The 271,776-nt window shown below is 39.3% G+C and overlaps 2 protein-coding genes and 1 pseudogene across 5 annotated transcripts; 1 reads left to right on the top strand and 2 right to left on the bottom strand.

Moving 5' to 3' along the window:
* Positions 1–51,144: 51,144 nt before the first annotated feature.
* LOC124723082 (actin-like protein 6A) lies at positions 51,145–153,238 on the top strand. Its single transcript, XM_047248259.1, has 4 exons — positions 51,145–51,852; positions 107,680–107,931; positions 131,316–131,495; positions 151,657–153,238. Exons 1-4 carry the CDS (start codon positions 51,241–51,243, stop codon positions 151,864–151,866), a joined length of 1,254 nt encoding a protein of 417 aa, XP_047104215.1. The 5' UTR covers positions 51,145–51,240; the 3' UTR covers positions 151,867–153,238.
* Positions 83,903–84,020, bottom strand: LOC124723838 (annotated as a pseudogene).
* Positions 153,239–160,960: 7,722 nt separating the features above from the next.
* On the bottom strand, positions 160,961–259,450 carry LOC124721165 (presequence protease, mitochondrial). 4 transcript variants are annotated; one of them, XM_047246002.1, is made up of 6 exons: positions 259,317–259,450; positions 226,456–226,655; positions 178,084–178,288; positions 177,735–177,959; positions 170,610–171,612; positions 160,961–163,060 (listed from the first exon to the last, which is right to left on the bottom strand). In XM_047246002.1, the coding sequence occupies exons 3-6, from the start codon at positions 178,285–178,287 to the stop codon at positions 162,681–162,683; spliced, it is 1,812 nt and encodes a 603-aa protein (XP_047101958.1). In that variant the 5' UTR covers position 178,288; positions 226,456–226,655; positions 259,317–259,450; the 3' UTR covers positions 160,961–162,680. The 4 variants fall into 4 exon arrangements, with proteins under 4 accessions (XP_047101958.1, XP_047101955.1, XP_047101954.1 ...); XM_047245999.1 differs by lacking the exons at positions 160,961–163,060; positions 170,610–171,612; positions 177,735–177,959; positions 178,084–178,288 and adding exons at positions 205,504–208,778; positions 217,247–217,406; XM_047245998.1 differs by lacking the exons at positions 160,961–163,060; positions 170,610–171,612; positions 177,735–177,959; positions 178,084–178,288 and adding an exon at positions 205,504–208,778.
* Positions 259,451–271,776: the final 12,326 nt, after the last annotated feature.

Below are 271,776 nucleotides of genomic sequence, written 5' to 3'. Positions count from 1 at the left end.
GAGTAATTTTCCTTTAGGCTTCTCGCAGTTGAGTAGCTTATCAATATAATTTTTAAGAATTTTGCAGATTTCTGTAGTATTTGTTTCCAGAGATCCGTCTTTTGTTGTGAAGCAAATATTTGGAGGCTGATAACTCTTTACATTTTTCCTGAGAATGCTGTAGAATCCTTTTGACTCTCCTAATATATTTTGAGGGTTGTTTCTGGACAATGTGGAAATTGTAATTTATTATTTGATTGTTTTATGCCTCTTTTCACTGTAGGAAATGCTCAAGCTTGTAATTATTAGCGTATTTTGTGTCTATACAATATTAAAATTTATATCTATTAGCACCTATAAGTACTGTTCCCATGTATAATTATGACTCGTTCCATATCTATGCAGTTCTCTTGCGTACTGATCAACGGAACACGAACAAATAAATAAAAATTAAAGCGATTATTCCTGAAAGTGAGAAATACTTGTGGGAGTCGTTGAGTGAAAGTTAATTTACTTTCAATGCGTCACTCATATCATGAAACATGGTACGAAGATTAAAACCCGGGACTCGACAAATTCGGGAATTTCATAGACGCCAGAATCCATTAGAACCGAAGTTGTGTTATTCATTTTCTTATTTTTTGCAGCATCACTGTGCTTCATGTCTATTTTTAGTAGTTTGTTCAGGAACAACATATATCCCATCACTTCTTTTCTTCAGATGTCAGGCTCCTTATTTGTGCTTTTAAGTTGCCATAGCACGAATATTCGTCTACAGTTTTCATATATACTATTCACAAATTTTTGGCTTATTCTTCTCAGTTCTCCTATGTCGAAACTTTACGGTATCTTATTCATCACAGAAATATGATCTGAGACTTTTTATCTAATACGTGACACTCAGGGTAACACATCCATTTATTTATTTAGTGCCCATATTATAACATTCATGGTATTGGACTTAACAAGGTACAAAACAGCATAAAATATATATTTACAACATGTACAAAATCTTATCATTCTTATCAACACATCTTTATAACAAAAACATTATTCCGCTTAATTATATTATAAAATTATATACAGGGTGATTATAATTAAAGATAAACTTTCAAACCGCTGTAGAAATAACACCACTGGTCAGAATGACGTCACATTACAACAGAATATTTTCGGAGAAGGGGGAAAACGCATGGAAAAAGAAAATAAATAGTTACAAAATGCAGCAATAGATGACGCTGTAAGTTTCATAATTTAATAGTGGTCGACTACAAATGACAAATGAATCATACAATAATGCCTATGGTGTATGTTTGACATTAAACAAACTGTACTACTCAGTGTGCATGGGTGTACTGGAGTGATACTGTTAGTTACGTAAGCCCATCCACCACGGCAAGGTCATATCACATCAGATGGGAAAAGTCGGTTTATACGAGGGTTGCAACTTAAATAATGGCAACTATTTATTCACAACTGGTACAAAAGAGTTACATGTTTGCACCTGTTACTGTCCTTCAAAGTAGTTCAAATGGCTCTGAGCACTATGGGACTTAACTTCTGAGGTCGTCAGTCCCCTAGAACTTAGAACTACTTAAACCTAACTAACCTAAGGACATCACACACATCCATGCCCGAGGCAGGATTCGAACCTGCGACCGTAGCGGTCGCGCGGTTCCAGACTGTAGCGCCTAGAACCGCTCGGCCACTCCGGCTGGCTTCAAAGTAGTCATCAGCGTTGTGTAGAACCCGTTGCCAGCTATATGGAAGGTGTAGTATATCATTAGCAGAGGAATGTTGATGGTGCGAATGGAGCAGTCTACTGCCTGTCGAATCCCTGGAACAGTTCTGAAGCGAATGCCACGAAGTGGTTCCTTCAGCTTTGGAATCAAATCAGAGTCACAAGGGAGTACGGTGGATAGTACAGTACTTCGCAGTCCCATCGACCGAACAGATCAACTACAGCTTGCGCTGTATGGGCCCGCACATTGTCGTGCGTAATGTAAGATAGGTTGCGCAGGAAGTGTCGCTGCTTTTTTCGCAAAGCTGATCGCAGGTGATGCTCCATAAACGAACAGTAATACTGTGCACTGACGGTCTGCTGTGGAGGAACGTAATGCGTTAGGTTAACACTATCACAGTCGTATACGAGAAACATCATAACTTTCGACTTTCGCGGCGACCCATAATGACGCCATTCGTTGGATTGGCGTTTCAATTTTGGCTTCGTGACATTCGCTACAGAATTGTTCCAGAGATTCGACAGGTAGTAGACCACTCCATTCGCACCATCAACAGAACAGGCTCTGCTAACGGTATACTACGACTTCCACATCGTTAGCAACGGGTTCTACACAACACTGGTGACTACTACTTTAAAGGAAAGTAACAGATGCAAACTTGTAACTGTTTTGTATCGGTTGTGAATAAATAGTTGCCACTATTTCAGTTCCAACCCTCGTAATTGTCCAGAGGCATAAAAAGCATCAATCACATTGGTTTTTAAGTCCTGAGGCCAAAAACTGTATACAAAGCATCAACCAAAATCAAGTCGGATTATTAATTTCCGTGTGACTGACACAAAACATGTTCAATATACTGTCCACCGTTTTCAGTAAGTTGAAATCGAGAAACAGTATGTTCCACATCTGATCAAAGTGTTTCCATCTTTAAGGTAGCTCAACGGCCAGAAGTCAAACCCATTAAGATCAGGTAATTGGGACGGCCAGCCTGTAGGGAAATGGCGGCTGATAATTCTAGTATTTACGAAATGGTGCTTTAGCAGCTGCTTAAATGGATTTACAATGTGCAGAGGTGGGCCATCTTGCGTAAAAATGATCCTATTCACACATCCACGTTGTTGGAGAGCTAGAATGACGCGGTTGTGCAAAAGACACTCATAGCACTTACCAATGACGGTACAGGTAACAGGACCGGATGCACCTGTCTCTTCGAAAAAATATGGCCCTATGATAAACCTGCACCACACAGTGACCTTTTCACGATGAAGTGATACTAATTGATTTGCAAGTGAATTTTCAGTTGCCCATATTCGACAATTCTGTGTATTGACATATCTTGTCAGATGGTAGTGGGCTTTGTCTGTCCGCATCATTGTCCACTTTCATGCGAGCAAGAAATTTTAAAGCAAAGGTCTCTCTTGGATTCAGATCAACAGTAAGCAGCCCGTGCACATGGGTAATTTTGAATGGATAGCAAAGAGGGATGTTTTGTAGGATTTTATGCACCGTGCTGAAGGGTATGTTCAATGTTTTGGCAATTGTCTGTGCATGATACCTTTGCACACCACCACTCATCTCCTCCTGCATTGCTGTGGCCAGTGCTTCCACTGACGTCGATTCAATTCATTTTCTCCCTCTACCAGATTGCGCTCCAAAAGAACCCGTCTTTTCGAATTTCCAAATCATTTTCTCCAGACCCACAGCAGTCATTGGACCAACGTCTTTTGTCAAACCCTTCAGTGTCCGGAACTTCTGCAGCGCGATGTGTGCACAGTCATCATTCTTTTCATACAACTTTACAAGCAGAGCATGATCCTGCATTGAGACAGTCAAGGCGAACGTGACAGACGCAAAAGGAGGAAAAGCCGTGAATGCAGCATATTTATACCAAATTCAGTGGGTTGTGCGCATGATTAGTGTTTTCATTTAAGTGTTCTGACACATACAGTACCATCTATTGATCAATTTTCACACTATTTTTTTTCTTCTGCCATACATTTTCCCCTTCTCTGATAATATTCCGTTGCAATTTGACGTCATTCTGACCGGTGGTGTTATTTCTACAGTGTTTTGAATGTTTAACTTTAATTATAATCGCACGGTACATAGATACAGATAAAATAAACGCTAGCAAAACACCCTGGTCGATTTTACTAAACTATTAAATACCAGAACTTTAGTTAAATAGGCATAGTAACATATGGCACAGAAGTTAGGTGCATAACTAGGTACATACATTGATGAAAGAAGTCTAGTTTTATCTAGGAATACTTTGATAATTATGAATTTTTATTTAGAGAGATCATGAGGCAGACCTACATATTTCAACAAAATTGCAGGTATTCATTAATGCTGTAGACTTTTTTAGCTCCTTTTTAGGTGCCTTAATGTTTGGTATTTTTCTGATGTTATCAGGCAATGTGCTGTAGAGAATTTTTGGTTTGTAAACAACAGTGTTCTGATATATTGATTTTTTGTGCATATCCCTATGATAGTCATCCCTGTGCCTTGTTTGATAATTGTGGATCTCACTATTCAGAGCTGAAACTTGATGGTTTTTAATGAAACAGATACTTTCAAATACAAAAATAGATGGTATGGTCATGATTTTTAACTCCTTAAAAATACCTCTACATGATTCTCTGTAAACAACATCACTTAATAATATTACAGCTTTACTGCTTTGCAAAAGAGGTATTTCCCCAGAATACTATACCATGTCTCAGTAGACCATGCATTTATGCATAATATGCACTTAACACTGTTTTGGTATTGCAGCAATCTTTAAGCATTATTAATATGTAACAGTACTTGCTTAATTCTTTGATAAGCATTTCTACATGTTTCTTCCATCTTAGATATTCATCCACCAATAGTACTAAAATGTTTATGTGATTCTTTTGCTGAATTTGGCTATTCGATAATATGAATTTTACATTGGTTCTATTTTTGTCCCTTATATGGTTGAAGTTCATCCATAGTTTCCTTGTCACTGACAACTAGACAGTTATCTTTAAATCATTTTTCAGCCACATCTACCGTTTTCTCGATTTTTTGCTGCATCTCATAATCATTCTTCCCTTTTATAAAGAAGCTGGTATCATCAGCAAATAATATAGTATCAGCTGTTGAAAATTGTTGTGGTATCTCATTAATAGAAACCAAGGATAACAATGGTCACAATACCAAGCCCTGGGATACCCCATAATTAAGTCTTTCATATTCAGAATGGTGCAAATTCCCATCCTGAGAAATTTGCACTCTTTGTTTCCTGTCAGTTAAATATGACTTCAACCACTTGTAGAAAACACCATAATTATATAGTTTTAACAGTTGCAGAGTATGTTTCCTGTCAGTTAAATATGACTTCAACCACTTGTAGAAAACACCGTAATTATATAGTTTTAACAGTAGCAGATTATGTTTTATAAGATCAAAAACTTTGGAGAGGTCCAAAAACAACCCTCAGATCAGTTCCTTGTCCTCAATAGCCCTGTAAACAAGTTTTAGGAAATTGAAGAGAGCCATTTGCATAGATTTGCCTTTTCTGAAACCATTTTGTGCATTAACAAGAATTTTTATTTTTGTGTAGGAAGTCCTTTCAATTATTTTCGAAAGTGCAGATAATAATAATAGTAGTCTGAAATGTTTAATGTCAAACTTGCCACCACTTTTATAAATTGGTATTACTGTTGACTACTTAAGTTTACTTGGAAACACACCAGTTTCAAAGGAGTCATTGATTATGTCCACAATTTGAGAGACAGCATTATCAGTACTATATTTAGTAATTTTGTCAGAGATACCATCAAATCCGTAGGTCATTTTACACTTTATTTTACAGATAGCCGTTTTTTTTATGTGTTACAGGATAGAGGTACATTGTCCTTTCATTTATTGTAGTTATTATCTTTGTCTTTCGAATATATTTACCTGTGATCAGGTTTTGGGACACATTAATATAATGACCATTAAATATATTATCTATCAAAAGTGGATCATCAACAATTTAAATTTCTCTTTTTTATGATGATTTTATTACTTGCATTTTCATGCTAGCCTATATGAATAATAATAACTTTCCCCATTGGTTTCACTTTGTTGTTCCCCATTCTGATATATGAATCATTGTGCATCTTTTTTTGCAGCAACTATAGCTTCACTGTACGTTTTCCTATAACACTTTACATATGGTTGCAAGGTAGTATTTTGCTTTGCGCATTTGTATTGCATTGTAAGACTTTCTGATGACACTTTGATTTCACTTGTTATCCATGTATGTGATTTTTTGTTTATTTTCATTCTCTTCAGAGGGAATGAAATATCATAGCAGTATTTATAATTAGAGAAGAACTTGTTGAATTTTATATTTACCGAACTATTGATTTCGATGTTCCAGTTTACATTTTTAATATGAGATTAAAGACCCTGTTGCTGTCAACATTAATTAATCTTCTCGCAATATATATGTTGGAGTCATTTTTCTCATGAGATTTCTTTAAAATCAAGTTAATTGCTTGATGATTAGAGAAACCTGTATCCAATACCTCATATTTAAAGCCACATTTTTATTTCTCAATGAGTATTTGGTCAATAGTACTTTCACTGCTGTATCTGGTGGTATCTTCTACAGATATGTCATTATTGTATGTTTTTAGTAGATTAACCAGTTTCTGCCATTTTTTACAGTTGTCTTTGAAAGTAACAATGAAATCCCCAAGCACAGTTATGTATTTCCACTGACTATTTAGACAGTTAAAAAGATTTTCAAAATTTCAGAGAATAATTCAAAGTTGCACGTGGGGACCAATATATACATGATACTTTAATTTTACTTTCTATTAGTTCACATAAACAATATTCAAAATCATTTTCAATATAGGAGGCATTTTTAAACCTAATTTTCTTTGAATTGATAGATGCATCTATGCATGTTCCACGCCCTCTCGAATATTTACTCAAATTATCTTTAGAAGCTGCATTACACATGACTGTTTTCTCCTTTGGAGTCAACAGGCATTATTACACATAAATTGCTTTACAGCATTACCTCAATTCACTATACAAACAAATATGGGCCCCAGCTGCCTGTCGTTTGCTAAAAACCGCAAGGATCTCCAACGAAGGCAGGTAGCAATACACATTACTCACAGCTTCCATTTCCAGTAAATTTTGCATGCCCAAATGCCCTTGCGTAGTTATGCTGCTGGACATTTATGGGCATGCAGAGAGCTGAACACAAGTGTGGGCGCACCTTTAGAGTAAAATCATATGCGTTACATAAATTCAATTCGAAAACATAGGTACAAAAGCCTGACATAAAATTTAAGCTCGGTTTTGGTGCTATTTTTTACCAAAAGTCGTGTGGGTATCGAGATATATTGTGTAGTGTTATATCGTCAACTGTAGTGTTAACTGTGATTTTCAGAAATGTTGGTCACAGAATCTTCATTCATTGCTATATGTTCCCAAATATTGAAGTGAGAAAGAAATACCTTAAGAAGTTTTGAACACTTTCAAAGATTTTCGCAATTTACGAGTTTTTGTATAAGCTATTTCGTAATAAACCGGTGTTCGTGATTTACAGTTACTGTGAATAAGTAGTATATCATGTCATATCAGTTCTCTCTTTCGAACTTCCAGCATGCAGGAGTAGCTGTGGGCCAGCAACTTCTGTTAATCAGTACAATGAAAAACCTGTCCAAAGTCGCAAATTTTACTTTTTTTATTCATTTGATAACTAGTTTCGGTCTGAGACCCATTTTCAAATCATCATAACAGTCAAAAATTGTATTTCCAAAGAATAAAACCATGCCAAAAATATGCAACAAACAGATAACTCTGTGCTGTCTTTCACTGAAACTGAAACTGAGCCAGTCGGACTCACTTCACCTTCTTTCTCCCATGCAGCCCCGGATCTACGACATTTCCTAGCTGGGGCAAAAACTTGATAGTGGCGTCCCCCCCTCCCCCTCGAGTGCTTGAGAGAGGACGTCAAAAATTTTAAACAATCGATTTTTCAAAATATGTTCGTTTTGTAGCGAACATCTTTCTGAAGAATTTGATATACAAAACATTTATGTTCGAGGAAATGTAAGTCATGTTATTTGGTCTTAAGTGTACCTAAGTGCAGTGTAACGCCTCTTCACACAGCATTATTCTATCTCATGTCACTGTATTTCATTCAGGACAATGGAAATTAAAATGTCCTTTGGTGCTTCTCCTGCTCGCAGTCGGCCGGTTTGACATTAAAAAAAACTTAATGCTGGGTGGGATTATTTGTGACAGAGAGAATAACAATTCTTCATAAAATTTACACTCTTTATTGTCTATTAGCTAACAACTTTCTCTTTTGTATGATGTAAAAGTAAATATAGGAAACATAAAACCAGTAGAGTCAAGAGACAAGCAAGACACAATTCTTCAATTGTTTTGTCCCAGCATTTTTTCTCTCTAATCTTGCTTTCCTTTCTGCGAAAGAATCTATTATTTCATCAAAGGTCGTCAAACGTTTTGCTACATGTAAAATTAAAATGTCGTCTAGTACTGAAAAAGCTGTTAATATGAACAGTAGCCAAGAATGGTGTGGTTTCTCAATTTAATTATGGCTATTTGTCACTGTCTGCTAGGTAAAAAGAAATATGCCTGACTAACATTGCAGCAATTTAACACACCAAATAAGCGAGGCTGTTTTGGGACAAATGGTCACTTTTATCTATCTCATTCTATTGGGCCTATTACAAGCAAAAAATTTTATGTTAGAAAATATTTTCACACTTCATTCATGTGCTCCAGTTTCTCAAGCATGAGCCCAAAAAATAGCAGTAGTACGAAATTTTTATATAAATTTGGAATCGTCATATTCTTTCATATAATTTGTGTGATGTCCTCGTTTCTTCTCCTTCCACGTTCTAACAAACAATCTTGTTATCACTAATTCTGTAACTATTCCTGCCATTGTCAAAACTTATTCTCCAGTTACCTTCATTAACCCTGCCAGAAGCACCAGTTTAGTTATCCCGTGTTTATTCTCTAGTTAGGCGTTATTATGTGTTTGTACAAAGCGTTTTTCGCGCTAATCCGAGAATGGAACTTATGCAGCTGGTAACTCGGCACTGTACAACTTGTCATTAGTAGTCTAGTGATCTGGCAAAAATTTTCTGTCAAGATAATATGCATCCGCTCTTGTTATTCCTGCTAGTCGTTTATATCCACTTGGCAGTCTAAATCTGTTTATTTCGCTAGTAATTATAACAATGCTTATCATTCGCATACCCAATGAACCACATGATCAAACAGCGATTGATATTTACCCATTCGGGTTTATTTGGCTCAGCTCATAAAGGCTTATGTGTGTGAGAAAGCTTCTTATTTCTAGATGTGATGGGGATTCCCCTGGCAGAGATGTCATGTACACTATGCATGCATTCAAAAATCAACATGTGATTCGTTCAGAAATCAACTTATAATGTGTTCAAAAAGCTACAGGGATGCGTTTAAAAATCATATGAATAATCGATAGACCAACATGCACTGGATGCCAGGTGCATTGTGAAACAAGGTGTTTTTCTTCAAGAATATGAATTTGGGGCCCCCTGAAATTTCCACCTGGGGCAGATACCCTGCTTTGCCCCCTCTACAGCAGGGCCTGGTCCAATGTCAAGAAAACGCCAACACAAAAGGTTAGGGGTCTATTAATTGTCTGCAGTTCAAACATATGGTGAATAATGGTACCCTGTAGGGAACTAGCAACAAGGTATAGGAAGCAACACCTGTGCGTATGCTGGGAGGCCTCATTCAGCATGTTGAAGAGGCTATTCCAGCAGCCATTGAGGAAACAGAGTGCAACAAACTACAGAGTGTGGCGCACAGTGTAACAAACAATACGTGTCATCTGGGCTCTTAGGTCATACTTGGATCATTCTAGTGACTAGCAGATATGACTGAGAAAATCAGCTTTGCTCACAGAGTTTCAATGAAGCTCACAATCTGCAGCACTGTCTCCAGAACAGATTGTGGCTCTCATGGTTCTTAATCGAGTGGAAGGCTTGAACCAAAGAGTCTGAGGGTTCTGTGAGAAGCTAGACTGTAACTTCCTAGACTTGCGCCATAGTGTTGAGAGTTTTAGGGTCCCCATATATATTTCAGATGTGCACTACACGTCACAGGCAGATACCCAAACAGCTGACTGTGTGTGGGGTGCACATAAGGATTTTTTTAGATTAGGTGACATCCATCCAATCCATATAATGATAGCTGTGGGAAACCCAGAAGTGTCAATGTAAAATTCAAACAAATGCCTCACACATATGAGAGTATCAAAATCTTAGTGGTTAACTGCCAAAGCATTCACAACAAAGTTCCAGAGGTCAAATCACTCCTATTGGGCACAGAAAGTTGGTTGCAGTAGACAAGAAACTTAAATCCACCAAAATGGAAGCTGAAACTGCATGTGAGACCGTCAGGGCAAGACTCAGTATCAAGGATAGGTAAAAAAATTATAATAGGGTCCGTCTACTCACCAGCAGATTCTCCTAATTATGTAACTGAAGACTTTAGAGAAAACCTCACTTTGCTTGTACATAAGTTTCCTAATGATACTGTAATCATTGGAAGAGACTTTAATCGTCCAACAATCGATTGGGATATATATCGTTTTGTTAGTATCTTGTGAAATGTTGCTAATTGGTTCAAATGGTTCTAAGCGCTATGAGACTTAACATCTGAGGTCATCAGTCCCCTAGACTTAGAGCTACTTAAACCTAACTAACCTAAGGACGTCAAACACATTCATGCCTGAGGCAGGATTCGAACCTGCAACTGTAGCAGCAGAGCAGTTCCGGACTGAAGCGCCTAGAACCACTCGGCCACAGTGGCCGGCTGTTGCTAAATGCCTTCTCCGACAACTACCTACAACAGAATTCAGAATGCCAAACATTATGGAAATGTACTAGATCTAATGGCAACAAACAGCCCTGACTTTGAGGAAGTCCACATCGAAAGTGGAAAGTCACAATGGGGCAGTTACAGCAACAGTGAGCACCAAAACACAAAGAGGAACTAAAACAAGTAAAAAGATTTATAAGTTCAGCAAACTAGACAGAGAAACAATAATGTCATATCTCAATGAGGGACATGAAACTTTTAGCTTAGGGCAATAACATGTAGAGGATCTATGGATCAAGTTGAAAAGAATTAGGACAGTTTGTAGTGGGAATGATCCTCAATGGCACACAGTCACTGTAAAGAAACATCTAAAGAAATAGAGACTACTGCATAATAGGTATAAAGCAAAGCATAGGGTTATAGATAGACATATGCTGAGTGATACACATTTGGCAGTCAAGAGAGCAATGTATGAAGTCTTCAGAGTCTACTGTAGCAGAATATTCTTAAATTACCTTTCACAAAACCCAAAGAAATTCTGCTCATATGTAAAGGGTGTTAATGGCACCAAAGTTAGTGTTTAGTCACTCATGGACGAGACTGGAACTGAAGTTGAGAGTAGCAAAGCAAAAGCAGAAATTCTTAACTCTGTTTTGAAATGTTCCTTTACAAACGAAAACTCAAGACTGTTGCCACAAATTAATTCTTATACCACTGAAAGGATGAGTGAAATATGTATTAGTGTCAGTGGGGCTGACTACCAGCTGAAATCTTTAATACTGAATACAGCCCCAGGGCGCAACTGAATTCCTATCATATTCTATACCCAATTCGCAGCGTGGTTAGTCCCTCTGTTAACTATAATGTATTGTAGGTAAATCAAACAAAATACTGTGAACAGTAGCTAGACGAAGGTCTAGGTCACATTTACCTGGAAAAGTGTACCAGAAGTCTTTGACATCCATTTGTTATAGAATCTTAGAACTTATTCTGGGCTCAAACGTAACGAGGTATGTCGAACAGAATGACCTCTGTGTGAACCAGCATGGATTTCAAAAACGTAGATAAAGTGAAACTCAACTCACATTTTTCTCACACAACATCCTGGAAGTGATGGATTAAGGCAGGCAGGTGGATGCAGTGTTTATCGATTTCCGAAAAATGTCACTGGATTGAGGATTTCTTCGCAGGAGGACACAGCATTTTGTATTAGATGGTGAACCATCTATAAATGTAGAAGTGACTTCTTGTATACTGGAAAGTGTGTTGGGTGCCTTGTTCGTATTCTACACTGCTGGAAAAAATAGGTCACTTGGAAAGGCAGTGTCAACTTTGATCCAATGACAGTATGTGCCTCCTGGGGGTAGTAGATATATTTATAATGGTTTCAACAACGTCTGTCAACAGATAGCGTAGTGGCATACCTACCAGAGCAACATTGTGTCTATCCTTTAGATGGGAATACTAACAGCCAGAAAGATCAGTCTGGTGCAAACGTATGAAGCAAGCAGTCAACCATGCCACATAGATGCACTTGTGCTTCCTACAGCCAACTGAGCGAGTTTGAAAGGAGTCTAACTGTGACCGTCGAAGTGATGGGATGGTTTTTTTTTAGAACTGTCACACGAGTTGGACATGCTGCATCAGTTGTGTAACAATGCTGGTATCAGCAGTCGTGTTAACATTCTCACACCCATAGATGATGTTCTCGACAGATGTACACCAGGATCATAATATTGTAAGGGCAGCAGTGGCAGATCGTACAGCTACCACAGCACAGATAAGAAGGCTTGTGAGCCCAGACGTGTCATCACGAACTGTTGCAAATCGGTTATTAGCAGTGGGGCTACGGACATGCACAACTCTAGCCTGTCTTCAAATGGTTCAAATGGTTCTGAGCACTATGGGACTTAACATCTGAGGTCGTTAGTCCCCTAGAACTTAGAACTACTTAAACCTAACTAACCTGAGGACATCACACACTTCCATGCCCGAGGCAGGATTCGAACCTGCGACTGTAGCGGTCGCGTGGTTCCAGACTGAAGCGTCTAGAACCGCTCTAGCCGGTCTTCTACACACGCTACAGCATCAATATGCACAGCTCGACTGGTGCTGTTAGAGGACCATTTGGAAGACGGAATAGTGTGCTGTGGTCTTCAGGTGTTCCAAGATGGCCGCCGAGTAAGTGACGCCAAAACTATTTCCAGAAAGTTAAGTGATTTACACAGGAATATAATTTAGTTTAACACCGACAACAAATTAAATACGTGCATTAGTGTATCATTTAGTCTTGCCGTTAAAGGGTTCACTTTTCTTTGCGTATTTTTTCAAAAAACACGAAAAGATCGTAACGTGGCGAAGTCGCGTATAGGCTTAAATTTTGTAAATGTGTTTGTTTCTTGTTTCACGGTAATTTGACTAGTTTCTCGGTAACATATAAGTAAACTACCGTAAATAGCGTATAACTTCATTGTTTTAATACAGATTTCAGAAAAACAGCGTAACTTTATATCAGAAACTTGCTCATATACATTTGTTTATATGCCTAATTCTCGTAACGTTTTTGGAGAATCAAACTTAAAGTGTCTCGTTTAATTGTCCTTTTTTTCATTCCATCGAGTGAAATATATAATAAATAGCGTATACCTTCATTGTTTTAATACAGATCTCAGAAAAACAGCGGAATTATAAATCAGAAACTTGCTTATATACATTTGGGAATAGGCTTAATTCTTGTAACGTCTTTTTTGATTTTAGGTAATTTAACTGATTTATTCTAGCTAAAGTATTATTTTTGCCATGAGTGAGAAGTGCCTGACTTGCCGTAGAATTGTTAGTTCCGGGGTTTGGTGTGATGGATGCAGTAGTTTTTTTCACTGAGGGGACTGCAGTGGCGCGGGTGTCAGGAAGGTTGATCTGGCCCATCAGTGGTTATTTAGGATTTGCAGCAGAGATAGGAAGATAGTGTAACAGGAGGGAAAATTGCTGCCCTTCAGGCAGAGCTATATCAGGCTAGGGAAGATCTGGACAGGTTAAGGAGGGAGAAGGGCAAAGAGAGGTGGGAAGTGGCAACAGGTAACAGAAGGAACAGGCCTAGAACTAAGTCTGACAGTTTTGTGGTGAATGTCAAAAATAAGTTTGACTTGTTGCTTCAGTTAGAAACTGATGAGCCTCAAGCAGAGGTAGGTGTAGACAGGATACAACAAACTTTCAATAGGAAATTGAAAAAGAATGTAGGAAAGTCATCAAAAAGGAAGAAAGTTTTGTTGTTAGGCAGTTCTCATGCCAGAGGTGTAGGCCATATTCTGCAGGAGGAATTAGGACCAGAATACCAGGTCACAAATTTTTTCAAACCAAGTGCTAGTCTGGATCAGGTGAAAGAGGATTTAGGTTCACTCTGTAAAGGATTTACCAGGGAAGACACCATGGTTATTGTGGGAGGCCAGGGAACAGTATTGACAGAGATCCTGGGTACAGTATAGAGTGTGACCTGCTAAAGATTGCGTCGGCATCGAGACACACCAATGTTGAAATTGTATCTGTCCTGAGATGAGAAATTTGAACTCTTCTGTTGGGAGAGTTAATTTGGAGTTGGAGGGGCTGCTTGGGTCGGGTGCGGGGGCTGATATTGGTGTGGTTCCTGTTGATTCTCTCAGTAAGTGGGACTATACCAGGCACGGCCTACATCTCAACAGGAAAGAGAAGGGTAAACTGGCTGGGGTAATAGCAGGAAATTTAAGGGGGGGAAGCACTACCATGAATGGTAAAATACCAGTGGTTACAGGTGTTGGAGCAGCACCTTTTATAGGATAGGTAAGACAGAAAGATGTCAAGTTCTACGAGAGGTCAGTTTTGAAACAAATCTTCAGTTTAGGAAAGAAATTAAACAGCACAATTCTAGCACATTGGATCACTAATCACAGCTGTCAATTACAAATTTTCAACAATCAGCAGAAATTTCATCTCCTCCAAGTTGTATCACAGTCCTAGGTAATTGCATTGATGAATTAAAGTCACCCAAACCAGTTGACATAATCTGCCTCCCTGAACACCATGTGACCACTGGTATAGGAACTAGGCCTAAGAACAATGAGAAACTCAGACACGAGAGTACTGTAAATGTTAGAATAAGGAAAGGTTCTCATAAAAGTATAATTAAAAATAATGTAAGTATATTTCATCAAAATATTAGGAGTTTAAAGAATAAAATAGATGAGCTTCTGGTTTGTTTAGAAGATTTAGAAGCTGAGGATGAAATAGATATAGTATGCCTGTCTGAGCATCACATTGTTACTGATATGGATAAGGTAAATGTAAGTGGATATAAGCTCTCTGCACAGGTAATTAGAGAAAATATGGAGAAAGGAGGAGTTGCCATATATGTCAAAAGTTATCAATGTGCAAAAAGTATAGAAACAAAAAAGTTTTGTGTAGAGAAACATATAGAAGCATGTGCCTGTGAGCTTAAATTAAATAAAGGCACATTTATAATTGTAACTGTATATAGGTCCCCATCGGGAAATTTTCATCTATTTCTGAAAAATTTGGACTCCTTGTTGTGCTTTCTGTCAGACAGGGTGAAGCAAATTATTATTTGTGGGGACTTCAATGTAGATTCTCTGAAAGAGGGTAATAGGAAAAATGACCTTGAAGTATTAGTCGGTTCTTTCAATTTGACACCCGTTATTGATTTTCCTACTCGGGTGGTAAGGGATAGCAACTCACTGATGGATAGCTTCTTTATAGACCAAGATAGGTTATCAGATAAATGCTCAGCCTGTTGAGAATGGTCTTTCTGATCATGGTGCACAGCTAGTTACAATATATGACATAGCTCCATTCAGCAATACTAAACAATCCTCCAAAGTGGTACATTCAGTCAACGATTTAACAATTACAAATTTCAGGGAAAGCCTACAGCAGTTAGACTGGGATGAGGTGTACCGTGAACCTGATGCCAATTTAAAATATAATTTATTTCATGACACTTTTGTAAATGCATTTGAAAACTGATTCCCCAAGAAAATAGTTAAATATACTCATAAGAAACCATGTAACAAACCATGGTTTACTATGGGTATAAAAATATCTTGTAACCAGAGAAGGGAAATGTATCTGACAGCAAGAAAGAGTAGTGACCCAGAAACTGTCAAACATTATAAAAACTACTGTGCTATATTAAGAAAAGTTATTAAAAAATCCAGAAGTATGTGTATCATGTCTGAAATCAGCAACTCTGATAATAAAATTAAAACAATTTGGAATATTATTAAAAGAGAAACAGGTCAATCAAGAGCACAGGAAGACAGTATTACCATCAAATTGAATGAAAACTTTACGAACAAAAAGTCAGAAGTTGAAAATATTTTTAATAATCATTTTCTAAATATTGTGGATATAGTAGGATCCAGGTGTACATTAGAAGATGCTAGGCGGTTAATGGAAGAGGCCATACCTATGCAATTTGATACAATTGAAATCTCACCCACTTCTCCCTCTGAAATTAGGAAAATAATAAACTTGCTTAAAACCAAAAATTCACATGCAATTGATGGCATTTCCAGCAAAATACTAAAAGCTTGTTCTCAACAGATAAGTAAGATTCTCAGCCACCTGTGTAATAGCTCTCTGGAACAGGGCATTTTCCCTGATAGACTGAAATATGCTATTGTTATACCTTTGCATAAAAAAAGGGGATAGATCTGATGTCAACAATTACCGTCCAATCTCCCTTCTAACAGCTTTATCCAAAATTTTTGAGAAAGTAATGTATTCAAGAGTAGCTTCACATATCTGTAAAAATGAAGTACTAACAAAATGTCAGTTTGCTTTCCAGAAAGGTTTTTCAACAGAAAATGCCATATATGCTTTCATCAATCAAATTTTGAATGATCTGAGTAACCGAACACAACCCATTGGGATTTTTTGTTATCTCTCAAAGACTTTTGATTTTGTAAATCATGAAATTCTGCTAGACAGGCTCAAGTATTGTGGCATGAGTGGGACAGTGCACAAATGGTTTAATTAGTACCTAACTGGAAGAGTGCAGAAAGTCGAAATAAGCAGTTCTCATAATATGCAAAGATCAGCACATTCCTCAAGCTGGGGAACTATCAAGTATATTGTTCCACAAGGGTTGGTCTGGGGTCCTTGGTTGTTCGTAATATATATTAATGACTTGCCATTCTATATTCATGAAGAAGCTGATGATACAAGTATAGTAATCACACCTGACAAACAAGAATTAACTGATGAAATTGTCAATAATGTCTTTCAGAAAATTGCTAAGTGGTTCCTTGTAAACGGACTCTCACTGAATTTTGATATGACACAGTACATACAGTTCCGTACAGTAAATGGTATGAAGCCATTAATAAATATAGACCTTAATCAGTAGCATATAGCTAAGGTAGAATATTCAAAATTTTAGGTGTGTCCATTGATGAGAGATTAAATTGGAAGAAACACATTGATGATCTGCTGAAATGTTTGAGTTCAGCTACTTATGCAATAAGGGTCATTGCAAATTTTGGTGATAAACATCTTAGTAAATTGGCTTACTACGCCTATTTTCACTCATTGCTTGCATATTTTGGGGTAATTCATCGCTGAGGAATAAAGTATTTATTGCACAAATGCGTACAATCAGAATAATAGCTGGAGTCCACCCAAGATCATCCTGCAGACATTTATTTAAGGATCTAGGGATATTCACAGTAGCTTCTCAGTATATATACTCTCTTATGAAATTTGTTATTAACAACCAAACCCAATTCAAAAGTAATAGCAGTGTGCATAACTACAATACTAGGAGAAAGGATGATCTTCACTATTCAAGATTAAATCTAACTTTGGCACAGAAAGGGGTGAATTGTACTGCCACTAAAGTCTTTGGTCACTTACCAAATAGTATCAAATGTCTGACAGATAACCAACAAGTATTTAAGAAGAGATTAAAAGAATTTCTGAATGACAACTCCTTCTCGTCCACAGAGGAATTTTTAGATATAAATTAAGAAAAAAAACAAAAAATAAAAAAGTTGTTATATTAACTTAATTATGTTGTTAAATTAACTTAATTATGTCATGTATTGGAAAATTTGACTCGTTCCACATCATTACGAAATGAAGATTCTGCCTGCACGTAAGTGACGGTTGTTTGCACGTATGATGGAGACATGGTGAGTGATGTCTGGTAGAGTGCATTCCTCCACCTGAGGTCTTATGGTTTACAACTGTCGTTCACCTTTGATGTTCCTGGAGGGAACACTAACTACCCCTCAGCTAATGCAGAATGTTGTTAGAACAATTCTCTTACTGTTTTTGCAATAGGAAGGTGATGTGTTGTTCCAACAGGACAATGCTTACCCATATGCTGCCCGTGAAACTCAATGTCTCTGCAAGATGTGCAGTAACTTTCCTGGCCATCACAGAGAAAAAGAGCAACCATAGGTGGCACAAAACGACCTCCTGCGCATTATGAATCTATTTCGCAATTTGTGGCATCAGAAGGCATTGCAACATGTATTTCATTTGCAGACATGGTAACATTCGGTACAGAGAAGCATGCCTTCAAGATGACAATTTCATAAATGACAAATGCTGTTGATAAAAGACAAATTAATAAAAACAATAAAAACATAATACTGACAACCAAGTAAGCATTAACATTACTGGAGGAGTCGAAGGACTTAATTCTATTTGCTTCTTCAATGAAATGTAACTCATTATTTGAAGAGATTACATTTTCATGGATGTCCTTAATCAAGTTATTGTCTTCAGAAAAACTTGATAAGGAAAGCTTTCCATATATAAATATGTATGAATCATTGTAATAAATAGATAACATTCTAGTAAATGGCAAATGTCCAGCTGCATGAAATGTAGTTGGCAACACACTAGGCATATCAAATAGTTCACATGATAAATCACACTGTGTGACATTCAAGATTAATCCACTAATTAACTAGATTAATCCACTAATGTTCAATTTTAGTGTAAAGGGTAGCTCAGGTGTATCATAGTTTTTACATGTAAATGTGACATCAAGGGTGGAGTTAATTGAGAAAATTATACCTTGAGAACATCATTTAAGAAATGGATGATAAAGATGCGTCAAAATTCTAGGGCAATCATCTGTTGGGGGATGATTCGTAAACAATTCTTTCTTACAGCTGTACACTCTACTGTCTAAGAATACTGCCGATTCAGGGCAAATTAACTTATGAATACGTTCACACATATGCAAATCATTTTCATTTAAGGAGACCAAATATCTTCGATCCTTGCTTATCAGTAGATAATCATTCAGTAAATACTTTACATGAATACCTGCCTGTCTCCATTTCACAGGGCAAGTATAAATCTTATACATTTCAAAATTATGCTTTGATCTAGCAATGGGAATAGAAACAATAACAGTTAAGTTATCTTCAATCATTAAGGAGTGTGTGGTGGTTAACTTATAGTAAGCATATAAATTGTAAGATGTAATGGGGTAAATCATGGTAAATGTTGCATCTAGCTTTCGTTCAATTGATAGTAGGATCTGTAAAAATTGTTCTGGAAGTAGTAGCACGCTGCTCAGACAATCATTTGAACTACTTTCTAAGGCTGTTCTTAAGTTAAGGGCATCAATTCTAGCATTTGATACTCTTTCAGTAATCCTTAACAAAAGAGTTTAAATCTAAGTGTGTACTCACTGCATTTAACCCTTGAAATAATTCTTGGATATTTGTGTTTGTTTCATTGCAAAGTACGAGGAAATGTGGGATAAATTACTTTACAATCTGTTCAATGAAACCTGTGTGGTTAGTAATGGTTCATTGCATATTCCTTAATACGATAATTTCGTTAGAGAGGTTAGTTTAATCTGTACTGGACTGTTGTTCAAGAGCTAATATTTTACCTTTAACTTCCAGTAGATCTCGACTAGTTAAAATACCAAATACTGTATGAAGGATACTACCTCAAAAATCAAACCAAGCTTGTTTATGCCTAATTAAAGTATTATGCAGCAAAAACTTTAAAAAACAGTAAATCTCTTATTCATAATTAGCAAATGTAGACTCTACCTGCATTTGGCTGTGATCCAGTTATTATACCAAGATGTACCCATTTCCAAAATTGTATCATTACCCTTAACAGAACGAATTAGGTCAATTTGCCTCTTCACAGAAATGAACTGTTGCTGGATTTCACTCAGATTGTACTTGAGGACAAATTTTGTATTACTTGTTAAAACCACCATGTCTGATCGTGGTTCAAACAAAACACCTGTACTCTTTGGTACTGTTACTACAGCATTAGAAGAATACGCCATCATAGCAAGCATTAGAATGAAAATGAACATGGTTAATTAGTTCTAAGTACTTGAGTTAACAATGAACATAAAATAAACGAGTTTCTTGGGGTAACCTGTGGAATAAAAGGTTTAGTTTCACTTGTGCACTCATGCAATAGCTTCAATACTAAATTTTCACAACACGTTCACATAAGCACATGGTGGAAATAAACACACACATTGCACTCTCACACACTACACACGTTTACGCAGATTATAGGGATGTCTGGAACAGGATCGCTCGGAACGTGACAATGCCTCGGCCACGAAGTATGGACTGCGTCCTCGCGATTCTCGCTTCCTGGGTTTGAGAACAGCAGGTCTGCCTCTCGGTCCGTCCACGTCGTCTTGCGATGCTACAGGAAATCTACACAGAAATGGCTTTACACGATTGACATGAACGACAATCGAACAAAAGGGCAGTTGGAGCTTAAGAGTGACTGGCGGCAACACCTCCAAAATTTTATATGGTCCTTTCCAAAACTTCGTAAACTTTTTGACTTGACTTTTCTTTAACACCACGTTGCTCAGATACACAAGATCTCCGACTCCATATGTGGCACTGCTGCTTGGTCATGTTGTTTTGCTTGCTGAAGAAAGGATAGATGATTCTGCTGTTTCACTCCCCTCCATGTTTCCTTTAGCTTGCATGCTAGATCCCTTACGTGTTCATTGCTGATGCCAGCAGTCGATCGTGCAAAGTCCAAGGGTGAATGCATTCTTGTTCCATAGACGACCTCATATGGACTTAGGCCATTTGAGCTGTGCATTTTGGCATTGTAACAACTTACCAAAGATGGTAAACAGACATACCAACTGTCGTGTTTGCTGTTCACATAATGCCTAACCATTTTAATAATTGTTGTGTGGACTCGCTCGACTCTTCCATTTCCTTGAGGGTGTGCTGGTGTAGTCCTTAACTGAGTTATTTGTACGAGCTTACAAGTCTGTTTAAGTAATTCACTCATAAAATTCGTTTCTTGATCACTGATTATACTTAATGGTGATCCAAACTTAAGAATCCATTGTTTTATAAAAACTTTAGCTATAGTCTCAGCGCTTTCATCAGGTATTGGTATAATGAGAATGTATCTAGAGAAATGATCTAACATTATCAATATGTATTTGTTTCCTTCTTTAGTCTTAGGCAATGGTCCTACGACATCTAGCCCTACTCGTTCAAATGGTTCACTTCTTTCTGGCAGTTCTTACAATGGGGCTCTACTTTTTCCTATAGTGTTCCATCTGTTACAAGAATCACATTGTCAAACAAACTCGAAAACGTCAGCAATGCGACTCGGCCACCAAAACATTTGAGTTATTTTAATGTTTGTTGCATTTTTACCACAATGTCCTGATAATAAAGAATCATGTTGCTCTTTCATGATTTACTCTTTCATGCTTTCTGGAATAACTAGGCGGTTTTCTTTACTAATGATTTTCTACAAGAATCCATCTATTTCGACAAAACGTTGATCATTTTTCCATAATTTGCATTGTGGATCTTCTTCTTGAGCTGCCTTTAACTCTTCTTCTTGACTTATTGTAACACAAACATTGACTTTTCGACTCATTGCATCAGCATTCACATGTTGTTTACCAGGTCGGTGAATAACATTAAATTGGTACTCATTCAGTCTTAATGCCCATCTTGTTAATCTGAAACTTGGATCCTTTAAGCTCAATAACCATTTAAGTGCTGCATGATCTGTAATAACTGTAAATTCTCTTCCTGTTATGAAGCATATGTTATGTGTTATACCAAAAACCAAAGCACAAAGCTCCTTCTCAGTAGTAGTATAATTACATTCTGCTTTGTTTAATTGTCTGGAAGCAAATGAGATTGGATGTTCATGGACATCAACTTCTTGACACAAGATTGCACCTGTGGCAAAATTGGATGCATCGGTTGTAAGAATAAAAGGTTTACTGAAATCCGGATAGGCTAACACTGGGGCTGTGGTTAGAGCAGTTTTAAGCTCTACCATTGCCTTTTTGCATTCTGTTGACCCATTAAATGTGGTTCCTTTCTTCAGTAGCTGTGTCATTGTATTTGCTATATTCACATAACCGGCTATGAATCGTCTGTAGAAATTTGACAATCTCAATAATGATTGTAGTCCTTTCAAATTCTGTGGCCCAGGAAAATTCTTTACATTGAAACGTCCCCTTAGAAAAATTAATTAATTACTGTGCTGATAAACCTCTTACATTATTTGATTTTCAAACAGCTGACCTATTCTGATCAACACTAAACTGAAACAAAATATTTTTAGCGCAACGCAATATGACTTTCAAAACTCCCCACAAAAGGATGGCCCTGACTAACATTAACCTATACCTTTCACAAATCACTTACCTCACCAAAAATCTTCGTTACTCAAACTACTGCAATACAGTGAGCGCCACTACTGCCAGCTAAATAAAAGATTCAAAGTACTGAAGGCACTAAATACTGATAGGCATAGTTAGCAAATGAAAGATTTTAATAGAGAACAAACAATGTATTTACCTTAATAGTCATCAAAAGTCATAATATATATAGCAGTTCATGACATCCAGTCTTAAAAATTTCAAAACTCCGCCATTTCTCTTCCCACATCCACCACTGCTGGCAGTTCACCTCCAACTGCGCAACGCTACGTGCTGTTAACAGCCAACTGCCCAACACTACAATGGCAGAAAACAATGCAAACTAGCCACAGACTGCACACAGCACAGCCAGTGATTTTCATACAGAGCACTACGTGGCGTTACCAATAAGAAAACCTAGACAGCCTACTTACATCTTCAATTAATTTTGGATCGGGTCGAACACCTTAACTGGTTATTACATGATGAAGGTAGTTAACTTTACTTTGTGTAAAATGACATTTATCTATTGATAAAGACAGGTTTGCACTTCTCATACGCTCAAAAACAGCTTGTAGTCTCTCAGTATGCTGCTTCGTGTTTTCACCAAAAATTATTGCGTCATCAAGGTAAACATGTGCTTGTGTTGGGGTGAGCCCTCGTAAAAATGAATCCATCAGGCGTTGAAATGTAGCTTGAGCATTACGAAGTCCAAATGGCAGACGAAGATACTTGTATACTCCTGCTGCTGTTACAAATGAAGTTTTTGTTTGATCATCTGGATGCACTGTAAACTGGTGACAACCACTTGTTAAATCACATACTAAAATCATTCGACATCTGCCCAAGTAATCCAAGGTTTCCACTAATTCGATAAGGGGTAAATGCCAGGTGTGATCACAGCATTCAATGATTGGTTATCAACACAAAATCGGAAATGTGGTTCTCCTGAAATTGATTTCTTCTTTACAATTAGAACAGGCGTACACCACGGTGGGTCTGAAGGATCTCTTGTTTTTATAATTCCGGCTTCTAATTGTTCTTTAACCATGTCTTCTACCAACTCTCTTTGACTAATGGTACTCGGTAAGGTTTCTGTGTGATTGGGGCAGCATTCCCTGTATGAATACGATGCTGAACTATATGAGTGACAGGTAAATTTGCACGTTCTCGGAATAAATCTGCATACTCCAGCAAAACAGGCGCTAAAATCTTCTGTTCATCAACTGTCAAATGTTCTATCTTGTCCCAAATCTTTCGCTTCGGTTCTTTATCAACTTTGTCTCCTCGTTGTTTTTTTTTTTTGCAGTACTGTTACACAAATCTGTGTTTATAACTGCAGCATTTGTTACCTCATCTGGAATATGTATTACGTCATTTTTACTTACGCTCGACACTCCAGCAACTTTCGTTCCTCCTGGCAAAACAACATCCTCATTGCTCATATTCGTTATTGTAACCGGGACTTTTGCGACATTCTGTCTCACCATTGTAGCGACACCTTCTCTTCTAGCAACGTAACAATGCATTGTATCCAATAACTCACTTTTCTTGGAACGCTCACTTAATAACAAAGTTCCTTCCTTGCGTTGGGGTGACTTAACTTCAGGGTAGATTGTCTTTCCTGCTCCCCTGGGAATTTACTGAGGCTGATCAATTTGAACATCGACTCGGACGGTTTGAACTGATGGATCGTTTGGGCAGTCCATTCTCACGACGCCTTTGAGTACGATCTGAAGAACGATTTCCTAGGTTCTAGTTACTATGGCCTAGTCTGATCTTTCTTTCTGCGACAAGTTTTTCTGCTTCGTTAGCGGACAAGAAATCTAATCCAAGTACACCGTCGTAACGCGTTTCGTTATTTGAAACTACTTGCACCCTCGCTGTGTATTTATCTTTATTTTCATCTTCATCTTGGCGTTGGTCAAGAATTAATTCTACGTCAACGTCTCCATAGTTAGGTAGCTTTCCACTGTTTAACCCCCGCCCTTTTAATAGCGGCGGTTTCAATTTATCCCGTTTATCTATGCAACACCACATTAATGAGGTCTGTGCTCCTGTGTCAATAAGTAGCTTGATGTTTGTCCCCCGATATACAGTACCTATCATGGAGTCATTTTCGGTCTGATTATCGCTAGAACTAACAGGAATCAGCGTCTCTGGCAAGGGCCGGACGGAGTGGTAGTCCGTACATCCCTGTACTCGTTTAAAGATCTGGCAGATTGTCTGTTGTTCGCAATACCTTTCTTCTTGTTGCGACAAGCTCTCGAAACATGGCCCTGCATCCCGCAATGATAGCAGATTCGATTTTCTTTACAATCCTTACACTTGTGACCCAACTTATTGCATCTGTAGCGTTGTACTGTTGTGTTGAAAACTCTATGCTCTTGTTTCTGCATCTCATTCGGTCGTCTTAGTGCTTCAACGAAACCAACAGCTGATTCTACTGCTTCCTGAAACGCTTTACATCACACAAATCTTACAGCTTTGCTTACTTCCTTTCCGTGCAACCCATGAATGAATGTGTCGATGGCTTTCTGGTCGGCTTCAAACAAATGAATTCGATTTTCATTTTCATCTTCTACTAACTCGTACGTCTGAGCGTTGATGTTCCGAATTCTGTCAGCAAACTGCTTGATAGATTCTTCTCGTCGCCTTCGCAAACTGTGAAGCTGCTCTCCGTAAAGTCTGATCGCGTTTTTACGTTTAAATCTCTGAACAACAATCGTTCTAAGCTCATTGTAATCTTCTGTTTTCACGCAAGTAGGCTCTGCGCTACTGAAATCCTGTGCTGCTCCCTGAATTCTTAATTTGGCAACCACTAGCTTATTGCAATCTGTCCATGATTCTAAAAGGGCGGCACTTTCAAGTTTACGAAAAGACACTTTCACATTATCTTCGGCTTTCCCGGTAAACACTGGTACTGATGGCAATAATGAAAAATTCTTTATTGTAGTTGTACTTGCACTGCATGAACTATCATTTGACAAGTCTCTCTGAATGTTACGTTCGGTTCTTTCAGCTTTTAACTGGTGAATCTCTTCTTGCAGTTCATTAATAACAGTTTGTAGATCGACAATGTTACTCTGACTGGATTGCGACATTTCGTCTAATTTAACACAGTGGGTCACTCAAATGTAAAATAAAAATCCATCTCTGCCTTTCGCATTCTAGCCAAACTGGAGTAGAGCAACCTGAATTCCAGCGTTGGATGTCCCCGCGTAGTCGGAAGATGTTCACGCTGCTGCTGCTCGAAGTTCACGTTGTACTGTGCCTCTTCAGGACTGTAGATTTTCCATAATTATCCCTATGCTGACACCACTTCTATAAGGGGGTTAGTCTGTGTTGTTGCCCGGATGATGATTAGATGAATATTTTGTCAGGATTTGTAAGCGGTGGGTCCTTGAGGTACAGCAATACGCAAATACGAGAAGTACGTTTAAACAGTTTTATTAACAAAGGCGGATTATAAAACACGCACGCTACGCTCACCCATCGTCACTGTGTCTGACATCCTAACACCGGCTAATTACAGTCGTATCGGAAGGCTCCATGGTGAGCTAAGAAAAGAGACATATTCGCACCCCAGGCCATGCTGGTTAATACTGCCCACTGCGGACGGCAGCCAGTCGCATACTCCCCGTAGCAGTGCGACCAGACGCGCGTCTACTGACCAAGCAAATTGTCAGCATTCCGGACAGGTTGGCTGGCGAGCGGGTGTTAATGTACTGTGCGGCTGCGCGCGATCCGTAGATCCTTACAATATGGAAGTAAAACAATGCGTGAAATTCGAAAAAGTTTGCAGTGAAAAATAGGGATAGCTGTGATTTTGCGTTTGGTGCATATTACATAATATGACATTTAGCTAACATCACCATCAGTCAATAATCTCGAAAAAACTGATTTGATGTAGCGCACTCATTTGCGATCGCCCCACACCAGCGATAAAGCCAGAGTGAAATATTCACAACATTCCTCATAATTCAAAAACTGTTTGAGATATCGAAATGAGATTTTGGCAAAAGAGAGCACGCAAACAGGAGAGTATATTGCCGTATGGTTCTTATGCAAAACTTCATTAACTACTGTGTTATTCCACTAACTACAGACTTTTTCCATGAAAGAATGTAATTTTTAGGTTCCATCAGTAACTGGTGAAATGAGAAATGCTATGGGTTTTAGAACAACATAAATCAAGAGATTACACATTTACTTTGACCGAGGATGCGCTCTTTCATAAGCTACAGACCTTACATTTCCTCAGTTCCTCTCTTAATAAACTTCATGATCAATTGTTTCACAATGCTCTCACATTTGAGTTTGAGAGAGCCTGCTTGTAACCCCCACCACTACCGCTCTGCCACACATACCCTACTGAGTGAGCATCTACCAGCCATGGTATTCTGTGTGGACTCCACACGTACCATCAGTAATCACTTTTCACTACAAAATTCATCATTTCTAGCATCACCTACCTCCATAGCTCCTTCAAGGAAGCCAGCCACTGATACTCTGGAATACTGACCAAGGAAGTTATAGTCCCAACTCTTCTTCTTTACACACCAACCACCGCTCTTTGGCCACCAAAACAATAGAAATGCAGTGTGATTATCAATGCCAAGGATAAGATACAGTATGTAGCCTATAGTCTCAACTCTCATCTAGCATCTGACATCTCCACATTTAAGGCCCATCCACATGCAACAATCTGTCTGCACAAACATATGCACACATGTCTGTGCATGCAATAAATCGATGCAAATGTGGTGTGTTCACTTGATGCAAGTTCCAATCTACTGCTCACCTGCCATCTGTCAGTCTAGAAACTAAATTTCAGTGGCAAGTGGTTACATTCTCACAACCTAAAATTTTGTTTCATTTATTCATAAATTCATAATGGAGGGTATTTCACTATTTCCTATGTTCAAAACTTGTGTTGGAAGAAAAAAATACAAACAAAATGCAAGAAAAATGAAATGAAAGTTCTAGAAAATGGCTCCTCAAATGAAGGCAATTTTCACAAACAAATTTATTTCATAAGGCACAGGGAAAAACTGACGACTGGCATAATTATTTTTTCAATGGGTTTGGAAACATGTAATTATATTTTGATACACATAACTTCTCATATAATACAGAAAAATGCTTGTATCAGGAGAGCAAGTTCTCAATATGAGCAACTGTTGATGATGTTAAGATTCCTGGCAACAGGAAGAGGCTACAAGCCTTGAGTGAAATTAACCTATCACATTTAAAACTATTATGTTGTCCTGAAGGAGGAGATCTCGACAGCAAGTATAACACCTTAGCTCTGTAATATACCAATTATGACAAGGTAAAAATAATATTTTTAGTTTTAGATGTGTTTGAAACTCATTAAATTCTAAGAAATTATAGACATGGACAATGAATTATAGTTTTGTTTATTTCTGAGTTGCAATTTTAACTCCCTATCTGAAGTCTACCAGCAACCCATTATAAACTTTTGCATCAGTTTAATCTATCTGGAAAGTTTTAACTGTAGTATTGTGGTAGTGAATTGTACAGTTCATCACTAATTCACTCCTGTTATGAACCACATATTATATTAGGATTTCTTTACTTTGCTTAGCTGTTTGCAATAAATAAGCTGCCTTTTTATTATTGTTTCCTTGTTTGCCATACTGCGAACCACTCGTATTTTTCCTATTAAATAATTATAAGCAGCTGGCTTCTTATCTCAATCGCTGTATTCTTTGCTCTTAACTTTCTACAAACGTGTGTGACTCCTATAAATGTCAATAATCTCAGCAATAAACTCTCTAGAACACTGGCGCATATATGTGATTTTAAAATTCAATGTGTACACACAGATGGGCAACATTAGACCTAACAAACATCTGACTGAAATAGTATGCATTAACAGCAGAGTTATACCACTTCTGTTAAAAAGTATAGACTACTACATCATATCGGTACTGGTACTATCTTGACTTGATGTGGCAGACACCATAACGGTTTCAGATTAATTAGCTATTTCGTATTATAACTTGCAGTATGTCATTTCAAGGTAATGGCACATTGAAGATTTATCAAAATTGTCATTGAATGTCAGTTAATGATGCATCAGCAATATGAGTCTTCAAGAGGTACTATATTACATCAATAATTGTTCCATAGATCATGAATACGACATTTCTAAATTATGTGGAACTTATCAGTTTAATGTAATTTTTTATTATACAATTTCTTTACAGTTACTACTTCATATATAAAAATTCATCCGTTGAGTAGAAGGAGTTGTCTTTCAGAAAGTCTTCTAGTTTTGTTTTTAAGTGTTGATTGGCTGTCTGATAGACTATTAGTCCTATTTGGCAAATGACCAAAGAATTTGGTGGCAGCATAATTCATCCCTTTCTCTCCCAAAGTCAGATTTAACCAAGAATAGTGAAGATCATTCTTCTTCTAGTGTTGTAGCTATGCACTTCACTATTATTTTTGAATTGGGATGGGTTATTAATAACAAATTTCATAAGTGAATATATACTTTGTGAAGGTGCTATGAATATCCCAAGTTCCTTAAATAAATGCCAGCAAGGCGATCTCCAGTGGATGCCAGCTATTATTCTGATTACACACTTAAGTGCAAGGAATTCTTCTTCTCTTAATGATGAATTACCCCAAAATTATGATGTCACATGAAATCAGTGAATTAAAAAAATAAATAGTAGGCTACTTTAGTGATATGTTTATCACCAAAATTTGCAATAAACCTAATAGCATATGTAGCTGAACCTAACCATTTCAGCAGATCATCAGTGTGTTTCTTCCAATTCAATTTCTCATTAATGCGACATTCAGAAATTTTGAATATTTTGCCTTAGCAACAGACTTCTGTTCAAAGTCTATATTTATCAATGGTGTTATGCCATTTACTGTACAGAATGGTATATACTGTGTTTTCTCAAAATTCAGCAAGAGTACAATTGCAGAGAACTACTCAATAATTTTCTGAAAGACTTTAGTTACAATTTCCTCAGCTAGTTCCTGTTTCTTGTATGTGATTATTAAACTGTATCATCAGCAAAAAGAAGTAGCTTTGCATCTTCATGCATGTATAGCAGCAAGTCTTTAATATATATGAAGAATAATATGGAATCCAAGGCTGAACCCAGTGGGACACCATTCTTGATATCTCCCCACTTGGAGGACTCTGCCGATTTTTGCAGATATCTGTGATGTTAATTTCAACCTTCTGCGTTCTTCCAGCAAAATATGAATTAAACAGTTTGTTCACTGTCCAACACATACCACGATACTTAAATTTATCTGGAAGGATTTCATTATTCACACAGTGAAAAGGCTTTGAAAGATCACAAAATATACCAGTGTGTATGTTCGGTTATTCAGAGAATTTAATATTTGATCAGTGAAAGCATATATAACATTTTCTGTTGCAAAACCTTCCTGAAAACCTAACTGACATTTTGTTAGTACTTCATTTTTACAAATATGTGAAGCTGCTCTTGAAAACATTAGTTTTGCAAGAATTTTGGATAAAGCTGTCAGAAGTGAGACTGGACGGCAGTTGTTAGCATCGGACCTATCCCTTTTTTATGTAATAGCTTAACACCAGCGTATTTGGGTCTACCTGGAAAAATGCCCTGTTTCAGTGGGCTACTATATATGTGGCTGAGAATCCCACTTACCTATTGGGAACAAGCTTTTAGTACTCAGTTGGAAGTGCCATCAGTGCCATGCAAGCCTTTATTTTGAGTGAATTTATTATTTTCCTAAGTTCATCAGAAGAGGTGAATTTCAATTTTATAAAATTACATTGGAGTTGACTCTTCCATATACAGTCTCGCATTTTCTAACAAACAGCTGGATTCTATTTTCTCTACAACACCTGAAAATGATTATTAAAAATATTTTCTTCTTCTGACTTTTTGTTAACCAACTTTTCATTGAGTTTGATCGAAATGCAGATTTCCTGTGATCTCGGTTGTCCTGTTTCCCTTTTAACAATATTCCAAATTGTTTTAATTTTATTACCAGAGCTGCTAATCTCAGACATGATGCACCTACTTCTGGACTTTTTAATAACTTTTCTTAATACAGTGCAGCTCTTTTTATAATGTTTGACTGTTTCTGCATAATCACTCCATCTAGATATAAGATACACCTCAGTTTTCTCTTTACAAGATATTTGTATCCCTTTAGTATGCCATGGCTATTTAAACGGTTCCTTACAGTTTCACTGTTTTCTTAGGGAAACCGTTTTCAAATATACTCACTAAGTTATAGTGAAATAGGTTAAATTTTAAATGAGCATCAGGTTCCCTGTACACCTCATTCCAGTCTAACTGTTGCAAGCTTTCCCGAAACTTTAGAACTGTTATATTGCTAATGAATTCACTGTTTCGGAGGACTGTTTTGCGTTACTGGAATGAGCTATGTCATATACTGTAACTAGCTGTGCATCATTATCAGACTGACCATTCTTATTTTATTAAATTTATCTTGATCTATAAAAACATTATTTGTCAGCGTGCTACTTTCCTGTACCACCCAAGGTGGAGAATCACTAACTGATGTCAAATTCAAAGAACCATGTAATACTTAAAGGTCAGCCTTTCTATTGTACTCTTTCAGACAATCTACAATGAAATCCCCACAAACAATAATTTGCTTCCTTCTGTCTGACAACACTACAATAAAGACTCTAAGCTTGTAAAAAATAGCTGAATATTTCCCAATGAGGAACTATACACAACTACAATTATAAAAATACCATTTTTAGTTTAAGCTCACAGGCATATGCTTCTATACATTGGTCTACACAAATTTTTTTAGTTTCTAAAGTTTTCACACTGTGATAAATTTTAACATATATGGCAACTCCTCCTCTCTCCATAGTGTGTCTACTTACATGTGCTGAAGGCGTATATCTGCCTGCATTTACCTTTTCCACATCAGTGATGCTCAGACAGGCCTAGTACATCTGTTCCACTCTCAGTTATTAAATCTTCTAAACAAACAAGAAGCTCATCTACATTGTTTTTTAATCCCCTGATATTCTGATGCAGTAGACCAACATTATTTTTCACTGTGATTTATGAGAATCTTGTGCCATACTAACATTATTTTTAACTGTACTTTTATGAAAATCTTGTGATATTTTAACATCTCTAGTACCTGCCTGTCTGAGCTTCTCACTAAGCTTAATTTCATTCGATGTTGAATCATTAGACACTGATCTTAGCCTAAGAAAGGGATACTCTCATGAGTTTCAGTGCACCCCCTGAAAGTTTTTACTATTATCCCAGCCAATTTACCCTTTCCTTTCCTATTGAGGCCCAATCCATACCTTGTGTAGTTCCACCTACCAATAGCATCAACAGGAACCAAACCTATGTCTGACAAAGTAGCCACCCAAAGCAGCTGATGTAGCTCCATATTGACCCACCTGACAGAGCTATTCAGTTGGGGCTGATCATACTACATGAAACCAGGAACCAAGCCAACATTTGCATGGTTTGTGCAGACGCTATTTTTACCGGCTCACACTCAATATGTAAGTAGGCTGTTTAGGTTTTTATGTTGGTAACGTCACGTAGCACTCTGTATGAAAATCACTGACTGTGCTGTGTGCAGTCTGTGGCTGGTTGGCATTGTTGGAATATTTGCTAATGTAGTGTTGGGCAGTTGGATGTGAACAGCGCGTAGCATTGTGCAGTTGGAGGTGAGCCGCCAGCAGTGGTGGATGTGGGGAGAGAGATTGCAGAATTTTGAGAGTGGACGATCTGGACGTGTGTCCATCAGAAAGAGTAAATTTGTAATATTGGATATCATGAACTGATAATATATATGATGACTTTTGAACATTATTAAGGTAAATACATTGTTTCTTCTCTATCAAAATCTTTCATTTGCTAAATATGACTATCAGTAGTTAGTGCCTTCACTAGTTAGATTCTTTTATTTAGCTGGCAGTATTGGCGCTCGCTGTATTGCAGTAGTTAGAGTAACGAAGATTTTTGTGAGGTAAGTGAATTATGACAGGTATAGGTTATTGTTAGTCAGGGCCATTATTTCGTAGGGATTATTGAAAGCCAGATTCTGTTGCGCTAAAAATATTGTGTGTCAGTTTAGTGTTGATCAGAATAAGTAAAGAGCGAAATGTTTGAGTACGTTCAGTTCCTGCTCAGCTGTTTGAAAGTCAAATAACGTAAGGGGTTTCTCAGCACAGTCATTCATAAATTTTTCAAAGGGGATGTTTCAAATATTGTAGGCCTGTTTCCTATCAATACTGTTTCCTGTTCCTGCTTTCTAACCCTTGCACAATGCTCCTACAGCTATATGATAATCAAGACAAAAGACGAAACTCGTATGACATAGGAGTAGTGTAACGGATAACGTCGTGCATAACAGATTCGAAAGGAGTATGCTCACGTCCTATTAGGTGAATAGGTGCTAATTTTTTTTTAATTTTCTCCTTAGATTTCTTAACACATTAGCATGTTCAGAGACCTTATGAATGCAAGACAAGTGTGTCCTGCAATATTTGATATTTACATTTCCGTCTGGTTAGAAAACGAAAAATGAAATGAATATTTGGCTGCTTATTTCCGAATATGAGGCGATTTGCTAGTGTGTGGTTAGGCAAGAACCTAAGAGGACAGCTTAAATTGCAGGGCGTCAAACGAGGACACTCTTCCTTTTCTCGAATATTTCACCGTTTATTTCTTAGTATATGCAAAGATCATGAAGAGACAGTTACATCACATACTACAATCATGTCACAACGGACTTCTTGCTAGTATATTTCTGCCACTAACTATATATGTCTGAAACACATTTTCTGCGCCAGATTTGTGGCGAACTCCTATCCACACACTATGATTTATCTGTGCACATGTAACTGGTAGCCCAAATTTGAGGAATTTTCCTCAAACCTCCAAGTTCCAGGTTTGTAAATATTCATATCTGTACAAATCTCCTGTGCATTCGCAATGATCGTCTGTGCAGGTGTGACATGCACAGATATTTGCACAGACAGATCGTTGCGTATGGAAGGCTTTTAAGTGAGAAATACGAATTTCAGAGATTTTTGTGTGGTGCACAACACAAAGTCATCTTGATCTTTACAGGTGACATTTAAACCGTATTATCATTGAAAGCATTTATAATGTGTAAAAAAGTAATAATAATTAAGAAAACTTATGTTAAAGTGACACATTCCACATCATTACGAAATGTTATATTCATGATCTATGGAACAAGGATTAATGTATGAATGTATGTACGTAAACGCACTGACATTAAACGCATTTCAAAAGGGAAGGTTTTTTATTATACATATTCTGTTACGTTCCCATTCTCTGCTGGTCACAGTATCTGATTCTAACATTGTGCTACGCAGATTCGCTTTTTCCTGCGTATTACTGCCCCTCGGGTCTCTTAAGACGAATTTATTCTTTTAACAGAGAGAGTAGCAGAAAATACAACTTTTCAGAAACAGAGAAAAGCATGCTACTGTGCTGTAGAAATCAAAAGAGAAATTCACGTTTTTCAAAAACAATAGCTTGTCCCTCTTGCATCAGACTTCTCACTGTATTATACACTTCAGTTTATCTTTCCACCGATTTAATTTTCATACTCAACATTTTCTCTATGCATGTACTTTGTGATTGTGGCATGAACATTACAGTTTTCTCACTTAGCCTTCTATCTGTGAAAGCCAAACATTGTAAAATGCTTCGTTTCAATCTAATATACACATCTCAGAACATATTTTACGCATTTCAGTTCTTATTTCATCAAAAAACAATGATGGTATCTCATGAGCCGATCTGTTCGAAGCAAGGAAAACCTTGTCTCATGTCGTCAAGCACAAGTGTGTAATTTAATTCTAAACACAACTATTGGGTCTGTTGATGCAAATACAGCCTCTGTGATACTTTTCAGCATTTCATGTAGTGCACTATTCCTAATAATAAGAACAAAGCCTTCTTTTCTCACGAGTGAGTGCCTTAGGTTGCTTACATCTTCTGGCTTGTAAGACAACACATTAGAGTTGTCGCTAACGTTGATCTCATTGACCTACTTTTATGTTTGATGCTTATGTCTTTATGTGCTGTGACATTTGAATGTAAACTATTGTATTGCTTAGTGTTATACAAATCTTTTTAATACCAGATTAATTCCCGGTAACTTTAATGCAGAGAGAGGTTCTTTTATTTTGTCATGTATTGCATAGACTTGAATTCTGTGGGCCGTTTTCTCAAGTTTAAATGACTTATGACAGTCTGTTGTGCCCTGACAAAGTGTGGGGGTTACAGGTCAATCTGTAATTTCCAAGTGGTTAGGGGCAAATGCAGAGAGACAAACTTCTTCTTATGGTAAGTTGGTTGCTTAGATCAGCTCCACACACACTGTCACAGGGCACCTACAAGAGGTGCAGATTTGGGACTTGATAACATATTCACAGCAGGAGATTCAGGGAATTTGGAGATCTGAATAACCCTATTTATTTACATTTAGATTAACTACTACACTAAAGTATAATTCTAAACATTGGAAAAAACAAAGAATGCGACTGGTTACACAACATAAGTCAGTGTTTTGAGTCCATGGGGTGAGAGCTACCAGAAGTAGCAATCACTAGCAGCACTGTAAATGAGCGACTTGGAGATGGCATCACAGCAGTTTGACTGAGAACTCTCTTAAATACAAAAAACCCTGGGATTTTTAAAGGATTGTGGTGGTGCACTATTTCTCCCTATCTACAGTCAGCCTGTCAATCCAACAGCACTTACAGGCATTGGCCAATCTGACATGGGGCTCTGTACCTCCCCAGTCCCCTGGTCAAACACATTAACAGACTTTCTCTCCACCTACTCGGTAAGTGGGGATAGTTTGGGACTTTATATTAACAAACTACTCCAAGTTTGGAAGCAACAACGTTCAGCTCACAGCTAAACATCATTGCTAGCAACACAAGGTCCTGCCGTGAGGTCGCTCGTGAGTGGGGAGCTCTGTTCCAACAATTTGACCCATTTCCCATCTTATTTTAGCCTGTGTAAACCCACTGATGTTGCTGTTTTCAGGATTAAGTATGAAGCTTGCTGTGTATGCTAAGACACGCTTGTTTGCCAACATCTTCTACTGTGACACCATACAACAACGTCTATGTCGTGGATGGAATTTCTGGTTAATTCCCTGATGTGGAAGTTCTATTCTGGGTGCCTGCAAATTGCAGGCGCAGCCCGTTAGTGTTTACTTCTTGTAACGTAATTGCTAACACATTTTCCTACTCTCTGCTGTGATTTCCTATCTCTGTGTTCCCTCGCTGGCTTCCAACAGCCTTAAGCGTAACAAGTCAATTAGTCATCAATAGATAACAATTCTGATGTCCCACATGAGTAGTCACATATTTGATTTTGCAGCTGTCATTTCCAGTCTTGGCTACTTCAATACTGAAAGGACAGACACTGTTCTCTTTTACTTGTCATGTGACATTATCTGAAGTATAATACTATCTGCACTTTTTTATGTTAAGTCAAAACATATTTCGTTCACTCTGCTGCTTCCAATCACTAAACTTCTTGAAAGATTTAAATTCATTCTCTTTTGAGGTGATCGATACATCATGTTCAGATGTCAAGTGATCAAAATAGTATTTCTTAGAAATGACTGAAAGATGACATAGCAGAATGTTATTATCGTACTAATACCATTTTCTGATGCATGTTTATTTCTTTTGCAGCACATTAAAATACGATACTCGTTAACCCAGGTAAGGCTAAGTTATGTTTTGTTTGCATTTTAATAAAAACTTTATTTAATCACTTAATTGTAATGAAACTTACATGTATATAGTAGTTTTACAATTTTTATTTGCATGGATTTTGAAAAACGACCCATCCTTCTTGAAGGATTTTAGCTGAATATACATTCACTTAACACAATGTCACTATTTATCTATTCAAACAATACTGCTTTACTATTTTGTGTGGAACAGTATGAAACATGATACATGAAGTGGTACACTACATTTAATGCACCGCATTGCAGATTTTTTTTTTACATTGGCAACAGTAAAGTTGTTTCTTCTTTCTTGTGGTTCTAGTGGCAAATTTGCAACATAATGTTCCAGCTTGTCATATCTAGAAGCAATATTTACCATTTTAGGTGGTCTTCGTTTCTGCGTAACAACACAGCAGTTTGATTCCAGAATTGCAGTGACAGTTCTTCGATGAAATGCTGCCCAAAATGAGGCACCATGCTTTCGTCAACTGAATGATTTTGCATATGAGGCGTATGTTCTCTGCATTTTTTGTTTATCATGCTTATAAGGGGGCCAACCTGTCAGCACCATAAAGTTCATCGTTGGTGCAAATGTGAATATTTGACATAATGAACTTGAAGCGATCCCTAGATAGTGCATTAGAAACAAAAATGTTGTGTACATCTGTTGGCATCTGCCAATACATCTCTTTCCTTGTCAGGACGACGTAACAACTAAGAAGCAAATAGCTGAAAAACATATCATTTCCTCTTCAGATCAATCTCCAAGTCGGTTCCTCTTCGTTGTGTATTGGTTGGCATATTTCACCACTGTGCTTATCACATCATTATCACAAAATAGTTCAAAATATTATAATGGTGACCTCAATGAATGCTAAGCAGTACTCATCTGCGGCCAGACTGTGGTTGTAGGTGAACGTGTGTTTTATGAAGCTGTATGTATGAGACAGTTAAGCTGATTTTTTTTGTTTTAGTGCAGTGGATTTTTTTGGTGTTGCATTGGATACTGCAGCAATGGATGTGGAAGGCCAAGAATCTCTGGTTTTTGAGAGGGTAGTATCTCCATAATTGGTAAAGATAGATGGAACTGGAATTTCTAGTTTTTAGACATAGCCTTACTACAAATTGCAGCTGGAAGTTTCAACTGACTTGCTGGAACATTATCAACATTTGGTGCTTCTTCATCACCAGAATCTTCATCTGTCAGATCATCTGTAGCGTTCTTGGGTGGTAACAAAGTAACATCCAAACCATTTTCAGGAATGCCATCATCAGTACTCTCTATAATTTGAAGAAGTTCAATTAATGTCAAACAACCCCTGTAAATAGCTGTGCAGGAAATGTAGTTTTTTTGCTTATATTAGCGATACTTGTAATAGTATTTACTCTTACTGCTCCACTTTATTTGCATATAAGTAAATAAGAGTAATCCTATTCAAAAGTGTGGCTTGTAAAAAGTACTTTTGTAAATTGGATTTTTACATCAGAAATTATGAAAAAGTAATATAAACATGGGTCTCAATTCTGATATAAAAACAATGAAAATTTAAAAAAACTATGTGATTTTAAACGTGTTTAAGGGCATATTTTATACATTTTAGTGATTAAAACCACAACCTTTGTCGCTAAAAGTTTGTATAAGTACACGTAATTACGTTGTAGCGAAATGGAAATGTCATCAAACACTATGTCTGATTTTTATATGCAATAAGCTAATGTCCTTTTAGAAGGATGTGCTTAAATAGATGGTCATGGAGGTAATATTTGGCAAAGAAATATCTATATTATCATATCTATATTATCATATCTATATTATCCTTTAGTAATCTAATACGATATTCTGAGATTTTATGAGAGTAATTATATCTCTAATAAACATATGCACACAGAGATTATACTTACCCGTCGATGAGAAGTCGGACAGATAATCCATTTTCAGCACACCAAGTTTTCACATGCACACAGAATAAGCGTGACTCAACAATGGAAGCTAAATTATGTTTTAAACAATGGAAAGGGTCTATTGGATGAAGTGTATACTAATGCCATCTATTGACAAGCAGAATAACTAAGTGTTATAAGCAGTTTCAAGCGCCACTGTAAAAATCCTTCCAGGAGGACAACAGCCGTATCTGGGTTAAACTTTTTGCCACATTAACTGTAGAAATATCTGTATAATATTTTGACCCTTCATTGTATAGTTATACACTTAACTTTTCTGGATGTGCCTGTAATACGTTTTCCTTAAATTCTTGTTGTAATCAGAGCCTCTTCTGCACTCTAAACATCAGACATAGTGCCACTGAACAGTGCACATTCTTCATCTGCTGTCAAATAGAACTGCAGCTATTCCCATGACAGATCTGATCCCTGAAGCCACAGCTACATGTCAGGGGCTAGGAACAGGTGCAGCCTCACAGTGGCAGTTTCTTAAATAGGAAAATTTCAAAACACTTTTTTCCTCATAGGTTGTTAGATTTGTCATCACTTTATGCACTTAAGGAAAGACTTACATAACAAGAAAATTTGTAGTCTGGCAGATTTTTACATCGATATGACACAGTTTCTATTATTTTTCTCTTATGTTCTTGACAGCTGATATAAAATGGAAATACAACTTCAAGAAATTAATCCTATCCAATCACAATGTAATGGTCTCCTCATTCTTTAGTGTAACTTAGTACAAATACATCTAAAACAAAGTAAAGCAAAGGATATGTTTTAGAAGACACCAGAGCAGCGAGGTTTTGAAATATATTTCAGGAAAACAATGAGTGTTACTGATGTGTATAGTTCCATAAAAATATTGGAAAGTGTCACCTTGTAACTATTGGAGTATCACTTGCAGTAGGTTTATGCTGTCTTACTAAGTTTAAGACTCTCGACATTCTGCTTTCATGTGCCAGACTTTCTAAAGATGAACTTGGGAATCAGCATTGTAATTCTTAAAATCTAAGAGATTAATAACAGTGAGTTGAATGGGAAAAGACATAAATTGGTGTACAGATGTGACCATATTAGTTTCTGCTTTACTGCCAGGATATTTACATATGCAATAAGTGGGTGAAAAATGTGGCATTGGAAGAAATATTTCGTAAGAAGAGGTACATATGGGCTATATAAAATATATCTTGCTCATATTTCGGCTTTTGTTCACCATTTTGTGCCTAACCAGCACTAGTGGAACTCCATTTATGAGAGATAGTCATTGAGTGTGTATTGAAATCAACAAGAGTCGTAATGTATGAAAATGTTTGAAATCACTGAAATTCAGCGAATCTTTGGCTGAAGGGATATGTATATCTGTGAAACTGTAATTAACTCTACTGAAATAAATTAAATACCACAGCAAAAATGTCTGCAAATTCTTCACATAGACGAGAAACACTGGCTGAAGGCACAGTCTGATTCACTGATAGTACCTGATTTACTATAGACAAGTGAAACAACTGAAATAAATCCAAACCAAACAAGTTCACTGCAGCAGAAGAATGAAGTACGTAAAATGACATAAGTTTTGTTTGTCCCTGGTATGTTGCAAGAAGGCTGTACTGTCCTAACACAGGGATATTCTGACCGGAATAGCTATTTAACTTAACATTTGCGGCACGCAACGGAGGTGTGCCCAGTTGTTTGTATGTGTCTTTATTGATCAATGAAACTGCAGCTCTGGTATCGAGCTGGAAAGGTATCACGTTGCCATTAATGTCCAAGTCTACAAAAAGTTTATTGTCCTACTGACAACAAGAGTGACTGTCTCATGCAACGTGAACAGAGACTGGTACAGAAGCACTTGCTACTTGACGTGATTTCCTGCAACGTCGACGCACTCTATTTGTGGGACGAACACAGTCACTGTTAGAGAGAGTGGCACTGGGCGGAGTGGAATTAACTACATGAATTTCCATGGGCGAAGGTTCACGAGCCTGAGTATTCTTGGTTCGATTCCGATTCCGGCGCGAAGCAAAGGGCCTGGAATGGGTGTGAGTGTCCGATCGGAGCTTTTTCTGGCAAACACTCTGAACATGTCCTTTTTTATTACAGAAAAAGCAAATAGCCTGGCGTGACGGGCAATTCTCACTCGAATGTCTAGTAGCACACCGCGGGCATGATTTTAGCACTGCATTTGCCTGCTTGGGCGGCACACGTAGCGGAGAGCTTGGCGGCAGCCGCGCGGACGGGCGCGAGGGCTGTTTACTGTTCCGCGCAGCGCGCCCGGCGTGCCGGTTAATGTGACACACAGCTGGCGAAGTTTCAAATGATTCCTGAGCAAAGTCAAGTGTGTCTTGCCTATCCAATATGTCTATCACTTGTTGAAGGGAGGGATTGACTAGTTTCAAAATCTGTTCCCTTATACGAACATCAGAAACGTTCTGTGCAATTGCATCACGTACCATTGTATCTGAATAAGAGAGTCCACATTCACACTCAAAAGCACAATCCCTAGTAAGGCCTTGCAAAGTTGTAACCCACTCCCGATTAGTTTGACCGGCCGTACGTTTTGTACGAAAGAAAGTATACCTTTTTGCAACTACATTGACTGATTCCTTGAAATATGCATCTAATGCAGACAAAATTTCGTCGTAGGACAGAGTTGCTACGTCGCGTCGGGGAAACAATTTCACTATCACACGGTACGTGTGCACCCTGACGGATGCTAACAAAAAAGGCTGCCGCTCGTTACCTTGAAATCTGTAGGCGGCGAGATAGAATCCAAATTGGCGTGACCACTCCGTCCAGCTTTCCAGTGCCGCATCAAAATGACAAAAAGGTGGTGCAACTGCATGTTGTGGCTGCGGTAGCGGTGGAGCGGCGGAGGCCGCATCGTTTTGCATTGCACGTTGACCCTGGACGAGCTGTCCAAGGGCATCCAATAACGCCTGCGTCTGCTGATTCTGCAAGCGATAAAATTCGGACAGTACATCTGGAGAATGTGGCGAAGCCATGACACAAGTAAATCAGTGCAATAGAAAGAAGAAGACCGTTTTGATACTCGTCGCCAATATGTAGTGTTGGCAGAAGAGCCAACACTGTTTTGCTAGAGGAGGCTGAAATGCACGCGTTTAATTACACTCTGACTGGCGTGAGGTCTGGAACAGTTAAGGGAATTAATAGTAGCAAATAAAGTACGTAGTTGATATAATACTTAACTTTAATCCACAATTGTAGAACATCGCTCTTGATGATACATTAATAGACTCTCAATATCAAATGCTATGGCGCCTTACTAGGTCGTAGCAAATGACGTAGCTGAAGGCTATGCTAACTATTGTCTCGGCAAATGAGAGCGTATTTGTCAGTGTAGCATCGCTAGCAAAGTCGGCTGTACAACTGGGGCGAGTGCCAGTACGTCTCTCTAGACCTGCCGTGTGGTGGCGCTCGGTCTGCTATCACTGACAGTGGCGACACGCGGGTCCGACGTATACTAACGGACCGCGGCCGATTTAAAGGCTACCACGTAGCAAGTGTGGTGTCTGGCGGTGACACCACACAAACAAACTGTTACAATTTCAGAAAATCTGGATGATTTATTCAAGCGGAAGAGCTTCACAAATTGCGAAAGTCAGTAACACATAGGTCTACCTCTGGCCTTTATGGAAGCACTTATTCGGCTAGACACTGAGGGATATCGTGCCAAATTCTGCTCAATTAACACATTCGATTTTCGACATCTCAAGCTGATTGGAAGGTCTTGCTCACAATGCTCCAGACTTCCTCAAGTGGGGAGAGATCCACCAGCGACCTACCTGACCAAGGTAAAGTTTGGAAAGCACAAAGACAAACGATAGAAATTCTCACCATGTGCAGATGAGCATTATCTTACTGAAATGTAAACCCAGGATGACTTGCCATGAAGGGCAACAAAATGGGGCGTAGAATATCGGCGATGTGCAGTTGTGCTGTGAGGGTGCTGCGGATGACAACCAAAGGGGTACTGCTATGAAAGGAAATGGTACCCCAGACCATCACTCCTGGCTGTTGGGCCATATGGCGGGCGACAGTTAGGTTCGTATTGCACCACTGACTGTGGTGTCTCCAGAAACATCTTCACTGTTTATCAGGGTTCAGTTTGAAGAGGGACTATTAACTGAAGACAATTCTCTTGCAATAATTGAGATTCCAGGCCGGTCTGTAGACACCATGGTCAGTGGTGGGAAACCGATCTGACTGCCGCCTGTCATGCAGCCCGACAACCAGTAGTGATGGTCTATGGTGACACTCCTTTTCATAGCAGGACTGCTTTGGCTGTTGATGATGTTATATGCACCATTCCGTTTCCCTTCATGACAAGACATCCTGAGATTACATTTCATCAAGATAATGCCTGTTATTGACTGCTAAATTTGAGAGTAAATCATACAAGTTTTTCTGAAATTGTAATTGTTTGTTTGTTTGTACATTTACATCACATCTGTGGATTTTCGTCCCACTCAGATAATTCCTTCATGGTGTGTCGTTTCTTTTTTTTGTTTTGTAGTGTATTTGACTAATGCCCGCAGCGATCTGTCTTCTTTTCTCGACAACTGGCCAAGGAAAATTAGTTAGTTCAACTTTGTTAAGCCAAATGGTCTGTTCATTAAAGGAGGTGATAGTACTAGGCTAAGTGAGGTGACATTGCATTGACTTTCTGGATAGTGTGAATTCACCACCGTCTGAGGCAATGGATACATAAGCGTTTTCTTAACACGCATTTGTGCTGGAATTTATGCCAACAATATAGACGACTGTTTGTTTAATGGGGCTCCCTGCACAATGCATTTTCGGACACTGCATGCTCATAGATAGCTGCATTCCGCATGTTTTTTATGCTGTGGGCCATTTAGCACTGGCTACATGTACAGCAAATGAAATATGGTTTTATGATCTGTCTGTAAACTGAAGAATGTGCAGTGCTGGGGATGTGGCGCTTCAGTAAGATCTGTTGTGTCTTGTGATATTTAGATCTAGGTAACTGATGCTCTTGTGTAGTTCTTATACCAATGTTGAAGTAATTTATATTTTAATTTTTATTGAAACAGTGTAGAATATCCACTATGTATTTGGCATCCCCTTTCACTAGCAATAGTATGTCATCTACACATCCCTTACGAGGTGTGGCTAGAAAAAAACCGGACTAGTACTGGTGAAACAATAAAACGAATGCAATAAGGCTGAAAGTCGCGTGGCCTGTCACGTGACTCTCGCTCCGCCTACTGCTCGAGTTTCATCTGCCTCCTGCACTCAGTCTGCCCGTGGCGTCTGTTTTAAGTAGTTGACGTTTTGTCTGTGCGTCGGAAAATGTTGAGTGTACAGAAAGAACAGCGTGTTAACATCAAATTTTGTTTCAAACTAGGAAAATCTGCAAGTGAAACGTTTGTAATGTTACAACAAGTGTACGGCGATGATTGTTTATCGCGAACACAAGTGTTTGAGTGATTTAAACGATTTAAAGATGGCCGCGAAGACATCAGTGATGACACTCGCACTGGCAGACCATTGTCAGCAAAAACTGATGCAAACATTGAAAAAACCGGTAAACTTGTTCGACAAGATCGCCGTTTAACAATCAGAGCAGTGTCTGAGTTAACAGGAGTTGACAAGGAAAGTGTTAGGCAGATTCTTCATGAAAGTTTCAACATGAACAAAGTGTGTTCAGAAATGGTTCCAAAGTGTCTCACAATTGAACAGAAGGAACGCCGAAGAATGATTTGTTCTGACATCCTGGAAAACATTGAAAGTGATCCCACCTTCTTACAAAATGTTATTACTTGCGATGAATCGTGGTTTTTTACTTACGATCCCGAAACTAAACGCTAATCGATGCATTGGAAAACTCCCGGTTCTCCATGACAAAAAAAAGCACGAATGTCAAAATCGAAATTCAAGGCAATGATAATTGTTTTTTTTACATCAAAGGGATTGTGCACATTGATTGGGTACCAGAGGGACAAACAGTGAATCAGCATTACTACATTAGCGTCCTGGCTACCCTACGTGAGCGAGTACGGAGAAAACGGAACGATTTGTGGAGAAAAAAGTCATGGATCCTTCACCAAGACAATGCCCCAGCTCACAGTGCGTTGTCAGTGAAGACGTTTTTGGCAAAACACAACATTCCCATCTTAGATCATCCACCCTATTCACCTGATTTGGCCCCCTGTGACTTTTTTCTTTTCCCTAAAGTCAAGTCAGCTTTGAAAGGAACTAGATTTGAGACTGTTGAAGCAGTAAAAGAAAAAGCGACGGAAGTAATGTATGGACTTACCGAAAATGATCTGCAGCATTGCTATGAACTGTGGAAAATTCGTATGGAGCGGTGTAGAGACCGAGGAGGAGAGTACATTGAAGGAGATAACATGAAATTGTAAATAATTGTAAATAAATGTTTTTTCCACCATCAGTCCGGTTTTTTACTAGCCGCACCTCGTATAATGTCAAATTTCTTTTAGACAGGGTCTTTGCCTGTTAAACAATTTTTGTTCCAAATGATTTATGTATATGTCAGCTGTAGTACTAGGTTAACTTTACCCCATTGCGAAGTCATCTAGCTACTTATAGATGTTGCCATGAAATGTAAAATAGCTGTAACTTTGGCTTAGCTGGAGGAGTTCAATAATTTCAAAATTACCTGTGTATGCAAGCTTCTTATGATTTGTAAGGTTCTTTTGCATTACTTGCACAGATTCTTGTATAGGTATGTTTGAGCTAATAGTGTAATGTATGCAATACAGACCCACCTGCGAAAAAAAAATCTGAACCCTCTAAAATATTACATATAACTTACCAGCAACTGACATAACTTCAAATAAAGAGGGTAGAGTAAAAATTTAATGCAGTTTGTTGTTTTTATCCCATGTAATATAAACAAAGGGAGTATTTGTTCACGATTATCAAAGTATTAAACAAAACGCCACACTGCTCTCACCTTGATTTCTGGTGAAACTGGATTATGCAGGTTGTTTTCTGTGATGCAAAGTTATTGATGATTTCCCTGACATCATTAGATCTAGCTCTCTCACTTTTGATACTGAGGAGTCAGTCTTGGGCCATAGGATTCCACAGATAGTTCTTTATAAGTCGGATATTCGAAAATGAGTATTCAGCTGAAGAAACAGCAACAGAAATAGTTAAAAACAGGTAAAATATTGTACATAAATCTGGAACACTAGTAGAATTCTCTGTTACTTATAGTTTTATTATGTCAACTACAGAGATTAATGAGGCTACCTGAATTTTTTATAGTGTTTTTGAAATGTATTACTTGGTTTATGAATAGCTTGGATAAATTCTCTCATATTTATTTTGAAAAATTGCCATTGTATAGTAAATCACATTGTTGAATGCAATATTTTGAAATTTTGGAAAATAATTTTGTAGAAATGGTTCACATTATGCATACACTCAAATCTGATTTTCAACTGGTCTAAAATAATGTCCAAACAGACATAAAAAACAGTGACACCTAAGTGCATATGTTGACCCACTAGCCATTCATCTTGACACAGTTCATCAAAATGATTTTTCCCTTTATGAATTATTTTATTTTCAAATGGTGATGAAATGCCTAATGACATTGCTTCTTAAAAATTGTTTTAATAGCAATGTAAATTACCAGCTGCATTATGAACAAGAGAACTTGCTTTATGAGACTCTACATTTTTCGACACCATAATTTGAGTTGCTAAATTAGTAATCTTTGATTACAGCACTATCTGGAAAACGAATTCAAATTTCTGTAATTGGTTTTTCAAAATAACAGCTTCTTCTTCTTCCCTTAGAATCAATATTATTTTTGAGAGAGAATTAAGTATATAGACATAAACATAATGAAGAGCTTTAACAGAAAAGTATCTCAAAGACTAACTTGTTGGACAAAGCCTTTTTAATGGGTTGGTTCTTGAACTCAGGGGGAAATCTTAAAAAAATTGTCACTTTTCTAAATAGTGTAGCTCAAAGAAAAAGAGTTGTGGGCCCATGTGATGCTTACCATTTTTCACAGAGATTTTGGGAACGATTTTTGATGTATGAACTACAGATTTTGGTCTCATATTTTTTTTCTGAATTATATTTTGAATTGCAAATGAAATTAAGTCTGTTAATTAAGTCTGCCTAGCTGTACATAAATAATAAATAATAAAAAAGTATAAAGTAGAAGCTTGAATTTTTCTGGAAGATCTTTACACTAGTATGTTTAAAGCAAACTTTTAAAAAGCTGCTGCAGTGATAAATTATGGTTCAAAATTTTTTTAGTAATAATTGTTAAAAATGTCAGTAATTAACTCACACTTTTTCTTTTCAAAAGTCTCCAATTTTCAATTTTAAATCATAAGTATAGTTTACTTTTTAATTAAGTATGTAATAAAACAGTATACAAAATTTCAACCATTTATCTTTAATGACTTTTAACTATTGTGTACCAGATCATAAAAAATCGGAACGTCTGAGAAATTCAAATTAAAGCTTGTTTCTCTACCAACTCTGTATTCAGGTCTGTATTCATCATGTTTCTGGTGTTGTTCTCTCTCCCTTTTCTTTTTCAGACTTCTTCTTATTCTTGATTCTTTGATGGCTTTCAACACTGTATTCTCTTCTTTGAAGACTCTCTTGCACTCAGTGGCGATTAATGCGCTTTGCATATTTAGTCCATATCCTCAAACCTCGACACTGCACCATCATTGAAACATAGCATAGCATCCAACACACCTATTTTCAAAGTATTTAGTCTTTCCTGAACAGTTTTTGGTATTCGTTCCTATATACAGTTGTAAAAACTCTTGTCTAATAATCTTGTGTCACTAAAACATTAACGGCCAAATAGTCGTAATAAACAAACAAGTGAGAACGAAATTATGTTTTAACACAGCTGCCTGCATGACATAGGGGTGTCATTAGGTGTGCAGACACTTTCAAATTCCTCTAATTTTGGGACTTTCTTCAGTACAATTTCCTTGAAGTAAACTTTTTCTTATTTAGAAAACCATGGATAATTCTTAAGACAAAAATTTAAAAAAATCCATTTTTGACAATAACTCACATACTAGCCTTCTTAAGATACAAATTATACCTAAAGCTCACATCTTTTAGTACTATAACTCAAGAAAATGTACAATGGTTCAAATGTGTCATAAAAGGACCTGACTTCTTGAATTCCACATGCATTATCGCTAAGCACTAGATTTGAATTATGCACGGTACAATATACATATTTTGCAGTTCTTTGTCTTTGTTGAATTCTCGTTTCACAACTATCATCAGCCTGACATGACATTTAATTAACAAGAATCCCTTTCTGCCGGTTGTATTTAGTATTTTCTTTTGTATTCCTAATGCACTTTGATCTTTTATTTCAGAGTAACCTACAAATCTTTTATTTATCTTCATGTCACTAGGCTTTCCAGTGACATCATGTGAAACTGTAACATATCTAAGTATCTGAATTAATTGATCCCTTTTTGTAATGTCCTATGTTGTATCTGTAATTACAGAAAAGAATGGGGTACCTGTAATGTCGTCAATAATTTCTTTTTTAACTCTATGGTATAGGACATTAATTAATACGTTTTTAATTTAAGGGGTAAGGTTCTTTGTGCATACCTTTTAGTTTGCTTATTAGGTCATGTAATACCTGATCATACTTTGTGAGAATTTTGATAATTGTTTTAAAGTCTCCACTGTTCAATTTTACAGTGTCCTTCCTATATCTGAAAGGGCTATATTACTGGATGTCAATGTTAACGTCTCATTCGCAATGTGTTTGAGAACCTGTTTCCATATATTCTCACTTTTATTTAGTAATATTTAGTGGAGAAGGACCTGCTTCCCTGCTTTACATTTTTGGGGAATGTACTCACTGATTAACAAGGATTGTGCCTAACAAAGAACTTTTTAGTTTCATCATCCACATCAGACTGATAAACTGCAAAGTAATTTGAATGGTTTGCGATATTGATATGAATTATATTTATGGCGATTTTGTGACAATATTCTTTTCCACTTTCACAATTGCTGTTATCACTCTTCACTTCAGAAGTGCACTCACTTATGGCGCTGTAGACTTCAATACTCATTGACCTAGCAATACCACTAGGAAAAGACAATACATTTTCACTGATTTATATGTTTCTTCTAGTAATTCTTGATTCTTTCTTTTTTGTGTAGAATTTGGACATTCATAGTTAATTATAAAAGTTACATATTTCTACAGAAGTACACAGATAAATACGAAAAAATGTTTAATTTTAAACTGTTCAATTCAAGTTTGAAAATATCACAGCACTTCACGAAACATCTGTTATTAACTTCCTGCAAACAGAGCTCATCTGAGTTATCTGTCATCTGCTCGTTACTACATCACAATTCGTTACTGGATACTTGACATTTTAGTAGAATAAAGGTGTGACAAAAGTCAAATATTTAGAAAAAATACGCATTATACAGTCTCTGGTACACTACACAACAGCAAGGAGTAATTTTCTACCTAAATGTGATACTTTGCTATAAATTTTCATTGTTGTCATTGTTTTGTAAAAACTAGTATGTGCTACTCTTTTGTGATGGCCAAGGAGTATGCTGCAAGCCAAGTGTTACGAGAGACGGCGAGGTGAAACATTTTTCAACACTCTTAAAGGTATGCTACTGACCGACTCTACGAAATCCTTGTGATCTGATCATTTCTGTGGGGCCTGGCATTTGAGTCGCCTATTTATCTTATGCATATACCTGTATTTATATTTCTATATATGTTTTAATTTTATATTCATTTAATATTAATACGAATAATGATATTAACAATAATATTTTATTTGGTTTTCGTGAGTCCCTAAAGTACCAGGTCTGCATGTATTCGTTACACCTCTGGTTTTCGTAAAGACTGACAATGTCTGGCGATAAAAACTGGGCATCTTCAGGGAGACTTTTGGCTTACAGTTCTTCAGCTAAGACCATGCTGTTTTTTTATGGAATATATTGTTTCATCTGTACAATTCTTCGTCGGTATTTTATTCAGTTTCTGTGAGAGCTTGTATACTTGTTATTTACACAGGCTGTAGATGACATATAGTGTTCCTTCTGCTGACTACATATAAAAACGACTTTGCAACCGTTTGTTTATGTAATTTTGCTAATTTCGTTGTATACCTTGTACAGAAAATAGTGTGAGATATTTAATTTGTATGAGTTTCTGCACAACTGTAAAACAGGGAAACTATAAGTAGAAGCTCTTTCCAGATCTCGCCATTAACTCTATACAAAGATCAATCATTAATTAATGTGTTTTTATGCATTACAGTAAAGAGAACAAAACAATGCAACATCTCACACATCGAAAACATCACTTAGCATACCGAAAACTGAAATCATTACCCGAAACATGTCATGCAAAATACAAATAAAAAGAAAATCTTGACTTATAAGCAGAAAAACTCTTTCGTAAGTAAATCTGTAAAATCGTTTCATTTTAAACAGCAGCTATTACATAAGCAGGAAGTAATTACATAAATCTGTAACACTTTTATTGGTGACCTTCTGTGGCAGAAGTACAGAAAAGATGGAAAATCAAGAAGGATTCGTATATGAAATATGTGAAAAACCAACAAGGAAGAAGTGGTGATTCTGCTATATCTACCGCTGTATCACAGTGTGCTGAAGAAACCGAGACAACCAGCGAAGAACCTTTTGTTTCACTATTTGATTTGCAGTGATACGTTTTGTAAGTTGTTTGAGAGCAAAGAATTTTAACATTGGCAAAAACTATTTAAAGAAATATTTCTGCTTAAATTATAGAGAGAATAAAGGAAAACAAGCGTACCTTTTTTTAAAAAATGCGGTTTAACGTCCCAGTGGCATCGAAGTCATTAGAACTGAAGCACAAGTTCGGATCGTTTCAAGGATGGGGAAGGAAATAGACCGTGCCCTTTCAAAGGAACCGACCATGCATTTGCCTGGAGTGGTATAAGAGAAATCGCGGAAAACCTACATCAGGATGGTCAGGCTCGGATTTGAGCCGTCATGCTTCCAAAAGAGCCTATGTTAGGTTACTGGGACTTTTACCTCTGCACTGATACATTCTATCATGATTGTGTTGCTTTTAGAAATACCGACTCTAACAATGCTCAAAGCATTTCAAACGGGTTAACAGACGTACTGCAGTATTCGAAAAACTTGTCTAGATTTGCTTTTCAGTTTGCTGCATAGAAGCGCAGACTTTCCGTATATTGATCTCTCGTTTAATAGCGGATTAACCCAATATTTTTACTCATGCTGTCATTTCCGACGTGTTTGTACAATTATCACAGAATATAATGCAAGGACCGCAGCCTTATTTAACGAAATTTAGCCCATAGTTGATATAAACTACGCATAGTAAATGTTGCCGCAGCTCGCCCCGACGCACTACGGGTAGGATTTCCCAGGGTCGGACGTGTTGCGTGAAACAAGGGCTAGCCGCTGCATATAAACGCGGTCATTTGGCCGTTTTGTTGACGTCGAGTCTTTAAATAGACCTTAATCAACCACTATCTCTATTTTATTCGGGGATGAATTTTACAACATTTGTTTCTAAAACGTATAATTGATATCGTCTTATTGTTTGAGAGCTAGTTACTTAGTGAGTTAGTTGGTTGTGTGTGCAGTCTCGCTTAGAGATTAAATACAATTACTTTACATATCTTGTTGATAACTTGAGAGGGGTGTCTTATTGTTGGTATATGAGAGCAGTCTCACTGAGAGATTTAATACAGTTACATTACATATCTTGATGAAATGAAATGTCGTGTGGCTAGGGCCTCCCGTCGGGTAGACAGTTCGCCTGGTGCAGGTCTTTCGATTTGACGCCACTTCGGCGACCTGCGCGTCGATGGGGATGAAATGATGATGATCAGGACAACACAACACCCACTCCCTGAGCGGAGAAAATCTCCGATCCAGCCGGGAATCGAGCCCGGGCCCTTGACAGTCTGTCACGCTGACCACTCAGCCACCGGGGGCGGACTCACATATCTTGATGATTTGGTGGAGTTTTGCCGTAGGAGCACCCCCTGATGTGTTATCGATTACTCGAATTTGTGTATTGTGTATCGTTTTGTGAGTGCGAGAGAAGCATTGTTTGTTTACAAACTTAGTTGTACCGGTAAAAAGTAGTGAAGCTGTAGTTTTATTTGGCGCGGTAGTATGGAAGTTTCAGAAGATTCTTATTCAGTGGTGATAGATGTTGGACATTATACAGTGCGAATAGGGTGTTCGCAAGATGATAGTCCAAGAATGGAATTGCCGTCTCAAGTTGGAATTTTAGATCATTTGAGTTCAACGGAAGCTGGAAAAGCGTCGTGCTCCTACGTAACACAACCGAAAAAATATTTGTTTGGCAATGATATTAATATACCCCGGGGCGGTATGGAGAGCGCATCTTTCTTTAAGGATGGTATGATTGACGATTGGGACTCATTTGAAAAAATGTTGGAGTTTGCTTATGACACATGTTTTCACTCACGGTCCGAACACCATCCCATTCTCATTTCGGAACCGGCGTGGAATGTAAGAAGGAAACGCGAACAATTGACAGAACTTATGTTTGAAAAGTTCAAGGTTCCAGCATTTTTTTTAGTAAAAAATGCTGCCTTAACCACGTTCGCAAACAGACGCACGACTGCGTTAGTGATTGACAGTGGAGCAACTCATACCTCAGCAGTTCCAGTCCAAGACGGATTCGTTCTGTCACGTGGCATTGTGCGAACTCCACTTGCTGGTGATTTTTTGACTACACAGTGTGGAGAATTGCTGAAGGTTTGTATAAATGTAATGTAATAAACATTCCCTGCGCAGTGAAAAAAAAAAGTCAGTAACTACTCCACCTCGCCGTTTCAGCCAGCTGCTGTTCGTGGTTGTGATCCTCTTTGTGTAAGATTGAGCCTAATTGGCTTTCATTGGGATGGAACCTGTTTCAGATATAAATGTAGCCGTGTACATAGAATTATCTTTATTTCTTCAATTCACCTTGGATGTATGCTAGATAGTTCCCTTGATAGCCCCTTTGTTATGATTTGCACTCTACGAATCCTGGGGGGAGGGGGGGGGGCGCTTTTTATTGAATCATACATTAAGATTTGTTCCTATCCCATTAATTAATGAACTAGGATGGGACTGCATGTTTGCACACGTCCAACCAAGCTGCTATTACTCTAAGTTGAACTTATGTGGTGGCCGTATAATACTCGTAGCTCTTGCCATGAAATGTTTGGACCGATGACCATAGCAGTCTGATCCCTTCAATCCTCCAAACCAACCAACCATGAAATGTTCTTGTATTTTCTGAGTAGATTTTCAGTCAGTGTTAAATATGTTTGTTTGATTTCTGCCAGTTATGATTCCTCAACGTTTCTGTGATACTCTTCTACGAGTCAAACAAGCCCGCCATTTGTAGTGCAGTTCATTTTAGAATCTCATGTGGTGTATAATTTGATTGTGTCACTACTGCAGTAAACTTGAGGAGGATTCCTGCTTACTATATACTTAATAATTCTAAGAATTATTTATCGCCTGTAGTAAATTATAAGGTTGTCCCCCACTGATTTAAATCATTGTTTATCCTGTCCATCACTCTGAGATACTGTAAATATTGGGACAAAACTTAATTCATTTATGGTGAGTTTTGAGTTTATAACACCGTCAGTGTAAAGTATGATCTAACCATTAATTCAAATTTATGAATTTCACTTGTCATGACTGTACGTAATGTAAACACATCATGAACAAACAGGATTACTCTGCTGCTGTTGTGTCTTCTGTAGCCTATTGTACACCTTTGATTTACTGTCACAATTATTAGTAGTATTTATTGCCATTTGCCATGCATAACCTGAAGTACATATTCCAGCAATTGTAACATAAGCAAATCTGTTTTCACTTCTCTGCTTCAAAACCAGCTCAGACATTGCCCATCAATGACAATTCTAACACAGATCATCTACAGTGTTCCATACATGCTTGGTCAGACCTAAGAAAACACCGAAGTTTATACACATGCATGATAAACTACAACTGAGCAGGCCTATCTGTAGTTGTGTTACTTGTGATACAGTCATCTTAGAATAAAGTTGCCCTGGAACAGTATTTAGACCACTGGAAAGACTTGGTGATGTATCTTCATAAGTCTTGATCATAGTTCTTCCTTGGAGAGCATCAAGAAAACCAATATACTACTGGTAATGGCATCACAGGCCTATCCCCATGTGTAGGGCATTCAGTTTGTGCAGCTCGTGGTTGAACTTGAGTGTAGAAACAATTTTACAAGGTGGCAATTATACTAAAAAAATGTGAATGTCATACGGCTTCATTGGCAGGGGATATCCCAAGGGTAAGTTTCAGCCACCTGTTGAAAAAGATGTTCTTCCTCCGTACACATTCGTCCCTTTACTTGCGGATGCATGAGAGATGTGTCCGATGTATGTTTGTGGAGTGTAGGTGAGTGTAATGGATGTGTGTATAGTGTAGTGTTATGTTTGTGTTCTGGTGTTTCTTAACACTTTGTGTCATGCCCTTGATACTGTGTTGTCTTCATTGTTGGAATGCCCGTAATATTGCAGGCTCATCATCTTAGTTAGGACTGCCATATATGTAATATTATAGGCATGGCAGTCCTTGTGCCCATAGAACTATGGGGATGGCATTCTTTCCCGCACTGAACACAGATTTAATATTACAGGTATGGCAGTCAAAGTGTTAAGTCACATTACATTTACTTTCATGTATGGCAATCCTCTGCAGTGTCTGGTGTTTCTGATCTCTCATGATTGGCTTTTGCCTTCTATTAGTCACTGTTAAAGATGTGTTCCTGTGATTCATATGTAGCTTCTTATTCTTCTAGGTATATAGAATGAACCACCTAAATTTTCACCTGTAAAAACATTTGGCTCTTTAAAGAAATTGGCAACCTCTCTTTACAAACATAATGATGAGTTACTCATAAGACAAAGACCTATGTACTTTTACAACTTCGTTTATCAACCAGATACAGTCGTTAGCTTTTTTAATGTGAAACTGTGGAATATTTTTTGTTCCAGAATAGCAGATCTGTATGGGACAAATTCGGTGATACAACTCTTTTATAGGTCTGGCAAGAAATTATGGAGTAAAAATGCATGGAATGTAAGGATTTTGTTGTTTTAGCAGTTTGAATGGCATCTCACTTCGAAGTTCGTCCCATTCTCAATTGAGAGTGGCTCAAACATTATGCATGGATCACACTACTTTTCATGCAGAGAGCCATAAGGAAACTTAAGAAATTCAGTCTTCTGAGATAGAAACTGAGGTTGTATGTAAGATTATGTGGGCAAGAATCAGTATCAGGAGAGGGCATAAAAATATAATTGGATACTTCTAGCAACAACCAGACTCCTCTACTTATGTAATCAAAAACTTTCGAAAAACCTCAGTTCGCTAATATGTAAGTACACCAATTATATGGTAATCAATGGAGGAGACTTTTGACAATCCAACAGTCAAGTGGAGTAATTTCAGTTTTATTAATATGGGTGTGATAAGATATTCTACAAATAAATGCCTTCTCAGAAAACTACCTAGAACAGATGGTTCGGAACAGTGTGTATGACGGAAATATATTGAACCTGGTGGCAGCAAATAGACCTAATCTATTTGAGAATGTGCACTTTGAAACTGGTATCAGTCACCAGGAGGCATTTGTTGCAGTAATGATTACAAAAGCATATAAAGGATATGTAAAACAAGTAGAAATATTGGTATGTTCAATAAACTAGATAAAGAAGCAGTGTGTCACATCTCAGTGAAAAACCTGAAACTTTTAGCCCATGACAGGAGGAGGCTGAGGAACTGTGGCTTAAGTTCAAACTCATAGTTGATCATGCACTTGATAGATATGTACCCAGTAGAAGAGTTCATGATAGGATGAATCCTTCATGGTAAACAGTCACTGTAAAGAAACAGAGACTATTGCATGATAGGTGTAAAACAGTGTGTAGGGCTACAGATACTGAATGAAACCTGTTTGGGTGTCAAGAGAGCAAAGTGTGATGACTTCAATGACTAGCACAGGAGAATATTATCAAATCCAGGATGGACTAATGACAACGTTCAAGGATGGAAAACATGGATGATGTGAAACCCAATTTTTACTTTACACACGACATGCTGAAAGCCATGAATCAAGGCAGTCATGTAGATGAAGGATTTTTAAATTTCTGAAAACATTTTGACTCGATGCCATACCTATGCTTATTATCAAAAGTGAAGTCATATGGGGTATCAAGCGAAATTTGTGATTGGATTGAGGATTTTCGCTAGGGAGGATGCAGCAAGTTATCTTGGATAGAGAGTCATCAATGGGCGTAGAAGCAGCTTTGGGCGTGTCCCAGGGAAGTGTGTTGGGGATCCTTGCTGTTTTTTATATATATTGATGGTGCTGAAGACAATACTAAGAGTAACATCAGACTTGTCTGAGAGAGGGTTCACAAATGTTCAACCAGTTCTTAATAACATTTCAAAGCAGTGCAAAGATTGATAACTTGTGTTAAATGTTCAGAGGCGTATAATTGTGCATTTTGCAAAATGAAAAAAAATGTGGTACCTTATAACTCAGGCTCAGTCATAAATAAAGTGAGTGGCAGACTGCAGTTCAATGGTGGAATACCAGGAAAGTGTAATCAGTCTACATAGGAGATTGCATCCAAATCACTTTTGTAAGCCATCCTAGACTGTTGCTCAGTGTGTGGGACCTGTACAAAATGGAACTGAAAGCAGATTTAAATAGATGCAAAGAAAGGCAGCACAACTGATCACAGGTTCAGTCAACTCATTTCAGAGTGTCAGGAAGATGTTGAAAGGACTGAGCTGACAGACTTTTGAAGCTCAACAGCAATATTCCTGAGAAAGTGTACTAGCAAAGTTTCAATAACCAGCTTTAAATGATGACTCCAGGATTGTACTACAACCCCCGACATATCACTCCCATAGGGATTGTGAGGACAAGATTAGATTAATTACAGTATGCACAGAGACATATAAACAATCATCCTTCCCATGCTCATTTGCGAATGGAATGAGAAAAGCTCCAATAACTGATACAGTTGGCCATACCCTCTGCCATGCACTTAATAGTGGTTTGCAGAATGGAGATGTAGATAAACTTCCTGGTGGTACGACATTCAAATAGCTGCAACAGCAGCACAAAGTTAGCATGTTCAATGTATTTTTACTCTTTAATTTTTTGTCAGGCCTAAAAAAAGATTTAAATCGCCTAATTTCACTCACATAGCTCTGCTCTTGTAGTGCAAAAATACTATGGTTCCATTTAAAATTGAAAAGCAATGGTAATACCTGTAATTTGGAGGTTAATGAATCTACGAAAACACGTTGGCCTTTGTTTCATGAGGTCCTGGTCACTTTTATTCTGGTGAAAATGATTGCAAGTATCTTTAATGGGTCAAAAGTTAGTTGAGGTGAAATAGATAGGCATCACTGGTAAGCAGTAGTTATCCACCATACATGTTCACACAGTGGTACTGTTCACTCACTTGCTTTGAGAGAGTGGCTAGCTTTAGTATTTGGAAGGAAACCACAGCAATACTGAAAATTTGAGTCAATCTGTTCTTAACTTCTGCAAGCCATGTTCCCCACATTTCCTTCCATTACTAAACTGATAATACCTTGATGCCTCAGGATGTGTCATATCAACTGATAGCTTCTTCCAGTCAGGCTGTGCCATTAATTTCTTTTTTTCCCAATTCAATTCAGTACCACCTCATTTGTTATTCATTCTACCCATCTAACTTTTAACATTCTTCTATAGCACCACATTTTGAAAGTGTCTATTCTCTTCATGTCTGAATTGCCTGTTGTCCACATTTCACTTCCATGAAAGGCTACACTCGAGACAAATACTTTCAGATAATACTTCCTGACACTTAACTAATATTAGATATTAACAACGTCCTCTATTTCAGAAATATTCATTTTGCCATTATCAGTCTCGAATTTATAGCTTCCGTACTTTTCCCATCATCAAATATTTTTCTGTCCAAATAGCAGATCTCTTCTACAACTTTACTGTCTCATTTTCTAACCCAGTTCCCTCAGGATCGTCTTATTTAATTAGACTACATCCATTAAATTGCGTTACTTTTATTGATGTTCATCTTATAATCTCATACAGCACACTATTCATTCCGTTCAGTTGCTCTTCCAAGTCTTTAGCTGTCTCTGGTGGAACTAAAATGTCATTGGCAAACTGCAGATCTTTTATTTCTTCTCTCTGAACTTTAATTCCCTTTTCTAAAGAGGATATTGTTGTTCATATCTCACTCTGCACAGATTTTCATACATAATTATATACTGACTCAGACGTGGGCTCACAAGGGGTTTGTAACAGTCCTGTATCATACATGAATTACCATTAGGATTCTGCTGATAAATCTGACATCTGCTTTTCCCACAGCTAGAGATATAGTACACCTAGCTACTGATTTCAGTACCTGACTGTTAATTATGTGACTACATTTTTTTCTCCTTCTGTCATGTATGGAGCACGAGAAAAATGATTCTTTAAATGTGCCTGTAGTTATTCTAATCTTATCCTCACTATCCCAATGAGAACAATATGTAGGGGTTTGTAGTATATTCTTAGTCATCATTTACAGCCGGTTCTTGAAACTTGGTTAGTATACTTTCTCAGGATAGTTTCCATCTATATGCAAGAGTCTGTCAGTTTAGGTCTTTCAACATATCCATGAAACTCTCCTGCGGATCAAACGGACCTGTGACCATTTGTGCTACTGTTTTGTGTATACGTTTCATGTCCCCATCTAGCCCCATTTGGTATTGGTCCCACACAATTGAACAATATTCTAGGGTGGGTTTCACAAATGATTTGTAAGCAATCTCCTTTGTAGACTGATTGCATTCCCCTAATATTCTACCAATAAACCAAAGTCTGCTACCTGCTTTACCCACGACTGGGCCTATGTGATTGTTCCACTTCATGACCATACTAAGTGTTACACTCAAGTATTTGTATGAGTTTACAGATTCCAACTGTGACTTAAATTCATAGGATACTATGTGTTTTTTGTTTTGTGAACTCCAAATTTTTATTTTTTTGAACATTTAAAGCAAGCTGCCAATCAATGCGCCACTTTGAAATTGTACCAAGGTCTGACTGAATATTTGTACAGCCTCATCCAGACTGTATTTCATTGTAGATAACTGCATCATCTGCAAAAACATCTGAGATTACTGTTAATATTGTCTGCAAGTTCATTAATAAAACAACGTGAACAGCAAGGGAGCCAACACACTTTCCTGGGTACCTGTAAGTTACTTCTACATCTGCCAATTACTATCCATCCAAGATAACAAGCTGCATCCTCCCTAACAAGATAACCTCAATTGAGCAACAAATTTTGTCTAATACCCCATATAATCATATTTTTGATAATAAGCGTAGGTGTGGTAGTGAGTCAAATGCTTTTCAGAAATTGAGAAATGCTGCAGCTACCTGACTACCTTGACCCATGGCTTTCAGGATGTCATGTGAGAAAGGTGCGAGTTGGGTAGATCTGAATTTTCGAACCCCATGCTGATTGTCAAGGAGGAGGTTGTTCTGTTCGAGATGCCTCATTATGTTTGAGCCCAGAATATACAGGGTGATTCAAAAAGAATACCACAACTTTAGGAATTTAAAACTCTGCAACGACAAAAGGCAGAGCTAAGCACTATCTGTCGGCGAATTAAGGGAGCTATAAAGTTTCATTTAGTTGTACATTTGTTCGCTTGAGGCGCTGTTGACTAGGCGTCAGCGTCAGTTGATGCTAAGATGGCGACCGCTCAACAGAAAGCTTCATCACTGGCCTCCAAGAAGCCCTGATCTTACCCCCTGCGATTTTTTCTTATGGGGGTATGTTAAGGATATGGTGTTTCGGCCACCTCTCCCAGCCACCATTGATGATTTGAAACGAGAAATAGCAGCAGCTATCCAAACTGTTACGCCTGATATGCTACAGAGAGTGTGGAACGAGTTGGAGTATCAGGTTGATATTGCTCGAGTGTCTGGAGGGGGCCATATTGAACATCTCTGAACTTGTTTTTGAGTGAAAAAAAACCTTTTTAAATACTCGTTGTAATGATGTATAACAGAAGGTTATATTATGTTTCTTTCATTAAATACACATTTTTAAAGTTGTGGTATTCTTTTTGAATCACCCTGTATTCTAAGATTGTACAACAAATGGATGTCAAAAGTATTGGACAGGAGTTTTGTGGATCACTTTTGCTACCCTTCTTGTAGACAGATATGATTGGCACCTTCATCCACCTGCTGGCTGCTGTTTTTTGTTTGAGGGCTCTACAATAGATTATACAAACAGAGATGATAATGCAGCTGTGAATTGGGTATAGAATCTGATAGGAACTCCATCAGGCCATGGGGCTTCGTTCAGTTTTAACAATTTCAGATGTTTCTCAACACCACTGAAACTAATATCTGTTTCACACATCTTTTCAGTGGCACGAAAATTAAGTTGGAGCAAAGGAACTTTTGAAAACAGGGTTAAGTATTTCTGCATTTGCTTTGCTACCCTCAGCTTCAGTTCCAGTCTCATCTATTAGTGATTAGACACAAAATTTGGTGCCACTGATAGCTTTCACATATTCCCAGAATTTCTTTTGGTTTTGTGAAAGATGATTTGACAGTATTCTGCTACGGTACTCACTGGAGGCTTCACACATTGCTCTATTGTTTGCCAAATGCATTTCATTCAGCATCTCTCTATGTATGCATGACTTGTTCATGCATATTAAGCAATAGTGTCTATTTCTTTAAAAGTTTCCATACAGTGCCTTTGTACCATATGGGATCTTTCCCATTTTGAACTGTCCTGCTGGGTACATATCTATCCAGTGAATGTTCAACTGTTCTTAACTTGAGCCATAGTTCCTCTACATGCTCCTGTCCTGAGGTAAAGGTTTCAAGTTCCTCATTGAGGAAAATGATATAAGTTCATTTTATTGATCTATGTACTCTAAATTACACTTGTTTCTGTAGGGGGAGGTCAACTGCAAGTCTTTTCTATCTTCACATTTTTCTGCAGTTTTTAGACCATATAACTTCCCTGTATACAACTGCTGTCATCTGTGAATTGCTTCAGAGAGGCAACTTTTCCATTTACAGTACTCCCATTAACCCAGACACTTAAGTGTCAAAAGTAGTGCAAAACTAATGCCTGATGTTAAGCTATTTGCATTTTTAGTGTTTTTGTTTCAAATTCCTCTGTAACTGTATGTAAAATTGAGGTCAGCCTTATGGATCTCTTATTTAGTATAGTTTAACAAGTAATGTTTATTTTAATTTTGTTATGAACCTTTCTTTTAGTGTCCTAATCAAGAGTAGCTCTTTTAGAAAGTGTGATTGTTTCAAAAAATTTAGTCTGATTACATTCTCTGGTTGATATCTCCTCTCTGGAATGTATTTCTTATTTTTAGTGTCTTCTGTTGTGGCAGTTTGGGAAGGAGGAATGCATTAAAAATATCTGTTAGTATTTCATTTTCCCCTCAAATGTGGCTGATGTAGGAGATACAGCTGACAGTAGTCAGACGTTAACTCTCCATTGACACTGATGTTCCACCTGTCTAAGCCATTGTGGGTTGTTACTGCACCAATAATGCATGTTCCTTGTATTTACCTGGTCTTTGTTTGAGAAGGGACATTCATCTGTAAATAGAACATTGAAGAAGTAGTTCGGATTGGCGAGGATTTGCAGCCGTGCCCACTGACAGAACTGTACACGATTCTGGGAATCATTCCCATGCAATTCTTGATGTAGGTGTACATGGTAAGGATGGAACCGATGACATGTAAGAATACGATGTACACTGGTTTGAGGAATACCAATCTCGTGTTCAAGCTGTCATGTACTCACATGTGGTTTCATAGCAACAGAAGCGAGAACAGTAACTTCGGCAGCTTCGTCTGTGCTAGTGCTACGACAATTGCATTGTCGTGGGTTGAAACATCCCTTTTCCTGAAGCGTTGTAACAACAAGATGATAAGATCAGGAAGGTGGGTTCTTTTCAGGACATTGCTCTCTGTACAGTTCCACTGCCTGCATAGCATTTCACCTACCTTCAAGAACAAAAATAAAAGAAATGTTATGTCGCTGCAGTTTGTAGGAAGGGCAGCCTTTACTGTATGCCTACTCTACACAACAGTATTTAAAGGAACTAAACTACTGTACTAAATGTACCTATACATAAGAAAACAGTATTGCAGTTACTGTTCTGGTAACTTACATTCCCCATAGATGAGTAGCATTTCTACCTTCGCTTTGTTGGTTTACATTCTACTCACACAACTCTTCAACTGACAATGGTTGATGGAATGATGGTTGTGCATTCTACTGATGTATACATTTGTCCTCTGTCAACGTCAGCACGTGGATGTGTTCCATTACCCCGAGTACCTTCCCTAAGCACTGGGAGCATCAATGTTGTGTTATGTAATTAATAATGTGTTTCAGTGAATGGTTCATTGTGATACATTTTTGAATAGGTCTTTAGGAGAGGAAATGAATTACCGAATAAAAAATACAGGATACCATTTAAAAAAGTCATACCACTGTTCATATCTTTGTAAAAAACAAAGCTACAACAAAGGCAATTATGCTGATTGATGTCCCCGTGAAGGCTAAAGAACATTTGCTTGAAACATTTTGTAACTTGCATCTGGACAAATAGTTATTTAGAGTGGTCAAGATAAATGGGACATCCTGTATACCACATAAATTAATAAGTAATGATGCTGATCCTCCGTGACACACAAAACAGGCCAGAACACTGTTGCAGAAGGGGTGGGGGAGAACATGCCAAATTTAAAAGTATGCAAAATCTCTGAGATTGGCAAGGCTTTACAGAAGCTTGAAATTTAGCACACACTTCAATGTGAGATGCTTTTAGTAGTTTCCACAACGAAACTGTGTCTCAAAATGTGGCAGAAAACCCAAAGATATTGTGATGATACGTAAGGTACGCCAGCAGCAAGATGTGACCAATACTTTCACTGTGCGATAAAAATGATGATGTCATTGATGATGTTTCCACTGAAGCATTATTACTAAACACGGTTTCCCAAAACTCCTTCACCAAAGAAGAAATGTAGAACAACTACCAAGATGAATAACTTTGACCTAGATATCCTTGGTGTTAGCAAAGCCACTTATATCAGTTAATAAAGGCAAGGCAACTGATCCAGATTGTATACAAGTCAGGTTCCTTTCAGAGTATGCTGTTACAATAGCTCCATACTTAGCAACCGTGTACAACCAGTCATTCGTAAAAAGATCCGTACGTAAAGACTGGAAAGTTGCTCAAGTCACACCAGTACCCAAGAAAGGAAATACGGATAATCCACTAAATTACAGACACATATCACTAACATTGATTTGCAGTAGGGTTTTGGAAAATATACTATGTTCGAACATTATGAGTTACCTCGAAGGAAAAGATTTATTAACAGATAGCATGAATTCAGAAAATATTTTTCTTGTGAGAGATAACTGGCTCTTTATCCTCACGAAGTCATAAATGCTATCAATATGGGGTGTCAAATTGATTCCATGTTTTTAGATTTTCAGAAGGCTTGTCTCACTGTTCCTCACAAGCATCTTCTAATCAAATGACATGATATGTGAGCTGGGGTGCCCTGATTGTGAAAATATTCTGTTGCGCCCACCTGCATAAGGAGAAATGATCATCGTGATAACATACGATAAATCAGAGCACACAGACAAAGATTTTTTCCTGGATGCTGTTTGAGAGTGGAACAGTAGAGAAATTCTTAATAACGCAAAAAGTGTTATGGAAAATGAAATCATGGTGTAAGAAAGATTTCCCTCTCTATGCTTTTCCTTCACTATTTTAAATGTATTTCTGTGTTCTTGTAGGTAAGAAGTAAGTTTAAAGTTATATCCCTGTAGACTCAAAGCCAAATCAGTTAACTATGCACCTTTCATTAGATTCCTTCCTCGTAAAATTACAGACAGTTGTGGAACATTCGGTTTTAGCAAGAATACCATAAAAATTTACCCACGCTTAAGAGAGTTTGGTACAAATATCAAGCTAGCTGTTTCTGAAAAGTAGCACATGTGATTAGTGCTGATCAAAATTAATCATTCATAATTAAAAGTCACATCTATTTTATAAATGTGCAGACCTACCCCTGGGAAAGTATTTTATCTTTATTGAATGTAAGGAAATTGAAGTCCCTGAAATGGTAAACCATATCATTTAAGCAATGAAAGTGAATGTACATATATCTCTGCTACATTCTACACTTCAGTCCTCTGAGAACCAGCCCCAATTTGTACAAGAAGTACAGTCACTGACAGTAACCTGTAATATGTGAAAATACGACTGTGTACTCGGTACTACACATAAATAAAAAGTTGGCGCATAGAACTTTATGCTGCCACCCCTCCTCATCTTGCTGGCCATACTGACAGTGAATATATTCCTCCACCAGGTTTAGAACCAGATTACCTCAGAATCGAGTGCCAACACATAGGTGTGTGTTAGTGACTGTGGCTATTGAGGGGTTAACTAACTCCGTAAGTTTTAGTAAATAGTGATGTAACTCAAAAAAACTTGGCACTGCATGGTGGCAAATAACTGAACGTTGAATCATGACCCAGTGACCCAAACAAAATGTAACTTTTTCTTGACTTGTTCGTAGCCAGCAGTGTCTGTCAGCATTTTAGCATCAACTTGATCCTTGGACTGTGTAACAATTGGGACTTGGTACGGGCGCTGATGACCCCGCAGTTGGGTGCCCCACAAAACAAACATCAGCTTGATCCAAATGTTCTTTGACCTTTTCGAGTTGAGTTCTAGTTTGGAATATCATAGCGTCTGTTCAAGATCTAGTGTTTTGAATTTGTATCAAGTTTGCCATAGCCTATGAGACAGCTTTCTCAAAAAAGAATTCAATCAAAATACATTTGCCATTAAAGATGCCTATATTTAATGTTGTTCTGTCAAAAACTTATGCTATACATAGGACTCAAAACTGTATTCAGCCAGAGTTTCATAAACAGCCTGTTCTTTTCCACAATATTATGGGCACAGATATACACAATTTACTAGATTGTTGGGTTTAATATTTGCTCCAATCTTGGGGCCTTTTGTGGCACCCTCTGCTTGCTCGGCGTCTCTGTTTTGTCAAATAACTGGTGTAAGTGTTGATAGATTCCATGTATGAACCTTGTCTTCTTTCAGTCATTGCTAGACCAAAAACTGTGGATCTTCTACAATAGTAATTATATACAATGCATTTGTATGTAAAGAAACTTGTTTTTAATTCCATCGATCTTTTAGAATGCTTTTTAGGGTTCTGCACCTCAATCGGTAAAAGCAAACCCTTATAGGATCACTTTGTTGTCCATCTGTCTGTCTGCTGTCTGCCTGTCTGTCATCTGAGACCCATTTTTCTCAATAACATGTAGAGGTATCAACTTGAAACTTATGTCAAATACTAAGGTAAGCAGTCCCTTGCTGAAGTGAACTATTATTTAAGCTTCTAAATCAATGCAGTTAAAAGATACAGCCATTTATGCCACATATTATGATACTCGCAAACTCACCCATTGAAACCTGTAGGTGGATTATCTATACATATAATTAAGTTTGTACAGAACCTTCAGTTAAAGTCCTACTCATTCTTTGATTCTTGTAGCTACCTCTGTTGTTGATTCAAAGATTCTAATTTTGGTCTGCAGTATCTCAACCTTTGTGTCAAAATTCATGCTTTTCCTAATATATCTTTACTTCTTACACAGATAATGTGTCACTTTGATGCACAATTAATCTGCACAATCACAAATTAAATGATTGATTAAATTAAATTAAAACCAGTAATGTTTGTTTGACATATGGCCATTTGCTTTCAGTTTGTCCATCAAAACACTGCCTGTGCAAATAAATTATCTCTTATAAATTAACTAAATTCAAACACATTGTATTTGGTATGATTGATAACATCTCTCAAAATCGAAAGACAACTAGGATGGTTGGGGCAGGTTTGTAAAAAGGAATATGTCTGCTGGATGTGCCCTCGCTCTACCTGTTTTGGGGTCACTGACCCATCACCTCACCTGACCAATGTGATAATGTGAAACACAAACCCATTTTGTCCTGGAGTTAAGAAAACTGTAGTAAATACTCTGTATACATTAGGTATTGATTGAATTTTTCTTGCAGAAGTACTATTTTACAAAGTTGATTTTTGTTTCTCCTGAACTTTGATCTGAAGGCCCAGGGGCAACTTTTCTCCTTATCATACTGACCCCAAATTTCTCACAGCTCATGTTTACATTGAATTAAAGCATTAGAGAGTAGCCAAAAATAATCTGAAGCTTGTAAAAAAGTGCCATATGTACTAGCCACACTATTGTACATGTTCCTCATGTGTCTCCTGTATTTATTGCAACATATCTTTTAATATCTGATATCATTCCATGTAATATATGGTCACTCAGTGAGGCACTTCTCATTATTGTAGACATAAGATATTTTGGGACATTAGAAGCTCTCATTCTTGATGGCAAATGTGAAATTTATGAAACAATTGAATCTCGTGGAAGTGAACAAAGTGCTCAAAATTGTTTCCTTAGTATACATTTCATGCTACAAGCATTGCCATTTGCAGCCTCAGTTAAGTTGTCTTGTCTCTTTTAATGACTCATTGCTGCATATACCCTCTATGGTGTGGAATACTTAATCAATGTAATATTACTCGAGAGCCAAGACTGTTTAGATTACTGGATGCAGATGTTCATATTAAGCAGTTATACTGATAACTTTGTTAATGAGTGCCCTAAAATCACCACCACCATCAATATCGCAATGACCCATCTTGGAAATAAGTTACCTGTCTAGTAATGTGTCTGTGGCTGTATGGCCTACAAAAAATAAGAGTGTTACTTGTCTATTCAGGTTACCCACAGTATCCAATGCCAATGACTTTGATTGCATCCAGAGGATTGCTGTAGTACAATGCACAACACATTTAACTTCTTAGGAAAATGCTGGAGTTTGGTACTTATTTATGTGCATTCATAGATATCATTGTTTCAAATTCAGTGTGATGCTTTTACAAATACAGTGTGGGAATTGGCAGAATGTAAATTATTTAGGGGTAAAGGTAACAAAACTTTCAGAAAATCCATTTTCAACCTAGAATGCACGCGTGCACATACTTGTGTGCTCTCTCTCTCTCTCTCTCTCTCTCTCTCTCTCTCTCTCACACACACACACACACACACACACACACACACACTTGTATGTCACTTATACCACTTTCCGTAGTTCTGATATCCATATTTGTCATGCACTAATGTTGTGTATGTTCATAATACCTGCACTTCTTTCTATTATGATATGAGGGAAGGGGAGGGTATGTACGATGATTGGAAGGAAAGAAGTGTACAAGGTAACTCATTAAAATAATCGATTAGATATGCTTCTGAGAGGCATAGAGATAAAAGATACTGTTATACTTCGGTGACATCAAGAAGGCCCAGTTCTTAAAATGCTGAACTATAATTTAGGAGAGAGCACAATGAAAATCTCATCCTGATTTTTTAGGTTCTCTGAATCACTTTAAAACAAATTCCAGCATGGTTCCTTCAAAAAGACCATAGCCAATTTCCCTCCCCAATCCTTGTCTAAATGACTTTGTCCAATGTCCCTAATGATTACACTATTCATGGAAAACTGTAATGTTCAAGCTTGATTTAATGTACCTTTTTTATGCAGTCAATAGCAAACAGTGCACAAGAGCATAATGATCATTAAATTTATAAAATTTTGGCTTTATTTTTAAGACAGCATCCTGAAGTAAGCTGAATATACACATTTATGGTTCCAAACCCTCTGACCTTATTAGAATAGGCATGGTAGAAGACTGATAACAAGAATGACTAACATGCAAGAATTTGTGTGTGTGTGTTCCAAAGTCTATAAAATATCATCCACAGAACATTTTCTCAAACATCATGTGGACACATTTCCATTCTTTAGAGAAGAGGAAGGGAGAAATCTCTTTTGGAGTACCACAAGATGTGAAATTATAGCAGTCCTTTTACAGAAACCTATGAACTTCGGCTCTCAGGTGTAGAATAGAAATGGGAAATGCTGAAAGTGCAAAATGTAAGAAATTAGGAAAAAACCATTACAGAATCACATTACTAATCATTTTATGTGAAAGGATGAAAATTATGATAGTTTCACATAATTTGTATTTTCTGACACTTTTACGTGTAACAAGTTTAGAATTTTAAAAAATATATATTAGTGAAAATTTAGGTAAAGATGTAATTGCCATGCTTCACTTCCAAGGAAACACTGAATGTGCACAGTATCACTTATTTCTGATCAGTAGGAAACAGTATTTATGTCGCTGACACAATGAGAAGTAAAATTACCTGTATTCTGATTCAAGAAGATTGACCTTGGCCAATAGTTCCTTCTTTTTTTCAGCACTTAATTTGTTGGCCAATAGAAGATGAAGAACATTTCCTAGGATGGGAAGATCATACAGTTTGAATTGCAAAATTATGTGGTATTCTGTTTTATTTAATTTTGCTGCTCAAGACACATTTCATTTCTAATGATTTCAATTTATATCACATTGTGGCGGTTCTTTGTGACCGACAGCTGTCCTTTATTTTGTTACATATGGTTTTCTTTGAATTCTTAGCTCAGTATTCATTATGTTCCATCATAAAACACTGGACACAAAGGATTCTTGTCAAAAATAATTGAAATGAAGTAAAATGTACTATAGCTTGTTGCGTGTAGGAAAGTGAGTGAGATACAGGTTGAAATATGCATACCACTGTGGTCAGACACGCTCAGCACATTCAGCGTTCCTCATGTCATGAACAAAAAAACTTACACACTGCTAAATATAATGGAGGTATTTTGAATTACAAGGAGGCCTCTGTAACACTTCCAACAAGTCACAGTTTATTAGCCATGGCGCATTAAACAGTGTGCAGGAGAAAAACAAAAATATCCAATTTCAGCCTGCTCAGCATTTCCCATTACCAGTCTTCAGTTGCTAGTTTGTGTGATGACTCTGTCAGCATCCATTCACCAAATTTGCAGCATGTTCTTTAGATAAACTGTCAATGCAGACATCAACATCTGGTTCTTAAAACGTAATGCAGCCAATGGAGTAACCAAAATTGTTTTATTTCGTTTATATTTATATTGGTGAATCAAGACATGGCCAGATGTCAGTGTAATTTTGTATGTATTCACACCATTGGCAGGTATATAAATGATTAGAGTTGTAATTCTCTGTGCCATGTAGCAACAGCTTTCAGAGTCAGTTAGTGTTGTCCAAGTTTAATGGTGTCACCAGGTCTGGTAGGGTATATAAGGAGCATGACCAACGTCAAATGTTGAATGATCACTGTGAAGGACGCAGGTATTATGCATACTCATGTGAGACGTATTATTGACACCTGACAGAATTTAAAATGTACCTCATTTTGTGTATCCATTTGGCCAGCTGGGCAAATTGTTGAGTATTCACATTTGTGGGGCATTTGGATTTAGCAGTGGCCCAGTGTTGGACTGCATGGGAATGAGAGCAGGCATAGTAGTCATAAGGATCCTGGTCGACCCTGTCTGACTACCACAAGCGAGGATCGCTATATTCTGCAGAAAGCACATTGTAACCCCCTTCACATTTGCATCTGGTATCCAAGAACAAGTAATCCACTTTCTTCTCATTTTTTGTCACCCTGCAGCATTTGTTGAAGAGCACCAGCAGGTGGCTAATGAATTACCATCTCATGTAAGCTGCTGCTAACAATGCAACACAAACAACAGCATTTAAATTGGTGCCATGGCCGGGAAGCAGTGACTGGTGATGACCAGCGTCACACTGCACTACGTCAGATGACTATTTTTGACGAGTATGGTGGCAACGTAGGAAGAGGTACCATTCTTCCAATGTTTGGAGAGGCACAATGACTTCAGGCATCATGCTGTGGGGAGCCATCATGTATCACTTAAAGTTGTGGCTGGTAGTCATTGAGGGAACTCAGATGGCACAATGGTACATCACGGACATCTTATGTCCTCGTGCGTTACCTCTCATTCAAAAGCACCATCTTGCCATTTTTTAACAGGACAGTGCTTGTCGACACATGGCTCCTGTGTCTATAAATTGCGTGCATGACACAGAGGTCTTGGCCAGTAAGATCCCTAGATCTGTCTTCGATAGAACATTTGAGAGACCAGCTTGGATGTCGCGTCATTATCCAGAATATCAGGGAACAGTTACGACAGTTGTGGGCCAGCTATCCACAGAAGAGGATGCAATGGCTTTTATACCCTTTACAACCAAATCAGTGGCGTCTTCAGGGTAGAGAGGTACAACATCATACTAGTAAATGGATTCGTACCACAAAGTTCTTCATAAATTTGACTCGATAATGTAAATTCATGTCATTTCCTGCGCTCCTTCTGGATGTTTGAAATTTTTTTGTCAGGCAGTGATGTTGTTGTATAGCTGTCCACACTCAGCAGTGGAAAACAGCTAGTTATACAAACTTTTGTGTAAAATGTTGACATGTCAGTAGTGGTTGTTTCATTTACTTACATTTTGTAATTTTAGTGTGACATGTACGAATATGACTGTAACATCACCCAAATGAATATAAATCCTAATGTAGAAAACCATATTGAAGTTGAGGTATTAAGCCTTGAAATTAATGCAAAGACAAGACTAGTTTTAATCTTTTATACTACTATCTTGCATGGTCACATTAGGTCAAACATCAAAATACATGCTTTAAAAAGAATATTAATGAATTTTGCTTTACTTATACTTCAAATGGTTAAACCAAGGTCCCTAATCCCTGTCGTATATAACATTCTATTACCGAATTTTAATATTTATTAATTGAAATTGTCCTTATACACAGTACATTAAATCGGTTCTTCACTTCTTGCTGTGTGCATTCTTATTCCTCCTTGCTCACATTCGTTTCATATGTTCCAATCTCTGCTTCTGGAGCTGTGCAGTGTTATAAGGCTGTTTTATTTTTCTTTCTTATTTGTCACTGAAAATCACTTTTTGAATTTTGTTCTTAAATAAATCCTTGTAATGTATGTCAATTATGTTGCTGTTTGCTTCTTCGAGGTTATTTAGTGTCAATGTAAATCATGCTGTTGTCCTTTCAGCTTCATAATTTTACTAAAGAGATATACTTTGTCAGTCTGTCAGTCCATTCTAGCCAATGTCCAAAGAACAACATTCTTCTTTTGCACATTGTGTATATTATGTCCTCTACATGTTCATAGATCTCTTTGCTAGGTCGTGGCGTGTCTTAATCTGTCCCTGTTGTCCTTGGGCTAAGTATGCTTCAAACCAGCCTTCTCTCTATTTCCATAACTTTGTTTACGCCACCTTTCTCCAGTAGTTTTAGTGTTTCAGCATTATACAATGCCTCAGGTCTCACTATTGTATTATTATATTTAATTTTTGTGTCCCACAATAAAGCTTTCTTTTCTAATATGTTGCTGGTGTACTGGTATGGAATGTTCATCTTATTTGCTCTTATCTTTAGACTGTTCTCATTGTTGTGTGTGCTTAGCCATTCACCTAGATATTTGAATGAGCTGACTTTGATTTTGTTTTGATTTGTGAGTAATTTCTGTGGAAAGTCTTTAATATTTGTTATAAATTCTGTCTGTGGGGGAAAAAATAGTAAATTGATTTCTGCTTGCACAGTTAGGTTTTCGATCTGGATTTTGTCATTTTCTTGTGTGTTTGCTATCAAGACAATGTCGTCTGCAACTTCCAGGCAGTCCACATAGATATTATCTCTTTGGTTTTGCAAATTGATGCTTTTCTTGTTGGATTTTCTCCTCTCGAAGTTCTCCAGAGTGCAGTTGAAAAGCGAAGGTGACAGTCCATCCCCCTGACTGACTCTTGTTTCTATGTCAAAGTTTTTGGAGAGTTCTCCACAGAACCTGACTTTTGATGAAGCATTTGTTAATATATCTTGGATATTGTTTGTAGAGTTTGGATCTAAACCAGATTGTTTCATAATTTTGATGAAGGATTTGCTGTTAATGGGATTATGTGCTTGCTTGAAATCTACAAATGTAACTGTTGTATCTTTGTTTTACAGTTGTGTTATTTGCAGGATAGCTTTTAAATACCAGATCTGTTCTCTGCATGCTCTATTTTTGCAAAATCCACCTTGATATTCACCTAGTTGTGGGTCCAGTTGTGCACAGTCAAGCAGTGCTTCAGATAAAATTTTGTGTCACTGCCAAAAGTTGATTATGTAGATTTTCCTGGCATAATTTGCATTTGACATGGTGCCCCATTTCAGGCTTTTAACGAAGGTATGAGCTTACAAAATAGGTTCCCAGATATGTAGGTGATTTGAAGACTTCTTAAGTAATAGAACCCAGTATGTTGTCTTCAGCGGCGAGTGTTCATCAGAGACAGGTGTATTATTAGGAGTGCCTCAGGGAAGTGTGATAGGACCACTATTATTTTCCATATACACAAATTATCTGGTGGACAGAGTAGGCAGCAATCTGCAGTTGTTTGTTGATGAAACTGTGCTGTATGGGAAGGTGTCAAGGTCGAGTGACTTAGGATGATATAAGAAGACAGACAAAATTTCAAGTTGATGTGATGAATGGCAACTAACTATAAATGTGGAAAAATGTAAGTTAATGGGGATGAGTAGGAAAAACAAACCCATAATATTTGGATACAGTGTTAGTAGTGTTTTGCTTGACATAGTCATGTGAGGATTGTAGTAGGGAGGGCAAATGGTTGACTTTGATTAATTGGGGGAATTTTGGGAAAGTGGTCCATAAAGGAGATGGCACATAGGATGCTAGTATGGCCTATTCTTGAGTACTACTCGAATGTTCGAGGTCTGCACCGCACTGGATTAAAGGAAGACGTTGAAGCAGTTCAGTGATGGGTTGCTGTAATTGTTTCCGGCAGGTTGGAGCAACACACTAGTATTATGGAGATGCTTTGGGAACTGAAATGGAAACCCCTGGAGGGAAGGTGACATTCTTTTCAAGGAACACTATTGAAAAATGTAGAGAAGCAGCATTTGAAGCTGTGCTGAATGATTCTACTACTGTCAACATACATTTCACATAAGGACCACTATGATAAGATATGAGAAATTAGGACTCATATGGAGACACACAGACAGCCGTTTTTCCCCTGCTCTATTTGCGAGTGGAATGGGAAGGGAAATGACTCATAGTGGTACAGGATACTCTCCGCCACACACTGTATGATGGCTTGCAGAGTATGGATGTAGATGTAAATGTAATGGCTGCTCTAGTACATGAATGCATTCATTTTACTCATAGGCAACTGAATTTTATATCCAAAGGTTTATATACTGAAGAGCCAAAGAAACTAATACAACTGCCTAATGTCGTGTAGAGGCCCCGCGAGCACTCGGAAGTGTCACAATGCAACATGACATGGACTTGACTGATTTCTGAAGTGGTACTGGAGGGAACTGACATCATGACTACTGCAGGGCTGTCCGTAAATCTGTAAGAGTACGAGGGGGTGAAGATCTCTTCAGAACACCATGTTGCAAGACATCCTAGATGTGCTCACTAATGTTCATGTCTGGGGAGTGGTGGTGGCCAGCAGAAGGTGTAAACTCGGAAGAGTGTTCCTGGAGCCACTCTAGAAATTCAGGATGGGTGGGGAGGTGACATTGTCCTGCTGGAATTGCCCAAGTCCATTGGAATGCACAATGGACTTAAATGGTTGCAGGTGATCAGACAGGATGTTTACGTATGTGACACCTGTCAGTCGTATCTATACATATCAGGGGTCCCATATCACTCGAACTGCACATGCCCCGCACCATTACAGAGCTTCCACTAGCTTGAACAGTCCCCTGTTGACATGCAGGGTCCATGGATTCGTGAGGTTGTCTCCATACCCATACACGTCCATTTGCTCGATACAATTTGAAACGACACTCGTCTGACCAGGCAACATGTTTCCAGTCATCAACAACCCAATGCTGGTGTTGAAAGACCCAGGCGAGGTGTAAAGCTTCGTGTCATGCAGTCATCAAGGGTACACAAGTGGGCCTTCTGCTCCAAATGCCGATATCGATGATGTTTCATTGAGTGGTTCACACGCTGACACTTGTTAATGGCCCAGAATTGATATCTAGAGCAATTTGCAGCAGAAGGGTTGCATTTCTGTCACATTGAACGATTGGTTCTGTTCTTGCAGGATCTTTTTCCTGCCGCAGTGATGTCAGAGATTTGATGTTTTAGTGGATTCCTGATATTCATGGTACACTCGTCAAATGGTCATATGGGAAAATCCCCACTTCATCGCTACCTCGGAGATGCTGTGTCCCATTGCTCATGCGTTGACTACAACACCACATTCAGACTCACTTAAATCTTGATAACCTACCATTGTAGCAGCAGTAACTGATTTAACAACTACGCCATACACTTGTCTTATATAAGCATTGCTGACTGCAGTGCCATATTCTGCCTGTTTACATATCTTTGTATTTGAATACACATTCCTATACCAGTTTCTTTGGTGCTTCAGCGTGTTATTTGCAATTGGAGATTTCATCTTGGCTTTCGGCCGCTTCGTGGGAATGGATGGATAGTTCCTTGTGGGCATTTTCAGACTCATTGCAGAGGAGTGCTGTCAGTAAACAGTCATTTTACATTTTACCAGCTTTGTGCTTAATCCACTATATGTGATGACAACACCCATCGATGGATTGTGATGAATCTCACTAAAAAGGAACTGGATGATAATCATGTTATCTGTCATAGAAAAAGGTATAAATGTTACTCCAACACATAGGAGTGTTTTTATTATTGATTTACTGCAGATGAAGTGGAGGTCTCCCATAAGCTTCGACGAGCACCACCCCTACAGAGCAATATTGTATCTCGTATAAAAAGGTGACCATCCAATCCATAAGAGAAGATCAGAATTTACTTATTCTTCCAGGCAAAAAAGGCAGTGCCATTGCTTTTCCCACTCGTGGAGGTTATTTGGCTAAAGTGGATCTTTTATGGGAGGACTTGGCATATCAAAGACTACACCAAATGAATAAAATGAAGACTCTTTCACTTCTTAAGAAGAACTCCTTTCCTGATGATGAGGTGCTTAGAAAACATCATCCTAGAGCTGTTGTTACTCCAAGATTGTATGGTTTCACAAGCATGTGATTCCTCTTTAGCCAATGTGAATAATCTGGGTACTCCTAGCAACAATTTGGCCAAATATTTAGCTTTTGTTCTCAGGCCCCACATCGAAAAATGTGAACATTACATTTCTAGTTCAGTGGTATTTATCAGCCCGGTTTCCCCTGGATGAGTCCTTGTTGTTAATTAGTGAGAAACTCAACAATGAAACAACTAAGTTATGTCAGCATGTACCAACATTGATACATTTCTTATTTAATGATTCATACACCGACACAAAAGAGGCAACATCCAGAAGTAGTAGTGCGACATAAATGTAAGTTTGTAGGCGTGTTTGTACATCTGGAAGATGATGTCTAAATGCCACTATGAGGATGCAAATCAAGTTTATCATAAGCGTTAGTTGCCTTTGAGATTGCACATGGTGAGTTGTCGTTTGTCAAGAATGCCTTTAAGGCAACAGACGACATTATCAACAGGTCACTGAGTTTGGATGAGGTCATGTAACAGGGCTGCAAGAAACTGGATGTTCCTTTTGCAATACTGCAGAAAGTCTTGGCAGGAATGTAGCCACTGTACATGACTGCTGGCAGTGGTGGTCACAAGAATGAATGTGGTCGCAAGAAGACTGGGCTCTGGATGGCCACGTGGCACTACCGAGAGGAAAGACCGTTGTATTTGGCTTGTGGCTCTGGCGCATCGTACTGCATTTGCAGCAGCAATCTGGGCAGTTGTTGGCACCACAGTATCACAATGAACTGTTACAAATAGGCTACTTCAAGGAAAGCCCCAAGACAGGTGCGCTGAAGCGTGCGTTCCACTGACCCCAGACCACCGCCATCTTTGGCTTCAGTTGTGTCGAGCGAGAGCTCGTTGGAGCGCTGGCTGGAGGTTCTACCTTGGTGCCAGTGATGACTGTGTGTTGGTTAATGAGACCAGTTGAGGGCCTGCAACCAACCTGTCTGCATACTAGACGCACTGAGTCTGCACATGGAGTTATGGCAATAAGACAGCAGGAGCACTCTCATGGTTATCTCAGACACCCTGGTGGCAAATTTGTATGTCAGTCTGGTGATTCAATCTTTTGTGCTGCCATTCATGCATGAACAGCATTCCAGGGACTGTTGTCCATCAGGATTATGCTCACCCACATACTGCTGTTGTATCCCAACATGCTGTATAGTGTGTCAACTTGTTGCCTTGGCCTGATCGATCACCAGATCTGTCTTCAGGCAAGCACATATGGGACATCATTGGATGACAACTCCAGCATCATCCACAAACAGCATTAAACATCCCTGTATTGACCAACCAAGTGCAACAGGCATGGAATTCAATCCCACAAACTGACATCCGGCACTGTACAACACAATGCATGCATGCTTGCATTCAACATTTTGGCTCTTATACAAGTTATTAATGTAGCAGCATTTCACATTTACAATGGCTTATCTTGCACCTACATTAACCTGTGACCTTGCAATGTTAATTAACCTGTGACCTTGCAGTGTTAATCACTTAAATATGTTGCCTAGACAAATGTATTCCCAAAATTTCGTTACTGTACAGTAATTATTTTTTGGTGGTGCAATTTTTTGACATCAGTGTATTTTGAGCAAACTGACATGGCTATTTGGAGCCTCCTTTTCCTCCCATAGTCACCAATCTTTTGATGAAAGACTTTGAGTAAGTGGCGCTCAGGGTTTCATTTTGTAAACACACTTGGTTTTGGAGATACATTGATGAAACTTTTATGGCATGGCCTCATGGATTCATGCTGTGAAATGCTTTTTGGATCATGTTAATTGTCCTCTTCCTAGTATCAGATTTAGGATGGCAATTGAAAAGGATGGTAGACTTCCTTTTCTTAATGTTTTGGTTCACAGAAATGACAATGGGGCTTTGGGGCATATTGTATATCATAAACCTACACATACTGATTATTGTCTTCATGCAACCAGCTGTCATCCAACACACAAGTGCATGGGGGTCTTGACACTTTGGTGCATGCCATTTCTGATGCAGGAATTGGATCATCTTAAAGTTGTTTTTAAGCAGAATGGTTATACTGACCAAGAAATATGTCATACTCTTCAGTTCAGACTGCCGGGTAAACCATAAAATAATACTTGTAAAGCTGTTGCTTTTTTTTTACTTTCACTGGGAGTATATCCTTGAAAATTTCAAGAATTTTAGGAGGATATGACATCAAAAGTGTATTTATACCAGCAACTAAGGTTAGAGCCCTTCTTGGATCAGTAAAGCATCACTTGGGACCAAGGGTTGCCCATACAGTAGTTTGTGGGGGGCTTAGGGGCTAGACCTGGTTGTGTGGACTGTTTTTAATAGTTTGAAAGATGAATGGAGACTTGTAAGTAGCGATAAAAGAGTTCCAGTTCTGACCCTGTTAAAATCTTGCATAATACTGACTTTTAAACCATTTTCTTGAAAGAAAAACACCTGATTACCCTTTTTTTTTCTTTCTCTGAGAGCTGTACGGAGAAGGGTGGTCCTGGCTCCCCCTTGCCCCCTAGTATGGGCTTCCTTGCTTGGAACTGAGGAAACTCAGAGTATACAAAATTCCTTGTCATTGTGGGATGTTTTATATTGGCCAGTCTATCCGTACTATTCAGGACAGATGTATAGAACACCACTGTCACAGTCCAGCCAGAGAAATCCATAGTGGCAGAACACTGTCTTAATGAGGGACATAAGATGATGTATGAGTTGAAAATAATCGCTCCTGCTTGCCGCCGCTGGAAATTCGTTCTAGAGGAATCTATTGAAATTTGATTATCTGATAATATTATTAACAGGATAACAGTTACACTTGAAGTAGAGACATGAAACCCAGTTTTATCTGGTATTAAGCAATGGTCTTAATTCCAACCAGAAGATTATTTTAATTAGTGTTCTGCTAATGGTATATCATTTTGCTTATTTCTTTCATGGGTCTGATACTAGTTGACATGCACTTGAGGGCAGCAGTGGTGCTGCTCGCACACATGTGGTGGGCCAGTTGCAGAGTAAAGAGGAGCTGCTGATTCTTTTGGGAACTCAGTTCTGCAGAGATTGTGCATCAGCATACTCACCTGATGGTGGTGGCCAGTTGGTCTGTTGAAATACTGTGTCAAGATGACTACATTATCTGGCTGCATACCCAAGAAGAATACCAGTATATGAGGTTTGTTTTCCATTCCTCTGGTATTTCTTCTTTCTCCCAGATTTTACCTATTAGATTTTTAAGTTTAAGAAGGACATCATCATTGAGGGAGTTCCATAATTCTGCCTTAATTCCATCCTCACCAACTGCCTGATTGTTTTTCAGTGAGCATATAATTTCTTCTAAATCTGGGGCCATTGAGTAATTGTTTTGAATACATTGTTTGCTGATGATAAATTTTATTCAGTTTCATGGCATTTTAGTAAATCTTCAAAAAAGGTTGCCGGTATCTCACAGTTTTTCATTTACAGTGAGCCATCTGGTTTGTTTTTGAGTTTACAAGTTGAAAAGTTGGTGATACAAATTTGGTCTGTTGTTTCTTAAACAGTTGATAATAGTTTCTTATCTTATGATCTATAAGATCTTCACAAAGTGGTGCTGATGAGTAACTTTCTGTCTCCTTTAAAAGACTAGTGGCTTCTCTTCTTTTTCCTAGAAGGTGGTTTCTGTTTTCCTGACTTTTATTTTCATCCCAGTTTTCCCATACCTTCTTTCTTTTTGGTAGAGACTTGTCATATCGATCAATCCAGCATGTTTGTTTGTTTTCATTTAGTGGGTTGTACCATTTTAGAAATGATGAAACCTGTGCTGTAAATAGGCGCACTTTTTAATATGCTGCTTTTGGATTTCCTCTGTAGCTTTTGTATCTGTTTGATTCAAAAGGTTCATTGTCCTTGTAACAAGTTTCCTATACAGATGCACTCATAACGCTCTTTTATGTAAAAAATCTGTTATTGTTTTTAACTTTCCAAGTTTAATGAGAGGCTGGACTTTTAAAGTTGCAATGTAGTTCAGTTGCTTGGATTTAATTTTGCATGTGTGATTGTCAGCGTGCTCCAATCCATCCAACACTTTATGCAGTTGTCCCCCCAGAATCCACATGACTATTTGACACTTTACCTGTGGGTATGGTGGAGAATTGGTCCCATAGAGTATTCTGATTGCATAAAGGTTTCTTATCCATACTGATTATTGGTTTGGTGATTAGACTATGCTAACTGGAACCAACTTTTACTTTTGAAGGTAAGATGTACAGGAAAGATTGCATCTCACATAGTGAACAGATCCCTACCAGGTAGCAGCTCAGTATAAGACAGGTACTGCTGGATTTAATCCTCTTCCTAGAGTAGATAGTATTGCTTCTTCCACGAGTTTCTCCATACCAAAGTCCTTCTCTTATAGCCGGCCGAAGTGGCCGTGCGGTTCTGGCACTGCAGTCTGGAACCGCGAGACCGCTACGGTCGCAGGTTCGAATCCTGCCTCGGGCATGGATGTGTGTGATGTCCTTAGGTTAGTTAGGTTTAACTAGTTCTAAGTTCTAGGGGACTAATGACCTCAGCAGTTGAGTCCCATAGTGCTCAGAGCCATTTTTGAACCTTCTCTTATACCATCATCGCCATTGAGATCTTCATTGTAACCCCCATGAGGGGCCTTCACGAGGTACTGCCACCCAGAGCCAGCTGAACCAAGGGTTTTTATAGAAGTTATAGAAGTGTTCCTCCTCCTCCTCCTCCTCCTCCTCCTCCTCCTCCTCCTCTCACAGACGGGTTTGGGACGAGTTAAATTTTATCGTACTCATTATCATTTATTTAGGCTTATTAATGACTTTCAGCAAGTATGTGGTGAAAAAATCATTGTTGCTATTGTTTTGTAGAACCTCATAATTTACTGCAAAGCTGTGGACTTACAGAGGCTGTTGAACATAAGCAAGCACACCTCCTCTATGAATAATACCAAGTCACAGCAAATGTTAAGATATCATATGGAATTACTTATTAATCATGATTTAAACATTATTTTAGTCCAACTTCCATTTGATTTGTACTGTTTTACTGTAACAGTAGCTGTAGCAGAAGGTCATAATTGTTCGCACTGGAAAATCGTACCATCAGTTTTGTAGCCAGTGTTTTTACCTGGCTGGCTGCAGCTGAAGAATAACAGTGGGAAGGAGATATAATTTATGGCTTCACTGTATTCAATCCTTCCTTCAGATAACATAGTAAGATGCAGTTACAAATGGTTTAGTGAAGCACCTGTGCCGTACTCTGAGTGTAGTTATATGCAACATGTTGTTGTTGTTGTGGTCTTCAGTCCTGAGACTGGTTTGATGCAGCTCTCCATGCTACTCTACCCTGTGCAAGCTTTTTCATCTCCCAGTACCTACTGCAACCTACATCCTTCTGAATCTGCTTAGTGTATTCATCTCTTGGTCTCCCTCTACGATTTTTACCCTCCATGCTGCCCTCCAATACTAAATTGGTGATCCCTTGATGCCTCAGAACATGTCCTACCAACCGATCCCTTCTTCTGGTCAAGTTGTGCCACAAACTTCTCTTCTCCCCAATCCTATTCAATACTTCCTCATTAGTTATGTGATCTACCCATCTAATCTTCAGCATTCTTCTGTAGCACCACATTTCGAAAGCTTCTATTCTCTTCTTGTCCAAACTATTTATCGTCCATGTTTCACTTCCATACATGGCTACACTCCATACGAATACTTTCAGAAATGACTTCCTGACACTTAAATCAATACTGGATGTTAACAAATTTCTCTTCTTCAGAAACACTTTCCTTGCCATTGTCAGCCTACATTTTATATCCTCTCTACTTCGACCATCATCAGTTATTTTGCTCCCCAAATAGCAAAACTCCTTTACTACTTTAAGTGCCTCATTTCCTAATCTAATTCCCTCAGCATCACCCGACTTAATTAGACTACATTCCATTATCCTTCTTTTGCTTTTGTTGATGTTCATCTTATATCCTCCTTTCAAGACACTGTCCATTCCATTCAACTGCTCTTCCAAGTCCTTTGCTGTCTCTGACAGAATTACAATGTCATCGGCGAACCTCAAAGTTTTTATTTCTTCTCCATGAATTTTAATACCTACTCCGAATTTTTCTTTTGTTTCCTTTACTGCTTGCTCAATATACAGATTGAACAACATCGGGGAGAGGCTACAACCCTGTCTTACTCCCTTCCCAACCACTGCTTCCCTTTCATGTCCCTCGACTCTTATAACTGCCATTTGGTTTCTGTACAAATTGTAAATAGCCTTTCGCTCCCTGTATTTTACCCCTGCCACCTTCAGAATTTGAAAGAGAGTATTCCAGTCAACATTGTCAAAAGCTTTCTCTAAGTCTACAAATGCTAGAAACGTAGGTTTGCCTTTCCTTAAACTTTCTTCTAAGATAAGTCGTAAGGTCAGTATTGCCTCACGTGTTCCAGTGTTTCTACGGAATCCAAACTGATCTTCCCCGAGGTTGGCTTCTACCAGTTTTTCCATTCGTCTGTAAAGAATTCGTGTTAGTATTTTGCAGCTGTGACTTATTAAGCTGATAGTTCGGTAATTTTCACATCTGTCAACACCTGCTTTCTTTGGGATTGGAATTATTATATTCTTCTTGAAGTCTGAGGGTATTTCGCCTGTTTCATACATCTTGCTCACCAGATGGTAGAGTTTTGTCAGGACTGGCTCTCCCACGGCCGTCAGTAGTTCCAATGGAATATTGTCTACTCCGGGGGCCTTGTTTCGACTCAGGTCTTTCAGTGCTCTGTCAAACTCTTCACGCAGTATCATATCTCCCATTTCATCTTCATCTACATCCTCTTCCATTTCCATAATATTGTCCTCAAGTACATCGCCCTTGTATAGACCCTCTATATACTCCTTCCACCTTTCTGCTTTCCCTTCTTTGCTTAGAACTGGGTTTCCATCTGAGCTCTTGATATTCATACAAGTCGTTCTCTTATCTCCAAAGGTCTCTTTAATTTTCCTGTAGGCGGTATCTATCTTACACCTAGTGAGATAGGCCTCTACATCCTTACATTTGTCCTCTAGCCATCCCTGCTTAGCCATTTTGCACTTCCTGTCGATCTCATTTTTGAGATGTTTGTATTCCTTTTTGCCTGTTTCACTTACTGCATTTTTATATTTTCTCCTTTCATCAATTAAATTCAATATTTCTTCTGTTACCCAAGGATTTCTACTAGCCCTCGTCTTTTTACCTACTTGATCCTCTGCTGCCTTCACTACTTCATCCCTCAAAGCTACCCATTCTTCTTCTACTGTATTTATTTCCCCCATTCCTGTCAATTGCTCCCTTATGCTCTCCCTGAATCTCTGTACAACCTCTGGTTCTTTTAGTTTATCCAGGTCCCATCTCCTTAAATTCCCACCTTTTTGCAGTTTCTTCAGTTTTAATCTACAGGTCATAACCAATAGATTGTGGTCAGAGTCCACATCTGCCCCTGGAAATGTCTTACAATTTAAAACCTGGTTCCTAAATCTCTGTCTTACCATTATATAATCTATCTGATACCTTTTAGTATCTCCAGGGTTCTTCCATGTATACAACCTTCTTTCATGATTCTTAAACCAAGTGTTAGTTATGATTATGTTGTGCTCTGTGCAAAATTCGACCAGGCGGCTTCCTCTTTCATTTCTGTCCCCCAATCCATATTCACCTACTATGTTTCCTTCTCTACCTTTTCCTACACTCGAATTCCAGTCACCCATGACTATTAAATTTTCGTCTCCCTTCACAATCTGAATAATTTCTTTTATTTCATCATACATTTCTTCAATTTCTTCGTCATCTGCAGAGCTAGTTGGCATATAAACTTGTACTACTGTAGTAGGCGTGGGCTTCGTATCTATCTTGGCCACAATAATGCGTTCACTATGCTGTTTGTAGTAGCTTACCCGCATTCCTATTTTCCTATTCATTATTAAACCTACTCCTGCATTACCCCTATTTGATTTTGTGTTTATAACCCTGTAGTCGCCTGACCAGAAGTCTTGTTCCTCCTGCCACCGAACTTCACTAATTCCCACTATATCTAACTTCAACCTATCCATTTCCCTTTTTAAATTTTCTAACCTACCTGCCCGATTAAGGGATCTGACATTCCACTCTCCGATCCGTAGAACGCCAGTTTTCTTTCTCCTGGTAACGACATCCTCTTGAGTAGTCCCCGCCCGGAGATCCGAATGGGGGACTATTTTACCTCCGGAATATTTTACCCAAGAGGATGCCATCATCATGTAATCATACAGTAAAGCTGCATGCCCTCGGGAAAAATTACGGCTGTAGTTTCCCCTTGCTTTCAGCCGTTCGCAGTACCAGCACAGCAAGGCCGTTTTGGTTATTGTTACAAGGCCAGATCAGTCAATCATCCAGACTGTTGCCCTTGCAACTACTGAAAAGGCTGCTGCCCCTCTTCAGGAACCACACGTTTGTCTGGCCTCTCAACAGATACCCCTCCATTGTGGTTGCACCTACGGTACGGCTATCTGTATCGCTGAGGCACGCAAGCCTCCCCACCAACGGCAAGGTCCATGGTTCATGGGGGGATATGCAACATATTGCTTATAACATATTGCTTATAAAATGCCCATTTTATGGTGTTCTGGGTATGTGTGGCATCTTAGAGGATGAACTTCAGGCCTCTTCAGTTTGATTAATGCATGGTAAGTCCCTGCAGGGTCTGAAGGGGTTATTCATCTCATGTGACGTATTCCATAAGACTGCAATCATTTTCATCATTAGAACTAAAAACCAGATTGGCCAGATACAGTCAGCTATTTATGCCATTTTAAGCACATAATGTAAATATTCAAAGTCTTGACCTCGTCCAATGAAGAAAACTTTATAGATCAATGTGACAGATCAAGTATCAGAATGAGAGACCTCTTTTTGGCTCCTTTTTTAGTTTACCTTAATATCACTGGTGCTGGGGATATCTCTCTCTCTCTCTCTCTCTCTCTCTCTCTCTCTCTCTCTGTGTGTGTGTGTGTGTGTGTGTGTGTGTGTGTGTGTGTGCGTGTGTGCGCGCACGCGCCTGCATGCGTGCGTGTGTGTTTCTCCAAATGGAAAACCTGTCAAAGTCTACTGTGATTTTGGAGTCCACGTTAAACAGCAACTTGCAGAACCAGTTCTCAGATGGGAGGAAGGAAAGGGCATTTGACATCTAATAGGACCATACTGAAATAAGTGCTATGACATTCAAACCAGCTTTGTTGATGATTGCTTTAATTTCTACTTTTAATTTGGTAATATATGAAGTATTCAGTTGCATAAAGTACTAAACATAGAACTAAAACTAAAGTCCATCCGAACAGGCCTCAGAAAGCCCAACAGTACTAGCCGACCACCGTGTCATCCTCTCTCGACAGGTGTCACTGGATGCGGATATGGAGGGGCATGTGGTCAGCACACCTCTCTCCCAGCCGTTGCCTGTTTTTGTGACTGGAGCTGCTACTTCTCGATCATGTAGCTCCTCAATTTGTCTCACAAGGGCTGCACCCCACTTGCCAACAGCACTCAGAAGACCGGATGGTCACCCATCCAAGTGCTAGCCAAGCCCGATAGCACTTAACTTCGGTGATCTGATGGGAACCAGTGTTATCACTGCGACAAGGCTGTTGGCTTCTAAACATCGGGCTATCTGATTTTTATTGTAAATATGAATATTGTAAGAAAGCAGTTGTGTAATGTTTGAAAATTTTCAAGTTAAGTGCACCCTCATCCACTCAAAACACTATTTTCATGTTGTCATATGTTGTTTGTGGGCCACCAGAGGTGAAGCAATAGCACACATAGGAAAATATGGGGAAACTGTCAACTGTGATTGCCTTCACAATACAACTGCAACTTTAGTCTGACGTACTGTAGATTAAGAAAATGTGTCAACTTAAATTGGAATGAACCAGATCCATAAAATAGAGTTTAAATTTTTTGTTATTATACCACTACAATTAGTTAATGTGATACATTTTTGTAACAATCAAATGACTGGCTGTACAAAATGTCATTAACTCTAGTAATTTGAGAGTAAGAGTATTTGCATGAGTCAGGCCACAAACATTATGATTAAAAATTGTTTCATTTATTTTATCACCAGATTTGAGCAGTGTTGCCAAAGAGACATTTATTCCATAGAAGAATGGGATGATTTTGGAACATGTAGGGAGCATACTTGAATCGACAGTCTGTGAGGGGCCATACGGCATTCTCTTGTGCTTACTGCCAGAGATCTGCATGCAAATAACAGAGGTTTTCTCGCAGTTGACTGCTTGTGATCTATGATTCATGCATCATGTTTATTGACATGTGGGACATCTCAGAATCATTATTGTACTGATTGTTCATTGTGTTACATCTTTATTATGTATTAATGACCCCTCAGCTGAGGAACAGCTTATCTGCCCGATTTCCTAAACCATGAATAATTTATTCATTGCAGTGCCACTAACAGAATCTAGGAGCATGAGACACTTCCTTTGAGGCCTGATTAACTGCTTGAGTTACGAAGTTATAGTTTCCTAGAAATTGTCTGTGTTCTTTAGTGGTGCAAGGAGATCATTAATACTTTGTTCGCAGTTCAGGGGTTTGATCAGTTTTGTTTCATTTACATGAGTATGCATTTCAATTATGTGGCTTTGTAATCATATTGAATGTTAATTGTTACTAAAATGATGAATGGTAGTATACTGAGTTGTTTTGTGCAGGATTGTGCTGTAGATAACTTTCTTAAAGTTCTGTGTAGCCAGGAGTGTACTACATGTGGATAAATAGTGTTTTATATGTATCGCTACAAAGATATATTCATGAATGACCTTTCTTTCATTTTTCATGTGTTTTTTATCTTGACAAAGTGTAGTTCAGCAGTAGGGTTGTCTCTTGTATGAACAGTATTTATGGTGTGTTTCACATACAATGCATACACTGCATCTGGTGTTGTGTTGGAACCAATAAGGGTAGGAAAGCTCTGATTGCCACATATGCTTCAGATCTTGCCTTGGACTTCAGCAGGTGGCATATTAAGTTTAGCTATACAGCACTTCAAACTAGTGTTTGTTGCATCTGCTCTGACCTGTACACAAAATCAAACTGAAATCTTACAAAATAACTGTAGTGCATCAACTGAAAAATTCAGATTCTGATACTGGCTACTGCAGTCTGTGCATGGTGGGGAGGATTGATACTTAAATGCTCCTTTTTTCTGATGAAGTGTGGCTGCGTTTATCAGACTACATGAACTTAAAAAACAGTTGATGTTGGAGTTCTGAAAATCCTTATCATTTCTGTGTGATGTGAAAACAGGAGTGTAATGTTCAGTTGGAGCAACACATATTACTGGATTGAGCTTTTCCAGCTAAACTGTAACTTTCGATAGGTTTGTAAACAATATGCTGTAAACTTTTTTTATAACTAACAGCAAATGAAAAGAGGGATTGTTATTTCATACAGGACAATGCAAGAGCACACAGCAGTGATGTGTGTATGAGAGTATTATGAGGATAGTTCTTAATATCAGAAATACTTTCTGCTACTGGTATAAATACAGTCATCTGAGGAGGAGGAGGAGGAGGAGGAGGAGGAGAGGAACTGATGAGGATTTTCAGACCTTCAACACTGATTGTTGTAAAAGTTCATGTATCCCAATAGATGAAGCCCTACTTTACTAGAATAAAGAGCATTTCAGGATCAACCTCTCCATCATGCACCGACTGCAATAGCCAGTTGCAGTACTGATGTCAGGCAACTGTATCTGCAGCCATATTTATCAGAAAAAGGACATTTTGGGATAAATCTCTTGATTAGTTTGTAAGGTTTCCGTTTGATTTCGTGCACACCTCTGTGAGCAGGTGCTGCCAACACACTAGTCTGAAGAGCATTTTCCTCTTTCCAAGGCCATGGCTAATTTGACTAAATCCGATGTGCCATCTGCCAAAGTCTGAAGAATGGACCAAAGAATTTGCAGCAGTTGGAGGCTCCATGCTCAATATTAGTTCCTGTCTTATATCCCTTTGAACAGGCCCGTACAGCTCATACACTCCCAGCTGCACTGCGGAGCACTCACTACTCCATGGAGTATTGTCACTCACAGTGAACAATCGAATGGCCATCATGACAGAGTCTTGTAATCTGCCGGCTGTACCTTACACAATCACCAGTCTCATAGTCGTAGTCACTATGACGTAGCATCATGCTATGTCTGAGAAATAAGCAAGTTAAGGAAATAAGAAACAATTGTTTTAAAATTATTGAATGTTTTTATTGAGCTTTTGAAATCTGACATTTTCTTTTCAGATTAATGGTGGAAATATTGAGTGTCAAAGTGTTCGCAGTGTTAATGCGGAAGATGCTCTTCATTGTCAGGTCCTGAAGAAAAGATTGTACTCTCGTTTTTATTCTTTTCATTGCTCAGAAAAGCTGCTCACAACAGTATGTAGACACAAACATGTATATGATCTATGTGGTATTTTTGTGCAGCTTGGGAGATATTTTTTGCTGTAATGGATGATACCATCGTGACAAATTCAGCTTGTTGTACTATCTGTCTTTCATCAGATTTGTATTTGTCTAATCTGTAACTTCTAACTGGAGTGATGTTGATAAATCATTGGGTGATACCAAGAAAGGAGTGCTGAACAATTTTATTACAGAATGGTGAGCTCTTGGCATTTTATTTCAAAAGACAAGATGAATTGCATTATCTCAGTTTGGTGCTCACAAAAACTGGTACCTTCAGGTAGTTTCAAAGAAGATTGAAGATTGTTAAACTTTCTTTACTCATTTGGGTCTCAAACAAGTGTAACTTTCCCATGAATGCTCATTTTGTCGTGAATGTCACCTATTAACTGCACTTAGCCCTACAATTATATATTTAAATTTTTGAGGTGCATAGTTATGCCTGTTAGGAATGCTAAGCCTGCAATCCATTTTAAATCTTTAAGTTAACTTCTTCCTCTTTCATTTAAAGTAAAACATATATTTCATCCAGAACGGCAATGAAAATTCAAGAATTCTCCTCTGACTAACACAACAAACTGTTCTGTGGCAAGGCTTCCATATCTTCCAGCAATCGGAATCAGCAGTGATTTATGCTGTGATATGTAAAATTAAGACATTTGACCAGAACTATAATTACATGACTGAGCTGCTCTGTTTTAGTACACAACCTCGTGGTGAATGAAGCAGTGAATAGTCACAAGGTCTTTCTCAATTTCACTTTTGAATTTATTTTTTAAACAAGAAGCGTAACCCTGGTGATGCTAGATAATTTTAGATGCACCATCTGTGGCTACAGAATGGAGCTTGCCTCATGGCAAATACATACTATCCATTAATCACAAACAGTTTGTAGGATGGGTAACTGAGCAGTACCACATCTGACAGCTCATCAATTACTAACAGTGCCATATCGACACCACAAACAAATATTGAAAGTTGAATGCAGTCAGTTATAAGTATCTGTACTTTCATCAAGAGTGAGCAAAAATGCAAGAATATTTTCCTACTTTTGCTGAGCTGTTTGCCTAAGCCCACTGTCATGTCCAGGATTCGACACTCCACTGGTTGCTTCGAAAGGCAAACACCTTCAACTGCCTGCAACTCCCTTGGAAATAAACGTTTTGTAACTGCTGTCATACACGATTTTATGAGGATGAAAAGGCTCTGCTGTAATGTACTTGCTTGAACTGTTGAGTTTTCTTCACTGACATTCACCTGGAAAGGAAAGTATTAATACTACATAGTTCTACAACCTCTGTACTATGAATTCTGTTTTAAACTTATGCCTTGTTGTGTATTATTTTTAAGCCTAGCTCAGTGTATGCTCCGCTTTCTACCTGCTCGTAATGCTCTGCTTGCAGGTGTGTATAATGATGCTGTAAGTTACACTTATTAGCATAATGAGTACTTTGCTACAAGTAAGTCACTGCGGGCATGCAACCGTATCAGTAACTAGAAATCTCTCCAGTTGATGCAGAGGGCCATTGCAGTCACTGTTTTAACTAGGATTTTTCGTAAATGCGGTCAAGAGCAGTGAGGTTGTTTTCCCCCAACAAACAGCATCTGACAATGGGAAGGCCTCAGACACTGCCAACTGATTCGGCTCAAATTTGGCAGGTCGCTTGTGTACAACCTAAGACGAAGGACTCTAAGATAATTTGTGTCAGCACCCTCCCGTTCTTGTGAAACTCATCCCTAAAGGTTATGACAAACAATCGATTAAAAATTGGCGGGATCGATAGATAATTGTAAATAGAGCACTTTTCATCAGTAGGTACGGGGTCCACAAATGCATACTTTTCCAGAAATCGAGGAAAGAAACTTTCACAACTGCCACTTGTTTACCCACATGGTAAACGCTTTTCGGGGAGAGCGCCGACTGCGCAACGGCCAAGGTAACTAGCTGGGAAGCAGAGAACCCGTCGTATTCGAATCTCGAAGAAACTGTAGGATTTTCATTTTTTTTAAATTGTAGTTTTTTTGTATCAGAATTCGTAGGGATAGGGGGCTTAGTAAGGTACGCAACTCAACCCGGAATAATAATTGTAATAAGGTAGGCAAACTAATTTCCTAAACGACGTGAATTATTACAGAATTAAACTTTAAAGCCGCGCGGTCTGGGCGCTGCAGTCATGGACTGTGCGGCTGATCCCGGCGGAGGTTCAAGTCCTCCCAAGGGCATGGGTGTGTGTGTTTGTCCTTAGTATAATTTAGGTTAAGTAGTGTGTAACCTTAGGGACTGATGACCTTAGCAGTTAAGTCCCATAAGATTTCACACATATTTTTCTGAAACTTTTTAGCCTTGCCACATGAAAACAACTCTGAGTAATGGTGCTGCGAATTCCTCACGAGGGACCACAGATAGCCAACCGCGCGAAGCTGGTTTACAGCGATGCACGGGACAGAATGTACGCGGGGAGAGTTATGTTGTCCCGGTCGTCTGTTCATCATATCATAGTTGTGAACCTCGAAGAGTGAGGGTGTTCAGCACGAATCTTATAGAAGTTAATCGGAAAGAGTTGTTTTCCATCTTCAGGCTGCCGCGAACCTCGAGGATACACGTAATGATTTTTCATCGTTAATCCGGCGAATAAATAAAATATGTTTTGTGAAAGAATACAGTGAACTTCCGTAAATAACATATGACTTGTACTGTATGTATAATGCAGTAATTAGCTTTCCTGTTTTTGCCGTAGTAACTAGTTATTGTTTGTTGTGTCATATCTTTCAACTGCATAATCTGAATAATGGAGAATGTACACTCTTCGACCAGTGCTGAAATATATAGCTGGGGGCCTGTCATAGACGACAGCAAGCGGGAAGTTACCGACGCTGTGTTTTGGTTTGTAAAAGTATTGCAAGACAGATGTATTATCAATGCACTACCGGAAGCAGGCAGTCTGTTTCTCGGCGTTCCAGATTGGCTTCCCAGCCAGTTACCTTGACGGCGTTCTCTCCGAAAAGCGTTTTTCATGTGGGTAAATAAGTGGCAGTTGTAAAACTTTCTTTCTTCGGTTTACGGAAAAGTATGCGTTTGCGGACACCATACCTGATGAAAAATGCTCTGTTTACAATTATCTATAGATTCCGCCAATTTTGAATCGTTTGCTCGTCATACCCTTTAGGGGTGAGTTTCACAAGCGACCTGCCAAATTTCAGCCGAATCGGTTGGCCGTGTCTGAGGCCTTTCCCATGTGAGACATTTTGGTGAGTGCTCCTGCTCTGTGGGGCACTGTTGGAACAGCCTGCCCTAGAGAGACATATTTTTAAGAGCTTTTTTAATGGTATAAATTGTAATTTTAAAGATATCAATGGTAATGCCTTAAAACTTCGTGGTGATTATATTTTGTGTGTGTGTGTGTGTGTGTGTGTGTGTGTGTGTGTGTGTGTGTGTGTGTTTTACTGTAAAACATGTCACATGACTCACATATACATTCAAAACTTCAATCTTTTTGTATTTTATTGGGCGTTATTCATAGAATGTCTGACAAATCCACTAACATAAGATCTGTGTGTAAATTTCTAAGGCTTATAGTTGGTATGGACAATGTAACGTTTGAATAAGCATTCTTCTCCAGAAAGACAGAATTGCCCTATTAAAATTACAGCAGGTGAAATAGCGTTTCTAGTGCACAATTTTGCTGAGTCAAAGAACCATACGCCATTCTTGTTTATAGGATGCAATCAATTTTTAAGGGATAAAGTGATTTCATAGTGTGATGAGCATCAGATAATGTAGCATGTCTTAACTTCTGCTCTGAACTGGAATTCAGATAATGTTGAATTTTTGGTGAAAATGTTTAAATTTATGGGAAATATTCCCTGTCTCTAGCAAAACGCCAGGGTCACATGCTGTTTCCCCGCCACCTCCGCACGCACACACCTGCCCAGGGGGCACTGTTGGAACGGCCTGCCCTAGAAAGACGTATACTGCCTCCTATAGCCTGATTGTCAAAATTGCTCTTTTTTCAGCAACATCTTTCACAATTACAACCAAGTTGAAGTCCCACAAAACAAACTACACTGAAACCCCGTTTTTACACTTTTCCAGGGACTAGAAAAAAAGGTGTAAAATGTGGGAAAATAATATAATATGTTGGAAATAATGTTTTACGCAATAAAAGTTACGTACAGTACCCCCTTATATTTTCGCACATAATAAGCATGACAATTCTTGTCAGGGACTTGTTTATTATCTAATAATGCTTTATCATCTAATAAAAACCGCTGATGTAACTGGAACTGGTAACTGTCTGGGAAGTACAAAAGTTTGACTTGATTACATACATGATTTCCGATGTTTCTGGAAAGCCTGCAGCTGTCATTCATCACATAAATACGTTGGAATGAAACACTGCACCAGTTACGTATTTTTTCATGCTTAACATGTTTCGAGAATTTATTCTTGTTGTCAGGTGCAAATGTTTACATAAGTATTTTGTGTGGCGCTTGCATATGTGTTGTTCTGCGTCTTCTGCACTAATCGTCTTTTTGAGATTACCAGGTACTGTGCTGTCTTGGTTATTTGGAAAACCACATACACGCAAACTATCACTCACATTGTTTTTGTAAACCATCGCAAAAAATACTTACATTAATATTTGCATTTGATAACGAGAATAAATTCTTAAAACACGACTTACTAAGCATTTAAAAATGTGTAACTGGTGCTGTGTTTGAACCGAAAACATTTGCCGCAAGTGAGCATGGGTGTAAACTAGCCCTATTTTTATACATATGGTTCGAATAACGCAAAGGAGTTACGACGAGAATAATCTCGAAGCTGTACGTGCGCAGTATAGTTGGCCACCATGTTGAGTAGCGCTTGACAGCGGCAGGAGATATAGGACGAATTCTTCCGACTTCTATCCATTTATCGCCTCAGATCTGCTGAGTAGAGTTACCTGGTGTCAAGAAACGTAACCATGTAAAGTTTGTAAACAATAGTTGACGGCAAGCGTTATTTAACGTAAATTTCGTGAATTAATTTCTCCATAACTCGCGGGAAAATTATAAATGCTAAACGCTAAATCGGGCGCGCATCAACATTGTGAACACGAGAAATTTGGCCCGATCGATAAAAAATGTCTTAAACGTTAATTCTGGGAACAGGGTTGCCAATGTTAGGCTGCGGTGACAGTGACACCGATATCGGTTGATTCCGCCGACGGTCGACATCGTCCCAAGACGGCGGATCTTTTCAAATCAGTACGCCATTACATGCGCGGTCACAATGTAGCAGACATCATCGTCCGAGCGTGCAGATTTCGGACGACAATCTCTGAAATTCAAAACAGTTTGTTTTTCCAATCTTAATGGCCGACACGACACGAAACATGGTTTGTGAGAAACTGATACGTTTGGTCAAAGGAGCAGCTTGTGCCATCCTGAGGCAGAAAAATATAATCATTACATAATTCGGAATCTATGAACTGAAATCGCAGGTTTAATGGAAACCACTAGTAGGGAAAATCTTAATCGGAAATTTTAGGTGCAGATTATAATCTCGAAAAATAATTTGCTCAAGTAACAGGGATAGAGTATCTTATGACTGAAGTTACTGTAGTTGATCTTTTTGTGTTCTGGAAGGGGGACAAAAGCTGTCTGCAAATTATTGTTATGTTTACTGGCGTTTTTATGCCAGTAGGCTGAAAATTCTGTTACATAAAGTAGTTTCCAAATGTGGAGCACATGTGTGTTTCTACTTTACAATGCTTTAAGTGTTCAGGGTATCTTATCCCACAATTTGTGTTTGTCTTTCCCACGTATGCTGAATGATAGTCACGGAAGGTTAACTGCCATACATCTGCACAACTTCAAATAAATTCAACGAAATAGATTTCGAGTGCTTGTAGAGGTGTGATTTGAGCTCTATTAAAAAATTCATTCTCACATTACAGATGCAGTTCTGGCTCAGGTAAAACTAGAAGTGACACTTCGATATTCAAGATCTGGAAGTTACATCTTTCCAGTGATTAGGCCTATACTGCTTGCTGAAAAGTAAATTTCAAAGTTTTTATACGATATGTTGGATGCTATTTACGATGCGCTAAATGCTAATTTTAAAGTAAATATTTCCACTCGTACGCCCCAAATACTACGAAATTTTTAAAATTTTGGAGCTATGCTTCGTGCACGTGCCACAAAAGACACTGTAATAGTCGATATTCTTTATTAAAAGATTCACTGAATCAGAAATAATAGTCTACTGCCCTCAGAAATCTTGTTCGTCCTTTCTCATATCCACTGGGCAATTGTTCAAAGAGCAGTGAGGTTTTCAGTATTAAAATCTGATTATACCAACTGCCTGTATTGCATTAATATTCACCGTTTTTAGAATAAAATGAGCTACTGTGAAACCAAAAGTCTATCTTTTTAATCAATTAAATAATACTTGCTTACTCACACACAAATTTTGTACATTCATCATATAATAGAAACATCCACTTTCACCATGTAAATTCACAATTATCTGCTCATAACCTCATTGACAAAATCTTTATACACAGAAGTCGCCACTGTATCCTAATAATAAACCATATTGTGAACAACGCGTTTTGTCTATATCTTAGTGCGATGTATCATTGAAACTACGTATTTTCGTACTAGATAGATATTTCGTAAAACTTGTCTGGTAATTCAAATAACTGAAGAGTGTGTGTACAGTACTCGACACGTTCTGTTCGAGACAGATCTCTCATTCGTCATATTTTTAATAGCAAACATCGCATTGCAACACTCTTCTCCAATCACAGAAGCGCCGTGGTATCCAAAATAAATTTGAGGTTAAAATCTAACGTACTTCATACACAGAATATATTCTGTAGTAACCTAACCTGCTCGATCCCGTCAGAAACTGGCGAATGAGATCGGACGCACCGTGACAAAGCTGTCGTCCGATGTTATCGGCCGACCTTTCGCGTCGCCGTCTGACGACCGTTATCGGTGCCACTGTGAACGCAGCCTTAACTGGAGCCAAAACTGAACAATTGAAAAATGCATTGTTATTATTGTTATTCACAACACATTACACAATACATACATTATAGCTGCTGCAACGGGAAGCACGCATTTATTTAACACGACATTCACAGTTAATACTGCGGATCCAGTCATTTGTGCGAGTCTTTAGTTTTTTTGCTGTACTTCTTTCCTTACTTCACAGCTTTAAAAAGTTCTTTCCTGTTGTCGGATTTCACAAATTTAGCAAATTCAGAACATTTCAGACGATAGTTAAAATTCACAAATAGTTCGGCTTTCACAATTTCCACTTTGTCCGTTGCTTTCATTGCTCCGGATATTTAGCATCACACTAAAAATCGACTTTACAAACGCATTGGACGTTGGCACTGCTAACGCAAGTTGAACAACTTTCAGCAAATTATGTGCCATTTCATAAAAAATCTTACCCATTTGTTGGAATTGTTTGCGTCTGGTAAGCCCGTAATGAATGGCAAGAAGTCGTTCAATGCACATATTTCAGAAAATAGTTCGTCGCCGTTTACATTTATGTTGAAATAATCTGCAAGTTGCATTATGTTCTCCATTTCAAGGAGCTCTTCAAGATTGAACCGAGAGCTAAGTTCGAAAATCCTGACTGAAGTCAAGCCATTTTTGTAGATAGACCAGAATCGTAGTATGGACTTGCTGAGCTTCTATGAGAAATTTTGCTTGTTCATATTATGAACATTTTTTCAGCTTTTGTATCCCTTGAATCCAAAGAAATTATTTCTTTGTCTATTAATAATTTCTGTACGCAACTTCAGGAATGCAGAATATATTACAGTTATCTGTATATAATCACTTTCCACGCGTTGTATGTTTGTATTAAATAAATGTATAACGTTGTGGACAAAATAAATGTAAATCTCTGGGAGCGTTACTTCATCGTTCACTTCACTGCCATTTTCATGGGCTTAGAAAATAGGATTTCAACAATTGCCAGTTCTGGAGCAATCTGTCTACAGCATAAAAAAAGCCAAAAAGCGTGTTGGAACATGCCGGATTAGTGTGTAGTACTAGGGCTGCAGGGACTCAAGAAAGTTCTTCAGCTCACTTACCTTCTATGCGCTTGAAGAAAACTCATTAAATATCTTAACCACTAACGATTCAACAGTTTAAGACCATATTTCGCAGTATTGTGCAGTACATGCTTGTGACAATGCCCTGTAATAAGATGTAGTGCTTCAAACATATTTTCAATTCCACGAAAGCAGATTGGTTTCTCCCGTAATTGACAGAACAGTTGTCCGCACCATCTACCGTCGTTGCGATCCTGAAAGGCCAGCCTGAATGATGCTCTCTTCAAGCCTCGTTGCTATAGAAGTTGAGGTTTCGTCAGCAACTTCGTAAAAGTCTGTAACAGCTCGTTTCTTGGTCAAAGTACTGAATAGCAATTGGAAATACTCTCATATTTCCTTTATTTGAGGCATCACATGCAATCGAGAATGGAGTTGTACCAACTTTCTTCAGAATTTGTTGCAGAGAATGTGTAGCCAATACATCCTCTACTACTGTAGTTTCAGCTTTAGTCCGACAATAGTGAATTTTTAATGATAGTTTCGAATCTTGAAGAAGGAAAAAAGTGAGATAGGAGTGCATTATTACAGCCTTGTGAAGGTAACTGTGATATTTCACTCCATGAATGTTAATATTAGTTCCGTTGCTGACACCTCCTCTTCCTGACTAGTTCCCGCAGTCAAGAAATACCTTGGAACAGTGGAGTTCAACACATCCTGCGTCTTATCAATATAAGTCTTAGTAATCGCATGATGCTTTACTGCTTTCACTGAGTCGTATTTCACTGTAAAGCTTACATGGCATGTTTTACAATATCCGGTATATTCATCATGTTTCGAAAGCCACCCCAAGAAGTCTGTTTCTTATAGGCATTTGTCATTTAACTGACACTCACGGCACTGTTTTTTTAGCCTGCTGTATTTGAGCTCACCATAATACTGTGTTATATACGTACACGTATCACTCAGGGACTACAGTGCCGTTCTTAAACACTTCAGTTATAAATCAACGCTTACCGTGTGCGGTTCATGTAATACATTCACGACAAAATATTTCGTGACAGCATCAGCCGCGTAATAGGTATACTCGGCGCGTTCATTTGTTCGACAGCGGTATTCCTGTTAAAATTAGTAGGTCTTTATTGCAAGCACCGATAATAAAATGAAAATGCAATACTGTCGCTTAGTTTTTTTACCCGCTATATAATTTAACTGTGCAGAAGAATAAATAGTCGTAAATTGATATTGTAACTCTGCCCTATTGTCCACGTGGAAGTGACATGCAGCTGTCATAAGAAAATAAAGCTATTATTGGTCTGTCTTTCCTAGTTCATGCTTATTCGGGCGGACTTCAAATGACTTGACGACAATGGGCACCACAGTGTAATATAAGGGGCGTTCAAAAAGAAACTAGCCGTGCCTAGTCATTTCAATTTGATTGCTTGGCGAAGGATGGTCAAAGTTTGTGAGTAACGCTGGGCATACACTGTTGTCCCATGTTGCAGGAAGTGAATCAGGAGGAGGCCATCTCGTTCAAAGCAGAACGTCAGCATAACCTTTTCTGCACACATGTGAATGGCCTCGGCCTTTTTTTTTTTGTGGTGGTGGCCCTGGATGCTTCGACTGGAGACTTTGTCGTTTTGATTCTGGTGCGAAGTGATGACACCATGACTCTTCTGCAGCCACCACTCGTGCCAGGAACGCATTCCTTTCCCAAGCATAGCACTGCAGATGAGCAAGACAGTGGGCCATTTGACATGCTTCCAGGTGTGGTTGAAGACTGTGCTGCACTCATTGGGCACACACTTTGCGCATGTGCAGTCTTTCCTTCATGATGGTGTAACATTTCTGATGCTCAATCCGACCATGACTGCCATGGCTTTCACTGTCACTCAGCGGTCCTGGGTAATGAATGTGTCCAACAGCTGGATGATGTCATTGGTAATATAGTGTGGTGCTCCAGACCGTGCATCATCAGCTATCCTTGCCTGAAGCGCTTGTACCATGCTGTGACCCTTGCAAGGGACATGCAATGTTTGCTGTACACTTGTGACATTCATTGATGAATGTCCGTTCCTCCTACTCCTTCCACTGTTAGAAAATGAACACCACCTCTATGCCGATCTGTGTCACTGTTTGCAATCCGACTGGCAGCACTGGACGATTGATGCATGTTGCTGCTAGCTCTGTATAGTCATGTGATGTGCACTCGTGCTCTCTAGCGACGGGCTTTAAACTTCCACGCTCTGGTTGGAACCACACCTCATTACACATGCCATGATATTACCCTCCTGCCACTGGTTTGTGCATTCCAGACTCCGGCTCGTTTCTTTTTGAACGCCCCTTATAAAAATGCAAAGCCTCTTTGACACGGCTTGTCAAACAAATGAATGCACTAACTTACATTGGGAATTCATTGCAACAAGTCCACAATTCCACAAACTTGTGACACACTCTGATATAAAATATTGAAACCAAAGAATAATCAAATTGAAAAGTTTAACTGACTCAATTTTCATTTTTTGGCTTCTGTAAAAAGTTTTTAAAAAATGAAGTTAGTAAATATGAATTTAGCCTAATTTAAGGGGGCCCAAAAACTGGACTTTTGATGTTCAGTCAGAACATTCGACGAGACACCACAGGTTTTATTAAAAAACCAGACTGTCTGGTCTAAAACCGGACAGTTGGCAACCCTGTCCAGGGACATAAAAGTGTGGTTATACTAGTTTTGTGAAATTACATTACATGACATACATCTGCTTCCTGTTCTGTTATCCTAAATTTCCATGTCCCAGATCAGAACCCTTGCCTGTCAACATGTACAGTGCCACCTTAAAAAGACCTCTAAATCCGTACCTTGGAATACCACCACCCACCAAACTCTCAAACCATTAAAACTGGTGTGCTAAACCTGCCAAAACCCCAGAGATTGTTCCCTCCACCCAATAGAACCCGTAACACAAACGGATCTGTAATATATAGTCAACCCTTCTTCAAAAAACCCCAGTTTCAACACTGAAACCGAGTGAGGTGGCGCAGTGGTTAGACACTGGACTCGCATTCAGGAGGACGATGGTTCAATCCCATGTCCGGCCATCCTGATTTAGGTTTTCCATGATTTCCCTAAATTGCTCCCGGCAAATGCCGGGATGGTTCCTTTGAAAGGGCACGGCCGACGTCCGTCCCCATCCCTCCCTAATCTGACCTTGCTGTTTGGTCTCACAGCCCAACCCAGCCTCATCACTGAATACTGTCTCTTAGCTTTTACCTCTATTTAAATGTGAAACTCTCCTACCCCTACTTAACCATTCCTTGGTAACCTTCCAGGAATTCTCATTCGCACCACTTCTTGGACACCCAGTTTCTACATTCTTCCTAAAATCTGTAAGTCCAACCTCTTTGGGAATCTATTCTGCCTAGTTAATATCCACAATTGAAAGTATCACTACAATTGTTAACAACCACCTTCATTTTGTTACTGAAAACCTACCTTCCTATATAAAATGCACTAACACTCTCTCTACTTGTTATCCACAGGTTCTGTTTCTTTACCACCACATGGTTTGCTTTACATTGTCAGTGCCTCCTACCTCTATAGCAATATCTACAAGGCCCATGGTCTTTCTGAACATGAACTCTCTCAACACTTGGCTGACTTCAAACCCAGAATGTCTTTTTTGGTAACCATGACCACTCGCAATTACTACTACTTTGAAAAACACCTAAAAAATATAAATAAAATAAAACAAAAATAAATTTTAAAAAAATTGACGCCTTGCTGTTTGCTCTTGAATGGCGTTTCTGTGTACAAACCTGCTCATGACATATCTTGAGGCATGCTTTCAAGTCATCCAGTCCTTGGTTTGTTGAATAAATTCTGTGGGGGATGACTCCACGTCACTGACTTTTTCATAAGTACCTCTGTTCACATCAGACCTACCAATCACCAGCAATGCCCCCACTTTGATTGCTGCTACCCATTGCAAACCACAAAGTCTTTTCCATACAGCCTGTCCCTCTGAGGGCACTGCATTGTAGTGACAAACAGGGTAAGGGTAGCTTCTATGCTAAATGTCTTGCCAAAGCCTTTACAGACCAAAACAACCATCAAATATCATGTACCATATTCCACACACACTCAACATTTGTTCCACTCTTTCTATGAAGGAGTTCCCCCTGGGATGGGGAGCCTTCCCTTCCCATTCCTTCTCTTCCTTAAGGAAAACTGTATTTAGTAACTCTGCTTTAGTGGCGCCGTCATTGGTAACATTTCCATCGCTATCGCGCAGTGACGGTATTGACTGTTTTTTGCCACTGATGTACTTTACGTATGACCAGAATCTCCTTGGATTTTCTACCATATTTTGAGACAATGTTTCATTGTGGAAGCTATTAAAAGCATCTGACATTGACATCCGCACTTAATTTCGAGCTTCCGTGATACTTAGCCAGTCTTGGGGATTTTGCGGTCCTCTGCATTTGGCATGCTTTTTTCGTTGCTTCTGCAACAGTGTTCTGACGTGTTTTGTGTCCCATGGTGGATCAGTCCCGTCTCTTATTAACTTATGCGGTATGAATCTATCTATTGCTGTCGATACTGTATCTTTGAATTTGAGCCATATCTGGTCTACACTTAAATAATTAGCTTGGAAGGAATGGAGACACTCTCTTAGGAAGGCATCAAGCAGAATTTTTATCTGCTGTTTTAAATAGACATATTTTGTGTTTATTTTTAGTGGTTTTGGTTGATATGGTTTTGAGCCTCACTACAATGACCTTGTGTTCCCTAAGTTTGTATGTATAGCCTAAGTTGGTATGTATAGCCACTTGCAAACTGCAGCTAAGGTTCACAGTAGAAAATAATGTGGTCACCTTTAACTGCTGCTTCACAACTTATAACCTATTTTCCTCCACCCCACCATGCCCCATTCCATCCTCATGTTCCCATAGCAATCTCACAGTCCCTCAGTCACTTCCCTATTTAGCCCTGACTTTCACACTGTAACTTTCCTTCATCTCTTTCTGTTGCACTGAACCCTTCCTCTTACTTCTGTACTCTTTTTCTTAATGTTTCTTCCAGTGGCCCCCTACAGCGTATCCTGCTTCACTGTATGTGGGTATGTGCCAGACACTTCCCCTGCAAGCAACTAAATGTTTCGCAGTGAAGCAATCTTTGCTAACCACCTCCCATTCTATTCCTCTCTCTTGCCACCTTACAACCCCTTCCTATTCTCCACCACTTATCTCAGTCAAAATCATGATGTTCCCCAGTTTGGATTCAGTGCTTGTGTTAGCTCTGTAAAGTGACCATATCCAAAATCTAAGCAGTGTTACATCCTTCGACATGCCTGACCTGCCTCTTTTATTTTGGTCATATTAACAGTAGATGGTTTCATCCCAGTGGCACACAAGCATACTTATTCTTCTCCCTCCTCCTAACCCCCCTTCCCCCACAGTCACCAGACTAATCTTATTTGATTTTTTCCCTTTAGGGCAACATGAAGAACATAATCGGCAAAATTTTGATAGTCAGTGGCGGGAAATCTCGCACAGTTTCTTGGTGTGGTAGACATGATAAAATGGAAACCAGTGCAACAAAGAAAGTGTAACAGCTTCATGGTTCACATCAAATGACATTGGATAGATGTCCTTTCCAATAGGAAAAATGTGAAAACATTTGTAGCTGGATGTTTAATTTGCTCTGGTTTACCGTTTAACTCAGCAGGAGCTGGAGACATAAACATTTCATTTTGTGTTGTGTTGCTTCTAACAAGGAAATGATATATTGCTGGACATTAAATCATTGGCACATCAACACCAATGGTTTATGATAGTAATTTAAAATTTTCAACTAGTGTAAACTCCAGGTACAACTAATTAATCATTCAAATGCAGTTTTATTACAGCTGGATTTCTTTCCTCCATTTAGTTCATTATCATTGCTACAGTCATCTATGCCAACAACACAAGTATCATTTTGCTGATTTCAGCAGTTTATAGAATTAATTTTGAGTTGATAGTGTATGATTAATTAAAAGTTACTACCCTAGTCTCTTAAAAAAAATTCTTGTTTTTACCAGGAGAAAGTAGTCATAAACACTAGTCACAGGATGAGGTACAACATGACCTCCGCTTCTCCATGGAAACTGACTGTCATTCTAGAGGACAAGAGCCAGTCGTCAGTCAGAATAACGGAAGTGAAAAAGTGCTCAGTGCTGGGCATCTTATGATTAAATGCAGCTGAGACAAGTGAAATCACATCTTTCACTTGTAGAGTTCCTGCTTTTGGTGAACTGAAAACTGCTATGCGTGTGCAGTCTATCAATGCACTTCAAATTCAAGGTCATTCACTTTGCATTACCATTACTAAATGGGATGGTTTTATCCTCATGCATGCTTTATTATCGCACCTAGAAATTCCGTGCATTCTTTAACAGGGATGAGCCTGCTTTTATTAGAAGATTTTGGTTGCTCATATGGTGAAGGAATTGGCTTGCATACCTATTTTTAAGCATCTACATACTAACTGAAGTAAATGGGATTGGGTAAACAACTTATGTAAAGGGAAGAGAGATCATTAGATCATTGAGGTGTACCACAGTTAGTGTGTGTGTGTGTGTGTGTGTGTGTGTGTGTGTGTGTGTGTGTGTGTGTGTGTGTCAGACAAATGATAATGAAAGCACTCGTATTACAACTGTCCTCATGTGTAACTACGGCTAGCTTTCTAAATAGGCATAACAAAGACTAAACCACATGTGTGAGTGCACACAGACAGTGTTTGCCTATTCTGATAACTCACAGTGCCTCATGAAAGAGTACAGACTGTGACACAGCTGCCATAACCTCATTACTTGCTTCATGCTACAAACGACGTGTATATTTGAAACTCCCTGGCGGATTAAAACTGTGTTGTGGACTGGGACTTCTGTCTTTTGTCTAACTGTCTGCATTATATGAGCCCAAATCGTGATCCACCCTCACAGCTTTATTTCTGCCAGAACCTCATGTGCTGTCTTCAAAAGAAACACAGCATTAAGAAAAGGATAGATAGCTACTCACCATATAGTGGAAATGTTGAGTCATAGACAGATACAACAAAAAGACTGCTAAATAGGTAAGCTTTTGGCCAAAAGCATTCTTCTAAATTAGACAACACACACACACACACACACACACACACACACACACACACACACACTTGTGTGAATGCAACTCTCACACACATGACCACTGTCTCTGGCTGCCAAGGCCAAACCGGGGTTTGTTTTCCAGCACAACAGTTACTCATTAGTAACATACTATATATGCTTGTAGTTTTCACCCCATATAAATCTCTTATAATTATATTTGATAACTCTTGCAGAAGAAAATAATACTCTGAATTATTTATTCATTTTGCTTTAACACTCCAACTGCATATTACTGAGTTCTAGAACATCCACCAGATTTTATTTGTGCTTTCCCAAAAATATTGTAGACCTTCACTCAGTTTGGAGGCTGCTTCCTGGCTATCCCACAACTTATTTCAAAATAATAATAATAATATAACAGGCATTTTGTTTCAAATGTAGTACTGAACTTTTTAACTGTAATGATTGCAAGGAGTTGGTAGGTGGTCAAGTTGATGATGATTATTGTGGGTACTGTGAACTTGTGCCTCACTCTGCCAGCTCCTGGGGCTACAACTAATGTGTCTCTTTGGCCTGCTCCCTTTCGTGCTTGATCTTTTAAACTCCTCTAAAATATAAATCTTTACATTATATGTGTAACAGAAAAATGTATATACCATAGTGTTGGACATAGAAAGGAGGACAAAACACCTGTAAGAAAACCATATCGTATTATATTTGCCTTAGGTATTTTACAGTGAGAATTTTGTGAATTTATATAAAACATACAGGTAGCAAAAATAAATATCTTCTGTGTGTTAAGAAGCAATTTTTGTAGCAACTCCTAGACACACACAAACTGCTTCTGCTTTACATTCCTGTATGACATTGGCTGACGTAATTTAATTCCGTAAACACTGCTAGCTGTGATGTCTGCTAACTGCACTGTTATTGAGTCAGTTCCACCTGCACTTTGGCTCACTACAGCCAACTTCCATGTGAAAAGCTGTTCACTTTTTCCAGTGGCACCTACTGTACCTGAACTGGTTTCATTGCGTGGTGTTTGTAATTATCTATTGTTGATGCACAATACGAAGGAATTAGCAAACATATAAACATAAGTTGACATGGATACACTTACTTAAAAATTAAATTTGCTTTATACATGTATTTAACAACACAATGATAGTCTTTATAGTTTACTAAAGTGCACAATCTCTCTTAACACCACTCACAGCAGTACCCTCCCAACAAGAACCAAGGGTCTTTTTTTTTTCCCCCCCCATGCAAGATCCTGAACTATGGAAATAGACTGTAATGTGATTCTCCCTTGACCAAACAGTATTTTGTGACCTTCTCCATTACTTTTGAAGGAGAACTTGATAGGTGGGTTCATAACTGATAAGGTATTTGTTTTGGAAATAGCCACACTTTGTTTCGTTTTCAACTAGTTTCAGGGTTGCAGGCTCATTCTGAAACAATTAGTCATTCCATTGGCCAAACTAAAATTGCACTTCCTGTGAAATGGCTGTGACCAGTGGTGATGCCATATCCCAGCCTGGTGGCATGAATAATTGCTTAAGAATGAGGTTATTGCCCTGAAACTAGTAGCAAGGAATGAAAGGTAAATAGATAAAACAAACGGAAACAAAGTATAGCTGTGCAATGGTTTTTTTTTTTAAACCAGCTTGATCAGCTATTGGCCTGCCAATAAATGATCACATAATACATCACTGTTCATGTTTCATGTAACATTCTAATCTAAAGTTAATGGTTTTACCATGGGGTATTTCCTTTCTCCACTAGAGATATCATGGGCTTGCTCCTTCGTCCAAGATATTCTGTGAAACAGCCATATATACGTGTAGACTATGGTTACGCAACTGCAACTCTTAGTTTGCAGGCTTATATCGTGGGGTAGGTACTCTGTATGGGAGGCATGCACATGTGTGTGCCACTTTTGAGTTGCAATGCGAGTACTGTGAAGTGGAATGCTTAATTTCCCAACCTGAATATTCTGAAGCATGTTTGGGATGCTCACACTAAGTGTGTTGTTGCTCACAATCTTTCCTAGATCCATGCCATGTTGAGGGCAGTTTTGTGAGAGGAATGCCGTCCACTTGCTATGAATCTCTGACACCAACAATAACAGCATCCTCCCCTGTTGTGACCTCATTTATGAACTAACAAACTGACATATCCATTCTGAATATTTCAAATGTATTCTACATCTGACCATAAATTCATTGCCTTGGATTGGTTTGTAATATTTTATTTATGTTATGACACATATTCCGCACTATGATTTGTCACAGTCAACACATTACTTTTTGAATTGCTGCTATTTTTGTGAATTGTTGTTGGTTTATGGATACTGACATACATAAACTTTTTTCCTCTTGCACAAGTGCTGCAGATCTACATTAAAGTAGCCATTAATAACTACTGGTTACATAACTAATGAGCAGTTTCTAGTGAAATGTCTGTCTGTGTGTAGAACTGTAGAAGCAGTTTACTGGATTCAGTAGGAAGCAGTTGGTGATCTGTGGTTTTTTTGTGTGTGTGTGTGTGTGTGTGTGTGTGTGTGTGTTTGTGTGTGTGTGTGTGTGTTATTCTAATGGCAGTAACTAAATTCCCAGTCTGGATTATGAACAGTATTTCTTTACTGCATTCATGGTAATATGTCGTACCACCTCTGTTTGTTCCTGGAATCTAGTAATTTGCTCCACCAGCTGTAGTTTCTGTTTATTGTGAGATACAGCTGTTAATTGTCATGAAATGTCTCGTTTGCCTTTCAGGAGTGTGGGAAGTATGCATACTACCAAAGTAATTTTTCCACAAAATTAATATTTCTTTTTGTGGACTGCGGGAAGCATACTTACTTCTAACTTAATTGTTTTACTATGCTCATGAGAGCATGTCTTACCACCTCTGTATGTGCCTAATATCTTATGGTAATACACTGTACAAGATGGATAAAAACTCCAACAACAGTCAGTTTCTTTTTGTCATGAAATCACTTGGGAAGTTCGAAAACATTGCTTTGTTTCTACAATATACGGGTTGAGTCACTAGCTATTGCCACCTAGAATAACTCCGAAAATATGATAGTAGCTGAAAAGTTTGTGGGACAAATGTTGCATGGGACACCTGGGGCCATAATATGACGTTGATTTTTTGTAGCTATATGGGGTCGCATCAGAAATATGAAGGTCAACTTTGTTTTTTTAAATGGGATGCTATAGTTTGGTACTTATTTTCTGATAGCGGCTATCGAGGTAAATCCAGGGATGTGTAACAGTAAGGTCTTTGAAGGTCAACAAAGGTCAAAAAGGTGGCATGAACATCTATTTGCAGAAGGTGTTCAAAGTGATGACCATTGGTACCAATGCAGTGCTGCAATCTTCTTATCATGGATTGAGTGGTATTCCTTATCACTTTGGCAGTTATTGAAGCACATGCTCTGACAATTCTCTCGTATATCGTGCAAATAGTAAATATTCGCCAAATACGACGTATCCATCTACCGTGCCATTGACATGTAAACACCATTTGACAGTTTGACAATAGAACACTAATAGGAATGGTAAGACTAGTATCGTCAAATCAAGCAAATATGAATGATGTATTCCTTTGAAGAACAAGTCGATATGCTTCTCATTTATGGAGAATGCCAACGAAATTCAGAGGTAGAGACTTATATACTGAAAGATATCCTCAACATACTCATCCTACACGTCGTACATTTAACTATGTGTGTAATAAATTGAGAACAACTGGATCTTTAACACACCGGAAACATATCAAGCAAAGGAAAGTTACTAATGAGGAAACGGAAAGTGGTACTCATGCCACTGTGGTTAGAGATCCTTGTGTTAGTTCACGTCAAATCGCAAGGGAATCTGGCATGAGCCAGAGTAGTTTTGTTCGTGTTCTGCATCGCCACAAGTATCATCCTTATCGTATCAGTCTCCACCAAGAATTAACTGGTACGAATTGTATGTGTCGCATTGAATTCTGCCAATGGGCTCAACTTCAGATTCAGAGGAATGACACATTATTAATTTGATTTTATTTACTGGTGAGGCTACATTCACGAACCATGAAAATGTTAATTTGCGTAACATGCATTATTGGGTAACTGAAAATCCATGTTGGCTGCGGCAAGTTGTACATCAAAAAGTGTGGTCACTAAATATATGGTGTGGGATTCTGGAGGACAGGATTATAGGTCCCTATTTCATTGAAGGAAATCTTAATGGTAGGAAGTACACCACATTCCTGCAAGAAACATTGGAAGAAATACCTGTAGGAACAAGGAACAGAATGTGGTATCAACATGATGTTTGTCCAGCACATTTTTCGCTGATGGGTAGAAATGAATTGCAGAGACCATTCCCAAATCATTGGATTGGATGCGGAGGAGATGTGTCAGGGCCACCTCATTTGCCAGACTTGATGCCTCTGGATTTTTTCTTGTGGGGGGATTCCTAAAAGACATTGTTTATAAAGACATTCCAACTACACCTGAAGATATGAGAGAGAGAATTATCAGAGCATGTTCTTTGACAAGTGCCGATGTGGTAAGGAATACCACTCAATCCATGATAAGAAGATTGCAGAACTGCATTGATACCATTGGTCATCACTTCGAACACCTTCTGTAAATGGACGTTCATGCTACCTTTGTGACCTACGTTGATCTTCAAAGACCTTACTGTTACACATCATTGGATTCATCTCGATAGCTGCTATCAGAAAATAAGTACCAAATTATAGCATCCCATTTAAAAAAACAAAGTTGACCTTCATGTCTCTGACATGACCCCACGTAGCAACAAAAAACCAACGTCATATTATGACCCCCATTGTCCCATGCAGCTTTTGTCCAACAAAGTTTTCAATTCATTTCATGCTTTTGGAATTATTCTTGGTGGCAATAGTTAGTGACTGACCCTGAATACTACTGTGACTTGCTGCATATTGATACACTTATTGTAATGAACAGAAACTGCATAATTTTTGTATATGGTGCATAGTGAGTTGGCTTCTTATATAATGGCAACCCATAAAAACTCACAAAAGGGCAGTGGGAAGAATGCTTACCATTCTAAATCTCAGTAGTAAAATTATCAAAAATTAAATAGTCAGTTGATGACAATTCTAGTATGGTTAACAAAAAAACACTGGGGGCTACTGCTTTAATTTTATTTATATTGCAGTTTCACTTTTTTGTGATAATGTTATGTGAGAAATCTGTTGCCTTGATTGTGTAGCTGGGAAGGGAATAATGTTTAGTTGATAATGAAGGACTTCGAAGAAACTGCAGTTTACCTTATTACACATTGCTCGTTTTGTGTGTATGTGGCAAATCACACTACTTGAAACTTAGAGCAGTTTGCAAGTGCAAGCTGTCAGTATTCTTGTACATGTCAGGACAAATTTTAATGATATTATTAAGTAAAGACAGAAATTGTTTAATAAGTGACAAGGTGTTTCCACAGGGCAGTAAAATTAGCAATATTTGTGAAAAACAGCAATATTATTATAGTATGACATCTCAGAACATATTAGTATATATCCACCTCATTTAAATATGTGATTCTCAATTTTATTTAGTTCTTAACTTGAATGTTTCTTTATTCTTCAATTGTAATTCCAGGGATTTGCTGTTGAAGTTGTCCCACCCTACATGGTTGCATCAAAGGAAGCTGTTGCCAAAAACGAGAAGTCAAAGTGGATGAAACACTCAAATCTGCCTGCAGTCACTACATCATGGCATAAATTTATGATTAAAAGGGTATTGCAGGATTTTCAGTCAAAAGTTTTAGAAGTGAGCAGATCACAGCTGCACGAAGAAATTTATGCCTGTATACCACCAGCAACATATGAATTTCCAGATGGGTACTGTCAGGTATGTGCAACACTGACTTTGAAAATGTCAGAGTAAGTTATCTTCTTTTAATACGCATTTTTCGAGAAAGATATTATTGCACATGTCCTCTGAATTTCATTCCCCGTATAATGATAAACAAGAGTATTAAGTCAACAACTAGTTTGACTAACAGATGTCTTAACTGAGTGTTATTTACTTTCAACTAACAGAAACCACTTTTATTGTAACATGCTAAAAGTAATTTGATTACAATGCCCGAATGAATATTTGTTTTTCTAATTAACAGACACAAATATAGATTCTTGCCAATAAGTCAACTGTACTTATTGTTGTGAAATACTGCTATAACCCTTGTTTTTTTATCATTATCTCTTAAACTGCTGGTATGAAAGCCTGGTATGTTCTCCATCATTTAGATTTGCGGCTAAGCAATTCAGAAGGGAAAAAAAAGGAACACAGATACATTTTTGTGAAAAGATGCACACATTTCACATTACTTCTTTTTGCATGTTTCCTGAACAACATAAATTTTTACCATTTTTGACAAATTCATTGCAAGAGACTCCACAATTGTGTAGATATTTATAATTTTTCATTTGTTTGTGTGGTTTTAAATGAAATGACCAGTTTTGATAAAAATCATAATCAACAAGTGCCTAAGGTACAACCGGCTTTAGGATGTGTTTATGCTGTCACCTTTCTCTTTGCTGGTATGGCTCAGCATTGATGAAAAAAAAAAAAAAAAAAAACACTGAGTCTTACCAGCCAGTTTAACCTGCATTGTCATTGCTCTCCATGCTGCTCACTACAATTCTTGCCATTTGTAACAAGGCTTCCAACAAGCAGCGAGGTGAGTGTGCCAGAAGCAAGCAGCGAGATGCTAGCAGTTCGGTTGCAGCATAAACATACCCTTAGTTGTCTGCTGAATGATGACTGGAACAGGAATACGAATGAATGAATCATCTATAAAAGGTTGAGATGCAACCCTCGTTACTTATCTCACCATCAACCACATTCACTGGTACTAATTATAATCCATGATCAATCAACATCCAAATTCTTACAGACTGGATGCAGTGCAGTCCAAGATCTGTACATCCCCCTCAAAAGCCTCTCAGAGGTCATAAGTAGGACTGAGTTCAGATGATATCTTGGGGTCAGACAAGTACTCCCATTTCTGTGGAATGTTCATCAATATCTGCACTGTTAAGATGTAATTGGTTGGTGCACTGTTTGAATGTACTGGTCTCCATCATGGTACTGAAGGTAGACAAGCAGGTGCACATAATATGCCAACATGTATTATTCACTTTTGGGAGATGATGCAGTTGTACCAGATATTCCATTTCATTCTATGTAAACATTCAGATGCACTATCCTAGAATGTAGCATCGGGTCAAGGGGGATCCACTGGCCCATGTATTTTTGGTTACATTCATCTGCATTTGATGTATACCAACATGTATCATGGCTTATTAGGAGAGACATGAAAAAAATGTTTTATGTTATGACCAGTTTCATATTACTTTTTGGCAATTTTGATGTTAGTTTGTGACTGCTTGTTTTTCAAGTAACCTGTGTTCTTTATATTTGTCTGTTTCTCAGTATTACGTTGAAAATGAAAATATACATACCAATTACATTATATTTATTGACATAACATATATTTACATTATTAAAAAAGAAATGTCTATGTTACACCTATTATATCTTATTAAAGAAAAAAAGTAACTGCACACTGTTGAAAGTTTTTTTAAAAGAAACCATTGTCATAACTTTGAAGTTGTCTTCTTTGACATTATTCCATCAATCCATCAACACTTCACTATACTGGAAACCAGCTGCTCGAAATTTGTATTTGAACATTTCAGCACAATGACAGACATTTGACTAGGTACAGATTTGCGTCTGGCATGGGAAGTTGCTTTTCCAATAAATTCTGAAGGGGTTGGTGTCCTTTCAAAATACCTGCATTGCTGAAACCTGCCATTCCAGGCATATGTAGCACTCTTTGCCATGTCAGCATTAATATAGTTCACCATCATCATCCTAATGTTGAACAAGAACCTGGGACTGTGAACATAGACTTGAATGGATCTGTGGCCATAACACTTGTCAACTTAGTTTGAAGGTGCAACCCAGTGCACTTCAGAGTTTCCTTAACCTCCATGTGCGGTGGAACACTACGACACTACGAATGTGGTGTGTGGACATACAAGGTGAGAATGTAGGTCTCGCAGGAGGCATGTGCGAGATAGTCCCTGCAGTAGCGCTATCCTCTGTGCCCTCGGTGGCTCAGATGAATAGAGCGTCTACCATGTAAGCAGGAGATCCCGGGTTTGAGTCCCGGTCGGGGCACACATTTTCACCTGTCCCCATTGATATATATCAATGCCTTATTAATATAATTGTAATTCCATGTGAAGTATTTATCTGTTCATGTCTTGGATGGTTTCATCACAAAAAACTTTTTCCATGATTATGAAGCCACCTTCAAACTCTCTAACTTGGAACAGAGGTAACAGTTTTATCCACTGATACCCCTTTTTCTGATACTTCTGCACAACAAATCATATAAAAAATGACGTTTTCCAAAGATCTTTAATCCAGTGCATCAGTTACACTGCATATTTTTGTTGTACACAAGTATAAATACAAAACCATGAAGTACAACATTTTTATCTTCACAAGCACATAGAGAAACATGGCATCAACTTGGTATTCTGTGCTGTGATTGGTTGCTAGATGCGCAACACATAAGGAAACAGTTCACAAATGTCATAAAAACTACTGATTTCACATAATTTTTCCCTTTATAGTTTCCATGAAATTTGCACATCTTTCCTCATCAGTGCCGAAACACTGTCCCCAGGTGCTGGGTGCTCATGAGAAATATTCCTGCTTCACTGTGACATGCAGTTTGTAAGGGTCCTATATCATTATGTGTGAAGATATTTGTCATTATGTGTAACATTCAATTATAAATTTATCAATCTTCTTTATTGCAAAGTGTATATTGCAGCTATGTTGGGTTTTACTGGGGTTGAATTCCAAAGTAATCACTGCCCACTGACAGTGCTTTGAATGATGTACGATTGTTGTTCCTGGGTGAGAGCACTTAGCGTGGCAGTCTAGTGGAGGGAGTAGAGTCTGAAATCCACAGTTGAGTCAAGTGGAACTCAGACAATGCGCTTTCTGGCATTGTTCAGATGAAATTGGTAATTTGTTTTTGATATAATAATCTACACCATAATTGGTTGGTTTAGCCCTTTGCGGCACATTGATTTCAGTCTGAAACCATTTTTTTACTTCATTTGCATATCTGGCCCACTGGTTTTACCTTGACGCCAGCACTGCACAGTGATATGCAAATTAGATGTTGTTATATACATAATTTGTGATGTTTCTGCAACAGACTTTTGGAATATTGGGTAATGATTCGTTCTTATACTTCATTTACAGAATTTTGTAAGATGTTTTTATTAATAATTATAATAAGCAGTTTCATTTCTTCCAAAAGTACAGGTGGTTTCATTCTCAAATGACCTTCATAAGTAAATCAAAGGGTAGATTTTTTTATTCCTTATAGATTGTCAGTATGGATAGTAGACTGCCGTCAAGAAGCAACCAGTGATTTAGTGCTTGTGACCTCGGCACTGATATGCTAATGGACATACTACCAGAAATTCCAAGTGATCCAGAGTCGACTGCTTCATACATTGAAAGTGAATCAGATGAAATTGATCAACAACCACAACTTACTGTACCCGATGCGAACATAGTTCAACGTGCAGGCAATGTGGGTGAAAGTGTTTCTGTTGAGAGTGACTCTGTTCGCATTAGTGACTTCAACAATGACAATAGCGTGTGTGATGATACTGTAGAACTAATAAAGCATGTAGAGTGGGTGTAAGACACACTTGGAAAAGAAACTGTCAAGTTTTCACATAAATATGGTTCAAATATTCTTTCTGGCAAAACAAGCTGCATTGAAAAATTTGGCTGCTTATTTCATAATGATTTACTAGAGCATCTTGTGTTTCAAACAAATTTATATGCGACTCAGAAACTTGGAGGTTCCACTACTTTCAAACCAACTGATGCTGAGGAAATGAAGAAATTTATTGCCATCAATTTATTAATGGGGATCAAAAAATGTCCTCCATCGAGGGATTATTGGTCTTCTGACCCAGCTCTCCGTGATTTGTACATTACAGCTCTCATGCCTCTGAATAGATTTTTATGGTTGCTAGGTCAATACATGTGAATGATGATAATCAGCAGCCAAAAAAGGGAGAAACTGTTCTAGATACACCCACTGCTGAACTATATAAGCAAGACCTACTCTGAAAATTATTTGCCAACAGAACACCTTGCTGTAGATGAATCTATGATTTGATTCAAAGGTAGGTCAAGCCTAAAGCAGTATATGCCACAGAAACCTATAAAATGTGGATACAAAGTTTGGGTACTGGCAAATGGAACTGGCTGCATTTCCAAATGTCAGATCTATACTGGGAAACTTGGGCAGGAGACAGAAAAGTGCTTAGGTTCCCGAGTTGTAAAACATCTTAGCTCAGAACTTGCAGGAAAATATCACAAGTTGTATTTTGCTAATTATTTTACTTCTGTGCCCCTCATGCTTGATCTGAGGAAACAAGGAATATATGCCTGTGGAACAGTGAGAAAAGGGAGAGTTGGGTTCTCAAAAGACTTTGAAAATGAAAAGCACATGTTCCGGTGAGAATTCAAGTTTCAATGCAGCAGCCAAGGCATCACAGCAATGGTTAAGAAAGATCACAAACCAATTACAGTTTCTTTTAAATTTTCACGATATTGAAAATGTAAGCACGGCATCTCAAATGTAAAGGTGGTACTCATGTAGAAATTTCATGCTCAGATGTTGTAAAGGATTACAATGCCTATAAGGAGCTTGTGGACAAATCTGACGTGTTAAAATCAGTCTATAAAATTGATAGAAAGAGCAAAAAATGGTGGCACAGAATTTTGTAGCACTTTCTTGGTGTCACTATTGTAAATTCCTACGTCATTTATAACAAACATTGGAATAAAGAGAAAATCTCCTTGAAGCAGTTCAGACACTCTGTAATAGGTGGTCTAGTTGGAGCATCTTCATCATCTCCTAACTGCAAGAGGTCCCAGATCAAGCAGAATGGTTTCGAGCCATTCGTTACACCAGAAAAGTGCTATGGGAATGTGTCCCATATGCCAGAAAGAGGACTGTCCCAGCGATGTGCACACTGTAGTACTGCTAAAGTACCACATCGCACAAGATCAGTGTGTAAAACATGCAATTTGGTTTGTATATAATGAAAATAAAAAAAACTGTTTCACTGAATTTCACAAAAAAATGTAGCCATTAAAATCATCTGAATGTCCCAGTGGTTTCACTTTGAAACCACCCAAAATATTTTGTTATGGAATTCAAGTGTTATTGTTTTTTTAACATATTATTGCTTTCTGTGACAATAAAGATAGATTTTGAAAGAAATTATTATATTTTTCTTCCTATGTTTATTCTTGGTCCACAAAGGGTTAGAGTTTCAGTGTTAACTGATCAACATTATTGGTGGCATGGGGATATTGCTAAGCTGTGCATATTTAAGTATTTGAAACAAGTAATGGTTTAAGTAATAAATCATACTGATGGTGATCCACTAACAGTAAATGTTATGAATCGAATTCTTCATTATCCACTTTGTCAAACTACCGGGAATTGAAATAGATGCCATTAAATTCATGGAGTGGAGAGAGGCAGAATCGTCGTAATGTGAGACACCCAACTATCATGTTATAAACTGAGTTGTTGCCATCTGTACTCCGCAGTGTGGAGATAAATCTAGCTAATGCTGCTACTCTCGTGTTATTTTTTAAGTTTTAAATTAGAAAGCAATGTGATGGGGGGTAGTGTCTGCATCTGCTGTTAAAGTCTGAGTTAGCCAACAGTGGAATTTATCTTTGCATTTTGTTGGCTACATTATTTGACAATTTATGTTGATTTTTTTAAACCTGTAGTAGACCATTGATATGAAAATACTTGAGCCTGCATGATTGGAGACATGGATCGCAACCTGCATCGAACTTCAATGATGTGGCCATTAACAGATGCCTTGATATCTGATCTTCGGTCAATTCTCTGTGTGACTATGGCAGATGTGACATTGGTATGACTATTTTCGCTTAGAGTAATCAGTATTATCATTTCTCTGAAGATAACGAAGTCGTCCTTTATAGTCTTGGACTCTTTTCTTTTTATTTATTAAAATAGAACTACAGTAAAGAAGAGAATTGAAGTGCTGGACAAAAGAGCACTCAAGACATTCGCACCGGCTTTGTAGTGGGTCCTAGCAAGCTTAGATTTACTTCTGGAGAAGGCCAAGTGGATACTACAATGCAACAAAATATTAGATCACATTATTAAAGCTTGAAGAAGATAGAATACTTAACTTGAAAACAATCAATATCCACAGGAATGTCTATGTATGTATTTGTTGCTGTTGCTGCATTCTATCGTTTACAATTTGATACAACAGAGAATTATAGTCATCTCAATATACAGTTGACTGTAAACTTCAATATAATTCTGACTCATAATACAACTCGCAATGCAGGATCTGAAGCAAGACAATGCTGTCATCATAGGCAATGATTAGAGAGTGGGTGAGCAGTGCTGCGTTCTGACATAAGTAATCTTCCGGCAGTGGTAACGTATGGAAAATCTTGAGGGTATGTCTATGTTGATGTCTCTCATTCGTTGCTCCATCAAGCTGCGACCGTCCTTACTTGTGGTTCTGTCGTGAGGTGCCAACTTTGACATGGGACCGTGTACTTCGGATGACACCACAAGAATGACATTTACTTTACTTGTTTACAAAAATTTGGCAGTGTGTGTGATCCATAATAATGTAAGGAAATGTAAAATGGATTTCATGTTGTGCTCCACTTTCGGTCTTGATTTTATTGATTTCTTGTTTCCAAGAGCCAAAAAGAATAACTGACTGTGACAGTGTTGTACTTTATACCACCATTGACACCTTGGTGGCTGTTTCTAGGAATTCTGGACAGGAACCTGAAGAAAGTGCAAAGAATGTGTTCTCATAGATGCAGTAGTGATACAGACTCAAAAATTAACAATAGCTGCAAATAAAACTATGTATGTATGTTGCTTAAGGGCAATCTGTCCATAAAAAGGTGATCAATTCTTAAGGGGTGTAAAGAAAAAGATTTTTTTTTTGTGGAAGGAAAGGGGATAAGAGAGATAATACCTGGAGTAATTACTAAGTTGTCGGGAAATCTTACACAATGGCGACACTGCAGTAATGCCCCCAAGGCATGTCGGATTTGAGACAATGTGCAGCACACACTATAACCTGTGTCAATTTGAATCTGAAAAAAAGAAAAAAATCTATGTAAACTAGATAAGTGTAACTAGTGAACCACATCAGGGATTTTAGGAATACTGATTTTTGTGTAATTGGTGAGTATTTGAATAGTTGTTCACTTTTCACCAAAAAAAGGACAGTCATTTGTTAGTAAATATTGTTTAAATTAACTAATTGAAAATGCCATATGTGGTACACTTTGAAATTTTATTTCAAAGGTGTGATTAAATATTTAAAAAAAAAGGATTGAAAATTGTTGGAGTTATTCTGCATGCTGTTTCGAAAAATCGTATTTTGACAAAAAGGCATTTGAAGTTTTTAAATGTGTTATAAACATGCATAAATGAAAAAATTCTACTTTTAGAAAACTCTTGCCATCAATCTGCTGATCCGGGACTGGCTTGTCATACTGTTGCTGTTGCGATTGAAATTATATCCACTAGTTTATCATAGAATGATTGAAATATTGGTCGTGGCAGTTCCATGAATGCACAAAACTTTACAACTCTGTTTAGCCCTATGCCAAGCAGGCACATTGCTAGGACGATATGGGGTTGATTTCATATGCATTCCATATAAACTTACTATTTGGTATAACAACTTTTGGGTGGTTTGGACAAGCCATAATTACTGTGAAGCCTAAGCCTCGAGGACTTGCAAGATAATGTCTGCATTGCACGTTTTACATTTCACACTTTAAGAAATAACAAAGAAAACAGCAAGAAAATTTATAATCCTATACCTCAATCTGTAGTTCACTTAAAAATCCTAGTCACTGTGTTTCAATTTCTTAGCAAAGGCACTGTCTCATTCTGAACTGTTCTCAGCCTCATATCTATCCTTTGGATGCTTTGATGACGTACTGCTTCGACACTGCGTTGGGTGTGATGTTTTCATACTTTTTCTGCCAGAATACACTTTCTTACCACACAAGGCAAAACTGTATACTATAAAATCACAAATAAACTATCAAAAGTCAATACTGCACACAAAAATTGAGAGTCAGAGTGAAAGAACTGTCTTTTTCATACATGTACTGATGCTTGCTGATGTCAAGCTAATGTATTATTGTTTTGAAATGCTTCTAGCTATACCCAGACACTACAGGGGGTGTCAATTTGGTGTAGGTAGGCTGTTTCGGGTCATCCAAAGCACTAGAAGAGGTGCTCGGAATTCAGGGATTAGACTTTTTGCCTCAAATTTTAGAAGGTTCAAACCATATTTTAAGCCAATAAAAAAGAAATGATTTTTTGAAAATTCTATTGTGTGCTAGATAACAGTGCAGTAATGGGTAGCCCTTGTTTACAGGGTGCTGAAGAGTATTCCTGAACAACACAAGAAACTTTTCAGCACATGTGGATACAATCTGTCAAAAGGCAGATGAAATAATGCATAGAATTGCCAGTGTGGCTTTCTTATGGGGTCCTTGTAACTATAATGCAATACAATACTGACTGCAACTGTGGACTGTGTAAGAAGTGTAAGAAGTGTAATGGGCAGCTGGTTTGGGAAAGTGTAGGTGATCAGTTCTCTGCTGGAGGTGGGTGAATATGGAGACAATGTAGGCAGCCAGTCTGTTGCCAGAACATGAATGTAGAACAATGTATTATTATTGGAGGTGTCTCAGTATACATATTTTCTAATACAAGTGAAACAATACAGTTCCTAAGTCGCTGCTATAGAGCTTGTAGAACAGTTAGTCTTCAACTGGGCTGTGGCCAGGCGGTGGCGCTTATGTCTTCTGTGTGTAGATGCTGCTGCCGTCTCATTGTCGTCCTAGAGGGGGGTCGGTTAGCGTACTATTGGCTGATGTCTTCTTCACAGCCCTCTCTGCTTTAACATTCCTGGCTGGCATGCTGGCACTTGACTTTACACCAGAACAGTATTGGGCCAATATAAAAACAAAGTTCCTACAACCAACAATGCAAAGGTGTGGACAGAAGTTGCTGTTGACTTTAATTTGCAGAACATCAGACCAGATTGTGACTGGAAGAGTTTGAAAATGTGTAACAAAAATGTTAAGAAAATGACCAAGAAAGCATTTGCACATAGTGAGATACAATTTTAAGATCCACTTTACAGTTATTACTTTTCATCTCTGTGTAATTGCATTGTGGTTTGTAAACTGGGCCAAAAAGAGTGTCAAAACTTTTCATGTTTGAAATACATAAAACTTGAAGCATTAATTTTGTCAGGTCTGCTTTTATGGAAAGTGGACAGAAGCTAATTTCAGCCCTGAAGCCACAATTTTTTCTTATCGCTAAGCCCTATGACGACAATTCAGATGTTCATCCCAAAGTTGTATGTGGTGGTTTGTAAGCATTTTAATACGCTTGCATAAATTTTTTGAAGCAAATTTGCCACTTAAAATGTATTTTGTAACATTATTCATTAAGTTCTTGTTCCGATACAGATAAGGTAACACTGAAGGTTGCAGTTCTTTCACATCATCAGTAAATAAGAAGAAGATTGTATCTTCAACTGAAAATATTGTTATTGCTGACTACTAAGAACAATAATGTCCTAAAATAATGCACTAACTTAACTATGACAGCACAACATCACGTATATTGAACTAAAACTAATGGTCTCCCAAAACAAAAGAACAGAAAATGCTCTCAATGAAATGAATATGAAATCGATGTACAGTGCCTACTTATGGAACATGATGTAAGAATGGAAACATTGAGAGTAGATAAAGAAATTAAAGAACTGGAACTAAAAGAAATGAAAAGACAATCAGCCATTGAAACTGGAGGTTTGTAAATTCATTCCAACTTTTGTAAATATATTTGTGTAAATACATTTTGAATAAATTTTGCACTCACTGTATTGTGGCTCTTGTTAGTCTCATTTTCTGGTGATACTGGAACTGCTTTGTAGACAGATTTTCATCCTGAAGTTATACATTGTGCTTTGTAAACATTTTAATATGCTCTGCTTAATGTTTTGAAATGAATTTGCTGTGTAAAAGATATCTTATAATATTATTCATGACATCTTACTCTGATACAGTTTTAAATAACCAGTTAACAGAGAAATAACCATTTTTAACTTTTTACATAAATACAGTGTTAATTAATGTTGCCCTCACTGCATTGTGACCCCAGTTTGCCTCATTTTCTGGAGGTACTGGAATTTCTTCGAACACTCTTCTCCCAGGAAATACATTGTCATCCGTTTCGGCCCCCTAATCTTATGCATTGACAGCAATATTATGCAACACAAATGCTGCAACTAAAATAACTGCCACGCGATTTACCCATATTCTGAGCCCTAAACTTAAACAGGGAAATCTTTTTGCCGCACTAAACATTCTTCCAACTGCTGACCTGTTTTTCTTGTGGACTTGATTGTAGGTTCACTCAGCCGCTGTTTCTTTGTGGACTACTGGCGTCAGCAGATACGTGCAACACTGATAACCACTGTCTCCTGGAAGTATGCCTTCTGGAATTTCTCTCGTTTCCAACTCAGCACGTATGCGTGAGTTTCCAAAAATGTTACTCTTGTGGACAGATCCTGGCCATCTAGCCACTATATTTAAACATCTCAGCTTAGCATCTGAGATTGCTTGTACCTTTAACGAAAAGACCCGTGACTATTCCTAAATATCTCTGCACTTTTTCCACCAGGAGATTTGATGGGGATATGGGTACACTCAGTAGCTCCTAAAACAACAGGAAAATGCACCATTTGATAAAAATCACACTGGGTTTTTCTTGCATCATTTTCTTCCATAAGCCCTTTCATAAATCCATTCTTCAGCAAGGCAGTGTAGGCCAATACCTTGTGGACAGCTCTGCAAACAGTTGCTGCATCTGTACTAAACACATTGTTGACCACCACATGAAAACTTCTGGTAGCATAAAATCTTAATGTTAAGACCAGCATGCACATGGCTGGCTTCTTTTTATTTGTTTCAGCAGATACTTTCTCACCCTTAGTTCTAACTGCCACACAGTGATTTTGTTCAAGCGAAACCTCAGCTTAAGTGGTTTATCATTTAATTCCAAAATGGGCCCATTCTGTCACAGAACATGCAGGGAGCTTGTTGGATCTCATCATCTTCCTCAGTAGACACATCAGAATACTCGGATATCTGTAAAGTAACCGAAAGGAAACAATGTTATTTTCATTGCATAACTTTCCTGCCCATATAATGCTGCACATCCCTCTGGCTCAGAGCACTTGGAAAACACAAAGTATGGTATGGTTTTAAAAGATAGTGCTGTTGTAATTACCTTTACGACCAGTACTGTAGTGAAAGTAGTATTAAATGGGAAAAAATCAGGAATTGAGTTGGGTTTGAGCTTCACATCATCTGCCTATGCTAAAACACTACCATTATGTTACCACACAAGTTACTTATGCTTGCTTATGTTATATTCATCAGTGTGCGTGCAGTTGTCACAGCAGTTTAAGCATGTGTTCAGTAATTAAAAATTTAATACAAATTGTGTGGTTGCTGCTACTCGAGATGAGAGAGCACATTTATAGGAGGTGTTTAATCATTACTGGTGCTGTCAAAATACACATACTTAACTGTTCACTGCAAATATTTTGAATTTCCCTTACTTACTATGCCACTAAGTGTGTATAAAATTCCTTTAAGCTAATTACATAAATTATGAGTTGTCTCCCAAGAATTGTATGAGTTATCTACATTCATTACATACATAGCTGGTAATTTTCTTAACCTAACCTTTCAGATCGAAAAAGAAATTTCAAGCATCAGCAGTGTGATAAGGGGTATAGTCACATATTTACTTACCATTACTTATTATTGATTTTAATTTGTATTTTCTAAAAACAAAGTATTGTTTTGTAATGTAATTATATTGTAAACTGTCGATTACAGTTGAACCTGACTTTAAACTGCGAATTTCTGCCTGTCAAATATAGTCCTTCATTATGGCAATATAACCTCGGATTAATGTTTATACAATGCAGATTTCCAGTTTAAGCTTGATCTGAGGTCATTTTCTGTCTTAATCTAATGTTAAATGCTTTATGCAATCAGCCCTAATTATTATGAGCAGCCACAACTCATCTCCAAGGGTATGTATGTAGGGACAGCTGAACCAGTCCAGCAAGGAGAAGAAACATACTCCACCCCCAGTGCAGACAACAAAGGAAAGGAAGTTGCTATTGAAATGCAAAAATAATCTGGCCTGACTGAGCAACAATGCCAGGAAGTGTTAACCATTCTGTGCCCATTTTTGGGTGCTTTTATATCGATAGTGGAGAAAAAAATGGACAAAGTGGGGTTCAATGGTGAAACATCATATCAATACTGGGGATCATCCACCAATTAGCAAGAGCTCTTATAGGATGTCACCAGCTAAATGACAGATAATCCAGTAGGAAGTGGAGAAGATGCTGCAGTATTACATCTTTAAACTGTCAGTGTGTCCTTGGCCTCTCTGGTGGGAGAAGGAGTATGGTACATTGTGTTGCTGTGTTGACTACCAGTGACTGAACAAAATCACAGAAACAGATGTCTACCCTTTGCCATACATTGATGACACCCTGGGCTTCTTAAAATTAGCAAAGTATTCTTAAATTACTGACATGCAGACAGGCTGCTGGCAAATCGAAGTTGATGAGTCTGACTGGGAAAAGACTGTCTTTATAACTCCTGGCATCCTCAATGAGTTCAAAATTAAGCCATTTTGAATATTTAACAGTCTACCTATCATCAGATGTGTAATGGACAACCTGCTTTCACACCTTAAAGGAATGACGTGTCTTGATTATCTGGATGACATGGTTGTTTTTGACTAGCCACTTGACAAACATGTTGAAGTGTTTGACTGCAGTTCAAAAAAGTGGCTCTTCACCACCCAAAAAATTAAAATGTTGGGGCACCTAATGAATGGCAGTGCAGTCTGGCCCAATACAGAGAAAATATGAGCAATCACAGATTTTTTGATGCCTCAGCATGTTCATTATGTGAAAAGTTTACTGAATGTGCTCATACAATTGGAAGTTTGTAAAGGACTTCTTTACCAAGACACGTCCCTTGCAAGAACTACTGCAAGGAGACATCAAATTTTCTTGTAAGTAGGTACAAGAACGATCTTTCCCTGTCCTTAAAGAGGAGCTGACATCATCCTGAGTCCTAGCATTGTATGACAAGAAAGCAGAGGCAGAACTTCACATCAACACCAGTGGTGATGGGTAGGAGCATTACTAGTAAAAATTCAGGGAGTTGCTGAAAAGATGATAGCTTACTTCCAGAGTACTATCCAAGTCAAATTACTCTACAGCCAAGGAAGACTACCCTGCAGTTGTTTGAACCATCAATTAGACCAGTCATTTGTTCGACAGACCATTCACCATTGTCATGGATCACTAGTTTCTGTGCTGGCTGACTAACCTGAAGGATCCATTAGGTCAACTGATGGGATGGACTTTGAGGCTTCAGGAGTACATAGTCACAGTGGTATACAAAGCAGACACAAACACAAGGATGCTGACTGCCTTTCAAAGAATCCTCTGGCATAACACATCAGTGTAGACAAATCTCAATTGCCACTGTATTAAATGACATTGCTGCTGAACAGAGGGAAGGTCCAGCAGTGCTCAAAACCATAGGAGCATTGAAGAATGAGAAACTGACCAAAGGAAAATTATGATTAATTAACAGAACAATGTATAAGAAGAACTATGATCTGATGGGACAGAAATGGTGGTTGCTCATCATCCTGGTTCACCTACATATAGCTATCCTAAAGTTTTTCCACTATGCTCCAACATCTGATCGTCTGGGCATTATGAAGAAAGAATCAGACACAGGTATCACTCGCCAGGTTTGTGCTGATCCATTAGACATTTGTAAGCCACTGCAAGGAATCCCAGCAACATAAATAGGTGTCATAATTACCTTTTCGCGATCTGGTAACAGTGCCACCTACAGCAGTGCTGTTCCACCAAATTCAAATTGAACTCTGTGGGAGGTTCCTTATGTTGCCACGCTGGAATCTATTGATAATGATCTTCAGTAACTACATCACCTGCTACACTGTCACCAATGCTGTTCAAACTGCCAAAGCTCCATAAATTGCAAGATTCCATGTAGAAGACATTATTCTGAAGGACAAAGACATTATTCTGAAGGGTGGAGCACTCTGTGTGATGATCTCTGATTGTGGAAAAGTTTTTCATGAGAGACTAGTATCAGAGGTAATTTCATGTTATGACATTACCCGCAGGATGACAGCTGCACACCACCCACATAATGCTTTATTAAAACGCTGGCAGATATGCTCTTGATGTACATTGGTGTCGAACACAGAGATTGAGGTACAGTGCTGCCCGTCGTTACACTCACATACAAAACAGCAAAGCAAGACACTACAGGCTTCACACTGTTCTTTCTGTTCAATGATTGTGAGGCTGAAATGACAGTGGGTATACTTTCCCCCATTTCAAATGGTCGATACTCAAGATGACTACATGCAACACCTCATCACCAGGACTGAAGCACTGTAATGCCAAGAACTGATCAGTGAGAGACAGCCTGGGAGACTAGTTACAAATTCTTACACCTGTGTAGAAAGTGGGACTATTGTAAAAGTTACTAAAGTGCTACTTTGGACCATATAATGTCCTTTGGTGCTTGTTGGATTCACAGAAGAAGTCGAAGATTGACTCTTTATCAAGAAGACAAATTTGCAGAGAAGTTATCCATGTCCTTCATATAAAGCACTACTACAGACCTGAAGCACAGATCAATGATGATGGCTTCTTGTTCGATTTAACTGATGAGCCACTCAACAATCAGGAAGCTCTGATGGGAGGAATTGTGACCAACGCTTAAACTGATTGTAAATCACATTCTGGAGAAGATTGTGCTGAGTTCGTGGATTAAGGATGGTTAGACCCACCATGGTTTAATAACAGAATTCAAAAAAACACTGAGGAAGCAGAGACTGTTGCACCCTCAGGTAAAAAAAAAAAAAAAAAAATGTGGAAATGTCTACACGCAAAAATCAGCAGAAATTTGTGCTCCTATCAAAAACCGTTTTGTAAGCATACAGTAACTTCCATCATCATACCTTAGGGAAGGATCTTGGTGAGAACCTGAGAAAATTGAGGTACTATGTAGTAAAAATCAGCAAGTCCAAGGCTGGTATCTAGCTACTTGTTGACCAGTCTTGCGTAGCAATAGACTACAGCATAACAAAATCTGAAGTCTTCAATTTCGTGTTTTAAACATCATCATACACTACCTTGTATGAGGGACAACTGCAGCCGTAAATGGACATCTTAAATAATAACTGCTTGGCTGCTATTGAAAATAATTTATTTAATGATTGGTTTCATGGCTTAGAAGCCACATCAGGTTAGAGCAGGTAAATTAGAACTGCGGCCTGTCCCCCCCCTCCCCACCCCCTCCATTTCCATATTTTTTAAGATGCTGGTGCTGAAAATTTTTCTTTTACGTGGGAGTGGTCGCCGGTGATGAATGTAGTAAACAGTGTGCTGCTTCAACACCTCAAGTGCTAGACTGTACTGTGTTGGTGGATACGGTACTCATTTGGTTTTTCTTAGTCCTAAATAGAGTCTGAAAAGCGAAAATGTGTTGTGCTGATGATACCACAGAAACTGGAAATAATACACAAATTTGAAGAAGGCAGTGTAAGCTGATCTGAGACTGATTTATGATGTGAGTGAAATTACGACCCGTGATATTTGGAAAAACAAAGCCAAATAATTCAATTTGCTAGCAGGTCTGACTCACCTAAAGGTTTGTCAAAGTGGATCGCTATGAAAAGTCTCCATACGCAGAACTGTATAAAGTCATGTTGGTTCATCAGAAAAGAGCAGAGAGCACACAAATATCTGGCCCAATATGTGCCAAACAGTCCAGTTCTTCCTGAAAATGTTGGAGACTGAAGGAGATTTTAATGCATCTTCTGACTGGCTAACAAGATTTAAACCACATCATGATATCTGGGGATTGCTGTCCAAGGAGAAAAGTTAAGTGCAGATAATAAGGCTGCTTCTGAATTTTGTAATGATATCCAGGAGTTTATTGCATGAGAAAATTTAGAACTGGAGCATATATACAACATGGACGAATCTGGACTGTTTTGGAAGTGTATACCAACAAAGACTTCAGCTTTTGAGACAGAGCATGGTGCACCTGGTTATAAATCAAGTAAGGAAAGGATAACAGTGTCGTGTTGTGCTAACAATATGGGATCACATAAAGTTAAGCTTTGTGTAATAAGTAAAGCTAAAAACCTGTGCTGTTTCAAAGGAAAAGAAATGCACAATTTACTTGTCCATTATTTTCAGCAGAAAGGGGCCTGCATGAACCACACAATATTTCAAATGGGGTTCCACATTTGCTTTGTGCCACAGGTGCGAGAACATTTAATGTTGAAGCATCTACCTGCAATGTTACTGGACAATGCACCATTGCATCCAAATGAACTTGTCTTAAATTGGATGACAGCTTTAATTCAGCCAATGTATCAGGTTATCATTGCTGCCATGAAGAAAATGTGTAGAGGAAATCTGCTACAAAAACTTAATGGAGAGGGCAGCAATCTTGAATTGATGAATTCAGTGATTCCGATGATGATGAAGACTGCTTATTAGCAATGTTAACTGCTGTTTTGAAAAGTACTCCAGGGTGGAAAACTGTTGACAAAGAAAATATTTCTGAATGGTTTGATGTGAACCACGCAGAGCCAGGTCATGAGATGTTGAGTGACAGCACTATTTTTCAGCGAGTACAAGGGAAATCCGAGGAGGTGAATGACAGTGACAAAGATGACAACATTCATTTAATTCCAGAATCTGTAGTCAGTCATGCATCAGCGCTTCAATGAGCTGAAGGGTTACTGGACTACCTGGAACAGCTGGAAGACGCTCAGTGTTGTATAAAATTTGTAGTGTGATATGTAAAAGACAAGTTGCCTCACTGAGACAGAAATCAATTCAAGACTGTTTTATTTCAAAGCAGTGTAATGTGGGGTGAAATTGGCTTGCACTCACTTCTTTGTGGGTACTGCACTCTCACACATTATGCAATGAGTAAAGTAGAAGTAGGTCGAGAATCACAATCCATCAAAAGAGGCTAGAAATTAATAAAAAAGTGTAGGAAGTATTGAGAATAACATACTTAATAATAACAACAGTATAAAAATGATAACTGATGGGGAACTTTGTGTGCTGATGAAAATAACATACCATAAATACAGCAGACTGTGATATCTGAATATGGAGGCAAAAGAATGCTCAGGTATGGACTGAGCGAGAAGTCATGTTCGTGGTGGAAACTGGGGCTGCGCATGTGCAATGGTTCAATCTGATCTATAGAAATATTGGCATGCGTGATAATATTTGTAGACAAAAAATATTAGTATCCTGCCCTTAATAACATAAAGTAAACATAATTGGAACATTACAGGTGACAAAGACCCATGAGCATAAATTAGTATGATTTGGTATATGTTAACTAGACACCTGATGAGAATAATACTGGCAAAGATCGCTAGCAGAATATGAATGTATAAAATAATTATTTGAAGTGTGCTTGCTTGAGCATATTGTTAGAAATAAGTGATAAGTAAACAAAGCATATGACTGAAGATTTCAGTGAACAATGTTAACAGGTTGCTTGAATAGTAATGACATGCCAAAAAAACTTGTTTATGTTGTAAAAACTGTGTATACTGAAATCCAAACAATAAAGGATAAAGTAAGGTATACTGTAACAATAAAAATACAGATTCATTGGTGCAGTGCTAAAGAAACATGAAGTACAGGTATAGACTACCTTATCTGACTTTTTTATTTAAAAACTCAAAGTTATTGAGAATGTTAAGATGACGTAGTTCCAGTAGTCCATTTACTGTCTGATCGGGAAATAGCTTAATGGCTCTCATAATTTCCCCTTCCTCAAGGATGTTAAGTGTGTTCCCCTTACTTTCTCAATGTAAAATGGGCAAATTTTAGGCTGGATCAATAGCCGTGAGCCCTTGTTCCCAAATGTGATCTGGAACCTGAACTGTTATGGTGTTCTTTACATCTAATATTAAAACTTCTACCAGTTTGCCCACATATAACATATTGGACAATCGTTACAAGCAACTCTGTACACGCTTGCTGCATTGAATTTAGAACTTTTATACTTTTCTATATACCTGTACCTGTCATCTACTTTATTAGGGATTAAAAAAAGCAAGATTCAGTATTTTTTCCCCTTCACCTGTTGGTCAATTTTTTCTGAGATCGTATCAAAATAAGGGCTCTTGTGATATGTATGTGTTTTTTAATCATCCATACTCATGAGGGTAGTAGATGGAATAACCTTTGAGACTGGTCGTTACATAAATTATTTACAAGAGCAGCCAAGCAGTTATTATTCACAATGTCTAAAAAATCATTCATATGGGAGGATCAGACATACCATAGTTTGACCATTGCATGGACTCCCATATGGAGAACATAGAAACAGGCATTGCTGAAACTGAGAAACAACTGAAAGAGTTGAAAACAAATAAGTTGCCAGGTTATGATTGAATTCCAATTCAGCTTCACAGAGAGTACTCTTCCGCATTGGCCCCATTTGCATTTATTGCAGATCTCTTAATTTGCACTAGTCACAAATGACTGGAAGAAATGGTATGCTAAGTCTGCATGTAATAGATTTCCTTGAGACAGAAAAGCTGCTGTCCACAAATCAACGTGGACTTAGAAAGCACCGCTCATGCAACACTTGGCTTGTCCTTTTCTCGCACAATATCCTCCAAACCATGGATGTAGGGAGACAAGCAGATTCTGTATTCCTAGATTTCGGGAAAGCATTCGCTACAGCACCTCACTGCAGACTTAATGAAGGTGTGAATGTACAGAATAGGTTCTCAGATATGTGAGTAGTTTGAGGACTTTTTAAGTAATAGAACCCAGTATGTTGTTCTGTACAATGAATGTTCTTCAGAGACAAGGATATTTTCACATGTGCCCCTGGGAAGCGTGATAGTACAGCTCTCGTTCCCTATATACATAAATGATCTGACAGATAGAGTGAGCAGCATTCTGTGACTGTTTGCTGGTGATGATGATGTGTAAGGGAAGTACCATTGTTGATTGACTGTAGGAGGATACAGGGTGACTTGGGTAGAATTTCTATTTGGTGTGGTGTAAAAATGAATGTTAAAGCACATGATTAGGGAAAACAATCTTGTAACATTCGAATACAGTATCAGTTGTGTGCTGTTTGATGCAATCACATTGATTAAATATATAGGCATGGCATTGTAAAATGACATGAAATAAAACAAGCGCATAAGGTTGGTAGTAGGGAAGGTGTATGGCTTACTCCAGTTTATTGGAATATTTCTGGGAAAATGCTCATCTATATGGAGACTGTATATGGGAAACTAGTGTGACCCATTCTTCAGTGATGCTCAAGTGTTTGAGATCCCCAGCAGTTCAGATTAAAGGAAGACATCAAAGCAGTTCAGAAATGTGCTGCTAGATTTGTTACCCGTAGGTTCAGTCAGCATGTATTATGGAGGTTTCACGTGAACTCAGCTGGGAATCCCTTGAGGGAAGACAGTGTTCTTTCTTAGAAAAATTATTGAGAAAATTTATATAACCTGCATTTGTCGCTGACTTCAGAATGCTTCTGCTGCTGCCAACATAAATTTTACATGAGGACTATGAGGACCAGATAAAAATTAGGACTCCTATGGAGGCATAGTCATTTTTGCCTCACTCTTTGCAAATGGTACTGGAAGGGGGATGACTAGCAGTGATACGAGCTGTGCTCCACCGTGCACCACACGGTAGTTTGCAGAGAGCACACATGTATGATGCTCATCATAGTGAAGAGGATCCACCAGTGCTGGCATACAGAGGACCAATGACAAGATCTAGATCCAGTGTGCTGCAATCAGTTCCAGTGATAACATCTGAAACTGCATGTCACTGTTGTGCCAGAAGAGGGTGCAATGTTGCAAGTTGTGCTGAAAGCAGTGTGGTGTAGCGGTTAACGTCGCCGACTGCCGTGCTGTGGGGCGCTAGTTCAAGCCTAACAACCAGCAATTATTTGTTATTTAGTGTTCATTATTCCTGGAGTGTTCTCAAATTTTCTTATATTTGTATATTATGGAATATTTGATGTTTGTATAAATAACAGCCCTCTCCATCCAATGGTTCAGTTCTGCTCTGGTTGTACATTGATGTTTGTAATAAAGGTGCTTTAAGTACTAAGTATTGTACTTCATTGATGATCTACTTTCGGATTTGGACTCAATTTGGTTATAATGTGACAATATATTACCAGCTCTCTGAAAATTAGCATGTGTTGACAACTGGATCATGAAATTACCAAATATGCAGCAACCAGTCGCAAAATCATGTTTTATTTATTCACTTTTGCAAATCACTTTTCAACTGATTAACAGCCATCATTGGTGCAGCCATCATCGATGATGTTATTGTGACTTTGTTTGCGTTGACGCCCTTTAATTGGGCTTTTGCTGTCTTGTCGGCTGCATCAACAGACATATGGTGTAAATTTATGTCTCATGATATACGAGCACACCGTAAGAGCCCCTACGAGTTCTCAATTCATCCTATCGAGCCAGTGTTAATTTTCCCATGTATGAAGTGTGCTAGCACTTAATTTTTGCATTTGGCCTTGTTTCGTTAATACGTTTATTTCGTTCGTGTCCGTAATTTTCTTATCTCAACTTAGTTTGCATTCAGCAATGTGGCGCCATCTGCCGAAAAAAAGTCCGATCTTCCTGAATGTCATTAACTGTACGCTAGATGGATGCCAACACCGTTTTACGTTTTGGCATTTTGATTAACTTTTGCTCTTGGATAAAAATAGGATAAATAATTTAAAAAAAATTTAAAATTTTTTCAGTGGTGTGCTTCTCATCTATGTTTGTTCCTTTTTACTAATTTATACAATTGCTTTTTGGCGTATATAAGTGTACTATGTGATTGACAAAATCATTGCCAGTATATCCATTTCATGTAAATATTTTAGTATTATATCATGATATTTTACCTCACATTGTATGTCATACCTCTTTCTTCTTCTTCTCATTTTATTTTAGCTGTATCTTTTTGCATAGAGGGTGGATTTGCTTTACAGCACCCCCTTATGGTTTCTCTTTGTCATAGTCAATTCTCGATGTATCACTTTATGTTTTACCTCTGCTTAAGACAGTATTACTACTCAGGGCACATATTGGTTGAAAGGAAAATGTGTATGTTCATTTTATTGGTTTAATGCGTCTATATACATTTAATTGGTTTACGTTGGTTTATGTACATTTATTCATTTGGTCACTGTTATTAATTATTTTTATTCTTGTATTTGTAGCACCGATGATGGCTTTTAATCAGTTGAAATCGATTTGCAAATAAATAAAACATGATTTTGCGGCTGGTTACTGCATATTTGGTAATTTTATGGTTTACGGTCGCTGCACAACTTAGGAACCACATGGAGCCCACCATTCGTAACTGGATCGTGATCATACCAATTCATTTCTGAATAATAAATATGTTTGTGTGTACTGATCCCCAGATAGGGATGCCATATTTAATCAGATGCTAAAGGTGTAGTAGAGGCTGCTGATTTTGCTCAACAGTTTATTTATATGTATGTTTTTCAGTAGTGTGTTTTGTGTCTGCAGCCCAAGAAATTTAGTCTCACTGACCTGTTCAGTAGCTTTATTTTCAGTGACTGGTGGTTCCTATGTATGTTGTATGGTTCTTTGAGGGGCAGATCATATGAGCTGTTTTACCCATATTGCACAAGAGGCTACTGTCGTGGAGCCTGTGCAAGATCCTTCCAGTGCTGTTGATTAAGTTGGCTCTCATTTGCTGTGGAGAAATGATACACAAGAGGAAGTTTGTATCATCAATGAATAATGCAGTTTTCTGAGAGATCGCAAATAAAATGAATGAAGATGAGTGAGCCAAGGGTTAAGCCTGGCAAGACTCCTGAGGTGATTGATATTATATGTGAATGAGTTTTAGTTTAACCTTGTGCAGAGCAAATTCAGATGTTCCAAAAAATTGTCCAGTGTTTCTTTCCTGCCCATGTGGCCACAAGACAAAGGCCACTGCATGTTAACAAAGATTGTGACTGGATGCTTGGCACACTGAGGGCACAGCACGAAGCAGGTTGTGAATCCAGTGGCAGTGCAGCAGAAATTGAGGCCCCAGAGCATGTCCCCTCCCCACCCTCACCAAACCCTTACCATTCATTGTGACCACTATTGGGGAGTGGGGGATACCCTTATAAAGGGATACACCGGTGGACCAACAGATCAGTAATCATCATTACCTCAACGTAGCAGAAACTCTTATTACTGAAAATTAATAGAATTACTGTGACTGTACACTGCGGAACACCCAAGAAGAATTTAAATTAGTAATGTAGTTGTTATCAATTTTTTAACATTGCTCTAGTTAGAATATATTTATCATGTAGTTGACAATCATTTTTATTGTAATGTCCTGTCTGTGGCATTGATGGGAGTGTAGGATTGATTATCTTTGATGTGCTATTATTTGGCCAAGTGAAGTGTTACAGTGGTTGAGACACTGAACTTGTGTTGAAGAGGAAGAGGTTGTTATTCCCACATGTAATCAAATATTGTCAACTGCAACAGCAGCATGAAAACCTGGTTTCTAACGCCGACTGTGTATGATTAAAATTTGTATGTCCAAAAAACTGCTGCAGTTTATAGTGGTGGTATTATAATTTTATTTTTATCATAATCATTATTATTGTTGTTATTCCACTGTTGTAAGAAATTCATCAGGTGAAACCCAAAATCGTTTTTAAGTTGCACTGTTTGTCATTCATATTACATGTTTTTGCACTTGAAAAAGGGTAAGATACTGAAGTTTGTGAAGTTTTTAAATGTATACTTGCATTTTAAATTTTTAGGCAAATATATGTTAATGTGTGTTTTTAATGCTTTCTGTACATTTTTTTTATTTCAGGATTTTCATGAAGAACGTATGCAAATCCCAGAAGCATTATTTAATCCAGAAATGTTCCAACTAAGTCCATCATTGGGAATTGGCTACGTTGTTAAAAAAAGTGTGTCAAGATGCGAGGCAGATGTAAGAGCAGCATTGTATAGTAATGTAGTCATTGCAGGTGGTAATTCTTTGCTAAAGGTAGGTACTGAAATCCATAATGCCAGAACAGTATCAAACACAAGCCACTTATTACTTTCAGCCTTGTGAAAGTATTTGCTTTCTCCTCAGTATCTGTCCTTTCCTCCAGCTCATTTACCATTGTTGCCACTCTATAATGTACATAAAAGGGTTGCCAAAAATATGGAAGCACCATGAGAAGTGCATGCTTGAACATAAATGCAGATGTCAGCCAAACCTGCAGGTGGCACTTTTGGATTTGACCTCGAATGACGCCTGTGCAATACCCTCACTATGTTGCAAATGTCAGTCGTGGTCAAAACAGTGTTCTTTGTAGTTGTGAGTACATTATGTCAGAGCTAAGTGAATTTAAGCATGGGAAAATTGGTGGTGCTTGTATGGTGGGTACTTCCGTATCAAAGGTAGCTGAAGTGATTGTGATGAAAAATAAGGGGACAGCAGCTGCTGCAAAAGTCACTGCAGAAATGAATGTCGAATTTGCGAACCTTGTCAGCACTAAAGCAACATGAAGGGGGTTCCATAAGATGGATACTGCAGGGCGAGCTGGAATTACACAACCATGTATCTAAACTGAACTAAACTATATACCGGGTGATAAAAAAGTCAGTATAAATTTGAAAACTGAATAAATCACGGAACAATGTAGATAGAGAGGTACAAATTGACACACATGCTTGGAATGACATGGGGTTTTATTAGAACCAAAAAATACAAAAGTTCAAAAAATGTCCGACAGATGGCGCTTCATCTGATCAGAATAGCAATAATTAGCAAGACAAAGCAAAGATGATGATCTTTACAGGAAATGTCCACCATCATTCCTCAACAATAGCTGTAGTCGAGGAATAATGTTGTGAACAGCACTGTAAAGCATGTCCGGAGTTATGGTGAGGCATTGGCGTCGGATGTTGTCTTTCAGCATCCCTAGAGATGTCAGTCAATCACAATACACTTGCAACTCCAGGTAATCCCAAAGCCAATAATTGCACGTACTGAGGTCTGGGGACCTGGGAGACCAAGCATGACGAAAGTGATGGCTGAGCACACAATCATCACCAAACGACGCGCGCAAGAGATCTTTCACGCGTCTAGCGATATGGGGTGGAGCGCCATTCTGCACAAACATCATACGTTCCAGCAGGTGTTTATCAGCCAGGCTGGGGATGATGCGATTCTGTAACATATCGGCGTACCTCTCACCCGTCACCGTAGCAGTTACAAAACCAGACTCATGCAGTTCCTCTAAGAAAAAAGGCCTGATAACAGTAGATGTGGTAAATCCAACCCATACCGTGACTTTCTCATTGTGCAATGGAGTTTCCACGACATTTCTAGGATTTTCGGTAGCCCAAATTCTGCAGTTGTGGGCGTTGACAGACCCTCGGAGCGTGAAATGAGCTTCGTCGGTCCACAACACGTTACTCAACCAATCGCCATCTTCCACCATCTTTTGAAACGCCCACACCGCAAATGCCCTCTGCTTCACTAAATCGCCAGGTAACAGTTCATGATGGCGATGGATTTATTACGGATAGCATCGGAGGGTACGCCTCAGTGCCAACCAAACAGTAGTGTATGGAATGACTGTGCGATGTGCGACTGCATGAGCGCTGACTTCCTCGTGCGTAGACGAACCCGCTACAGTCTCCATTTCTTCCTGAACTGTCTTAGCAGCATAACGCCTTGGGCTTGGTGGGCCACTACGGAGTTTATCGTCTAAACAACCCATGGCTTCAAACTTCGAAATCATTCTCGCCACAGCTGCATTTGTCAGCAGACCTTTACCCTTTCGAATCCCCTTCCTATGGCAATAGGATCATAACGCTGAACTAGCACATTCCCCATTCTGATAATACAGCTTCACTAAAAGCGCCTTTTCAGGTAACGTCAACATGCTGCGACTGCTGGCGCATCTGATTCTCTCTCTCATTACAGTTCCTTTTATACTCAATTGTCATGCGCAGTCACTGACGTTTTGCTGTCCAGCGCCATCTGTCGGACATTTTGCGAACTTCGTCCCCCCTAATAAAACCCCATGTCATTCCAAGCATGTGTGTCAATTTTTACCTCTCTATCTACATTATTCCATGGTTTATTAAGTTTTCAAATTTATACTGACTTTTTGATCACCCGGTGTGTGTGTGTGTGTGTGTGTGTGTGTGTGTGTGTGTGTGTGTGTATATATATATATATATATATAAAGATGGTATCTGTTCTTTCGGACATGTCCATGCAGCTCGTTAGAATGTAAATCAACGGGGACAGTTGAAAATGTGTGCCCTGACCGGGACTCGAACCCGGGATCTCCTGCTTCGAGCACTGCTTGTGCATCCACACAGAAGAAGATGGTCAAATGGCCGGTGAGCCTTAACTTATATATTTTTTTTTACGGGAATCGTCAAAAAGCCGCGAGCAATGAGTATAATGGGCAGAGGCACTATGAATATAGTGCGAGACAATAAGTTGGGAATGTGGGTCTCACAGGGGGGGTCGTGCCAGAGATAAGTGCCTGCAGTCGCACTATCCTCTGTGTCCTCGGTGGCTCAGGTGGATAGAGCATCTGCCATGTAAGCAGGAGATCCCGGTTTCGAGTCCCGGTCGGGGCACACATTTTCAACTGTCCCCGTTGACTTATATCAATGCCTGTATGCAGCTAGGGGTATTCATTTCATTGTAATTTAAACTAAACTAAACTCTGGCTGAAGAGGCCATGAAGGCCCAACGGTACTCACCAGCTGCTGTGTCATCCTCAGCCCAAAGGCGTCACTGGATGCGGATGTGGAGGGGCATTGGTCAGCACACCACTCTCATGGCCATATGTCAGTTTATGAGACTGGAGCTGCTACTTCTCAGTTGAGCAACTCCTCAGTTTGCCTCACAAGAGCTGAGTGCAACCCCTTGCCAGTAGCGCTCTGTAGACTGGACAGTCACCTGTGCAAGTGCTAGCCCAGCCCAATGGCACTTAACTTCGGTGATCTGACAAGAACCGGTGTTACCACTGTGGCAAGGCCATTGGCACAACCACAGATCAGTTATGCAAATGCTTATAACAGGAAAATGTGGTGCCTAAGCTACAAAACCGGGAATATGGAACAATGGAAAAAATTAGTTGGGCAGATGAGTCTTGTTTCACACTGTTTCCAACTTCTGTGTGAGTTTTGCCAGGAGTGAAACATGACGGGGGTTCGGTGATTATTTGAACAGCCATATTGTGGTATTCCATGGGCCCGATGTTTACTATACAAGGTCATAATTACTGCCAAGGATTATGTGACCATTTTGGCTGACTAAGTCCATCCCACGATGCAATGTTTGTTCTCCTGTAGTGATTCTGTGTTCCAAGATGACAGGGCCCCTGTTCACACAGCTCACATTGTCCAGGACTGAGTTTGTGAACAGAAGATGAATTGTCACATCTCTCTTGGCCACCACAGTCACTATATCTCAATATTATCGAACCTTTGTGGTCTGCTTTGGAGAGAAATGTGTGTGATGACCATTCATGTCCATCATCATTACCTGAATCCGCAACTAGTTTGTAAGAAGAATGGTATAAGATTCCCTTAAAAACCACTGAGGACCTGTATTTATCCATTTTGAGATGACTGGAAGCTGACCTGGATGCCAACAGTTTTCCTACATCATATCAGATATGATAATGTGTTGTGATTTTGGTGTACCAATATTTTTGTCCACCCCCTGTACATTATTGTGACCTGTTTTTTGCTGATGCAGGTCAGTTATATCCTTAAAATCACAGTTCATTTATCCATATTGTCCTTCACCTTCCTTATTCTTACATGCTTTCAAAAGTTGCTCCTGTAATGATCTTACCACACCATAGTGTGATGTATGTTTATCTAGACCCAGGAAATATTTCTGATAGTTCACCACCACAGAATTAACAAGAATTATGAATACATACCATTTGTTAATTGTAGATTTTTATGGCAACAATAACAGTGTCTGCACACAGCATACTTAAATTCTCAGGTGTCCTTACCACATTTGGGTTGTGACATCACTGCCTTTTTTTTTTTTTTAAAAAAAAAGCGCGAGGGCATTCCCATGAGGTTATTAATTGCTCATCCATGTTGTCAGAGCTCACCTCACTCCCAGACCTATCACATGTGCAACTGCTTACCAGTTAATCTATGTGTTGATGCTATAGGTATGCATCTGACAGACAGTGGTTTATTGTTCATTTATAGATCTGGAATACCATATAAAATCACAATGTAACTGAACGTGTTGATTAAATAACAACCATATTCAACTGCACAATCATCATGGGCTAATAATCCATAATAGGCTAAGTTTCACATTAATGCTTGCATATAGTGTATTAAGAATTTATGAGGTTTGTTCGTGCACTGATGGTCTGGTCTGTATCCATAACCAACAGCCCATGTCAGATAAGGGATTTGTTATATGTAGTACAGTAGGTTCAAGAGAAGGAGTTGTTATCAACATAATAACTTTAAGAGAGAGATATGTGATCCACACTCGGCAATGCATTGGTGTAAGGTCTTCATACTGAATGACTACAGAGCAGTATGCTATATATTTCTCATCAGACTGAGAACATTGGTGCTGCAGCCAACATATAACAATTGCCATTGGTATAATCTCTGGTCACAGGGAGCATCTTCACATCTCTACATCTGTGTATTCATGTCCTTTGTCAGTTAGCTGTTTTTGTGATGAAAACAATGCTATATATTGTAAAAAGTTTGAAATTATACCAAAATGTATGGATACTAGTTTACCAGAAATCCATGGTGGAAAGACTTTGTGGTTATATCAGCTTGAGTGGTTTACACCTGACTTTGAGGGAAGACAAATTACGGGATGACACTACAGAATGTGTGTTATGGTCATGATAGTGCAATAGGCAGCAGCTTTGAGATACAGTGACATTTCAACAACTGTCATACTCGTCATCTTCTGATGAAATGCTGAGATATTGTGGATGCCCCTGTATATACACATGGAAGACAGCCACCCCTCCATCTGGCTATGGGGATCATGGTCTTGTGGAGTCAGTGGGCAGAGCATTAGGGTGGAGATAGGCTGGAGGCTGCATTAGGCTTGAGGTTGCATTCAAATCCCTGTGTTGACTCTCTTGATTCGCTTTGTATGCTGTCCACTGCTGGATATGCCCTCATTGTATAGCTACTAATGTGGGATCCTCACGTAACTTAGTTGATATCTTCATCCCTACTGCCAATATTCATGTGGATCCTAATTTATAAATATTCCTTCATTATATTTTCCCAGTAGCTGTTAGCTTGGCACAAAAACTTGGTGTTTCCAAAATAAAAATTATATTCTTCATGTAGGCTGTGCTATGACGCTGCTGATTCCTTTATGCTTACATGTAATGAGTTCCCTGTAGCATTTTCAGGTACATAGCCTGTATTTGTTCAATGTGTTTGTGGCCACATTGGATGGTATCCTAGGTACCTCCAGTTTTCTTTGCAGAACCAAGAATATCTTTCAATCGTCATTTGTAGTCAGAAGACGGTTTTCATGTAGATTTTCAAAGCAGCCTCACAGTCTTGGCTGAAAGTGGCCTCATATAGTGGAAAAAATGTGAGCCTCTTGTCTCCTTCCTGGTTTGCTGTGTCTTTTCGTTCCTTCAATGCCCTTCTAATGTTACACTTTGCTGTACCCATTTTGATGAAACAATTTCTTTGGATATTGTAGCTAGGCTTGGAGGCTTCCTTTATCAGATCACATGCAGCCTATGGACCAGTGTGATTAGCACTGCACGCCTCTGTGCCAGACAGTGGCAGCTCATTATGTGTAGGTACAGTTCTGTGTGGCTGTTTAAGTGATCCAGAAACTCAGTCAGTGCCCATTTATCATGCATCTACACCACGAGTGTGTGAAGTGGTTGGGTTTTAGCATGCAGTTTGAAGTGCCAACTTCTCAAAGTGTTCCATGTAGAGATTTGTAATCCACATTCATGGATCTCAGTACTGCCACCTGACTAGAAAGCTGACAGCTTTTCATCAATTGCATACACTAAGAAAGTTTACGTTCATGCAGTGTGAATATTTTGTTCATTATGTATTGTATATGTCAAGTTTTATAGTGGAGAATAGATACAAATAGTATCACATTAAAAGGCAATGATGGCTGTACAATATTATAATAGCAGCTTTCATTGTTCCATGCTGGGGATGATGCTATTATTGCCTCCAGTGTTGTGAAGTAGAAGCAGGATTACAGTGAATGGAAATGTCATTGAACCATGTCAACAAATGCTCATATTGTAGGAAGCATTTGTTGCGGTACCCACATATACTAACCCTTCGAATGCGAAGGTAATGATCTATCGCTACCCCCTAGGTCTTCTCAGTATTAATCCTCAGTGTTTTGATTTACATGTACATTGATAGTTATTGACTTTTGAGTGTCATTGCAGTGAAGTAATGATGATCAATAACTCTGCTGCTGCACTTGTCATTTTTTGTTGTTATCATGCTTCGTAATATTCATTTACATTTTTTTATCATCCAGCATTGATGTTTTTGTGCAGTGTTGTTATTTAATATGGTTTCTGTGCTATTTTTCCTTAAGTTAATGTTTTCAGTTTGTTTATTTCATTTGCTTTTGTGATTTGTTTTTGTAAAATATGGTTCAGAAACTGACTGTGATGGTCTTGCTGGTAATTTGATCGAAAATTAAGACAGACTGGAAAATACACAATGTTCTGAAGTAAAGCGATTGCACCTGAAACACTAAATTTGCTACCTTATCCATTTTATGAGGTGCCTGGACCAAAAAATATGACACCCATGAGACATTCTGCAGTTGAAAATTTTAATTTATTTTTCACTGCATCATTACATGCCGCTACTTTGTACAGCCCATATAAAAAATGGAAGAATGTCAAAATAACTGAGGTAAGAGGTTTTATAGCATGCCCACTGAATATGAGACTCAACAAAAGATCTACATTGTTTTCACATGGGAGCACAAAGCCATCTAATGCATTTTCATGGTTTGGTAGAATGTATTCTGCTCCAAAACACAAGTGTTAGCTGATACAGAGCTGCATACATCGGACAGACTGCAATGTACTGGACAGTTATTATAATTATTATCTCTGTAAATAATATTTGAAATTTCATTTTTCTTTTATCATTTTACACAGAAATTTGTACGCATTGTATGGACATTAGTGAGCTGTCTTTAAATCAAGTGTAGTGTAAATTACAATGAAACAAAATCACATTTATATTATTTTTTAAAAATACGTCTTATTTCTGCAGTTATAAACAATATAAAGTGAAGAAGTATTACAATCTGGGTATACCATAATAAACTACATACTTTTGTGGGCAAGAGGTATTTTTTCATATTTTTAAATGTATGGCAATTCAAATAGAACTCTGCATGACAGTATACAACACGACATTTTTAGCATTAATCACTCAAATTGGCTGAATGAAAAAGGGTTCAATAGGCATGCATATTGAAATACATAGATATGTAAACAGGCAGAATACAGTGCTGCAGTCGGCGAAACCTGTATAAGACAACAAGTGTCTGGTGCAGTTGTCCAGTTGGTTACTGCTGCTACAATGGCAGGTTATCAAGATTTAAGTGAGTTTAAACATGGTGTTATATTTGACGCTCGACATAGCATCTCCGAGGTAGCGATGAAGTGGAGAATTTTCCTGTACAACCATTTCACGAGTGTACTGTGAATATCAGGAATCCGGTAAAATATCAAATCTCCAACATCGCTGTGGCTGGAAAAAGATCTTGCAAGAACGGGACCGACAATAACTGAAGAGAATCGTTCAACGTGACAGAAGTGCAACCCTTCCGCAAATTGCTGCAGATTTCAATGCTGGGCCATCAACAAGTGTCAGCATGCGAACCATTCAATGAAACATCATCGATATGAGCTTTTGGAGCTGAAGGTTCACTCATGTACCCTTGATGACTACACGACACAAAGTTTTATGGCTCACCTGAGTCCATCAACACTAACTTTGGACTGGTGATGACTGGAAACATGTTGCCTGGTCGGACGAGTCTCGTTTCAAATTATATTGAGCAGATGGATGTGTACAGGTATGGAGACAAATCTCAAGAATGCATGAACCCTGCATGTCAACAGGGGACTGTTCAAGCTGGTGGAGGCTCTGGGTATAAAGGTGTGGGATGTGAGCAGTTGGAGTGATATGGGACGCTGATATGTATAGATACGACTCTGACAGGTGACACGTACCTAAGCATCCTGTCTGATCACCTGCATCCATTCATGTCTATTGGGCATTCCAGTGGACTTGGGCAATTACAGCAGGACAATGCGACACCCCACTCATCCAGAATTGCTACAGACTGGCTCCAGAAACACTCTTCTTAGTTTAAACACTTCCCCTGGCCATCAAACTCCCCACACATGAACATTATTGAGTGCATCTGGGATGCTTTGCAATGAGCTGTTCAGAAGAGATCTCCACCCCTTGTACTCTTATGGATTTATGGACAGCCCTGAAGGATTCATGGTGTCAATTCCCTCCAGCACTACTTCAGACATTATTTGAGTCCATGCCACATCATGTTGCGGCATTTCTGCATGCTCACGGGGGCCCTACATGATATTAAGCAGGTGTACCAGTTTCTTTGGCTCTTCAGCGTATTTAACATGCAATGATATTGCAGTATTCGATGAAAATTGCGTTGTTGAGTATAATTGATAATTTGTTTATAAATAAGTTCTTCAAGGTTCACGTTAACAGTAGGAACTCTTCAATATCCCTAATTTTGTTGCAGTTCTTGTTTGCTTTTTCATTTTCATTTTTAACCTTTAAATCAGACCACTTTTCCACATTTTGTTCAGATTCTGGGAATTTTGTATCCTGTATGTTTGGTCCCAGTAACAGTTTATTTGATTTTACTACAGCTCAGATTTATTTTCTGAACTGTTAACTAGAGTTGTATTTTATTATACTATGATCTGAAGCAGTATATTTTGCTATAAAAATTGTTTTAAACCTTCAAATCATCAAGGTGGGCTTTCCAAGACTTGCTATGCTTTCTGTTAACACTGAGCCATCTACTATATGCATTAGAGTTCTCTGAATACATTTTCCTGTTTAAGTTCCACAACTATTGACTTTTCTTTTTTAGTACTATGTTAGATAAAACACTTGCATAAACAACTCTTCTTTAGAGGTAGCGCATAAAGCAATAAGACTGTTGTTCATGTTTGCAAAGATTTGATCATAATAAGCATCAAGCACCTTTATCTTCCTCCTCTTTTTAGATAACTGTAAACTCAGTAGAAATATTTAATATGCTGTAGTTAAATAAAATATCATACCATTTTATCCCACTTACAGATAACACTAATTTTGACATGTTGATACTTCTTAGCTTATAAAGTAATAGTTATCTTTGAGTTTGTGTTTACATGTAGGTTCTTACAGATTTGACAGAGGAACTGTAAAATACTTACTAAAGCAGAGAGCCATCAGGAAAACCAATAGTAATGTTCTGAAGCACTAGCTGTAACATTTAATAAAAAAATCGGTGAAGCAGATGGTGTCCTTCCTCATTAGAAGCGATGAGTACAGTGCAAAAATGACCAGTCCCGCTGCTTTTGTCAGATACTATGAAAGTCTTAAGAATTCATGGAGCTGAGAACAATTTTCACATAGGAAATACGTCTTAACAGAGGTGAAGGAGATGACCCAACTCACAAATTTACATTATTACACTCTCGATCAACTTATAAAGAGAAAGTTTACACTCCATATTATCTAGACAATGATTTAAATATTCCAGAATGAGATTTTCACTCTGCAGCGGAGTGTGCACTGATATGAAACTTCCTGGCAGATTAAAACTGTGTGTCGGACTGAGACTCGAACTCGGGACATTTGCCTTTCGTGGGCAAGTGCTGTATCATCTGAGCTACCCAAGCTTGGGTAGCTCAGATGATAGAGCACTTGCCGGCGAAATGCAAAGGTCCCGAGTTCGAGTCTTGGTCCAGCACACAGTTTTAATCTGATTTAAATATTGTTATTGCATGGGTAAGATCTGGAGTTTCTGGAAAAAAAAAGCTTTCCCATTCTCCTCATTTTTAACTGAAAAGCTTGAGGATGATTGCCAGTCTGGTACAAAGTGAGGCCATGAGAAACTCAGCACTCATTTTCTGGGTATAGGCTTTGTGGCCTTGGGCTTCCTGAGCTGCCACTGTAAACTCTGGGCATGCTTTAGTGACCACTACATGGTGTGGTGGTGGAACATTGTGTGTCACAAGGAACGGGGATCTTAGCTTGACTGTCTGGATCATGAGGATCATAAAAACATTTATTAAAAAAAAACAACAACAACAACAACAACACCACCACTTAATCTCAAGGGGTGCTGTGCACCAATGAAATACATCGCTGTGGAGATGGAACAGTCATTAGCAGGCAACCTCTGGGGAACCTGCTGCATAAGGCTTACCTAGGCATGCGGGGCTCTGTCTAGGTGGACATTTATTTCTCTAGCTGCTCGTGGGGCTGAGATGGAACCTTCAAAATTCTCTCTTCTCATCCGAGTAGAAAGGGGGGGGGGGGGGGGGGGGGAGCGAATGGTAGGTACCAACACCCAACAAACTAGAGGGCTTGTGTAGTCAGTCCTCCTGACTCAGGAATTAATTCCAAAAGCTTTGTCTCTAGTAACAGAATGCATGCTGGTAATCAGAATGTGTTTTTAGTTGTGGAACAGAAAGAGGACACTTTCCAGGCAGTTTTGCTTTTCTGTATTCAAAAAGGCTTAGAGGGCATTGCTGGCACTTCAGAATCAATCAGGTGATTGCGTAATGGGACACTGTTGGTAGAAACTTCTAGTTCCCAAGAAGTTAAGACCCTCCATAAAAGCTCATTGCCCTGGAGAAGATGCCATCAAAACTGAGCTACACACCACCTTCAATTACAGCAAAAGTGTTGTGATGTGCAATGAGCTGGTGTAGATTCCATAGGAGGAATTGAAAGATGAGTGGGGTCAAGAAGGTGTAGTCAATGTGCAAAACATCATGAAGAGAGTGGATGGAGTTAATGTGAAATCTATCTTCTTTATCATGGAGTTCCATAACACAAAACCTCCTGAGCATGTCAAGGCAGGTTTCCTTCACCTAAGTGCGTGACCTTATGTCCTCAAGCCAATGCACTGTTCTAAATGCCAGTACTTTGGGAATACAGCTCTTGGTTGTAAGGGTGAGGCCACTTGGGGCAAATGTGGTAAGGTTGCCCACAAAGGAGTTACTTATTCATCTTCTTTGAAGTGTGTGAAATGCTCTGCGGCTTGCACTGTGTGGCGTAGGGACTATAGCATAAATCTTGAGCAGAAGATACATGAGCTTAAAACTATGAAGCATCTCCCATTTGGTGAGGCCAAAAAGATGTAAAAATCCATACTGCCTCCCCACATTCAGCTCTTAAAAAGCCTGTTCAGAAATTCGAAGCTGTTACACTAATGGAGGTTGCTAGTGTTAGCACTATTACCTGCATTTGTCAATGCACTTGTGCTGCTCCAGTTATTTCAAAGCCCATACCTCCCCCAGAACATCAGAAAAGGCTGTGGTTGCCGACATTGTGGAACTCTTCTGCCCCTCTTAAGGGTCAGTCTGGTCCACTGTCCAGCACTGCCACTGCCACCACCACTTCCATTTCCACTGATGGAGACAGGAAGTAAACAGTCCGACAATGTCGACATCAGCCTTTCTGATGTCTCTCTTCGAACTGTGTCAATCTTCTCACCATACAATTGAGCCTCCAGCCATAACAGAGTCCCCTCCCCAGCATAAAGTCAAGGTGAAAGTGTTACCCCCATGTATGTATGTATGTATGTATTAAACCGGGGACCTAGAAACGATGAAGAGGCTTTGTTTCGCTGTAGCCCTCAGTGGTACACAAACACACAACAGGCCAGAGCAGTCCACCCACTCCACCGTCGCCCCACACCGAACCCAGGGTTATTGTGCAGTGCAGCCCCCATTGGACCCCCCAGGAACGTCTCGTACCAGACAAGTGTGACCCCATATGTGTGTGTGGTTGAATAATTATGTTGTACGCGTACATGGAGGAAACAGTGTTTGCGCAGCAATCTCCAACATAGTGTAACTGAGGTGAAATAATTGGAACCAGCCTGCGTTTACTGAGGTAGATGGAAAACCACCTGAAAAGCCATCCACAGGCTGGCTGACACGCTGGACCTCGACACTAATCTTCCAGGCAGATTCATGCCGGGGACCAGAATGCCTTCCTGCTCGGGAAGCAGCATGTTAGACAGCTCGGCTAGCTGGGCAGGCGTTACCCCCATGATAGATGGCTCCAAAAGTGCAATGGAACATTAATGGTTTCAGGACACATGTGGAGGAAATGAAACTCCTAGTGCAGGAAAGCCGTTTGTGTTTGAGGGAAACACATTTTAAAGTGTATGGTGCCCCTGTACTATGTTGCTATATGCTATCGCGTGGATGACCTGATTGGGGAAAGGGCCAAGGGAGGTGTCGTTGTGTTTGTCAATAACATGTACCAGTCCTCTGCACTCCCCTGGCTACTGAGCTGCAGTTTAAATTTGTTTGTGCCAAAGGATTACTATTTGCTCAATTGTATTTACCTGTGCAACATGTGATAGACTGTGAGACTCTCAAAGATCTTATAGAACAACTCCCCCGACAATTTCTCCTATGGGAGACTTCAATGCCCAAAATGTATTGTGGGGCTCGACCTCCACTTCCCCTCAGGGTCGGGTTTTAGAGAGCCTCGTGATGTCTCACGAGCTGTGCATCCTCAACACAGGCTCTCCTACCCATTCTTATGCTAGTACTAGGTCATTCTCAGCCATCAACCTCTCTTGCTTCTCTCAAGCCCTTGCGGACTCCATTTAGTGGGAAGTCACTGATGACCTTCATTCCAATGACCATTTAACCACTCTGCATTCACCTACTGGATGGAGCTCTCACTGAAAGGATGCTGCCACAATGAATGATCAGCAGAGCCAGCTGGATGTTGTTCAGCCAGTTGGCTGTGTTTGTATGCTATGACAGCATCCAGGAGTTAGTGGACCACATCAAATGAGTAATCCACCATGCTGCTGGTTTCTCCATGCCAAAGTTCTCAGCTTATCTTAGGAGATAACTTGCCCCTTAGTGGACTGTTGAGTGCTACTGAGTAATCTGGCTCAGCCGTGAGGCTCTGCAACAGATTCAGTGCCACCCAATGGCAGAAAACATCACAGTGTTTCCATTGGTGAGGGCTAAGGCTCAGCACATCATCAACAAGAGCAAGAAAAGGTCATAGCAAGCTTTTGAGACTCCATCAACAATTATACTTGCCCTACAACAGTATGGGAAGTTATCAGGAGGATTTCCAGTGAAGGCAGTTGGTCACTTATAGCAGTGTTGTTGAATTGGTGTTGTCAACAAACAACACCAGGAGACGTCGCATAGACAATGGCAGAGAATTTCGCAACAACTACTACCACTGCTAGCTAGGTTCAAGCATTCCGTTGTTACCATGCCACCGTGGAAAGGGCTGAGTTGGGCCTCAGGTCCTACACTGCAGAATCCTGCAACTCCCCAGTCTCCATGTGGGAGCTGGATTTGACACTGTCCAACACTCAAGATTCTGTGCCCGGTCATGACCAAATCTGATACAGCATCCTCTGGAACTTGAAACCAATGTCAAAAGAAGTCCTTTTAGGATGTTTTAATTCGATATGGCAGACAGATCACTGTCCCAGCTCGTGGTGGACAGCAATTTCCATACCTCTCCTCAAGCCAAGAAAGGACCAAATGTGTCCCAGTAGTTACTGAAGCATCACCTTAACGAGCTGTGTAGGAAAGAACTTGGAATGAATGGTTAACCAAGTCTGGTTTGGACGTTAGAGACCAGACAGCTCCTCAGTCGGCCTCAGTGTGATTCAGGAGATGGTGATTAATTTTGTCAACAACCTGACCCTGCTAGAGGCAGCTAACCAGCAGGCTTTCCTGCGGAAACAGCATTGTGTAGGTATATTCTTTGATATGAGTAAGATGTATGCCACTACTTCATGATACTTTACTCTAGGGCATGTCTACCACTGGGGCTTCCATGGCCATCTCCCCGTCTTCATTTGGTCCTTCTTGTCTTTCTCGGTAGTGTGTTGTTGACGTACTGTCAAATAGTTTCAAGTGGGAGAATGGTATTCCTCAGGGCAGTGTTTTAAGTGTTGCCCTCTTTGCTATAGTCATAAACAGTATCATGTCTATGGTAAGGAGTCCCATACAATTCTCCTTATTTGTGGACAATTTTGCAGTTTTCTGTTTCCTCCAGTATAGCAACAGCAACTCATCAGTTGCAGCTTGCACTAAAGATGGTGATGATGATGATGATGATGATGATGGTGATGATTGGTTTGTGGCACGCTCAATGGCGTGGTTATCAGTGCCCGTACAAATTCCTAACCTTTGCTCAATCCAATCTTGCCACTTTCATGAATGATGATGAAATGAGGAGGACAACACAAACACCCAGTCATTTCGAGGCAGGTGAAAATCCCTGACCCTTGCACAAAAGAGGCCGGAGGACTGGGCTGTTTTTACATTTTGTGTATAGGAGAAATATATATATATATATATATATATATATATATATATATATATATATATATATATATATGTGTGTGTGTGTGTGTGTGTGTGTGTGTGTGTGTGTGTGTGTGTGTGGGCGCGTGCGCGCGCGTTAATTTTAATCATTTTTATTGTATTTTTAAGTTACTTGAATTGTTTATGTGGAATACCATTCCCCCTTTTAAAGACTTTGTGCGGTATTTTGGACGTCATTTTTTTACTTCAAATGGTCTTGGTTACCACACCTAAAGGACCCGAATCTAAAGTCCCAGAAGGCACTGCTCATGTTTTATAGGCCTTTTGTGCAAACGCAGCTGGGTGTGGGTCAGCAACACCTTCATACCAGAAGATCACTGACGCTGTATGCCATGAGGGGACCAGCCCCATACCCAGTCTGTGTGTTGAGGCTGGTGAACTGCCATGTGCCATTCAGTGGCTTCTCATGGTGTGTCAGGTTCTTTGCTACTCCCAATTCCTCAGTATATCATATAGGGTCTCATCCAGCTTTGGAATGTCTCTTTATCGCTCATCCAAAGACATTGAGGCCATTTGGAATCTGTGTGAAGTGTGTGCTGGAGTCCCATGGTGCGGGGCACGTACAGGCTGAAATCTGGGGTTTTAACCAGTTGCTACCCTGGTTACTGCAGAGGCCCAGAGTGCAGTGTAGGGGAGGTTGCACTCCTGCATACGTTTTAATACACAATTATCTGATATTTTAAATAAGCACCACAACTCTGTAGCTAGCTGTACTTATGGATGGGTCTAAGCTGAGGGGACTCCGTTGGTTGCTCTGTTGTTTTCCCCAATCAAGTCCTCAGGATTCTACTGTCTATGACGTGGAATTATACACGATATTTTGGGCACTGGAGCATGTGAGACATATTTTGAGTGTTAAATTCCATGTCTGTTCTGATTCCCTGAGTGCCCTTCACACTCTCCAATGCTTTTACCCAGCAGGATACCATCCTTCAATTACAAAGGGTGGGGAAGGTGGTGTCTTTGTGCTGGGTACCAGGGCACATGGGTATTGTGGGGAATGAAAGAGTGGATGTAGTAGCCAAGGAGGCATGTCATGATCCTCCATTAGTTCGGTGTGGCATCCCCCTGCATGCTATCGCCTCAATGTTAAAGTACAGGGTTATGCGTCTCTGGTACCGTGCGCCGCAGAATTTGAATCCCTGCCAGATGTCATGGCTGACGAAGACCCCTAGAGGTCTCTGCACAATCGCGCTGTAAGCTGTGGCGGCGCGTGCCTCCTGGCCTGCATTTAGAGTGAGGGCGCCACAATGGAACACGTGGTTGCAGCGGCCAATAGCAGCGTCCCCGATAGCGTACTTAAGCGCCTGCCTCTGGTTCAACCTGTCAGTCTAACCTTGCATACGTCTCAGGACATATCGCCTCACTTTACACAGTGTATATACATTCGTGTTTTGTTTACGAGTGGACGTGGTTGTCTAGTTAGGTTTTCTTGGCTCTGTTGTTTCATTCTTGTTGTTGTCGTAAGGTCCTTCATTTGTAGTGTCCGCCCTCTCCTGTTGTGTTGTTGTTCGCGGGCCACTCCGCAGGTCCCGCCACGTTTTGTGTCACTTCAACCCCTGCGACTGTTCCGGTCGCCGTTACAACATTTTGGCGATGAGGTAAACGGTGGTCGTTGTTGGTATGGAGGTGAAGTTGGTCTGTCTGCTGGAGCAACAGCAGCAGCTCATGCAGCATCAGCAGTTCCAGTTAGACATCTTACTAAAGTCGCTGCAGTTGCTAACAGACAAAGTCGATGCCCGGGATGCGTTACCACAACATCTGCCGAGTCCTCTGGTGTCCGATGCTTTCCCACGTCCGCCATCATTTCCACCATTTAATGATGCTAACGAGGACTGGGAAACCTACTTACATCGGCTGAAACAACATTTCACAACTTTTCAAGTCACGGGCGACTGCTTGCAGCAGTCGTTGTTTTTGTCTTGGGACTCTCCAGACATGTTCTTTCTTCTCCGCAAGTTGGGACTATTGTCCGTGTATATACTTTCGTGTTTTGTTTACGAGTGGACGTGGTTGTCTAGTTAGGTTTTCTTGACTCTGTTGTTTCGTTCTTGTTGTTGTCATAAGATCCTTTGTTGGTCGTGTCTGTACTCTCCTGTTGTGTTGTTCGCGGGTCCTGCCGCGTTTTGCGTCACTTCAACCCCGCGACCGTTCCGGTCGCCGTTACAACAGCATCAATGGAAGGATGTGTGGCTGGAAGTGACAGACAGTAAGCTCCATCTAGTAAAGTCCTCAACATGGCTGTGGTGTACCTCATTCCAGCCACATAGAAGGGACGAGGTCCCCCTTCCTCGTCTTCACATAGGCCACAACACTATGACACATGGCTTCCTGCTCCATCGAGAGGGCCCTCTAATGTGTGTACAGATCACTGTGCACCACATTTTATTAGACTGCAGTTTATTTTCAGACCAGAGGGCAGCAACAGACTTGCCCTCTATTTTAAGTGACTTTGAAATGGATGTGGTTAGGGTTTTAAAGTTTTGTGAATTGTTCAACATGTGTCCTAAGATTTTAGGGAGAGGCAGATAATGTGTTGATATGGTAACTGGCTCATCCATAATTTTTGTAAGTGGTCAGCTGGTCACATTTCTGTGGACCATTGTTTTAGCACTTCTGTCATTTTACTTATGTTTTAATCCCTGGTATAGTACATCTCACCCTTTCTCCATTGTCTTAGGATGTGCGAGACAGAGTGATTGTGTGGTTAAACGCGAGTGAGGTGGGAGTGAGTGCGTGAGTGCCGTTTTGCAGGTTTCGTCCTCACTGTGTGCAACAATTTTAGCTATTTTATCCACAATCATTTCTTTTAATACATGTAAGGGCACTGATAACCACGCCGTTGAGTGCCCATAAACTCGAAATGCACGCACGCCCACACATGTGTTTGGTGGAAGTGGGGCACTGGGTAGGTCAAAAGTAGATGGATGAGGCCTGCAGCTGAGTGTGCTCCTGTGGGTCTGATTGTGATGTGATTCAAAGGTAATAATGATATAATTGAGTTCACAGAAGAACATTCAGTAGGACAACAGATTAGTTATTGCAGATGTTGCAAATCTAAATTGCTAGAAACTAGAATATGCTATTGAGGAAAAAGAAGTTGTCTTTGATAACTTCTGAGACTCAAGATTAGCTGAGGTGGCAGAATATACTGGGCTCATATATATTACTTTTTATTTATACCTAAAAACAAAGATGTGTGACTTACCAAATGAAAGCTTTGGCACGTCGATAGACACACAAACAAACACAAACATACACACAAAATTCAAGCTTTCGCAACAAACTGTTGCCTCATCAGGAAAGAGGGAAGGAGAGGGAAAGACGAAAGGATGTGGGTTTTAAGGGAGAGGGTAAGGAGTCATTCCAATCCCGGGAGCGGAAAGACTTACCTTAGGGGGAAAAAAGGACAGGTATACACTCGCACACACACTCATATCCATCCGCACATACACAGACACAAGCAGACATTTGTAAAGGCAAAGAGTTTTATTTAAGAACAATGAATTGCAGAATTTTAGGTTGTGGAGATAGATTAGTGGAATTTAAAGAGGCATTAAGTAAGATAAAATGGGATGTAATAGGGTTATCAGAGAGGAAAACAACCAGAACTAAAATCAGGCCATGTGTTTTATTTTAGAGGAACAGGGCAGGAAGTGAATCCAGGTGTACGCTGCATTGTAAACATGAAAATTAAAGAATTATAGGTATGGAAGGAATCACACATTAAATAGCAACACTGGTTAAAAAGTATTCCATGGAAATCAGTCAAATCTATGTAACGTCATGATCGGATCCTGATGAGAAGAAATAATACCTTTGCAAAAAGTTACAGAAGCTTGTATAAGACAACAATGTGGACAGTTTTAATGAGAAAGTAGGACAAAAACTAAAAACTAGACTTTGGATATGCTTCCAGACTTTGCAGAAAAAAATAAGATATCTTTCTTTATCATATTCTTCCAGAATTAAACAAATAGAAAATTGACTTGGCTAGAATGAAATAGAAATAAAAGAGAAACTTAGTAAATTTGATCAAATAATAAAGAAAACAAGTTATAGAGGATGTGACAGTCCTAAACCACTTTTGAACTGCAAGTGACGACAGGCTTGTAAGATATTGAGTAAAAATAGATACAGCATGAAAGAAACAGACTCGCCAGGCAGTAAGAATTTATCTAAAAATAGTGAGGTATACCAGATTAAATGACAAATTCATCTTTGAAAATGAAAGTTATGCAAAAATAGAGGACAAGTGCAATTATTTGACAGAAAGTACTTACATAAACAGCCAAACAAAATTCAGAAATGAAGAAAGCAAAATATACAGAAAAATTTCAAATAGGACAAAGCAGTTATTTTATAGAAAGTGAGAGTTTCAGACAACTGATAATAGAAACATGATATAATATGCTGAATTAAACAAAATTATTCAAGAGAATGTAAAAACAATAATAATGTGAATAAAACAAAATAAACTTTTGTTGGATAGATGCCACATTGCATCAGTTAGGATAGCCAATGGCACAGTAACTTGTAAAAGTATTTGAAGATTTCATTAAATGTATAGTTAAAGATATGACTTAGAAACACAATAACGCTGTTGTCGAAGTAATGCCACATGAAGCATATGAAGGCATTCAACATATGAAGAACAAGAAGGCACCGGAAGGTGGTGATGTTTTATTACAAATGATTAAATATGGATAAGAATAATACAAAATTAACTAGTGAAACTATTTACAGGATAGTTCTGAAAGAAGATAATGCCAAAAAAACTGGAACAATGCTGTAATTGCTGTATTTCATTAAAAAGTAGACAAAAGCTGTAGACCTATCATTCTCCTATCTGCAAAATATATACAGGCTATTCACCAACTTTATCACCAATAGCATAAAAAATAATTTTAATCAAGCAAAGAAACGAGCTGGCTTTATAAATGAATACAGGACAGTGAGCAGTTTGCAGGTTGACAGAATTATAGGATGGAGTAAGAATATAAGTTTTCACTTTGTCTAGGAATTGAGTTTGGAGAAGACATTGAGTCAACCTATTTTAATTTACTGAAGCAAGTACACAGTGAACCCAAACTACACCAACAGAATTCTGGAATTTTTTAGGATTATTTTCTGAGTATTTTAGTGTAAGGAACCCCATGGTCTCCTCTCCAATCCATTAATTTGTTACACTTAGTACAAATATTTAACAAAATTAGTATCTTTTCTTAGTTTTAAATATTTAGCCATTGAAATTGGTGAAATAGAAGAGGAAGAATGAAAAGCTAGATGGTGAAGTTTAATATGAAAGCTTTCTGGTGAGATAAAGAAATCAAATTTGGTTAGGTTTCTAAGGTAATGTTGCCACTAATCATACTATAAGTAAAAAATTGAAGTAACCCCTTTCATTTTGTTTATTTTTATTTTTTAAATTTTAGCTTGGGGAGTTCTTGTACAAAATTCAATATTGTCTTCTGATGTTTTTTATTTCAACAGGGTTTTCCAGAACGTTTGTGTACCGAGTTGGCACATAGAACGCCAAGCAGTATGCGTTTGAAGGTCATCCATGGTGGTAGAAGTCGACGTATTAGTTCCTGGATTGGAGGGTCAATTGTTGCTTCTTTGGGAACTTTCCAGCAAATGTGGATCTCAGCACAGGAATATGAAGATGCTGGAAAAAATGTAGTTGAGAAGAAATGCCCATGAATTTCCAAGAACTGTTGGTAAAGAAGTTGAATGCTGCATGCAAATGTCACATGATCAAGGAGAAACAAGACCTTGATTTACGTAATTGTTATATTAAGTATGTGATTTACTTAAAAGGCAAAAAGAAACAGTATCATTCTGTGTGTGTGTGTGTGTGTGTGTGTGTGTGTGTGTGTGTGTGTGTGTGTGTTTTTGACACATTGTGGTTGTGTTATTTGTAGGTTGCTATGTACCTTGTTGCACTGTCGACAACAGCTGTTACATTTGTAGGCACTTCACTTCAGTGTGACATTTTAAATGTATATCTGAGTGCTTTTTGTATGTGACAAGGGACAGCAACCTATTGCATTTTCAGACTGATAAGTGATCTTTTACACCCAAATACTCATGCAGGTTTCCTCATCTATTTGCAGTAAACTAGTCTCGTTATGGCATTTTTTCTTGAAATGCAACTGACATATGGACAGAAATATTCCTTACTTAGACCTACGAAACATCTAAAGGTCCAATGACTGCAGAAAAAAGAATTACTGTAACCCAGCAACACAAACATGTTGCATACGGGACAATGAGCAACAGAGCACCCAGATTCCCTACCAGTAAAAACGATATACAAACCAAACTCAGTACAGTTAGAGAAAGCAATCATCAGTATTGCATTTGCTAGACACAAAATAGTGTTTAACACTTGCAAAACCTGGTACATGGACCGGACAGTTGAAAAAAACATGGATTATAATAATGCATACTGCCTGTATAAAAGAAACAGGTTATCCATTCACAGTGTAGTAGCTCACTTGAGTTATTGCAGGCAATAAAATTGATTTATTTGAGAAATTCAAAATTTTCACAAAAACTTTTGCATTATTTAATGTATTTTCCAGTGAAAGAATATTTTGTGTGTAGTGTCACTTGTCAAGGTAACAAAAATTTTAAATGTCCCTTACATAATTCAGGTAATATAGTGTTGATTTGTTAACCCTGGCTAACACTGTATTGGATTGTATACAAACAGTTGATTATGTGTTGTAGTCTCAATGCCCCATGATAGTTTGTATGCCTATTATGAGTAATTACAAAGAAGCAATGTCCATATGTAGCTCAAAGTAGTTGGTTTAATTTATGATAGTTTGACACATTGATTCTGTGAGAAAGCAGACATTCCATACCTAAAAAGTTAGGTAGTGTGATGAAATTGTGAAACAGTAATTACAGCAAGAATACTGCACCAGAGGATTGCAGTGCCTAAGTGGATTTTGTTTAGTTAATTAGTAAGTAGTGACTGAAACACTTAACTCTTTTAATTTATTGTAAGAGTTGCTTAAACTGTTGAGCAGCATCAAATAAAAACAAACCCTTGTGAATTTCAGTATTAAGTTTCTTTTTCTTTTTTAAAAAAAAATTTTTTTATATTTTAAACATGTCCTCAGTTCAGCATTTACTAGAAACACATTCATATACAGCAGCACAGATTTATGAATGAATTTAGTTCTTGCAGAGCTATTCATATGTAAAAAGAATGTACAGATGATTGTACATTGTTTACATTACAACAATCGAAAAATTTTGAAAGAAATTCTTATTCATACTTTTGGTCCTGAGCCATAGCAAGTGAACCTGTAACAAAAAACATGACTTTCAAACCACTGCAACGATTATAATAATAACAATGGTATAGAAAATCTGCTCATTTTGTTTTAAAGTGGCTTGTAGCACTTTGTTCTTGATAAATATCTACAGTCTGGTTTTAGCTGCCAGAGACCGTGATTGTGTGTGTGTGTGTGTGTGTGTGTGTGTGTGTGTGTGTGTGTGCGTGCGTGCGTGTGAGAGGGGGGGAGGGGTGTTTTTTTTGACAAAGGCCTTGTTGGCCGAAAGCGCACATTTTGTGACAGTCTTTTTGTGACAGTCCTTTGTTGTGTCTACCTATCTGTGACTCAACATCTCCATTATATGGTGTTTCGCAACTGTCCTTTTCATAATATTGTTACATTCATAAAGTAATTTACTGATAACTTTGTCATTAAAAATACACATCCTTAATTTTCCAGAATCCAACTTTATTCTATTACAGAAATTAATATAATAATGAAGCATACATTTTGTTTTATGTACAATGACCTCTTTTAGAATAAAATTTTTTGTTTTGTTTGATACATTTTAAAACATGGTAATTTGTGAAGGGCCCCTTCACATTCATTACACTAGTAGCTTGTGTTTCTGTGCCACGCTTTTCCAGTTAATGTCGTGACTCTCTGAGAGCACGTTATGAATTGTTTATGTTTCTCTCTCTTCCTTCGTTCTCTCTCAGTCTTTTTAAGGAAATGGTTTCTGGTTGATAACCTGGAGAATCCTTATGCTTTGAAGCTTGGTTTGAGAGCTCAGCTTTCTGCAAGAGCTCAACAAATGCTTGCCACATACTATGTTGTTGTTTTGATTTTTTAGGAGGAAAATACCTATGTCACTTTTTATATAAAAAAAAGGTAGTCACGAGATAATTCACAAGCAATTTCATCAGTCAAACCACACCTCACAATGTTGATGCAACTGAGCTGGCATAGCAGAAACATACTGCTGTGAAGACACACAAAAAGAGAGGCAAATAGAGGCAAGTCATACTTTCTCAGCATGCCTGCACTATCTAGTAGTAACAGAAATGAGCCAAGGGGTGCACTCAGAAAGAACGCCTATAAAATCATGGGCATCAGACTGTTGAGCAAGCTGGCAGCACCCATAGTTTTATGGGTGTCAGCTACAAATTTTCCAGAAGATTTGTTTCCACAGTGCCACAGAGTTACTGTATCCCACGCAATACTGCCTTCATAATAAGTATAGAAAAGAAGGTAACTCGTCACTTAACTAGTGTACCTTTATGTGTCAGTTATTTTGAGTAATGTAGACTATTATAGTAATAACATTCAGTAGCTAGGCATTTATAGTGTGTACATAAACAACAGTGTTGTAATACACATAAATACTGCAATTTTTGCTTTCCTCATATTTACTATTTGAAAGGAGGAAAAAAAAGAGTGTGCTTCCTTTTTATTAACTCAACATTACTTGTACAATCATTGTTGAGTTGTGAAGAAGATGATAGTGATAAATAATCTCAGAATTTTGCTAGAGTAAGTACTGCTTTTGGTTACAAAGTAATTAAATGTTGCCTCTGCTGCATGCCATTTCTATGATGTGTTTGTGATTCATATTCTAAGATGTATTTTCTGAGTCATGGTACCAGAATCATTCAGTCTGAATAATAATTTGCAGGGAGAACAACTCAGTTGAAAGCAAGTCAAGTAGGAGGGGGGAGAATTTCACAGGAACACATTTCATTGCATATTTAAGCAAATCCATCTTAATCATTCCTGACAACCTGGACAACAGGAAGATATTCCAGGTCGAGAGGGTAGCGCGGGTGACAGTGGCGGTCGAGCCACTACGCGCAAAACGAAGAAGGGCCCAGTGCTACTCATGCCAGGGCCTGGATCATGTCGCATACTATTGCAGCATGCCACCCCGCTGCGTTAAGTGCGCAGGAGGACACCAAAGCCGGGACTGCGCAAAAAAGAGGGAAGAACCCCCGCAGTGCTGCAACTGTGGCGAGCCACATGTGGCGAGCCACATGTGGCGAGCTACAGGGGCTGCACTAGATTTAAGTGCACAAGCAGACCCCAAGGCAAAAAGCCCCCCTCGCGCAGAGTACAGCCAGGCACAAACTATGCTGCCGCTGCCAAGGGGACCACTGCCACCCCATCGCGCCAGTCAGCACAGAAGTCTCCGCCCCAACACCAAAATGCGGAGACCAACCTCACAGCCACAGAGAACTCAGGAATGCTGGACATGCCCTTGTCCAACAACTCAGTGTGTGGACACCCCCAAGTGCCCTCCACCACCAGCAACCCACCGCAATGTGTGGAACGCCCCATGCGGCGACCGGTAGCGGCGTCGCAGCCGCCACCTCCCCAGGTACCGATGCAACCAGTTTGGGTGAACTACTACGCTCACTCAACACTCTACTGACCCAACTGCCAGTGCTCGTCACGGCAGTAACGGGGGCCCTCCAGGCCGTCACCGTTCCCTCAGCAGCTCACCATGGATAGACAGCAGATCCATGGTCTATCGGTATGTGTATTTAACGCAAACGGACTGGTAAAACAACAAGGTGAGTTTCGCCAATTTATACAGGACGAGGCAGTCGACCTGTGCCTAGTGTGCGAGACTCACCTGAAACCAGGAGTCCATGTAAAGGTAGTGAACTATGCCTGCTACCGCCACGACAGACCAACCGCCGGAGGAGGAACTGCCATCTATGTTAGGACCTCCCTATGACACCACCAGATCCATCTCCCAGCCCTGGCAACCCTTGAAGCCACAGGGGTCAATGTCTCCTCCATGGCGGGACAGATCACCTTCGTGGCCGCCTACAGGCCGCCACGCGGTAATCTCTTGGAGGCAGACTTTGACACGCTACTGACGATGGGGGGACGGGTTTTCCTGGCTGGCGACTTTAACGCTAAGCACACGGAGTGGAACTCCCGCCTCACCAACGTCAGCGGTCGTCGACTCCTCCGTGCCGCCCTCCGCAACGGCGCCATCGCGCTCGGACCCCAGGACCACACCATCTATCCACACCGAGGGCAGTCAGATGTTCTCGATATCGCCCTTATTAAGGGCATTGGGAACCACATGACCGCCACCACCCGGTGTGCACTGTCGTCTGACCACCTACCAGTGGTCTATGACATCGACGTAAGGGGGGCCACCCTCCCACCCCGCCGTAGGAATTACCACCGTATGGACAGCGAGAGGTTTCAGGAGAACGTCCTGGAACTTCTCTCGGATGCTCCAGACCCCACGGAAGTGGGGGTAGACAACGTACTACGGTACTTCAACCGCCAGCTGCTACTCGCAGCTGAAGTAGCATCACCTCCTCCCCCGCGCCAGCCAAAGGATTTCGCCCGTAGCCTCCCGTTGCACATACGAGAGACTATACAGGAGAAGAACAGAGTGTTCTGTGAATAGTAACTCACGCGACAACCTGCCACCAAATGCCTCCTAAACAGGATGAGGAGGGAGATCAAGGCGGCAGTTGAGGAACATAGAAACTGCGACTGGGCCGACCTAGTCGCCACCCTCAAAACACAGGACGGCAGTGCTTGGCGAGTCGTCAAGTCCTTCCTGCGCCGGCGGCAGCGAGTCCCACCGCTGCAGGCTGGGCAGATGGTCGTCTGCAGTCCAGATGGGAAAGCAGGATTACTGGCCGACCACTTCGAGTCGTCATTCACCCCAGTGGATGACAATCTCGATGTGGCCCACATTGGCAGAGTGGAGGAAGAGCTCCCCATCTTCCTAGCAGCGAGAGAAGAAGGGGACAGGATTGACCCCATCTCAGAGGAGGAAGTGGCAGAACAGATACAGACACTCAACACCAAAAGGGCGGGAGGCGACGATGGCGTCAACAACCACCTGCTGAAGAACTTGCTGGAAGGGGCTTACCAGCTCCTTACAGGCATCTTCAATCAGGTCCTCCGCTCTGGGATCTACCCCTCTGAGTGGAAACACGCGGAGGTGGTAGCCATACCCAAAGAGAATAAGGACGGCCGGCAGGCTGAAAACTACGGGCCAATCAGCCTTCTCCCGTCCCTCTCCAAGGTGTTTGAGCGTCTGTACGCCAAGAGGCTGCTCCGACATGTGACGGTCGAGGGCATCATCCCAGACGAACAGTTCGGATTCAGGAGAGGTCATTCCACCACCCACCAGCTTCTGCGGCTGGTGGAAGAGGCCATGCGCGCCCTGGAGACCAAGGAATACCTTGGGGCGGTGTTCCTTGATGTCTCCAGAGCCTTCGACTCCGTGTGGCACGACGGCCTCGTGTACAAACTCTTTGTGCACGGGGTACCGACATCACATGGAGTCCTCATCCGCTCCTACCTGGCCGACCGGACCTTCCACGTCCGACTAGATGATGGCACCTAGACCCACAGGCCGATACGAGCAGGAGTACCACAGGGGTCCGTCCTTGGCCCCCTGCTGTACTCCATTTTCACCGCAGATGCCCCACGAGTGGCGGCGGTGAAATTAGCACTCTACACTGATGAAACCGCGCTATTCGTGCGGAGCATGAACGTGAGGGAAATGCGATGCCTCCTCCAGATTGGCTGCGACACCCTGGGAGCGTGGTCAACCAAGTCGCGGCTCAAACAGAACGCCGCAAAGAGCCAGGCAGTAGTATTCACTAGAAGACTGCTGCCTCCCGATTTGCCGCCGGTTACTATCACGGGAAGCCCCGTGCCGTGGAGTAAAACTGGCAAATACCTCGGGGTCACACTCGACCAGAGGCTTACCTGGAGACCACACGTCCAGGACGTTAGGAGCAGGGCTATAGGGTGACTTCACACCCTGTACCCCCTGCTTAACCCCACGTCGACGCTGGCCCCCCAGCACGGCATCACCCTGTACCTAGCGCTGGTCAGACCAGCGCTGGAGTACGCAGCCGTGGTGTGGGGCATGGCAGCTGACACCCATATAGGCACGCTGCAGAGGGTGCAGAACAGAGCCCTAAAGCTCGCCCTGTGCCTTCCACGAAGATATTCCTCCACTCTGCTACATGAACAGACCGGCATCCTGCAACTGCGGAACCGCTTCAGACAGTCTGCACGACTGTTCTACAGTAAGGCTGAGAACTCAGAAAACCGGCTCATACAGGACCTGGGCCACAACATACACCACAGGCCAACCACACATTGGCCTGACCTACTGAGGGACTAACAACCCTCAGCAGGCAGGATGCAACTGTATCCCCATAGGCCGAACCAATAAGTCAGGCACCATAATCAAAACAACAGGCATAGCAGGAACAACAAAGCATTGTTTACCCTGCTCCTACGCGAGCAAAGGACAGCTCGTAAGGAAGAAGCGAAGCGACCGAACCCAGTTCCCTCTGAGCAGCCATAGCGTACGGATCTCCGTGCCGGCACGTTCACGGGAGCTCAGTCCGTCAGTTCACCTGATGATGGCGACATGTATGATCGCCGAAATATTGTGCTCGTTGGACACTATAGACCGGCAGCATACCCGTGGATATTTTGATTATTCTCTTTCATATTTTGCTGGTAGCAGCTGTTTGTTGGTCTGCCTCAGTAAAATGGGGCACACCGAGAAGAAATTCATGTGCACTTGGTTTATTTCCAATACAATTGGTTTTGTCTGTTTTTATATACCATAAAGATATATTTACTAATTCACGAAATCATTGCTCGAAAGTATTTTCTGTAGACTTGAGTTTTCTTTGCTGTCCTACAATCTTGATTTGCTGCTCACAAAGTTTAGGAAAATATATTGTAAGAAAGATAGTACATATCTAAATATTATTAAATCAAACTTGTCTTTATTTGCTGAGGCACTGCGGCAGACTTGGATATGCTTTCTCAAATATACACTAAATATGTGGTGTCTGTCCTTTCAGACATGTCTGAAATAATAGACACCATTTTGATCCTGGAGCCACTTTGAATCAAGTAACAGAAAGGAATTAATGATGTTAACTGCCAGTGGGCATTGGTTTAAATCAGTTGAAAATTTGTGCCAGACTGTGATTTGAACCCAGGTCTCCTGCTTACTAGGCATATGCACTGACCACTGTGCTATTCAAACCCAGTGATCACCGCAACTGCATGGACCAGACGAGCATGCCCCCCCAACAGACCCAAATTCTTAACTTATCCACACACTACTCATGCTTGCCCACTATCCTCATTACTCGTGATTTCGCCGATTCCCATTAGAGTCCATGTCAGGTGTGCATCCACACTAAAGTGATCATTGGCTGCCGCCTTAATTGGATGCGTGGTGTCTGTTCTTCAGACATGTAATGATCACTTTAGTGCATGCACACGACAAACGAACTTTTATGGGAATCGGCGAAATGCCATGAGTAATAAGAATAATGGGCAAGGGGCACCACATCAGAAGTGTGTGTATAAGTTGAGAATTTGGGTCTGTTGGGAGGCGTGCTAGGATAGTTCATGCAATTGCGATGACCACTGCGTCCGGATGACACAGGGGTAAGCACATCTGCCTAGTAAGCAGGAGACCTGGATTTGAATCCCAGTGCAGCACAAATTTTCAACCTTTCCCATTGATTCAAATCAATGCCGACAGGCAGCTAGTGTCATTAATTCCTTTATGTCTTTAAATATACACTAGTTAACATCACAGGCACGTAATGTTGTTTGTAGATTTGTTATGAGAGCCCTGCAGTAAACTTGCTAAGCTTAAAGCAGGAAAGTGCATTTTGTTATAGGTGCTTTATACCTTTCCCACAACGTATACGGAAAGTGGGCACAAGGTATAGAAGGCTTCCACACAGAGCTATAGACATCTAAAATAAAACATTCATCTAATATGAGAACCTGTGTATCTTGCTACGAGCTTTACTTTATTTCACAGTAGAATGTATTCACAGTCACCAAATATACGTCTCACAAATTTCCTATCAACATTTAACTTCTACCTTAACACTGGTTACTATCACGGTACTCTAAGGTAACCAGTTTTGAATACTGGTTGTGGAAGATGTCATGGTGCTATTAGAAATAAACAAATTACATGCTGGCACCAAATTTCCTCTATCATCATCATCAACAACAGTATTACAAAGCTGACATTCTACGTCTACGTGCTCTCATCACAGCCTTCTACACTAAATAGCTAGATCTAACAGACTCAACCACAAATGGCGGCAGTAAGCTCATGAAATGATGGTTATTATCAAACATTGACTATGTGAAGAGGGAACCACTCACCTTCAACATGATGGCTGCCTGCTAAGGTCTCTCCTTTGATGTCCCTGTGTCTCAACAGCATAGCATGCAGTCATGTCAATTGATGAGCATTTTTTCAAAACTCGATAAATATTGAAGGTAAATTTTTCAGGAAACACATTTTTTAAATATCACACGAAAGTACTAATTATAAAAAAAAAGATAAATTGAGATTTACACTGCTTTTATAGGCATGATTCTGATTGTGTGTTTGACTTTCATAAAATGTTCATTGTTTATTTCAGAATAGTGGGACAAAGTTTCTTCAAAAGTCAAAAGTTTCATTAATATACACATTTAAATTCATTTTTTTCTATTTCATTTTTATCTTTAACATTAATTACAAAGAAAGCTATTTTATAGTTCATTTAGCATAGAAACACAAAACGTACTTCATTATAAGATTTTATCACACTTTTTCATAAATGTTTGGTAAGCAGAAGTCCAAAATAGCAACAAACACTGTTGAAATGCAACAAAAAATACTGGCGACAACAGTACTAAAATGGAAATCCATCCACCACTTTCAACAGTGTCCTTATAAAACACTTCTGCTCCTTCAGTTATATTAAAATGCCTTATAAATTTAAGACATACTACTTCTTTTTTACTTTCCTCATTTCTTGGCTAAGGTTTCTGGATTTCTGTGCCTAAACCTCTACAGATTTTCCATTATAAATGTCCAATACTGACAACAATATGTTCTTCTTCGACTTTTCATAAGCCACAACTTGCTCAGCAGTTATTTTGAAAGGCATCTTAGATTGTAGGGCTTTTAGTGCACTGTGCTCAAAATCCTTTGATTCCCAGTATTTATTTAGTATCTTGACACTGCCATGTTGTTCCAGAACTTTATAGTATTCAGTTGGTGAAAGAATATCTTTCTTTTTCTGGTAGTCTTTATTCATCCTACCAAACACTTGGTCAGGATTATAGTCACGACCATGAGTTAGGAAATAATGTACCATCTTATTAAATTGTCTGCTTTCATCCATGAAGGCCATTAGTGAGCACATCATTACTGTATTTTTATTCTAACTGGTACAAGAGTGAGAAAATAAATGAATTTTATTTGGACCATTTTCTGGCTGGAATGCCTCAAAATTTCTGAGAAAATGCAATACAGCAGAGGCAACTTGTTTGCATCCTTTCGGTCTTGTTTCAAGCCAAGTATAAAAAGCAGTCTTTTCATTTGGTTGTGCTCGGTAATGAATCATGATACACACAAACTGTGCAGCTAAACCTGTGTAGAATAGAGTACATCACCTATGGAGAGCTTTGTTATTGGCTGCTCCTGTTGTACACCAATACAACATTAACTACATTTCAATTTTCCTCCTTCATTACTGCATAGTGAAATGTTGCAGCATATACAAATACTGTCTGGCCATCTTTTTCCATTGTGGTGTACTTCTTCAAAATAGTGTTCTTCCTTTTGTGTGGCCATCTTTTTCCATTGTGGTGTACTTCTTCAAAATAGTGTTCTTCCTTTTTGCTTCTTTCTTGAAGTTCCTTCTCCCTGACAAAGCTGGCTCAAATAGAGCAAAAATCAGGAGTTAATGTTGTTGTGAAAACCACTAATTTCATTCTGTTGTGGGTTGTGGTGGCAAGAGCTTGCCTACAAGTCACATTCTTTTTTCTCCATGCAGAAAAGCCTCTCTTATTATCATCGGCAATGATGTCCTACATTCTTATACTCCCTTCAAGTCTCTTAGAAGCAAAGCCCAGTTTACGTTTACCGGATTTTGCTTCAACTGTCCGAGAGCAGAGCAAATATTGTCTTTTGACAAAATTGTTTCGACCAGTCATGCATAGCAACACGCTTGATTTGCAATTACAAAAATCTAAATTTTGAACAATTGAGCATTTAACGACTTTTGGAGAAACACTCTTCAATTGTTCTGTACCTATTTCACTCTCAATAGTCCCTGTAACCACAATTTGCTTTCCATTATCTTCCCGTATCATACTGTGGCATTAAACTGACATATGTTACTAAAGACTCTCTTTCCTTGCTATTATAGTATGGCATCTAGGTGAGATTTGTTCATTCATCACTTTTGTCAGATCACACGACACATGGTAGCTCGTTGTCTCCTTCAGGTAAGCAATTTTATCCAACAAAACAAAACTCTCAGCAGTACCCTGAATTGTAAGCTGCAGTGCAGTGAATACTTCAGCTAAACTGCATAAATTCTTGTGTCGGTCCCATAGTACTAATATTTTCTGTCGAACTTCCTCATTTGCTACCTCCATTCCTGAACTGGCAGTAGTAAATGTGTAGCGTGATACCATATCATCCAGCACTGCCCCAAAATTGGAGTTTCCAGTTTTTCTAACTCCATGTCGATGCTTCTTTAGAACATTATACCCACCTGCAAAATATAGTTGAGAAAGTATAGTTTTAAATTTATTATGAAATAACACACACATGATCAATACATATGGTGAATTAATATCTGGCATGCATAATTAGTTGGTATTATGGGCCCGAGGACGGTTGTTGGTTGTCCTAACATGTGATATGTGTGTATCAATTATGGAAATCATGTGTAAGCACTGTTTCCATACATCTAGTGCAGCATGTCACAACATTAATTTGACATTTTCGCTGTGGTAGGTGAAACAGAGTACTTTTCAAAAGTGAAAGTGTGTGTCAAATTTGGGAAAATGACAAGTTAATGTTGTAACATGCTGCATTAGATGTATGGAAACAGTGATTTATCAAAAAAATGAGGGATACACTCATTTCCCTAACAGTTGGAATAGTGTAAAAGGTGTGCAATTGCCATGTACATCGGTAACATCATGCACTGATGAGTAGCTTGTATTCTTGTACTGAGGCTGCCCTTTTAGACGAGAACCTCTTAACACATGCGAACATATGTATCTTCTAAAATGTGACTCTTGGAGGGATGCGTACAATGATCCTTCCTGTGCCCCAGTGCCACTGGTTACAACTCCTTCACATGTATCCTGAACTCATGAGGTTCTGCCTCCTCCCCTACCCACTCTCACAATTTGCAGTGAAGATTGTAATTATATAGTAGCTGACAGTTCAGAGGGTGGACTGGCTGGGTTCTCTTCAGACTCGTCATACAATTGTGTGTGGTATTACTGCTATTGACCCACCCATTCACATTTATGATTGTTTGATGTATCAATACTGTAAGTTTTGGCACATTATGTGTTGAAGTTTAACTGCTTTATGTTCATATGTAGCATTAAGTTTGTGGATAGTTCCAGTGTTTTGCATAACTCTTAGCTACTGATGTTGAAGCAATGATGACTTTACAACTGCATTTGACGGAGCAAGGGTTTGCGTTTATGCTGATGGCCAACTACTGAGGTAATGAATTAATTGAATGTCCACGGAATCACATTTTACCTGGAAAAATCATGGAAATCTCAGGGAATTGTGTGTCTTTAACCTAGCATTGGAATTTGATTTTATTGAGTTTTATAAATCACAAATTTTAAAATACTTAATATTTCAAAGTATGTTAATAATGTGAATATTATTCCCCATAAATTACTGATGTTCAAAAATTCCAGTCAAACTATTGCATATGGATAGTATCTCTCAACTGAAGGAAAGAAAAGTCATTACCGGCGTGATGCCCCCCCCCCCCCCGCCCCCCTTCTTGTGGTCGTCCTCCTCCTCCTCCTCCTCCTCCTCCAAGACTGAGTAACGACCCTGATGTGGATGTCCCTATCAATTCATGTAACGTATCTGCATAAGTTTAAAGTATTTGTTTGGAGACTTAAATTTCCTGTCTGAGAAGATCAACTGCATTGTCTACATACTGCATAATTCTAGGAATCTAGAAGTAACCCCTATCATGTCATCTGACCTGTACACACAAAGCGCATAACACACATTGTGTTTGGTACATATTGGCATTCTTCTTTACAGAAGAAGCTTTCGTTAATGTAAGCAGTCAAATTTCAGAATAAAATGTAGTTTTAAAGGTGGCAGTTTTTTTTAGCTTGTTGATTTCTCTTATCATTAGGAGTCAGAGTTGTGGAGAATTGCCAAAATGATTATGCTTGTGACAGATGTCACCTCTTTACCGTACCATTTCTTCATGTTTGTATTCACAAAATTATAGCAAAAATCTACACCTTTTCTTGAATGAAGCGAATTATGTTTCAACACCAGTGAGTATTTTCCTCTCTCTTTGTACTTATGAAGACATTAAGCTTGTTTAACTATAATTTAAGTGGACACCACTCCATTCTGAATCTTGAAAGGTGAAGATACCTCATTCCCTTTAATTGAAATAAATACAGGGTGAAGCAAAAAGGTGTTAACTTTAAATGGCTGTTATCTTCTTTGTTTTTTCACAGTTTAAACTATGGTGTCTTGATATTCCATTGACTGAAGATAACCGCCTGGATGGAGGTTGTTCAGTCTCCGAGCATCATACAAAAAAAATTGAAGGCCTGGACTGGATGGGATGCACCATCACACCTGACAGTTGGTAGGACCTACAAGAAGTTTATAATGACTGGATCCATTCAATATTACAAGGGAAACAGTGGTAGAAAGTTATCTGTCTGAACTGAAGAGCATATCATCCTCATCCAGGGAGTGATGGTAGTCATCCCAACCAAATCCTCGTGCAGACTTTCTCTAGAGACTAACATATCTCAAAGGTCAATGGTTAGAATTTTGCACTGTGATTTAGGAATGAAGCCATACCACTTGCAGACTGTGCAACATCTCCCAAAAACTGGATTAGCAAGCATGTGTGAGTGATGCACATATTATCTTGGAAATAGTGCACACACTACCTGATATTGTGTTCATGTTTTCTAACAAAGCAACATTCCACTTCAGCTGTTGTGTGAGCAAGCACAAGTGTGTCATCTAGGTGACTGAGCAAGCCCTGGAAGTTCGAGAGTACATGCGAGAGCCCCTTAAGGTGAACATTTGGTGTGCAGTGATTGGGCCCTTCTTTTCTGAATAACAGACAATCAGGTGAGGTAATTACCTTGCCATGCTCAGCAAGGCAAGGAGGAGTACATGCCACTTGCCATTCTCCAGCAAGGTACTTTCAGCAAGACGGCGCCCCTGCGTATAACAGTTAGGTGTTTTGGGATTACCTGAATGACACGTTCGGTAAATGTTGGATTGGTGGAGGTGATCCTCTCCCAGATCCAGCACTTTTACCCAATCTGAAGCTATGCCAATTTTGGCTGATGGGTGTAGTCAAGGATCGTGTCTATGTTAGAAAACCTAGCAACTTGGACAACATAAAGCACTGTATCACTTAGGTCATTACTTCTATCCCTGCCCAAATGGTCCATTGGGCCTTACAATCAACAATGGACAGACACTATAAGTGCACTGAGCAGGATGGGTGCCAAATTGAAACCCTGTAACAAAAACTATACCTTGTAATTTCACATGATTAAACACCCATTTAATGTTAACGTGTTTTTACCTCATCTTGTACATGTTGATACAAATGTACTCTCTTACTATCAAAGACTTCTTAATATCACATTATGATTGTTCTGATTCTTAGGTAAATTGGTGTCAGTCTCAATTGGTGATACAATTGACGTTTGGAGTGTTTTCCTTGGGAGAAATATGATCACATTTCATGCCACAAACAGTTAAAAAATTAAATGTTGATTCTGGCAGATGTTTGCATACCCAAGATGACACTAACCAGCTCCCAGACTGGGAACTCATATTCACTGGCCAGCTAAACTAGTTTGGCATGTATATTGTAGCATGCACCTTCCTACTGAAACAGTTACCAAGATTTGCTGTAGGTGCTGAACAAGTATTTGTATCACTCATATCCAGCAACATAAATGAAGAATGATTTGGAAAGTAGTGTGTGGAAGGAGAGAACTGATGGTTTATAAATTTATCAGATGTGAACTAAGCTGTTTAATCATATGTGTTGACAATGGTGGAAGTCCATCGTGTTTCTTGTCAGAAACAACATTTGCAGACTCCAGAAAAATGGAACAAATGTGCCAGTGCCTTGAATGACTCCAATGGAAGGGAACTGCACTAGGATTCCAAAACTGGTTCTTAAAGTCGAAATGTGTTTGTCATTGTGCAGCTCATTAAGGAAACTATTTTGTTAGATACTCTAGTGTTAATATTTGGTCTAATTATGGACTGGATTTGCGATTTCCTGTCAGATAGGTCACAGTTCATAGTAATTGACGGAAAGTCATCGAGTAAAACAGAAGTGATTTCAGGCATTCCCTAAGGTAGCATTATAGGCCATTTGCTGTTCCTTCTCTATATAAACGATTTGGGAGACAATCTGAGCAGCCGTCTTTGGTTGTTTGCAGATGACGCTGTCATTTATCGACTAATAAACTCATCAGAAGATCAAAACAAACTGCAAAATGATTTAGAAAAAATATCTGAATGGTGCGAAAAGTGGCAGTTGACCCTAAACAACGAAAAGTGTGAGGTCATTCACATGAGTGCTAAAAGGAACTCATTTAACTTTGGTTACATGTTAAATCAGTCTAATATAAAAGCCGTAAATTCAACTAAATACCTAGGTATTACAATTGCGAACAACTTAAATTGGAAAGAACACACAGAAAATGTTGTGGGGAAGGCTAACCAAAGACTGTGTTTTATTGGCAGGACACTTAGAAAACGTAACAGACCTCCTAAGGAGACTGCCTACACTACGCTTGTCTGTCCTCTTTTAGAATACTGCTGTGCGGTGTGGGATCCTTACCAGATAGGACTGACAGTGTACATCAAAAAAGTTCAAAGAAATGCAGCACGTTTTCTATTATCATGAAATATGGGAGAGAGTTTCACAGAAATGATATGGGATTTGGGCTGGAAGTCACTAGAAGAAAGGCGTTTTTTGTTGCGACGGAATCTTCTCACGAAATTCCAATCACCAACTTTCTCCTCGAAATGTGAAAATATTTTGTCGATAACGACCTAAATAGGGCGGAACGATCACCACAATAAAATAAGGGAAATCAGAGCTCGTACGGAAAGATATACACTCCTGGAAATGGAAAAAAGAACACATTGACACCGGTGTGTCAGACCCACCATACTTGCTCCGGACACTGCGAGAGGGCTGTACAAGCAATGATCACACGCACGGCACAGCGGACACACCAGGAACCGCGGTGTTGGCCGTCGAATGGCGCTAGCTGCGCAGCATTTGTGCACCGCCGCCGTCAGTGTCAGCCAGTTTGCCGTGGCATACGGAGCTCCATCGCAGTCTTTAACACTGGTAGCATGCCGCGACAGCGTGGACGTGAACCGTATGTGCAGTTGACGGACTTTGAGCGAGGGCGTATAGTGGGCATGCGGGAGGCCGGGTGGACATACCGCCGAATTGCTCAACACGTGGGGCGTGAGGTCTCCACAGTACATCGATGTTGTCGCCAGTGGTCGGCGGAAGGTGCACGTGCCCGTCGACCTGGGACCGGACCGCAGCGACGCACGGATGCACGCCAAGACCGTAGGATCCTACGCAGTGCCGTAGGGGACCGCACCGCCACTTCCCAGCAAATTAGGGACACTGTTGCTCCTGGGGTATCGGCGAGGACCATTCGCAACCGTCTCCATGAAGCTGGGCTACGGTCGCGCACACCGTTAGGCCGTCTTCCGCTCACGCCCCAACATCGTGCAGCCCGCCTCCAGTGGTGTCGCGACAGGCGTGAATGGAGGGACGAATGGAGACGTGTCGTCTTCAGCGATGAAAGTCGCTTCTGCCTTGGTGCCAATGATGGTCGTATGCGTGTTTGGCGCCGTGCAGGTGAGCGCCACAATCAGGACTGCATACGACCGAGGCACACAGGGCCAACACCCAGCATCATGGTGTGGGGAGCGATCTCCTACACTGGCCGTACACCACTGGTGATCGTCGAGGGGACACTGAATAGTGCACGGTACATCCAAACCGTCATCGAACCCATCGTTCTACCATTCCTAGACCGGCAAGGAAACTTGCTGTTCCAACAGGACAATGCACGTCCGCATGTATCCCGTGCCACCCAACGTGCTCTAGAAGGTGTAAGTCAACTAGCCTGGCCAGCAAGATCTCCGGATCTGTCCCCCATTGAGCATGTTTGGGACTGGATGAAGCGTCGTCTCACGCGGTCTGCACGTCCAGCACGAACGCTGGTCCAACTGAGGGGCCAGGTGGAAATGGCATGGCAAGCCGTTCCACAGGACTACATCCAGCATCTCTACGATCGTCTCCATGGGAGAATAGCAGCCTGCATTGCTGCGAAAGGTGGATATACACTGTACTAGTGCCGACATTGTGCATGCTCTGTTGCCTGTGTCTATGTGCCTGTGGTTCTGTCAGTGTGATCATGTGATGTATCTGACCCCAGGAATGTGTCAATAAAGTTTCCCCTTCCTGGGACAATGATTTCACGGTGTTCTTATTTCAATTTCCAGGAGTGTAGGTGTTCATTCTTTCCGTGCGCTATACAAGATTAGAATAATAGAGAATTGTGAAGGCGGTTCGATGAACCCTCTGCCAGGCACTTAAATGTGATTTGCAGAGTATCCATGTAGATGTAGATTGTCACATTTTCTTAACAACATCCAGTATTGCAATGAATAGATATGACACGAAGGTCCACAGCCAATAACTGGGTGAAAATTTAGAACAAAATTGCCTCATAAACTTATTAAACAAAATTTTGACAGTGTCATCAGAGAAACAGGATGGCACCATAAATTCTACAGAAATTATTGCTGCAAAGAGAGAAAATACATAAATTACTGAGTAACTGAAGGCAATATAATTAATAACTGCAAGTTATATTTACAGTATTATTTCAGAAGTTGACCATGTTGACTGAAATACCCTCTTTCAAATACTGAAGGTGGCAGGGGTAAAATACGGGGAGCGAAAGGTATTTTCAATTTGTACAGAAACCAGATGGCAGTTATAAGAGTCAAGGGACATGAAAGGGAAGCAGTGGTTGGGAAGGGAGTGAGACAGGATTGTAGCCTCTCCCCGATGTTATTCAATCTGTATATTGAGCAAGCAGTAAAGGAAACAAAAATAAAATTCGGAGTAGCTATTAAAATCCACGGAGAAGAAATAAAAACTTTGAGGTTCGCTGATGACATTGTAATTCTGTCAGAGACAGCGAAGGACTTGGAAGAGCAGTTGAACAGAATGGACAGTGTCTTAAATAAGATGAACATCAACAAAAGCAAAACGAGGATAATGGAATGTAGTCGAATTAAGTCGGGTGATGCTGAGGGAATTAGATTAGGAAATGAGACACTTAAAGTAGTAAAGGAGTTTTGCTATCTGGGGAGCAAAATAACTGATGATGGTCAAAGTAGAAAGGATATAAAATATAGACTGGCAACGGCAAGGAAAGCATTTCTGAAGAAGAGAAATTTATTAACATCGAGTATAGATTTAAGTGTCAGGAAGTCTTTTCTGAAAGTATTTGTATGGAGTGTAGCCATGTACGGAAGTGAAACATGGATGATAAATAGTTTGGACAAGAAGAGAATAGAAGCTTTCGAAATGTGGTGCTACAGAAGAATGCTGAAGATTAGAAGGGTAGATCACATAACTAATGAGGAGGTATTGAATAGGATTGGGGAGAAGAGAAGTTTGTGGCACAACTTGACAAGAAGAAGGGACCGGTTGGTAGGACATGTTCTGAGGCATCAAGGGATCACCAGTTTGGTATTGGAGGGCAGTGTGAAGGGTAAAAATCATAGAGGGAGACCAAGAGATGAATACATTAAGCAGATTCAGAAGGATGTAGGTTGCAGTAGGTACTGGGAGATGAAGAAGCTTGCACAGAATAGAGTAGCATGGAGAGCTGCATCAAACCAGTCACAGGACTGAAGACCACAACAACAACTACAACAACAACAAACAGTATGCAGATGGTACCTAAGTATGAAAAATGTTGTATTACCTTCATAAGCACATAGGTATAATACTGCTCGAGCCATTAGATTTAAGGCATGGATTTCGTGAACTTCTTTTGAAGCGGACTTCCATCTAATCCCTGTCTCTTGAGCTGCAAGTCTCAAGAAAGGTTTCTGCAAGACAACATGAAATTTGGAAGGAAATTCTTGAATGCACTGTTTTAAAGTACTGCTCATTGGAAAAAAATTAATTTTCTCTTGCTTTGTACTTTGTACACTAGGTCTTTTGAAGTTGTCGGTCAGAGCCAAGTTTGGTCGGTGATATATATCTTCTCTTTGTGAAGAGGTTGTTGCTGACATCTTATGATAACAACATGGAACAATTATCAAACGTCTGATTGTAGGGACCATTGCAAATATCTTTGCTGCATTTGCACTGAGGTCAGCACATGCATGAAGCCCAATCAAACAGACAGAGTCCTGAGCCTCTCTTTTTATAGTTCTTCCACTATCTGGTTTATTGGATACCTTTGCTGGGTTATCAGCACATAGTGAGGTCACATTACTTTCAGTTTCTTGTGAATAAACTTTTCCATCATTTGCGGTATTTACATTGATGTGTCCCATGTTGTCATATTTGGTCTTATCCTTTGAGGGACCACGGTTCGTTTCACAACAATGATCAGTTGTTCTCGATTCTGTGATTTTAATTAATCCTTTACTTCCACTCTGTCCTTTAGAAATAATTCCCATTTTGCTGTTTTCACTAGAATGTTTGTTTTTCTTGGCAGATTTCAGATTATATATGATATTACCCCCAGGCCAGTCAGAATGACACTTGTGCAAACAATCAGGGGGCATCTTATCTTCAATTATTTGTGCAATGTTCCCTTCAGTATCTGAATTTATTTCAACTGTGGTGTAAACTACTTGTGCAGCTGAGCAAATTTTTGTTTGACGTTTGGCAGCTGCCTCAACCAGTTCAGGCCTAGCTTCTAAACCCAGCACAGTGTATCCATATTTTGCATGAAGTAACTGGCCAACATATCCCTGCAAAGAAACAAAAAAGTTCATGAGAAGTATTTTGAAGCTGCATATCAGTGCATTTTTGAGCTCAGTGTCAGTGTTCAGTCGCGCGCGCGCGCACACACACACACACTCACTCACTCTCCCTCTCTCTCTCTACATACTGCTGGAGAGTGCATACTGTGTAGGAATGCATACTGTGTAGGATAAGAAATAAATTATTGAACTTGCACCGTCTGAAACAGTTTTTGAACAATGTCATGCATCAAGAAATACCTGCTACTTCACTCACAAACAGATGAATCATCAAATGTAAGCTGATGTGCACAGTTATTTACTGTGTAGGTTCTGCCACAAAAACTCTGAAGTTATAATACATACAATCTTTTCAACGTGAAGAAAAACCCAAATAAATGTCATGATCATCATAAACGAAAACACCGCTGACAGCTGGTTAAATGTGGTTTTAATCTACTAAACTTCGTCTCACAGCTTACAGCTGCATCTTCAGGTGCAACAAAAATTAATACATTAATCCATCACAGGTCAACCCAATGTTTTTAGTCAAGGTATTGTCACTCTGAGAATATTGTCAGTATTTTAAAAATAGATGAACAAAAGATAGTTGAGAAAGTGATCCATGGAATATACTCTAATAATGTTGCTGGGTAGATCGAACTGATATACTGGACATTCATTGTTACTTCACACAAATGTGAACAGTAAAATAATGTCTCTGTGAAATACGTTTCAAAATATCTAGTGTCAGAAATGCAAAGTAAATAGAAAAGCAGTCAAATATTTACAGCATTATGCAGCAATTGGTGGTCTGGATTACGGAGCTGTTCATATGTAATAGATGACGAGATGTCATGCGTGCATAAGAATGTTGCTACCACATTTATGATGCTGCTGTGGTTGGTATCAAAACCAAACTTTGTTACCAGCTGAGTTATCCACTACACTTCAGCAGGGCCACCATAAGAAATTTGGTATCTAACAACATAAAGATCAAGACTTGCAGTAGATTGGGGTAGAATTCGAATCTGTATTAACGAAATAATCCATTGTGTGGATTTTTACTCTGCCTTTACAATATAGTCGAGGAAGGAAGATTACAACCTCAGTCTTCTTGTACATAATGTGATACGCCATGCTAAGGCAATACTCAGCTACTGCAGGAAGAATTGCCCCATGCATGTATGAAGCTGGCAATTGTTGTAAAGATCTTAGACTGTATGACACATCTGAATTATGAGTCCAATTGCATCTACAAAATTCAACATCTCCTTAGCAGAAGCAGTAGTCCTCTAAGCATTGAGAGAAGAGTAGGTATTGTCATTTTAAACACTGACAAAACATTATTATTTCAAATATAGTGTCAAGATTACATATTATCTGGTGGTTGTGCAATAAACAGATTAAATAATGGCAGAAATGGTATGATTCAGAGAAGATGCTTAGTTCCTGACAATGTTACTAAGGGTTTGTGCAAGTTCGTTCCTGTACAATATCCATGGCCTCTAAAAGTTTCACAAAGATAAAAAACAAAGAGTTTCAATTCACCTTATTTTGAGTGTGATGGTTCAAATCCCTATCTGGCCATCCAGGTTTTGGTCTTGCAGGACTTTGCTAAATTGATCCAGGCAAATACTGGAATGGTTTCTCTAACATGTTGACTGCCACATGCTTAGTGACAGATATTACACTGCCAGGCGAGGCACACATTGTTCAGCATTAAGGCTCTGCTGTGGCCGGCAGTGGCCACTTGGCCGTCTGTGTGTTAAAAAGTGTATGGCCAATTTCCTTCCCATCCTTTCAAAATCTGAGCTTGTGTACTCTGTCTTTAATGAGTGCACTGTCAATGGGATGTTAAACTCTTAATTTTCTTTCCTTCCTATTTTTAGCAACATTAATGTGTTGATTCACAGTTCAGCCAAATGTTTTACGTTATTACTCGGTCCTCTAGTGGGAAACTGCAACCACATATTCGTATTTTACAGACAAACTAAAGAAGATGTAACTACAACTGTCACAACTTTTATTTAGTTTTAATGAAGTTTCTTTATTTACATGCTGTTCATGGCTCACTGGTAGAAACTTTGGGTTGGGTATTGTGGTATTACTTACAAATCTGCTTATTTCAACAAATCTTTTATTTAATGACCAGTACTTGCAAGGATGACCCCATTTGCAATGCGGTCTAATGTAGTAGTGACACTATATTCAGCATCTAATAGCTCCATCCAGATATTCAGTTTAAGACAGAAGAAGCTGGCACATTCCTTTTATTGGTGTGTTGTTATGAAGAAAAGACAATGAAATGCTGGGACAAAACATCTACTGCAGGCCTACTCAAACTGGTCTATATTTGCAGATTACAAGTTGTAGCCGGTATAATGTGTTGATATACTGTGCACTCTGTCCGCATTGTTTCCAATTCTAACAGCCTGCATATTCACAAAACCAAATTCAGCACACATTGGAAGCAAACAGTTTCCAGTCTATAGTACATCATGAAGAAATACAGTACTCGACAACATGGCCATCTTCATGTACTTTGGAGGTAATTCTTAAATTACCAGAGGAATACATTACAAACATAACATTAAATAAGTAAGTCACCCCCTCAGAAAAACAGAAAAACTTCTTGCGTTCTCTTAGAGATAGTCCCAACTTACAGAAATGATTCCCAAGGTGGAATATAATATTCATCAGATGTGTTGCACAATACAAAACCATGTCAATGAACAACTTTGTTCATGTCTATGCAGAAAACCCCCCATGAACCATGGACCTTGCCGTTGGTGGGGAGGCTTGCGCGCCACAGCGATTCAGATGGCTGTACCGTAGGTGCAACCACAACGGAGGGGTATCTGTTGAGAGGCCAGACAAACGTGGTTCCTGAAGGGGGCCAGCAGCCTTTTCAGTAGTTGCAGGGGCAACAGTCTGGATGATTGACTGATCTGGCCTTGTAACACTAACCAAAACGGCCTTGCTGTGCTGGTACTGCAAACGGCTGAAAGCAAGCCGAAATTTTTCCCGAGGGCATGCAGCTTTACTCTATGGTTAAATGATGATGGCGTCCTCTTGGGTAAAATATTCCGGAGGTAAAATAGTCCCCCATTTGGATCTCCGGGCAGTGAATGCTAAGGAGGACGTCGTTATCAGGAGAAAGAAAACTGGCGTTCTACAGATCGGAGCGTGGAACGTCAGATCCCTTAATCAGGCAGGTAGGTTAGAAAATTTAAAAAGGGAAATAGATAGGTTAAAGTTAGATATAGTGGGAATAGTGAAGTTTGGTGGCAGGAGGAATAACACTTTTGGTCAGGTGAATACAGGGTTATAAATACAAAATCAAATAGGGGTAATGCAAGAGTAGGTTTAATAATGAATAAAAAAACAGGATTACGGGTAAGCTACTACAAACAGCATAGTGAATGCATCATTGTGGCCAAGATAGACATGAAGCCCATGCCTACTACAGTAGTACAAGTTTATATGCCAACTAGCTCTCCAAATGATGAAGGAATTGGTGAAATGTATGATGAGATAAAAGAAATTATTCAGGTAGTGAAGGGAGACGAAAATTTAATAGTCATGGGTGACTGGAATTCAATAGTAGGAAAAGGCAGAGAAGGAAATGTAGTAGGTGAATATAGATTCGGGGGAAGAAATGAAAGAGGAAGCCGCATGGTAGAATTTTGCACAGAGCATAACTTAATCATAGCTAACACTTAATCAAAAAAGAAGTTTGTATACATGGAAGAAGCCTGGAGATACTAGAAGGTATCAGATACATTATATAATGGTAAGACAGTGATTTACGAACCAAATTTTAAATTGTAAGACATTTCCAGGGGCAGATGTGGACTCTGACCACAATCTATTGGTTATGAACCGTAGATTAAAACTGAAGAAACTGCAAAAAGGTGGGAATTAAAGGAGATGGGACCTGGATAAACTGAAAGAACCAGAGGTTGTACAGAGTTTCAGGGAGAGCATAAGGGAACAATTGACAGGAATGGGGGGAAAGAAATACAGTAGAAGAAGAATGGGTAGCTTTGAGGGATGAAGTAGTGAAGGCAGCAGAGGATCGAGTAGGTAAAAAGATGAGGGATAGTACAAATTCTTGGGTAACAGAAGAAATATCGAATTTAATTGATGAAAGGAGACAATACAAAAATGCAGTAAATGAAGCAGGCAAAAAGGGCTACAAACGTCTCAAAAATGAGATCAACAGGAAGTGCAAAATGGCTAAGCAGGGATGGCTAGAGGACAAATGTAAAGATGTAGAGGCATATATCACTAGGGGTAAGATAGATACTACCTACAGGAAAATTAAAGAGACCTTTGGAGAAAAGAGAACCATGTACATGAATATCAAGAGCTCAGATGGAAACCCAGTTCTAAGCAAAGAAGGGAAAGCAGAAAGGTGGAAGGAGTATATAGAGGGTCTATACAAGGGACAAGATTATGGAAACGGAAGAGGATGTGGCTGAAGATGAAATGGGAGATACAATACTGCGTGAAGAGTTTGACAGAGCACTGAAAGACCTGAGTCGAAACAAGGCCCCGGGAGTAGACAACATTCCATTGGAACTATTGATGGCCTTGGGAGAGCTAGTCCTGACAAAACTCTACCATCTGGTGAGCAAGATGTATGAGACAGGCGAAATACCCTCAGACTTCAAGAAGAATATAATCATTCCAATCCCAAAGAAAGCAGGTGCTGACAGATGTGAAAATTACCGAACTATCAGTTTAATAAGTCACAGCTGCAAAATACTAACGCGAAGTCTTTACAGATGAGTGGAAAAACTGGTAGAAGTCGACCTCGGGGAAGATCAGTTTGGATTCCGTAGAAATGTTGGAACACGTAAGGCAATACTGACACTACGACTTATCTTAGAAAATAGATTAAGGAAAGGCAAACCTATGTTTCTAGCATTTGTAGACTTAGAGTAAGGTTTTGACAATGTTGACTGGAATACTCTCTTTCAAATTCTAAAGGTGGCAGGGGTAAAATACAGGGAGCGAAAGGCTATTTACAATTTGTACAGAAACCAGATGGCAGTTATAAGAGGCGAGGGGCATGAAAGGGAAGCAGCGGTTGGGAAAGGAGTGAGACAGGGTTGTAGCCTCTCCCCGATGTTATTCAATCTGTATATTGAGCAAGCAGTAAAGGAAACAAAAGAAAAGTCCAGAGTAGGTATTAAAATCCATGGAGAAGAAATAAAAACTTTGAGGTTCGCCGATGACATTGTAATTCTGTCAGAGACAGCAAAGGACTAGGAAGAGCAGTTGAACGGAGTGGACAGTTTTCGAAATGTGGTGCTACAGAAGAATGCTGAAGATTAGAAGGGTAGATCACATAACTAATGAGGAGGTATTGAATAGGATTGGGGAGAAGAGAAGTTTGTGGCACAACTTGACTAGAAGAAGGGATCGGTTGGTAGGACATGTTCTGAGGCATCAAGGGATCACCAATTTGGTACTGGAGGGCAGTGTGGAGGGTAAAATCATAGAGGGAGACCAAGAGATGAATACATTAAGCAGATTCAGAAGAATGTAGGTTGCAGTAGGTACTGGGAGATGAAGAAGCTTGCACAGAATAGAGTAGCATGGAGAGCTGCATCAAAACAGTCACAGGACTGAAGACCACAACAACAACAACAACAACAACAACAACAACATCCTAATCAATGTGGCACCTCACTTGGTCCCATTAAAACTGGAAGGGTGAGGACACGAATTGTAGTCCAAAAGCAATCAGCGACAACTACAGCTCTAACAGTGAGAGTTGAAAGACTTTTGTTTAAGGTAAGTACCACATCATTAAATATATGGGACAAGTAGGTCTTAGAGGTCAGACTGTAATTAAAATCTATTTTATGAACATCAAGGGTTCTGAATCAGCACAAAACATAAAGCAATAGCAGCAGGCATGCATTGTTGAAAATTCTGTAAAACATAGTCATACAGAAAATAATGTTTTCATTCCTAACTTTGAGATACAGTAACTGTACATCATCTCCAAATATTGTCACATTTGCAACGAGTTAAAAGTTAGTGTTCCAGCAGAAATGCTTAGCATTTAATTGATACTGCTTTAGGAAAAGACTGATTATATTATTTGTAATTACCATTCCAGATCCAAAATCAACGATTCTTCTAATGCCACCTGATTGACACTCGTCATGAATAACTTGAGCCAAATGACATATTTCATGGAGCTTTTTCTCAGATAAACGATGGCATATAATAGAAGGAATGCAATATAACTCTTCCTTTAAAATGTATGTTTTAACCACCGACTTCAGTTTTTGGCACATTTTGCAGAAATATTTTAGTGAATCTGGCCAGTCATCCTGCCAAGAGATAAGTCGCACAAATAAGTTTTCCCATGCTTTTATAACATTTTATCCTACTAAGAAAAAGATATTCTCAAAACACTTGCATAAGCTTGAATGACAAAGAATAACATTTACTAACCTTAATATAACCTGTAGGGAGCTGATTTAATTCTTCATTTGAAAGAGTTAAAAGTGCTTCACACCATGCAGAGGGTATTTTGTTCAGAATATCATTAATCAAAATTTCTGTTACTGGACATGAATAAAGCCAGTCATATACCTTCAGGAAGGCAAGTGCCTCCCGAAAGTATGCTTCGAAAGTGACATAATTTTCAGGTAACATTCTGAAAAATAAAAAAATCCTGAAGCTAAGATGTACAGTTAATTTAAACTAACATTTTTTGTGGTATAAAAACTAGTTTCTTAAGTGCTCCAACACAAAACTACTACAGAAATATAATTCCTTTTTGAATACTATTCCGAACAGATTACAGATCTGTCAAGTTAGTTTTTGATTACTGTCAACCTGAAATTGTGGAACAGTTAGCTTATGTCTGGGCTTTCAGACTCAAAGTAGCAATAGTCTGGATGGAATAGAGGATGTATATAAGGCTACATAGGAGGAACATTTGAAAATACATATCATTATCAAATAATCATCATTGTTGATTTGCAACTCACATGTGTGAGGCATGAGAATCTGCTATCTTACTGACATTAATATTATTAAGAATATTACAGCATCAGACCTTATCTCACAATTTGTGTTCTCAATGTTTCTAGCAGCAATGATTCCTTGGTCTTTTCCTTTCATTTTTCTGTACAAGCTTTTTTTGATGTCCCACTATTCTTTGTTCTTGTATGCCCACACCAGTGAGGTTTATAATTGTAATTATTCAAGCTTCCTTGGAATATGGTCACATCTTGAGGTGTCAGGTGTTCTGCTGGATATTAGTGCTGTCCATGCACAATATTTTGACAATGTAAATCGTCTTCATCAGGTGCTACTTGAGACTGGTAGTTGAGAGGAACAGATCCATTATTTATGCCTACTGCCTCCTCTCCCTGTGGTCAGTTCTAGGGATTCAGTCTGTGGCTGAATCCCACTATGAGCATTCTGAACCATTCCGTCTTTGGTCCACTGCACCAGGGCACAATCTGGTGTTCCATTTTCAGTCTGGAGCATCTCCATGGTCAATTCTAGACATTCTGCATGTGGCCCATGCCCATTAAAAACATCCTGAGATGAGGGATGTAACACATAGAACCGACCATGGAGGTGCACCTGAAACTACAGGTGTTCAGCTATATATATATACTTGTCTGTTAAAACTGCTCAAAATAATCGATTCCTGAAATAACCAATTTTCAGTTTTTTATTGCTATTATTTCCAGTAATAAACATAGACAATGAACAGAGATCGGATGAAGGTAAGACTCCCTCAGAATTTTGCATTATACACTTCAAGATCGAAATAAAACTTAGTCCATATACTGTTTGCTACTTTTCTTAAAAAGTAATGAGGGGTGAGATGCTACAAAGGATCACTAGTATTCTCCTATGGGTTCAAATTTTTTGAAATTTTGCTCAAATATTATGTTGTAACCAAGGCTCATACAACTATTTGGGCATAACAAATAGTCAGTGCTAAAGTATGAAAACTAAGTTTGGAGAACTAAAATTTTCCATGTTACGTTGTCCATCTGCAAGGGCTGCAAAATGGATAAAGGCATACTATGTAGACACAGGCAGCAGATCAGCTACTTTCTATTTCTAATACAAACAATGAATGAATTTTTAAGTTTTTAATTTTCTACTGTTGCCTTAATTTCCTTTCTCTTTTATTATTTCTTAGAACTGGTAGACAAAGACAAAGATTTTGTGTAAAATTTGTAGTGATCTTTTTCTTAAACACTTCGAAAGGGAAGCCCATTTTGTAGTCAAATATATTTACTTTCTAACAAGAATGAGCATAAAAGTTATTTTTTGATGAAAAAACTAAACATGCTCTTTCAAAAAAGTAAAATAAACTGTTTAGATAATGCACAAAATAGAATATTTAGCAGGAACAATTACTTGACAAGAGTTAAAATTTCAGTATTGAATTAATCCATTGGACAATTTTCATTGTCCACTCTGTTCATAAATACTCATTCTATAGCGTGTGAATCTAAGTCGACTCTTTTCATTAAAACAATACTATTCAAAGACGATACCAATCCTTCAGAAGCCACAGAACTTCCTGCCAGTGATAAATATTTTTGAGCTACAAATGACAAGCCTGGCATACACCTTTTACACTGCCCCCCCCCCCCCCCAAAAAAAAAACCCACACATTGAAAGGATCACTGCTTCTGAGTGAGGACAGAAGAAACCTTATCGTATCAACAATGCTCTACTAATTCTTATGTCATGTTTATTGCTCATTTCTAACTGCTGGTGTTATTGAAGTAGCTCTGATTGCTTTTCTCATTTTCTATAACAACCCAGTTTTTCAAAGATGGAAATTTTATGAATAAACATTACTTGTTTATTTAAAATCCAAAAATTTTAGCAACACTCCTATGACAAATTGATATACTGGTAGAACACCCAACACCTCAAGAAGTCAAGTTTATAACTGTATATATTGACAGCAGTTACCTTATCACACAGTTATTTACTGTTCGTTACGTTTATGACTTTTTTCCACTTCTCATTCTCTTGTTCATGGTTGTGATCAACTTTGTTCCTGCTGTTTGGATACTGCCTTAGTGTGTGTATCAAGTGAGTACTTGTTCGTAGTATTTAATTACGAACTAGCAAAAACTATGTATGCTTATACCATTTCAGCCTATGCTGCTATTTCTTTTAGGACATCTCTTTCTTCCACTTTATTTCATTATTAACCCTCTGTTGTAGTCTCAGTATTAAACAACTTCTCCTCAAAAAATCATTTTCGGTATTTCTGATCCACAGAGTAATGTAATTTGAATAACTTCTCCATACAAACTTTTCTTTCTCGCCGTCATCATTTTTTTTTTACCATATCTATGAGTTCATTTTATTTATTGTTAGTTTTGCCTGAGATATTCTTTTGAAATTTCTCTATTATTACACTCTTGTTTAGCAAATAACAGACTTAAATATTCACATTCATCACCAGAACTAGTTCCTCTTTCCTCAGTATTCTTTATTCTACTGTCATGAGATGAAAGGAGTAAGATTTTTGGCAAGGGAATATATGGGAACTGCAGCCATAATGGAGAAGACGAAGAAGAAGGAAGGGGACAAGCAAGATAGAATTAGATAAAACAAATGATGGTACTAATGGAAGGAAGAATGAAAGGAGATCTTTGGAAAGAGAGAGATGCTTGTAAAAGAAGATGTGAGAAATGGACAATGAGGCTGTAACATATTTTGGGGAAAAAGTAAGGTGGAAATTTTTTGTATAATTTGAAATTTTCTTGTATAACTGCAGAATTATTTTTACTTATTAGTTCTGCTGTATATTTCCCATTGTGCAGAGTTGTCCTTTGATACAAGATTTTAGAAGATTTGGAATTTAAGACTGACCTTTTGCTCTTTCTGGATATGTAGGTGTGCTGTCTTTTAATATTCTTTCAGTTTTTTTCTAGCACCTTTGTACGGAATGTAACAGTTAGGCAACATACTTATGGTTTCCAAACATCTACTTGCTACATTAAGAAAGCCTTGATGGTAACTTAAAAATATATGTGTAAGGATTTGATACAGGAAAAATTACGCAGTATCGCAGAGAGCATTATTGAACTGGCAGAATGAACTTGGCATGTTGCTTGAGTTATCAGGTAAGCTATAAATTCATTGACAGTGCATTACTAGGGAAAGAGAGACTCCTGAATGTATGGACAATGGGCAACAATGGGAAAAATACAGTGGGGCATATCAGCACTCTATTAAATTGACTAAGCATATGAGTAAAATGAATTAAATGATTTACCTTGTAAATAGTGAGTCTCATTGTTTCACATGTATAAAAAAATATAACAATCTCTATTCACAGAACAAGATAAATTTTGCAGGTCGCATGTCAGCGCTTACCTCCACTACAAACTATGTCAGATATGTATACTAAAAACGATACAGCCCTCATCAAATATGTATGAAGAACAAAGAACAGGGACGTTCTAATTTATGGAAACTTTTTGTTGATTCCTGCTGATGTGTTGCTGAAGTCATGGGACACAGGATACATAAGACAGCAAACTGTTACCAGGTCTTTAGCTATAGACATTCTATGCTGGTTGTATGTCTTCAAACACTTAAAAGAAAATAACAGTCCTGGCACTGGGTCTTACAACATGAGAGACCTCACCTATCATGACAATGACACTGAGTGACATTTAAACTGGTGCTGACTGTGATTCATTGTACCGTACTGCTTCCTTACAACTCTGTTACTTTGTGCCAGGTGTGCACAACAAGACTGCCTGTATACAGCCTGTTCATTACACACTCACGGATCTCAAAAACACGGACATATATGTAAATGAAGAGAAAATAAAGATTTCTTAAGTTAGACTGACCAGAATGATACACTATGTGACAGGACTGTTGTATTTACCCAACACAGTATGTTATTATTACTCCCAGCTGCTATTCCTCTTATTGAGTCTTCTCTTTGAACCTATGATGAGGTTACTGCTTGCTGAGAGAAGGTATTTGGAGGGGGAGTGATGCTTCACCAAGGAGTGTTCCCATAAGCCTTCTTGACTCCTGCGTGAGCTTGCTTTTTTTAATGCATTTCAATGTGCTTTGCCCAACAGAATGGTATAACATTATCTTGCTCTTAAAGGAAGAGAAGGGAGTAGGTACTCAATTGTATAGACAGTTTGCTCAGAGACCAAAAAGTACTCAGGTATCAAAGTAGAAGACAGAACTTCTTCCATTTATCATGATTCACTTGCGCCATTCCTCCCAGAGTGCTACAAAATTCAGCAGTGAATTCATATGGAAGATAAACAGAAGAACAATGTCAGAAAAAATGCCCAAGTAACTGAATGTGGGGTTGGATTCTGCATAAACCCATCAGCATATTTTGATGGTAATTTAAAATATTGCCAAATGGAAATCTACAACTCTTACATAAGTTAAATGTTACACAGTTTTAGGTCTCCTAAGGAATCAAGGTGATGATTTACCCAAATCTTTTCACACCAATATTTTCTGAAGGATTCTTCTACATTAATCCAAAAGGGCCTCATAATTCACAAACATCTCTTAAAATTTCATTCCACGCATAAGTACACAAACCCCTGAAGTATGAAAACATTTTATGAGTGTGTTGCACAATGAGAAGTTGCCACATGGTGTAAAGTGGGAACTTATGAACTGTGGTTCAGAGGTCGGAAACTGAAGCATGTTTTAAATGCACTTCTACTCAGCCTAATTCCCTCCCTCATGGTGCTCTGCATCCAAAATTTTTGATGTGGTGAACTAGATGACTTGTGAAACATGTAACCATAATCAGACTACAATTGTTACTGTCAGCCTAATACAGAGTGAGTTTCGGTTGTTTGCAGTGTGTATTTTCTGAGCTTGTGTTTTGCTTGCTGTTCACACATAAGGGCAAGTTCTGTCTGTTTTTGGTTATTTTTCAACAAATAAGAAAGGTTGAGTGGCATACTTATAAAAGGATTTCATATTTGTTGTTAAAGAAGGTTACCATTAGTGAATATAGGTAACTGTAAGACTGTGATGCTCTTCATCACTTTCATTGTTACTTTCTTGCACGCTTTTGATTATTTCTTCATCTGTTAAAGTTTGGTCCGCATCACAGTTTTCCTCATTCAGCCACTTAGTAATATCTTCATCATCAAATTCTTCTCCTCCTGGAAGGTTGTAGAACATGTCAGTGTACAAAGTAATTGATAATTCCAAATTGACTGGCTCATTGTGTCACTCACTACTGGATCCAACTCGGCATCAACGGATGGCTACAGTTTTCTCCAGCTCTTCATTATGGTAGCGCTGTCCACTTTATCCCATGTTTCGGCTCCTTAGAAGACAACAGTACGTATGTTAATTGCTTTCCACACCTTCAGCATAGTCTCACTTTCATTCAGCAAGGAGATGAGAAGTGAATGTCGATAATGACATTTAATTGATTCCAAAATTCCCTGGTCCATGGTCTGTATTAGGGCTGTCACATTGGGTGGCAGAAAGAGTGTTTGCATATCATCGGACTTTAGAGAAACATCTGAAGAATGACTGAGAGCATTGTCAATTATAAGGATAGCTGTCAGTGGAAGCTTTGTCTTCTTTAGCTCTTTTCTCACTGCGGGTACAAATGTTTCATGGAACCACAGCGAAAATATTTGTCTGTTCATCCTCGTTTTCATCTGAGCACAAAACTGCATTGGTAGAGTATTTATGTCAGTGTGTTGAAAACAACGTGGACATTGGGTTTTTCCAATCACCATAAGTGGTAGTTTATGAGTCTCACTTGCATTACAACCCACCATTAATGTTATGTGCTGTTTCTGTTGCTTGTAACCATGAGCTTCCTTCTCACTGTTGGCAGCTAATGTTTTTGAAGGAAGCGTCTTGTAAAAGAGTCCTGTTTCATCAGCATTATACAAGGCATCAGCAGTTAAATCTTCTTCCTGTATTATCTTCTGTATCTTGCTTACAAACTCATCAGCATCCTTATCGTTAGCTGAGCGACTTTCCCGGTGACTGTCAGCTGCCGAATGCCATGTCATTTTTTCCAGTTTGATAGCCAACCTTCGCTCGCTGCAAACAAGTTACTACCGCCAAGTTGTTTGTTAAATGCAGCTGATTTTTCCTTTATAATCGGGCCACTGACTGGAATTCCTTTACTGTGTTGTTGTATGACCCATCTATAAACAGCTACTTCCAGTTCTTCATTCTCACTCTTTCGCATAACTTTCCGTTTTCCCAACTCACTATCAAATTGTGTTGAGTACTGTCGAATAACATCTTTCTTTTTGATGTTATAAATAGATGATCGTCGAACATTAAACTCAGCAGCAATGGCTTTCTGTGAAGAACCTCAATTTAACTTATCTAAAATTTCAAGTTTCTGCTTGAGGTCTAGTGTAACATGTTTCCTTTTAGAAGACATGATTCCAAACTGTAAAGAAAGCTACAATTTCGAATACAGTATATAAAGCACTGTTTAACTAAGCATTGTTGCACACAATAATTCATTGTGCATGTGTTTTTGGATGTACACCGGATTACTGAGAAGCTGGAATACTGAGGGCCGGATTAGTGAGAGTCTAGTGTAGTTTCATCTGGTAAATGTAGTGGGGAGACTAGTTGGGAATCAAACAAGGAATTCACCTGAAGCTGCAGTATAGATAGTTCAGATAAATTGATAGAGTAACAGAAAGTTATAATCTATAACCTTCATGCACGATTAGGGTACCTTAAGCAATAACTACACAGACAGCTGGAAGAGAGGCCATCAGTAATGTTATGTGCTCTGATTGTTTTATTTTGAATGTTTGGTCAGCTGTCAAAGAGTCCAGTGGAGAGGAACCTTTGTTTGTTGTGCAACTGCTGTTACGCATATTTTCAAAAGACGCTTAATGGCAATTGCACATAAGAGAGTAAATTTTACTTGTGAGCTTTTCTAAGCATATTTTGTCTGATGATGATTATTCAAAACACGTCATAAGTGAACTACATAGCGATCAAGACATTTCCAAGGAATTACTATACACCAAATCTGAATGGTTGCATACCTCAAAAAAGGACGACTTTATCAGTCAAATGGAACCTGACCTTTTTGACTGTTTCTCCAGGGAAAATAATGTTGATGGTGCTACTAAAAACTAAAACCTGATAATACAGTGTACTATCAAACTAAAGTAAAGAGAAACAGTGGCACAATCATTTACAATACTTTCACTGATTATTTTTTAGTTAAATATTGACACTGAAATGAATCAAGTTGATTGTATTTCAAAAAAGTAAAAAAAAAAAAAAAAAGATTTTGTGATATGACTCCATATCTTGAACACTTGGCAGGCAGTTTACAATACTGACAACTTTAATGACAAATATATGAGAAAAGTACTACCACAGCTGTATCTTGAGAATGTCTTTATTCTATCACACGGCTAGTTTTGACAGCTCATTACTATCATCCTCAGGCCCTGTTTACCAAAGAACATTTACACAATTCCAATATTTGAAAACTAAACAACTATAAGACAACAAACATAAAAATTATGGTACTCTAATGTACTAGTTGAAGCAACCTTAAGGTAATATTCTGCGAAGTACCAACAGAGTACATATGTAGTACCTCCATTATTTTTTTCCCTGCTCTAGTCCAGTAATGTATTAGTGTATAAAACATAAACAGAGAAGAAACCTGAATCACAGCCACAAAACACATGGCTGTCATCATATGTGAAAACAATGGAATCTAAAAAGGTACTACTGTATAAATTCAACAAAGGGTCCCAAATATCAGACATGATCCAGGTAAAGATGTTCATTAATGCTTAAAGACGTATGCCAAAGGTGTATATGTGATGTAAGAACCTAACGGTAGAGGTGAAACCAACCCCACTGCAACTGTACATGAACCACAGAATTTTGTGACAACCTATCGCCAAGAACCAAGAACTGGAAAAGCCCTCCCCTCAAAACCTTTGATAACTATGTACCCTTAAATAACCAAAAAGGCCAGGCCTCAAATATTATGTTCACTATTACGCCCTGACTGCAAGAAATAAAACAAAAATATCCACTTCAAACAGTATATTCATCAATATAAAACCCTCCTTGAAATAAAATGAATGACAAACTTACTAAATTTTCACAAAGCTTCAAATCTGCCTTTGGCAGTTCTTTTTCTGTAAAAAAATTAAAAACAAAAATTCATTACTACTCAGTCAGTTTCAATAACTAGTGGTATTAGAATACCACATAGGATGAAACTGAAGCTGTATCATAAAATTAAAGACAATGACAGGTCAGTTACAGAATTTGACTACTGACAATGCTGCAAATTACTGAAGAATGGTGTGAGACTCTGTAAATCACTTGATATAATTTTGCTAATGCACCAGAAGTCTTTCAGAAATCTCTGGAACAAACTATTGCCAACATTCCACAATGCATCAGTTATCTGGATAACATAGTGGTCACAGGAAGAACTCATGAGCATACACTGAATGTCTGGCAAATATTTTCAGTGCTTTTGACAGCTAGGCTAAAGTGTAGCTTGACAAAATGCTCCTTTTTCAGGTTTGTGTTGATTATATAGGATATTTCCTTAGCTGGGAAGACCTTAAACTGACATCATAGGTTACCCAAAGAACATAAAGGAGCTTCAGGTTCTTATGTGCAAGGTCATGTATTATGCCCCATTTACATCCCAAATTACAACACTAGCCCAACAGTTGAATCAATTGCAGAGAAAAGGGGCCCCTTTCAAGTAGTTCGTGGGCTGTTACCAAGTATTTCTTAAGCTGAAGAAATGTCTCCAAACTACTACTTGTCTGACCTGGTATCATCCTCATGTACCTTTAGTGTTGGCCATGGACACATCATCATATCGCAATGGGGCCTTTCTTTCACATATCGTGTTTGTCTCTATGGTACTACCTGGGGAACAAGAAAATTATTCCCACATAGAGGAGGAGGCGCTGGCAATTATCTTTGGTATCCAGAAGTTCTCATTTTCCTATGTGACAACAAATTTCATCGGATCCCAAATCATAAGCTGTTGTTAGCCATATTTGGCCCTAAGTCAAAGTTGCCTAAATGGATGTCTCAGAGGTTACAACACTTGCCTCTTCTCTTGTCTAATTACCAATATTCCATTCATTAACGTATATTGACCCAACACGTGAATTTCAGATGTGCTGTCACAGTGACTATGGGTCCCAATGAAAAATGTGATAAACAAGACTGACTGCTTTCACACTGGTTCACAACTGTAACAGTTGATGGAAAAATTTCCCATCACTTCCAGGCATGTTGCAGACAGATTTGCCAGTTTCTACGAACTTACAAACCGGCTGGCCACAGGCCCTTCTAATGCCATCCTCACAGGAACTTCATTATTTCTTTTCACAAATTATTGAGTCAAGATAACAGTCAGTATCGAGTAGTGAGTCCAGAGGTTCTGCATTCCCATATACTGCTACTCCTGTATCAGTGTCACTGGGGCATTTCCAGAATGAAGAATCTGGCCTGGCAACATGTGTATTGGCCATGGATCAATGAGGATATTGTGCACGTGGCTCAACAGTGCCAAGCTTGTCAGACATAGCAACCTGCACTGCCTGAAGCTTGCCAGCCATTGCTTATGCCTATCCAGCTATGTGATCAGGTGGATGCAGACTTTTAGGATCCTTTCCAAGGTGCCATGTGGTTGATTTTTGTACCTGGAATGGAATCAAGAACATTACCGCACCTCTGTTGCACCCTGCCTCTAATTGGATGGCTAAACATTTTGTCTGAATGTTAAAACCACAGTTGGAAGACCTATCAAAATCCATGGCCACCAGTTCTGCACGGCTTTTCTTTTTACTGTCCTACTGGGTGGCACCGATCATGATCAAAGCCCAGCAGGACTATTGCACAGTAATTTCGTGTTAGATCTACTTCAACCTCCATTGATACAAGAAGAAAAAGAAGCAGTCACATTTTTTAAAGTAGCCGTCCCTGTATGGATAGACTTGTTCACACATAAGCCTGGCTAGACATTCCATCACCATCCAATCACGGCTGCCAGCTGATCCTGATGACCATATCTCAAGGCATACCCACACCTGACGGCATCTTTTGCTGGTACCTGAACCAGCTCTGTCTGCCTCTTCTGCAGCAAGATCCACCTTTGGATCTGGCACACATGTGGGGGCAGACCACCTTGTCCACTTCACAGACCAACAACAGGAGACATAAGGGTCTGGTTCCAAAACGACATCCCAGGAGCGGGAGCCTCATTCTTCCTGGTTTTCCAGCCACCTTGAATCATGGTTATGGATCAGGACCTCGACGATATGCTTCCCAGTGTGTCCTGGGTCTGATGTCAAACCCACAGTCTTCTCTGGAACTAACAGCAAGTTGAGAGTATGGCCCCACAGTCTCCTGCTTCTCTGGTGCCATACCCAGAAATGGCTCCTCTACCACTGACAGCACCCAAAGCCACACCTCGTCCTCCTCTGCTCTGGCCAGGATAGTTCTGGCCCTATGGGCTGATTCAAGGGGGGAGTGATCTTGTAACCGAACTGGACGTATTATGCATGTGTCTGGTGTGGCATGGGAGGACACATCTGCTGGTGTCAGGTCAAGTGGCAAACATCCACAGCAAATTTAAGGGTTGCCAGAGACCGTGATGGTCTCACTTGTCAACCACCCCATGCTTACAGCAAGCTCTCTGGTGTATCCATTGATGAAGACCCTAAGTTATGTGGTTTGGACTTTGTTGGAACCTACCAATGACATTTGGCTAGCATATGGATTTGCCAGTCTGCCTGATGTGAGACTGTCTTCATTCATTGTTAAACTTACCATTGTTTTTTCAGTGAATGAACTGGCAGCATATGGGTGAACCGAGAGTGTGGTTCATACCCAGGAGTTCTCCAGCACTGATGTGCAAGTTATTCAACAAATATTCAGAGTACTGTATTGACAACGTATATCCACCTCCAGAAGTTTCTTGTTTTGTGTATTTCCCGAAGAGTCAGAAACTAGTACTCTCTATGACTTAATTGTAGTTGTGCTTAATAGAATATGTGTTGTAGAAGAAGCATACTTACAACAAAAACTATATGGTCAGTTGTGGAAAAAACAAAAACAAAAATCTATGCACAGTGTTGAGTCACAAAATGTTCTCTCTCTTCTGTAGGAGAACATAACTGTTAGTGACCCATCAGAGTTTTGCAAAATATTTAGTAACCATCTCATGGTTAGTAGTTAGCAAGTTAGATCAAAATTTTATTGGTACAAGCTGCTGCTCGTGCACCAAGACAATTATGTAGCATACGACTACAACTACATTATAAGAGGGAAGAAAGAAATAATGTTTCAAATACAGGGAAATTTCCTTGGTGCCAGTGTTTTTTAAGGATCTGATAAGGTAATTTATGGCAACGTAGAAACACATCTCAGTAAACATAATTTGTTGTCAGAGTCATAGTATAGCTTCAGGAACCAAGCAGCAACACAAAAATTTATACTGGGTGTTTCAAAGTGAGGGAGTTGGCCAAGGGTTCTGTCCTAATTATATATCAAACATCTGCCACTAAACATGACAGTTGGTTAGAAAACATTTTACTTGTAGACGGCCCGTATCATTTCATTGTGAAAGGTATATAATACAAATAATTTAGCAAACTGGCTAGTGAGTAAGATCATCTCATGGCTCACAGAGAGCAGATTGTCACTGAACTAAAACAAAACATATTGAAAATAGTTTGTTTCTTGTAAAAGTGAAATTTTACTGTCACAAGGTGATCAAACAAACTAGTAAAGTCATGCTCATTAAATTTTAAAGACTGAAGATAAATTCTACGAATCTTGAAAATATCATATTCAAGAGCTTGCGCAAAAACTGAATGAAAGATGTACTCGCACCACCAATACTAAAATATGAACGCTTATTAACTTATGTTCTATTTATCGTGCAACAGCATGTTTCAGTACTACTTTGTTTAACAATTTAGGATATTCTTAGCCCAGAGAAACAATTAGAACAAACTGCAATATTAGTCTGTGAACTTCACACAGGGTGTTGCCCATGCATATAAATTCTAACTTGTGTGCGTGTGAGGGGGGGGGGGGGGGGGTTGGGTTTCACTGATGGCCTTTGAAGTAATGTGGACACAATAATAAAGAGCTGCTGAATTTACTTAGTGAACATTAGAGATAGAAGAGATTTGCATTCCCTTAAATGCCACATGGAAACCTATGCACATTTCTATAGGTTCTTATTGTTATTGTTGCAATTCTTATTTTTTTCCATCTATCTTCTGTGAGTTTACTTAAATTTCTAATTCAAGTTAATTTCAGTAGCAATGTGGATTTACTGAAATAATTTTGTAATCCCTTTTTTTCGTGCATTGCTGTAATATAAAAAAACACCAGAGATAATGATTTATTTATTTTACGAGACTCCTTATAAATACATTTAGTTCAGTGGTGTTCCAACTTGCTAATACCACTAGAAAAATAATATTTTGTCCATCTGTGTAAAATGTCAGTTTCAGCTTCATCTTTATTTGAATGTTTCAACCCAGCCATTTCTTCAGGATTGGTAACAAAAATGAATCATTGGGAGCTAAATTTGATGGTGTGTAATGTGGAAGCATGTCATACAGTTTTGCAACAATTATCCTAGACGTGGAGGAGAATCTTATTACGCAAGACAACTCTCTCCTTGGTCTGTTAATATGTTTAACCTAAACTGCATTGTTCAGTTTGTTCAGTAGTGATGTATAATACTCCCTAGTGACAGTTCTACCTTCTGAATGTAAAGATTAAAAGGCAGCCAGGACAGGTCATTCCAAATGTATCCAGAATGAGTAAATATATCAAGATGAAATTTTTGCTATGGTATAGTGGACAGTGTGGAAAATTTTCTGATGTATGCAAGAAATTTTTAACATTTGTAGCTGTTGAATTATGACATGGATTTAACTTTTTAAACAGAGCTGTATACTTTTTTCTGTGACATAGAAAATATCTTTTGAAGAGGATTTTCATGACACAACATGAGTGGAATTGGATCAAATAGTAATACAGTACCAGTGCTACAAAATACTGTCCCACCATCACAAAAAGAAATCTCACAAATGTTTACCCTTCTGTATCAAAAGCAAGCAAACACACAACTCAGGTATGATTTGCGTAACAGTCTGTGCACTGCTGCTGCTGCTGTTGTGATCATACAGCTTGCTCATGAAGCTATTCAGACTTGTATAATGTATTATATGGCAGTCAAAAAAGTGGTTATGGTTTTTGTTTGTAGCGAATGTTGCCAAACTGCTACAGCTGCAGTGTAGTTGCATGTTGAAAAGTATTGTGATTGTGTCAAGCCCTCACAATGTTTCTGGAAACCTTTAGAAAAAAACCAGAAACTGGAAATTTGGAATAAAATATTTCCCCAGAACAGATACCAAGGAGAGAGATTCAACTAACTTTTCAGCAGAGGTAACATGCAGTCCACACGGCACTATGAGGCAGTTTCATTGTGCTAATGGGGTCAGCCAAGGAGTGTTCTGTGAATACTATATTCCCATGCATTACATCCATGTTTTGCTACACCAGCTGCTTCATGGTAATACCGTATATACTCGAATAATTCGCGCACCCCAATTTTGAGGAAGAAGGGAAAAAAATTTATTTTTTGCTTTAATTTCTTTTATTTAAAAAAAAATTGTTCCAACGTTATGATGTGTTCAAAAGTATGTATAATAACTACTGGTTTGAAGCAACGCTGCTGTACAGGTTGATACATCGTTAAAACGCAACCGATTCAGCGGCGTGCAGCTCGCCGGCTGGCCCATTAGACGGGCGGGCGGACGGACGGGGAACATCATCACCGCCAGCCGGGACAATAGCAAAAAAATGAATTGTCTTATTTAAGAATTTGTTAATACGGTACGTGCAATAAAATATTTTAGTCAATACCGCTACGATTCCTCTCTTACCACTCTATTCATCACTTTCATCGTCATCACTAGCGGGAGAATCATTGTCTTCACCATCTTCCCATAGAGCGTCGTCCTCTGTTCCATACAGTGATTTTGTGATTCCACATTTTTTGAAGAATTTTTTCACCAGTGGTTGCGGAATGGAGTTCCATGTACTTTTCACCCATTCACAAATCTTGGACAAATCCGGCCGTTCGATTTTTCCACTAGGTGTGAACTTATTGTTTTCATCAGCCATCCATTGCGTACATCGCTGTTTAAGTGCAGCTTTAAATGGCTGGTTTATAAACACATCTAGTGGTTGTAGGATGGATGTTAGGCCTCCAGGGTTAATGACCAAGTCAGTTTTTCCTTTTTGTAATTTGTCTCGCACTTCCTTAGTTGTATGTCCGCGGAAGCTGTCCAGGACCAACATATTGCGTAAATTCAGTAACGCACCACGACGACGTTGCCAAACATGTGTCACCCAGTCAATTATAAGTTCATTGTCCATCCACCCTTTCGGATTCGCTCTCACTAATAACGGTATAAGGTGGTAGCTTTCGTCCATCGCCAGTTACACACAACATCGCTGTACATCTTTGTTTCTCACTGATGCCAGTTCGTATCATGATACTGGATTCTCCTTTCCTGTTCACTGTGGTGTCGAGCGGCATCTCAAAATAGACTGGCGTTTGATCCGCATTACCAATTTGCGATAATATATAGGACTGTTTACGGCGCAGATTTATCACATAACGATGAAAATTTACTATTTTTTCCTCGTAATCGCCTGGAAGCCGTTGGGCGATAGTAGTTTTCCTCCGGAATCCAAACCATTTCGGTTGAAAAATCTTGATAGCCAGCCCCGGCTAGCTTTGAAACTGGTAATGCCTAGTTCTTTGGCTAAAGACAATGCTTTAAGTTGGCACATTTCACTCGTCACCGCGCATTCGTATTGTCGCTTCTCATCTACATAATCGCAGAGCCTTTTCCCGAGGTCCGGATGCTTCGCTTTTTGGCCGCTAAATGCCCGGCGATTACTATTAGTTTCTTGAAGATGCGTTTTATTTTTTCGCCAATCGCGAATACATCTCTCACTCACGTCGTACTTTCTTGCTGCTGCACGGTTTCCAATATTCTCGGCTTCTTTAATAATTTTCACTTTTTCTTTAGCAGAGTACGAGCGATAACGAGAACTTTTAGCCATAATTAACAAGTTTGAAGACGTTAATACTTCACTCCTAACGTGTTACTGATGCGTCACAGACTGAGGCCGCAACAATGTAATAGTATAATGGGATGTATTGTTGGAGGCGGAGCAGTACCAACAATGTTTCGAATAATCCGCGCACCCCAGTATTTCGTCCTAAAATTCGGGAAAAAACATGCGCGGATTATTCGAGTATATACGGTAACTTTCAAAATTTATTATAGTCCGCTGACAGGTATCTACAAAAGCTGCAGTGTGATGTGATGTTTCTATACAATATTTTGTTTGTAAACCATAAGAAAATCACTCTTCACAATATGTACAACAGGACAGTTGAAGATAAAAAAAGAAAAAAAAATGGTTCAAATGGCTCTGAGCACTATGGGACTCAACTGCTGTGGCATAAGTCCCCTAGAACTTAGAACTACTTAAACCTAACTAACCTAAGGACATCACACACATCCATGCCCGAGGCAGGATTCGAACCTGCGACCGTAGCGGTCGTGCGGTTCCAGACTGTAGCGCATTTAACCGCTCGGCCACTGCGGCCGGCTAGTTGAAGATCCATGCTGGCTGTCTCTCAGTATGCGGCGCAGGTTTTTCAAGAATTGCATCATTAGTCTGTGAATCGCTGATAGGAATCTAAATAGCAATAAGCATCAATAGTTTCAAAATCAGAGACTGCTGCAGTTATTAAAAGATATCTAATAGGACGTACGGCAATCCATGTGGCGCAAGTGTGACTGGTTTGCTTTCCATTCTGCACAGATAAATAGAAACGTTGTTAACAGAAATTTAAAGGTCGTTGGATTGGTAGCTTAAGAAATACAAAATAGCGTCCACATACACTAGACTTATCACCTCTGGACTTTTATCTGAGGAGAAAATATGTCTTACACGAACCTGTGCTGTGATACATCCAGATTAAATTCATTGTGTAGTATTGTCTGTCTGGACTCACTCTATAGCATGTATCAATACTCAAGTTCAACATTTTGAGCACTTTATAGAACAGTCGTAATAATACACACACAAATTGTATCTGAGTTACACTGTACATTTTTGACATAATGTCATCGGCAATGCAAGATTCTTGGATATCCTGAGCACTCAAAATATTCCTGGAACACATGACCAAACTAAAAACAGCAGATCTGGATCTTCTTTAAAATTCGTTGGGGTTAAGGGGAGTACAAAAGGTGGTATGAGTATAAAATGTCAATTTTTACTTATTTATTTTTGAAGACTGTTGTTTGGAGTTCCCTCTTTAATTTGATGTATGTTTCATTGGTTTTTAATTTATTTTGAAATAATTTACTGCACAAATAATTTCTACAGGTTTCATGAGTAGTTTTTCAGTCATAACAAGATATCTTGGGATCTGTTTGCTATAGAAGCCAGTGCTTTACGTTGATTTATAGTAAACATCCTGCTAGATTGATTGCTTTGATATCACTTCCTGTATGTGGTAGAATGCACGGTATCATCCACGTTTTGTAAGATGCTTTACACATTTCACTTGGACTTGTTGCTCATTGAGTTGTGTTTCTCTTCTTAATATGACTCCACCATTGGGAATATTTAAGAGAGAATAAATAAGGGCAAGAGAGTCTACAGAATATGTCCCGTTGGAAGTTTAAATCCAGAGAATGAGGTTAGGGCAAGCAACACTGAAAAGAATTCTTCACCACCAAGTGCTTCGAAGAAGCAGCTCATGAATAGTATTAAAGTGTACAGTGAAACCAGTACCAGTGATACCAGTTTAATATTAGGAGTAAGTGTACTAAATTAATGTTTAATGAAACTACATGCTTTAATTTGCATGGTGGAGAAATAATTTCTGAAAATGTCTTCAAAAGAAATGGTTTAGTTCTTTGTTTGGAAGTCTCCCATTCAACTTGTGAGAGTAAGAAAGTATTTTCGATATCTAAAAAAAGTAAAAACAATGACTTTTTTGAGACAAACATCAGATACTTCTATAGGCTGAGGTGCATCGAAGAAGGCCCTAGGAATGGAACTTTGGTGAGCTCTTATGAATTTGTCAAGCCCCCTACTAATGTTTCAAGATACACACATGCCTCAGGGGAAACAGTATAAGTAATTTTAGAAGAATAACTGAATTCTGCAACAGAGGAAGCACTCAAAGAAAATAATGATAAGAATGATGTATGCGTTGCATTTGATGGATCATGGCAGAAAAGGGGCCAGCTGCCAAAAGTATTGATACCAGGAAGGAGCTTGATGTTGAAGTATTGTCAAAACATTGCCATGGATGCATACACAAAAGTTCATACTAATAATGAAAAGAAACAATTGCATGAACACAACTGTCACAAAACATATACGGAATCCAGTAGAGGAATGGAAAGTGCTTCAGCTGCGAAGATCTTTCAGTGTTCTCAAGAACAACATGGGTTTTGTTATGCTATATTCATTGGCGATGGCAATTCCTGTTCATTCAAATCAATAATTGACAGCAGACCCTATGATGACCTAACCCTGGAAAATTTAGAATGTGTCAGTCGTGCAGAAATGAATGGGTACCCGGCTGCATAAAGTCAGGCAAAACTTTTCTAGCAAAAAGCTTGAAGATGGCAAGACTATTAGAGGGCATTTGACTGATAAAACAAGCAATCAGTTAAGTGAATACTATGGCCAAGCCATTAGAAAGAATACAAAAAAATCTGGTATAAATGAGAAAAGCAGCATTGACAACGTTTTGTTTTTCTGCAAGACATCAAGTGATCAGAAGCCACTACACAACTTGTGTTCAATTGACTGGTGTAAATACCACGAAGCTGAGGCAGCAGGGGTCGAATACACCCACAGAAACACCATGCCTGAAGGTTTTTGGAGCAGTAATAAAGCTAACATATAGAGATCTAGCACATCCAGATCTTCTGAAGAATAGCATCACAGGAAAAACTCAAAATGCACACGAGTCTTTCAACAATATTGAATTGACCTGGGTGCCCAAAAATGATGAAAAACTATTTTTTTTGCAAATGTTTCCCATCATCTCAGAAACTACTTTAACTACAGCTCTGATGTTTTTATCACTTACTGACAGTGGTATTATGTTTCTGTAGATCTGCAATGGTAGAAATAGCATAGTTTGCTCATAACATAATTAGTTAATTTTTTACAACCTTCATTAAGAAATTCATATCTTGTTTCCTAATAAAGTTAGATACTTGATCGTAGATTAGTGAATGTATGAGATATGACTCCATATCCCGGCAAAGTTTTGTTTTATTATCTTGGGTAGTTCCTGAGGAAATGGGATATAAATATGTTAAATTTAACATTAACAAGGATATGGCATTTGTACTCCCCTTAAGCTTTCTAAAACCAAGTACTTTATTCCAGCTCATAACCAACATTTTTGGGGAAAAGTGGACATATTTAACATGTGACTGTTTTACACAATCACAGTAAACAAGCAGTTAAACATACTTTACATCTCTGAAGCTTCACAGTCATGCAATGTGTTTTGACTGTGTTCATCTCATCTCATATCTGTGAAAGCACTGGAATTTCATCTACTTTTGGAAGCATTACTGTAACCACAGCTGGAGACATTACTAATGAGAAGAAGGATGGTTTGTTCTGAGCACTAGAATTTCCGAAAACACTACAGATTTTTTTTTCCTGTCTGCAGTACAACAATGAATACTTGTTTGCAAATGTAAAGACAGTTTTTTTCCCCATTTGTGATTCCTACACCTATGCAGGGCGAGTTAGAAGGAAAGGTACATGCTCTGAGGGCTAATAGTATTGGCCATTCAGAACAGAAAACTTCAAATCAACATATGCTCTTTTCTTAACTGTATCCAACATACAGCTGTTCAAAAATCGTGTGTCAGTTGCGTGCCCTTCACCAACACTTGCATCCAAATATAACCAAAACACCATTGGGCTAGTAGTGTTGTCTTTACCCACAATTTCAATGCACTCTTCACTTGCTCACGGTGGGGTGACGATGACCCAACTCATCAGTCCATTTGATCAGAATAACAACTTTAACCAGCACAGTGGATACACCCATAGTGGTTACTGGAAACGGGTACTTGATCCACCATCTAATGAAATCTGTATTGCTATCATTATTCTTCAGTCATAGACATAAACATAATCTCTGGTGGCTTATGGAAGTTCCTTGACTTTGTGATATCTCCATAACATAATTCGGGCAATTAAAGTATGTAACAGCCACCTGAAATCCAGCCTCCTGTTGCTGACAACTGAGGAAGTCATCTAAAGCTCAAGATTGAAACATCTAACACAGCAAGAGCTCTGTGAAGCATTTATTCAAGCATGTGAAAGCTATTTGTTCATGATGACGTGCCTATACAGTCACCACATTCTTTTCATTGGTTCAGTATCTCAGTTATCAAATGATGTTCAGCATTTACTGAACTTATTAGTAGCAAAAGCACTCCTTCAAAACTTCTTGCCTAAGTTTTAACCAAAATAATGCTAATTTCACATCCGTAGGCACACTAATTTTATTTTCGTGCAGATGTTAATTCCCTTTCACAGTTGTTAACCACACTTCAGCTCTCTTTTTAACCTTGTGTGCATTGTGAATCCAGAATTTTGAACCCCAGCACAATGAACCCTTTGCATACTTAACTGTAACATTATTTTATGAAATACAGCAACCAGTACTTTAAGTATAGGTTTATTATGCCAAGACGTGTTTCAGGCTTTCACTCAAATTCAGTTGGAACAATACATTTTCATCTTTGTCAATACAATGTTTCTGTCAATTGCATTTTAAACACTGTAGATGTCCTTTGTACAGATCTTCAGGTAACTGTTTTGCTTCTACAGTACTGCAAAGACGTTACTTCAAAAAGTAACTAGCTAGTGTTTAATTACACTAACAGTGCTGCTTAAGAATCAAATTATCAAACTTGGGAATTATTTGCACTTTGTAGACAATTTAAACATTCTAGATGAAACCAAAGTAAAAAAAATAAGCTATGGAAAGTGCAACCAAACAGCGACATGGCAAGAACAAAAAGTCTCTCCTTTCCTCCTCCTAAGCACCTGTCCACAGATGAACAAACAATTGCTTTCTATTGGAGAACATCTCTTAGGCAGCAACTGAAGATATGAACCAAATCCAGTGGGGTTGATCAATTTTCTGCTAGCAACTGCATAGTACTGGAGCTCAACTTTTTCATTTACCTGGGAACTTGTACGTGGTGTACTGGGCACCCAGAACCTATTTTGTGTAATACAGAGTCTGTTATCAAAGAGCTGATACAGAGGGTAGTTTCTGGCAAGTACATAATGTACTCTGATTTGTATTTCACTTTCCTCCCATTGTTAGAATACCTGCTTCAAAGACAAATATATGCAGTAGGAACATTATTTAGCCCGCTGTATTTCATCAAGGATCAAATTCAAACTTACTGCAGACAAAGAGAAGAAGAGAGGTAGCAGAGCCTTTCATAGATTTTTCAAAGGAGTTGGGAAAAATTCAGTTGTGAAATAGACGGGCAATCATTCTGTTACTAAAGCATTCACTTTTACCTGTGCTCATACTATTAGGATAGTTCAAAGATAGGACAAAAAGTATAGTAATATGTTCAAACACAGCAACCCAAATGTATTTGTGCATGAAGCAAATCACTGGGAGGTGTGGATCTCTGTGACAGAATGAGTTCCCATTATTGAATATCAACAAGAGCAAGGAAGTGGTCTATAAGGATATTTTTCTGTTTAATTGATTTGGTCACTGTCAACTCATGGGAGTCAACAGAAAATCCATCACACATCTCTTTGTTTTGAACTTTTACATTGACGAATGATAGAGTTCTATGACTGAACCTGATGATCTAAAACCAGCTGCCATGAAAAGACCAAAGATGGCTCCAAATCCCAATTTGGTTGTAAGGAAAATAGAATAAATATCTGCCACTCTGTTCACTCACTGGAAAACAAAGCAGATGAGCTGCTGAAATAAGAACTGATTGTTCAAAATCTGTGTTTAAATACTCAGAATGCAATGTCTTTCTTAGTACCATAAATTTAAAAAAAAAGAAAATAATTGTGTCCCACCTGTAAAAGTTATTCAGACATAATTTGTACTGTGGGATGTGTATTCTTTTGCTTTTTTTCTGCTACACATTCATAAACTGTGTTGTTTGAAATTATTGTTCCACGACTGAATTTCATAAAAGATTGTGCAATTCATTTATGTGAATGTTCAAAAAATCATTCAATACACCCAGCGTAGAACCTATTGGACGAAGAATAAATCCTTTGTAAGTAGGAGGAAAACCACAAATTCCAGTGCTCATTTGTGATGCCTGTGTGAAATCTCTGTGTAAAAAAGTGAAGCACCCAGAAGACTTGGTAAGATTTCTGTGTAACTTGGTACATGTGCACACCATTGGTAGGTATGTAAACAAGTAGAGATGCAATTCTCTGTGGCTCGTAGACTGGCCACCAGAGTGCATTAGTGCTTATACTAGACCTGTAGGATATGTAAGGAGTGTGAACAGCATCAGATGTTGAGTGATCACTGTGTAGGACATGGAGATGCTGTGTACTTGCACGAGACAGAGTTATAACCACCTGATGAGTTTGAAAGTGGCCTCATTCTGGGTCTCCATTTGGTTGTCTGGTTGAATTACACAATATCCAGATTTTTGGGGCATTTGGATGTGACTCTGGCCCAATGCTGGACTGCATGAGAAGGTGAGGGCAGGCACACTTGTAATCAAGGTCCTGATCGACAATATCTGACCACTAAAAGTGAGATTCACCATATTGTGCACCAAGCGTGTCGTGACTCCTTCATATTTGCACCTGCCATCCAAGAACAAGTAATGCACCCCCTGCTACATTCTGTGTTCTCCTGTACCATTTGTCAGAGAATAACAGCTGCTGGACTAGGAATTACCGCATCCTGAATTACCGCATCCTAACACAAAGAGCCCCCCCATGAACCATGGACCTTGCCGTTGGTGGGGAGGCTTGCGCGCCTTAGCGATACAGATAGCCGTACCGTAGGTGCAACCACAACGGAGGGGTATCTGTTGAGAGGCCAGACAAACGTGTGGTTCCTGAAGAGGGGCGGCAGCCTTTTCAGTAGTTGCAAGGGCAACAGTCTGGATGATTGACTGATGTGGCCTTGTAACAATAACCAAAACGGCCTTGCTGTGCTGGTACTGCGAACGGCTGAAAGCAAGGGGAAACTACAGCCGTAATTTTTCCCGAGGGCATGCAGCTTTACTGTATGATTACATGATGATGGCGTCCTCCTGGGTAAAATATTCCGGAGGTAAAATAGTCCCCCATTCGGGTTTCCGGGCGGGGACTACTCAAGAGGATGTCGTTATCAGGAGAAAGAAAACTGGTGTTCTACGGATCGGAGCGCGGAATGTCAGATCCCTTAATCGGACAGATAGGTTAGAAAATTTAAAAAGGGAAATGGATAGGTTGAAGTTAGATATAGTGGGAATTAGTGAAGTTCGGTGGCAGGAGGAACAAGACTTCTGGTCAGGTGACTACAGGGTTATAAACACAAAATCAAATAGGGGTAATGCAGGAGTAGGTTTAATAATGAATAGGAAAATAGGAGTGCGGGTAAGCTACTACAAACAGCATAGTGAACGCATTATTGTGGCCAAGATAGATACGAAGCCCACACCTACTACAGTAGTACAAGTTTATATGCCAACTAGCTCTGCAGATGACGAAGAAATTGAAGAAATGTATGATGAAATAAAAGAAATTATTCAGATTGTGAAGGGAGACGATAATTTAATAGTCATGGGTGACTGGAATTCGAGTGTAGGAAAAGGGAGAGAAGGAAACATAGTAGGTGAATATGGATTGGGGGACAGAAATGAAAGAGGAAGCTGCCTGGTAGAATTTTGCACAGAGCACAACATAATCATAACTAACACTTGGTTTAAGAATCATGAAAGAAGGTTGTATACATGGAAGAACCCTGGAGATACTAAAAGGTATCAGATAGATTATATAATGGTAAGACAGAGATTTAGGAACCAGGTTTTAAATTGTAAGACATTTCCAGGGGCAGATGTGGACTCTGACCACAATCTATTGGTTATGACCTGTAGATTAAAACTGAAGAAACTGCAAAAAGGTGGGAATTTAAGGAGATGGGACCTGGATAAACTAAAAGAACCAGAGGTTGTACAGAGATTCAGGGAGAGCATAAGGGAGCAATTGACAGGAATGGGGGAAATAAATACAGTAGAAGAAGAATGGGTAGCTTTGAGGGATGAAGTAGTGAAGGCAGCAGAGGATCAAGTAGGTAAAAAGACGAGGGCTAGTAGAAATCCTTGGGTAACAGAAGAAGTATTGAATTTAATTGATGAAAGGAGAAAATATAAAAATGCAGTAAGTGAAACAGGCAAAAAGGAATACAAACGTCTCAAAAATGAGATCGACAGGAAGTGCAAAATGGCTAAGCAGGGATGGCTAGAGGACAAATGTAAGGATGTAGAGGCCTATCTCACTAGGGGTAAGATAGATACCGCCTACAGGAAAATTAAAGAGACCTTTGGAGATAAGAGAACGACTTGTATGAATATCAAGAGCTCAGATGGAAACCCAGTTCTAAGCAAAGAAGGGAAAGCAGAAAGGTGGAAGGAGTATATAGAGGGTCTATACAAGGGCGATGTACTTGAGGACAATATTATGGAAATGGAAGAGGATGTAGATGAAGATGAAATGGGAGATATGATACTGCGTGAAGAGTTTGACAGAGCACTGAAAGACCTGAGTCGAAACAAGGCCCCCGGAGTAGACAATATTCCATTGGAACTACTGACGGCAGTGGGAGAGCCAGTCCTGACAAAACTCTACCATCTGGTGAGCAAGATGTATGAAACAGGCGAAATACCCTCAGACTTCAAGAAGAATATAATAATTCCAATCCCAAAGAAAGCAGGTGTTGACAGATGTGAAAATTACCGAACTATCAGCTTAATAAGTCACAGCTGCAAAATACTAACACGAATTCTTTACAGACGAATGGAAAAACTAGTAGAAGCCAACCTCGGGGAAGATCAGTTTGGATTCCGTAGACACACTGGAACACGTGAGGCAATACTGACCTTACGACTTATCTTAGAAGAAAGATTAAGGAAAGGCAAGCCTATGTTTCTAGCATTTGTAGACTTAGAGAAAGCTTTTGACAATGTTGACTGGAATACTCTCTTTCAAATTCTAAAGGTGGCAGGGGTAAAATACAGGGAGCAAAAGGCTATTTACAATTTGTACAGAAACCAGATGGCAGTTATAAGAGTCGAGGGACATGAAAGGGAAGCAGTGGTTGGGAAGGGAGTAAGACAGGGTTGTAGCCTCTCCCCGATGTTGTTCAATCTGTATATTGAGCAAGCAGTAAAGGAAACAAAAGAAAAATTCGGAGTAGGTATTAAAATTCATGGAGAAGAAATAAAAACTTTGAGGTCCGCCGATGACATTGTAATTCTGTCAGAGACAGCAAAGGACTTGGAAGAGCAGTTGAATGGAATGGACAGTGTCTTGAAAGGAGGATATAAGATGAACATCAACAAAAGCAAAACAAAGATAATGGAATGTAGTCTAATTAAGTCGGGTGATGCTGAGGGAATTAGATTAGGAAATGAGGCACTTAAAGTAGTAAAGGAGTTTTGCTATTTGGGGAGCAAAATAACTGATGATGGTCGAAGTAGAGAGGATATAAAATGTAGGCTGGCAATGGCAAGGAAAGCGTTTCTGAAGAAGAGGAATTTGTTAACATCCAGTATTGATTTAAGTGTCAGGAAGTCATTTCTGAAAGTATTCGTATGGAGTGTAGCCATGTATGGAAGTGAAACATGGACGATAAATAGTTCGGACAAGAAGAGAATAGAAGCTTTCGAAATGTGGTGCTACAGAAGAATGCTGAAGATTAGATGGGTAGATCACATAACTAATGAGGAAGTATTGAATAGGATTGGGGAGAAGAGAAGTTTGTGGCACAACTTGACCAGAAGAAGGGATCGGTTGGTAGGACATGTTCTGAGGCATCAAGGGATCACCAATTTAGTATTGGAGGGCAGCGTGGAGGGTAAAAATCGTAGAGGGAGACCAAGAGATGAATACACTAAGCAGATTCAGAAGGATGTAGGTTGCAGTAGGTACTGGGAGATGAAAAAGCTTGCGCAGGATAGAGTAGCATGGAGAGCTGCATCAAACCAGTCTCAGGACTGAAGACCACAACAACAACAACAACACAAAGAGCGAGCTGCATTAGTGGTGGTGCCGTGACTGGGAAAGATGGACTGCTACTGACTGGTGTCACGTTGGGTTCAGAGATAAATTGCAGTTCGGCGATACTCCAAATGACCACACTTGGCGAGTATGGCAACAATTTAGAGAGAGATTCCAATCTCCCATTGTTTCAGTGAGGCACAGCAGTGTTACTCTTGGCATCATGGTGTTGGGAGCCATTAGGCATGATCTCAGTTCATGGCTGGTAGCGTTGAAGGAAACTATGACAGCACAATGGTACATCATGGACATCCCCCATCCTCATGTGTTACCTCTCATGGGACAGTATTGTTGTACCATTATTCAAAAAGACACACACAGCCTATATCTCTATAAACTGCCTGCATAATGTTAAGGTACCTCGTGATCAGCAAGATCCCCATATATGTCCCCCATAGAAAGAGTGGTAGAAGTTCAGACATCGACTCAGTGCCTGAGCCAGTGTCCAGGATATCAAGGACCAGTTAAAACAGCTGAACAGCTGAGGACCAACTTGCCTATGGAGAGGATACAGCCACTTTACGGCACCCTTCATAACCAAAATTCGGTGCATGCATCCAGGCCAGAGGGCATGAAACATCAAACTGATAAGTGGGCCTATACTGCCAAGTTCTCCGTAAATTTAAGACTATCTCATAATCACTGGAATATCATCATCTACCCTCCCTCTCCACTCGTGAAGTGTCATTTCATTTCCTCCGTCCCTTCTGAGTACTTCCTTTTTTGTCAGGCAGCATATTTTTTTTAAAGTATTGCAATCCTGTTCTTGGGTCAGAGGAAGACAATACAAATAAAGTGTAATTAACAGAATAAGAAGTGTGAACCTACAGACAAACAAAATCATTAAATAAGAATTCTAACAAACACCAATGGAGGAATTTGGGGGGGGGGGGGGGGGGTAATGGCTTGGAGTGCAGGCTGAGACAGTTTGTCTGGGAGTGTGGCAAGAGGAGAGGATTTTTAAAATGAATCTTGTCCTTTTTCCTTATTCCACAGGGGTTTTTATTTATTTACATTTATTCCACTTAGGTTCCTCCCTTTAACTCTATTTACTGCACTTTATTTGTTTTATCCTTACCACTTTGGGTTTGTTTCTCTTCTTCTACCCCTATATTTAGTTTTCTTCCAAACTTTCCCTTTTAACCATTTTACTGAATTTACTGCTGTATAATGTTTGAGCTACTCTGACACACAACTTTTCCTCCATTTTTGCCATATTCCCTCCTCACATAAAGTGGGTACTTTTCTCTTGGAGGTGTGCACTAATCAACTTGTATCTCTATGAATAACAAAGTGTACAATAAATGTAAGTCATTATGAACCAGGAAATTTGGAAATTTTCTACATATCAATGATGCTTATATTTACTATATTTCAAGGTCCTCATGCTACCACAAAAAGTAAAATACTACATCACACAGAAAACTTTATTTACAAAACTTTATAAACATTTACATACATGAGTAATGATAAATATTAATATTAATTGGCACACGAGTTTATAAAATAAGACTACATCAAATTTTTATGCTGCAATGTTTCAGTTCAGATTTCTTAGTTAACAAATGAATAAAACACAACACACAGGCAGTCTTTATTCTCTGAAGTATGAAAAACTATTTGAATCAGAATTAGATTTCAACCACAATATATTTTCAAAATATATACCTCTTAATTAATGGTGTTCCAATTTTCAGATAATCTATTTCCCAGTTCATTATTTTTTGGGCCTACAATCGCCTTACCACATTTGTTTGATCTCAAAAACATTTCTGACACCTGATGTATTTGCTCCCTGGTTACATTCATGACTTGCTGCCTATGGCCATTAAATATACTGTCATCTATGCCATAAAGAAATTCTCTCATTCCTTTGTCTTCAGGTAGAACTGGCGCATCAAGTTTTTGCAAGATCCCCAATTTGGCTTCTTCGATATCTGTATCAGAAAATTTATTTGCACTAACCCAATCACATGCACTGTCAAATGTGTCCAATGTGGCTGTTGAATTTGGATCCCTATAAGAAAAGAAACTAAAGACTCCACTTTGAGAAATGTGTGCACCTGATCCATAAGCGCCACCCCTTTCACGAACTATTGGATGCAGGTATAAATTTGACAACAATCTTGCAAGAACTCTAAGTGGAGCAAAATGGAGATCACCATAACACACAGTCATTATTGACTTAGATACAAAATTTACAGGGATGCTGTGAACATGATGCACAGCTGCATCTGAGACCTGTTTGAAGTCCTCCTCTTCTGTTTTTGTTATGGGGTTACCAACTGCAGAAAACCTTTTCAAAAAATTGGTTGCTTCTTCCACACTATCAATTGAATTCTTCTCACAAAGATTGACAGCAGCCCTGGAGATGCATTTATGTATTAATTCAGATGGTAAGTTACTTAGTAAGGAAAGGACCTCCTGAAATTTACGTTGCTGTACAATTTCTTGTAGCTTTTTGATGTAGGTAAGCCCTGTCCAACTTTCAACATGACGTGCAACAGGGCTTACGAGTGAAGCAGAAGATGAAATAGCATAATGATGGCCTGAATCAAAAATGCTGTTAAGCAAGTCCACAGACAACTGTCTAGTAAGAGTTTCAAATCTTTGAATATCGCCTAAATCCATATGAGATAGAAATTCTGACATTAATAAATACATATCAGGCACATTTTTATCCAAGCAATGAGAGTAAAAAACAGCACCTTCTTCATAAGTATGTGTTTTGAAAACATCTTCTGAAATATGTTTGCTAAAGGTAAATCCTCCAGTTTTTAAACGCACCAACTGTTCAAATTCTCGGAATGAATAGTTTTTTGTTCCCATCTGTGGTGCAACAGTACAGAATAATGGCACAAGACTTTTTAGTTCAGAGTCAAGTTCCTTTGTACTGAAAACAGCTCTGAAATGGGTAACTTCATCTACTGGCTGAACATAAACATAAAAGGGAACCTCTGATGAAAGTGGTTTTGTAACAGGAACTTTTTCAACAAACTGAGCAAGATCTGAAACAGTCAATGTAGGCAATGATGAAACGTCCTGAACTGCACACTGTGACTTGTGAAGTTCCAACCCTTGTTTAAAGATTTCAGATGTTTCTAATGGTGATAGAGCAACTAGCTTGTCTTTCAATACCTTCTCTTCTTCAGAAATTTTCTTTGCTTCATAGTCTTCCTCTGGTGACATTGTTAAAACTAGTCTATGTTTTTCATTTTTAATCTCATGTAGAACTTTATCTTGGAAATATTTTGGATTTTCTTTCAGTTTGTTTCTCAAAAGTAAGAGGTGTTTGTCATGCTGCAGGCTCTCTACAATATTGGCACCATGATTCCACATGGGTGCAATGTTCATTAAGAGGCGTATGCCGTAATTTTCTCCCTCCAATTTATTATATAGTTCCACTTCGTGTAAGACCGCTTCTATATTATTGCTGTCAAATCCTTCATTAATCACTTTATCAATAGTACTATTATACACTTCGCTGGTTTGATCAAAATCAGCTTGACGCACATGCTGAAGACCAACTGTAAAGATAGTATCTTTAGTCTGACTTTCATAACCAGTGACTGGCGCAAACCCAGCAGATAATCCAGATTCAATCAAGCTTTTAAAAAAAGGAGAATTAGGTCCTTTTAACAAAAGTGTGCTAAGAACTGACATTTCAAAAGTGTCTTGTATATTAGTAACATCAGAACAAAGGCTGCTAAATGCAATTGTTGACTGTTTGTCTTTATCTGGTATCAGTGGGTCTAGTCTGCAACCAACATGCTTGTGTAGTGGTGAAGACCACCTTTTCTCAGAGGGAACTTCATACCGCTCTGAGTATTTTGCTCCAGACAAATAATTTTTGCTCAAGTAATTTAAGTTATATTCCAATGGAAAGTTTCCATATGAGTAAAAAAATGCGTTGCTGGGATTGTAATGTTTCTTATGATATATTATCAGGTCACTATGCGTTAACTTTGGAATATCAATTGGATTACCACCCCAAACATGGCCATAGGTGTGGCTTGGAAGAATACTGTTTAACAAATGCTGAGAGAATAAGGATTGGTTATCTGAGAACAAACCCTTCATTTCATTGTAAACAACTCCTTTTATGATTATTGGAGAATTTCTGTCTTCCACATTTTCATGCTCTAATCTCCAGCCTTCTTGCAGAAAATCATTTTTATTTAAGAGAGGGTTAAAAACTGCATCAAGATAAACTGCCATCAGATTTTTGTAGTCCTGGAAATTTTGAGTAGAAAATGGGTACAAAGTAAAATCAGGACCAGTCATTGCATTCATAAATGTTGCCATTGACCTGTTAATCATTTTAAAAAAGGGGTCACGGCATGGAAAATTTTTGCTCCCACACAAAGTGGTATGTTCCAGAATATGAGGTAATCCTGTGGAATCTGCAGTAATTGTTCGGAAACCAACCCCAAAAGCATTGTTTTGATCATTCTTTTGTAAATGAACATACTGCGCCCCAGTTTCCAAATGTGTTAAACATATGGCTTTAATATGATCTGAAACACTTCCAGATTGTGTCACAACAAAACCTTCAATTTCTCTCCCTTCCTGAAACGAGGAGGCTGTGGAATCTGATCTCAATTGGATCCTCGTATCAAAATGTTTCTGATGAAACTTCAAATAACGAGATAATTTCCACATTTTGTATTTCTGATGACAATCAGTTCCTGTAAAAGAAAATATATATTTTGTCATCCATAAGTAAATATCTGACAACATATTCAGCTAAAAGTATTTAAAAATTTAAAATTAACACTCTCAAATTATATGCCGTTGGGAGAAAAGTAAAGGAGAAATCTGCCTATACACATGGCATATAAAACTTAACACAAAGTTGAGCACTCATTTTGAACAGCTAAAATTAAAAACAATCTGATCCAAAAGAATATGAGCTGAATATTTCTACATCTACATATATACTCCGCTAGCCACCAAGCAGTGTGTGGTGGAGGGCACTATTCGTGCCAAGGTCATATTTCCCCCCCTCTGTTCCACTCATGGGTCGTACGAGGGAAAAACGGCTTTCTGAACACCTCAGTACGAGCTCTAATTTCCCTTATCTTTGAATAGTAATCATTGCATGATTTGAAAGTTGGTGGTAATAATATATAGGCTCCACATGCTCAGCCAAGATCAGATTTTGGAATTTAGTCAGCAGTCCCTACCGTTTAGCGCGTCATCTATCTGCAAGTGTGTGTGACTTATAACTTTCTATGAGATTTGTAATGCTGTCACGATGGCTAAATGTACTAGTCATGAATCTTGCCGCTCTTCTTTCAACCTTCTCAATCTCTTGAATCAGACCCAACAGGTAATGGTCCCATACAGATGAACAATACTCTAAGACTGGACGAACTAACGTATTGTAAGCAATTTCCTTTGTTGAAGGACTGCATCGCTTCAGGATTCTACCAATAAACCGCAATCTAGAGTTCACCTTACCCGTTACTTGTGTAATCTGATGGTTCCATTTGAGATCATTTCGAATAGTCACACCCAGATACTTGACAGATGTAACCGCTTCAAAAGACTGGGCATTTATTTTGTACTCATAAATTAAAGGGGATTTTCGCTTTGTTATATGCAGTAGGTTAACTTAATAATATCGAGAGATAACTGCCAGTCATTACACCACACATTTATTTTCTGCAAATCCTCATTGATTTGTTCACAACTTTCATGTGATACTACTTTCCTGTAGACTACATCATCATCAGCAAACAGTCTAATGTGCTGTCAATACCATCAACCAGATCGTTTATGTAAATCGTAAAAAGCAGCAGACCTATTACGCTGCCCTGGGGCACACCTGATGTTACGCTTTTTCTGTTGAAGTCTCGCCATTCAGGATGACATACTGCTCTCTGTCTGTTAGAAAACTTTCTATCTAACCGCATATGTCATCGGACAGACCGTAAGTGCGCACTTTCTGGAGCAAGCGACAGTGCGCTGAGTCGAACACCTTTCGAAAGTCGGGGAATATGGCATCATCCTGGGAGCCAGTATCTAGAGCCTGTTGTATAACACGTACAAAGAGGGCCAGCTGTGTCTCACATGAGTGCTGTTCCCTAAAACTGCACTGGTTTCTGCACATGAGCTTCTCAGAGTCTAGAAAGGTCATTATGTCTGAACACAAAATATGTTCCATGACTCTACAATAAATCGATGTCAATGAAATTGGCCGGTAATTATGTGCATCAGATTTTCTACCCTTTTTATAGACTGCTATGACCTGGGCCTTGTTCCAGTCCCATGGAACACTCCACTGTTCCAATGATCCCTGATAGATGATGGATAAGAGTGGTGATATATTTGTAGCATAGTCAACATAAAATCTTACAGGGATACCATCTGGGCCATATGCCTTCCTGGTGTCTAAGGATCTTAATTGTTTCACAATCCTAGATACACTAAACACTATGTCAGCCATCATTGAGTTTGTTCGATAACTGAAAGGGGGAATAGAACTGCAATCCTCTACCGTAAATGAGTTTTTGAAAGCTAGGTTTAGAATTTTGGCCTTCTGTTTATCATCATCATCCGTTACATTACCCGTACTGTCAGCAAGAGAAGATATTGAATTATTTGTAGTGTTCATAGATTTTACGTATGACCAAAATTTTTTGGGTGTTTTTTAGAATCTGCAGATAAAATATTGCTTTCAAATTCGTTAAAAGAACCTCTCATTGACCTTTTGACGGCTGTCAGTGGGGCAGTGACTACGTTTAAAATGACTGTGCAAATTTTTTTGCTTTCTCAGCAACTTCCTAATATGTTTGTTGAACAAAGGTGGATCCTTTCCCTCCCCTATATTTTTGCTAGGCACATATTTCTCTAGCACGTGTTCGACAATACCTTTAAATTCCGATCAAAGGTGCTCAATATCTTTGTGTCCTGTGGTGCATGCTTGGAGCTGACTTTGAAGATATTCATTAATGACACTTTTATTTGCTTTCCCAAACAAGAAAACTCTATGCTGTTTCTTTGTTTTTTTTGCAACTGCCACTGACATAGAAGCCACAACGACATTATGGTTGCTAACACCTTCTTCTAGATTGACTTCCCCAAAAAGATCAGGTCTGTTTGTTGCCAAGATATACAATATGTTCCCATCTCGAGTTGGTTTCCTAACCAATTGCTAAAGGTTGTATGTTGAGAGCACTCCTACAATAACTTCACACGAGTTTTTGTTTCTGCCCCCTGTGATAAACGTGTAATTTTCCGAGTCAGTCAATGCCAGATTAAGGTCTCCACCTATAACTAATGGATAATTTGGATATTTATTTCCTATGTGCTCAAGACTTTCCCTGAAATATTCTGCGACGTTTGTTGCGGATGCTGGTGGTCTATAAAAACATCCTAATACAATGGTCACTCCTTGTCTGATTGACAGCTTTATCCAGACTATTTTACAGTCTGACCCAGTATCGATCTCAACTGCATTTAAACAGATTTTAACTGCAATTAACACACCAAATCCCACAGCATCAGTCCTATCCTTCCTAAACATTGTCCAATCCGAGTTCAAAATTTCACTGCTATTTATGTCTGATTTCAACCAGCTTTCAGTACCTAATACAATATTGGCATTACTACTGTTTATTTCAGAGAGTAACTCGGGGATCTTGCTACAGACACTTCAACAATTTATTAACATCAGATTTAGCATACTTAAATCCTTTGGAATGACCTGTTTAGGTGAACTAACAATTTTTACAGTTGGCACACCCAGATCCGTGTCATCAACTGGTAATTTTTCAGGCCAACAGTTTGTTTTTCGTGGGGAGGAACCTAGTCTAAAAAACTTCCATGTGCACACCACAAGTATTGTGCTACCCACATAGCTGTTTCCTGTGTGTAGTGCACCCCTGATCTATTGTGGGGCGTCCTACAACCTTCCACCCCATAGTGTAGGTCGAGGAATCTACAACCGTTTTCGCCACAGAGTCGACGTAGCCTCTGGTTTAGATTCTCCACTCAACTCCAAACCAGTCCACCCTGGGTATGATGCTGCAAATCATCAGCTTGGCTTCCATTCCTCTAGAGATGGAAGCCGCCTTTGCCAGTTTAGCCAGCCGTCAAAAGGACCCAAGGATTTCCTCCGAACCTCGACAACTGGCATCGTTGGTGCCGACATGTGTAACAATTTGGAGCTGGCTGCACCCCGCACGCTCGATAGCTGCTGGAAGAGCCTCTTCCACATCCCAGACAAGGCCCCCTGGCAAGCGCACTGAGTGAATGTTGGACTTCTTCCTCACCCTAGCCGCTATGCTGCTGAGGGGCTCCATGACCTGCCTAACATTGGAGCTCCTAATAACTAACAAACCCCTATCCCCACGTGCCTGTCCGGACCTTGCTGAAGGAGCGGCCATTATCCTGGCAGAAGGTACATTCTGATCTGGCTCAGCCCCCCCCCCCCCCCCCCAAGGCATGAGACAGCACACTGAATCTATTAGCAAAGTGCATGGGATTTGGCAGGAGCCTGCATTCTCCATGCAACCTTTGCCTTGAGGTTCAAGACCTCGACACCGTCCGCCACCCACACTAAGGTGAGAGTGGGCTGGCCGGCTCAGTCACACCTGATGTCAGCTCAGTGACAAGAGAGCTGTGACACCCCCCCCCCCCCCCCACCCTCTACACATCTAGTACAGCAGAGGCTGCCCCAGGCACCCCATCCCCACTGCACCTAAAGGTGGCATTCTGGAGCCCGTTGACTGTGGCAAACAAACCTTCCAGCTGCATTTGGACTGTGGCCAACTACTACTGCATCTGCACACAACAGACACAGTCCCTACCCATCCAACTAATATGTGATGTACTATAAGAAATGTAAGGAAACTTACTGTTTCCTGATAGGGGCTATCTAGTGAATACTAAAGAAAAAACAGTGACCTACAGTAAACTGCTACGGGCTACCTAATGAATATTATTAACGAATTAAACAGTAACCTACGGAAAGCTACACTTCTGATTATCCCTCATATTTATAATGTAAACAAATGCTTATGTACATGCCAAAATGACCTAATAAAACTATAAAAACTGCTACCTTCAATGTATCAAGTCTAAATGACACTAATAAATGTAAATACTGAGTATTGTACACTGACAGATGCAGGTACAAAACAAAACCTTTAGCTAACAATAAGAGTTCAGAATGTAAAGCACACAACAAGCTAAGGAATTTAAGCAGACGGCGAGGTGAGCTTTCTGCTAACTAAACCGTATGTAAGAAGGGCTCAGAAGCTGTATTATAACACTTGATTTACTCAGATATTGTATTGTAACACTAATTTACCACATATTTTACGTTTGCTTAACTGTTAACACTCACAAGTTGAACTAGTCAAATGTATACAAGTGAGGTTAGAGAATTCACTGTCAGTATCACTTTTCCTAATAAAACGTATAAAAACTGCTACCTTCAATGTATCGAGTCTAAATGACACTAATAAACATAAATACTGAGTATTGTACAATGACTTAATTGATAATCCCATGTATTTAACATCAATTAAGAATGTAAACAAACGTTTGTGTACACGCGAAACTGTTATAAACAGAATCTTCGCTTTTCCTATTCAGACACAAATAAAAAACTGAAACCTTGAATTTATCAAGTCTAGCTGACACTAATGCATGTAAATACTACAGAATATACTGCAAAAACAATTAATTACTAGCTAAATTACTTATCTCGTAACACAGCAAGTGAAAAGTGCTCGTAGCTGGCATCAGGGCATCTTGGTGCAAGACATCCATGTTGTATTGGCCAGAGACAGCTAGTGTTTCCTCTTTTATTTAAGAAAAAATCATTGAAATTTCCCTCTCCTGTCTTTGCAATGACTGGTTTTTATGACCAAAGCTTTTGTTTAAAATTTTCCACTATTGCCCAAATGAAAACTAATTATCTGATACTTCAAAAATTCTTGATGGACAACTGAAGAGGGTAGTATTCCTGCCTACAGCAGCTATGATAGCAGGGGTAACGGAGGTGTTGGAAATCAGCAACAGGGAAGTCACCATGGATGGCTGCGAGAAGCAAGACTGGTGTGTCATGTGGGTGGTACTGCCAATCCATATGTAAACCTTGCTGAAAGACTGCCTTGGGCACTGGTTTCACACTGTATGAAGTGTCTAGTCAAGAGTCATATTGCTACACATACAACAGCACTGCTTTATTTGTGGACTTTATGATTTTCTTGGGAAAACACTTACTTTGTCAGACAAGTGCAGCTTTTTTGCCCCTGGCATTAAAGACCTGGGCCACATTTCCAGCAGCACCCATGTGTGACCATGTTGATGTTATAAAACTTTCCAGCATCCACCTACCGGAAACAACTGGTCTTTTCTCGGCAGACTCACTTGCTGTACTATGTTTGTACCCAAAGCAGCAACCAGACACACAAAAAAGGCATCAAATTTGTGTGGTCAGCATCATGTCAACAGGCTTTTCAATACCTTTAGGATTATCTAAAAACAGCCAAGTACACATCGGACATGTGACTGATGCTCCCAATTGATATACCACAATATGGGATTGGGGCAGTTTTGCCCCATAAAATCTCAAATGTCTCCAAAAGATTAATTGTCTATAACTCAAACATTGTTGTTGTTGTTGTTGTTGTTGTCTTCAGTCCTGAGACTGGTTTGATGCAGCTCTCCATGCTACTCTATCCTGTGCAAGCTTTTTCATCTACCAGTACCTACTGCAGCCTACATCCTTCTGAATCTGCTTAGTGTATTCATCTCTTGGTCACCCTCTACGATTTTTACCCTCAACGCTGCCCTCCAGTACTCAAACATTAACAGCAGTATAAATAAAATATTCACAGAATGTAAAACAGACTTTAGCGATACTTTATGATGTGAGTAAGTTTGATGTATATTTGTGAAGCAGCAATTTCCATCTGACTGTAAGCCATTGATACTGCTTTTCTAGCACAGGTCCACGCTCAAGGAGAAAACTGGGCCAAGTCTGCAGTGATAGGCATTGTTCTTAAGCAGTTATAACTATGAAAGCCACACTTCTACCTTACACACCAACATGCCAATGCAGACACCATGTCCTGCTTTCCCAATGGTCCTGACACCAAATTTGATCCCCAGGAAACGGTTCGTTTTGTATTCTACCACCACCTGTGATAAATCCTGGAACATCCTACTGACAGCGCATGATGTGCCTAAAGTGTTGGCCAATGACCTGGTACTGCAAATGTTAGCGACGCGGTTGGGGTAGCCTGAGCATTTACCAAAACAAGCAGACCTGGGATTTCTTAGCAATTTTTTGATGAAGCACAGGCTCAATGCAACAAACAGCATCTTAACATTAGCCACAGACATCTATGAATGATGAGTCCTCATTCTGCCTCCGCTATGACTCACCATTCTTGAACTACTTCATGGGTCACTAGGGGATAATGCACAAGACGGAAGTTGGCAGCACATGTACCGGTCTAGTAATGACTGTGCAGCTGAACACTCATTCCACTCCTGTTGTACCTGCTCCCTAAAGCAGGTGGCTCCTGCACGACACTCCTCTCCATAGCCATGATTATCCATGGGAGAGGAGAGGGGGAGAGAGGGAATATAACACACACACACACACACACACACACACACACACACACACACACACACACATACCACCCACTGGAGAAAAGCATGTTGATTTTGCCAGGCCATTTCAGGGAGATACGTGATTGTTTGTGGTAGATGCTTTTTCCGACTTCCTTTTTGTGATGTGGATACCATCATCAACCGTTCATGCTACCATCCACACCATTTCTATGATCTTTGCAATTGAGGTAGCACCACACAAACTGATGCCAGACAATGATCCCAGTTTACTTCAATGCAATCCAAACCCAAAGTCTTCTGCCACTACAACAGCACTGAACAACTGACCACCTCCTCCTTCCACGCGGCCCTGACTCAGAAGCTGTGCAGTCAGAATGTTTGAAACATGAGACCTTGTTGACAATGTTGACCAAGGAGGCACTACACAGATTCATTACCAAGTATAAGTCCACACCTGTCAAAGGGGCCAGTACAGCTGAAATATTGTACTGATGCAGGCATCGAACCCTGTTAGACCACCCACCATCCATGCCCAGCTGAAGTACAGGTTCGGCCATTTGGAGGACACCTATGCCCGGGTGCCCACATTTGGCTGATATACATGGTGGACCCATGGGGTCATCCTAGGCCATAGTGCACATCAGCTGATTGATGTTGCGGCTGGTCCCAAGGTCATGGCCTGTCACTGAAACCAGCTCCAACTGCAACTGCATTCATAAACAGTCCCATTGCCTCTAACTGAAGGAGCTCACACCTATGCAATCATCTTTTGTGCCACTAACCAAACCTCTGAACTCTGTGTCCCTTGCCATCCACTCACAGGCACAACCTATGGCACACTCATAAGCACACAAATGAGCCCCCCCCCCCCCAATACCAAATTTGCCTCCAACTCCACTTCCTGCCACAGGACCATGCCAGGTCATTGGAGCTGGCCATGCTGCTGGATCTCTTGGTGGGCACCTCAACTATGCCTCACCCCCTCCCCCGTCCAACACTGGCAATGGTATAAACCCTGCCATTATTTACCCTGAGTGCAGATTTAAACAGGAAGTACTAGTATCACCATTTACATTGGATATTGATAACAGTGGCGACTCTTGCTAGCAGTGAAATCTATGCAGCCAGCTGCAGAAGGCAAGAACTTAAATCATTAGTTATTTAGGGATTAGGCAATAACCAATGTTTTATTTATTTCTCTTTGTTCTAATGTTAAATCTGAAACTGGTCTATTTCAGCTGAAACCGGCCACAACAGTTCATAAAACGTGATCTACACACTTTAAAAAATTTCAAGGCTGAGTCATTCACCATTTTTGTGTTACACAAGCTCAAAGTAGGGGACAAAATAAACTGTGGCAATTTTTAAACTTTTTTTTCTTTGCTGCGGTAATTTTTTTAATAAACAAAGTACACCAAGTGCCTTCCAGCAGTTCTCCAGGAAAGTTACTTGTTATCAATCCTATTTAACTACAAAAGTTTTTTGTGTGTGTGTGTTCTAGAAGTCATTAATATATTAAAGAAGCTACCACTTATTTTACCAAATTTGTGCTTACTTTGATGCCATACTGCTAAATATTACCAACTGTAATGACTCTGGCGATGGACGTTATGTTGAGTGGTGGTTGTGGGCACGTCACGGTCAGGATGCTGATGGATCACTATCCCTGGATGCATGTGCATAGTGGTGTGGTGAGCGGGTGCTTGTCTGATGCCCTATGAGCATTAGTAAAACGGCATTAAAGACCCAACACTTATTGTCTAACAATATACAGATGATGTGGCAACATTGCAGGCTGCTTGTGGAATCAGAGCAGTGGCAGTGAATACCCAGCCATGAAGGTGCCAACATCAGCATGTGGACCATGTCGTTGTGGCAGAGGTGCCCAAGTCTGCTGAGGTAGTGGGTTGCCCACTGCACATCAGCTACACTGCCTGGCGGCAGCTGAACAGCAGTGCACGAGGCACGACATGGCATGCTGCAATCTCTGGACAGAAGAGGCAGCCAGCAGCAGCTGCAGCTGCATAGTCTACCTACAGCAGCAGACAGGAGACGCCCATACTATGGCAGAAGAGTGGCCACCCATCCAGGCTCGTGCTGGAGGCCACAAAGTGGCCCACTGATCGAAGGGGACTAAGTTTTCCAAATCAGACTCTGCATGGATGGCAGCTCTTCGGCTAACAGTGCCCACGTCTGCAGGGTGGGATATGCAGCAAAATGGATGCTTATAGATCGCTAGATAAGTAAATGGCGGTCCAGGATCGGTCCCTCCTCATTGCAGGTCACTGGCTGCATATATCTGTACTGAAAATAAGAAATACTTATTTGGGCCTCACCCATGATTGTTATGCTATCATATTAGTTTCTTCACCTCAACTCCCAATAGAGATGCAGCCTGGGCATGGGGAATCAGCCATCCGAGTTGTGGATGCTCCATCTTCCTGCTGTGTCTGTACTTTGGTGCCTCTGACTGCCCGGCCAGGCTATGGTGTGAAGTAACCAACTCGTTGGTGCGTCCATAATACAGTGGTATCTGTGGCTTCCCCTTGTTGAAATTCAGTCCAGCCATTATAGCTTGACCCACTTTCCTTGGCTTCTTATGTTGTTGGGGAAGGCATCATGTCGCCATGGAAGGAATCTGAATTTTACTCGGCTGCACCAAGTACATTATTTCGTGGTACAACACAACTCACTATTGTTATATTTAATGCTGATAGATTGTTATTTTGATGTGCTGGAATTTTATACATTTGCTAATATTTTTACTTTTTATGCATACCATAACCAAGAAATTATAACGAGAATGTGAAACCAAAATTGGAATAATAAAAAAAAAGGAGAAAAGGCTACTACTCACCCACAAATCATTGTACAAATGTACTCTGAGTATTAGACACACGTGCACATATTCATTTCCATACACACACTGGCTAACATGTGCTTCAGTTAAGTGGTCAGTGTCAGCCACCAACAATTATCACCCTAACAGCCAGGCTGCCACCAACACTTAACACACAGGATGCATTAGCCCTTGTGCACCTGGAAAAAAACTATGGGCAGATGTAATAAACTATATTAATTACATTTGTACAACCATCTATAGGCGATAGGTAGTCTGTTCTTTTCGAATTACAACCAAGAAATTAGCCACTGAGGACACTGAGCAATTCGTTGGCAACTTAAGATATCAAGCACGCACAAAAAATAGCATTTTTTATTTACTAGGCTTTTCAAGGTGTTTTAGCACAAGAGTGGCTAACTTATTTTCTGGAGGACAGATAGACTCAGATGTTGCTCCTGACATACCACATTGCACAACTGGTTGTTTGTCAAAAGAACTTGAGTCACTGAATGAATTTTGACTTGCTTAGTAAATACTATTGACATTATGGTCTGATTATGACCTTTAAACAGATTCATGAAGCCTTGCTTCTCTCTCAGTTTGTTTCCTGCAAAAGTACTCCTGCAATCCTTTCACAAAAACATGGGTCATTCCATGTCAATTCAACCAATTTGAGAAAATGTTCCAGCTGATAGTCTCAGATTTGGCTGAAATTTAGCACACCAATGCTACCAAGTGTGGAACACTCATGTACAAAATTTTAAGTTCCTCTGCCAATTAGTTCCAGAATAATGGCTTGTGAAAGAAGGTGGCGTGACCCGGAAATTGCAACCCGCATCTGGCAATCTATCTTCAGACCCAACTTCAGGTCTTAATAACTTTGGAACTATTCCGCACAGTCCAGTGAAATTTTTACAACCCAGTAACATCTACTTAGAGAACACACTCTATGAATCAAAACACCAACAACATATTTCCGAGGGAAAATAAATTCCAAAATGTGGTTAAAAAAATGTAATATGTTAAAAGGTACATATTATAGGTGCCCACTATGCCAAATATAATTCACTCAAAAAGGGTATAATTTTTTTTAGTGGTAAGCTTAATGTGGCCTAAACACACACAGAACTAATCTTGCCCATATCAGTCTCACAAACAGAGTTACATGCACACGAAAATACAAAAATTTGAAAAATTACCTGAAAAACATGTATTTTCTAAGTGTGGTAGCACAAAAGGGACAAGTGATATCCAAGCCAAATTTCAAACACTGCATAAGTAGACCATAATATATTATGTGGCAAAATTTCAACTTGTTATTGCAAGGCAATTGTGTACAATAAAAGTTGACAAGAGTTGTATTTGGTTACGTTTCTTTTAACACGATTTAGCAAGTAATAGTGATGATGCAGACAGCTTGTTTCAGATAAAGCTGCAGCAATTGTTGGAAACCATTAGGCAACAGAAAGTTAAACAATGGTAGTTTTCAGGGACAGAATGAGTCATTGTTAGGCAGGAACAACAAAGGAAACAAGCAACAATTACAGGTTACTCATGGTTTTAAGATTCTAGTTCAGACTGGTCGTTACTGTTGTGGAAAGTCAGTATGGAGGTGGAAGAGTGTACTAGTGGTGCTTTTGTTCAAACAAGTTGCAGTATTGGTAGAACTCAAGCATCTGAATGTCATAAAACAACATATGGAACAAAATGTGGCATTCACTTTGTACTGTTTGATCTGGATGAATCAGACCAAGATTTGTTGCTATGGAGATCAGGGATACACCCTGTGGGTGGGCACAAGAAGTACAGTTCCAGGAAACTTTAGTGTTTGTTATCATCATATGAAAGTGTTTCTGGATAAGTATTCTTTCCTACAAAGAAGTTGTTTTGATCCATTTTGGATTCATAAGAAGACAGTGAAGTGTAGCCTCAGAGAAATTGATATAAAATCAGTATTGAAAGTGAATCAGTGCATGGGAGTTAACATGAAACCAGGACAAAATTTATGTTCCAGGTGTGTTACACTGCTAAAAAATGAAGAATATGCTGATAATTTACATGACAGTGACGAAGAGTATCAGCCACCTACAACCACAGCGGATGAGCAATTAAATACTTCAGTGACTGCTCTTGGTTTGTCTCCCATGAAGACACACAAAGTTGAGAAAAGAGACAGGCCCAGCTATGGTAGAAGAAAACTACAAGAAGCTCAAATGTAATTAAAACACAAAATAGCTGACACACTAATGGTGGCAGAGGAAGAACTATCAGCTCCAAAGGAACAAAAATCATGCCAGAAAATGCTCTGATTTGGACTAAATCGTGCATGATTTGAAAGAAAAAATGTGCCATATGCACACGCCAGAAAAGAGTAGCTATTCTTATCCTTGCACCTTCCAGCTGGTCTATTGACTACACTGCAAAGGAATTCAATTTTTCTACATATATGGTACAGCAAGCTAGGAAAATAAAAGCAACCCAAGGAGTGCTTCCACAACTACAGCAGGCTCAGGGTAAGCAATTGAGTTCAGAAATAAAGGTGCTAGTGTCAGAGTTTTATGAAAATAATGACTACAGCCGAATAATGCCCGGAAAAAAAGACTATGTAACGGTGAAAATGGGAAATGTATGTGTAAAGATGCAAAACAGACTGTTGCTATGCAACATATCAGAACTATATGTAGAATTCAAGGAAAAGTATCCCAATACCAAAGCAGGTTTGTCATCTTTTTTCAATCTTCATCCAAAATGGGTTGTGCGTGTAAGTGCAAGGGGCACACACAATGTTTGTGTACGTGAGACCCATCAAAACGCTACGCTGATATTTGCTGCTATAAAGGATTCTGGTCTGGATTACAAAGGTGCAATGAAGCTGCTAGTGTGTGACATCAGTTCCTACCAGTGCATGATACACAGGTGTGAGAAGTGTCGTGGCAAGGCGAATCTTGCAGAACACATGAATAACAAACTGTATGGTGAACTCCTTATGAATGATGATGAACTTGTTTCTTATAAACAATGAACACACATGGATCGCACAAGTCTTGAAACAAAGCAAAGTACAGTGGAAGATTTTGTTGAAATGTGTTGTCCAAAACCGGACAAACTGACCACACACAGCTTCACAGCAACAGCACAATTGGCTTATCTCCAGTTTTGTAAGGATAATTTGAAACAAGATGAAATTATAGTAATATTAGACTTTTCTGAAAATTATGCATTTTTAGTTCAAGATTCCATCCAAGGATATCATTGGGACAACAGTCAAGCAACTCTCCAGCCATTTGCGATTTACTATAGAGGTGAATCAGGTGATGTGTCTGTCATGAACCTGTGTGTTTTTAGTGACTGTTTAATTCATGATGCCATTGCAGTTCATGCCCACATTCGCACTGTCATGGTGTGTGTGAAAAACAAGCTGCCTCACATACATTTTGCGAAATACTTCAGTGATGGGGCAGCTAGTAAGTGCAAAAACTGTAAAAATCTTAAAAATTTATGCATGCATTACCATGATTTTCAGATTCACGCAGAATGGAATTTTATCGCAGCAAGTCATGGTAAAAATTAATGTGATGGTATTGGTGCTACCATTAAGCGCATGGCATCATGAGTTAGTCTGCAGCACCCTACAGAAGGTCACAACTAACACCTCTTCAATTATTTACCTGGGTACAGAAAAATATCTCTGGCATACAATCATCCTATGTTTCGAAAGATGAGGTGAAATCAGTCGAAGTGTTGCTAAAAAGCAGACTAGAACACGTTAAAACTGTTGCAGGCACAAGAAGCCATCATCACTTCTGTCTAGCGGACTCTGACAATGTGCAGATGAGCAGACTGTCCGGTTATAACTATAGGTTCACGCACAACATGTGTCTTCACAGTCTGTCTGACTCAGGATTCAGAATCAAAAGCAGCAACATACAACCAGGTTGCTATGTTATTGCTGTTTTTGATGACAAATGGTACTTGGGATGTGTTGCACAGTGCTGTGAAGCAGAAGGTGATGTATTTGTGAACTTCATGGCACCAGCAGGACCAGCAAGCTCATTTCATTGACCACGTTTGGAAGACAGGTGTTGGATTCCTTTTGAACATATTCTTATGACAGTTCCAGTTCCTACCACAGTGTCAGGAAGACAGTACAATTTGCCACTCAATGTACAGAGTACAGTAGCTAAAGTGTGGGAGAACTTCTGTTCGAAGCACAATCAACTGGTTTTTAGCAGTTAAGGTGCAGTAAACATTAATGATAGGATGTGTTAATCTGTCTATATGTTGTTGCTTAGTGATTAAACAGTTGTGGGAGAGGATAAGAAGAGGCAGAACATTTTACAATATGTTTTTACAAAATTGTGTTGTGGAACAATGGCCACATCACCAAATACATCTGTCAACTTCCACTGTACACAAATGTCTTGCAATAACATTCTGAAATTTGGAGATATATATCATTATGGTCTACTTATGCAGTGTGTGAAATTTGGCTTGGATACCACTTGTCCCTTTTGTGCTACCACACTTAGAAAATACATGTTTTTCAGGTAATTTTTCAAATTTTTGTATTTTCGTGTGCATGTAACTCAGTTTTTGTGACTGATATGGGTATGATGAGTTCTGTGTGTGTTTAGGCCACGTTAAGCTTACCACAAAAAATTTATACCCTTTTTGAGTGAATTATATTTGGCATAGAGGGTGCCTACAATATGTACCGTTTAACATATTACATTTTTTTAATCACACTTTGGAATTTTTTATTTTCCCTCAGAAATATGTTGTTGGTGTTTTGATTCATGTAGTATGTTCTCTAAATGGATGTTACTAGGTTGTAAATATTTCACTGGACTGTGTGGAATAGTTCCAAAGTTATTAAGACCTGAAGTTGGGTCTGAAGATAGATTGCCAGATGCGGGTTGCAATTTCCGGGTCACGCCACCTTCTTTCACAAGTCATAATTCTGGAACTAATTGGCAGGGGAAACCAATACTTTGTACACGAGTGTTCCACACATGGTAGAATTACTGTACTAAATTTCAGTCAAATCTGAGACTATGAGCTGGAGCCCCTGGTTGAACTGACACGGAATGACCCACATACCATTTAATTTAGACAGGGCTTTATGTGCTCTTGATAAAGCAAGAGCAGCTAAATTCAGAAATCTAACAAAAACTGTGCCCACTATACCAGAATGACATACACAGAAACGTCTGCTCTGCTATCTTGCTCAAAGACTTCAAACGCTGAGGGCAATAAACAAATGGAACCCGCAGAAAAAGTCAATTTAGTTTGTCACTTCTTGACCATTCTCTACTAAACTGTCAGTTATGAAATGAGAGTCATAAGCCTACATGAAACCTCCCCAGGGGATATTATTATTATTATTATTATTATTATTATTACTACTACTACTACTACTACTACTACTACTACTACCACCACCACCGCCACCACCAGTCGCCTGGTTTGACATCCTGCCCCTCTTATTCTTTTTTTAAAAAAACTCGCACTTAATACTGGATGGGATTATTTGTAATCGGGGGAACAAAAACTCTTCAGAAAATTTGCACTCTTTATTGCCTGTTGTCTAATAACTTTCTGTTTTGAGTGGCATAAAATTAAATATAGGATACATAAAACCAATAAAGACAAGAGACAAACAATAGAGTACATATTTCTTCAATCCTTATCTGCTAGCACTGTTTTCTCTCTAATCTTGCTACAGCTTTACATAGCATTCTTTCCTTTCTACAACAGAATCTATTACCTGAACAAAGTTCGTCAAACGTTTTGCTACATGAAAAATCGAAATATCGTTGTCTAATATTGCGTAGGCTGTTAATACAAATAGTATCCAAGACTGGTGTGGTTTCTCGATCTGATTATGTATATTTTCTCACTGTCTGCTAAACAAAACAAAATAGGCCTTTCTAACACTGCAGAAATTTTAACAGACACCAAATAAACGAGACTGTTTTGGCACAAATGGTCATTTTTATAACACATCAGAATATAATTCACGAAGACCAACATAACATGCCTATTAGGCCTACTATAAGCAAAAAGCTTTATGTCAGAAAACAGTTTCACATTTCATTCATACGCTCCAGTTTCTCGAGCATGAGATCGAAAAGTAGTAGTACGAGATTCTAATATAAATTTGGAATCGTCATATACTTCCCTAATTTGTGTGATGTCCCTGTTTCTTCTCCTTCCTCATTCTAACAAACAAGCTTGTCATGACTAATTCTGGAACTATTCCTGCCTTTGTCAAAACTTATTCACCGGTTAACTTCACTAACCCAACCACAATCACCGGTTTAGGTATCCCTGATTATTCTCCGGTTCGGCGTTGTTATGTTCCTACAAACCATTTTCCATGCTACTTCCAGAATAGAACTTAAGCGGCTGCTACATGGAGACTGTACAACTGGCCCTTACTAGTGTAGTGATCTGGCGAAAAATATTCTGACAACATTTCATTTTCCTGGATACACCGAGAAGATAATATGTAATCTTTCTTACCTGTTATTCCTGTTAGTCATTTATTTCCACACTGGTAGTCTGAATCTATGGATTTCCCTAGTAATTATAACAACGCTGATCATTCGCAAACCCAATCAACCACATAATCAGACAGTGATTGGCTTTCACTCGTTCGGCTTTACTCTGCTCAGCTTGTATAGCTCCGTCCCCTTTTGCCTGCAGGAAAGTTTATTTCTAGATGCGATGAGGATTCCCCTGACAGAGACATCACGTACGCTATGCACGCATTCAAAAATCAATTTATGATTTTTTTTTAACCTTGAGACCAAACTGCTGATGTCATCGGTCCCTAGGCTTCCACACATTGAGCACTGTGTTTTGTTGTTGTATGTGGCACATTTCCTTTGCAATTTATGTTTTGTTTTCGGTTTTTTTTTTTTTTTTCCTCCTCGTTCACATTTTATTGTTGCAGTATTATTCTGCAGTAGCGGGATACAGTAATATCCTTTGTTAGAGTACTGATTCTTACCAGTCAAAATTACAAAAATTTACTGAAAACTAAACGAAAAATTCCTGGAATTCTAAAATCTCCCGGCTGTCCTGGGCCGTATACACGCTGTAATAATAATGGCAAAACACAAACTGAAATTAGTCTATTATGGGCCAATGGAGACCACAGGTCCCTTACACCAAAGTACACAAGAAATATCCCTGAACAACCTCTGAACTTTTGTTAGCACAGTTTGAAATAACCTCATATAGAAGAGGTCCTCACATGAACATGGTTCCTACTGTTGTCACTGGAATGGAATAATAGAATTTGATGGCACCAGTGCCTCACGTATCAAACTGGACACTTTTCACACTATGGTCGCTACTGAATACATGAATGACACCGTGAGGAAGTTGGCAAAGTACTACTTCACAATGAAACTAATCAGAAAGTGCCAAAGTCTCAATGTTCTGTGGTGATCTAAAAACATGCACGTTCAAATATGAATCCATTATTTTTTTACATAAAAATCCTTTGCTTTTGTACGAATGACAAATTCAAAGTCATGTGATGAATTCAATTCTTCTGAGAACTGCCTATTTTATGGGCTTCCCAGGTAAGTCACCACCCAGTGTAATATCACAAAATCATTTCCTCAACCTCCTTTAGGTTAGCGCAGGGTGGAGCTGAGGAAATGCATGTTTTTCATTAGTGAATAAGTTATTCTGTTTTATTTATATAAAAATGTTTTACATTAAATAACAACATTTTTAGTTTTGAGATCCATATATATTAATTAGGTTCAGAAAATAATGTCACTGAATTAATGTCCTCCTTAATGACACAACTTCAGAGCCTCTCAAAGCTCTGCATAGAGGAGAGGGAGTAATGACTTCATTACAGACTATTTGGACAATATTAGTAATTAATTAAGATTTCTTACCTTCCCTATATTGTGTGTGAACTGTGTACAGGAAGACTTTGTGAGAAAGTTAATTATTTCCTAAGCACACTGTAGCCTGTAGCAGAAGTGTTTCTCGAAGATGTACTCAACAGTTTCACCTTAAGGATTGAATGCTCATTTTCAAACCTAAAAATTTGTTTTTGGCAGTGAAGCCATCCAGTCGCCATTTGCCAAGTAAGCTGTAAATGAAATAATGACATGATTTGTGGCAAGACCAAGTACACACAAATAACAACTATTTTGTTATTGGTCAAAACACAACCATATTTTAATAGTTCAATATGATGTTTCTAAATGAGAAATTTGCATATCTTTAAATTTCAAACACAGCTCAACAATGCCTAAGAATATGCCAATTATGTGTGTTCTTTACCATTTACTTCCAATTATTTCTATTTTCACAGGCATCTTTCATCCTGAAAAGAAGAGCAGTATATGTCACGAACCAGTTAGATAAATAAGCTTTCTCAATCAGGCGCTGGCCTTGAGCTGCAGTCATTTATGGTTGATACTACAATGAAGTTTATTGATTTCATTTTGTATACACAAGTGTGATGACAAACATCATCAAATGATGGAATCAGTAACAGCACACATAATATTAATATTTGACTTCCAGGGCACAAGGATACTGAATGACTTTTCAAATACTCTATGAGGAAAACTGACAAAGCTACAATAAGAACATTGTAAAATTAGGTATGAGTTCTATTACTGAAAAAAAGAAAGAGAAGCAACAGGGGGTTATTGATAGAAAAAGGCCTGAAAAGAGGGAGGGAAGTGGATAAGAGACAGGACGTGGGGCAGCAGGGGAAGAGAAGCAGCAGCCAGGATAGAGGTGGGAGAGGTGGAAGAGATGGGGAGCTGGGAGGGGCATCAGACAAAGGAAAGGGGTGGTGGGTAAGGAGGAGGGTGGCAGGTAAGGACGTGTGTGTGTGTGTGTGTGTGTGTGTGTGTGTGTGTGTGTATGTGTGTGTGTGTGTGTGTGTTTTTGTTTAGTTGTTAAGGACCGGGGGGCCAGTCAAGGAGGTGGGCAGGTAAGGAGGGGGATAGGTAAGGAGGGGGGCGGGTAAGGAGGGGGGCGGGTAAGGAGGGGGGCGGGTAAGGAGGGGGGCGGGTAAGGAGGGGGGCGGGTAAGGAGGGGGGCGGGTAAGGAGGGGGGCGGGTAAGGAGGGGGGCGGGTAAGGAGGGGGGGCATGTAAGGAGGGGGGGCATGTAAGGAGGGGGGAGGGTAAGGAGGGGGGCATGTAAGGAGGGGGGAGGGTAAGGAGGGGGTTGGGTAAGGAGGGGGGCGGGTAAGGAGGGGGGCGGGTAAGGAGGGGGGCGGGTAAGGAGGGGGGTGGGTAAGGAGGGGGGCGGGTAAGGAGGGGGGCGGGTAAGGAGGGGGGCGGGTAAGGAGGGGGGCGGGTAAGGAGGGGGGCGGGTAAGGAGGGGGGCGGGTAAGGAGGGGGGCGGGTAAGGAGGGGGAAGAGGGAGGGTGAGAGAAGGGGAGAGCGGCTGGGTAAGGGAAATGAGGGAGGGTAAGGGAACATGTCATCTGGATGAGCAGCAAGGTTTCTTCATAGTTGGTGCAAAACTGGTTCTCATATCAACAGCATGAAGACATACACATTCTTTATAGAATCAAAGTATGATAATTAGTGTAAGGTATTTTAGTCTTGGACTGTCAGTTACTTTTCGGTGGGTCCTGATTTGACATGCTGTAGAATGGAGACTAGGTGTTCTGCCACACTATTTAGTGTCCACAATTGCCATAGATGGTTTCACTGAGCCCTCGAGAAGACGTATCTGAAACGGAGACCCTTAATACACCACAATGCATAGGGAGGGTTAGTAGGGCCTGGTGACACAATGGTAAACCCTGCTCTCAGATGAATTCTTATTATTCTTCGACACTTTGTGGACACAGATGATGAACTGTGCCCTTCAGGTTGGCACATCATTCGTCATCAGATCGTAATATCAAATCTTGATGAAAGATAATGGTCACTGTTGTATTGAGTACAATAATCTGGCATACCCTGAATTACACAAAAGCAAGACTCAATACTGAGTGTAGTCTGTCATCTTGATCTGGAGGGAGCTACTCCACATCTTTTGCAATGTTGCCATGTCTCCAAAGTTATGTTTGATATGTTCCATGAAGAACTAATGTTTGGTCATTAAAAGATCTTGCATTCATTCTAGAACAGAATTGGTACTTTCGTGAGTGTGGCTCTCCGTGTAAATACCATTTTCCTTCCTACCATGGTGTATCCAAGGGCGGGAACGATTTGGGGTTTTACTGGCAAGCATCATAATCAGAGTTCCAGTTTAAAGCAATCGGTAGGACCTTGCAGTCACTGGCTTCAATAAGTTTCAATCACTTCATGGCAAGCTGTTCGACCAGCTCTGACTGGGGGCTTGCTCCATAGGTGTCACCCAGCCATGGCAACAGCTACCTGGTTTTTTGTGGGGGGATCCACAGCCTCCAAATGTTTGATAAATGTAAACATCAGCCGCAGTAGGCTGTAATGCGATTTTAATTTAATCGTGTCAATGACAACCAATACTATAATCCATAATGATTCATATCATCCTCATTCAAATAAATGTGCCTTCTTTCAAGTGATGACAAGTAGGATGACAAGCATTCCTCCTGTTAGTATGGAAGTGAGTAAAGAATTAGATATGTTGAAGAGAATAGCTTGTAGAAACGGTTACGATAATAGAATGGTTTCAGCTATACACAGTAAAAAACTGACTACCTCTGTAGAAAAGAATGTAGACAGTATTACACTAACAAATGAGTAGCCTAAAGAAAAGGTGAAGTATGCTACATTGCCATACTATGGACGCATTTCTGATAAGATAGCTAAGGTTTTCTGAAATATGAATGTACCGATAAGTTTTTGCACACAAAATCAAGAGTTCTCTATGCCATAGTACCCACAAGGCTGAAGTAATGAAGCAATCTGGGATCTACACTATGTGATCAAAAGTGTCCAGACACCTGGCTGAAAAAGTTTGTGGCACCCTCCACGGGTTGGGTTGTTTGGGGGAAGAGACCGAACACTGAGGTCATTGGTCTCATGAGATTAGGGAAGGACGGGTAAGGAAGTCAACCATGCCCTTTCAGAGGAACCATCCCGGCATTTGCCTGGAGTGATTTAGGAAAATCACTCCCTCCATGGGTAATGATGGAATTCAATATGATGTTGGCCCACCCTTAGCCTTGATAACAGCTTCCACTCTCGCAGGCATACGTTCAATCAGGTGCTGGAAGGTATCTTGGGGAATAGCAGCCCATTCTTCACGGAGTGCTGTACTGAGGAGAGGTATCAATGTCGGTCGGTGAGGCCTGGTGCGAAGTCGGTGTTCCAAAACATCCCAAAGGTGTTCTATAGGATTGAGGTCAGGACTCTGTGAAAGCCAGTCCACTACAGGGATGCTGTTGTTGTGTAACCACTCCGCCACAGGCCATGCATTATGAACAGGTGCTCGATTGTGTTGAAACATGCGATCACCATCCCCAAACTGCTCTTCAACAGTGGGAACCAAGAAGGTGCTTCAAACATCAATGTAGGCCTGTGCTGTGATAGTGCCACACAAAACAACAAGGGGTGCAAGCCCCCTCCATGAAAATACAACCACACCATAACACCACCACCTCTGAATTTTACTGTTGGCACTACATACGATGGCAGATGAGGTTCACTGGGAATTCGCCATACCCACACCCTGCCATCAAATCGCCACATTGTGTACTGTGATTCGTCACCCAACACAACGTTTTTCCCCTGTTCAATCGTCCAATGTTTACGCTCCTTACACCAAGTGAGGTGTCATTTGGCATTTATTAGCATGATGTGTGGCTTATGAGCAGCAGCTCGAGCATGAAATCCAAGTTTTCTCATCTCCTGCTTAACTGTTATAGAACTTGCAGTGGACTCTGATGCAGTTTGGAATTCCTGCGTGATGGTCTGGATAGATGTCTGCCTTTTACACATTACGACACTCTTCAACTGTCGGTGCTCTCTGTCAGTCAACAGACGAGGTTGGCCTGTACGCTTTTGTGCTGTACGTGTTCCTTCTCATTTACACTTCACTATCACATCGGAAACAGTGGACCTAGCGATGTTTAGGAGTGTGGAAATCTTGTGTACAGACTTACGACACAAGTGACACCCAATCACCTGACCATGTTCGAAGTTTGTGAGATCCACAGAATGCCCCATTCTGCTCTCTCACAATGTCCAATGACTACTGAGGTCGCTGATATGGAGTACCTGGCAGTATGTGGCGGCACAATGCACCTAATATGAAAAACATATGTTTTTGGGGGTGTCTGGATACTTTTGATCACAGCTGTGATGACTGAAAAAATTACTTGGGACAAACAGGGAGAAATTTTGGAGCTAGGCTGAGGAAACAGGAGTATTAGTACCAGTAATAAATCTTCATTTAGCAATCACGTATGTGCTAACAAACAACTTCGAATGGCCCTAACGCACGAGAGGTTTTCATGTTATTAGTAAAGGTAGACTGATGACTATCTATGGAGAAATGGAAATTTATACTGCTCTTAATAAGTATCCAGAATGTGTTCTAAATGAGCACTCAGAGTTGAAAATCAGGAATTTCCTGCAGAATTTAAAAAAAAAAGGTGTTATGTTATGCTCTGTTGCGTTGTATTCTGATGTTTGCTTTTGCATTTTAATACAACCTCTGATCCTTTGCTGTATAATCGGTTTCATTTTTAATGGCTCTTGTCTTTGACAATTTGGATTTACACTGATCAGCTCATAAAGGGTTTTCTATTTGTAAAATCTTAATAATGTATGTTATATCGAGACAACAGTATACTTGTAATGTCCCTATTACATTGCGTACACAGCAATTACTCCTTCACTTTGTATGGTAAGTGCTTTTTGTTTGCTGCCCCTCCCTACATTTGTATCTACTGACACATTGTTTATCCTCAATAAGTAGCCGCGATGTATGCAGACAATGTAGTGCTTTTCCATGTTGGTTTTAAAGGTGCTTGACAATGACAAGTAGTCAAAATTAGCTAATCGTAGGATTAAATAAAAATTGCATTACAGCCTATTACAGACCATGCTTACGTTTATTAAATGCCTGGTTTTGTGAGTGTTGCCAGAGTCCCACTGGGGATGTGCACCCACAACTTGCTGTTTGTGATGAATGGCGTAGCTCTTACTTTTCAAGTTTGATTTTTTTCCTGTGTAATCTCCTTGTTTGTTTCATTACACAAAGAAATTAGTTGAATGTAATTTGGTCTCCATAGGAGAAGGGTAAAGCAGCGCTACTAAGCCCCACATTTGAAAAAAAAATTCAATTACTTTTTACCTAATAAATATTAGACTAAAGTAGCTGATCAAGCAATTACTTTCAACTGAATTATTAAGTTTGTTGTATTTACTAAGTCAACCTATAACACAATTGTGTATAATGCTTTTGAGGTAAACACAATGAGAAAAATCAAATCATAGGTGACACATTCAGGAGACAGATACCATAAATGATTTTTCAGTCTTTGTTAAGTGACAATAGATATTTATAAAGTTTTGAAAGAATTCTGAAATCCACATATGATGCTTTGGCTGCAGAAGGGGCCAGAGACACACACTTCCAAGAAGTTGCTCAATACCACAATTTGAAAGAATCAGAGGAAGTCTTGCTACCATACAATTATCTGTTAATGCTTACTGCATTTCTTATTCTTAAATTGGTTCTTGATTTCAATAGCTTTTTTCTTGCAGTGTTTCCGTCAGGACTTATGAATAGAACTCCTGTCTACACCTACATCTATATACTCCGCAAGCCACTTGTAATGACCGAATCATGAAGGGCTGCCCAGAAAAAAAAGAAACGTCACTGCAGTATGAATATTAGCAGTATGCCTTGCATTATAGGTAGAGACGTACAGTGCAAGCCGTTTTTGTGAGTTGATTAAGTGGTCATACACATTGACAAAGTGCTGATTTCATGCTCACTGGTTGCAAATTGGAGCTAGAAAGCGACACAGCCACATACCACCTGTAAGCAAACAACAAAAAAATGCCATATACAAATTCTCTCAAACGTCAAGCAATCAGAGTTCCAGATCGAGGAGAGTTAGGGATCAAGGAGAGATCCAGCCACAAGCCTCAGAAGACTAACAACCTACAGTGGATAGTATGCGAGTGAGCATTATACTCAGTCTTGTAAACTAAAGACTTGCAAAGCTTCCCTCTGGACTAGGGTTACTGGTTTCATCGCACCTTTGTCTACATGTACCTACATCACTTTCATTGTGACGAGTACTTGAACCTACGCGTTCAATTAGGGCAACAGAATCTGACACTTCCACAGTTCATGATCTGTAGTATCACACGTTACTGTGTATACTGGAATCCTTATGAAGTTAATAGGCTGGGGTGGCCATTTGTTCTCATAAGTGAGTGGAGAATCTAGTCACTCTCATCTATGTTTTACACTTACTGAACTTATAAGCTAGTGTCTGTACTCTTCTGCATGTTCAATGTAAAAACATGAAGAAGCAATAAAAAGCACACCAGTAAGCCAGCCAAGAGTCTCATTTCCTTATCACCATCATATCTACCTCCTTAGCATAACATCCACGTCATTCTGTACTGTCTCCAACTACAGAGACATGAGAAATCTCAGCTTGATGTCATCACCGTTTCACTCCTGTACCGAACCAGTCACGTAGCAAAGAAAGAGATGACCTCAAATCCCTCGTCACCTCTGATCTGCGCACGGGCTTCTAAACTAACCCATGTCAGTTTACAATATGCTGAATGGTTCATGGTAGAGGGTTCCTTGTACCACTAATAGTCATTTTCTTTCTTGTTCCACTTGCAAATAGAGCAAGGGAAAAATGACTGACTGTGTGCCTAACGACAACACCTAACTGTACATCACAGTGCCATCAGCAAACAGCCACAGCTTGCTTCTCAACCTGTCCATCAGATCATTTATACATACATAGAGAATAAGAGTGGTTCTTTCACACTTCCCTGGGGTACTCTCAATGATAACCTCGTCTCAGTCAATCAAGTGTAAAATCTCAGATATCTTGAACTACACTCTGTTTGTAGCTATCATTATGTGAACTGCTTCCCTGTGTCTGGTGCTACATTTATCAAAGGCAGCAGCCTGTTTGGAAGTAATAACTGCTTGGTGTCCACTTTTCTTTTTTACTTATGGCTATGGAGTTTCAAAACAGTTTATTAGTTCATGTTCCACAACCAACCTTGAGATCAAGTACCAGTAATTCTGGTTCCACACTCCTTCAACCTGGTATCATGAACTTGGCAAATTGGTTTGAGAAAAAATGATAAGAGCTATATGAATGATTGCAAGTTAAATCAACAAACTATGAGTGAAATTATCAGCACTGCATGGGTAGTGGATTTTTCTTTTCTTTTCAAATGTATTTATATACACAAAGTAAATTCAAGAACAAATTGTTGAATTTGACATGTACTTCATTCTTGTCTCTTCCCAGCTGCCCTGCTCACTCAGATACTCTTTTATCTTTCTTAAGTACTTGGTGGTCGATTCCATGCACAAACCTTCACTGTCCTTTCATTCCTTGGGTAATCGAACACTGTTTATCTATCTCAACAGTAGTGATATTTAATGGACTAGCATGTGCTATGTCAAAAGTGTCATCAAGTTTTTCAAAACATCTTTTTCTTCTTGCTTATGAACATCCAACAATCTTCCAGAAAGTTTTCAAACTTGCTTCCATTGTCTATACAAAGTGCTTACATTTTGATATGCAGTTTCTCTGCTCCTGAGTTGGAATTCGTGCTTTTTCCCAATAAAAAATCACCTCCCACACCCAAAAAAATGTAACAGATATTTTAATGTTTGACAGATGATAGTTTGCTTCCAGTGGTTTCATGAGAATAATACAGAGTAAATAAATTTTCTCCTGTAAATGGACTGAAGATGAAAACAATGTCCTCAGTATGAGTGCTGTATTCTCTCTAAAGTGAAAGACGATTGGGTTTGATCATTAAAGAGAATGGCTCGGCTTGCTCTGCCTGTCTTGGGGTCTCTGACTCATAACTTCACTGAAGTAATGTTATGTGTGACATGACAACACATTCAGTTAAGGAGACCGAGGTAAATAAACAGCCCACATTTAGTAATTAATGAATCTGTCAATCAGAAGTACTATTTTTTGAAGTTGATGGTAATATTTTTATGGCTTTTCCTATTTTGAAGGTGCAGGGGCACTGGTTCTCCAGTGAGTCAAGGCCCATGATCGCCACACACATACCCAGAAAAAGAGTTGTCAACAAAAACTTCATAAAGCTCACTTTTAGGGTGGATAAGAATCAAACCATGATGTACTTCAAGAATTTTTTTTTAAGTGTTACATAAGAGCCACCCAGTGGAGAATTCGCAGATCAGACACCAGTAGTGTGATCCCTGTGCTGTCAGAGTAGTACATATCTATGCAGCTAAATGGTGACACCCTACAAAACTTCAGAGAAATTTAAAGAAAAGTCAAGGTTAAACTTGGCAGGGACCTAAAGAGGTTAAGGAAGGTAGAAAGTACTTAAGGAAGCATGAGAATAAATGAAGATAAGACCTAGGAGACAGCCAGGTTGTCTTCAGGAGAGTGGGCACAGAGAGGGTGAGTAGGGGAATAGAACTGGAGGTGTGAATTACAGTATAGAAAAGGGGTTCTCCAGTGGGTCAAGGCCCAAGATCACCACACACGTACCCATAAAAGAGTTATTGGCAGTGACAGTAATGATATTCTCACCAGAAAATAAGACTATATTTCACCTATGGTTGAACAATGCAAGAGATTGTAGTTGTAGTCTGGTGATGAAATAATGATGCTGATGTGTTCTGTTCCACGATTATTGCACAGTAATAACAACTGTGTAATTGGACTCTAAATCCTTTGATCAGTAGGCATCTTTGCAATTTGAACCACTACATCTGGTAGCCTTTGCACAGAGTATAGAACATTAATGTCCATAGTATGAACAGTAACTAACCCTTCGCTTTGAATTTGTTTCTTTGTTAATATGGATAAATAGTATCATAGATCTTTACAAATGTAGTGTTGTAATATGGCTGACATTATTCCTCCAATCACATTGATGCATTATCGTGAGATATGACCTCCTGTTAACGGTTACCAGATGTCTGGTAACAATTATACCAATCATTACAAAGGATTTTCACGGTTATTCGTCTTACATATGCGAATTTGGCTCTAGATTGTGTCGAATCTTGTATATTTGGATTGATTCCCCTGGTGGAAAGTTTTTTCCCTTTAGTATTAAGTACAAGACAAGTAGTTCATGTTTCTCCACTCGTTTGTATGTACTATGTAGGTCCAAATGTTGTTCACTTCGATGGAAGAACAAGCCTTCCTTAGACAGAATCTATACTTGACACATTATATTTCATTTATACGAGTCAGTGCCATAATCCAGTTTTATTCTAATCATCTGATGGGCCTTTTATTCAGTATAGTTTTACCCACACTCTAATGACCGTTCTTGAAAATGAGTGGATAGTCAATATATTTAAACTATTGTTGTTGCTATCTTCAGTCCTGAGACTGGTTTGATGCAGCTCTCCATGCTACTCTATCCTGAGCAAGCTTCTTCATCTCCCAGTACCTCCTGCAACCTACATCCTTCTGAATCTGCTTAGTGTATTCATCTCTTGGTCTCCCTCTACAATTTTTACCCTCCACGCTACCCTCAAATACTAAATTGGTGAGCCCTTGATGCCTCAGAACATGTCCTACCAACCGATCCCTTCTTCTAGTCAAGTTGTGCCACAAACTTCTCTTCTCCCCAATTCTATTCAATACTTCATTAGTTATGTGATCTACCCATCTAATCTTCAGCATTCTTCTGTAGCACCACATTTCAAAAGCTTCTATTCTCTTCTTATCCAAATTATTTATCGTCCATGTTTCACTTCCATACATGGCTATACTCCATACAAATACTTTCAGAAATGACTTCCTGACACTTAAATCTATATTCAATGTTAACGAATTTCTCTTCTTCAGAAACGCTTTCCTTGCCATTGCCAGTCTACATTTTATATCCTCTCTACTTTGACCATCATCAGTTATTTTGCTCCCCAAATAGCAAAACTCCTTTATTACTTTAAGTGTCTCATTTCCTAATCTAATTCCCTCAGCACCACCCGATTTAATTCCACTACATTCCATTATCCTCGTTTTGCTTTTGTTGATGTTCATCTTATATCCTCCTTTCAAGACACTATCCATTCCGTTCAACTGCTCTTCCAAGTCCTTTGCTGTCTCTGACAGAAATACAATGTCATCGGCGAACCTCAAAGTTTTTATTTCTTCTCCATGGATTTTAATACCTACTCTGAATTTTTCTTTTGTTTCCTTCGCTGCTTGCTCAATATACAGACTGAATGACATCGGCGATAGGCTACAACCCTGCCTCACTCCCTTCCCAAACACTGCTTCCATTTCATGCCCCTCGCCTGTTATAACTGCCATCTGGTTTCTGTACAAATTGTAAATAGCCTTTCGCTCCCTGTATTTTACCCCTGCCACCTTCAGAATTTGAAAGAGAGTATTCCAGTCAACATTGTCAACAGTTTTCCCTAAGTCCACAAATGCTAGAAACGTAGGTTTGCCTTTCCTTAATCTTTCTTCTAAGATAAGTCTTAGGGTGAGTATTGCCTCACGTGTTCCAATATTTCTACGGAATCCAAACTGATCTTCCCTGAGGTCGGCTTTGACCAGTTTTTCCATTTGTCTGTAAAGAATTCGCGTTAGTATTTTGTAGCTGTGACTTATTAAACTGATAGTTCGGTAATTTTCACATCTGTCAGCACCTGCTTTCTTTGGGATTGGAATTATTATATTCTTCTTGAAGTCTGAGGGTATTTCACCTGTCTCATACATCTTGCTCACCAGATGGTAGAGTTTTGTCAGGACTGGCTCTCCCAAGGCCATCAGTAGTTCTAATTGAATGTTGTCTACTCCGGGGGCCATGTTTCGACTCAGGTCTTTCAGTGCTCTGTCAAACTCTTGACGCAGTATCATATCTCCCATTTCATCTTCAACTACATCCTCTTTCATTTCCATAATATTGTCCTCAAGTACATCGCCCTTGTATAGACCCTCTATAGACTCCTTCCACCTTTCTGCTTTCCCTTCTTTGCTTACAACTGGGTTTCCATCTGAGCTCTTGATGTTCATGCAAGTGGTTCTCTTATCTCCAAAGGTCTCTTTAACTTTCCTGTAGGCAGTATCTATCTTACCCCTAGTGAGATAAGCTTCTACATCCTTACATTTGTCCTCTAGCCATCCCTGCTTAGCTATTTTGCACTTCCCGTCGATCTCATTTTTGAGATGTCTGTATTCCTTTTTGCCTGCTTCATTTACTGCATTTTTATATTTTCTCCTTTCATCAATTAAATTCAATATCTCTTCTGTTACCCAAGGATTTCTATTAGCCCTCGTCTTTTTACCTACTTGATCCTCTGCTGCCTTCACTACTTCATCCCTCAAAAGCTACCCATTCTTCTTCTACTGTATTTCTTTCCCCCATTCCTGTCAATTGTTCCCTTATGCTCTCCCTGAAACACTGTATAACCTCTGGTTTAGTCAATTTATCCAGGTCCCATCTCCTTAAATTCCCACCTTTTTGCAGTTTCTTCAGTTTTAATCTACAGGTCATAACCAATAGATTGTGGTCAGAGTCCACACCTGCCCCTGGAATGTCTTACAATTTAAAATCCGGTTCCTAAATCTCTGTCTTACCATTATATAATCTATCTGAAACCTGTCAGTATCTCCAGGCTTCTTCCATGTATACAGCCTTCTTTTATGATTCTTGAACCAAGTGTTAGCTACGATTAAGTTGTGCTCTGTGCAAAATTCTACCAGGCGGCTTCCTCTTTCATTTCTTAGGCCCAATCCATATTCACCTTCTATGTTCCCTTCTCGCCCTTTTCCTACTACCGAATTCCAGTCACCCATAACTATTATATTTTCGTCACCCTTCACTATCTGAATAATTTCTTTTATTTCATCATACATTTCTTCAATTTCTTCGTCATCTGCAGAGCTAGTTGGCATATAAACTTGTACTACTGTAGCTGGCGTGGGCTTCATATCTATCTTGGCCACAATAATGCTTTCACTATGGTGTTTGGAGTAGCTTACCCACATTCCTATTTTCCTATTCATTATTAAACCTACTCCTGCATTACCCCTATTTGATTTTGTGTTTATAACCCTGTAGTCACCTGACCAAAAGTCTTGTTCCTCCTGCCACCGAACTTCACTAATTCCCACTATATCTAACTTTAACCTATCCATTTCCCTTTTTAAATTTTCTAACCTACCTGGCCGATTAAGGGATCTGACATCTAATTAGTTATTAGAGGAACTGTGAGTATTTTACATATGTGATGAACTGTTTTGACTGACAACACCCTGTTTACTTCTATTTGGAGCACTGTTATGTACTTGATCGTTCTTTTACTAATGCAGGCCTATCACAATTGGATTATTTTTAGATTAATGAATTGAGTCATATGTATTTATTTTACACCATTAACTACCTTTTAATATATTAACTGGGTTCCATACCATTCTTCCAGTTCCTCCTCACTTGTGTTTCGTATCATTATAAATGATGATGTTTTAGTAACCTATTTCACTTTGTTCCTTATAGTGGTGACGATACAGTGTTATACAAACATAGCTCCTTTCCACATTTCCCACCTTTCACTATTTATAAACAATGGAATCATACCTTACATATGTCTGATTGGCAATGCATATTTTCCTTCCTGTTAGTTAAATTTTCCTTCTTGTTAGTTTAACTGTGCACACAAAGAAGGGTTTAGGGTATTATTATTCACTTTTAACACAATTTTAGTACTGTTTCATGCCTATATTACTATCTCTAAGAGTAACGGTTTGTCACCTACACTATATATATATCCCACAGACTACTGATGTCTCAAATTATTTGTTTTATGTATGGTGTGTTGTATAGGGCCTGTAGGTGGCGTTGACGCAATGTCGAAACTAGTAGCCAAATAAATATGAAATCGTAAGTACAACTGGAGGAGTTTTATTTTAAATAAAAACTATAAAAAGTTTTCAACCACCTGGGGTAGGGAGGGACGGGACTGACAGTTGGCCACACGTGTAAGGAAGTTGGATCCTCTTCACTGCAGATCATCCACCGTTGTGTCAAACACTCAGACTAGAGGCTCTGACCATGCGGGAAGTTTCAGCTCTGGCACCATCACAGTGTTCTCTGCTTTGTAAGGAGGCTATGATTATGTTGGTACCTGATGACACTCTCTTCCCTGCCCCCAAACAGATTGGCTATAGTGTTGGGCTTCAAGCACTTAATGTGATTCACTCCCATAAAAAGTGCTTAAGATAGAACTGTAAAATGGGTGGAATGTGTGATACATTGAACAACTTTCCCCACACCACTGTAAAATTCTGAATAAACTTCAAATCAGACAAAATGTAATTTAGCTGAATGAACTGATGAAGAACAAAATCTGGCGAAATCCAAATGAGTAATAATAATCTACGTCCTACTGAAAAGACAGTATATCAACGAGGAGGCCATCCTATAGACAAAGTGAGAGAAAAAAATAGACAGTAGCAGTGCAGTACTGGAAGGAAGGAATACTGCAATGGCTTGGGGCCCCATGCTTGCCACCCATGTACACACTAATGAGTTGTGGGCACCTCGATGGAGAGGGGGAGACGAAGTACAAGGAGGCTGCAATGGGACTACAATGTGAATGGAGGAAAGAAGATTGTTGACAATGAGACAATTAGAGATAGAGAGCAGAAGGCTTGGAAAGGACAAAAATAAGGAAGGAATTCAGTTCAGCGGGTGCTCAGTCAGCTCCCCAAGGAATACAGCTGAGGCACCGTAACATGTTTAGTGCATTGATTGCAACAAAGACCAAAAAAGCATGCTATGCATTTTCACACAGGTAGCTCTTCAGAAGCTGGCTACTTCCTTAGTCATGCCTGTCCAAAAAGAAACCACTGTTATCAATTGCTCAGAGATGTAGTATAGTTACTTATCTCCAAAGGGGGAACAAATAAGCCAAGTTTGATCAAAATCTGAGATGGGCAAGAAAAAATACAAAGAATAATCCTATAGCCTCTCTTCAAGATGGACAAAATACTTCCACTTTTTGTTGGAGGCTTTCATCAAGCAAAGTTTCTTGGATCAGCCATTGGTTATCCACTCTTATGCTATTTTTTAAAGACACAGCTTCTGACACATGCCTGTATTCAGTATCTAGGATTTTTATCAGCAGCAGATCCATTGTGTAAGATTCCTCAGTTAATGTATTGTGTAAAATTCCTCAGTTAATGTTCAGAACAATCATTGCCCAGGATGCCTATCTTACTTGGCATCCAGAGAAATACTTTGGAGGTTCCTATATTATGAAGACCATACAAAATATTGTGAATCACGAAGACGAAGGGTTGAGTTGGAGAGCAAATTTCAACAGGCTTCAAACTACTGTGAGAACTAATGCACAGAAGAATATCTACGTGCAAAGGTTGTAGATGTGTGAGAGCTCTGTATTATTTCACCATGTAGATATTTTATATGGGAGGAAGTAGTGTTATTCATAAACATTTTATCATAAAAGCACAGCCAACTTTCTCATCATCACTGGAGCCGTCAGTACACAGAGTGTTTCAAAATTCCTATCACAGGCTTCTAGGGGTTGTAGGAGGATATTTAACAGGCAAAGTTTTGGTAAGGAACACTATATCTGGAAATTAACTGTCTGGATATGAAATAAGTATGACTGGATCACTTTCAAACCTTCCACATCACGGTACAGTACATAATGATAGAGTAGCACAACTCGTGTATCTAGAACATTTACTAGATTGCCTCAGGTCATTACACACCATCTTTGTCTGACTACAACAATAGCTGCACAAAAATGGTATGTTGGTTTGTGGATCATATGTATGAAAGCAGGCATCACAGATACACCTTGTGCAATGAACAGCAGTGTTGCCTCTTGGGGCAGCTCCTGTGAAGCATATAAGTCAGAGCTCATTGTCTCCATTGTGTGTGTACTGTGAAGGAAGAGATTTGAAAGTGATATGATGTTAAAACTTATTTTATATCCAAACGGTACATATCCAGACATGCAATTCTTTTCAAAACTTATCTACTAAGTCCCCTCTACAATTCCTAGAGGGCTGTAATAGAAACTGTGGAAACACTGTATATACACTGAAGTTTAAGTAGTTATGCAGGACCGAATAGAATCAGAGAGGTGAACATTAGCTTCTTAAAGATCCTTGAGGCCAGTGTTCGGTGCCTGATCTATGGGAATTTGGGAAGTCACATACTGACAACTACACCACAGTCATATTAACATCCATCGTCCTTCAGCATTGACAGTGACTGTGGAATGATGCACGTTCCAGTACTTGACCAAGGGTGACATGAATTCCTGCAGTGGCAGCTGGACTGCAAGCTATCTAGACGTAGATGCCAGAAAACCAATAGTGTGCTGCATCTGTGAAAGTGAAGTGCTACAATGTAGCAGTCAAAGCAAAAGGTACTATCAAATGAGTGCAAATGCACTAAAAACTTTTGAAAAGAATGATCTGACTCAGGAGTTTATTTAAATTTATATGTGTATTCTGGCATTTAACTAATTTGCTGTAATTTTATAATTTATGTTACATTCAGAAAATTTAAGCTGATAATGTCACATACCCCAGGAGGTACATACTGGTCACACATTACCACAAAGATAATTACTCTATTGTTCTGACATAAAAGTAGGGTATTCTGTTTATTATGTTATGTATGTATTTATCATGCCACATAAGTATGTCACATTTGGTTCAACTTAATGTCCCAAACTAGCATACAAATGTGCCACATTTAAGTGGAGGTGTGTAACGTTACGTGTATGTAGGTGAGATAATCGGCCGTCTAGAATTAGCAAGAGGTATGGTAAATTTCTTTGTGAAGAAGAACTGGCACTGACATTCACTGCACAATGATGACCAGCTGAAGTTTCAACCAATGGCCTACAAGATTACATAAATAAACTACTTTGTAAAGCCAATATTTATAAGGGGCAGTCAAATGAAAATGAGAAAGATGGAAAAAAATCAATAAACTGTTAATTATTTCAAAAGTAATCATCATAACTGTTAATACATTTACCCCACAGTGAGACAAGATGGTCAATGCCTTCACATAAAAATGCCTGTGGTTGCTTATGGAACCATGACTGTACCCAGGCATGCACCTCTTTGTCCGACGCAAATTGACAGCCATGAATGTCTTTCTTCAGGGCTCCAAACATATGGAAATCGCATGGTGAGAGATCAGGACTGTTCGTGGGATGCATAAGAGCTTCCCAGTCAAACTTCCGCAGCACAGTCGAAACAACCTTAGTAACATGTGAGTCATCTGGACACTTTGCACAAACAGAAGCATGCCATCAAGACCAAATGCTCAAGAATGTTGACAGACAGCATTATCATGTTGCAGGATAATGCCTGCCCACATGTTGCACAATTTTTTTCGACTACATTGCAGAAGTTTCATTGTGAAGCCCTTTAGCACCCTACATACAGCCTCAATCTCTCCCCCTGAGGGTTTCCATATTTTTGAACCCTGAAGAAAGATATTTGTGGCCTTCTATTTGCTTTTGATGAAGAAGTGCATGCCTGGGTATGATCATGGTCCCGTAGGCAACCGTAAACATTTTTCCATGAAGGCACTGTCTGTCTTGTCTCACCTCGGTATAGATGTGTTCACATGGAGATTAATTTTGAAATAATAAACAGTTTACTTACTTTTTTTCCATCTCTAATTTTCATTTTACTGTCTCTTATAAAAATACCAACAACAGCTGATTTGTGTAATGTTAATGTTGCAATTGTGCATTAAATCATTCATGGCAAGCTCACTTATAACAAAATGTTCTTTACATATTCCAAGCAGTTTATCCCAGACCACAAAGTCAGCATTATCCGGATTTGTTGTGAACTAATAATGATTTTAATGGAATATCAATGACTTTCCATACCATATTACAACCAGAAATGGAAATTATTCACCACTATGAACACCAATGATCTTGTGAGGTTCTCTAGACCTACTAATTATTATTATTATTATTATTATTATTATAGGAAATTTAATGTGAACAATGAGTACCACTATAACATGTTTCAACATAAAGTGAAACACATGATAAGAAAATATCAGTGTGCCTTCTCGAATAGGTGTGATAGTGTACAAAAAGTACGAAAAGATAAAAAATTTGGGCCGATAAGCATTGCTATGTCCACCTTATAACCCTGACCTACTACCTGATTTTCTTCTGTTCAGACCAGTTACAAAAATTATAACTCACCTCATATAGGATGTTTGTTCTGTAAAATGTGCTGACCAACAATCCCTTATGCACCACATTTTGAACAGCCGATAATAGGTATAGGAGAGAAATCATGTGTTGGTTGTAGGATGCAGCCAGTGTGTTGGTCCACGACACCATGATCTTTCTGGTTCCAGTCTTCAGCTAGATGTGACATGCACCATCTCCTCTCCTAATTCTTTTCAGACTTTGTTCTGACAAAACAATGTCTTTCCAAGACCACCATTGTTGGCTGATAGTCTATCATTCTTTGCTTGTCCTGGGTTCACCCAACTGTACTCCATACTCCATATTACAGGAAAATGAGTTTAAATACTGCATTTATTTCCAAATGGACTTTCTTTATATTTCCATATCATCAAACATCATGAGAAGGCCTACCGATACCTGTACAGTACAATTCAGAAATATTGACAACTGGAGTCAGAAAGTTCACTGGGTGATAGGATAAATATCTATATTCTGGAAAGAAGTGAGTTTCATTGTCTGTATATAACTTTTTCCACAGCCATCTGTTATTTGAATTATCAAATGTCCCTTGAAATTAAGAGGTGCTCTCTGTGTAGAGAATGCTTCATGTAAAGCCACATCCAGCAGGGTCAAATTATCGAGGCTAAAACAATACTTCCTCAATCAATATCAGAAGCAATTTACTGAGTTTCTTCCTCTCTTTCAGCCACACACCGTTATGGTGCATAATCTACCCATTGGTCTTTCTTACACAGTTTGTGAGAGCAACCTTACAGCAACTTTTTATGAAGATACTATACTCCCTGTGGGGGGGTGTCATAGTGACAGCCCTCTATGCGTCTGAATACAGTACTTGTGACTATATGTGGTAAAAAGATCCAGGAGGATTCATTTCAACTCTTTACACAACTGACATAAATAATAGTATCTAGTCCAGGGACTGCAAACTTATCAACAGACAGGATGTTTTCCAATACTCACAAACGGTAAGGCCAACTTCATTCATCTTTGTTGTTGAAATTGTCTAATGTCTGCAGCTTCTTTGTAATCTAACGTAGTGTTACCTTTGCTGCCAACATATATTATGTTATTAAAGTAATCAGTTATTTACTGGCCTATGTCAGATACATTAGTTAAAAAGCAATCCTATTGTTTTACTTGTGTTTATGTCCTTCAAAGAACATTTAAAAAGACATCATCGTTTTGCTGAGGCATTATTTGCCACTATTGGCCAATTTTAAACCCACTGTCATTTTTAAGGACATAACAGCATTCGCATGACCAAATGTACATAACTATTAGCAGTTTCAAGATCAAGTCAAAATGAAAGACAAAAATGCTGAGGCATATTCCAATCACATGACAGACTCAACTGGATAAGTCACATTACATAACAATCATAATTGTGGTCACTCCTGCCAAACAGTACAGCACATATATATTTTTGTGAGTCTAGGCTGCCAACTGATATAGATTTATTTGCAAAAGATCAATACTTGCCACTCTTGCACTCTCTTTCAGCTGATGTGTAACTATTAAAGGAGTCCACAAACTTTTGCGGTAATCTATAACTGATCTCTCTAATTATTTGTCAAACTTTCACCCTTGTGACCAAGAAAGGCTATTAGGTTTTCTATAATGGTCTGGACTTGAACCTTCACATTATTGACCATCACTGAAGATCAGGACTTATAATTCTACCAAAAAGCAAGCTTCCTCTTTAGTTGTCTAAAGGTCTGTGGCATGGTTGATCAAATTTCTAATGTGAGCGATTCAATCCTGTCAAGCAGGCTGTATAATGCGTAGTTTGCTCTGCTGAATGCCCATTTTTGCATCTTCCTTTTGAGGTCTTTTCTGGCTGAAAAGGGCATTTTTAATAAGTAGGCCCCCATAGATTTAATTAGACTACTTTCTTCATCATTCGTCATGAGTGGGAAATACACTGTGTGTTCAATGATTTTCATTGAAGCATAGGTGACTACAGCTACTGACAGCAAGTTGATGGTGAGTGGGATAAGTAAGATGTGATGAGTATTGCTAATGAATAATGGGATGAATCTTTAGTCCTACTGCTATAATGTCTTCTTGCCTGTGGAAGGCATAGACTTGTACTGACGGTAAATCAGAGTATCAGTTTTATATCCTATAGATACAGGCAAAGGGCTTTTTTTTCTTCCTTTCTTTCCCTTTAAAAAAGTTTGAGCTCTTCCAGAAGAGTTCTGAATCTATTCACATTTAAACAAAGTATAATAGCTTTCAATCAGTGAGGCTTTTATTTTTGCTTTTTCTCTCTGCTGTGGTGATTTGCAGCCTATGATGGAGGAAAAAGCAGTTGATTTTTTATTTTTTTATTGTCTTCATTACTGATCAGTGGAAGTAATCTGAGGTTCAATGGTTTCAATGTGATTTGATTAGGGTTTGAACAATTTATTGATGTTGTCTTGTTTTTACTTAGAAGAGGCGATGTTTGTGTGAATGGGGGTGCTGACTTTTTATGTGTTTGAAACAGAATATTATCTCTGAGTGTCACTGGTGTACTTGCTGTTGGCTTCAGGGCAGTTGGGGGATTACAGACAAGAGCAGCTAGGAGTATACATATTCATATGAGTTTATATTTGGTTGATTATTGGGTGAAAGGCTTTCAAGAACTTTTGCCTAAGAGGTGGCAAATGCTGAAGGCTGCAGCATTGGAGGTTTTCTTAGTATCATCACGGGGCATTCTCCCTGCCACTTCCAGTTTTTGAATTTTCCTTCTTCTCTGTGTAAGAACAGCAGCCACAGATCTGTATTGGATGACCACATAAGCAATTTACACATTTTGGCAGATCAGTATATGATTCTTCTTCTTCGTGAATCTCTGAACCACATGTATCACATATAGATTGACTCTTACAAACAACAGCTGTAGCCCAAACTTTTGCCATTTAAAGTGTCTCATAGAGGTGGGTATATCAAGTCTAATTATGAGGTAGATAAACACCATTCATAGTACTGCATCAGGTAGGATACTGTTTCAAAGCCATTTGACTCCTTTCACAAGTCCAGCAATTGTGTCCAAACATTCGTGATTACAGAAAGGGAAGACCTCTTCAGAGAATGTCTGCTCTACTGATTTACTATAGCTGGAATAAGATAACTGATTGGCAGATGTCAGTGTGAAGAGGAGTTTGCTGGCTACTACACAGGGTGCCACATTGTCCAGTGATTGATACAAAACACCCACAAAAATAAGAGAGATGCAGCACATGGTTCAGCACAGCCTCCAGGTCCCTACAATTTACAAAATACCTCATCAGTACAGAAGCACAAAATACCTCATCAGTACAGAAGCAACATTCAACCTACATAGTTTACAAATGCTATGCCGAACACCAGCATCACAGTAAAACTATTGAGCACATTGTCATGAATAAATATCAAATTATGTCTGATGAGATAAAAATTTTATCCCGGCTTCAACTTGTTGGGACTGTTATCAAAGAAATGGAAGAAATCAGAGTGCAAGACAACTTTAGCCAGGACATTCGCTACTATTTTGGTAATGTATAAAAAATGGTCTCATGACTTGGAAAGGCCATAAAAATAAATAAATAAAAATAAAAAGTTGTTCAATTCCTAAAGTTCCAACCAGTCATCAGACCTGACCCATGATGTAACTGTGTTGTGTTATGTGCGGATTTCTTTGAAATGGAGTGTTCTCGAAGAGGCCATTTATTAGTGTGCTGGCGTAAGCACACCATGTGGCAAAGAGGTTAAGAGCCGATAGATAGAGGCCAAAAACAGACTCGCAGGAAATGTGCCGCCAATGCCCTTTCGGTGGCCGGTATTTAGATAGCTGCCACGGATCGAGACTGGCGCACTGAATAAGTTCCAGTGTCATCAGTCGTAGCCCAGCGGGAATCGCAGTAGCAGTTAGCACCGCCACTAACTCAGAGACAAGCAGCACATAACAATCATAATAGTGTATGTAGTGGGCTTTGTACTTCACCAGTAGTGAGGCTAACATGGACTTTACAGAAGAGCTTGTACCACACTAAATATCTTGAGTTAAGTAAACTTTCCATTCTTATGAGTAAAGAACTCAGTTACTAAAGAGGGTACTGGCCACCAAACAACATCCTCTCCTTACTTCCCATTGTACAGCTCTGTAGAGACAACGAGATGACATAAAAATTAGTACTTTATGGCACTCTCTTGGGCTGAATGTATGTTTCAAAATTGCTTTCGAGTGGCATTATTGAGTGACTGGACTGGTGTAGTGTTGTTTGTTCAGGCTTTGCGTGTTACTTGTATGCGTAATATTGTAATTCAGTGTTTGGGGCTTTGTTAGTGAGTTACTGTAATGTCAATATTTATTGGCTACCAATTTGTTTTTGGCATTGGACATGTTGGTTCGGCATGCTGTTAATGGTTGGAGATTTAATTTTTGCTTTATATTTGTTGTTACTAGAAAATCCACTAATCTTTTGCTGCATGGCAATGTGTAATGATAAGATGACAAAGACAAAAGTCCTCATGTTCTATGGTCTAGTTGCCAATTATGTTAAGTTCCATTTTTGCGGGTAATTTATAAAATTAACCAAAGTTTGTGTGTTTTGGATCAGGGATGAATGTACGTGCTGTTGTCACTATGAAAATGTCTGGCAATCTATTCGGATGGGTTCTGTTACACCATCACTGAATAAGGCTGTAAATAGTAATACAAAGAAAGGCAGGAAGATCTTTCTGTTTAGCAAGACCAACAAGAAACAGATTTCAGATTACCTGAGCTGTTAGCAAAAACTATCATCTCCTGCACTAACAACATTGATTATTAATGGCAAAAGTTCACGACCATTGTACAATATGCTTTAGACAGGTATATGCCACACAAAGTTATTAGGGATGGAAAAGACCTGCAGTGGTTCAACAGCTGTGTTAAAACTGCTATAAAACTGCTATAAAAGCAAAGAGAGCTTCACTGTAAATTTAAACATAGCCAAAGCCTCACAGAGAAACACTAAACAAAGCCAAAATTTGCATAAGGAGAGTCTGAAAGTAAAATTCTATCTGTGGGCTCGACAGAAAATCAGTAAATGGATCGAAGCCACTTGTACAGGCACTCTGTGACCATAATGATGTTGAAATGGAGGATGTCACAGAAAAGGCTGAAATACTAAACCTCTTTTTCCAAAACTGTTTCACAGAGGAGGGGCGTACTGTAGTGCCTACTTTATATTGTTGCATGAATGACAAAATGGCCAATATCAAAGCAAGTGACCATGGGGCAAGAAAGCAGCTGAAATCATTCAATTGAGGGAAGGCATCTGGATGTGAGAGAATACCAGTATGATTGTACAGGGTGTTTCAAAAATGACCGGTATATTTGAAACGGCAATACAAACTAAACAAGCAGCGATAGAAATACACCGTTTGTTGCAATATGCTTGGGACAACAGTACATTTTCAGGCAGACAAACTTTCGAAATTACAGTAGTTACAATTGTCAACAACAGATGGCGCTGCGGTCTGGGAAACACTATAGTACGATATTTTCCACATATCCACCATGCGTAGCAATAATATGGTGAAGTCTCTGAATGAAATTACCCGAAACCTTTGACAACGTGTCTGGCGGAATGGCTTCACATGCAGATGAGATGTACTGCTTCAGCTGTTCAATTGTTTCTGGATTCTGACGGTACACCTGATCTTTCAAGTGTCCCCACAGAAAGAAGTCACAGGGGTTCATGTCTGGCGAATAGGGAGGCCAATCCACTCCGCCTCCTGTACGTTTCGGATAGCCCACAGCAATCACACGATCATCGAAATATTCATTCAGGAAATTAAAGACGTCGGTCGTGCGATGTGGCCGGGCACCATCTTGCATAAACCACGAGGTGTTCGCAGTGTCGTCTAAGGCAGTTTGTACTGCCACAAATTCACGAAGAATGTCCAGATTGCGTGATGCAGTAATCGTTTCGGATCTGAAAAATGGGCCAATGATTCCTTTGGAAGAAATGGCGGCCCAGACCAGTACTTTTTGAGGATGCAGGGACGATGGGACTGCAACATGGGGCTTTTCAGTTCCCCATATGCGCCAGTTCTGTTTATTGACAAAGCCGTCCAGGTAAAAATAAGCTTCGTCAGTAAACCAAATGCTGCCCACATGCATATCGCCGTCATCAATCCTGTGCACTATATCATTAGCGAATGTCTCTCGTGCAGCAATGGTAGCGGCGCTGAGGGGTTGCCGCATTTGAATTTTGTATGGATAGAGGTGTAAACTCTGGTGCATGAGACGATACGTTTACGTTGGCATCATTTGGGCCGCAGCTGCAACACAGCGAACGGAAACCCGAGGCCTCTGTTGGATCACCTGCTGCACTAGCTGCGCGTTCCCTCTGTGGTTGCCGTACGCGGTCGCCCTACCTTTCCAGCACGTTCATCCGTCACGTTCCCAGTCCGTTGAAATTTTTCAAACAGATCCTTTATTGTATCGCTTTTCGGTCCTTTGGTTACATTAAACCTCCGTTGAAAACTTCGTCTTGTTGCAACAACACTGTTTTCTAGGCGGTGGAATTCCAACACCAGAAAAATCCTCTGTTCTAAGGAATAAACCATGTTGTCCACAGCACACTTGCACGTTGTGAACAGCACACGCTCACAGCAGAAAGACGACGTACAGAATGGCGCACCCACAGACTGCGTTGTCTTCTATATCTTTCACATCACTTGCAGCGCCATCTGTTGTTGAAAATTGTAACTACTGTAATTTCGAAAGTTTGTCAGCCTGAAAATGTTCTGTTGTCTCAAGCATATTGCAACAAACGGTGTATTTCTATCGCTGCTCGTTTAGTTTTTATTGCCGTTTCAAATATACCGGTCATTTTTGAAACACCCTGTATATACAGTATACGAAAGAACTTGCCACCCTTCTAGCAGCAGTGTACTGGGGGTCTTTGGAGGAGCAAAGTGTTCTCAACGATTATAAAAAAAAGCATAAGTTATTCACGTTTTCACGAAGGATCTCTGACATCAGTCAGTTGTAGAATTTTGGAACATGTTTTATGCTTGTGTATTATGACATTTCTGAAGGCCAATAATCTCCTCTGTAGGAACCAACACTGATTCAAAAAATAACACCGTGTGAAACCCAGCTCATTCTGTTCGTCTACAAGACCCAGAAAGTAGTTGATACAGGCAACCAGGAGGGTGTTGTGCCCCTTGACTTCCGGAATGCATTCAACACAGTTCAGCACGGCTGCCTAACGAACAAAATATGAGCGTATGAAATCAGATACACTGTGGGACTGGATTGAAGAGTTTATAGTAAATAGAACACAACATGTAATTTTGAACAGAGAGAAGTCTTCAGACGTAAAAGTAACTTCTGGTGTGCCCCAGGGGAATGTTATAGTACCATTACTTTTCACAATATATATAAATGACCTAGGAGGTAATGCCAGAAGTTCCACAAGGCTTTTCGCAGATGATGCTGCTGTATTCAGAAAAGTTGCAAGACTACAAAATTGTAGTGAAATGCAGAAAGACCTACAGAGGATTGATGCTTGGTGCAAGAAGTGGCAACTGATCTTCAATATAAACAAATGTAACACACTGGGAATACATATACAGAAAGACCCATTATTGTATGATTACACGGATGCAGAACGATCACTGGAAGCAGTTAGGCATACTACCATAAAATATCTAGGGGTATGCAGACAAAGCAATATGAAGTAGTATGATCACATAAAATTAACTGCAGGTAAGGCAGATGCCAGACAGATTCATTGCAACAATCCTCAGGAAATAGTCATCAACAAAGGAAGTAGTTTACAAAACACTCGTTTGACCAATACTTGAACACTGTTCATCAGTATGAGATCCATACAAATAAGACTGATAGAGGAAATAGAAAAGACCCAAAGAACAACAGTACATTTCATTACAGTTTCATTTGTTGTTGTTGTTGTGGTCTTCAGTCCTGAGACTGGTTTGATGCAGCTCTCCATGCTACTCTATCCTGTGCAAGCTTCTTCATCTCCCAGTACCTACTGCAACCTACATCCTTCTGAATCTGTTTAGTGTATTCATCTCTTAGTCTCCCTCTACGATTTTTACCCTCCACACTGCCCTCCAATACTAAATTGGTGATCCCTTGATACCTCAGAACATGTCCTACCAATCGATCCCTTCTTCTAGTCAAGTTGTGCCACAAACTTCTCTTCTCTCCAATCCTATTCAATACCTCCTCATTAGTTATGTGATCTACACATCTAATCTTCAGCATTCTTCTGTAGCACCACATTTCGAAAGCTTCTATTCTCTTCATGTCCAAACTAGTTATCGTCCATGTTTCACTTCCATACATGACTACACTCCATACAAATACTTTCAGGAACGACTTCCTGACATTTAAATCTATACTCGATGTTAACAAATTTCTCTTCTTCAGAAACGCTTTCCTTGCCATTGCCAGTCTACATTTTATATCCTCTCTACTTTGACCATCATCGGTTATTTTGCTCCCCAAATAGCAAAACTCCTTTACTACTTTAAGTGACTCATTTCCTAATCTAATTCCCTCAGCATCACCCGACTTAATTCGACTACATTCCATTATTCTCTTTTTGCTTTTGTTGATGTTCATCTTATATCCTCCTATCAAGACACTATTCATTCCGTTCAATTGCTCTTCCAAGTCCTTTGCTGTCTCTGACAGAATTACAATGTCATCGGCGAACCTCAAAGTTTTTATTTTTCCCCATGGATTTTAATACCTACTCCGAATTTTTCTTTTGTTTCCTTCACTGCTTGCTCAATATATAGATTGAATGACATCGGGGATAGGCTACAATCCTGTCTCACTCCCTTCCCAACCACTGCTTCCATTTCAAGCCCCTCGACTGTTAGAACTGCCATCTGGTTTATGTACAAATTGTAAATAGCCTTTCGCTCCCTGTATTTTACCCCTGCCACCTTCAGAATTTGAAAGAGAGTATTCCAGTCAACATTGTCAAAAGCTTTTTCTATGTCTACAAATGCTACTGTAGGTTTGTCTTTCCTTAATCTAGCTTCTAAGATAAGTCGTAGAGTCAGTATTGCGTCACGTGTTCCAATATTTCTACGGAATCCAAACTGATCTTCCCCGAGGTCGGCTTCTACCAGTTTTTCCATTCGCCTGTAAAGAATTCGCGTTAGTATTTTGCATCCGTAACTTATTAAACTGATAGTTTGGTAATTTTCACATCTGTCAGCACCTGCTTTCTTTGGCATTGGAATTATTATATTCTTCTTGAAGTCTGAGGGTATTTTGCCTGTCTCATACATCTTGCTCGCCAGATGGTAGAGTTTTGTCAGGACCGGCTCACCCAAGACTGTCAGTAGTTCCAATGGAATGTTGTCTACTCCGGGGGCCATGTTTCGACTCAGGTCTTTCAGTGCTCTGTCAAACTCTTGACGCAGTATCATATCTCCCATTTCATCTTCATCTACATCCTCTTTCATTTCCATAATATTGTCCTCAAGTACATTCAATATCTCTTCTGTTACCAAAGAATTTCTACTATCCCTCATCTTTTTACCTACTTGATCCGCTGCTGCCTTCACTACTTCATCCCTCAAAGCTACCCATTCTTCTTCTACTGTATTTCTTTCCCCCATTCCTGTCAATTGTTCCCTTATGCTCTCCCTGAAACTCTGTACAACCTCTGGTTCTTTCAGTTTATCCAGGTCCCATCTCCTTAAATTCCCACCTTTTTGCAGTTTCTTCAGTTTTAATCTACGGTTCATAACCAATAGATTGTGGTCAGAGTCCACATCTGCCCCTGGAAATGTCTTACAATTTAAAATTTGGTTCGTAAATCACTGTCTTACCATTATATAATGTATCTGATACCTTCTAGTATCTCCAGGCTTCTTCCATGTATACAACCTTCTCTTATGATTTAGTGTTAGCTATGATTAAGTTATGCTCTGTGCAAAATTCTACCAGGCGGCTTCCTCTTTCATTTCTTCCCCCCAATCTATATTCACCTACTACATTTCCTTCTCTCTCTTTTCCTACTACCGAATTCCAGTCACCCATGACTATTAAATTTTCATCTCCCTTCACTATCTGAATAATTTTTTATTTCATCATACATTTCATCAATTTCTTCATCATCTGGAGAGCTAGTTGGCATATAAACTTGTACTACTGTAGTAGGTATGGGCTTCGTGTCTATCTTGGCCACAATAATACGTTCACTATGCTGTTTGTAGCAGCTTACCCGCATTCCTATTTTTCTATTCATTATTAAACCGACTCCTGCATTACCCCTATTTGACTTTGTATTCATAACCCTGTAGTCACCTGACCAAAAGTCTTGTTCCTCCTGCCACTGAACTTCACTAATTCCCACTATATCTAACTTTAACCTATCCATTTCCCTTTTTAAATTTTCTAACCTACCTGCCCGATTAAGGACTCCTCCTGAGTAGTCCCCGCCCGGAGACCCGAATGGGGGACTATTTTACCTGCAGAATATTTTACCGAAGAGGACGCCATCATCATTTAACCATACAGTAAAGCTGCATGCCCTCGGGAAAAATTACGGCTGTAGTTTCCCCTTGCTTTCAGCCGTTCGCAGTACCAGCACAGCAAGGTCGTTTTGGTTAGTTTCATTTAGTAAGCATTAAAGCACTGTGGATCTGTTCAGCCAACTCCAGTGGCAGGCGCTGCAAGAGAAATGCCCTGCATCACAGTATGGTTTATTGTTTAAGATCCGAGAGCGTATATCTCTAGAAGAGACAACAAATGTATTGTTTCCTCCTACATATATCTTGTGAAAAAAAATCATGAAAATAAAACTAGAGCGATTCAAGCCCACATGGAAGCTTACAATCAATAGTTCTTCCCACAAACTATTTGCGACTGGAACAGGAAAAGGAGGGTAGTGACAGTGGTATACCCAACAACCTCCACCATATACTGCAAGGTGGCTTGCCGAGTACTGCTGTACCTAAGTCTAGGCTGAGCATTCCTGACACTGTTTTGTTTACTTATGATCGTTATTGTTTTGTTTTTAGTGTGTGTACGGGTGGAGGGGTCTTTGTTTGCATTAATTTTGTGGATTTTTTCTAAAGTTGGCTTTCTGGATTTTCGAATGAGTTTTAGTCTGGGTATGTGTTTTATGTTAGTAATGGCATTAATTTTGTTTGACCCCACCCAAAACCCTCCTAATTCCCGCAGTTCTCTGGTTAGTATCTTGTTCTTCGTATTACTTTGGTTAAATTTTGTGTAATGGGATTGTTTTTGCCTATTTGCATCTTCAATGTATGATGTCATTGCAGTCATATTGTACAAGGATGAAATGACAGTGTCCACCATCTCGATGACATCATAGGTCAAAGCTGACAGCTTTTATCAGCTGCTTCAGTTATCCCATTTCTTCTTGACCGGTGTACAGTGGATACACATGTTAACTTTGTGACATTAAGTCATCTGGTGTGCCATAACGGATAATTGCATGAATACTGTATGCAGGTACCACACAAGATGGCAAATCTACTGTTTCCCATTCTTTACCACCCTTTGTTTTACCTCTAATGACCTTGATATCAGCTGGATACTAAATCACCAGGTGTGTGGTTCTTCTCCATTTTTACAACAAATGCCTACCTCTGAAGAAAAACAAATATTGTTTGAAAGAATATCTATGATTATAAGAATATTTATCTTAGTAGAAAATGAATAAACCTAGATTTGAGACACTCAGACTACACAAATTAATGAAAAGTTAACACAAAGGCACTTGTCTTTCCAATGTATTACCATTACATTTCTGGTGCCTCCTTAGTTCTCACTAAATCCATGAATATTTTGTACATACATTGATAATAAGATTGCAAGTGATATCACTCCCAATAAAAAGTATGTACAGTGCATTTAAGCAAAAATAATATGTTCTTTAAGCACTTAACTTTTCAAGCACCTGATGTGCTGTTTGGGTTTCAACAGGAATGATATTCCTGTCTTCAATAATTCTGTAGGTCTCCAGAAATTCTTTCTGATATTTTCTAAATGAAAAGTGATGTCATGTGGAGAATGAGATACATCTTCTACTAATTGCAGTAGTAACACTCTGAATATTCAGACCTGTCAGCTTGCAGCCATTGTGAATAGGATTTGTAGGGATTCACTTGTTCAGTGGGAGTTGGTACCAACAAATAGGTAAGCAAAACTACAGACAGTTGGTTTGTTCCTGAGATTTACAGCCTACCCAGGTTCCTCATACCAACAACCAAAAGTCTGTCTTAATAGAACCCTGGATCCTGAATGAATTTTCAGTCTGCAGCAGAGTGTGCACACATCTGAAAGTTCCTGGTAAATCAAAACTGTGTCCCAGACTGGGATTTGAACACGGGACCTACGCCTGTCACATGAAAGTGCTCTACTGACTGAGCCATCAAACCACAATTTGCAAATTGCCCTGACAACCATTGTTCACCTCCTGATCCAGCACATAGTTTTGATCTGCTAGGAAGTTTCAGAACCCTGGGTATTTGGATAATCGGATACAAGTATATTGCAGCAGCACTTGCCACAGTGGCTAGACATTTGTGATTCTTTTTATAACACTGCATCCCCTTTCTGATCGTCAATGGCATACTCACCAAGCTGATGGTTAATACAGCCAACTGTGATGAACAACATTCTACTGGTAGTGCCTGTTTATGGCCAAACTTACAGAGAGTGTTTTTTTACTTCACTAAGATGCATTTGCAAAATGTGTGCAATACACATTCCACTTTTGCAGCAGGGCAGCTACTTGATTGATGATTCTGTTATTAAGTATGCAGTTAGATTTGTAATGCACTACTAGCTTTGGGTGGCATACTAATCATCAGCAAGTGGTGTGACATGTATCTGACGCACCACAGAACTATATCTAAGAGATAAGGGGTCGACAGAAGCGTCCGATCCAACACGTCGGCTTTGACGCGTGACGTAAGGGTGTTGTGTGTGACGTCATGACGGCGCGGAGTTTGGTTTGAGTGTGGCTGTCTCCAGTTCTGTTTTATGTTATTTTATTTACTTTTCTGATCTGTTCGTTCTATCTTGTGAGATTTTTTTTATTTAAAAACACTTATTACTTATTTTAATTATCTGTTTCCTCGAATTTCTGTTTTAGTTTATTATATTTATCTTTCTGATCTGTTCGTTCTATCCCGTGAGATTTCTTTTTTAAAAAGACAAAAAACACTAATCAGCTACTGAAGCATCTTTATCTTCTATGGGTTGCAGGGGTTACGACCCCTGGGGAGGTGGGTGGGTATTCATGCATGGCTGTCTTCACTTACACGTTGTAGCTACGCAAGGCGTCTAAATTTGTTTATATTTAGTTTGCCCCCCACCCAAAACACCCCATTTCCCGCGCTTGTCCCGTTAGTGTCATTAGGCTTCTTGTGGAAAGTGTGTGTGTTTGTTTTTGTTTCCGCCATATTTGTGACGTCATGGGTCAAAGCAGATGGGTGGGATCGGACGCTTCCGTATTTCCGAGATAAGAATATTAGCAATCCCTTCCCCTGCTGGTGAAGAAAGATCAGTTTGTCTTATATTAACTGGATCATTATCTCCGCTGGTTACACTTGTTGCAATGCATGTAGAGCACTAAGGGAATTGGAGCACACGCGATTCTTTTTGTTCTGAAGACACATCATCTGCTCTAGTGCCTTCAGGATCACATGAAACTCTGCAGTAAATAGGTTGTATTAATTCAGACCACAAATCCTGATGAAACAACATGGAATATGACTGAACAACCTGACGATGTCAATCCATTTTGAGCCAACAGCATACACTATATTAAAACTGTGATGCCCACCTAAAATAAGTATCTGCATCTGTAGGAGCCAATGTGGAGATCTCTCCTACATTGCCTTAAAATGTTAAAATCAGCCACATTTACTTCTGAAAGGCAGTGCTTTGTAAAAGTACCTTAGGGCCTTGTTGATCACTGTCTATTATTAAAAAATCCTTCCTCTGGTTGGCAAGCAACAGTACAATATGCAGGTGTCTGCAGCACGGATAATGTTTTACAGGCCCCCAGCATTAGGAGTCACCATCTGATGTTAGTCCGCAGCTTGTGGTCTCGCGGTAGCATTCTCGCTTCCCGGCGGGGTCAGGGATTTTCACCTGCCTCGAGATGACTGGGTGGTGGTGTGTTGTTTTCATCATCATCATCATTCATTCCCATTACGGTCGGAGGAAGGCAATGGCAAGCCACCTCCACTAGGATCTTGCCTAGTACGGTGATGCAGGACTCCCGCATCATACCCTACACTCTGTTATGGAGTATAGGACTTCATCAGTATCTGAGGTTAAGTGGCAGATCACCAGCCTTAGCACAGGGACTTGGTATGGAGCTGGCTGTAAAGGCTCATTGTAAAGGGACACAGAGCTCTTTTACTGTGTGTAATAAACAGATCTCAAAAATTTTCCTTATCACATACAATAAGAGGCTGTCACGTATAAGTCCAGCACCACATGCAGGCCCTTCAGCCAAGTTATCATTATCTGAGGTAGAAAATTTCTCAAACACATTGTGACACTTTATTTCTTCAATACAGGAGCTAACACAATGACAACTGATGTCATAATGCGTTTAGCTGCTGACTCCGGGGGGAGGGGGGGAGTGGGAGCAAACTGCGCCTAAAAAGTAACCTGCTTCATCACATACCATTCAAAAATCGCATGCTTGTCGAAAACCACTCTTGATTCAAATGCGTTTCACGTGATGAAACGGCAGAAGTACACGTAAACTGGCTCAACACGAAAGAAACGAGAAATAAAATCAACAAACAGTTACCCCAACAATTTCGCTGATTACATACCTTTCATGATGGAATTATGACGCAATCAAAATGAAGTGGTAATTTCAAAATTATGCTTTACCTGCGGCTAGAATGTTATATCAGACCCCCTGAAATTTCGGTCGGTTTATAACTCAATTTGCTACCATGAAAAATCCCTTCCCTGAAACAAGCACATTTGCTGAACGAGACACCTCGCTAAGTACATTACGAGGTTGCGGGCAGCGCAAATTTTAAGTATCTTCTATATTTAGCAGCTCCATGCAATCGTATAATAAGGGCATCATTTTTATAAAATCGGGAATTTAAATTATATATACGTTTACGACAGTGCTAAAAAGGAAAGGATGCTTCCACTACACGCATCGTTACTGCACAACAATACTCTTTTCGCAATGAAGATGTTTAATCAGTCACGAACAAAATTCCGATTCAAACAATACCAATACAATATATATTAATACATGATTTCTGAAACAATGACAGTAGCGCGCTATGCTTTTTTATTATAGTAGTTATGTGCACAATCATCAGTATTACACTATCATTTTGTTTCTTACCTTACAGCTGAACTGTCCCTATCGTATTGTTAAACACGTAATATCAACAAGAACACTGCAATCGAACAACACACACCCACCAACACATATTTACCGCAAATCTCAAAGTGCATTATAAATATGCTACGCAAAGAGATTCTCCTTCGGTGCAAGAATTTACTTGTGTCTACGTATAGCAAATCTTGATGCCGATCGACTTGCGCTCAGATTTGCGATTCCTGGTGGCAGGCAGCGAAAGCTTGCATCACCTTTAGGACAAGGAACTGTTTGATTCATTCCGCGCGAAATTCAAAGTTCTTAATTACTTAAGTTTTTATACTCGTGAAAGTTGTCACAGAGTTCAGAACGTGTCGAAGTATCTAAGGCGCTTACGCAGCTTTTAGGACCTACAGTTTACTTTACAAAAAAAGTCCTCGAAAATATACCCCACAGCTAAAAACGAAATAAAGTTTAAATTCTTCCCAAACAACAAGTAATTTTTCACGAGATAAAAAGATCACTGAAAGATGAAGCACAGGCTGCAAAGTGGGGAGGGATTATAAGGTGTTCTAGAGGGATGGTAGGTGCATCCTGAGTGAGGTCGCCAGAGAGCGACGAGGCGGGTTTCAATCGATTAACAGATATCGTCTGACGTTCACTGCTAAATAGTATGTCGAAGGTGTTCTGTTCGAAAGCAAGAAGTCTGTAAGGACCCGAGTAAGAACACTGGATGACGCGCAAACAAGGTCGCACGGAGCATCCCATAATCGCCAGTAGCCAGTTCATTGCGGACTTAAACATCGGGTAGAATGTGGCTGAGGACATGGCATATAGATGTGCGCGATGTCTGCACTTAAACAGTCAACTAATGCCGGAAGCTCATTGTTCTGTAGGGGAGTAAGAGGCACAACGAATTCGGCAGGTAGGACAAAGGGCTCACTGTACAAGATGTCTGTGAATGATGGCTGTCGGTCCTCCTTGCAAGGACCCTGTATCCCTAAAAGGTTCCACAGTAGCACTTCTGACCAGGAACCGCTATGGCACATGAGTGTGCCTTAAGTGTGTGGTGGAAACGTTTCACGAGACCATTGCTCTGTGGGTTGTAAGTTGTGGTGTGTAATTTGTTGACACCACACAGTTCTCAAAGTTTTGAGAAGACTGAGGATTAAAATTGACGGCCCTGGTTGGTTGTAATTGATGAGGGGCCGCCGAAACGGGGTCATCCAGGAGTTAACGAAAGCATGGGAAACTGCCTCAGCCAAGTTGTTGGAGATGGGAATGGCTTCAACCCACCTCGTAACTGGATCGATGATAGACAAAATGTAGCGAAAACCGTCTGAGGGCGCTAATCGTCCCATCAATATGGATGTGGCATAGGTAACTCTTGCAGATGCTAGATTGTCCAAGAGGGGGCTTACTCCTCTGAGGTGGGATACATGCACATGTCCAAGCATGACAACCGCTTTTTATTCCTGGGCAAACGAAACTTTCAATTGTTAGCTTCATGGTAGCTTTTATAGCCGGGTGGGTCAGTCCGTGAAGGGATGTGAAGATCGTCTGGCACAGAGGATCAGGCACGACCAGATGTAGTGTGCCTGTTGATGTGTCACAAACAACTATTGTGGGGGAACGTGGGAGGGGACAACACTCAAGCCTTAAAGAGCACTTTGCGGCCACCAACATAATGGCTACCACAGGATCATATGTCTGTAAGAGTGCCAACTCATTCATGTCTAGGGGAGTCGAGATAATGTTTACATGGGACAAATAATCCGTGACGACGCTATCAGACCTTTGTATATACCATGCATCTGTGGAATACTGGCATATGAGGTTCATATGCCTGAGCTGTCGAGGAGAAACATCGTTTCCAGGGCTATGGATGGAATCAACCAGTGAGTAGTGGTTTGAAAAGATGGTGAATTTGCATCCTCGATATCGCTGTGGAAGTTTTCGATTGCCTTGTAGACCACGAGAAGATAGCTGTCGAATGTTGACCATTTCCACTGAAAGTGCCAAAGTTTCTTAGAAAATTACTGAAGAGGATCAGTTGTGTCGGCAATGTGCTGCTGCAATACCGCGTCTATCAATGAGTCATTCATGTCTGTGGTAACCAAAATGTGAGCATTGGGTATCAAGTGAGCCAGTGTGACAGTGTGGAAGAGGGCAGTCTTGAGTGACTCGAAAGCTGCGATCATATCATTCGTCCAAGACACCTTCCTAGCGCCTGAGGTGTTCATACCAATGAGGGTATCAGCAAGTAGGGCCGGGATAGAGGTCACATACGTTGTTGATCATATGACAACCAAGCTCATTTCCTCCCAATACGCAGCCATGTTCTCATCCCCCATACTTCATTCTGATGTACTTTTCTTAGGTCATGATTTTTGTGGCGGATATCAGTAGTTATTCTATGTCTTTGTTATGCGCCGTTTATTATTTGTTCTATGTTATTTGTTATAGATTGAAAACAGAACAGCCATGCAAGCTAAGATCGCACAACTTAAACTGACTTGACATGAAATGAAGTGTTGATGGACAGTGTGAGTACACCCTGATGTAACAGGACCAGGATGTGACGGTGCTGTAATGACTAGTGTAACTTGCCTTAATCCAACTTCATGAGAGTCTCAGACAGAAAAAGAATACTAACGAAATGTTCAACTGGGCAGTTTGTGTTGGACTTATAAAATAGTTTTTCTGCTTTAGTCGCTGAGAGAAGTAGAAAAACTGTTTCATACATTTTGTAATGCAATCGTTGACATGAACAAATACCAAACGACATGGGTCAATTTAAATTGTATTTTACTGTAGTACATCGATCCACATTCATCATTTTTTTTGTAAAGGTATAATATAACAGGGAACAAGTCTGTAAAAAAATGATATGATACATAACTGTAATGAAACATCCATAGGAACAATGGCTTCTGCACAATTGGTTTAATGTAAACAATACACAAGAATGGATAGAGGAATACTGAATGAATTGCGTTTGGCCATCGACTACCATAATATAATCTTATCGAAAGTTCTCTCATAAATCCCAAAGAAATTCTGGTCATGTGTAAAGGCTGTCAACAGCAGGAAAGATAGCACTCACGTGCTCGTGGATGACACAGGAACTGAGTTTCAAACTAAAAGCGGAAATGCTTAACTTCGTTTTGAAATATTCCTTTATGGTGGAAATTTCAGGAGTATTGTTACATGTTCAATTCTCTCACTACTGCAAAATGACAGACGTAGATATATCAGAGGCGATGAGAGACAGTTGGAATCGCTAAAACTGAAACAAACTCCAGAACCAAATGGCACTCCTATCTGCTTCTACATAGAATTTGTGGTTTCATTAGCCCCCCCCCCTCCCCTTAAAAACAACAAACCATAGATTTGCCTCAAACTGCGCCCTGTTGTTAGAAGCTAGCAAATGTCATCAGAGAGGGTCGAGAATATTTTTCCACCCAAGTGACAGTTCATTAGGCGCTCTCCTCATCCCCACCCCCTCCCTGAGACATCAATTGACTTTCCTTGATCTCTCAGGAACATCTTTAAAAATAAATATAAATCTACTGATTGTGAAAATTGACTGTTTTTACTTTAATATACACTGATCCGTGGTCTAGGGGTAGCGTCTTTGATTCATAATCAAAATGTCTTCGGTCCGGTGTTCGATCCCCGCCGCTGCCTAAATTTTGATAAATAGTCAGCATTGGCGGCCGAAGACTTCCGGCATAAGAAGTCAGCCTCATTCTGCCAACGGCCTTGTCAAAGAGGGCGGAGGAGCGGATAGAAGTTCAGGGCACTCTCTTGTCCTAGGGGTGGGAAATTGCCCCTAAAGGCGGAAGAATCAGCAATGATCAGCGACATGAGGATGCAGAAGGCAATGGAAACCACTGCATTAAAGACACGTAACGTGTATCCACAGGACATGTGGCCTGTAATTGAAGAAGTGTCATGATGATCTATCCATTGGCAAAAGATTCCGGAATAGTCCCCCATTCGGATCTCCGGGAGGGGACTGCCAAGGGGAAGGTTACCATGAGAAAAAGATGGAATAATCTACGAAAGGATAACGTTCTGCGAGTCGGGGCGTGGAATGTCAGAAGCTTGAACATGGTAGGGAAACTAGAAAATCTGAAAAGGGAAATGCAAAGGCTCAATCTAGATATAGTAGGGGTCAGTGAAGTGAAGTGGAAGGAAGACAAGGATTTCTGGTCAGATGAGTATCGGGTAATATCAACAGCAGCAGAAAATGGTATAACAGGTGTAGGATTCGTTATGAATAGGAAGGTAGGGCAGAGGGTGTGTTACTGTGAGCAGTTCAGTGACCGGGTTGTTCTAATCAGAATCGACAGCAGACCAACACCGACAACGATAGTTCAGGTATACGTGCCGACGTCGCAAGCTGAAGATGAACAGATAGAGAAATTGTATGAGGATATTGAAAGGGTAATGCAGTATGTAAACGGGGACGAAAATCTAATAGTCATGGGCGACTGGAATGCACTTGTAGGGGAAGGAGTAGAAGAAAAGGTTACAGGAGAATATGGGCTTGGGACAAGGAATGAAAGAGGAGAAAGACTAATTGAGTTCTGTAACAAGTTTCAGCTAGTAATAGCGAATACCCTGTTCAAGAATCACAAGAGGAGGAGGTATATTTGGAAAAGGCCGGGAGATACGGGAAGATTTCAATTAGATTACATCATGGTCAGACAGAGATTCCGAAATCAGATACTGGATTGTAAGGCATACCCAGGAGCAGATATAGACTCAGATCACAATATAGTAGTGATGAAGAGTAGGCTGAAGTTCAAGACATTAGTCAGGAAGACTCAATACCCAAAGAAGTGGGATACGGAAGTACTAAGGAATGACGAGATACGTTTGAAGTTCTATGACGCTATAGATACAGCAATAAGGAATAGCGCAGTAGGCAGTACAGTTGAAGAGGAATGGACATCTCTAAAAAGGGGCATCACAGAAGTTGGGAAGGAAAACACAGGTACAAAGAAGGTAGCTGCGAAGAAACCATGGGTAACAGAAGAAATACTTCAGTTGATTGATGAAAGGAGGAAGTACAAACATGTTCCGGGAAAATCAGGAATACAGAAATACAAGTCGCTCAGGAATGAAATAAATAGGAAGTGCAGGGAAGCTAAGACGAAATGGCTGCAGGAAAAATGTGAAGACATCGAAAAAGATATGATTGTCGGAAGGACAGACTCAGCATACAGGAAAGTCAAAACAACCTTTGGTGACATTAAAAGCAACGGTGATAACATTAAGAGTGCAACGGGAATTCCAGTGTTAGATCCAGAGGAGAGAGCAGCTAGGTGGAAAGAATACATTGAAAGCCTCTATGAGGGTGAAGATTTGTCTGATGTGATAGAAGAAGAAACAGGAGTCGATTTAGAAGAGATAGGGGATCCAGTATTAGAATCGGAATTTAAAAGAGCTTTGGAGGACTTACGGTCAAATAAGGCAGAAGGAGTGGATAACATTCCATCAGAATTTCTAAAATCATTGGGGGAAGTGGCAACAAAACGACTATTCACGTTGGTGTTTAGAATATATGAGTCTGGCGATATACCATCTGACTTTCGGAAAAGCATCATCCACACAATTCCGAAGACGGCAAGAGCTGACAAGTGCGAGAATTATCGCACAATCAGCTTAACAGCTCATCCATCGAAGCTGCTTACAAGAATAATATACAGAAGAATGGAAAAGAAAATTGAGAATGCGCTAGGTGACGATCAGTTTGGCTTTAGGAAAAGTAAAGGGACGAGAGAGGCAATTCTGACGTTACGGCTAATAAGGGAAGCAAGGCTAAAGAAAAATCAAGACACTTTCATAGGATTTGTCGACCTGGAAAAAGCGTTCGACAATATAAAATGGTGCAAGCTGTTCGAGATTCTGAAAAAAGTAGGGGTAAGCTATAGGGAGAGACGGGTCATATACAATATGTACAACAACCAAGAGGAAATAATAAGAGTGGACGATCAAGAACGAAGTGCTCGTATTAAGAAGGGTGTAAGACAAGGCTGTAGCCTTTCGCCCCTACTCTTCAATCTGTACATCGAGGAAGCAATGATGGAAATAAAAGAAAGGTTCAGGACTGGAATTAAAATACAAGGTGAAAGGATATCAATGATATGATTCGCTGATGACATTGCTATCCTGAGTGAAAGTGAAGAAGAATTAAATGATCTGCTGAACGGAATGAACAGTCTAATGAGTACACTGTATGGTTTGAGAGTAAACCGGAGAAAGACGAAGGTAATGAGAAGTAGTAGAAATGAGAACAGCGAGAAACTTAACATCAGGATTGATGGTCACGAAGTCAATGAAGTTAAGGAATTCTGCTACCTAGGCAGTAAAATAACCAATGACGGACGGAGCAAGGAGGACATCAAAAGCAGACTCGCTATGGCAAAAAAGGCATTTCTGGCCAAGAGAAGTCTACTAATATCAAATACCGGCCTTAATTTGAGGAAGAAATTTCTGAGGATGTACGTCTGGAGTACAGCATTGTATGGTAGTGAAACATGGACTGTGGGAAAACTGGAACAGAAGAGAATCGAAGCATTTGAGATGTGGTGCTATAGACGAATGTTGAAAATTAGGTGGACTGATAAGGTAAGGAATGAGGAGGTTCTACGCAGAATCGGAGATGGCTCTGAGCACTATGGGACTTAACATCTGTGGTCATCAGTCCCCTAGAACTTAGAACTACTTAAACCTAACTAACCTAAGGACATCACACACATCCATGCCCGAGGCAGGATTCGAACCTGCGACCGTAGCAGTCCCGCGGTTCCGGACTGAGCGCCTAGAACCGCTAGATGCAGAATCGGAGAGGAAAGGAATATGTGGAAAACACTGATAAGGAGAAGGGACGGGATGATAGGACATCTGCTAAGACATGAGGAACTGACTTCCATGGTACTAGAGGGAGTTGTAGAGGGCAAAAACTGTAGAGGAAGACAGAGATTGGAATACGTCAAGCAAATAATTGAGGACGTAGGTTGCAAGTGCTACTCTGAGATGAAGAGGTTAGCACAGGAAAGGAATTCGTGGCGGGCCGCATCAAACCAGTCAGTAGACCGATGACCAAAAAAAAAAAATTACACTGATCAGCCAGAATATTATGACCACCGACCTGCTATCCATATAAACCTGCCCCAGGTCATAGCAGTGTCACCTGGCGCGAAATGACTTCTAGCCAGACATATGCATGGTGCATGTAGTACCAGTGAGCATGTTGTGTGTGTGTAGAATGGGGGAGGTGTGTCATCTATCTGAGGTTGATGAAGGGCAGATTGTGGTGGTCCAGCGGCTCGGCACGACAGTGGCAGTCTGTAAGGATACATTCACAACTATCTTGCAAATGTCACATTTGCCATCCCACATTTACTGACACGGTTTTGCTTCTGTTACAATGTGCTTTAATGTAACCTAACCTAACCTTGTCAGTTTTTGCTACTGTAGCCGGAGTCACGGACAATGGCAGTTGAGTTCGCCCTTGTTCCACACATCGACACTAAGACATGGCAGTGTGCTGTCATAACATTGCGTACACTTAAGCTGATAATTCACTATTTACCCAATTAAGAATAATAAAGCAAAAACATAATTCGTGTGAAAATCTGTTAAATGATGCAGGAGTGGTTGCAAGAATAATGATAAAAACACCATATAGATCAGAGTAAAGAGAGATGAGATAGTTAAGCTGTAATTAAGACAAACCTATCAGAACTGATGCAGAGATAGCTGGAATGCAGGGAGGTGCGATAGCACGATTGGGGCCAAGCATAAACGAAGGACTCCAATATCGCCAGTCAGCATGGCACACCATGCCAGCGGGATGTGGAAATGGTAGATTCAGGGGCAGGGTTACACAGAAGAGAGATGGTGGAAAAGTTAAAACGCGGTTCTCGGAGGTGGACACCCCTTTACTTTTCTCTGTATGTCCATCTTTATACAGATGGTTGCGGGAGCTTGGCTGTTCAGTACAAAATGTCGAATCAAAACACGTTTCAGACGTCTAAATTTCCAACTGACATTTTATTGAGCAACCAGTTTTGGCGATATATTACGCCATCTTCAGGCCTCCTGACCAACGAGTAGGAAGAATTGCACTTCTGGTCCAGTCAAATCAGGGGCCAGCATTCAGTGGCTGTAGAATTTTTGATACGGTGATCGTTTCAGTCATCATTTGCCGATTGTTAAACAGTCGAGTGTTGTACTGTGGTCCCGATGACCCCTCTGGTCGCGACTCTCAATTTGTGAGATGTATTGACTTGGAGACTGACATAGTAGTTATTTACGGCCTTCCTTACTACCCTGACGAGGTGAGATACACCGTGCATGACAAAAAACATGAATGGTGTCTTTGCAACACAGATTAGCTGCGTTGTGGCACTTATAAATCGTAAACTCTTACACGCATGCAGTTTCGTGTGCAGTCTTGTTACCACTGCTAATGTCTCAATCGTGTTTGTGCAAATTATGTTGATTTTGATGGGAATCTTTGAATTTGTTTTGATGTAATAAGGACTGTACAACCACTTATTTTGAGGACACTGGGCCTCCATTAATATAGTTCACTTTTATGAGAATTAGTTTTTCTTTATTGGTAGTGCAATGCAAATTCCCCAAGTGTGGTTGTGTGTAAAGAAAACCAGGCAGAATTCACGTGCTGGAGAGCAGCGTAGCTATCACTGCACTAGAGATACAGGCAGGTGAGTTTTCTGAGGTTGGAGCAGTGCCGTTGGCTTGCAAAGATGCAGTACCGACAGGTAGTAGGTCAGTTCCCACAAAGTGTTACGCACCCCTCTAAGCCGCCTTCTCGCCGTAACATTGAGTGTCCCACAGCATGTTGTCAAATAGGGTGTAAGCGAACCTGACTGCGATAGGGTATTGGAAATTTTACATCATGCGTTCTCTTACATCCTATTAGCGTTAAATTGTGTTCTGAGTCCTCTGGTGTGAATGTTGTAGAAGTCTATGTGGACATTAAACGTGAACATAGCGAGTTATTAAGTGATTTTTATTCCATTTGTTGCGAGTTGTCATCGCTAATGGTGGTCGTAAGTGACAAATTCTACATAAGCTGGTGAGAGACATAATTTACAGGATTACACTTAGTTTATGTGTAAATCATGTGTATGTGTGTACCACAACTGTTCCTTAGAACTGGCAACAATGCTGTACCCACCCGTGTCTCGATCTGTGTGAATCGCCATCGTTCATGAACCAGACTATAATTATAAAATACACCCTGTATACAAACTGTCCTCTCAGCTTGGCTTGTTCTGTATGGACATTAAACTGGCCCTGCATGTCATATCCATTTAATTGGCCAGTAGCAGAAGTGATCCACTTTACTACTGTCCAATATTTTTGTGACATCAATCTATTGCAGAATCATAGAACTTATTCTGAGCTACTCATAATGAGGTATCTTGAACGGAATGACATCTACCATGCCAACCACCAAGGTTCCCAAAAATATCTGTCATGAGGATTCCAACTCGTGCTTTCTTCACATAACATCATAAAAGTCATGACTAACGCTAGCCAGGAAGATTACTTCCGAAAGGCATTTGACTCAGTACCACACGAATGCTTATTAACAAAAGTACGAGCATAAGACTTATCAAATGAAATCAGTGTCTAGTTTGAGGATTTATTGGTGGTGTGTTATCTGCAGTACATAGCTATCTATAGACGTAGAAGTAACTTCAGGTGTACGCCATAGAAGTGTATTTGGACCATTTCTGTTTTTGCTGCATGTTAATGACCATCAATAGTAATATCGGAAGTTTTGCATTTATCCCTTGCATAATCTCTGGGGTCTTTTTAGACCCCAAGGCTCGTTTAACTACAAATAAACAGTTATAATGTGGGTGTAGACTACTCACCCGCCAGATACGCTATTCACGGACTTTTTATTATATCTGGGTAAAATATTTATGATTATATCACAGTTTCTAGCACAGCAATTTGAAATTTTTGCAGTGGGGTCAGAAAGTACCCCAGATATACAATATGTGATTTTCAGTATTATATATAAGTCTTGCTATGAAAATACGTCTTGGCAACATGAACCTTATAAACTGACATTCATTTGTACATTGTTCTAAACAATGAATACAAATTACATTCACTTGCATTGTTATGACAAATTCGCAGTTTGGAATTGAGTTTTGTGGAAGGAAGACGTTTATTCATCATGGATGGTGATATGCATTTTGCAAGGGGCTACAGTCTCGAGAAGGCTTTGGTAGATTTACAGAGGAGTGATAGTGATAATGAATCATTTTTGGAAACGAGGATGACATTGATGCTGATGGAGATATGACAGAGGAAGATATACAGGTCGGAGATGAAGTGGATATGAGTGACTGTGAAGAAGATGATAATGGTATTCAGGTAACGAGTGCATCTACTTTTCTGTCTAGAAGTGGACAGATAACATATAATGCAGTACCACCTGATGTGCCCAAGCAGATTTCAAGGAATGTAATATGTGATACTGCACATATTCCACGTCAGCTTAGACCACAATTACAGACAAGGGCAGATTGTTTCAGACTTTTTATCACCAATCATATGCAGAGTGTAATACCAATGCATACCAATAACCTTGCAAAAGATAATAAAATTCTGTGCCCAACTTTTGAACGCTGCATTGAACTTGATTCTACAGAGCTGCACGCATTCTTTGGTCTATTAATAATAGCTGGCTTGCATAAGGCACATGGGAAGCCTTTGAGAGAATTTTGTTCAGAAAAGTATGGCTTACCTATTTTTGGAGCCACAATGAGCTTTTCCAGATTTCGTGATATTTTGATGTGCCTCCAGTTCGATAACAAACTTACAGGGGAAGAAAGAAAAGTTGCCTCTGGATCAAAAGCTGAGCCTATAAGGGCTGTGTTTGAAATGTTCGTTGATGCATGCACTTCGTCTTATGTCTGTGGACCTTATATTATAGTTGATGAGCATATGTGTACTTTCAGGGGACGGTGTCCATTCAAGGTGTACATTCCTTCGAAACCTGGAAAGTATGGGATAAAAGTGTGAGCTGCTGTAGATTGTGAGACCAATTACGTCATAACTGCACAAGTAAATATGCGGATATCTGCTGAAGGAAGGGAAATAAATCAAGGGAAATTAGTGGTACATGCTTTAGTTTATCAACTGAAGGGAAGTGGTAGTAACATTCACTGATAACTTTATTACAAGTTTTGATTTGGGACAAGAACTTCTTGCTAATAAATTGAGCCTTGTAGGAACTGTTCAGGCCAACTGAAAGGGGATACCAAACGAAATCTTGCCATCAAAACAGACGTGTCCCTTATCGATCACTTTTGCATATAGGCAGAATACAGTTTTAACTTCATATGTTCCTACACAAAATAAATCAGTCATGTTGTTGGCCACTTTACACCAAACATTTGATGTAAGTGAGCATTAGCACAAAAAACCTGAAAAACCAATGTTCTATGACTCAAAAAAGTCAGGAGTTGATACAGTTGATAAGATGGCTAGACATTATTCAGTGAAACAAGGAACATGAAGGTGGCCACTTGCTGTATGTTTTGATGTACTAGCTTTAGCTTGTCTCAATGCTTACATTCTGTATTGTAAATTTTAGATGAAATGAGAAACAAAAATGCAAGAAGAACTTGTCAAACCTCACATTGAATGACAAATCCTATCGCCCCAGTGCAGAATACAATACATTCATTCAGCAACAATATCCTCAGGCTTCAACGATCTTCTAAAGAACAAACAAACATAATAACCAGCAAGCCGATGTTGCAAATCTGAAAAGTAAATGGTGTGATTCGTGCATAAGGTCAAAGGACAAGAAACAATCAACAATGTGATGGGTGTCACAAGTCTGTCTGTAAAGAACATCCTAGGATAAGTGTACTGTGTAATGATTGTTCATCATACGGCATGGAGAGCGAGTAGGAATGTATTTCTAATAAAATTCCATGTAAGTGACATTACATATAATATTAATAAATTACAGTATTGTTACTGGTGTCTGGGTTATGTATATTTTGTGTTAAAATAATTTTGGAACTAAACAAACTAAATAAAATATGTTTTCATATTTCAAACAAATGTAGTAAATAATTGCAACTTATATATAACTTAATTACATTAAGAAGCTATCAATTTGTAATATCAACATTGTGCATGTGTTTCTCAATAAATTATAATTACTTTTGTGGTGATATTTTGAATTTTATCGCCATAAAGTTGCTTGAATCACTTTGGGTCAAAAAAGACCCCAGGCATACAATATCTTTTTCCACAGTTGATACCATGTGAGGGTTAATTAAGTTATCATACAATGAAGCGGTCTCCAAACAATTCTGAGCAAATATTCAGTCAAATCTTCTTAGAGAAGTGCAAAGATTTGTGACTTGCTTTAAATGTTCAGAAATGTAAAATTGTACAC

The sequence above is a fragment of the Schistocerca piceifrons genome, chromosome X (genome assembly GCF_021461385.2).
Source record: "Schistocerca piceifrons isolate TAMUIC-IGC-003096 chromosome X, iqSchPice1.1, whole genome shotgun sequence".
NCBI classification, from domain to species: domain Eukaryota; kingdom Metazoa; phylum Arthropoda; class Insecta; order Orthoptera; family Acrididae; genus Schistocerca; species Schistocerca piceifrons.
The sequence above is the reverse complement of the archived record's forward strand: the minus strand, read 5'-3'. Positions and strand labels throughout refer to the sequence as shown.

Excerpts from the sequence above, each read along its gene's own strand:
- LOC124723082 (XM_047248259.1), top strand. The coding sequence starts at position 51,241 with ATGGAAGTTTCAGAAGATTCTTATTCAGTGGTGATAGATGTTGGACAT. Across the intron at positions 107,932-131,315 it reads TTCCAGATGGGTACTGTCAG|GATTTTCATGAAGAACGTAT; the intron begins GTATGTGCAACA and ends TTTTTATTTCAG. Across the intron at positions 131,496-151,656 it reads GTGGTAATTCTTTGCTAAAG|GGTTTTCCAGAACGTTTGTG; the intron begins GTAGGTACTGAA and ends TTATTTCAACAG.
- LOC124721165 (XM_047245999.1), bottom strand. The coding sequence starts at position 208,752 with ATGTGGAAATTATCTCGTTATTTGAAGTTTCATCAGAAACATTTTGAT.